Raw genomic sequence first — 271,877 nt, forward strand, 5'->3', positions numbered from 1 at the left:
ATGTTCATGACAGTCAGTCCAGACAGCTAGCAGACACTTACGATGTTCATGACAGTCAGTCCAGACAGCTAGCAGACACTTACGATGTTCATGACAGTCAGTCCAGACGGCTAGCAGACACTTACGATGTTCATGACAGTCAGTCCAGACGGCTAGCACACACTTACGATGTTCATGACATTCAGTACAGACGGCTAGCAGACACTTGCGATGTTCATGACAGTCAGTACAGACAGCTAGCAGACACTTACGATGTTCATGACAGTCAGTACAGACAGCTAGCAGACACTTACGATGTTCATGACATTCAGTACAGACGGCTAGCAGACACTTACGATGTTCATGACAGTCAGTCCAGACAGCTAGCAGACACTTACGATGTTCATGACAGCCAGTACGTAGCTCTCCACGCCCTTGGTGCCGTGGTACTCCACCATCTTGGAATCGGCCACCACCAGCGTTTCCACCCACTTCTCCCTGCTGATGGAACGCTGACGTATCCTTCTCTTCCTCCGCTGGCGTCTCTCCCAGCGCTCCCGTTGCCTCTCCACACGCTCCAACGCCGCAGCGGGATCTGAGGACGGAGCCGTGACAAATATTGTGGTTGTAGAGTTGTAGCTTTAGTATTGTGTTTAAAAATACCATGGAATAAGTCAGACTTTTTTTGTGTTATCCTTGATTGGTTTGAACTTCGTTACACCATATATTCGTAAGGGATGTTTATGTAAAACATGTTATGTGTTTGATCAGGTCAGTTACACCAATTATAGTCAAAAGTGTATTTATCCAAAACTGTACATCATATGTATGAAAAGTCGGCTGTGTGGCAACAGCGTTAGAACCCTATACTGTACACACTGATGCATTGTGTTGAACATAACATGTACTCTATAAAGAAACGTCCTCTATAGAGAGGACAACAGAGCCACTTTAGTCTTTTCTAAATGTCTTGAGGGAATTTAAATGATTACGCAGGCTTAACCCTGTGAGAGAGGAAGTGGGGATTTAATGCATGCTTGAGACAGAAGTTTAAAGTCTGGTGGAAGCGGTTTTATTTCTCTCCTAAAATGCCTGGTAAGCCAGATGATCTTTCCTGGTTCTCTCTACCATCCCCAGCCATCTGCAGAATATTCCAACAATTCTCTTGACCTATTCCCTGTGGGTGAAGTCAACCAAGACTCCAGTGAAGTGCACGTTCAAGTGAGTTCGAAATAGTTATTTTCAAAATAGTTGAAGTCCCGGGGCCTGCAATGAATTCCTAATGGCATATTTACATATCTCTCCTGCATAATACTGCCTCTCGGATATTTCATCCTGCAATGTGTTTCAGGGCTTAATTAAGGCTCCTGGTATTTCAAACAGGCCCCATTACCAGCCCAACTGTTCCTAGGCCGTCTTCCTCCACCTCTAGAGAGTGGTATTCAGTGTGTGTGTGTGTGTGTGTGTGTGTGTGTGTGTGTGTGTGTGTGTGTGTGTGTGTGTGTGTGTGTGTGTGTGTGTGTGTGTGTGTGTGTGTGTACTGTACGTGTATGTGTTTGTGTGATAGATCCAGGTTGGGATAGGGATCTCTCAGTGCATCGGCCCTGTTTGAATACTTAGAAAATGCATCCTCCCTTCCATGAAGCATGACTGATCTGGCACCATCTGGATGGGTTAGGTTGGATCTGACATGTAAAATCAGTTGTTGTCAGAAGTGGGATCCTTGTTTTGTCCAATCCGACCTTGTGAGATTGGTGATTAGTTCAAGGAAGGGAAGGAAAGGTGCATCTTTAAAGTATTGGAACAGCCCCATCCTCTAAGGCCTCTATATTGGAGTGTGTGATGCCAGGTCACGACGGGAGGCTTCACCTTTGACCCCACAGGTACCGTTGGTGGTATGGTCTCCAGAGATGGGCTGTACCAACTGGCTTTGGGTGGGGGAGGTGTGGCGCTTGTAGATAATGTGGACTTGTGGTGCCGTCGACTCATCACTAGACCGCTCCAATGGCCGGATAAAGAAGTCCTCCTGGGACAGCTTGAACAGCCCTGTCTACAGAGGGAGGGAGGTCAGTATAGCTTTTGTTATGAGAAAAATAGAGTGATCATATTGTACAGGGAGAAAGGCTGTCAGAAGTGCTTTACTATTATTTAGTTTTTAAATAGTCCTAAGCAAGGACATTCTATGGGGTGAAAACGAGGTCCAAATGTATTATATATGAGAAATATAGTGATGTTATTGTACAGGGAGAAAGTTGGTCAGAAATGCTTTGTTAATACTAAAAATACAGTCCTAAGCAAGCACATTTTTTGGGTAGAAAGAGGGGAACAGTAAACACATTCTACTGGGAGAACAAGGGATCACAGCTGCTTTGATATGGGAAGAATAGAGGTTGCACATTCTACTGGGAGAACAAGGGATCACAACTGCTTTGATATGGGAAGAATATAGTTACCACATTCTACTGGGAGAACAAGGGATCACAACTGCTTTGATATGGGAAGAACACTGTTACCACATTCTACTGGGAGAACAAGGGATCACAACTGCTTTGATATGGGAAGAACACTGTTACCACATTCTACTGGGAGAACAAGGGATCACAACTGCTTTGATATGGGAAGAATAGAGGTTGCACATTCTACTGGGAGAACAAGGGATCACAACTGCTTTGATATGGGAAGAATATAGTTACCACATTCTACTGGGAGAACAAGGGATCACAACTGCTTTGATATGGGAAGAACACTGTTACCACATTCTACTGGGAGAACAAGGGATCACAACTGCTTTGATATGGGAAGAACACTGTTACCACATTCTACTGGGTGGGAGATGGGTCAAAATTGCTTCAGAGAGAAATAAATGCAATCAGCTTCATGAAAATGTGCCATTAGGTTACAGTATTACATAAACGCCAGTTATCTTGGGATTTATCATGCGATTATTTTCCCTTCCATTTGGGAGCAAAACAAGGACATACGAGAGAAAACGCATCAACTGAAATTGAGTCATAACTGTAATGGCTAAATCGCAAATGCTCCGCAACAATGATTTAGATTTATGACAGTCTTCAACCCAGCATTCTGGCCTCTGGGTTTCTGGCCTCTGGGTTTTCAGCCGTAGCTGTGGAACTTAGAGCGAGATGTGGCGTTGTGCCAAATGATACGCTGTGGGTCTGGAGCCCGTCGATCTCTCCTCAATATATCCAACTGCTATCATTTTAAAGAAACAACGTGTCCAGTCCAGTAAGTCCCCCTCCTCCAGGTTCAAAGAGTTTAAAAGGACAGATTCAATATACAGTATATACATTGGATTCAACTAGAAGTTGACTGTTCAAGAACACGGACATTTAAGAGGATACTCTGAGAAAGTTTCCCCATTGGCCATATTTAGGAAAGTCCCTCATTGTGGAGAAAACAAGCGTTTACAGTCACTTAAACATAGAAGTATCACACATTTTTATGTTCACATGCAAAAGTTTGAATTTCTATAACAAATGGAAAAAAGGCAGACATGGAGAGATATATTATTAGAAAGGGAGAAAGGAATACAGTAATGTAACAGTATGATATTGTTGGATAGGGCTTGTAGGGAGAAAGGAATACAGTAATGTAACAGTATGATATTGTTGGATAGGGCTTGTAGGGAGAAAGGAATACAGTAATAATGTAACAGTATGATATTATTGGATAGGGCTTGTAGGGAGAAAGGAATACAGTAATAATGTAACAGTATGATATTGTTGGATAGGGCTTGTAGGGAGAAAGGAATACAGTAATGTAACAGTATGATATTGTTGGATAGGGCTTGTAGGGAGAAAGGAATACAGTAATAATGGAACAGTATGATATTGTTGGATAGGGCTTGTAGGGAGAAAGGAATACAGTAATAATGGAACTGTATGATATTGTTGGATAGGGCTTGTAGGGAGAAAGGAATACAGTAATAATGTAACAGTATGATATTGTTGGATAGGGCTTGTAGGGAGAAAGGAATACAGTAATAATGGAACAATATGATATTGTTGGATAGAGCTTGTAGGGAGAAAGGAATACAGTAATAATGGAACAGTATGATATTGTTGGATAGGGCTTGTAGGGAGAAAGGAATACAGTAATGTAACAGTATGATATTGTTGGATAGGGCTTGTAGGGAGAAAGGAATACAGTAATAATGTAACAGTATGATATTGTTGGATATGGCTTGTAGGGAGAAAGGAATACAGTAATAATGTAACAGTATGATATTGTTGGATAGGGCTTGTAGGGAGAAAGGAATACAGTAATAATGTAACAGTATGATATTGTTGGATAGTGCATGTAGGGAGAAAGGAATACAGTAATAATGTAACAGTATGATATTGTTAGATAGGGCATGTAGGGAGAAAGGAATACAGTAATAATGTAACAGTATGATATTGTTGGATAGGGCTTGTAGGGAGAAAGGAATACAGTAATAATGTAACAGTATGATATTATTGGATAGGGCTTGTAGGGAGAAAGGAATACAGTAATGTAACAGTATGATATTGTTGGATAGGGCTTGTAGGGAGAAAGGAATACAGTAATGTAACAGTATGATATTGTTGGATAGGGCTTGTAGGGAGAAAGGAATACAGTAATAATGTAACAGTATGATATTGTTGGATAGAGCTTGTAGGGAGAAAGGAATACAGTAATGTAACAGTATGATATTGTTGGATAGGGCTTGTAGGGAGAAAGGAATACAGTAATGTAACAGTATGATATTGTTGGATAGGGCTTGTAGGGAGAAAGGAATACAGTAATGTAACAGTATGATATTGTTGGATAGGGCTTGTAGGGAGAAAGGAATACAGTAATAATGTAACAGTATGATATTGTTGGATAGGGCTTGTAGGGAGAAAGGAATACAGTAATGTAACAGTATGATATTGTTGGATAGGGCTTGTAGGGAGAAAGGAATACAGTAATAATGTAACAGTATGATATTGTTGGATAGAGCTTGTAGGGAGAAAGGAATACAGTAATAATGTAACAGTATGATATTATTGGATAGGGCTTGTAGGGAGAAAGGAATACAGTAATAATGTAACAGTATGATATTGTTGGATAGGGCTTGTAGGGAGAAAGGAATACAGTAATAATGTAACAGTATGATATTGTTGGATAGGGCTTGTAGGGAGAAAGGAATACAGTAATAATGTAACAGTATGATATTGTTGGATAGGGCTCGTGGTTTCCTACTGCATTTTCATCAGAAATGTCCTAAAGCGTGTGATGTGACTCTGGCATTGTGAAACATTTATTACAGCAAGATCAGCTGGAAACATTTAAGTAAAGACTTTTTTTCTGTGAACTAAGATAACAACAGATGGCTATACCACGTCCCATCGTGACAGAGGAGAAGGGACGTGGACAGCAGTAACAAAGTAGAGATGGGACATGGACAGCAGTCACAGAGGATAGATGGGATGTGACAGTGAACAAAGAAGAGAGGTAGAATGTGGACAGCGGTCACAGAGGAGAGGTGGCATGTGGACAGAGGTCACAGAGGAGAGGTAGAATGTGGACAGCAGTCACAGAGGAGAGGTAGAATGTGGAAAGTGGTCACAGAGGAGAGGTGGCATGTGGACAGCGGTCACAGAGGAGAGGTAGAATGTGGACAGCGGTCACAGAGGAGAGGTGGCATGTGGACAGCGGTCACAGAGGAGAGATAGAATGTGGACAGCGGTCACAGAGGAGAGGTGGCACGTGGACAGCGGTCACAGAGGAAAGGTGGCATGTGGACAGTGGTCATAGAGGAGAGGTGGCATGTGGACAGCGGTCACAGAGGAGAGGTGGCATGTGGACAGCGGTCACAGATGTGACAGTGAACACATGCTTTATGATTCAGTTTGAGTGACCTACTAGTGGATAGATAAGACAATGAGATGTAAATTGATCATGCATAAACACAACACGGGCTCCATCGCTTGATCTGTTCATGGATGCATGATGATGTTCTGCACACCCACATGTCATCAATGACATCCAGCCTGATTTTAGATTAAAGGCGCTCTACCACTTGTGATGTATCAAACAGGTCCTTTCACCAACCAGTCAGTGGTTTTTCCATGGATGGTGCAATCTAAGAATATAACTACACTAACAGAGCAGGAATGAGGCCAACAGCACGTAATGACTTCAGAGACAACTATAAAAAAATACAAATAAATACTTAAACATCATCTGTTCAGACATGCGTTTAAATATTGAAACTATGTTGAAGCCAGTGTGGCATACGACATTATACAGTAGTACTTACTGCTTATTGCAAAGCATTAGCATCTTTTGTCAGAGCTAGAGGAATTAAACACACCTCTAATGAATCCTCATTTTCAATTTCACCTAAAAATGTAATAAATCTTCTTTGATTTTGTATAATGATAATAATATATGCCATTTAGCAAACACTTTCATCCAGTCCCATGCACAGAAACAAAGCGGAAAACAAAAACGGGCTAGGACCAGTCATTGGCATCGATCAACATTATGTTTTTGGTCAATTGTGTTTCTACTTTTAATTGTTACCCTAGGGACAGAGAAGTTCTAGAAGTTAAACGTTTTGCATGACCCTTTAGGATGTGAAAGGAAAAACAGATATCTCAGTAGGTTATCAGTGATGGTCTCAGTAGGTTATCAGTGATGGTCTCAGTAGGTTATCAGTGACGGTCTCAGTAGGTTATCAGTGATGGTCTCAGTAGGTTAGCAGTGATGGTCTCAGTAGGTTAGCAGTGATGGTCTCAGTAGGTTAGCAGTGATGGTCTCAGTAGGTTATCAGTGATGGTCTCTCTCACACTCACCAGGCCGTCACAAGTGCTTATAGCCGCCCTCCCCTTCATAGACGCCCGGTCCCACACGTCCCCGATAAAGTGACACAGCGAGGGACCATGGCTGCGTATTTTGGCCCCCTCCAGGCCACCGTACCTCCTCTCAGTCAGGAAGCCAGGAGCCAGTAGGTGTGGGTTGAGGGTGAGGTTGAAGTGCAGATTGTGGCCACCGTGCTGCAACTGGTAGAACACCCGTGTAGGGTTTCCTGGTTCCCCCTGGGTTTCCCGCCGCTGTACCCGGCTGACGCGGTGGGACACAAAGTTGGACAGGAAGTGACCTTTGGCGTCCACTCGGTAGGGGTGAACGACCTCGTACTGCGGAAGCCCCTGCAGAAAGCTCTCTGGTTGGGAGAGAAAATAAAAACATGCTATCTACTAATTGACTGTGAGGTTGTGAACAAACTTGGCAAGCTGTAAACAGTTCCATCTGCACAAGCCACACATACACTATCCATCATTTAAACAGGGGTTGGATATGGCTACAGTATGTCTGTCTTTTTACTTGAGGATGAGCATGTGACCCAGTATCCACCAATGGCAGGCAATAGTCATGTGGAGTCGTGGATGAGGTCTCACAACGGGTTTTAACTAACTAGGGCTTCAGGTTACTATAGAGGCTGACTGGAGTGTCAATCAGTCTGCTGTACTCTCCTACGCTATGTCTGCCTACACCTGGATCCTGGCAGGGGGGGTATCGTCACGGTGATCGGCGGCGTGCTGGCCCGCTGTGCCACCTTCAATGAGCGGATGAGGCTTAAGGCCCTCAATTACACGCAGACAGAAACGCACGCACGCACACAAGCACCGTTCAAAGAACGGTATGAATTTTAATAGCAACATGCACCTCACAGCACTTTAATCATATGCTAGTGGTGCCCTAGTAGTATGCTAGATGTGCCCTAGTAGTATGCCAGATGTGCCCTAGAAGTATGCCAAATGTGCACTAGTAGTATGCTAGATGTGCCCTAGTAGTATGCTAGATGTGCACTAGTAGTATGCTAGATGTGCCCTAGTAGTATGCCAAATGTGCACTAGTAGTATGCTAGATGTGCCCTAGTAGTATGCCAAATGTGCACTAGTAGTATGCTAGATGTGCCCTAGTAGTATGCTAGATGTGCACTAGTAGTATGCTAGATGTGCCCTAGTAGTATGCTAGTAGTGCCCTAGCAGTATGCTGGATGTGCCCTAGTAGTATGCCAAATGTGCACTAGTAGTATGCTAGATGTGCCCTAGTAGTATGCTAAATGTACCCTAGTAGTATGCTAGATGTACCCTAGTAGTATGCTAGATGTGCACTAGTAGTATGCTAAATGTACCCTAGTAGTATGCTAGATGTGCACTAGTAGTATTCTAAATGTACACTAGTAGTGTGCTAGATGTGCACTAGTAGTATGCTAGATGTGCACTAGTAGTATGCTAGATGTGCACTAGTAGTATGCTAAATGTACCCTAGATGTACCCTAGTAGTATGATAGATGTGCACTAGTAGTATGCTAAATGTACCCTAGTAGTATGCTAGATGTGCACTAGTAGTATGCTAAATGTACCCTAGTAGTATGCTAGATGTACCCTAGTAGTATGCTAGATGGGCACTAGTAGTATGCTAGATGTGCACTAGTAGTATGCTAGATGTGCACTAGTAGTATGCTAAATGTACCCTAGTAGTATGCTAGATGTACCCCAGTAGTATGCTAGATGTGCACTAGTAGTATGCAAAATGTACCATAGTAGTATGCTAGATGTGCACTAGTAGTATGCTAAATGTACCCTAGTAGTATGCTAGATGTACCCTAGTAGTATGCTAGATGTGCATTAGTAGTATGCTAGATGTGCACTAGTAGTATGCTAGATGTGCACTAGTAGTATGCTAGATGTGCACTAGTAGTATGCTAGATGTGCACTAGTAGTATGCTAAATGTACCCTAGTAGTATGCTAAATGTACCCTAGTAGTATGCTAGATGTAGCCTAGTAGTATGCTAGATGTGCACTAATAGTATGCTAGATGTGCACCAGTAGTATGCTAGATGTGCACTAGTAGTATGCTAAATGTACCCTAGTAGTATGCTAAATGTACCCTAGTAGTATGCTAGATGTAGCCTAGTAGTATGCTAGATGTGCCCTAGTAGTATGCTAGATGTACCCTAATAGTATGCTAGATGTGCACTAGTAGTATGCTAAATGTACCCTAGTAGTATGCTAAATGTACCCTAGTAGTATGCTAGATGTACCCTAGTAGTATGCTAGATGTACACTAGTAGTATGCTAGTGGTGCCCTAGCAGTATGCTAAATGTACACTAGTAGTATGCTAGATGTGCACTAGTAGTATGGTAGATGTGCCCTAGTAGTATGCTAGATGTGCACTAGTAGTATGCTAGATGTGCCCTAGTAGTATGCTAGTGGTGCACTAGTAGTATGCCAGTGGTGCCCTAGTAGTATGCTAGTGGTGCACTAGTAGTATGCTAGATGTGCCCTAGTAGTATGCTAGATGTGCACTAGTAGTATGCTAGTGGTGCACTAGTAGTATGCTAGTGGTGAACAAGTAGTATGCTAGTGGGGATGTTGAAACAGAAGCAAACCCTTCGCATACTAACAGGAACTGACAGCCCATAGGAAATGGAGGTGAGAAAGGTGTCAGAGAGGTTCATCGCGAAGACATTAATGTTAGCCTAATGTGTCAGAGACCATTAAACCACTTGCACATTATCTGTCATGTCGGATCACAGCTCACTGTCCCAAACTAGTGCTCCAGTCCAGGGTCATGTCAGCCATGATGTACGACATGTTAAATAGTACATGAGAAGATGGACAGTTCACCTCGGTTCCGTCTCCCATGATTTGTAATGGGCTTATTAAAGAGGATCCCACTTTACCACACGTGTCTCAAATCACACCTATGTATTCACATGGTAGTAGTTACATCGGCAGTCACAGTGTATTCACATGGTAGTAGTTACATCGGCAGTCACAGTGTAAACACATGGTAGTAGTTACATAGGCAGTCACAGTGTAATCACATGGTAGTAGTTACATCGGCAGTCACAGTGTAATCACATGGTAGTAGTTACATAGGCAGTCACAGTGTATTCACATGGTAGTAGTTACATCGGCAGTCACAGTGTAATCACATGGTAGTAGTTACATAGGCAGTCACAGTGTAATCACATGGTAGTAGTTACATCGGCAGTCACAGTGTAATCACATGGTAGTAGTTACATAGGCAGTCACAGTGTAATCACATGGTAGTAGTCACATCGGCACTCACAGTGTAATCACAGTGTAGGTACATGTTGTTACATCATGGTTGTTACTGAAAACTGCTGTTCACAAACGCTCTCCATCCAACCTCACTGAGCTCGAGCTGTTTTGCAAGGAGGAATGGGCAAAAATGTCAGTCTCTCGATGTGCAAAACTGATAGAGACATACCCCAAGCGACTTACAGCTGTAATCGCAGCAAAAGGTGGCGCTACAAAGTATTAACTTAAGGGGGCTGAATAATTTTGCACGCCCAATTTTTCAGTTTTTTATTTGTTAAAAAAGTTTGAAATATCCAATAAATTTCGTTCCACTTCATGATTGTGTCCCACTTGTTGTTGATTCTTCACAAAAAATTACATCTTTATGTTTGAAGCCTGAAATGTGGCAAAAGGTCGAAAAGTTCAAGGGGGCTGTAACGCCCTGGCCATAGAGAGGGGTTTTTTTGTTCTTTATTTTGGTTAGGCCAGGGTGTTACATTGGGTGGGTGTTCTATGTTCCTTTTTCTATGTTTTGGTATTTCTTTGTTTTGGGCCATGTGTGTGGCTCCCAATCAGGCACAGCTGAAGCTCGTTGCTGCTGATTGGGAGTCACACATAAGGAGCATGTTTTTCCTTTGGGTTTTGTGGGTAATTGTTTCTGTTTTGAGTATTTTCCTAACAGGACTGTTTGCTGTCGTTTTTGTTCATTTTGTAGTGTTCTCTTGTTTATTTGAATTAAAATTCTAATGATGAACACATCCTCTGCTGCACCTTGGTTCCCTCTTCCAGACAGCCGTTACAGGGGCCGAATACTTTCGCAAGGCACTGTACATAGTACTTAGGCTAAACGTTTGTGGCAAGCACATTTTCCAGGATTTGTGGATAAAATCACAATTAACTATTACGGTAAATGAATAATGAAAGTGGCTTCATCAAAGCACTGGTTTTCCATGTCTGACTGAATGTCCATGGCAATATTAGTGTATCTCTCTCTATACTACTACCTTCAGGAATGTCTACTGTTCATCATGACTTTCTCATCTCTTTAACTGAAAAGCTATGACGGTGACAAATGTATTAATCACAAAGGAGAGGAGAATAAAAACAGCACTAATCCTTTCTATCAAACACAGACCGAACAGAAAGATCCGTAAGCAATCTTTATTTCTGGCTAACATTCAAAGAGTAATTCAGAAGTGGTTTCACTTTAAAAGTCAGACCAGTCTCACAGGAGTAAACAGGTAGCTGATTTGAATGGGTGAGATGCGGTGGAGGTATATACGAGGTGAAGGGTAGTGATTGTTTTTTTCTTCGATTGGGGTGTTAAGAGTCGCTCTCACAGGGAATGTGTTATGCCAACCCTGAGACTGTTGAATCCTTTGATAGAGGACAGTGCCCACCAGTAGTGTCAAGTGCCATCCCAAATGCCACTGCTGCAGTACCAAGCTATCTCCCTTGTGTCAGTCCATCGCCTCGCAAACCGATTACACTTAGCCTTGGCTCCCCAGAGCACCCACTTGGGTTGATTTGTATGCTTAAGGAAGGCCTTTCCCTTGTTCAATAAGACTGCTACAGAACACAGGGAGACCAAGGGGAGAGGGATGAAGGAGAGAGAGGGGGGGAGAGAAAGAGAGAGATGGGCAACTGGCATAATTGTTCAAAAGTAAGTGTAGTACTTGTATTATTTTTTTAAATCACCCCCCTCCCATTTTTTCTCACACCAAGACACTTCAGCTCAGAGGCCAACTTTAGGTTGACTACTGTAGCTAGTATCCTAAACACAGGAGGTTGGTGGCACCTTAATTGGGGAGGACGGCGTGTGGTAATGACTGGAATAGGTGGAATGGTATGAAATACATGAAATACATGGTTTGATGCCATTCCATTCGCTCCGTTCCAGCCATTATTATGAGCCGTCCTCCCCTCAGCAGCCTCCACTGATCCTAACACAGCATGAGTTATTGGACTAATGGGAGCAAATACTTTAAAGAACTGAACACAATTAATCCTGATGCCATTCACTCATGTTTGCAGGGCAGTTTAAATTGACTAGTGGAATGAATGTGACTATCACTGTGAGGTACAGATACAGTAGGTAAGCATGAGCATATTTATATGACATATTCAGGCATGACCCAAGTAAAGTTTAGGGTAGCAAACTACAGCTAGGCTACTAGAATTTTAAGCATGGCCTGAAGCGCTAGAGGCGGCTCAATAATGCATCTCTCTGGTGGGAAAAAAAAACCTGAAATACTGTAGCTGTTCTCATACAAGCTGGAAATAGGTATAGCCTGGGAACATCACGTCTGTTTTGAGTCATATGCTCATGGGATTTCGGCACCTCATACAATGCATAAAATGGGAAAACATAACCTTTATAAGTGTCAATATTTCCCAAGTGAACTGCTTGCATAGATCAGTCACATCACTAGGCTGTTTGTGTAAAGGCTGCGGAGATCAGTCACATCGCTAGGCTATGTGTGTGTGAGTTGAGGCTGCGGAGATCAGTCACATCGCTAGGCTATGTGTGTGTGAGTTGAGGCTGCGGAGATCAGTCACATCGCTAGGCTATGTGTGTGTGAGTTGAGGCTGCGGAGATCAGTCACATCGCTAGGCTATGTGTGTGTGAGTTGAGGCTGCGGAGATCAGTCACATCGCTAGGCTATGTGTGTGTGAGTTGAGGCTGCGGAGATCAGTCACATCGCTAGGCTATGTGTGTGTGAGTTGAGGCTGCGGAGATCAGTCACATCGCTAGGCTATGTGTGTGTGTGAGTTGAGGCTGCGGAGATCAGTCACATCGCTAGGCTATGTGTGTGTGAGTTGAGGCTGCGGAGATCAGTCACATCGCTAGGCTATGTGTGTGTGAGTTGAGGCTATGTGGAGCTGAGCAGTTGCCAATAGTCTGCAGAGTTCCCCTTGTTACTGACATTTTAAAATGCCAGCATAGCTGAACTATTGCATAAAACTATTTAAAATAAAAGTAACGTTATATGTCAGACGAATGATCCATTGATTTTTAAGAGGCTGGCTTACCCGTCTCTTGTTCAATTCCAAATGTTTTACTGTTGTCAAACATCGCCAAGATCCCCGCTGCAACCAAAAAGTAAATTGGAGAGAAAGTTTGTGCAAGTCCGCAGTGCAAGTAAATCATCTTGTTGGAAGGTAAATTAAGACAATATGTTATTATGCTTTATCCTCACTGTACCGACTGTCATTTCAAAAACTTTCCCCGCTAGAACTATGCACTTTAGACATAGAAAGCGTGACGCCGGCGATATAAACTTAATTAAGTTCTGTACGACGTTGTATTCTTCCTCGGGGATTTTCACACGCGTCTTTTGAGTTCCAAGAATTGTAAACTGTAAGTGTTGTTTGCTGACAAGACGTTGTCCCTTCTTTCTTCCATCAAGCCCCATTCGACAACCCTGACAGTTAGGAACTTTCCCTAACAAGCCAAACTTTGTTTAAGAACCTCCCTCTCCGATAAAGTTTAGTGGGTGGACTTGAGAGAATAGAATGCCTTTCAGTAGTAGCCCAGGGGATGCTAGGTGATGGGGAGACTATTACATACAATTATTTGGATTGCCTGTTCAAATAAAAATACGTATGGTGTGCAATTGTAAATAAAGTTGGATAGTTGAGGAAAGTCGAATTGACACATTTAACCGGATGTCAAATAGTCTTCCCGACACGCAATAAAGGCTAATATTACGATTGTAACACCACATTAAATAATATTGCTTCTATATTATATGCCTACAGCGACACTTTGGTCTACTGTATAATCTTGTTCGCATGGTTACTGCGCTGAGCACCAATGCATAACGGGACCTGTGTGCATTATGCACTGTGAGGAGCCCCAAGCTCCAAGGAAATCATAAACACGACTGATCAATTGCATTATGTTTCCTTTGAAAATGATACTTTCATCTTGGAGCTCAGAATAGTGGGTATCCCCCTATGGCAATGATGTGTCAAACTCATTCCACCTAGGGCCTATGCTTGGTTTTTGGTTTTTCCTTTCATTTAAGACCTAGACAACCAGGTGAGGGGAGTTCCTTACTAATCGTGACCTTAATTAATCAATCGAGTACAAAGGAGGAGCAAAAACCCGCAGACACACGGGTCCTCCGTGGAACAAGATTGATACGTGCCCTATAGCGTCCTTCACTGATCTACCGCTGGTTGAGCCATCATGTTGCCCCCTCTAGCGGAAGAGGACGGTCAGTTTGGCACAAAATGTCGAGAATAAACATGGAAATGTCATAGAATGAAGAAGGAAAAATACGTTTAAAAAAATACGTTTAAAATGTAATGTCTGCCATGCAGTGGCGGTTCTAGACCATTTCAACTGGGGGGGCTAAGCTGGGGCCAGTTGTACTGTTAGAGGGGCCAGTTACATTAGACGTTATTGTTGTCATATCGTTTTCATATCGTTTAGCAGGCAAAAGACCATGTTCATAATCATTCAACAATTTATTTGCATTTTCTGTTTAATAATGGATGTAAAAAAAAAACGAGCGCAAAAATGAGTTATGTAAAAATTATTTCATACTGGACATTTAGGGGGGCCACAAGGGGGTCCAAAATTGTTGTCACAGGGGCACTGCCCCCCCTTCCCCTCCCCCCACAGAACCGCTAGTGCTGCCGTGTTAAAGCTTTAGTAAAATAAGGAAACCGATATGAGTAGGCTAGACTAGGGGGGGACTAGGGGGCTAGACTAGGGGGAGACTAGGGGGCTAGATTAGGGGGAGACTAGGGGGCTAGACTAGGGGGAGACTAGGGGGCTAGACTAGGGGGAGTTTTTTTGTATTCTTTCGTGCACAAGGGAGGAACAACTGTTTCATTGTTTTTCCACACTATTTTGGTCCTATTCAAAACATAAGTATTGGCGAGTGGTCAAGTAAATACTCTCCCATAATTCATTATATTTTGTTAAATGTCCGGGACCTTTTTTTCCATATAAAAACAGCAGCCCGCCGCGACCGGGAGACCCATGGACGACGCAGCCTCAGGGGTTGTTTGGCCGGCCGGGATGTCCTTGTCCCATCGCGACTCCTGTGGCGGGCCGGGCGCAAGCACACTGACACGGTCGCCAGGTGTACGGTGTTTCCTCCGACACATTGCTGTTGCTGGCTTCCGGGTCAAGCGGGCATTGTGTCAAGAAGCAGTGCGGCATGGCTGGGTCGTGTTTCGGAGGACGCACGGCTCTCGACTTTCACCTCTCCCAAGTCCTTACGGGAGTTGCAGCGATGGGAGAAGACTGGAACTACCAATTGGGAAGAAAAAGGGGTAATAATATATATAATAATAATAATATATAATAATAATATATATATATATAAATGACACCTGCTCATCAAACATCTAATTCCAAACATCTAATTCCAAAATCATGGGCATTGATATGGAGTTGGTCCCCCCTTTGCTTCTATAACAGCCTCCACTCTTCTGGGAAGGCTTTCCACTAGATGTTGGAACATTGTTGCAGGGACTTGCTTCCATTCAGCCAAAAGAGCATTAGTGAGGTTGGGCACTGATGTTGGGTGACTAGAGATGCCTCATAGTCAGTGTTCCAGTTCATCGCAAAGGTGTCCATCAGAGAAAGGTCCATCATGTCTCAATCGACCAATCCACGCGATGCAGGGGCAGGCGCTGTGAACGCGCACGACTACGCACCTGTATAAGACTCCAGTCAAGATGCAAAGTTTCACATTGATTGCGGTGTTATAAAGGACTGTAGACACGATAACTTTTATCATACAAGCTTCAATTACATAAAATGAACAGCTAAAATAAGCACTCAGTTGTATGGAGCGCGAGGACTATTCTGTGTTTGATAGGCCATCGAGAAGCGCCCTGATGCTAGTAGAAGCACCGGTGTTGCATTCTTATCTGTGAGGATGGGCGAGCTACTCAACCACAGCGGGATTTTGGCGTTGAACAGGACTTTGATGGATGATGACAAATTCGGCAGTCTGGAGGATATTGACGTGACCGCGGACGGCACCCCGATTCTAAGGATAATCATCTCGGTTGTTTACTCCATTGTGTGCGCGGTAGGGTTAATTGGGAACTTGTTAGTCTTTTTCCTAATGAGGTTAAAACAGGGCCGGAAGAAATCGAGTATTAACTTTTTCATCATCAACTTGGCAGTGACGGACTTCCAGTTTGTGTTGACTCTGCCGTTCTGGGCAGTGGACACCGCACTGGACTTCAGCTGGCCGTTTGGAGACGCCATGTGTAAAATCATCCTTTCCGTAACAGTTATGAACATGTACGCTAGCGTGTTCTTTCTGACTGCTATGAGTGTGACCAGATACTGGTCTGTCGCCTCGGCTCTGAAGAACCGGTCGAGACAGAGGTCGTGTTCGGTGAAATTGGTGTGCGCGGTGCTGTGGGTCTCCGCAACCATTGCCACAGCACCCACTACCATTTTCTCCTCAGTGACAGTAGTGGCTGGGGAGAAGCTCTGCCTCATCAGGTTCCCTGAGGGACATGACTGGCTCGCGCTATATCATCTCCAAAAAATTATCATAGCGTTCGTCATACCCATGCTGATAGTGTCCGTCTGCTATCTGATGCTCTTACGGTTTATCCGTCTGAGGAGCATGAACAACAACCACCCCAAAAGGAGGTCGAGGGTGACCAAATCTGTCACCATCGTCGTCCTCTCCTTCTTTCTTTGCTGGATGCCAAATCACGCCATCACATTCTGGGGTGTATTGGTAAAATTTAACGCAGTCAATTGGGATAAATCTTACTATTTGGTCCACACCTATGTATTCCCGGTGACTGTGTGCCTCGCACATGCCAATAGCTGCTTAAACCCAGTTCTGTATTGTCTCATGCGACGAGAATTCAGAAAGATGCTGAAGGATTTGTTTTGGAGAATTTCCTCACCAGCCATCTCCAAAGCCTGTACAATACGTACGTTTACGGGGACGTGCAACACACGTGCAACACACGACGACAACCAAGGGGTTATTCCCTTGAATCTTCTAGACACCACACAATGTCGACTATCCTTTATTGACAGACCGGATCTTCCCGCAATACCGGGTCTACCCGGAATGGCACCTGAAGATTCACAGTGCATCCACCAGACATAATGCACTTACTCTATGAAACGACTTGCTGTAATCAATTACGCATGCATTTGGGAACTATAAATGACAGAGTTCTTGACTTCCCAATGTTGTCATTACCCACGGGGCACCAATTGCGCAGAGTAGGCCAACGGAGTGAAAAGCAGTATTTACAGAAATTTGGGCACGCACTGGGATGGGTAGGACATGTAATCATTGCGCGTAAAGTTACCAAGTACATGTTGATTGTAAGATAAGAGAGTCACAAATTTAGAGTGCACCGAAGTCAATATTCCCTGTGGATATTATACTCTTTGTTGGAATGTTGAGATGTTTCTTCTGTCGTCCATTCAAGCTCACACATTGCCGCACACATTTTTGGTACATCAAAATCGAAATAAATGTGATCCTATTAATATGTTATCAGTGCTTCTGTTGTGGTATCTGAATATATGGCTGAATGTAAAAGGGTCATTGCAATGTATGTGAAATAAAGCGCATATAAATTAAGCAACTTGGTCGATTGATATATTCAGACAATATGTTGTGTGGGTCAATTTGCAACATTCGAAAACGCTAGATACCAATTACTAAAACTCATTAGATGTCGATAAATTATTGAAGATATTCAATGCATTATTGGAGATTACTTAATGCGTAAGGCCGCACCACTGTGCTGTAACTGCGACGATATAATGGATTGCAAGTAGACAGTATATTATAAATAAAGATAAGCATATTTGTATGTGTATTTTCTTCGTTCATATAGAGAGTTTGAGAAGGTTGATAACTCCGGAAGCCGGGCTAAGGTTATCTACTTAATTTTACCAAGATTACACTTTCATAAATAGTAATGACACTCAAATCCATTACTATTAAGAAATCGGCGGGCCCGGAGCAATTTAACCCTTATTTTCCCAAAATTGGTGCAGAGATCTTTGCTGTCCCTCTCACGCATATATTCAATCTTTCATTGGCGAGTGAAACGATTACAAAAGTCTGGAAAGCAGCTTACGTCACCCTTTTACATCTTGGTCGATTGATGTATTCAGGCAATGTGTTGTACAGGTCAATTGGATAACTATAGTCCAGTTTGTAAACTGTCTGCACTGGAAACATCTTTGGAAAACCTGGTTGAACTCACAATTGAAAGACTTTCTGTATAATAACTAATTTGATCTCAATTTCAGTCGGGTTTTAGAGCCAAGCATAGTACAATTACTGCAGTAACTAAGGTTGTAGGTGATATTCTAGATGCTCAGGACAAGAAACATCACTGTGTTTCACTTTTTATTGACTTATCAAAGGCCTTTGTTGACCATTTCCCTGCCAAAAAAGGTTGGTTTAAGTGTTGAAGCATTGGATTGGTTCCAAAACGACCTTTCTGACAGAATCCAGTGTGTAGCACAGAGGGTATGACATCTGAGTTTCAAAGGCTCATGAAAGCATTTCCCCAGGGCTCAATTTTAGGTCTGATCCTTTTTACAATGTATATAAATGATACAGCGAAGACTGTATGCTGATGACACAATTATTTATTCTAGTACATCTTGAAGGCTTTTCAGGATTTACAGTTGGCTTTTGATGCTGTTCGAATTGAAACTTGTGCTTAATGCAAGGAAAGCTACATTTATGGTTTTCTCTTTGAAAGTAGACACATGGAGTCACAGATTTGAACTCTAAAAAGTCAGCAAACTGATAAGGTCACCTCCTATAAGTATCTTGGGAATTGGTTAGAAGAAAAGCTGAACTTTAAACAGCACATTGATAACTTCACCAAGAAACTGAAGTTGAAATTGGGTTTTTATTTTAGGAACAAAACTTGTTTTTCAATGTTAGTCAGAAAGGATCTTGTTCAAAGCACGTTGTTATCGGTGCTGGGTTATAGTGCCTGTATGCAGGCCTTAGCAGGTACTGTAACTCTGGACACAGTGTATCATGGTATTTTTAAGATGTATCACCAACACCAGGTACTTCTCTCACCCATCACTGTGATTTGTATGCCCTGGTGCAATGCACCTCTCTCTCCATGGTGCAAACACACTGGTACACTTTTGTGTAAATAGATAGCATTGATAAGGCAGCCCCTTTTGTATCTCTGTTCCTTACTGAGCAGATCAGTCACTCAATAGTCTTCGTTCACAGTCGCTGCCATCCACGTCTGTTCCTAAGTCTAGAACTGATATGGGGAAACAATCATTTTTTCCCAGAATTCCCCTTCATCCTGGAACATGCTTGAAAAGATATTCAAGTTTGGGGAGTTAAGTGTCCTTCCCGGTTTTTAAGACAATGTTTTTGATAGCTGCAGTTTAATATTTTTTTATGTATTTTGTATTATTATAATTTTTTTGTATTTTGTATTTTTTTTGTGTTATGTACACGCTGCTATTTCCCTGTTTTGCCAGGTCGCCCTGGCAAGTGGTTTCTAACCTCAATGGGTCTTACCTGGTTAAATCAAAATAAAACTATTACGTTTGGTAGGTGTGGTGAAGCGTTTCCCAAACTCGGTCCTCGGGACAACATTTAGGTTTTTGCCCTAGCACAACAGATTCAAATAGTCAACTCATCATCAAGCTATGGTTATTTGAATCAGCTGTGTAGTGCTAGGGCAAAAACCAAAATGTGCATCCCTTGGAGTCCCCCAGGAACAAGTTTGGGAAACGCTGGGTGCTGGGTCATGATGAAATGAATTAGACATGTACAGGTAACTGCCAAGATAAAGGAAACACCAACAAGTGGTTTAATAGGGCATTGGGCAACCACGTGCCGCCAGAACAGCTTCAATCTGTCTTGGCAGAGTCTACCAGTAGAGTCTGGAACTCTATTGGAGGGATCCAACGCCATTCTTCCACGAGAAATTCCATATTGGTGTTTTGTTGATGGTGGTGGAAAACGCTGTCTCAGGCACCGCTCCAGAATCTCCCATTAGTGTTCAATTGGGTTGAGATCTGGTGACACACACACACTCTCTAAACATGCTATGTTTCTTTGAGACCCCTCTTTCAGTCACAGATAGGTCTCTTCTAGCTACGGTAGCCAAAATAACAGACAACTGGGTAATTTTATACGTGACCCTAAGCATGATGGGATGTTTTAATTGCTCAGAAACCACACATGTGTGGAAGCATCTGCTTTCAATATACTTTGGTATCCCTCATTTACTCAAGTGTTTCCTTCATTTAGTCAGTCCCATGTATATTCTCCACATATTCTCCCTGCACTCCTTAATAATGGATTAGCTCTATTGGATGACTAAATTAAATGGCATTACATTCTTGGAAAAATAATATATGCTCACTGACAATACATTAGGCAGAGAATTCCTTTGACATGCGTAATTTACGCCCAAAATGCATGGTGTGTGCACAGATAATTAACCTGGAATTGCAGGCTCCAGTTGCCGTCTTGACAAAATGCCCAGCGTGTGTGCAAAGAATTCGGTCCTTCCTACATATCTAGTATTTAAAAATATATATATATATATATATTCCTACTAATGACGTTGAATAATTTGGTTATTATGACATGTAGATATTGACCTAAATTGTTATTGTAAAGAATATCGTGGGAGGAACAAACAACGTTTTAGTTGAATGGTATGGCTGAAAGAGCTTGAACGACTGCATCATGTAAACTACATTTATAAAATGATACACCTAGAACACAAGTTCAACAAACAGTTTAAAACTCAAAATCAAAAGGGAGTTTAGTTGATTTTAATGTCCATTACATATTGCACATGCAGCAGCTACTCAAATAACCCCCCCCCAAAAGACATCATTTAATTCATCAAATGCACTTGAATAAATGAAAGTAGAGTACAATAGACACAAACCTAGATGATCAATAAATTAAGTGCATGGAGGTGGTTGGGTAATGCTCAGTGCATGGAGGTGGTTGGGTAATGCTCAGTGCATGGAGGTGGTTGGGTAATGCTCAGTGCATGCATAACCAGGTCCCTTCCATGACCATGCTTCCCTGTCATAAAGGACATCATCTCCTCCTGTCCTGTCCCTCAGTAATCCACTGACGGTAGTGTCACCATCCTGGTGAACTCCTCGTAGTGCACCTTGCCATTAGACTTCACGTTGGCTTCTCTGAATAGCTCGTCCACTGCAAAGTTTAGAGGGGAAATAACTTCATGTTAATTCGCTGATCTGGGACCAACAACAAGTATGTTAGCAGGTAGAAACTTTTAAAAAATAACTCCATTCAAATGATGTGTTTTATAATTTGCAAATTTACACAAGAATCAGTTCATGTATGTGTTGACACATTTGGTATTTTATTCGGATCCCCGTTAACTGTTGCAAAAGCAGCAGCTACTCTTCCTGGGATCCACACAAAATATGAAACATAATACAGAATGACAAAATACAGAACATCATTAGACAAGAACAGCTCAAGAACAGAACTACATACATTTTTAAAAAGGCACACGTAGCCTACATATCAATGCATACACACAAACTATCTAGGTCAAATAGGGGAGAGGCGTTGTGCCGCGAGGTGTTGCTTTATCTGTTTTTTGAAACCAGGTTTGCTGTTTATTTGAGCAATCTGAGATGGAAGGAAGTTCCATGCAATAAGGGCTCTATATAATACTGTACGTTTCTTGAATTTGTTCTGGATTTGGGGACTGTGAAGAGACCCCTGGTGGCATGTCTGGTGGGATAAGTGTGTGTGTCAGAGCTGTGTGTAAGTTGACTATGCAAACAATTTGGGATTTTCAACACATGAATGTTCCTTATAAAAAGAAGTGATGCAGTCAGTCTCTCCTCAACTCTTAGCCAAGAGAGACTGCATAGTATTTATATCAGCCCTCTGATTACAATGAAGAGCAAAACGTGCCGCTCTGTTCTGGGCCAGCTGCAGCTTAACTAGGTCTTTCCTTGCAACACTGGACCACATGACTGGACAATAATCAAGATTAGACAAAACTAGAGTCTGCAGAATGAGGATGACTTGACCCACTGGGACAGACATCAATTCAATTTCATTGAAATTACGTGGAAATAACGTTGATTCAACCAGTGTGTGCCCAGTGGGGAAGCTCCCATCTGCATGTGTATTTCCATAGGGTCTCTTGGAGCCACTTGGTGCATCACAACAGTCTAAAGTGGCCTTGTTTCTGCACCTATTTAACCCTTTACACTCCTGTTAATTGGCCTATGGATAGGGCCACATAATAAAAAAATAAAAAAAAGGTACCCCCTTTTTCTCCCCAATTTCGTGATATCCAATTGGTAGTCACGATCTTGTCTCATCGCTGCAACTCCCCCAACGGATTCGGGAGAGGTGAAGGTCGAGAGCCATGCGTCCTCCGAAACATGACCTGCCAAGCCGCGCTGCTTCTTGACACACTGCTTGCTTAACCCCGAAGCCAGTCGCACCAATGTGTCAGAGCCCGGCCCGCCACAAGGAGTCGCTAGAGCACAATGAGACAAGGAAATCCCCCCCCGGCCAAACCCTCCCCTAACCCGGACGATGCTGGGCCAATTGTGCGCCGCAACATGGGGCTCCTGGTCACATCCACCTGTGACACAGCCTGGAACTGGTTAGGGCTACCTTGACATGTTTCTTACAGAAGAAATATGAAAAGCATAAGCATGGTAGAAATTGAAAGGGAACAGTTTAGAGATTATTAGACCAAGAGGTGAGGACAACAGTTTACCTGACAAGACTGAATACAAGCACTTGATTTTATGTGCATTTTACATTATGTACTTTTTTGCCACATTTGTTCATAACAAAATGTGAAAATACTCTGGATACATTCAGAAACATGATAATATTCCTGTAAAATGTGTTGTAGTTGCAACATAAGACAGAACAATAAGAGGTTTGAGAGAGAGGTGTAATTGGTGCCTAAGTGGCCACACACCTCTCCAAAGTGTGCACATTTCCTAAGAAATGTCAATGCACTTTTATGACAAAAAAAAAAGGCTTCAACTGTAAGGTGCTTTTTTGAGCTCCTAGCTGTGCCGTTGAGGAATTAGAGCGAGGACACGTGTAGTTATTTTGTTTGGAACACAACCCTGCAATCACACAATTACTGTTGTTGTTTAAGCAATCCAAGAACGGTCCATTATAAATCAATCTGGGTCAGATGGGAATCGTTTGAAAGCTTGTTCTATTGCCAACATGACTAGCTAAGTAATACAATATGATATGAAAGTGCTAGGATTTCAAAATGCAATTTAGGGAAACATATCGTAAATTTGGTGTGCATAGATTGGTTATCTGACAACGTCACGTGATTCAATGGGGTAGAAGTCATGTTGTGATTCTGGATGGCCAGTAGCTACCAACAATGACAGGAAGCTGCCATGAGAGGAATTGTAGTTTTATTTTCTTCTTGATAACATGTCTTGTTTTGAGGTGTTTGGACAGATGTCGTGTCTCTGCTAATATGGCAAACATTTGCTGGCTAGCTAACCAACAACTGTAACAATGTATTTGAGAGACAAGTGCTCATTGTGCAAATATATTTATTTTCAATAAATACAAATATATTTAACGTTTCAACAATCTAAGCCAACCCCATAGTTGCGCGGTTGTTGCTAAACAACCAAACCAGTCTATAGAAAGGCATCATGAGTGCATTCAGGTGCGTGTGCCAAGGCAAATGTTCTTCACTGTAGACAGACAGGCTCATTCTGTTCAAAATAAACCAGGGTATGACGCCATGTCTTCTTGTAACTATACATCAAACATGGTGATCATAAACGCTTTATATGAAATTAGATTTATGACATGGAAATGTGAAGTGCACATTTGGACTCACGGGTGTTAGGCTTGTATGACATCAACTCAGTATTTATTATAATCCTCAACGTTTCATCTTTCACAATACATGGAGTCCTCTTAATTTACAACGTTTCCCTCACGCAGACAAAACATTTTAACAAGTTGCCCAATTCCCTGGAGGGATCAACGTTTCCCTCACGCAGACAAAACATTTTAACAAGTTGCCCAATTCCCTGGAGGGATCAACGTTTCCCTCACACAGACAAAACATTTTAACAAGTTGCCCAATTCCCTGGAGGGATCAACGTTTCCCTCACGCAGACAAAACATTTTAACAAGTTGCCCAATTCGCTGGAGGGATGGGGGCAACTTCTTGTCACTGGAGTGCTCAAATTCAGATCGCTTGTCAGTCAAAACCCAGACAGAGCTGTGAAGCACAGAGCCTGAGCTCTGACGTCATTTATAGCATGTTACTGTACAGACACTGAGATCCAATCTTGGTGTTTATCACTGTCCAAATCTGCCATTTTCAACCCGTATACGGGTACAAGTGTTAAGGGTTAAAAGAGCTGAACTGATAAACTAATACCAGGTAAAGTTATACCAGTTATATTTCACTTTTTATTTTATTTACCTCTACCATGTGTTCAGACCAGTGCAGATTATGTATAAGAGATTGTAAGAAGGAGCCAATTGAGACTGTTGAGCTGCACTTTCAGTTCCAGTTTCCCAGAGCCAGATTCAGCCTACCTACTGCTCCTGCATTATACAGCATTTTCAATAGAGGCTCCATTAGGCATTATATCTAGTCTGGTCTTAATCCATGTCAGCTAAAACCCCTAGTGATAGAAACACATTGTAGTGTCATGACGTTGGCCTCTTTGAATACAGGGAGGACAGTTGACCCCCTCCCCCCTTGCACCATCCCCCAACCTACCTCCCCCCACCCAGGCCCTGTGTGAAAGGGTTGTAAAATTCCAGAGGAGAATCTTACAACCACATGGCCCAGTTGAGACACAGAGGGGTCCCATAGAGAGACACAGGAAATTCTTCCAACTCACAGAATTGGGGAACCGAATGACATTTGTGTTCTGGAGAAGGTATGGAAGATTGGTGAAGAATCCAGCTACGAACTGGTCCGCTTGGTACAATTTTGTGATACTCAGAAGAGACAATATAGCCATATTACCATAAAACGGTTTATATAATAGCCTCAGCCTTGAGACTTGCATACACATGGTTGTATAGAATGTATTAATAAGGATAAAGCTATTTGTAATACATTGAGATGCTATGTACTGATGTTAATGTGATAGAATTGTATTTTTGTACCAAGCTTAACTCAGTCATCGGCACGCCTCCAGGGACACAGACAGGACCAGGCGTCATGTGACAAGCTGTTCTATGTCACTATAAAACATACCCTGATTTACATTTCTTCAGACCCGGCCTCCACTCCATTGCGGGTTGGCCAATAGGTTTGACCATCCAAGTACTCTACTGAAAGTGAACTATACCACGTGGTTAACTTTTAGACTATTGATACCGACAGAATAAGAACAAGTCTTTGATATTAATTATTAGTCTGCAGCTAAGTAAATTATATCATTGAACGCGAAGACCAACGAAACATCCATTCTATGACGACATTAATGAATGTCGCTTTGAAAGATCCATTCTAACCGAGAGAGAGAGAGAGAGAACTCTCCAACCGAACGACGCTTCAACAAGGATCCCGACGACACACTGAGCGTAAATATTTATTGATTGCAATTGTTCCCGAATGAGTGAGCGTTCAATTGTCAATTGTTAATATTGATGAACTCTGTGTACCTCCTCAGCTGAACATTTTATGACCCATTGTTCTACAAGACACCAGCCATGCCTGTTTTAGCCCACTAGGGCACATTACTCTACCAATTCTTTGTGATGATAATTACTGTTTGTTTACTTTATGTGAATTACTTAGTTTAGTAAATAAATGATTTTAAGACAATTGATGTATGGATGATTTTAGTAAAGACTGGGTTCGTGCAGATACAACAATTTACGACGTTTGGAATGAGACTGGACGCGAGGTAAAATACACCATTTAAACCAGAAGAATAGAATATAATATATAATGTTATAATATAGGAAAGTTATATTAGGAAAATTATAACTTTGTAATCTGAATATTTTCCTTGGTGCCCCGATCTCCTAGTTAATTACAATTAAACGATTAATCAGTTTAATCGCGTGATAATAATTACAGGGAGTTAATTGATAAACATGTCTTCAGTTTAATGGTACCCCAAAGACACGACAGTAGGCTACCTTCTTTATCAGTTAGCTTCTCTCCCAGCTTGGTGAGCTTGGCCCGGAGCTCTGAGGCCAGGATGTAGCCCTTCTTCTGCTTGTCCGTCATCCTCATGGCCTCCAGGATTTCCGCCTTGGGGTCCTCCTGCTGGATCTGCCGATGCATCATGGTCAGGAAGGTGGAGAAGTCTAGCTCGCCCTTCTTATCTGGAGAAGGAAGGATATTAGTAGAACTAATCACCTGCAAAGGGCACCATTGATCCAAAATAGGCCTAAATGCTGCTGTTAAAGTGACTGGTTATCTGCTACATGGCCGAGTTGTGGTATATTTTCATACAACTGTACTGAGCATTGTTGATTATTCCTTACTTCTTCAATAAAATAACGTGTTAGGGTTGCGTAGTGTGTCAATATGGCTGCATTTACACAGGCAGCCCAATTCTGATATTTTTTCCACTAATGGATCTTTTGACCAATCACATCAGATCTTTTCACATCTTTTTCAGTGCTGATCTGATTGGTAAAAGAAAAACAACTGAAAAAAGATCAGAATTGGGCTGTCTGTTTAAATGTGTAAAATAATGAACTGCAAATGGGCATAAAGTTCAGAGTAACAGAGCAGGAAAACTTTTTGACTCTGAGAAAAACATTCTGTTCAATATTGTAATCGGGAAGTTGGGGATTGATGGAAAAAAATTCTGTTGAGTTAAACGTGTTCTAACCAAAGCCACTTTCACATGACCAAATCAGTTAATTGGTTTTAATATTTCTCAGTACTTCCCCCAGGTTAAAAAGTTCAGTGCAGCAATTATGAAGAGCTGAGAAAAGATGAAATAATTGTTTTAATGTAATAAATGTAATTGGAACAGGCTTGGGACAGATTTCAGCTAAAGTGTAGGTTACACTCAATGTGACAACTTCTCCCTCTACCCATCCCCCAAGTAGCGGCTTGCCTGCCTACTAAATAATTTACAGCCAAAACCTCACTACGATTCATAGACAGTATGGCTAGATCAACAGGTGTCTAGAGCCGCCTCAATATTCTAATGGCTTCTGCTTCCCTGCTCGTTCCCTTCATCTACACTGATCTTTAAACATGCTGTGGTAAAGCAGGTGAAGGAGAGGAAGTCCCTTTAGAACCCTCAAACTCAACCAGTTCCACTGTGTTTTTTCATCATTCCCATCTAATCAGGGACTGATTTAGGGTGCAGTTAATTATCAGGTAGAACAGAAAACCAGCAGGCTCCAGACCTCATAGCGTAAGAGTTGAATACCCCTGCTATAGACTATTGAGATGCCCCCAGGGTAAGTCACTCTAGACCAGGGCTCTCCCAACCCTGTTCCTGGAGAGCTACCCTCCTGTAGGTTTTAACTCCAACCCTGTTCCTGGAGAGCTACCCTCCTGTAGGTTTTAACTCCAACCCTGTTCCTGGAGAGCTACCTTCCTGTAGGTTTTAACTCCAACCCTGTTCCTGGAGAGCTACCCTCCTGTAGGTTTTAACTCCAACCCTGTTCCTGGAGAGCTACCCTCCTGTAGGTTCTCACTCCAACCCTGTTCCTGGAGAGCTACCCTCCTGTAGGTTATAACTCCAACCCTGTTCCTGGAGATCTACCCTCCTGTAGGTTTTAACTCCAACCCTGTTCCTGGAGAGCTACCCTCCTGTAGGTTTTAACTCCAACCCTGTTCCTGGAGAACTACCCTCCTGTAGGTTTTAACTCCAACCCTGTTCCTGGAGAGCTACCTTCCTGTAGGTTTTAACTCCAACCCTGTTCCTGGAGAGCTACCTTCCTGTAGGTTTTAACTCCAACCCTGTTCCTGGAGAGCTACCCTTCACTCCAACACCAGTTGTAACTAACCTGGTTCAGCTTATTAACTAGCTAATTATTACAATCAGGTGCGCTAGATTAGGTTTGGTGCGAAAACCTACAGGATGTTAGCTCTCTAGAAACAGGGTTGGAGAAACTTACTGTAGACTATTGACAGTCCCCCCAGGGTAAGTCACTCTCGACCAGGGGTACTCAACTCTTACCCTACGAGGTCCCGGAGCCTGCTGGTTTTCTGTTCTACCTGATCATTAATTGCATACACCTGCTGTCCCAGGTCTAATTCAGTCCCTGATTAGAGGGGAACAATGAAACATGCGGGCTTTGAGGTCCAGAGTTGAGTTTGAGGGCTATAGGCCAGTGGTTCCCAAACCTTGTATAGTCCTGTACCCCTTCAAACATTCAACCTCTTGCTGTGTACCCCCTCTAGCATCAGGGTCAGTGCACTGTCAAATGTTTTTTTTTTTACATCATTGTAAGCCTGCCTCACACACACTATAAGATACATTTATTAAACCTTAGAATGGATGTGAGTTTTTGTCACAACCCGGCTCATGGGAAGTGACAAAGAGCTCTTATAGGACCAGGGCACAAATAACAATAATCATTTTGCTCTTCATTTCGCCATCTTACATATAAAACGTTATTTGTTAATCGAAAATTGTGAATAACTCACTACAGGTTAATGAGAAGGGTGTGCTCGTGTATTTTCTGCACTATGCAATGATACTGGCAGCGACCATGTAACACTTTTACAACATACAGAAGTGCACTGGTTATCAAGGGGCAAAGTATTGACATGTTTTTTTTTTTAAATTGAGAGACGAGCTTAAAGTTCTTTACTGACCATCATTTTCACTTGACTGACCACTGAGATGCCCCCATGGTAAGTCACTAGACTACTGAGATGCCCCCCAGGGTAAGTCACTAGACTACTGAGATGCCCCCCAGGGTAAGTCACTAGACTACTGAGATGCCCCCCAGGGTAAGTCACTAGACTACTGAGATGCCCCCAGGGTAAGTCACTCTAGACTACTGAGATGCCCCCATGGTAAGTCACTCTAGACTACTGAGATGCCCCCAGGGTAAGTCACTCTAGACTACTGAGATGCCCCCAGGGTAAGTCACTCTAGACTACTGAGATGCCCCCATGGTAAGTCACTAGACTACTGAGATGCCCCCAGGGTAAGTCACTCTAGACTACTGAGATGCCCCCCAGGGTAAGTCACTCTAGACTACTGAGATGCCCCCAGGGTAAGTCACTAGACTACTGAGATGCCCCCAGGGTAAGTCACTCTAGACTACTGAGATGCCCCCAGGGTAAGTCACTAGACTACTGAGATGCCCCCATGGTAAGTCACTAGACTACTGAGATGCCCCCAGGGTCAGTCACTAGACTACTGAGATGCCCCCCCAGGGTAATCACTCTAGACTACTGAGATGCCCCCAGGGTAAGTCACTCTAGACTACTGAGATGCCCCCCAGGGTAAGTCACTCTAGACTACTGAGATGCCCCCCCAGGGTCAGTCACTAGACTACTGAGATGCCGCCCAGGGTAAGTCACTAGACTACTGAGATGCCCCCCCCAGGGTAAGTCACTCTAGACTACTGAGATGCCCCCCAGGGTAAGTCGCTCTAGACTACTGAGATGCCCCCAGGGTCAGTCAATAGACTACTGAGATGCCCCCCCAGGGTAAGTCACTCTAGACTACTGAGATGCCCCCCCAGGGTAAGTCACTCTAGACTACTGAGATGCCCCCAGGGTAAGTCACTCTAGACTACTGAGATGCTCCCCAGGGTAAGTCACTCTAGACTACTGAGATGCCCCCAGGGTAAGTCGCTCTAGACTACTGAGATGCCCCCCCCAGGGTAAGTCGCTCTAGACTACTGAGATGCCCCCAGGGTAAGTCACTCTAGACTACTGAGATGCCCCCCCCAGGGTAAGTCACTCTAGACTACTGAGATGCCCCCCCAGGGTAAGTCACTCTAGACTACTGAGATGCCCCCCCCAGGGTAAGTCACTCTAGACTACTGAGATGCCCCCCCAGGGTAAGTCACTCTAGACTACTGAGATGCCCCCCCAGGGTAAGTCACTCTAGACTACTGAGATGCCCCCCCAGGGTAAGTCACTCTAGACTACTGAGATGCCCCCAGGGTAAGTCACTCTAGACTACTGAGATGCCCCCAGGGTAAGTCGCTCTAGACTACTGAGATGCCCCCCCCAGGGTAAGTCGCTCTAGACTACTGAGATGCCCCCAGGGTAAGTCACTCTAGACTACTGAGATGCCCCCCCCAGGGTAAGTCACTCTAGACTACTGAGATGCCCCCCCAGGGTAAGTCACTCTAGACTACTGAGATGCCCCCCCCAGGGTAAGTCACTCTAGACTACTGAGATGCCCCCCCAGGGTAAGTCACTCTAGACTACTGAGATGCCCCCCCAGGGTAAGTCACTCTAGACTACTGAGATGCCCCCCCCAGGGTAAGTCACTCTAGACTACTGAGATGCCCCCAGGGTAAGTCACTCTAGACTACTGAGATGCCCCCAGGGTAAGTCACTCTAGACTACTGAGATGCCCCCCCCAGGGTAAGTCACTCTAGACTACTGAGATGCCCCCCCAGGGTAAGTCACTCTAGACTACTGAGATGCCCCCCCCATGGTAAGTCACTCTAGACTACTGAGATGCCCCCCCAGGGTAAGTCACTCTAGACTACTGAGATGCCCCCCCAGGGTAAGTCACTCTAGACTACTGAGATGCCCCCCCCAGGGTAAGTCACTCTAGACTACTGAGATGCCCCCAGGGTAAGTCACTCTAGACTACTGAGATGCCCCCAGGGTAAGTCACTCTAGACTACTGAGATGCCCCCCCCAGGGTAAGTCACTCTAGACTACTGAGATGCCCCCAGGGTAAGTCACTCTAGACTACTGAGATGCCCCCAGGGTAAGTGATGGGCCCTTGATTGCGTACCTATCTTGTGGACCTGCAGGTGTCGGTCGATCTCACCAAAGGTGGGACTTGTCCCCAGACAGCGCATAACTGTGATCAGGTCCTTGGCTTCAATCTTCCCTTTGCGCTTCTTGTCGTACAAGGAGAAACATTCCTTGAACTCTACAGGAAGAGGAAAAACAGGCAAATAATGCACTAATGTTCTGGGTGAAAAGAAACTAAAAAACTAATCATGATAATCCTTTCTAAAAACAGTGCATATTACAATGTCAAAATGCTTTCTCCTCACCAAGGAGGCAATTCAAATGTTCTTGTCTCACAAGTGTAGAGAAATAAGTAAATCATACTTTTAACCTCAAATGGGATTATTATTTTCTAAAATGCCCTTTTTAAAAAGACATTGCTCTCAAAGTTTGTCACAACATTTTACTCTACTGTTCAATATCAATTTATTGAAAAATAATGACATTATTTATGTCCCATGTGACCTCCCACACACCAAAAGAAAAGCTAGCAACAATATAGCACACCTTACCGTTGATCTGAGTTCCTGACAGGAATTTAGCCTGAGGAAAAACACAATACACCATGAATTGGCCTAAACATGTACAGAAATTAGTAAACACAAAACAATTCAATAGTTTTTTCTTACCATGTCTGTAGTCAGAGATCTCTCTCCTAGAATGCACCTGGCTCACCTCACCTGTCTCCACACCCATCTGCCTGCCAGTTCTAAAGTCCACCACAGAGTACATGTTATTTAATACCGGTTGCTGTGGAAACCGAGATAGTGGATTCAAGGTATCATATAATGCTCTCCCTTTCTCTTCTATCAAATAGCTGTGATACTAATAACTACCTTATCATCTGTTATGACAACTAGGATATGTTCAACTACAGCATGGCCATCAGCAGACAAGTTACAGTATATGAATATAATAGTTGAATAAAAAAAGTGACATTCTTCAGTAAGATAAGTAACTTTGTCCATATTAAAAGTAGGCGTAAGTATGATTGATCTTGCTCAACTAATAGAACTCCCGCATTCAATTCAATACCATTTAATGTCTAGTCAAAGGACAATGACAGGATAGTGATGACACTGAATAATATATACATTTCCTGAGGTAGCTGCAATATTTAACATTACCACTAGAGGTCATTGTCTATCAATCCAGCCATGTATTAATACGGCATATAATAATTTGGTATGTGTATAACCCACTACATCTGGCGTGTACTCTGTATTCCGCTCAGTTGGTAGAGCATGGTGCTTAGAGCATGGTGCTTGCAGTGCCAGGGTTGTGGGTTCAATTCCCACGGGGGACCAGTAAGAAATAAATATTAAAATGTATGCTCTCACTACTGTAAGTCGCTCTGGATAAGAGCACCGGCTAAATGACTAAAATGTCAAATGTAAATCTGCTAGAGGAGACATAAACCCTGATGATGTATGTTATACAGTATATGCAAGTACAGGTAAGCATGTCTTCAAAGTTCATAAACATACACAAAGTGGAGTAAGAAACATTTATTACTAAAAAGATCTGATATGAAAATGTTCAAACAACTTACTTGAAGCAATACAATGATGTTCAAGTACATCCAACACTGACCTTTCTTTGAGTTCATTTCAAAGTTTGGCTTATTTTAAATGAATACTGTAACATTGCATACTGTAAGATGGTCATTGTCATGTGGACGGGGTTGGGGGAGTGGTGGGGTGCAACTGTAGAAAAGAGGGGCCTTTCCCAGAATGCAGCACAACACTGTGCTCGATCCAACCTCCATGTGGCGCTTGCTGATGATGTCATTCTGACATTCGGGAGCGGAGCAGATAGACCCTTTATCTGGAGCAGGAAAGTTTCAGACCTGTCAATTCTACAGAAATGCAAGATATTGATGGAATCCATTCAGTCAGTATTAGTCCATTCCACAGGAGGCTGGTGATGGGAGGATGGCTCATAATAACTTTCCTTACTCCATGCAAACCTAACCTGGGTAACTAATTGTTAACACAAACTAGCATCATACTGGCTCCCAGGCTAACACAAACTAGCATCATCATACTGGCACCCAGGCTAACACAAACTAGCATTATCATACTGGTTCCCAGGCTAACACAAACTAGTATTATCATACTGGCACCCAGGCTAACACAAACTAGCATTATCATACTGGCCCAGGCTAACACAAACTAGCATTATCATACTGGCACCCAGGCTAACACAAACTAGTATTATCATACTGGCACCCAGGCTAACACAAACTAGCATTATCATACTGGCACCCAGGCTAACACAAACTAGCATTATCATACTGGCACCCAGGCTAACACAAACTAGCATTATCATACTGGCTCCCAGGCTAACACAAACTAGCATTATCATACTGGCTCCCAGGCTAACACAAACTAGCAATATCATACTGGCACCCAGTCTAACACAAACTAGCATCATACTGGACACTCACCTGTTGTCACTCCTATCAGTGGCTGTCCTTAACGTGTAATGTGTAGTAGGACCAGGGCTCGGGGACGTACAGGTGACCGGGGTATTTCTTACGCAGCACCGGGTCGCTCCACAGCCAGGCCACCCACACGGCCACCAGGCACATGGTGACAGAGAAGCTGGCAAACAGAAAGAGGCCATTGGCGTCTGGGACAGAGCCCTTATGCCGCTGGTGGATCACCGTGGCTACCATAGCTAGGAAGGTGAGGAGGAAGAGTTGGAAGATCTGACCCTCTGTGACCAAGTACCTGAGAGGGTGTGAGAGAGGGGCAGAAGTGAGACCTGCAGTCTAGATACTTTCACTTTCTAGAAGGAAATACCTAAGAGTTGAGCCATGCTTCACACAGTGAAATGTCCTATACTTCAGGTACTTTCAGTACGACATAAATCAGAGTACATTAATCACACAATGGAGTACATTTATCAATTACAATTCAGCAAACCTCTATGACAGTGATCATCAACTAGATTCAGCCGCGGGCCAATTTTTTCTTGAGCAGACGGTCAGAGGGCCGGAACATGATTACTAATCATTTGTAGACTGCAAATTGATTGCAAGAAGCCCAAACAGATATGACTAAAACAATCATTTCAAAACTTGCTTACATTTGTATACGATCACATATATCTTGCTACAGATTTCCAAAATTAAAATCACTTGGAGGTGAATTGCTGGTGTTTTTACAGTCTTTTATGTCTAATAAAAAAAATGGTTTTACAAATCTTTGCTCAGAAAACTTTTCTCAAGTCAAAAGAAGGAAGTAATGAGGGGACTGACCAATAGTAGAGGGCACTGGGTCCGAGTAGCAGCCAACCAGACAGGGGCATCGTCTTCTCCTCTTTGACGTGAGTAAAGCAGCCAGTGAAGTAGAGGAAGAGGATGATGAAGAAAGGAATATACCTGGAGGAAGAGAGAAGGAGAGAACTCAGTTGAAAACGAGTTCATGTCAACTCATTACAAACTCATTGCAAATACTAAACACTGGTCACTTTAATAATGTTTACATACTGTATATAGTGTATTCTAGTCAAGACTCATCCTATATAACTACTGCTGTACACACATTTTCTAGTCACATACTGTCATTGTCTATCCATACTATCATATACATACATATTTATATTCCGGACTCTGATATTGCTTGTTCTAATATTTCTTAATTCCTTTATTGACATTTTTTGGACTTGCATTTGCTTATTGTTTTGTATTGTTCGGTATTACTGCACTGAACATAAGCTTTTTGCTAAACCCACAATAACATCTGCAACGTATGTGTACCCGAACAATAACATTTCATTCGATTTTTAGATATACAGACAAAAATATATCAAAGCAACTCAATTTGAAAAACAGTCATTGTTCAACCACTTGAAAAAGTTTTTAATCTAAGTTATATCATCAACCAATAGCATGTTATGACAGTTCAGCAGAAGAGAAAATTCCATTAAAAGTGATTACCACATACCACATCAAATGTCCCAGTTGTTCATCATAAAAATAAACAAGCTCAAACGAATCAATCTAAAACAAATAAAATAAGAAACATGTTCAAACAATATCAACAGCATGTTTGTTGTTGGTTGATATAAAACAGCATACATTTGAGCTCTACCAGGCACCATCCATTCATTCATCTCGGTTAACCCAGAACTATAATCTTGCGTAATTTGGTCATATTGTATCAGAAGGAGTTGGGTGAAAAGCAGAAGACGTTTCCATCCCGTATGGACTAACAAAGTATATCTTATCTAATAAAAAGGTGTAGCCTACCAGTGTAGCAGGTTTGAGGTCTTTGATGATGGGGTTCTCTCTGACAGACAGGTGGAGCTGGTAACCACTCAGCAGCAGACGATGGTTGATGGAGTCGCCCACCAGGTGGATGCTGGCGCCCATCACAAAGGTGATGATGCTCAGGTACACAGCGGAGCGAGGCAGGGCCCTGGGACTCCGCTCAATCAGCTGCTCGGAGAGGGACGAGAGCACACACACATTAACACACACACACACGTAAACACACACACACATTAACAGGCATGTAAACACACACACACACACACACATTAACACACACACACACGTAAACACACACACACATTAACAGGCATGTAAACACACACACACACACACACACACACACACACACATTAACACAGGCATGTTAAAACACACACACACACATTAACAGGCATGTAAACACACACACATTAACAGGCATGTAAACACACACACATTAACAGGCATGTAACACACACACACACACACACACACACACACACACACACATTAACAGGCATGTAAACACACCCACATTAACAGGCATGTAAACACACACACACACATTAACAGGCAGGTAAACACACACACACACATTAACAGGCATGTAAACACACACACACTAACAGGCATGTAAACACACACACACACACACACACATTAACAGGCATGTAAACACACACACATTTACAGGCATTTAAACACACTCACACACACTAACAGGCATGTAAACACACATACACATTAAGAGGCATGTAAACACACACACACACACACACAGACACACACACACACACACACACACACATTAACAGGCATGTAAACACACACACACATTAACAGGCATGTAAACACACACACACACATTAACAGGCATGTAAACACACACAGTCAGTGTGCATGCACACACACGCGCTTAGTATAGCATGTGAGCATCACAAATGAATCGGATTAATTCATTACATATTGAAAAGTTATTATTTTGGACACATTTGATTATCACTGTAGCGTCTTATAGGGCGACTGTGAACTAACGGTATCAACCAGCTTTGCAGTTTGTGTTGGGTGGTTCCAGACAGCCACCCACCTTGAGCAGTAGGAATGGCGTGATGACATTGTAGGCCATGTGAAAGTAGTCTCCAGCACTGGGCTTGTTCAGGGGGAACCACTCCAGAGGGAGAATGATCTGAATTAAATCATGGATACAGCACAGGGTTGCATTCATAGCATAGCCTAGTTATATCAGCATTCAAGTCTATTTGTCTGTTACACTTTGTTATTTACTCAAATATATTATTGTAGCAGGGTGGTTCCACGCCAGGACAGGCCGGAAATATTTTGGGTATCACGGATTATGGCAATTCTCACATAGAAACTTAACTGGAAGGAAATATGATTGACATGCTTTTTACACTTGCAACACAATGTTTTTTTTTATTTGAAAATCCTGTTGACAGTGTCTCCTGTAAGAACCTCTGATCCATGAACAGTACGTGATACAGACATCTCAGTGTCATTGTACTCCTTGCAGGCCTGGGCAACTCCAGTCCTCAGGGGCCTGATTGGTGGCACACTTTGCCCCAGTCCCAGCTAACACACCTGACTCCAACTAATCATGATCTTCAGCTTAGAATGCAATTAGTTTAAATCAACTGTGTTTACTAGGGATGGGGGAAAAGTGTGACACCAACCAGGCCCCAGAGGACTGGAGTCGCCCAGGCCTGCCTTATAGTGTGCTTTAAAATATGGAATATGTCTTGAACATTCATTTATTCAACATAAAACATTAATATCTCAAAGTACCTTTTTTGATGTAGCATATATTTTTTTTTACATTGTTTAGAACAATATAGTCTTAAAACTGGTCAAATTTCTAGAGTGGCTCTCTGGTACTTTAGAAGATATGACCCATTTATAAATGTATAAATCATAGCCCTCCTTTAGGATTGCACATTCAGCAAATCACCAGCAGAGGGAGTTCCATTTGAATCAATTTTCCCATTCACTCTGTTGTTGGTGGTAATAAAATGCATCGTAACTTCAGAATTAGCAGACAACCAACTCTGGAAATGTGATGTACTTATAGAGTATATTGTTCCAACCAACGTCTTAAAATTAGGAAAATCAAAAAGGGTACTTATGAGTTTTATGTTGAATAAATGAATGTGACAAATTGAATTTCAGAACTTAAACATATTCCATATTAGTGATAGGGGCTATAAAAAATTAAAATCTATAGTTCCATATCGCATTATTATTGTGGGCGATATCATATCGATACTTTGATTACAAGTATAGATTTTTTTTTTTTAAATATCAAACTCACCAAAACTCATCTTTTTAAATAGTGAGCCAACATGTTTTCAGCACTTTTTTCCATGACTGATCAAAACTAATTTCCCCATGCTCTCTCTTATCTCTCCGTAGCAGACAGTGTATCAAATAGCAGAACCGTGAGAATCGCAATACATGTCGTATCGGCACCTAAACATGGTGATAATGACGTATTGTGAGGTCCCTGGAAATTCCCTACACACACTAAGGAGTATGACTGCACGGTTCATAGGGTCTTACTGTAGTGGAAGAATGAGAGAAGGTGTTCTACTCGAGACTAGCGACTTGCTGGCGCTGAGGCCCAGCTTGAAGACTCAGTCATGATTCATAACATTGTTTGGATGGCTGACCATCTGTGGGCTATCACAGAGGTCAAACACACCTTCTTTGTGGTTTTCTCCGGGGAGAGACGTTCCCATGGAAGTCCTGGGGTCAGTGACGCCAGGAGAGATGGGAAAAGTGATGAAACTTCAATAGACTAAATGAATGTTACTGTGTGAATTAAATTGTCATGTTTGGAATGTTTCAAGAGTTCATAAAGCGCAACGAATTTGAATATGTTTTATTGTACTGTAAGTGGTATGGATTTATTGTTACAGGGAAACTGATATCTTGTTAGTCGGATTGCGGATAGTTCAAAGAGCAGCGACACAGGGGTGGGCTCCTACCATTTAAATTCAGCTGATTAGAATCTGGTTGTGTTTTCCTGTCTTTTGCCTTTGATTGCAAAGTGTAAAGAAATGTTAACTCAGGTTGGGGATGAGTTTCTGCTTGAATTTGACAGTTTGAGAACTTGCTAGCAAGCTGCTGTGTCGCGCACTGCTTTTTCTTTTAGAGATGATTCTGAACTGAAGACGGGTGTAACTACGTTAAGCCTATTGGTGACAGTCATTTACTCTGAGTATTCTGTAATGTATCATGTACACTTTCTTTCTTCTGTTAATTATTTTGTGACTAAAATGATATTAGTTGAAATTAGTAAATTGATTCCTCTTTCTACAGATTAATTGACTATACGCTTATAATTTACGTCTATCGATAGTTGTTTTTTACACTACACATTCTTGGATACCACCTTGACATCTCTGATCTGCTTGCCTCAATAAATGACTGCTAGAACATTGGTTGCCAGGATAAGCCATTTGTAACAAGTCTCTTAATAATTTTATAACGGTGCAAGTTAGATGTTAATTCTATTCAGAGGTAATTCAAGGCTCGCTGCCTTCACTAGGTTTATCCAGAGATGTACAGGTCCTGTTGTATTTATTCACATAATATTACAGTCAGATTGATCAATGTAGTTTATTATTATATTCAACATACTTTCTACATAATGGTTGGATAATTTCAACCAAACTACATAACAGCAGGCATGTATAGGTCTAAAAAGGGCCTACATTTTGTATTAAATAGCTTGTTTGTTACAATAGTTCAAAATGGCGTGGCCAAACATGAGAATGAAGGGTATGGTTTGTGCCAGAAAACATTTATCAACCTATTAGTGTCAATCAAATAATGTTTGTTCGTGTTCATTCATTATGATTTGTTATGACAGTTTTAAGACAAGTCATGGAATCTAAATGACTTCGTTAACAAAAGACCAACACAAAGTTAACCTGCACTTACCCTTCCAACACATTGAACAGGCGGGGAGTGGAAATGTGCAACAGCCTGTTGAAATACCCCTCCACATGAAGCTTCTATGGTTGACTAAAGTCATCCATCATGGATTTGTGTCATCAATCATTTCCTTCAAGATGTATTGCATTGTTATGGAGTCACATACTCTATGTGGTAGGCCTATGCCTCTTTGGGATATGAGGTAGTCTAAAATGGCCACTTTCATCATGATTTCCTCAAAAATGATTTGTAATACAAATGTAAAAAAGTATGTCAAATATCCTTTACCCCAATGAAGTTTCTATGTAAGAATTTACATTTTTTATGTAACCTTTATTTAACTAAGCAAGTCAGTTAAGAACAAATTCTTATTTACAATGACGGCCTACCCCGGCCAAACCCTCCCTAACCCGGACGACACTGGGCCAATTGTGCGCTGCCCTGTGGGACTCCCAATCACGGCTGGTTGTGATACAGCCTGGAATCGAACCAGGGTCTGTTGTGACACCTCTAGCACTGAGATGCAGTGCCTTAGACCGCTGCGCCACTTGGGAGCCCAATTGCCAGAACAACCTGAGATACCCATATTTTTTCAAGCTGTCCTGGTATGGAATCTCTCAGCAGGTTGTCCACACCATTACAATGGGCCTTCCAAAGTCCAGTACCCAGTTTTGCACTGTGAGATAGAACCACAGGTCAAAGTGGAACTGTGGCCTCTTCATTGATGACCCTTTTGGCTTGGACCCTGGTTGGCTTTAGAGAAAGACACATTATGAAGTATGAATTCCTTCCAACTCCAAAACAACATTATACAGAATGAATGTATGAACAAGATGTTAGCCAATATGTAGGAACACAACAGTGCTGTGGTAGGCCTACACCTATATGAAAACACATAAATAATCCTTATCTTTCTGTTCATGTAGCCTACTCTATTATTCATCACTATTACTGTTGTTGGCCTTGATCAACCTCCAAGGTTAACGCCAGTGGGGGAAATAGGAGGAGGACATGTACATAAATAACTTGCATGTTATTCAGTGGGCTGTTTGCCACGGTGGATACACAGTCCAATGCATGTCTTGGGCTTATCAGGGCGACTCTTTCGACGTGCACGGTGCCTTCCAACCACTGGCCCGCTAGATGGGAACATGAAATACTTGCCGATGATATAAACACGTTAATCACAAGCAAACTGTTCAAACCTGGGGTTTGTTGACGACCGAGGTGCATCGCTTTGACGTTTCCGTACCGCAGGTTGCATTCTCTTCCCGATGTCCTTCGACGAAAATTCCCTCCTTATTTTTCTTCTTTGGTGTGGTTAATCGGCGGTTGGCATCCAACCTTATGGTGCATTACCGCCACCTACTGTACTGGAGTGTGGGCCAAAGACAGAAACTATTGTAAATCCTACCTGCCAGTCCCGTTTTCCTTTAAAAAGATGAGAAAACATTTGGGACTGTATCTAATGACGTTCTACTCAGTATCCTCTTTAAACTAATTTCCTGTATCCCCTTCTCCCTCTGTTGGCATGTGGACTAATATGTTGTTGAGTTGTGTTCTTACACTAGTACAGTCATGCCCTATGAGAGATGTATGACTGCGCATGTGCGAAAATAAATAAAGTAAGTTTTCCCCGTTCTGGTTAAAACACCAATGATGAACATGTGTGTTTATTCCTCCGTTAAGTAAACCGGTATTCCTGTCCTGAAGATGTCAGCACCAACAGGTTATGGGCCCAGGAGGGAACATGGAAGCCGATGGAATAGATTATATTTCGACGGAGATGAAAAAAACTACGAGTTATGGGAGACAAAGTTTTTGGGGCACTTGCATTTGCTTGGGCTAAAGGCCGCCATATTGAGCGTGGATGAAGATGAAGAAGACAGAGAGAAAAATGAAGAAGCCTACGCCGAATTGATACACGTTTTGGATGATAAAAGCCTTTCCCTGATAATGAAAGAAGCAGCAGATGATGGGAGAAAAGCGTTGAGGATATTGAGGGAACATTATGCAGGTAAAGGGAAGCCACGTGTGATTAGCCTCTACACTGAACTAACTTCTCTTCAGAAAGCCGCTGACGAAAGTGTTACGGACTATATCATTCGTGCTGAGACGGCTATTACAGCACTGAGAAATGCTGAAGAGACTTTAAGTGACGGGCTGTTGATTGCAATGATTCTGAAAGGTTTGCCCGAATCATTTAAGCCGTTTGCCATCCACATAACGCAGAGTGACGAGCCGACAACTTTTGGCAAGTTCAAAACCAAGTTGAGGAGCTATGAAAGCACCGAGAAGTTTAGAGCCATTTCCACTGACGACAACGTGATGAAGGCAAGTAACATTAAAGTTAGCTGGCCAAGAGGGAGAGATAAAGGGACCGAGATAACCTGCTTCAACTGTGGCCAGAAAGGGCACAAGGCCCGGGAATGTACCGTTACTGGAGAGAGAAAAGAACGGAGACAGTGGTGTAGTTTTTGCAAGAGCTCCACTCATACTGACGCAAATTGCAGATGAAAAAGAAGAGACAATGTGAAACAAGCAATAGATGCTGAATGCCACACATTTGCATTCAGAATAAGTGACTGTCAGGTTAGTGGACTGAAACAGAAAGGGCTGATGGTTGATACGGGAGCAACGTCACATATAGTCACGGACATCGGGAAGTTTAAGGAGTTTGACGAGACTTTCAAACCGGAAAAACATTCCGTGGAGCTGGCTGACGGAACAAGAACGAATGGTGTCGCGGAGAGGAGAGGTGCAGCGGAGGTTTACCTGAGAGACAACACGGGTCGTCGGGTGAAAACAACGCTGACGAAGGCGCTGTACGTGCTGTCGTTTCCACGGGACATTTTCTCTGTTAAAGCAGCGACAGCCAACGGAGCTTCAGTCAACTTTCGACAGGGGTGTAACAAGCTCATCCACAAGAACGGTACCACTTTTGACATCGAGGAGTACGATAGACTTTACTATCTTAACACTGTAAATGATGAAAATGATGATGGATGTCATGGGTGCTATGATATTCACACATGGCACAAAATTCTTGGCCACTGTAATTTTGAGGATGTGTCAAAGTTAGAAAATGTGACAGAGGGAATGAAAATCACAGGTAAGACTGACAAATCTACCCTCAACTGTGAAATCTGCACTCAGGGAAAATTTGTTCAGAGCAGAAACAGAGAGCCTGATGAAAAGGCAAAAGCGGCTCTTGAGCTTGTGCACACTGATTTGGCTGGCCCTATTGAGCCAGAGGCGAAAGATGGGTTCAGATATACTCTAGCATTTACGGATGATTATTCAGGGACAGTTTTTGTGTATTTCCTAAAAGCAAAGAGTAAAAGCTACTGAGAAGTTTATTGATGATGTGGCCCCTTATGGGAAAATAAAGTGTGTCAGGTCAGATAATGGCACAAAGTTCACAGCCAAAGAGTTCCAGTCACTGCTCAGTAAGAACGCCATAAGACATGAAACTTCAGCCCCTTACTCACCCCATCAAAATGGGACCGCTGAGAGAAATTGGAGAACACTGTTCGAAATGGCAAGATGCATGCTACTTGAAAGCAACCTACCAAAGAACTTGTGGACATATGCTGTAATGACTGCTGCAGTAATTTGCAATAGGTGTTACAATAAGCGTGTAGGACAGACTCCACACTACATGTTTACTGGGAGAAAGCCTGATCTTTCAAAGATGAAAGAATTTGGATCTGTTTGCTATGCATATAGACAGAACAAGATAAAGTTAGACTCAAGATGTGAAAAGGGTATTTTTGTCGGGTATGATAAAAATAGTCCAGCATACCTAGTCTACTACCCACACACTGGGAAAGTTCTTAAAAACAGATTAGTCAAGTGTGTTACAAAAGGTGTAGTCGAACACCAAACTCAGAGAGATATAGAAATCAGTGATGATCTTCATGGGGAGAGATTTGAAAACCCCATGCCGAAAGCCAAGATGGCAGATCAAAACTCAGAAGAGACACAAGATGTGCAAATTGAGACTTCAGATGGTCAGAGTCCACGCTATCCAGACAGAGCGAGGAAGAAACCCCAGTACTTAAAAAAGACTATGAGTGTAAAGTGAAATGTAATGACCAGATACCACCTAGTGTTGACTACTGCTACAGAGTAATGTGCAATGCACCACAAACCTTCAAAGAAGCAATGATTTCACCAAAATCAGAGATTTGGGCTACTGCTATGAAGGAGGAGATGGATTCCCTTAGGGAAAATTATACATTCACATTAACCACACTGCCAGAGGGTAAAAATGCAGTGGGGGGCAGGTGGGTCTATGCGGTCAAAAACAATTCAGATGAGACTGAGACATACAAGGCAAGATATGTTGCAAAGGGGTATAGTCAAGTGGCAGGAATAGACTATAAGGAGACTTTTTCTCCAACTGCAAATATGACATCAGTACGCTGTTTGATGCAGCTAGCAGCTCAGTATGACTTAGAGTTACATCAGATGGATGTCAAAACAGCATATCTACATGCTCCTATTGACTGTGAAGTGTACATGGAGCAACCAGAGGGTTTTGAAGTCAGGTCAGATACAGGTGAGCAACTAGTCTGCAAACTGAACAAGTCACTGTACGGTCTGAAACAGTCAGGAAGGAACTGGAACAAAATGTTGCATGATCCCATATCCATCCCTGCAGAACTGACCCTCCCAGCCGTATGTGGGGCGACAGCCCCTGTCCAGCATGGAGCCAGGTTGGTTTAGACTCTGTTTGGGGACATTGCACATTGGGTAGCCAACACACACCATGATTTTCACACACTAGATATTTATTTTCAATGCCATCAATTTACACAGGGCAAGCTCCATGGGGAAAAACAACATGGACAACACACCTGCAAACTCCCCGAAAGGCACCCTTGATAGACCAGGTAGGACATTGTGTTACTGACATCATGCAGAACACCCTCTCATGAAACAGGACTATTGAGGAAAGCAAGTCAGAAGCTGAAGTTAAGAGTATATTTGTTGATAGGTTTCCACTTCACTTTCTGGTTTGCGGAGCATTCTAAACGTTTTTTCAGAACTGGCTCGTAAAATGACAGCAGTTCAATTATACTGAGAAAATTCCCACTGTTGGCCTGCCCCAGCATGAATGTGTGTTGCTCCTCCTCTTTCAGCTGAAGGAGGAGGGTATGGCATTAAAGGGCTCCCCAGATAAAGGGCTCCCCGGATAATACCACTCCCTCCACTTGATCATCCCCCACACTTTTCCCACAGGTGTCGCCCTTCTAATGGTGTCACAGAACTGATGTCAACATGACCTATTTGCTTGATGGATAGTTCTCCTCACCAGGGTCAAAATTCGCTCCGGTTTGTTACTTCCTTCTTCTTCTTCGGATTTATTAGTGAACTACACACAAAAGGTCTATTATACAGTTGAAGTCGGAAGTTTACATACACTTAGGTTGGAGTCATTAAAACTTGTTTTTCAACCACTCCACAAATGTCTTGTTAACAAACTATCCCATTGTAGAGTGGGTTAGGACATCTACTTTGTGCATGACACAAGTCATTTTTCCAACAATTGTTTACACACAGATTATTTCACTTATAATTCACTGTACACAATTCCAGTGTGTCGGAAGGTTATATACACTAAGTTGACTGTGCCTTTAAACAGCTTGGAAAATTCCAGAAAATTATGTCATGGCTTTAGAAGCTTCTGATAGGCTGATTGACATCATTTGATTCAATTGGAGGTGTACCTGTGGATGTATTTCAAGGCCTATCTTCAAACTCAGTGTCTCTTTGCTTGACATCATGGGAAAATCAAAAGAAATCAGCCAAGACCTCAGAAAAAAATTGTAGACTTCCACAAGTCTGGTTCATCTTTGGGAGCAATTTTCAAATGCCTGAAGGTACCACGTTCATCTGTACAAACAATGGTACGCAAGTATAAACACCATGGGACCACGCAGCCGTCATACCGCTCAGGAAGGAGACGCGTTCTGTCTCCTAGAGATCCACGTACTTTGGTGCGAAAAGGGGAAATCAATCCCAGACCAACAGCAAAGGACCTTGTGAAGATGCTGGAGGAAACAGGTACACAAGTATCTATATCCACAGTAAAACGAGTCCTATATCGACATAACCTGAAAGGCCGCTCAGCAAGGAAGAAGCCACTGCTCCAAAACCACCATAAAAAAGCCAGACTACGGTTTGCAACTGCACATGGGGACAAAGATCGTACTTTTTGGAGAAATGTCCTCTGGTCTGATGAAACAAAAAGAGAACTGTTTGGCCATAATGACCATCGTTATGTTTGGAGGAAACAGGGTGAGGCTTGCAAGCCGAAGAACACCATCCCAACCGTGAAGCACGGTGGTGGCAGCATCATGTTGTGGGGGTGCTTTGCTGCAGGAGGGACTGGTGCACTTCACAAAATAGATGGCATCATGAGGAGGAGAATTATGTGGATATATTGAAGCAACATCTCAAGACATCAGTCAGGAAGTTAAAGCTTGGTCGCAAATGGGTCTTCCAAATGGACAATGACCCAAAGCATACTTCCAAAGTTGTGGCAAAATGTCTTAAGGACAACAAAGTCAAGGTATTGGAGTGGCCATCTCAAAGCCTTGACCTCAATCCTAAAGAAAATTTGTGGGCAGAACTGAAAAAGCGTGTGCGAGCAAGGAGGCCTACAAACCTGACTCAGTTACACCAGCTCTGTCAAGGAGGAATCGGCCAAAATTCACCCAACTTATTATGGGAAGCTTGTGGAAGGCTACCCAAAATGTTTGACCCAAATACTAATTGAGTATACTTATTTCCCTCATTAAAATGCAAATCATTTTATAACATTTTTGACATGCGTTTTTCTGGATTTTTTTGTTGTTATTCTGTCTCTCACTGTTCAAATAAACCTACCATTAAAATTATAGACTGATCATTTCTTTGTCAGTGGGCAAACGTACAAAATCAGCAGGGGATCATATACTTTTTTCCCTCACTGTATTTAAACTTCTGACCGTCTGGGAATGTGATGAAAGAAATAAAAGCGGAAATGAATCATTCTCTCTACTATTATTCTGACATTTCACATTCTTAAAATAAAGTGGTGATCCTAACTGACCTAAGACAGGGACTTTTTACTAGGATTAAATGTCAGGAATTGCGAAAAACTGAGTTTAAATGTATTTGGCTAAGGTGTATGTAAACTTCCGACTTCAACTGTATATATATATATATATTCCCCGCTCCTTCAGTCATTTGAAACCTCAAATCCCCTGTTCAGGCTCTAGGGCCTGAGAGAGTGGGAACGCACGAGTCAGTAATCTGTGTAGCTCCTCAGATGTTAAATCTTTAAAATCCAGAAATAGCTCAGCTGCAGAAACATTGATGTCAATCTTTCTTTACTTTTTTTCAACTTGCGCAGTGCCGTTTACCACAAAGTCTCTCACAACCCCATCTTTAAATCAAGCCACCCCTAGTTTGGGAAACGAGGCCTTAGACTGTGGATATAATATCCGTGAGGTGATATAGTGTGTGTTTGTAATACATATACATTATCTGTGTATAGAAATTATCAGGTGATCAATATATTTTGTATACAAATAATGTTTAAAAAGGAAGAAAACGAAATTGAAGCAATATCGAGAATTCCTCTTCATGAAACATTCAGTGGATTGATTCTTCATATACAGTTTGACTTCCCACTGCTCCAGTCTCTTCCTGCTCCTCAGTGGATTGATTCTTCATAAACAGTTTGACTTCCCACTGCTCCAGTCTCTTCCTGCTCCTCAGTGGATTGATTCTTCATATACAGTTTGACTTCCCACTGCTCCAGTCTCTTCCTGCTCCTCAGTGGATTGATTCTTCATATACAGTTTGTGACTTCCCACTGCTCCAGTCTCTTCCTGCTCCTCAGTGGATTGATTCTTCATATACAGTTTGACTTCCCACTGCTCCAGTCTCTTCCTGCTCCTCAGTGGATTGATTCTTCATATACAGTTTGACTTCCCACTGCTCCAGTCTCTTCCTGCTCCTCAGTGGATTGATTCTTCATATACAGTTTGTGACTTCCCACTGCTCCAGTCTCTTCCTGCTCCTCAGTGGATTGATTCTTCATATACAGTTTGACTTCCCACTGCTCCAGTCTCTTCCTGCTCCTCAGTGGATTGATTCTTCATATACAGTTTGACTTCCCACTGCTCCAGTCTCTTCCTGCTCCTCAGTGGATTGATTCTTCATATACAGTTTGACTTCCCACTGCTCCAGTCTCTTCCTGCTCCTCAGTGGATTGATTCTTCATAAACAGTTTGTGACTTCCCACTGCTCCAGTCTCTTCCTGCTCCTCAGTGGATTGATTCTTCATATACAGTTTGTGACTTCCCACTGCTCCAGTCTCTTCCTGCTCCTCAGTGGATTGATTCTTCATAAACAGTTTGACTTCCCACTGCTCCAGTCTCTTCCTGCTCCTCAGTGGATTGATTCTTCATATACAGTTTGACTTCCCACTGCTCCAGTCTCTTCCTGCTCCTCAGTGGATTGATTCTTCATAAACAGTTTGACTTCCCACTGCTCCAGTCTCTTCCTGCTCCTCAGTGGATTGATTCTTCATATACAGTTTGTGACTTCCCACTGCTCCAGTCTCTTCCTGCTCCTGAGTAGCGTTGGTAAATCAGAGAACAAAAGCAAGGCCTATGTGTTTAGTACTGTGTACTAGTCCTATAGTCAATGTAATACTACCAGAGGTACCACTGTCTGTCCCTCATTGTAGTATATCTGGAGCTCTTGCTCAGCTACCAGTTTATTCATCCATGCTGACATAATGTGAAGAACATTTCATTGCCCCTTCAGCATTGTATCTTGTCATGACTTCACCTCTATCCAACACCAATAAGTCATAGTGGGTCACTTCACTTGTTCACCTCTTCTCCCAAGCCCACCCCCACCACAGTGTCCAGTTAAATAATAGTAATATAATACAAATATATGCCATTTAGCAGATGCTCTTATCCAAAGTGACTTACATTCATGCTTGTATACATTTTACGTGTGGGTGGCCCTGTGAATCAAATCTACAATCCTGGCATTACAGGCACCATGCTCCACCAACTGAACCATCCAGTTACTACATCCTGTATACATTGTCATTAGCATGTGGCTAATGGCTAGTGCTAGTGGTACTGGCAGCCCTTGGCTATTGGATGTGACTATGTCTTCTTCTCAGTGTGTTCTCCCCGGGTGGCTGACCAGAGCAGAGGCAGACTAAAGAGGAAGATGATGCCAAGGCTGAGGGTTACACTCAGCAGTGCCGCCCCCAGTGTGTTGGTGAAGGTGATGGGCAGAGAGTACGTGAGGAGCCACGGGCGTCGCATCACCATGTCCTGCTCCATGTCCTCCATCTGGAAATGAGTGCCAATTATGCCGAACACGTGGAACAGTTGGTGGCTGTGACCTGCAGAGGGTGCAAAAGGACTGTGGTTAAATACCTACAGTAGTAGTGGTACAGGAAAGGTACGAAGCAGAACTCAAGGAGGAGAACTGTAACTGGCCAGCAACAGAAGAACTGGCCTCCACAGCATAAGGGGGAAACAGGAAGGCACGGTGAGTCCCAGAGGCAGTGATATAAAGACTACTATGTTGTTTTAATGCTACATATGTCATACCACTAATGTCAAGCCAGTGTTGATCAGTATCCACTGTATTGCAACAAGTCTTGCACAGTACAGTGACAAATCATTCTGAATGAATCAAACAAGCCGCCTTTCCAGATAAACCATGCACTTTGACCTATGTAGTCGAAGCTGCCGGGGGCCAGGCACTCTGGTAGGTGTGTGGCAAAGAGTAATGTGGTCAAGAAGGCCAGGGCGATGTGGGTGTGGTGGAGGGGGTTGGTGTTGTTGTCAGTGCAGCCCTCACCCACACAGAGGAAGAGCTGTTAAAACACCGTAGAATGTATTAGCCTCGCGTCACGTGAAAGGCTTCTATAGGCTCTTGTCACAGTCACACGGATGGCTGTAGAACACATTAGCATGACAGGCTTCTAAAGACTCTTGTCACAGTCATACACATGGCTGTTGAACCAGAATAGAATTGTATGTACAGGATTTAAGAACTGTTCAGAAGCAGCACCTGCATTCCAGTGAACGGGCACACAGCGATAATTATACCATTGACAACCGAGTGAGCAGAGGCTGTTAAGACATTGTACCTCAGGCAAAATAATCAACATCTCAGACAATACTAGCTTCAGCTCATTTCAAATCAAATCAAATGTTATTTGTCACATGTGCCGAATACATATTACCTTACAGTGAAATGCTTACTTACAAGCCCTTAACCAACAATGCAGTTTTAAGAAAATACCCCCAAAAAGTGAGAGATAAGAATAATAAATAATTAAAGAGCAGCAGTAAATAACAATAGCAGGGCTATATACAGGGTGTACCGGTACAGAGTCAATATGCGTGGGGCACAGGTGTCGAGGTAATTGAGGTAATATGCACATGTAGGTAGAGTTATTAAAGGGACTATGCATAGATAATAACAGAGAGTAGCAGCAGCGTTCCGGGGGTGGGGGGGGGGGGGGGGGGGGGGGGCAATGCAAGTACTCTGGGTAGCCATTTGATTAGCTGTTCAGGAGTCTTATGGCTTGGGGGTAGAAGCTATTTAGGAGCCTCTTGGACCTAGACTTGGTGCTCCGGTACCACTTTCCGTGCATTAGCAGAGAGAACAGTCTATGACTAGGGTGGCTGCAGTCTTTGACAATTTATGGCCTTCCTCTGACACCGCCTGGTTTTGAGGTCCTGGATGGCAGGAAGCTTGGCCCCGGTGATGTGCTGGGCCGTACGCACTACCCTCTGTAGTGCCTTGCGGTCGAAGGCCGAGCAGTTGCCATACCAGTCAGTGATGCAACCTGTCAGGATGCTCTCGATGGTGCAGCTGTAAAACCTACCACTGTTGTGTCATCAGCAAACTTAATGATGGTGTTGGAGTCTTGACTGGCCGTGCAGTCATGAGTGAACAGGGAGTACAGGAGGAGGCTAAGCATCCACCCCTGAGGGCCCCCCGTGTTGAGGATCAGCGTGGTGGATGTGTTGTTACCTACCCTTACCACCTGGGGGCGACCCGTCAGGATATCCAGGCTCCAGTTGCAGAGGGAGGTGTTTAGTCCCAGGGTCCTTAGCTTAGTGATGAGCTTTGAGGGCACTATGGTGTTGAACGCTGAGCTGTAGTCAATGAATAGCATTCTCACATAGGTGTTCCTTTTGTCCAGGTGTGAAAGGACAGTGTGGAGTGCAAAAGAGATTGCATCATCTGTGGATCTGTTGGTGCGGTATGCAAATTGAAGTGGGTCTACGGTTTCTGGGATAATGGTGTTGATGTGGGCCATGACCAGAAATGTTCATCCCTAGTCCCATGATCTGACTAAAAACGATAAAAACATCACATGATTCAAACATTGACACAGTACACTTCAACATGACAAACACTGTTATATACTTATCAACTTTTCCTCAGGCACGGTGAATTTGGTCAAGTCGCCCAAAAAGTTACATATTGCAGCTTTAAAGCCAGGCTAATAACACTTCCCTGTGCATATTTTGTCTCAGATTACCTCCTACATAAGGACATAAATCATCAGACAACAGAACCACACTATCTACTGTGGACTTTACCTTTGTTTCATCTGTCTGTGAACACATTGGACAATAGTGCAATATTGCATACAGAGTTTTCAGGGAGACATACAAAACAGGTCTGCTGAAACTTTTGAGGCCTACTTGGATATATCTGGGCACCTACTGAGTAGACACATGCCTACTGCTGCTTTCGTCCTTCTACTTGACAATGTACCTTGGATGTTTTTGGACTACTGCCAAACTTGAACTGCACTTGGATTTACTCTTTTTGACTCTCCATGTCCTGGAGTAGTGCTTACCACGCTCTCGGCTTTCAACCGACCTGTACTGGAAACTACATCCCCTCCCATCTCACCTGCCCTCCCCATCCTACCCTGACCTCCACTCGAGGAGAAAGAACGGCCGGACCTCCCCGGCTGTGTCACCAGCTGTCATCATCGGCAGCTCTATGGTGAGAAACATCTCGGTTCCCAGAGCAAAAAAAACTCTGTGCTACCCAGGAGCACGTGTACAGGACATTACAAGGCTGCTTCCGACCATTCTACGACAGATGCCGGGAGCTGACGCTGTAATAGTCAATGTGGGGTCAAACGACATCAGAAGGGCTAGCTCGGAATTTCTGAACATGAATTTAAAAAAAATGATTCTAGCATTGAAAGATTTCAAAAGCGTCCTGTCATTTCTGGTCCGGTACCATCGTTGGGCCCCGGGTGTGAAAGACTCAGCAGGCTACTGACATTACACATCTGGCTAAAAGATTACTGTAGCTCTGTTGGAATCAGTTTTATAGATAACTTTGACACCTTCTGGAAACAGAAGATACTCGACAGGAATCATCTTGGCTCCTGGACTCTGTCCACGCATTTCAAGGCTGCGTTAAGCAATGACTTCTCAATGACCCAAGACCAGCTCAATTAATCCCTACCATTGTGACAATGAGTTGTCACAATGCTGCGTCAAATGTACATTATCCCAGGGGCGTTGGCAGACACAATACCTTGGATGATACAGTGGTAGCAATACATTATCGATCATAGTCTGCTGCTGGAAAAACATATGTGTTATGGCTTAACACCTTCTGCTATATTGTGGATAAAGAGTTACTTGTCTAACAGAACACAGAGGGTGTTCTTTAATGGAAGCCTCTCCAACATAATCCAGGTAGAATCAGGAATTCCCCAGGATAGCTGTTTAGGCCCCTTATTTTTTTCAATCTTTACTAATGACATACCACTGGCTTTGAGTAAAGCCATGTATGCGGATGACTCAACACTATACATGTCAGCTATTACAGCAACTGAAATGACTGCAACACTTAACAAAGAGCTGCAGTTTGTTTCAGAATGGATGGCAAGGCATAAGTTAATCCTAAATATTTCCAAAACGAAAAATATTGAATTTGGGACAAATCATTCACTAAACCCTAAACCTCAACTACATCTCATAATGAATAATGTGGAAATTGAGCAAGTTGAGGTGACTAAACCGCTTGGAGTAAGCCCGAATTTTAAACTGTCAAGGTCAAAACATATTGATACAACAGTAGCTTAGATGGGGAGAAGTCTGTCCATAATAAAGCGTTACGCTGCCTTCTTAACAACACTATCAACAAGGCAGGTCCTACAGGCCCTAGTTTTGTCACACCGATACTACTGTTCAGTAGTGTGGTCAGGGCAGCATGGCTGGCCCTTGAAAGTACACAGAGAGCTAACTTTAATTATATGCATGTCAATCTCTCATGGCTCAAAGTTGAAGAGAGATTGACGTCATCACTACCTGTTTTTGTAAGAAGTGTTGACAAGCTGAATGTACCGAGCTGTCTATTTAAACTACTAGCACACAGCTCAGACACCCATGCATACCCCACAAGACATGCCACCAGAGGTCTCTTCACAATCCCCAAGTCCAAAACAGACTATGGGAGGCGCACAGTTCTACATAGAGCCATGACTACATGGAACTCTATTCCACATCAGGTAACTGATGCAAGCAGTAGAATCAGATGTAAAAAAAACAGGTAAAAATACACCTTATCAACATCAGGGACTGTGAAGAGACACACACATTTTGTTGTATGGTGGTATTGTACATTTTGTATTGTAGATATGTAGTGGTGTAATAATGTTATATGATGTACTGTTTTATCTTTTGTTTTATATGTAATGTAAGTGCTTTAATGTGTTTGGATACCAGGAAGAGTAGCTGCTGCCTTGGCAGGAGCTAATGGGGATCCTTAATAAACACAAATCACAATGACCCAAATCCATGCACATTATATTTATATAAACAATAATCATATAACCATGAGGTTTCATTCATTATATAATTATACACATGGTCAAACAATAGCTGAGGTCCATAAAAATGGCGGCCCCCATGCACTTACAACAAACTTTTGCTAAGTTCGCCGTATTGTACATTGCTCTCTGTTACCCTTTTCTATGTTCACTGGCACAAATATACAGTATCACAATTTTAGCTTCAAGATGCTGGCAATCTGAAAAACTGAAAAAGTAGATAGTGTTGATTTATTGGCATAGTGAACCATGTGGCACGCCGTAGTTTACAAACTCAGCGGATGACGTCAAATGTACATTATAAAATGTACATCATAAAACAATGACGTCATATCTGAATTCTGCACATTCGCCATTAGCTACTGACTTTAATTAATCAACGTATGCAATCTCTTTGTTCCCTATCTCTGTGAATTAAGGATAGATGAATAGAAAAAGAGCTTAAGAGCATCTAGGAGACAAGTATGGGACAAGTGATTACATTAAAGTTGCATGGTTATTAACATATTATTAGATAATGGGTGTGTCTAATCCTGGATGCTGATTGGTTAAAACCGCATTCCACAAGTTGCCACCGGCTAAATTTATGACATTAAAATGCCTATATACTCTGTTCCATCTGACTGGACAATCCACTGTCTCATCAGCCCAGGCAGGCTACTTATAAACTTCAATATTAAAAGCATCGAGACATTATCTCACATTTCTTTTAGACTAACATTCAGTTTTATTGTCTGTCTCGCCGACATTTGGAACATTGTTTCAATATTCAAATTCGATCTCCTGCTGGCCCATAGTAATGAATATGTAGGGAGTCGGGACGAGACAGACAGACAGGCAGGCAACGTTTCTCAGCCAGTCGAAATGAATCAGCTAGCATCATTTTTATGGAATATATACAAAAAAAGGTAAATTGAAAAAAGGTAAAACAAAATGCAGCTAATTTGAAGTCTTTCCAGCTTCAGTTTGAAGTGATTGTGCTACTGTAGATGTGTTGTTGGCTAGCTCCTCTGAACAACAGTGTCCTAAATGAGTGAGCACATGTTCTACGACTGCCGAAATCGCGCCTCACTGTTATTGATGTATTCAAATAAATGTCACAAGAGAACAGCTTAAACAAATGCAAATACAGCTATTATAGCTTAAACAAATGCAAATACATCTACAAGACCCTGCTAGGTAAAGTCCCCCCTTATCTCCGCTCACTGGTCACCATAGCAGCACCCATCTGTGGCACGCGCTCCAGCAGGTATATCTCTCTGGTCACCCCTAAAGCCAACTCCTCCTTTGGTCGTCTCTCCTTCCAGATCTCTGCTGCCAATGACTGGAACGAACTACAAAAATCTCTGAAACTGGAAACACTTACCCCCCTCACTAGCTTTAAGCACCAGCTATCAGAGCAGCTCCCAGATCACTGCACCTGTACATAGCCCATCTATAATTTAGCCCAAACTACTACCTCTTCCCCTACTGTATTGATTTATTTTATTTATTTTGCTCCTTTGCACCATATTATTTATATTTTAACTTTGAACTTTCTTCAAACTACAAATCTACCATTCCAGTGTTTTACTTGCTATACTTTATTTACCTTGCCACCATGGCCTTTTTCGCCTTTACCTCCCTTATCTCACATGATTTGCTCACATTGTATATAGTCTTATTTTTTTCTACTGCATCATTGATTGTACGTTGTTTTACTCCATGTGTAACTCTGTGTTTTTGTATGTTGTCGAACTGCTTTGCTTTATCTTGGCCAGGTCGCAATTGTAAATGAGAACTTGTTCTCAACTTGCCTACCTGGTTAAATAAAGGTGAAATAAAAAAAATAAAAACCCCAGATTTGTATTGGGACTATATCTTGTGGAAAGATGAAATAGTATGAAGAAATTCATCAAGATAACATTTTTTATGAAATTATGTAAATCATTATTTGAATATGTTGGTAACCTGTTGTATAAAAGTGATAATGCCCTCGAAGCCAGTGTTTGGAGGATATATTGGCAGTTTGCCGGCCCTCAACTTTGTCTCTGGCCTAATAACACCCGTGCCAATATATCCTCCAAACACTTCTCGGGCATTATCACTTAATTAGAAACCCATGACCCCTTATTGAACTTGGGAATAAACTGTAACCTGTTTCAGTGAAAGGTAAATGTTTGTACAGTATCTAGCATGAAGTCATCTTGTTTAAATATTACACAGGACACTGTGGTTTTATATTCCCATCACAAATCACATGACCACCTCCACGGCTTCAATTAAATTCCCTCACTTTCTCTCCTCACCTTTCGTACAATCATCACAAAATCAAATCAAAGTTTATTAGTCGCGTACACAGATTTGCAGATATTATTGCAGGTGCAGTGAAATGCTTGCGTTTCCCTAGCTCTGACAGTGCAGTAATGATACCTAGCAATACAAAACAGTATGCACATAATCCAAGAACTTAAAAGAAAGAAATGGAGAAATATCAGAATGGATAGTATATGAATAGAGTAGGATGAGCCATGACTAGAATACACTGAACAAAAATATATACGCAACATGCAACAATTTCAAAGATTTGACTGTTACAGTTCATATAAGGAAATCAGTCAATTTAAATAATTTCATTAGGCCCTAATCTATGTATTTCACATGACTGGGAATACAGATATGCATCTGTTGGTCACAGATACCTTAAAAAAAGATAGTGGCGTGGATCAGAAAACCAGTCAGTATCTGGTGTGACCACCATTTGCCTCATGCAGCGTGACACATCTCCTTCACATAGAGTTGATCAGGCTGTTGGTTGTGGCCTGTGGAATGTTGTCCCAGTCCTTTTCAATGGCTGTGTGAAGTTGCTGGATATTGGCGGGAACTGGAACACGCTGTCGTACACATCGATCCAGAGCATCCCAAACATGCTCAATGGGTGACATGTCTGATGAGTATGCAGGCCATGGAAGAATTGGGACATTTTCAGCTTCCAGGAATTGTGTACAGATCCTTGCTGTGCATTATCATGGTTGCTGTGCATTATCAAGGTCCCGTGTGGCTCAGTTGGTAGAGCATGGTGTTAGCAACGCCAGGGTTGTGGGTTTGATTCCCACGGGGGACCAGTATGGAAAGTACAAAAAAATAAAATAAAAAAATGTATGAAATGTATGCATTCACTACTGTAAGTCGCTCTGGATAAGAGTGTCTGCTAAATAACTAAAATGTGATGGTGGTGGATGAATGACATGACAATGGGCCTCAGGATCTCATCACGGTATATCTGTGTATTCAAATTGCCATCAATAAAATGCAATTGTATTTGTTGTCTGTAGCTTATGCCTGCCCATACCGTAACCCCACCTCCACCATGGGGCACTCAGCAAACCGCTCGCCCACACGACTGCCATCTGCACGGTACAGTTGAAACTGGGATTCATCAGTGAAGAGCACACTTCTTCAGCATGTCAGTGGCCATCGAAGGGGAGCATTTTGCGCTTTCTTCACCACACTGTCTGTGTGTAGGGACCATTTCAGTTCGTCAGTGATCGCCGAGGAACTTTAAGCTTTTGACCTTCTCCACTGTGGCCCCATCGATGCATTTGTATTTGTATTTATTATGGATCCCCATTAGTTCCTGCCAAAGCAGCAGCTACTCTTCCTGGGGTCCAGCAAAATTAAGGCAGTTTATACAATTTTAAAACATTACAATACATTCACAGATTTCACAACACACTGTGTGCCCTCGGGCCCCTACTTCACCACTACCACATATCTACAGTATTTAATCCATGTGTATATATAGTGCGTATGTGTGTATAGATGTGTCTGTGCCAATGTTTGTGTTGCTTCACAGTCGCCGCTGTTCCTTAAGGTGTTTGTGGAGGGTGTTAACTGCTGTCTCCGTTAGTGCTTTCGTTTTGTTGACGTAGAGGGAGAGGTTATTTTCCTGGCGCCACTGTGTCAGGTCTCTCATCTCCTCCCTGTTTAGTTTTGTTGACGTAGCGGTTATTTTCCTGGCACCACTCTCCTTAATACCTTATTCAATAAAAACCACACTTGACAGAATTTTTTATTTATTTAACCTTTATTTAACTAGGCAAGTCAGTGAAGAACAAATTCTTATTTACAATAACAGCGTGTTCTGCCTAGCAGAACAACAGATTTTTACCTTGGGGATTCGATCTAGCAACCTTCCGGTTACTAGTCCAACACTCTAACCACTAGGCTACATGCCGCCCCTATCTACATGTTTTTTTTGTTTGTTGTTAGCTAACTAGCACCCACATAATTGAAAAGGGAAATGCATATTGCCAAATCCAATGTTTTAGAGTTCTTCTATTATTTAAATCAGTTGACCTTATTAATTTACTACCTGCTGTAACGGCTTTCTTCGGAAGAATGGGACCAAAGCGCAGCGTGGTACGTGTTCATGATTTTTATTATCAAATGAAACACTATAACAAAAGAAACTAAACGAAAAGCCAAACAGTTCCGTCAGGTACACAATACAAAACAGAAAACAACTACCCACAAACACAGGTGGGAAAAAGGCTGCCTATGTATGATTTCCAATCAGAGACAACGATAGACAGCTGCCTCTGATTGGAAACCATACTCGGTCAAAACAAAGAAATAGATAGCATAGAATGCCCACCCCACATCACACCCTGACCTAACCAAACAGAGAAAAACGGATCTTTCAGGTCAGGGCGTGACACCTGCACTGTAATCTCAATATACCCACTGGGAACACACTGGTTGAATCAATTTTGGAATAGACGTTGAATTGACTTCTGTGCCCAGTGGGTAGGGTAGTCATTGCTCCATACTGTACTTGTGTGCAGAAGTACAGTATGTCTTTCCATATCTGGCATGAGTAGTTAACCTAACAGTTGTAACATTTCACATAAAAGAACATGCACTTGGAATGTCTGAAACAGAAGTGACGAGGATTGAGACAGTGAGTTAAGACAGTGAGTTAAGACAGTGAGTAAGAGCCAGAGATCAATTAACCAAATATATATGTGAAGATTAACACTCAACAGCCTGATAGCCTTTTTCGTCATACGTTATCATACGTCATCAGAGCGCGCAACAGCACATTGTACTGTCTACACTTGCTTTGTTGTTTACAATAAAACATCTTCATTAAATCAATTTTAATCCGAACTAAAGTTTTGTTGCCAAGGATTCCACGACGAGGTTAGCCTTTACGCTATGTTTGTGTTCCTTTTTTTGTGTGGATTCCGCGAGTGCTAGCTGGCTGTCCTACAAACACCTGTCGTCGTCGTGGGAAAGACTCATTGTTATCTTTTCATAAAACAACTGGTTGCAGTAAAGAGCCAATCTGGATACTAAGGAGATCCTGAGGGAAATCGACGAGTACCAACAGCTGTCACGTCCTGACCAGTAGAGGGTGTAGTTGGGTCAGGACGTGGCAGAAGGGAGTGTGTGTTTTTTATTGTTTCATTGATTTTGGCCGTGTGACTTCCAATCAGGCACAGCTGTAGAGGGTTGTGGTTGATTGGGAGTCACACATAAGTTGCCTACGTTTCCTTTGTGTTTCATGGGTAATTGTTCTTGTCATTGTGGTTGCACCTGACAGGACTGTGTTGGCTGTCAGTTTTGTTGTTTTTTGTGAATTGCATAGTGTTCGTGTATTAAATATGACGAACCCTAACTCCGCCGCATTTTGGTCCACTTCTTCCTCAGACAGCCGTTACAACAGCTTTACGCTATGGAGGAACAACATACTCCTTCATGGAAAGATCCGACCACCTCACAAAATAACTTTAACCGGACAAAAAAAGAAAAACAGGTTAATCTACAGACACGGACAATTTACTTACCATTGAGGTAGAGGCTAGTGCTCTGGCTGGAATCCATGCAACACTGGAAAGGTTGTGTGAGGAGGTAGCAGGGCTGAGGGGGAGTTTGGAGTTCAGCCAGAGTGAAATTCTCATGCTCCAAAGAGAAAACAAGACACTCACAGCCAAGGTAAAAATCCACGATTCCAACATGGATTGTCTACTCAGGGAAAACAGGGTGATGAGAGAGTCACTACTAGACATACAAAGTCATAGCATGCGTGAAAATCTATTTTTTTCTTGGATTCCTGAGGACGCATTCCAATAATCCAGAGGGCGCGATCAGAGAATTCATGCAATCCACCTTCAAACTTCCTATAGAGACTGTAAACAAGGATGCTTTCCACCGAGTACACAGACTTGGAGCTTTGAGCGACAAGACCAAGGGTCCCCGACCGATCATCGCAACATTTGAACACTACCAACAAAAGGAGCTGATCAAAAGCAGAGGAAGGGTGCTTAAAGGCCTCTTTGGGCTGGGGGCAGTATTTTCACATCCAGATGAAAAGCGGGCCCAAAGTAAACGGCATATTACTCAGGCCCAGAAGCTAGGATATGCATATGCATGGTAGAATTGGATAAAAAACACTCTAAAGTTTCTAAAACTGTTAAAATAATGTCTGTGAGTATAACAGAACTGATTTGGCAGGCGAAACCCCGAGCACAATCCATCCAGGGATTTTTTTGTTGTTGAGGTCATTGGGTTTTCCAATGCTTTTCTATGGGAAACCTGATTTATTAGGGCCCAGATTGCAGTTCCCAAGGCTTCCACTAGATGTCAACAGTCTTTAGAAATTGTTCGATGTTTTTCTTTTGAGAAATTAAGAAGTATTCCTATTCTTTCCATGTGTCACTCAGATGGACTCAAGTCTTTTGGTGCGCGTGAACAGGACCACGCCCCTCATTATTTTTCTCCGGTATTGGAAACAGTTTATTCTGTCTTAAATTTGATCGATTATTTACATTTTAGGGTACGTGAGGTTGGATTAGAAACGTTGTTTGAAATGTTTGGACCAAGTTTACAGGTAACTTATTAGATATTTTGTAGTCATGTTGGGCGAGTTGGAACCGGTGTATTTCTGAATCAAACGCGCCAAATAAATTGACATTTTGGGGATATAAAGAAGGAATTTATCGAACAAAACGCCCATTCATTGTGTCACTGAGACATTTGGGATTGCAAAAAGATGAAGATCTTCAAAGGTAAGGCATTTATTATATTGCTATTTCTGACCTTCATGTCGCACCTGCCTGGTTGAGAAATGGTTTTCATGTTTTTGTATGCGGGGCGATGTCCTCAGATAATCGCATGGTGTGCTTTCGCCGTAAAGCCTTTTTGAAATCTGACACGGCAGCTGGATTAACAAGAAGTTAAGTTTTATTTTTATGTATTACACTTGTATATATATCAATGTTAAATATTTATATTTCTGTAGTTTGAATTTGGCGCTCTGCATTTTCACCGGATGTTGTCAAATCTATCCCGCTAACAAGATTCGAGCGTTAAGGGATCCCTAAGAGGTTTAAAGGGACAAAATTCGGTCTCAATGACCAATTTCCAAGGGAGATAAACGAACGTCGTAAGAGACTGTATCCGGTACAAAGACAACAAAGGAAGGATGGTAGGCATGCCTTTATCATTGTGGACAAACTCTTTATAGATCGACAGCTATTTCGAGACAGCTCCATAACACCGTGGCTGTACTAAATTCTACAGGGACTTCAGGTTACGAAAAAAAAGAAGGTATGGTAAGTGTAAAAATATCTGAACATTATGAAGTGGATATGAACACACACATACTCAATTCCATGCTTGCTTACACATATGGACTTATACAGTCCTGGCCAAAAGTTTTGAGAATGATACAAATATTAATTTCTACAAAGTTTGCTGCTTCAGTGTCTTTAGATATTTTTGTCAGATGTTACTATGGAATACTGAAGAATAATTACAAGCATTTCATAAGTGTCAAAGGCTTTTATTGACAATTACATGAGTTGATGCAAAGAGTCAATATTTGCAGTGTTGACCCTTCTTTTTCAAGACCTCTGCAATCCGCCCTGGCATGCTGTTAATTAACTTCTGGGCCACATCCTGACTGATGGCAGCCCATTCTTGCATAATCAATGCTTGGAGTTTGTCAGAATTTGTGGGTTTTTGTTTGTCCACCCTCCTCTTGAGGATTGACTATAAGTTCTCAATGGGATTAAGGTCTGGGGAGATTCCTGGCCATGGACCCAAAATATTGATGTTTTGTTCCCCGAGCCACTTAGTTACCACTTTTGCCTTATGGCAAGGTGCTCCATCATGCTGGAAAAGGCATTGTTTGTCACCAAACTGTTCCTGGATGGTTGGGAGAAGTTGCTCTCGGAGGATGTGTTGGTACCATTCTTTATTCATGGCTGTGTTCTTAGGCAAAATTGTGAGTGAGCCCACTCCCTTGGCTGAGAGCAACCCCACATATGAATGGTCTCAGGATGCTTTACTGTTGGCATGACACAGGACTGATGGTAGCGCTCACCTTGTCTTCTCCAGACAAGCTTTTTTCCAGATGCCCCAAACAATCTGAAAGGGGATACATCAGAGAAAATGACTTTACCCCAGTCCTCAGCAGTCCAATCCCTGTACCTTTTGCAGAATATCAGTCTGTCCCTGATGTTTTTCCTGGAGAGAAGTGGCTTCTTTGCTGCCCTTCTTGACACCAGGCCATCCTCCAAAAGTATTCACCTCACTGTGTGTGCAGGTGCACTCACACCTGCCTGCTGCCATTCCTGAGCAAGCTCTGTACTGGTGGTGCCCCGATCCCGCAGCTGAATCAACTTTAGGAGACGGTCCTGCGCTTGCTGGACTTTCTTGGGAACCCTGAAGCCTTCTTCACAACAATTGAACCACTTTCCTTGATGTTCTTGATGATCCGATAAATGGTTGATTCAGGTGCAATCTTACTGGCAGCAATATCCTTGTCTGTGAAGCCCTTTTTGTGCAAAGCAATGACGACGGCACGTGTTTCCTCGCAGGTAACTATGGTTGACAGAGGAAGAACAATGATTCCAAGCACCACCCTCCTTTTGAAGCTTCCAGTCTGTTAATCGAACTCAATCAGCATGACAGAGTGATCTCCAGCCTTGTCCTCGTCAACACTCACACCTGTGTTAACGAGAGAATCACTGACATGAAGTCAGCTGGACCTTTTGTGGCAGGGCTGAAATGCAGTGGAAATGTTTTTTGGGGATTCAGTTCATTTGCATGGCAAAGAGGGACTTTGCAATTAATTGCAATTCATCTGATCACTCTTCATAACTGTCATCGTCGTGTGTGTATGTGGCAGGGAAGTCAGGCGCAGGAGAAACCAACTTGGTTTTACTGGAGTTGTTTAATAAAATAATAAACAAACAACGAACTCCAAAAATGTACAATGAAATAAAATGGGCAACAATACCCGGTGCACACCACTACAAAATCCACGACACAAAAACATACAAACAATCTCGGACAAGGACATGAGGGGAAACAGAGGGTTAAATACACAACAGGTAATGAATGGGATTGGAACCAGGTGTGTGAGAAAACAAGACAAAACCAATGGATAATGAAAAACGGATCAGTGATGGCTAGAAGACCGGTGACGTCGACCGCCGAGCACCACTCGAACAAGGAGGGGCATTGACTTCGGCAGAAGTCGTGACAATAACATTCTGGAGTATATGCAAATCGCCATCATACAAACTGAAGCAGCAGACTTTGTGAACATTAATATTTGTGTCATTCTCAAAACTTTTGGCCACGACTGTGCATACACACACACACACACCTGATCTTGCTCTTTTCTCTCACTCTCTCTTTCTCTTCTCTTCTCTCCCTCTCTCTATTGTCGAGAACTGTTTTATAATTTAATGTGTTTATTGTTTGTCTATCTTTTTTATGTATTTGTCTACAAGTTTATATATGTTTACAACAAGCAAGGGGAAGATATCAGAATGGGGCATCGGGGAATAATAACATATTGTATGGAATACATTTGTACTGTAGTGAAGCCGTCTCTAGAGTAATGCAAGGTCTCTCATGATCATGTAAAACGTCAATTGCTATGGAAATGCTGGGATGTGTTTTTCAGTTATGTTAAAGGTAATTATGATGCAACTATGATGGTGATACGATATTGATTACAAATATCATCATGAATATTAAGGCTATACGCACTACATGTTACACACATAGACACTCAACCATGCAAATTGGCAGAGTTATTATATATTTGGACAACACAAATTATAGTCTAACTCTTAAACAGACAACGTACACACTCTCATTATATCACATCCAATATCATACACATCAACCTACTCAGATTTGTTACACACATAATATCTTGTCTCAATTTTCTAACATCTGTGGCATTGGCTCACAGGCAAACAGGCAAGGGAATAAAACACATTTTGCTAGAACCTATTTCTTGAATTCTAAATATCAGACATTTGAAAGCTCTAGTTTTGACCTTCATAATACCTCTGATGGCAGTAACTTTACAAGCACTAATTATGGTCAATTTAGCCTGAGAATAGTATCTAGTTATGGTAAGGGGTGAAATAAGTATATCTAGTTATAATTGTAACGGTTTAGCAGATTATAAAAAAAGAAGATCAGTCTTTACATGGCTAAAAGAAAAGGAATATAACATATACTGTTTACAGGAAACTCAGTCTACATCCTTAGATTTACATTTTACATTTTAGTCATTTAGCAGACGCTCTTATCCAGAGCGACTTACAAATTGGTGCATTCACCTATAATATCCAGTGGAACAACCACTTTACAATAGTGCATCTAAATCTTTTAAGGGGGGGGTTAGAAGGATTACTTTATCCTATCCCAGGTATTCCTTAAAGAGGTGGGGTTTCAGGTGTCTCCGGAAGGTGGTGATTGACTCCGCTGTCCTGGCGTCGTGAGGGAGCTTGTTCCACCATTGGGGTGCCAGAGCAGCGTGACACAGAGAAGCGTGACACAGAGAAGAGCAGTCTCAGTTGAATGCCCAGTCTTGAAACCTGACTGATTAGGATCAAGAAGGTCATTCTGAGAGAGATAGCAAGAGAGCTGGCCAAGGACGGCGCGTTCATGAGTTTTGGAGAGAAAGGAAAGAAGGGATACTGGTCTGTAGTTGTTGACATCGGAGGGATCGAGTGTAGGTTTTTTCAGAAGGGGTGCAACTCTCGCTCTCTTGAAGACGGAAGGGACGTAGCCAGCGGTCAAGGATGAGTTGATGAGCGAGGTGAGAAGGTCTCCGGAAATGGTCTGGAGAAGAGAGGAGGGGATAGGGTCAAGTGGGCAGGTTGTTGGGCGGCCGGCCGTCACAAGACGCGAGATTTCATCTGGAGAGAGAGGGGAGAAAGAGGTCAAAGCACAGGGTAGGGCAGTGTGAGCAGGACCAGCAGTGTCGTTTGACTTAGCAAATGAGGATCGGATGTCGTCAACCTTCTTTTCAAAATGGTTGACGAAGTCATCCGCAGAGAGGGAGGAGGGGGGGGGGGAGGGGGAGGAGGATTCAGGAGGGAGGAGAAGGTAGCAAAGAGCTTCCTAGGGTTAGAGGCAGATGCTTGGAGTTTAGAGTGGTAGAAAGTGGCTTTAGCAGCAGAGACAGAAGAGGAAAATGTAGAGAGGAGGGAGTGAAAGGATGCCAGGTCCGCAGGGAGGCGAGTTTTCCTCCATTTCCGCTCGGCTGCCCGGAGCCCTGTTCTGTGAGCTCGCAGTGAGTCGTCGAGCCACGGAGCAGGAGGGGAGGACCGAGCCGGCCTGGAGGATAGGGGACAGAGGAAATCAAAGGATGCAGAGAGGGAGGAGAGGAGGGTTGAGGAGGCAGAATCAGGAGATAGGTTGGAGAAGGTTTGAGCAGAGGGAAGAGATGATAGGATGGAAGAGGAGAGAGTAGCGGGAGAGAGAAAGCGAAGGTTGGGACGGCGCAATACCATCCGAGTAGGGGGAGAGTGAGAAGTGTTGGATGAGAGCGAGAGGGAAAAGGATACAAGGTAGTGGTCGGAGACTTGGAGGGGAGTTGCAATGAGATTAGTGGAAGAACAGCATCTAGTAAAGATGAGGTCAAGCGTATTGCCTGCCTTGTGAGTAGGGGGGGAAGGTGAGAGGGTGAGGTCGAAAGAGGAGAGGAGTGGAAAGAAGGAGGCAGAGAGGAATGAGTCGAAGGTAGACGTGGGGAGGTTAAAGTCACCCAGAACTGTGAGAGGTGAGCCATCCTCAGGAAAGGAACTTATCAAGGCGTCAAGCTCATTGATGAACTCTCCAAGGGAACCTGGAGGGCGATAAATGATAAGGATGTTAAGCTTGAAAGGGCTGGTAACTGTGACAGCATGGAATTCAAATGAGGAGATAGACAGATGGGTCAGGGGAGAAAGAGAGAATGTCCACTTGGGAGAGATGAGGATTCCAGTGCCACCACCCCGCTGGCTCGATGCTCTAGGGGTATGCGAGAACACGTAGTCAGACGAGGAGAGAGCAGTAGGAGTAGCAGTGTTATCTGTGGTGATCCATGTTTCCGTCAGCGCCAGGAAGTCTAGGGACTGGAGGGTAGCATAAGCTGAGATGAACTCAGCCTTGTTGGCCGCAGACCGGCAGTTCCAGAGGCTGCCGGAGACCTGGAACTCCACGTGGGTCGTGCGCGCTGGGACCACCAGGTTAGAGTGGCAGCGGCCACGCGGTGTGGAGCGTTTGTATGGCCTGTGCAGAGGAGAGAGAACAGGGATAGGCAGACACATAGTAGACAAGCTACAGAAGAGGCTACGCTAATGCAAATGAGATTGGAGTGACAAGTGGACTACACGTCTCGAATGTTCAGGAAGTTAAGCTTACGTTGCAAAAATGTTATTGACTAAAATGATACAGTACTGCTGGCTGGTGGAGTAGGCTAGCTAGCAGTGGCTGCGTTGTTGACTTTGAACGTGTAGCTGGCTAGGTAACCTCGGTAGTTTCAGTACTACACCTTGTCATGATACAAAGCAACTACAAAGCAACTAGATGAAGTTGCGTGGAAAAAGGAATGGGGTGATGAAACAATTTTATGTCATGGACAAAGGAACTCAAAGAGTGTGATGATATTAATTAACAAAAATGTCGATCTGAATGTGCAAATAGTCAGGACTGAATCGCAAGGAAGGTGGATTCTTTTGAATATGAAAATGGACGAAAAAGAGATTTGGGAATCACTCTACAAACTATCATCACCGTGCCCTTAATTAAGGAAATCACAAATATTATGGACGCATTAGAAATAGTGGATATTTGGAGACTAAAAAACCCAGACCTACTGAGATATACATGGAGGAGACTTAATCAAGCTAGTCATCTTGAGTACTTTCTTGTCTCTTTCTCTCTTGCATCAAAGGTTAAAAAAGTTTTAATAGGAGACAGAATGCGATCGGATCATCATCTAATTGGCATTCACATAACACTTATAGATTTTCCATGGAAAACAGGGATATTGGAAATTTAATCAAAGTTTACTGGAGGACAACCTATTTTTAACTAAGACTAAATAATTTCTAACTGAATTTTTCCAGTATAATATAGGTTCAGCAAATCCCCTTATTGTTTGGGATACCTATAAATGTACCGTCAGGGGTCATTCAATTCAATATTCATCAATAATAAAAAAGCAGTTTCTGGCTAAAGAAACAAGACTAACAACGGAAATCCATGAACTAATAGTACTGGTAGATACCAATAAAAACGATACTACAGAGATACAAAATAAGTTAGAGGAAAAACAAAAAGAACTTGAGGAACTTATTCAAGAACGATCTAATGTAATCTATTACAAAAAGAAAGCAAACTGGATGGAATATGGAGAAAAATGCACAAAATTCTTCCCGGAATCTCCAATACAGGAACGCTAACAACAATAATTTGCAGAAACTTGTTAATGAAGACGGAGTCATCTATGATTCTCCGAATAATATTTTAAAAGAGGAAGCTAATTATTTTAGGCAGATGTTCTCTTTTCCGTCTCATCCTTTCCCACTGAATAAAGATTATGGTAAGGAATTATTTCCAAATATTATAAAAAATGGAAAATTAACAAATGTACAGAAAGATCAGTGTGAAGGCCAAATTACAGAGGAAGAACTTTTTGAGGCTATTAAGTCCTTTCAGTCTGGAAAAACCCCAGGGCTTGATGGCATACTGGTAGAGGTATATCACATATTTTTTGATATACTAAAAGCTCCATTGTTAAATTGTTTTATCTACTCCTATAGAAATGGTAGTCTGTCAGGTACTCAGCAGGAAAGTCTGATTTCTCTATTATTAAAACAAGACCCAGATGGCAAATATAAAGACCCAGTCTATCTAAAAAACTGGAGGCCCCTTACACTTCAATGTTGTGATGCAAAAATACTAGCAAAATGCATAGCACTCAGAATTAAAAGGGTTTTACCAGGTATTGTTCATCCTGATCAGACAGGTTTTTACATGGACGATACATTGGAGATAATATACAACAACTACTAGAAATAATAGAACATCATGAAACATACAAGAAGGAATGGTGGCAGGGTAGCCTAGTGGTTAGAGCGTTGGGCTAGTAACCGAAAGGTTGCAAGGTTGAATCCCTGAGCTGACAAGGTACAAACCCATCGTTCTGCCCCTGAACTGTTGCTAGGTCATCATTGAAAATAAGAATTTGTTCTTAACTGACTTGCCTAGTAAAATAAAAAAAACAGTATTTATAGCAGATTTTGAAAAGGTGTAAAATAGTAAATAACGGCTACTTCTCAGAGAGTTTTGAATTGTCAAGAGGAGTTAAACAAGGGTGTCCGCTGTCACCATATGTATTCGTTATGGCCATCGAAACGCTAGCTATTAAAATCAGATCCAATAACAACATTAGAGGATTAGAAATCCAAGGCTTAAAAACAAAGGTGGCCATGTATGCCGATGACTCAAGTTTTATATTAAGTCCGCAAGCTAGATCCCTGCAATGTCTCATTAAAGATCTAGATAACTTTTCTGTACTCTCTGGACTAAAACCTAATTAAGTGTACAATATTACGTATTGGATTCTGAAAAAATTTAACTTTTACATTACCCTGCAGTTTACCTATAAAATGGGCTAATGGTGAAGTAGACATACTCGGTATTCATATCACAAAATATATAAATAAGCTCTCCACAATGAATTTCAATAGAAGACTTGTAAAAATAGACAAGCTCCTGCAACCATGGAGAGGTAAATACCTGTCTATTTATGGAAAAATTGCCCTGATTAACTCCTTAATCATATCTCAGTTTACTCACTTACTTATGGCGCTGCCTATTCCTGATGATTCGTTTTTCAAATCATATGACCAAAAAATATTTAGCTTTATCCGGGACGCTAAACCAGACAAAATAAAATGTGCCTGTCTATATAATGAATATGAATTGGGTGGATTGAGATTATTAAATATAAAAGCACTAAACCTCTCTCTAAAAGCTTCACTCATTCAAAAGTTTTATTTGAACCCTAAATGGTTCTAAAGTAGGTTAATAAGAAAAGCTCATCCATTGTTTACAAATTGCCTTTTTGCCTTTGTGCAGATTGCCATGTCTCATTTTCGATTAGTTGAAAATGATACTTTTTTCAAAGTATCTCTCTTTTTCAAACAAGCATTGCAGAGCTGGCTATAATTTCAATTTCATCCCCCTGAAAAGATAGAACAAATATTACAACAAATATTATGGCTGAACTCAAATGTGCTGGTTGATAAAATACCTGTATTTATGGGAAAGATGTTTGAAAAGGGTATTTTGTTCTTAAATTATATTGTAAATTGCAATGGTAGAGTTATGTCCTTCATGGAGTTATCAGAATTGTACAGAAAGGTCTGCTCAATCCAAGAGTACAACCAATTGATTACAGCATTGCCCCAAAAATGGAGGATGCGGGTGGCAGCGGGAGGAGGTAGGGAACTGGTCTTTCTACCCAATATAAAGGATTGAAACTAGTGGTGGAATAAAAATAGCATAAATGGGAAAGTATACCAGTTTCATTTGAGGACCAGGATGTTGACAACTATGCCATACAGATTGCAAAATAGTTCGGAAGAGATTTTTGATGTAGCGATTCCATGGTACAGGGTGTATGAGTTGATATATAAAACAACACAAGATTTAAGACTTCATGCTTTTCAGCAAAAATTATTATATAGAATTCTTGCCACCAACAAAATGTTGAATATTTGGGGCATAAAATCATCGAAGCTCTGCAGATTTTGTTGTGAGGATACAGAATCAATAGACAATTTATTTTGGTATTGCCCTCAGGTTGCCTGTTTCTGGTCTCAGGTTCAGGAATGGCTGAAAATGCATAGCATTGATCTAAAATTGACCCTAGAAATTGTACTGTTAGGAGATCTGGAGAGACCGGGTCAGTCAATTACTAATATACAAATTCTCTTAGTAAAAGTATTTATCTTCAACTCGCAATCTGTGGATTCTATTCGATTAGATAGATTGAAATTGTACGTTAAACATCACAGCATAGTTGAAAGACGTGTTGCGTAGAAACCCGAAGTGGGTGGCCAGCAGAGATAGTTGGGATGGGCTGAGGGAAGCTGAGGGTTGGTATGTGGAATTGGAGACAAGTGGGAGTGGAGTTGCTGTGTGAGAGATAGAATGATGGTCAAAGATAAAAGTAAAAATAAATAAATAAATAAACATAATAAAAAGTACATTTGAATGACACTTAGTGGCAGTGTTTTTACAACTAATGCCGGTTTGCCTGAGGCCGATGCCGTGCAGGTGTTTGTACACATGCATATACACACACTCTCATTCAAATAATCACATACAAGAACACACACATACATGTAATAGTGCCAGACATGCACACTGTCACGTCCTGACCAGTAAAAGAGGTTGTTTGTTATTGTAGTTTGGTCAGGGCATGGCAGGGTGTGTTTGTTTAAAGTGTTTCGGGGTTTGTTCGGCTATGTTCTTATTTAAGAGGGGTGTTTGTTTAGAGTGTTTCGGGGTTTGTTGGGTTATGTTCTTGTTAGTCTATTTCTATGTTAGTTTTAGTATGTCTATTTCGATGTGGTGTTTGTTGGGTTGACCTTCAATTGGAAGCGGCTGCTCCTAGTTGCTTCTAATTGAAGGTCCTATTTAAGAGGGGTGTTTTTTCTATGGGATTTGTGGGTAGTTGTTCTTTGTATAGCTTAGTAGCCTTACAGGACTGTTTCGTCGTTGTTTTTGTATACGTGTTTATTTTTGTTTTCCTTCTTCAATAAAAAAGAAGATGAGTATACAGACTCCCGCTGCGTTTTCGTCAAATCCCTACGACACCTGTGACACACACAAACATATACAGTTGGCATTGCTGTTATAATTTTAGTTGTCCTTGATGTCCTTTGTTTTAAATGTATTATAAAAAATGTATTTTTTTTTAAACATTTTCTTTCAGGGGGGGGGGGGGACTGTGGGAGGGGTCTCGAATGATTGACGAACAGCTATTGGGGAACTTTGGGGGGGATCTTGGAGGGTTCGGGTTCACATTTTTTGGCCTGGTGGTAGATCGGTCAACATGCCCTTGTCACGGATTTCGTTGTGGTGTTGAAGGGAGGACCAACATGCAGCGGGAATGTAGATACTCATTCTTTTAATGAAAATTCATAAAGCATCCACAGAACAAAAACAATAAACAGTACTCACGACTAGACAGTGTAACAGGCTCAATAAACGCAGTGCTCACAAACAATTCCCCACAAACACACAGACAAACACACCCAACTAATATAGGACTCCCAATCAAAGGCAACACCACACACCTGCCTTCAATTGGAAGTCCACCCCAATTAACTATACATAGAACAACCAACCTAGACAGAACATACAAAACACAACTCCTTCTGCCATGCCCTGACCAAAACTTATACACCTACTCCACCTGCTGGTCAGGACGTGACAGCCCTTGAGCAGGGCATTAACCCTGGATGCTTCCGTGTGTCGTTCTGAATGGGAATCTGTTGGATGACTGGTGTGATGAGAGTTATTTAGTGGCTTCAATGCAAGAATATTGTATGTTTCGAATATTCAATAAAATAAAATATATATATACAGTGGGGGGAAAAAGTATTTGATCCCCTGCTGATTTTGTACGTCTGCCCACTTACAAAGAAATGATCAGTCTATAATTTTAATGGTAGGTTTATTTGAACAGTGAGAGACAGAATAACAACAGCAAAAATCCAGAAAAACGCATGTCAAAAATGTTATAAAATGATTTGCATTTTAATGAGGGAAATAAGTATTTGACCCCTCTGCAAAATATTACTTAGTACTTGGTGGCAAAACCCTTGTTGGCAATCACAGAGGTCAGACGTTTCTTGTAGTTGGCCACCAGGTTTGCACACATCTCAGGAGGGATTTTGTCCCACTCCTCTTTGCAGATCTTCTCCAAGTCATTAAGGTTTCGAGGCTGATGTTTGGCAACTCGAACCTTCAGCTCCCTCCACAGATTTTCTATGGGATTAAGGTCTGGAGACTGGCAAAGGCCACTCCAGGACCTTAATGTGCTTCCTCTTGAGCCACTCCTTTGTTGCCTTGGCCGTGTGTTTGGGGTCATTGTCATGCTGGAATACCCATCCACGACCCATTTTCAATGCCCTGGCTGAGGGAAGGAGGCTCTCACCCAAGATTTGACAGTACATGGCCCCGTCAAATGATGCGGTGAAGTTGTCCTGTCCCCTTAGCAGAAAAACACCCCCAAAGCATAATGTTTCCACCTCCATGTTTGACGGTGGAGATGGTGTTCTTGGGGTCATAGGCAGAATTCCTCCTCCAAACATGGCGAGTTGAGTTGATGCCAAAGAGCTGCATTTTGGTCTCATCTGACCACAACACTTTCACCAGTTGTCCTCTGAATCATTCAGATGTTCATTGGCAAACTTCAGACGGGCATGTATCTGTATTCTTGAGCAGGGGGACCTTGCGGGCGCTGCAGGATTTCAGTCCTTCACGGCGTGGTGTGTTACCAATTGTTTTCTTGGTGACTATGGTCCCAGCTGCCTTGAGATCATTGACAAGATCCTCCCGTGTAGTTCTGGGCTGATTCCTCACCGTTCTCATGATCATTGCAACCCCACGAGGTGAGATCTTGCATGGAGCCCCAGGCCGAGGGATATTGACAGTTCTTTTGTGTTTCTTCCATTTGCGAATAATCGCACCAAATGTTGTCACCTTCTCATCAAGCTGCTTGGAAATGGTCTTGTAGCCCATTCCAGCCTTGTGTAGGTCTAAAATCTTGTCCCTGACATCCTTGGAGAGCTCTTTGGTCTTGGCCATGGTGGAGAGTTTGGAATCTGATTGATTGATTGCTTCTGTGGACAGGCGTCTTTTTTACAGGTAACAAGCTGCGGTTAGGAGCACTCCCTTTAAGAGTGTGCTCCTAATCTCAGCTCGTTACCTGTATAAAAGACACCTGGGAGCCAGAAATCTTTTTGATTGAGAGGGGGTCAAATACTTATTTCCCTCATTAAAATGCAAATCAATTAATAACATTTTTTACATGTGTTTTTCTCGATATTTTTGTTGTAATTCTATCTCTGTCAGGAATCCCGCTTCCTAAGTCTGTTTTCTGCCTGAGCTGACTGTTTTTTTTATTACCCGCACCCGCACCTGCATCTCATCAACCATCTGCACACCTGGTCCTGATCATCACCTCTTCTCTTCATAGGCCCTGACCTGACATCCATTCCCTGCCGGATCGTTAGCAACGAACAGTATGTTGTGCCAGCGTCTCAGCCTCATGTTTCCTGAGTTTGTTTTGTTATTCTGTACTTGTTGCCGGTTACTTACTCCCGTTTACTCTGTCTACAGTCATTCTCCCGGAACATTCAACTCCCTTACCTGGCCGTCGGTGGATTCAGTGATTTCATTGGATCAACCCATTCACTCTCATCAACTCACCTCCGCTGCCGTTCCGTCTCCTGGATTATTCAATTTACACATCAAGACTACCAATAAATATTCACCTTCATTTTACTCACCTTGTCCTGGTCTGCTTCTGGGTTCTGTCTTAGAAATTCGTGACAGTCTCTCACTGTTCAAATAAACCTACCATTAAAATTATAGACTGATCCTTTCTTTATCAGTGGGCAAACGTACAAAATCAGCGGGGGATCAAATACTTTCCCCCCCACTGTATATAAAAAATTAGAGTGAGTAAGGATAGCAGTAGCACAGCAGTTGATAGAAAGTATTTTTATGATGTCATGGTTATATTGGAGAAATATTAAGCCAAACCTTAGCAGAAAAGAGGACTCACCTTGTTGTGCTGTGCTCACTTGAACAGGAAGGTGGTGCAGCGGTCCTTCTTGTGGGCAGATTTTGTCATCAAACTTTGTCATCAAAGTCTGGAATTCTCTGGATGTATGGTGCTTTCAAGACAACTGGTAACTCGGGGAAAAAAACAAGGTTGAATCATGACGTCAGTGATCTTCAGGTCGGAGCTCTAGAAGGAGAGCCGAGTTCCTGACTTAGAATTCAAATCAAATCAAATGTATTTATAAAGCCCTTCTTACATCAGCTGATGTCACAAAGTGCTGTACAAAAACCCAGCCTAAAACCCCAAACAGCAAGCAATGCAGGTGTAGAAGCACGGTGGCTAGGAAAAACTCCCTGGAAAGGCCAGAACCTAGAAAGAAACCTAGAGAGGAACCAGGCTATGAGGGGTGGCCAGTCCTCTTCTGGCTCTGCTGGGTGGAGATTATAACAGAACATGGCCAAGATGTTCATAGATGACCAGCAGGGTCAAATCATAATAATCACAGTGGTTGTCGAGGGTGCAACAGGTCAGCACCTCAGGAGTAAATGTCAGTTGGCTTTTCATAGCCGATCATTCAGAGTATCTCTACCGCTCCTGCTGTCTCTAGAGAGTTGAAAACAGCAGGTCTGGGACAGGTAGCACGTCCGGTGAACAGGTCAGGGTTCCATAACTGCAGGCAGAACAGTTGAAACTGGAGCAGCAGCAAGGCCAGGTGGACTGGAGACAGCAAGGAGTCATCAGGCCAGGTAGTCCTGAGGCATGGTCCTAGGGCTCAGGTCCTCCGAGAGAGAGAGAGAGAAAGAAAGAAAGAGAAAAAGAGAGAAAGAGAGAAAGAGAGAGAATTAGAGAGAGCATACTTAAATTCACACAAGACACCGGATAAGACAGGAGAAATACTCCAGATATAACAGACTGACCCTAGCCCCCCGACACATAAACTACTGCAGCATAAATACTGGAGGCTGAGACAGGAGGGGTCGGGAGACACTGTTGCCCCATCCGACGATACCCCCGGATTCTGTGAATTCTGTTCAAAACATATTTTCCCAGTCGGAGCTCATTTTTATGCGAGTTTTCAGCTGTCTTGAACGCTGCAGAAGTCATGCTGGATTGACAGTATGGCCAATGTATTCAATCTTTTCTGGCCTATGGTGTTGCTTATGAATGTTTATCCTTTTAAGCTTGGAAAAGAGACTCTTAAATCCAGACATGGACCACACACACTCCTCCACTGACTAGTGGGCTAGTGGTTGCTTTGCAACACTTGCAGTTAGCCACGGATTCCTTCCAACCCACTCATTGTTGAATTTGCGATTTCCAACTTGTTGTGTAATGTTTATGTCCAATGGCTGATGAGCACCGATACGTTATATCTATAATTTCTCTTCATATGACAAGGATTGAAAAGGATTTGCCAGTAGAATGTCGACTTGATTCATGATGACTGCTTGTCTAGCTAAGATTTTGAAAGCATGATGTTGACATGATCAGTCCAATCAAAGCTAGGGTAGATATAACGTAATTTGACGTCATTGTATCTGTGGCCAATGACCTTGAGCCTTCTTGGATGGACACTTCTAATGTAAATCTATGGCAACATCCAAGGGGCTTGAATTGTTTTGCTCTCCCCATAGATTTAGCAGGTGACGTAGTATCCCTATGAGTGACAGAACACTGAGCCAATCATGGTGCAACTAGAGAACATTACTAACCCCTACGCTCTGTATTTTCCGCGTGCTGCCTCAACACCACAGAAAATACTGAGCTAGGCTGCAACACCTGCATTTTGGAGCTGCTTTACTCAAGAAAGCAAAGAGGCCATATTTGCATGCGGCCTTATTAACTCAATTATTAAAAAAATTACATTGTTTACAAAGTGATATGTGACAAATATTAATGCCGAAATAACATGCAAAACAGGCAACAATCACATATATATTTTTTTTATTAAATACTTTTTTTGTTGCCCTGAATGACGGGTCGCCACTGCTCCTATCAAATCCCATTGAGAGCATATGTCATTGACAGAAAAACTTGAATTGTTGTATCTGGTTGTGTTGTCCTCCGGGGGCTAGCTAGCTAAAATTTGTCTCTTTCCTAAATTAGCCATGGATGGAGATAGGGATTTGGACTTGTGGTTTTACTTAATTCTCCATACTGGCCAATGATTATTAGGGCGATTCTGATTCAACCATCAGGTCATGGCCTGAGAGGATGGAAGTTCAATATGTAGAAGGCTAATGTTAACTAGTTCACGTTGCCCATGAACGGAAGTTAGCCTGGAAATCAAGCATTTTAGCCAGATAGCCTAGGACAACAAAAAATAAAAGTGTGTACTGTATGATAGAATGATAGACCGAGAAGGTGTGGTTGAATTTATACTGCTACTGTGTCTTCTTATTGTCTCAGCTTTTAGACTTATATATCACGGTCACAAGGCATATGAATTAACAGGATTTATAGAAAAAAACAACGCAATTATCACAACACATAGGTTATAATATGGCTTGGCTTCCACAGTGATTTACAACGCAATTATCACAACACATAAGGTTATAATATGGCTTGGCTTCCACAGTGATTTACAACGCAATTATCACAACACATAGGTTATAATATGGCTTGGCTTCCACAGTGATTTACAACGCAATTATCACAACACATAGGTTATAATATGGCTTGGCTTCCACAGTGATTTTACCCCCAGTGAAGAAAGTAGAGGAGTGGGATAAGGAGGAGTGGTGAGAGCAGTAGAGATATACCAGTACAAAGGGATAGGCCAAAAAGTGATATAAGTTTCAGTAAGATTAGATTTGTATAATTTATAGCAAATCGCAGAAAATTGAGGTTGTGGTGGCAGCTGCAAAGAGGTATTTGGGTGTGCGAGACTTGACATCAGAAGAGTTACAGGGTGTGTTAAGTGGTGATGTCTCATCCTTTCAGGATGATGGCATGAGGTAGGAATACATACATTTAATGGAGTAGGGTGGTGTTCATTTTATTTTAGACAATTTTGAAATTAGTGAGTGTAGTGTTAGATGGTAGGGTATTTATTTAGTACATTTTTATTTTTCAAGCAAGGTATAAGGTACTCCAGTCTAGTAGGTGGCGGTAATGCAACAAATTGGATGCCAACCGCCGTTAAACCTCAGAGGAAGAATCAAACGATTTTTTTCTCCCAAATTCGCAGTTGTCTTGAAAGCGAGTTCCCACTTCCCACATGTTTTGAAACCAGTATTATTAGGGGCGTTTTCACATATTCATAATTGGTCTCTTCACAGGTGGTGAGGATTCTATACCACCTACGAAATGAATATCTTCAGGATTAGAAAATGCCTTCTAACCACTGTTCTACTCTGCATCACTACTATCATTGTGTTTTATTCTGGACAGCAATCCTCCAATTCATTTGTGAATTTTGTCAAAAATGCCTTTCGGCCACTGGACGATATCTTCTCTCCACCGCCGGACGACGACCCATGGTTTCAGAAGCGCTTCATCAGATCTATCAAACCATTTCTGACGAGAGAGAACAAGAAACTCTCCGATGATACCAGAACGTGGTGGCAGGTAGGCCAAATATATTTTTTGATTAAAAAAAATATATATATGTCTTGAAACTAATGTAACAGGCAGGGAGCTGGCCTCGAGCTTCTTGTCCGAAGTCCAGCGCGCAATCGACTGCCCCAAAAGAATACTCGAGCGGCAGAGTCGATATCCGCGCTTATACACCCAGGGTCGTTACACTACTCCCTCCTTTCAAAGAGCGCGTCTTCGCGCTAGCTTGCGACTCAACGTCTTATAAGAACGCGCTCACTGGCCAAGCACACGCACTGTCGTGGATGCAAGGTCCGATCACTTCTGACACCAATGTAATGAAACCCTCGACCTTCTAGCCCGAAGTCCAGCGCGCTATCCTTCAGACACATGACGTGGCAACAGTTTGCCTACCCAGGGCGCAGGGAAGCTAAATTGGCTGCACCGAACACCAACAGCCCGTGACTAATAATAAAAAATGGGAACACAAGGCTTTATCATTGGGTTTTTTACAGAAATGTTTGGCGATCGACTAGAAATACCTTGGAGATCGACCGGTTGATGACCACTGGATTAGCCTATTAACGTTGGTCAATGAATGTCCCAAACGCTCACTACAACTATACATTGAAATGGCCAAACATCTTATTATTTTCTAAAGTTAAATATCTTGTTAATACTGTTGCATGTTTCTTTTTCTCGTTGTTTTATGAGTTTAATTCAGAATTAACTTTTATTGGTTGGGTTTAGGCTGTGTGAATGAGTGAGCCCTTCACTACAAGAACATTGTTTTAATATATTGCTAATCTACCGGATAAAACAAGTTGGATGCAGAATTCCTTTCATTTGAACCATTTGTCATTCCAGGCAATACTATAGCAACAATGTAAATTGTGCCTCTTCCCTGTTAATTGTTTGTGAATCCTGGTGTGTCATTGTTTAGAGAGACACCCACAAGGATAAGGTAGCTGTGTTTAAACAGGCAGCCCACTTTATGTGTGTATATATGTGTGTGTGTGTATGTGTATGTATGTGTATATATATACATACGTATGTATATGTGTATGTATGTGTATATATATACATACGTATGTATGTATGTATGTATGTGTATATATATACATACGTATGTATGTATGTATGTATGTGTGTGTATATATATATATATACATACGTATGTATATATGTATGTATGTATGTATGTATGTATGTATGTATATATATACATACATATGTATATATGTATATATGTATACGTGTATGTATGTATATATATATATGTATGTATGTGTATATATATATACATACATACATACATACGTATATGTGTGTGTGTGTATATATATATATATATACATATATATATACACACACACATATACGTATGTATGTATGTATGTAGTGTATATATATATATATATATATATATATATATATATATATATATACTGCTCAAAAAAATAAAGGGAACACTAAAATAACACATCCTAGATCTGAATGAATGAAGTAATGTTATTAAATACTTTTTTCTTTACATAGTTGAATGTGCTGACAACAAAATCACACAAATAATCAATGTAAATCCAATTTATCAACCCATGGAGGTCTGGATTTGGAGTCACACTCAAAATGAAAGTGGAAAACCACACTACAGGCTGATCCAACTTTGATGTAATGTCCTTAAAACAAGTTAAAATGAGGCTCAGTCGTGTGTGTTGCCTCCACGTGCCTGTATGACCTCCCTACAACGCCTGGGCATGCTCCTGATGAGGTGGCGGATGGTCTCCTGAGGGATCTCCTCCCAGACAGGGACTAAAGCATCCGCCAACTCCTGGACAGTCTGTGGTGCAATGTGGCGTTGGTGGATGGAGCGAGACATGATGTCCCAGATGTGCTTAATTGGATTCAGGTCTGGGGAACGGGCGGGCCAGTCCATAGCATCAATGCCTTCTTGCAGGAACTGCTGACACACGCCAGCCACATCAGGTCTAGCATTGTCTTGCATTAGGAGGAACCCAGGGCCAACCGCACCAGCATATGGTCTCACAAGGGGTCTGAGGATCTCATCTCGGTACCTAAGTCAGGCTAACTCTGGCGAGCACATGGAGGGCTGTGCGGCCCCCCCCCAAAGAAATGCCACCCCACACCATGACTGACCCACCGCCAAACCGGTCATGCTGGAGGATGTTGCAGGCAGCAGAACGTTCTCCACGGCGTCTCCAGATTGTCACATGTGCTCTGTGTGAACCTGCTTTCATCTGTGAAGAGCACAGGGCGCCAGTGGCGAATTTGCCAATCATGGTGTTCTCTGGCAAATGCCAAACGTCCTGCACGGTGTTGGGCTGTAAGCACAACCCCCACCTGTGGATGTCGGGCCCTCATACCACCCTCATGGAGTCTGTTTCTGACCGTTTGAGCAGACACATGGAGGTCATTTTGCAGGGCTCTGGCAGTGCTCCTCCTGCTCCTCCTTGCACAAAGGCGGAGGTAGCGGTCCTGCTGCTGGGTTGTTGCCCTCCTATGGCCTCCTCCACGTCTCCATATATACTGGCCTGTCTCCTGGTAGTGCCTCCATGCTCTGGACACTACGCTGACAGACACAGCAAACCTTCTTGCCACAGCTCGCATTGATGTGCCATCCTGGATGAGCTGCACTACCTGAGCCACTTGTGTTGGTTGTAGACTCGTCTCACGCTACCACTAGAGTGAAAGCCACCGCCAGCCAGGAAGCATAGGAACTGAGAAGTGGTCTGTGGTTACTACCTGCAGAACCACTCCTTTATTGGGGGTGTCTTGCTAATTGCCTATAATTTCCACCTGTTGTCTATTCCATTTGCACAACAGCATGTGAAATTTATTGTCAATCAGTGTTGCTTCTTAAGTGGACAGTTTGATTTCACAGAAGTGTGATTGACTTGGAGTTACATTGTGTTGTTTAAGTGTTCCCTTTATTTTTTTGAGCAGTGTATATATGTGTGTGTCTGTGTGTGTGTGTGTATATATGTATGTATGTATGTATGTATGTATGTATGTATGTACGTGTGTGTATACACACATATATACGTATGTGTGTATATTTGTGTGTGTATATATATATATATCTTTTTTGTGTGTTGCCCTAATTAGTCTTTTGACCATCAGATTAGCTCTGAAAAATATATGTTATTGGTCGCACTACACAGTGGAACAAAGGTGTGAATGCAGCTGGTGAACCACAGTTTTAGCTGTCAGTTTTGCTTGTTTTATCCTGCCCTTTTACAATAAAAAAAATAATATTCTCACTTCTGTTTTTAAGCCTCTTTAAGTGATCGTAAGGCCAGCTCTTTCACACGCTGCAATACAAGTGTTGTCACTGATTAACTGATTGCTATTGTAGTCAACAATAACCTGTTTTTCTGGACAGAGACCATGTACAATCCAAACATAAGTCTCAGAATACTCAAATGATACATTGCAGCAGATTTAACAGCTCAGTTCCCTCTGCAGTCGTTGGGCAGGTGAACATGAAATCATTATATACAAATCACACAATATACATAATCAGTTTTGACTGGTTTGGGCTGATGTTATGATTGTTATCTGAGTGCTGCTTGTGCTGCTTGTCCATGGTGTATTTATTGGTGTTTCATGTGTTGGCTGGCGCAATCAAATAAAGTACCCTCTTATCACCAGGAAATCCAGAATGACAGTAGCACAGCCAAATTCAGCGAGGTGGTGGAGAAGTTGTTCCAGGTCATCCCTGATGCTGACCTCCACATGGATGCGGGCCATAAGCGCCATGGAAGCTGTGCTGTGGTGGGGAACTCTGGGAACCTCAAGGGTTCCCACTTCGGAGCCCTCATAGACTCCAGTGACGTCGTCATAAGGTAGGCCAACGGAGGGCGCACTTGGCACAAAGCCTGTTTAAGCATTGGTAGTGCCATTGACGACTTAAGCCATTTTGAATTAGTCAACTGGGTGGGACTTCCTATGGGTTAAGGAAGGATCACAGGATTCCATACAGCAGGGCCGTAAACAGACCTTGTAGGGGCTCAAAATTGGAAAAGAAGGGCACCCACCAGCAACTGCCCGTCTTTCTGCTGCGTGTGTTGGCTATCAGCCAACCAGACTGACTATTATGTAAATCAATTGTTGATGAAATGTTATGCTGCTGTGGCAGTACTGTTGATATTTAAACTAGATGGTTTGCTACACACACTCAACTGGTGATCGCATCTCAAATTGTTTGGATAATGGGACGTGCGCAATCTCTGTACAAGGCAGACTGGGGGCAACCGGGCTCACGCAAGCTCCGTACAGGGCAGACCAGGGGTCAGGGTGGTGAACTTGAAGATGTCACAACTTGGGGGGCAGTGGGTTCAGAACAACAAAGACAAACTATACAAAAAAATTATAATTATACCACCACCCAAAAGGGCAAGTGGGAAGGCAAAGGGACAGGTGCTCAGGTAGAACCCTGTCTGTGCACGTCCCTGCCATCCAGGTCAGTAGGAGGGATCAGCCAATTTAATTGAGAGTTATGTCCCAATTATCCCCACCAGCTCAGTGTGCACTTGTTCACTTCCCATCACTGGTTTGAAAATAAATTACTATATACAGTGCATTCGGAAAGTATTCAGACCTCTTCCCTTCTTCCACATTTTGTTACGTTACAGCCTTATTCTAAAATGGATTAAATAAAATAATCCTCAATCTCACACACACTACCCCATAATGACAAAGTGAAAACAGGTTTTTCAAAATTTTTGCAAATTCATATAAAATTTCCATAAGGATTCAGACCCTTTGCTATGAAACTCAGACATTGAGCTTGGCTGCATCCTGTTTCCATTGATTGATTTAAAAAAATAAAAAAATCATTTAAAAATAAATACATTATTTCACCTTTATTTAACCAGGTAGGCCAGTTGAGAACAAGTTATCATTTACAACTGCGACCTGGCCAAGATAAAGCAAAGCAGTGCGACACAAACAACAGAGTTACACATGGAATAAACAAACATGCAGTCAATAACACAATAGAAAAAAAAGTCTATACAGTTTGCAAATGAGGTAAGGCAATAAATAGGCCATAGTGGCGAAATAATAATTACAATTTAGCAATCAAACACTGGAGGGATAGATGTGCAGAAGATGAGTGTGCAAGTAGAGATACTGGGGTGCAAAGGAGCAAAAAAATAAATACAGTATGGGGATGAGGTAGTTGGATGGGCTATTTACAGATGGGCTATGTGCAGTGATCTGTGAGTTGCTCTGACAGCTGGTGCTTAAAGTTAGTGAGCGAGCTATGAGTCTCCAGCTTCAGTGATTTTTATTTTATTATAATATTTTTTTTAATATTTTTTTTTGCAATTCGTTCCAGTCATTGGCAGCAGAGAACTGGAAGGAAAGGCATCCAAAGGAGAAATTGGCTTTGGGGGTGACCAGTGAAATATACGTGCTGGAGTGTGTGCTACGGGTGGGTGCTGCTGTGATGACCAGTGAGCTGAGATAAGGCGGGGCTTTACCTAACAATGACTTATAGATGACCTGGAGCCAGTGGGTTTGGCGACGAATATGAAGCGAGGGCCAGCCAACGAGAGCATACAGGTCGCAGTGGTGGGTAGTATATGGGGCTTTGGTGACAAAACAGGTGGCGCTGTGATAGACTGCATCCAATTTTCTGAGTAGAGTGTTGGAGGCTATTTTGTAGATGACATCGCTGAAGTCTAGGATCAGTAGGATGGTCAGTTTTACGAGGCTATGTTTGGCAGCATGAGTGAAGGATGCTTTGTTGCGAAATAGGAAGCCGATTCTAGATTTAATTTTGGATTGGAGATGCTTAATGTGAGTCTGGAAGGAGAGTTTAGTTTAACCAGACACCTAGGTATTTGTAGTTGTCCACATATTCTAAGTCAGAACCGTCCAGACTAGTGCTGCTGGACTGGCAGGCAGGTGCGGGCAGCGATCGGTTGAAGAGCATGCATTTAGTTTTACTTGCATTTAAGAGCAGTTGGAGGCCACGGAAGGAGAGTTGTATGGCATTGAAGCTCGTCTGGAGGTTAGTTAACAGTGTCCAAAGATCATCCTTGATGTTTTTTATAACTTGATTGGAGTCCAACTGTTGTATATTCAATTGATTGGACGTGATTTGGGAAGGCACACACCTGTCTATATAATGTCCCACAGTTGACACTACATGTCAGAGCAAAAACTAAGCCATGAGATTGAATGAATTGTCTGTAGAGCTCTGAGACAGGATTGTGTCGAGGCATAGATATGGGTACCAACATTTTTATTTCTGCAGCATTGAAGTTTCCCAAAAACCGTGACCTCCATCATTCTTAAATGGAAGAAGTTTGGAACCACCAAGACTGTTCCTAGAGCTGGCTGCCCGGCCAAACAGGAATCGGGGGAGAAAGGTCTTGGTCAGGTAGGTGACCAAGAACCTGATTGTCACTGACAGAGCTCCAGAGTTTCTCTGGGGAGAAGGGAGAACCTTCCAGAAGGACAACCATCTCTGCAGAACCCCACCAATCAGGCCTTTATGGTAGTGGCCAGACGGAAGCCACTCCTCAGTGAAAGGCACATGACACCCTGCTTGAGAGTTTGTCAAAAGGTACCTAAAGGACTCCGACCATGAGACACAAGATTCTCTGATTTGATTAAACTCTTTGTCCTGAATGCCAAGCGTCATGCCTGGAGGAAACCTGGTACCATCCCACGGTAACGTGTGGTGGAAGTGTGCTGTGGGGATGTTATTCAGTGGCAGGGACTGGGAGACTAGTCGAGATTGAGGGAAAGACCAAGAGAGCAAAGTACAGAGATATCCTGGATGAAAACCTGCCCCAGAGTGCTCAGGACCTCAGACTGGGGTGACGGTTCACCTTCCAACAGGACAACGACCCTAAGCACACAGCCAAGACAACGCAGGAGTGGCTTCGGTACAAGTCATTGAGTGGCACAGGCGGAGCCCGGACTTGAACCCGATCAAACATGTCTGGAGAAACCTGAAAATAGCTGTGCAGCGATGACAGAGCATGAAAGGATCTGCCGAGAAGAATCGGAGAAACTCCCCAAATACAGGTGTGCCAAGCTTCTAGTTATACCCATAAAACTCGAGGCTGTAATCTCTGCCAAAGGTGCTTCAACAAAATACTGAGTAAATGGTCCAAATACCTATGTAATTGTTATTTTTTTTTATATAAATTTGCAACAATTTAAACCTGCTTTTGCTTTGTCATTATGGGGAATTGTGTGTCGATTTGAGGGGGGGGCACGACGATTTAATCAATTTTTAGAATAAGGCTGTAACGTAACAAAGTGGAAATGGTCAACGGGTCTGAATACTTTCTGTAGGCACTGTAAGATATGGTGGAACTCCCACTAGCTAGCCCATGCCTCCACCAATCCAACACTTTTCGATTTGTGGGAAGTAGGGAAGGAGTTCACGCTCCAGTAGAAAGGAACAAACCTTCCATAGCTGCATGTAGCAGTAAATAACCGACCTTGGCTTTATGCCTGTACAGACAGCACACTCCAGGTAGCAGCATGCACCATTTTCAATTTGTTTACTGACTGCCAATCAACTCATAGAAGCCGAAAATAAGAAATTGACTACTTAAAATAAAGATGGCGCTACCCGTTCTGTCACTGTTGAACGAAGAGCTTTGAAATATTGCAGTTATTGTATGGATTCCTGCTATTTACTGTACTATCCAGAATGAACAAGGCTCCTACCTCTGGCTATGAGGAGGATGTTGGGAAACGGACCACGTATCACGTCATGTACCCAGAGAGTGCAATAGATCTGGACAATGCCACTAGGTTCCTGTTGATCCCTTTCAAGACTCTGGACCTTCAGTGGCTACCAGGCGCCATGACCACTGGGTCTCACATCACTTTGTGAGTAACAACTTATCATGGACTCTTCTGATTAGTTAAGTGTTAATCAACACTGGTCCTACAGTCCCTGGACAAAAACACCTGATTCAGCTCATTGAGGGCTTGATGATTAGTTGAATCAGGTGTGCTTGTCCAGGGCTACTGGAGTTGGGAAACACTGCTACACCATGCATTTTCCTAAGATAACATAGCTAGCACCTCCTAGATGAAATGAAGTCTTTTATTCAACAGGTCATATTTACCACTTAGACAGAAGATAAAGGCCAACAAAGATTTGGTGAGTCACCTTGTTAATTTATTATGGTTATTATCCATCTACACAGTCAATATCTAATGCATGATCTTTTCTACTGTCTCTTGGACAGCAGTTCTGCTTGTAATTGAGGATGTGTGTTATGGGCAGAGCCTTATTTAGATGTTTGTTTTAAAAATGTATGGTTGGGTGGTTTTCTAACAAAGGAGGCAGTGATGTCAAATGTATTTTTTATATTTTTTGTAATTTAGCAGTCACTTTTCCAGAGCGACTTAGAGTGCATACATTTTCATACTTTTTTCGTATTGATCCCCTGTGGGAATTGAACCCACAACCCTGGTGTTGCAAGCGCCATGCTCTACCAACTGAGCTACATTGGTATTAATATTTGCCTAGGGGTGTGTCATTACGAGTCAGAGCTTGAGACGGCATCAGAATGAGAGTGTACTAACTGCATCATGGGATCCCATCTCTGACACTATCAATCTAACAAAGTGACTTCTCAAATTTGATGCATCACAATAGACATTCCTCTTTTTCTAATGAAATCAGGTTGATAGACATGTAATGTGCAATATATTCCAATCAGGTATTGGTTCTGAATCCTGTGTTTATGAAATATGTTCATGAAACCTGGCTTGACTATCAGGGCAAATACCCCTCCACTGGATTCATGGCTTTGATATTATCCCTACACATCTGTAACAAGGTAAGACCTATAGATATCAACAGATACAACAACACCTCATGGCACAACACAGAAGAGATGCACGCAAACACACAGTAATGTTGTGGTACTGTGAATTTTATATTGTACATTTGTAATATTAGAGTAATGTCTTGAATTGTTTTATTTATGATGTAGGCTTTAGCGACGTGATTGTTTGGACCCCAGGAAGAGTAGCTCATGCCCTGACAGGAACTAATGTGGATCCTAATAAATATCAACATGCTCTGCTAGGAATGTGGATAGGAGTGTACTTCCTCAGCAAGACACACTGTATACTAGGGAAAGGGGAAAACCCAGTCAGTTGTCCAACTGAAATGTGTCTTTCGCATTTAACCCAACCCCTCTGAAGTAGAGGTGCGGGGGGGGGGGGCTGCCTTAATCGACATCCACGTCTTCGACACCTGGGGAACAGTGGGTTAACTGCCTTGTTCAGGGGCAGAACGTCCGATTTTTACCTTGTCAGCTCAGGGATTCGGTCAAGCAACTAACAGTCGTCGTGGTGGAAGGACCAAGGCGTAGCGGGTTGAGTGCTCATTCACTTTATTAGAACACGTAAGAACAAACCAAACCACAAACAGTCGGGCAGGCAACACACAGCTATGCAATGAACAACCTCCCACAAAACCCCATGAAAAACCAACTCCTAATTATAGGACCCTCAATCAGGCAACGATAACCAGCTGCCTCCAATTGAAGGTCCAACCCCAATTACCTAAACATAGAACTACAACAAACTAGACAGAACCTAGAAATAACCTAACATAGACTAACAAAACCCCGAACCACATAAACCAAACACCCCTCTACCTAAACACATAGCCCAAACCACATAAAACAAATACCCCCTGCCACGTCCTGACCAAACTACAATAACAAATAACCCCTATACTGGTCAGGACGTGACAGCAACCTTCCGGTTACTGGCCCAATGCTCCAACCACTAGGCTACCTGCTGCCCCACTACACACATTCCACACTGTATTGTGATGCACACTGTGTACTACACATGATTGCAGTGCAGGAACCAACCCTGACACCTAATGGATATGCATAGTTCTGACAATCTGTGGTATCGTCACATATTACTGGCCCAAATCATGTAGGCTGCATACACAATATCCCATTACCATAAATAAAACCTTTTGGTTAACATTATGAAACAAACTCTCTAAACATGTATTTTCATTGCAGGTGAATGTGTATGGATTTGGGAAAGACAAAGATGGGAACTGGCACCACTACTGGGAAACCCTAGTCGATAAAAATCTCCAAACTGGACTACACGATGGAAACTACGAGTACAACGTCACCATGAGGCTCTCAGAAATACACAAACTACAGCTATTTAAGGGATCTCGCTTATAATTCATAAAGATAATTTCCCTTACAGCTGTATATACACTATAAAGAGCTTTTTATTAAAGCGGATTAATCAAATAGGCGTTAGCCTATTGTCTACATTGCACAGCATTTACCTACTCAAATACCTTATCCTTTTATCTGCACTACCGTTTTTGGTTTTGTGTGAACTTGAACAATGTGGGGCCATATTTATGAACTTTGGCTTAGACCATGGTTTAACTATTGGTCTAAAATGGCAAGCTGTTAGCTTTTCTCATAGGCCAACCTGGCCAAATAAGCCATGATGCTGAGGACGGCCAGCAGATAATTATATCCAATAACAAATTCCATCTCGGACAGTTTAAAATTGGCATGACCCAATGCTTTTTTTCACTAATGCATCCTTAACAGAAGTCCACCGGCACGTTCTGATACTGAAATTAACTGCATCGCATGCAAAAATCTGTCTGGACAATATTCACCACCTGGGTAATTATGAATCTTCCGTGTTATAATTTTTCTGTTTCAACATGCGAATTTACTTTTATTGTGGTATTGTTAAGGAAACTACAGCCATCACCTTAAAAATGAAGCCTAAGAATGAATTTCATAAAGCGCTAGGCCTACGCCTTCACCAGCACTGCTACTAGGGCCTAATAATATCTCGGCATATGAGGCTGCATGGATGTGTGCACTAGACTACTTTAGTTTATTTATTTCATCTTTATTTAACCAGGTAGGCAAATTGAGATCAAGTTCTCATTTACAATTGCGACCTGGCCAAGATAAAGCAAAGCAGTTTGACACATACAACAACACAGAGTTACACATGGAGTAAAACAAACATACAGTCAATAATACAGTAGAAAAATAAGTCTATATACAATGTGAGCAAATGAGGTGAGATAAGGGAGATAAAGGCAAAAAAGGCCATGGTGGCAAAGTAAATACAATATAGCAAGTAAAACACTGGAATGGTAGATTTGTAGTAGAAGAAAGTGCAAAGTAGAAATAAATAATGGGGTGCAAAGGAGCAAAATAAATCAAATCAATAAATACAGTAGGGGAAGAGGTAGTTTGGGCTAAATTATAGATGGGCTATGTACAGGTGCAGTGATCTGTGAGCTGCTCTGACTACATGTAAGTTAGGGCTACAATGTTTTTATAATCATTAACTAGCCTACCTTTGTTTAACAGTGTAAATTGGTTGGTCTGGCTAGGTTCACCAAGTGTCCAGTAAAGGGCGAAGCTACTCCAGAAATCCGCTGAGGTGAAGCCTAGCCTCATGGCTTCACTATTTATGAAGCCCATTCAATAAGCGACTGACTGACTGCTCTCCTATTCTGTAACACATGCTATTGACTGACTGGCTTAGCCTATATAGACATTCAGATCGACAATAGAGCCATCTTCATAGTCATGGACGTGTTATTTTCTGGGCTAACGTATATCAACACGATAGCCTATTGCCGGTTTAAATAGCTATTTAAAGCAAAATGATGTCCAAAATGGTGTTGATATAGGCAAGCCTAGCCTACTATAGTTTGAATGTTACACGTATTCACCCCAGATAGTGTCCTCCTAACTATAACCTATTGCAAATGGGACTTTAGTTTAGCCTACACTTCAAACATTTATTAGGCCTACACTAATTCTGGTTGTATTGTGAATCGAAGAGCAGGAAACGCATAGTAAATGAACATTAAAGGAGCTTAGAGTCACTCCGACTGAAAGGCTATAGGATAGGCCCAAAAATATGACAAATATTAGTCACTACAATGAATATAGGTGAATTTACATAATGTGTACACTTAATTGTATAAGGTTTTTATATGCATTTTGACCATCGGCTGCTTCGTCACATTTGCACTATTTTCCTCGGACCGGCAGTGGAGGGTTTTCTCCTTAATAAATAATATTTCCCCGAATGGGCTTCATACTCACAGCCACTATTTTATCTTAATTTAACTAGGCAAGTCAGTTAAGAACAAATTCTTATTTTTAATGACGGCCTAGGAACAGTGGGTTAACTGCCTTGTTCAGGGGCAGAACGACAGATTTTTACCTTGTCAGCTCGGGGATTGGATCTTGCAACCTATCGGTTACTAGGCCGTCATTGAAAATCAGAATTTGTTCTTAACGGGCTTGCCTAGTTAAATAAAGGTTTAAAAAAACAGCGTTTTCCGTAAAGGCCTTTAATGAAGGTGTTTTATTGTGCTGCTATGGGTGAGTCATCCCAGACAGTTGTTGGAGCTTGCTCATGCAGAGTAATTTATGACCCTGTGGTGTCAGGGCAGATCTGATCTCAGCCTGGTAGATTCTCACAAGGCTGGAGAGAGAGGGTGCCATAAGGGTGCCATAAATCTTGACCCTTTTGTTAGTCCAGGTAATTGGTTTCTCTCTCCAGGAGGTGAATGTTTACACGTGTTATGCCATTTATTCATATGTATATTGCATACCGTAATTTCCGGACTATTAAGCGCATCTGAATATAAGCCGCACCCACTGAATGTAAAAAAAGATATTATTTTGAACATAAATAAGCCGCACATGTCTATAAGCCGCAGGTGCCTACCGGTACATTGAAACAAATGAACTTTACACAGGCTTTAACGAAACACGGCTTGTAACAAAAATAAATAGGCTTTAACGAAACACGGCTTGTAACAAAAAATAAATAAATAGCAGTAAGCTTTAGTTGTCTTTTTGCACTGAGTCAATTCCTCACGCTGCTGTTTCCAACGTCTTATCATCGACTCATTAAGACCAAGCTCCCGTGCAGCAGCTCTATTTCCTTTTCCAACAGCCAGATCAATCGCCTTCAACTTGAAGGCTGCATCATATGCATTTCTCCGTGTCTTTGCCATGATGAGAGTGACAAAATGACTACCGTAATCAGAATGATGGGAAGTTTGAGAGTGCTCGATTTAATCTAAACAGTAAACAAAAAAGTTGTTTGACCTTAACCCGTTCGGCAATTTCATTGGTCTAATAAAAGCTTCATGCCGCCAAAAAACTGAGCATGTCACAGAATGTGTATTTTTTTTTTTTGAGAGAAAAAAATTGAAAGCGGGAAAAATCCATATTAGCCGCGTCATTGTTTAAGCCGCGAGGTTCAAAGCGTGGGAAAAAAGTTGCGGCTTATAGTCTGGAAATTACGGTAGTTATAACTGTTTAATAATACTGTTTACATATTAATTACATGTTTTTATAGCACCACAACAATAACATTCCAAGTCATTGGGATGACCAAAAATCACAAACATCTTCAAAGGAAACTTGTGTGTCTGATGGTGACTATCAAGAGTACAGTTTTGGGCCTCAACATCATGAACATTGAACTGGACAGCACTATAGAGTACAGAACCAAACCAGTGTCATGACGTTGGCCTCTTTTGGTACAATTTTGTGATACTCAGAAGAGACAATATAGCCATATTACCATAAAACTGTTTATATAATAGACTCAGTTTAAGACTTGCCTCATATGGGTGTATGGAATGTATTAATAAGGATAAAGCTTTTGTAAGACATTGAGATGCTATGTACTGATGTAATGTGGTAGAATTGTATTTCTGTAACCAAATCTAACTCAGTCATAGGCACGCCCCAAGGACATATATAGGACCAGGCGTCATTTGACCAGCCTGTTCGATGGGCACTATAAAACACTCCCTGATTTACATTTCCTCAGACCAGGCCTACACTCTATGGCCAGAGGTTTGACCATCCAAATTCCTCTACTGAAAGTGAACCATACCACGTGGTTAACTTTTAGACTATCGATACTGACAGAATAAGAACAAGTCTTTGATATTAATTATTACTCTGCAGCTAAGTAAATTATATCATCGAACGCGAAGACCAACGAAACCACCATTCTATGACGACATTAAAACCTCTTACATCTAGACGTTCCGCTAGCGGAACACCTGCTCCATTATCCAATGATGGGCGTGGCGCGAAATACAAACTCCTCTAAAATACAAAAACTTCCATTTTTCAAACATATGACTATTTCACAGCATTTTAAAGATAAGACTCTCCTTTATCTAACCACACTGTCCGATTTCAAAAAGGCTTTACAACGAAAGCAAAACATTAGATTATGTCAGCAGAGTACCAAGCCAGAAATAATCAGACACCCATTTTTCAAGCTAGCATATAATGTCACAAAAACCTAGAAGACGGCTAAATGCAACACTAACCTTTGATCTTCATCAGATGACAACCCTAGGACATTATGTTATACAATACATGCATGTTTTGTTCAATCAAGTTCATATTTATATCAAAAACCAGCTTTTTACATTAGCATGTGACGTTCAGAACTAGCATACCCCCCGCAAACCTCCGGGGAATTCGCTAACATTTTACTAAATTACTCACGATAAACGTTCACAAAAAGCATAACAATTATTTTAAGAATTATAGATACAGACCTCTATGCACTCGATATGTCCGATTTTAAAATAGCTTTTTGGTGAAAGCACATTTTGCAATATTCTAAGTACATAGCCCAGGCATCACGGGCTAGCTATTTAGACACCCGGCAAGTTTAGCACTCACCAATATCAGCTTTACTATTATAAAAGTTTCATTACCTTTTGTTGTCTTCGTCAGAATGCACTCCCAGGACTGCTACTTCAATAACAAATGTTGGTTTGGTCCAAAATAATCCATCGTTATATCCGAATAGCGGCGTTTTGTTCGTGCGTCCCAGACACTATCTGAAATGGAAATATTCCATTACCGTACTTCGAAGCATGTCAACCGCTGTTTAAAATCCATTTTTATGCCATTTTTCTCGTAAAAAAGCGATAATATTCCGACCGGGAATCTCCTTTTAGCTAAACAGAGGAAAGAAAACAAAGCTTTCGGTCGACGCGGGCACGCGCCTGACTCTCACAGTACTGTAACCAGCCACTACCCAAACACGCTACTTTGTTTCAGCCAGAGCCTGCAAAGCCACGATTCAGCTTTTTACCGCCTTCTGAGACCCTATGGCAGCCGTAGGAAGTGTCACGGGACAGCTAAGATCCTCACTCTTCAATAAACAGAGACAAGAAGAACGACACCTTGTCAGACAGGCCACTTCCTGCCTGAAACCTTGTCAGATTTTTGCCTGCCAAATGAGTTCTGTTATACTCACAGACACCATTCAAACAGTTTTAGAAACTTTAGGGTGTTTTCTATCCATATGTAATAAGTATATGCATATTCTAGTTACTGGGTAGGAGTGGTAACCAGATTAAATCGGGCACGTTTTTTATCCAGCCGTGAAAATACTGCCCCCTAGCCATAACAGGTTAACCTGTTATGGCTAGGGGGCAGTATTTTCACAGCCGGATAAAAAACGTACCCGATTTAATCTGATTATTACTCCTGCCCAGAAACTAGAATATGCATATAATTATTAGCTTTGGATAGAAAACACTCCAAAGTTTCTAAAACTGTTTGAATGGTGTCTGTGAGTATAACAGAACTCATTTGGCAGGCCAAAACCTGAGAAAATTCCATGCAGGAAGTGCCCTGTCTGACAATTTCTTGCCCTTCTTGATTATCTCTATCCATTACACAGGATCTCTGCTGTTACGTGACACTTCCTACGGCTCCCATGGGCTCTCAGAAGGCGGCAAAAAGCTGAATCGTGGCTTTGCAGGCTCTGGCTGAAAAAAAAGTAGCGCGTTTGGGTAGTGGCTGGTTACAGTACTGTGAGACTCAGGCGCGTGCCCGAGTCGACCTCATGCTTTATTTTCTTTCGTCTGTTTACCTAAACGCAGATTCCCGGTCGGAATATTATCGCTTTTTTACGAGAAAAATGGCATAAAAATTGATTTTAAACAGCGGTTGACATGCTTCGATGTACGGTAATGGAATATTTAGATCTTTTGTCACGAAATGCGCCATGATCGTGACCCTTATTTACACTTCGGATAGTGTCTTGAACGCACAAACAAAACGCCGCTATTTGGATATAACGATGGATTATTTTGGACCAAACCAACATTTGTTATTGAAGTAGCAGTCCTGGGAGTGCATTCTGACGAAGAACACCAAAGATAATCAAACTTTTTTAATAGTAAATCGGAGTTTGGTCAGGGCTAAACTTGGTGGGTGTCTAAATAGCTAGCCGTGATGGCTGGGCTATCTACTCAGAATATTGCAAAATGTGCTTTCACCGAAAAGCTATTTTAAAATCGGACACCTCGATTGCACAAAGGAGTTCTGTATCTATAATTCTTAAAATAATTTGTTTTTTGTGAACGTTTATTGTGACAAATTTAGTAAATTCACCGGAGGTTTGCGGGGGGTATGCTAGTTCTGAACGTCACATGCTAATGTAAAAAGCTGGTTTTTGATATAAATATGAACTTGATTGAACAAAACATGCATGTATTGTATAACATAATGTCCTAGGTGTGTCATCTGATGAAGATCATCAAAGGTTAGTGCTGCATTTAGCTGTGGTTTTGTTTTTTGTGACATTATATGCTAGCTTGAAAAATGGGTGTCTGATTATTTCTGGCTGGGTACTCTGCTGACATAATCTAATGTTTTGCTTTCGCTGTAAAGCCTTTTTGAAATCGGACAGTGTGGTTAGATAAAGGAGAGTCTTGTCTTTAAAATGCTGTGAAATAGTCATATGTTTGAAAAATTTAAGTTTTTGTAATTTTGAGGAATTTGTAATTCGCGCCACGCCCATCATTGGATATTGGAGCAGGTGTTCCGCTAGCGGAACGTCTAGATGTAAGAGGTTAATGAATGTCGCTCTGACACTTCCATTCTAACCGAGAGAGAGAACGCGGACAAAACTCTCCAACAGAACCGAACTCTCCAACAAAGAACGACAACACACTGAGCGTAAATATATATTGATTGCAATTGTTCCCGAATGAGTGAGCCCTGTCAATTGTTAATATTAAATCACCCTGTGTAACTTCTCAGCCGACCTTTTATGACCCATTGTTCAACAGGCCGACCTGACTGCTTAGCCCACAAGGGCACATTCCGATACCAATCCTTTGTGACAATAATTACTGTTTGTATGTTTTTCTATTAATTACTTAGTGTAGTAAATAAATGATTTTAAGACAATTGATGTATGGATGATTTTAGTAAAGACTGGGTTCGTGCAGATACAACAATTTACGACATTTTGGAATGAGACTGAACTAGAGGTAAATACACCATTTAAACTTAAGAAGATAATCGACCTATACTATAATAGAATATAATATTATAGTACAGGAAAGTTATATTAGGAAAATTATAGCTTTGTAATCTGAATATTCTCCTTGGTGCCCCGACCTCATAGTTAATTACAATTAAACGATTAATCAGTTTAATCGCGTGATAATAATTACAGGGAGCTAATTGATAAACATATCTTCAGTTTAATGGTACCCCCAAAGACACGACACCAGTTATAAGTATATAGCAGATGAGGGCATTCACAGCCGACCGCTCAGACAGGTGAGGGCATACCAGCCAACTGTTTTTACATGGTCCTTCTAGCCGGTTTTAGTGACCAACAGTTTTTTACATGGTCCGTCATGTCTCTGGATTTAGCGACCAGTAATGTTTACAAGTAAATTATTTAGAATTGTACATGTTTTGCACATACTTGAATGGAAGAATCTGATACTGTAAATTTGACTATGCTACTATGTGGAAGGATTTTATTTATACTTTTACATTGACTTTGATTAAAATAATAAACACCTGCATCAGCTAGGATGGGACTATGCTGCACACTGGGGACGCTCGTCACCGGAAACACATGAAATATCCCCTCATTTGGCGACAGATTTAAAATGTTTGCAGGAGAGTGTACTTGCAGCTTACATGGGAAATAACCAATTACTACTTTCAAAGGACGACATTAAACTCGTCCATCTAGTTATCAGTGTCGTGGGAATCCCTTTCACCCACGCATTTCAAAGTCGAACCGCAATACTAATGTTTCTTTACTCTTGAGGTCCAACAATGCTAATGCAGTGGAGTTGCCAATTCATTTTCAATCGAGCTAGGCAGGGGGCGCGGTAAGTGTGGGTCTCATTAGACTTTAATTAAAGTAGGGTGTCGTGCGGTAAAACACAAGGAGTTTTGCAAGTGGTGCGATTTGTGGCGCTCGCTCCTATGGCTCAGAGTTTGTCTTGAGAGGATCGCCGCGCAAGGTTTACCTATGTGCAGAGTACATCTTGTCCCACTAAATTTTAATGACAACATTCAAGCTGACAAAAACCGTGACTGCTGGTAACTTTTTCCTGCGGTTCAATTGCCGTCTACACTGTGTAAGTGCCTTCATCGCGGAGTGATCCTTCATGTCGAAGCCACTCAGGCGACGCGGTGGAAAATGTGAATCTTCTCTATTTTAGAGAAATCTACTGCGCCTTATCGCTTCCTGTCTGAAAAGCCCTTTTTAATCTTAACATTGTTTATTTAGAATTGAAGTTGCATTTATTGCGGACCTGTAGCCTACTGTCCACCACAGATTGATTGTGGACTGATTTGCTGCCAGGTCACGTCAACATGGATATCTAATAGGTACGCAATCTCAGGAATTTCTATGTTGATGGGTGTTTTCAAATGTTTTTTTGTTAAATGTTTATTAGGCTCGACTTCTGATATGTTGAACTATATTAAGCATTGGCCATTGATAACTATGGAGAAATATTGTTTGTGAAGGGAAGTATTAATTTTAAAGATGCACTCTCAAACGTTTGTATAATTTCAGACAATTTTTTTGAGTGGTGCTAATGAGCCAAAAGTGGTCCGCATTTTTTTTTTGTGTACTACGTCATTAATTTAGTTTTATTTTATTTTTACAAAATGTGTAATTCGTGTGATATCATCCAATCCCTGCAAAATGTTATGAGTTTGTTGTGCTTAAGATCCCGGACTGCATCTTTAATTTATGAAATACTAATTTGAGGTGCATTTTGGATTATTCCAATGTTGGTGGCTCTATTTAATATCAATCGTCATCTCCATAATTTTCTAAATGTGCTAAATTAAATCTCTGGAAGACATCAACTGCATTACATCCAATGTTAGTGTGCTACAGTATAGTGTCAGTTACATATGGATGGGTGGGTATACCGGAGTCTCCCCTTTTTTATAATTAATCTTCATTCTGCAACTTTACTCAGTGTTTACTGTGTTTTTTGTTTTGATTATTTATGTATACAAAATAAACATATCACATTTACTTAAGAATTCAGACCCTTTACTCAGTACTTTGTTGATGCTTCTTTGGCAGAGATTACAGCCTCAAGTCTTCTTGGGTATGACACTACAAGTTTGGTGCACCTATATTTGGGGAGTTTCTCCTCAAGCTCTCAGGTTGGATGGGGAGTGTCGCTGCATTGCTATTTTCAGGTCTCTCTAGAGAGGTTTGATCGGGTTCAAATCCGGTCTCTGGCTGGGCCACTCAAGGACATTCAGAGACTTGTCCTGAAGCCTCTCCTGTGTTCTCTTGGCTGTGTGCTAGTTAAATACAAACTAAAAACTTAGGGTGGTGGGTCCTGTTGGAAGGGGAACCTCTACCCCAGTCTGAGGTCCTGGGTGCTCTGGAGCAGGATTTCATCAAGGATCTGTCTGTACTTTGCTCCATTCGTCTTTCCCTCTCCTGACTAGTCTCCCAGTCCCTGACGCTGAAAAACATCCTCATACCATGATGCTTTCACCACCATACTTCACCGTAGGGATGGTGCCAGGTTTCCTCCAGACATAATGCTTGTTATACAGGCCAAAGGGTTCAATCTTGGTTTCATCAAATAATCTTGTTTCTCATGGTCTGAGAGTCCTTTAGGTGCCTTTTGGCAAACTCCAAGCAGGCTGTTGTGCATTTTTACTAATTACTTAATTTTTATTAATTACTAGTCGGCAGCTAGAAATTCAGTATCATTGAACGCGAAGACCGACGAAACATCCATTCTATAACGACATTAATGAATGTCGCTTTGAAAGATCCATTCTAACCGAGAGAGAGAGGACGAAACTCTCTAACAAAGATCACGACGACACACTGAGCGTAAATAAATATATCTATATATATATATATATATATATATATATATATATATATATATATATATATATATATATATATATATATATATATATATAGATTGCAATTGTTTCCGAATGAGTGAGCGTTCATGTGCAAAGGATTAGCATATCAATTGTTAATATTTATCAACTCTGTAGTGTCTTCTCCGCTGCCCCCACCCCCCTTGTTTGTTTAACAAGCCGCCATGCTGGTTTAGCCCACTAGGGCACATTTCTCTACCATTTTCTTTGTAACGCTACCTACTGTTTGCATGCTTTCTGTGAATTACTTAGTTTAGTAAATAAATTATTTTAAGACAATTTGATGTATGGATGACTTAGTGAAGACTGGGTTCGTGCAGATAACAATTTACGACGTTTGGAATGAGACTGACGAGGTAAAGAATACATCATAAATCAGAAGACTCAGATCAGATATTATGATATCTGAAGTTATATTAGGAAAATTATAACTTTGTAATCTGAATATTTTCCTTGGTGCCCCAACCTTCTAGTTAATTACAGTTACATGATTAATCAGTTTAATCGCATAATAATAATTACAGATTTATTTGATAAACATGTCTTCTGTTTTAATGATGCCCAAAGACATGACAGTATCTTTACTTTGAGAGTGAGAGAGACTCCCCTATCTGATACTGATTACACCATCACTATGAAACTATCCATTCTTCTGCCCCTGCACTAAAGATGATAAACTCAGCCCTGTTGGTCATTACCCCGGTCAATCAATCTAGTTGTTCACTGCCCAACTTTTGTTAACCCCTAAGAAGGACAACTGGGTATTTTCTAGAAAGTAAAGCTTAGGGAAGCACTTTGCTAAATAAAACATGTTTACATGCGTTTCTTGTTGTTTCAAATTGTCATTATTTTCTGTTCCGCAGTGATACGCATTATTGTAGAAATCAAACACAGATTCAACCACAAAGACCAGGGAGGTTTTCCAATGCCTTGCAAAGAAAGGCACCTAAAAATGTAAAAAACGCTGACTTTCAATATCCCTTTGAGCATGGTGAAGTTATTAATAACACTTATTAATTACACTTCGGCTGGTGAATCAATACACCCAGTCTTTACGAAGATACTGGACTCATTTGCTGCAGAGGAAGGAAACTGCTCCCTGGGAGGCCAATGGTGACTTTAAAACAGTTACAGAGCTTAATGGCTGTGATAGGAGAAAACTGAGGATGGATCAACAACATTGTAGTTACTCCACAATACTAACCTAATTGACAGAGTGAAAAGAAGGAAGCCTTCACAGAATACAAATATTCCAAAACATGCATGCTGTTTGCAATAAGGCACTAAAGTAAATCTGCCAAAACTTTGTCCTGAATACAAAGTGCTTTGTATTTGGTCTGTACCTGCTTTAAGTTAGTTTTAACAGTGGCCAAGTAGGCTACTGTGGCTATTTGATCATAATGTACAGTAAAAAACAATGGAGAAAATGCATCCCATAACATTTTAACATGGAAAAAGTTATATCGTTCAGCCTACTGTAGCAACCAATGTGTGGTGTTCAATGTAGTCCTACATTCCATAAAACTTTTTGGGGAAAAAACATGCAGGGCTTGACATTAACCTGTTTATCCACTTGTCCTTCAGACAGGGAAGTGACTGAAAATATTGTGGCGTACGATGCCAGAAACCACTTTACAAAATAAATTGCATTATTATTCCCACAATGTTATTACAGAGAATCAGATACATTATGCTACCCTCTGCCTATTGGCTACTCATCTTATTCAAGCCTGTCTCAAAATACAACACTGCCCCTTTAAGATAAAAAAAGCCCTTTACCTGATTGGCTTTTCAAAGATGTCTAGAAGATGTCCCCCATTGCTGTCTACAAATGATTTATAACTGGGCTAATTACTCACTAACTAGCAAAGGATATGAACAAAATGTGCACATGTGGATACATTCAGCTCTCCCTTTGATCTCAAAACAAGCACATTTACTCACGACCGATCATGCTGTAAATACAGTCCAATTCAAAGTAAATGGCATAGATCCATATATGGAAATGGTCTATTTGCATATAGGCCTACTGCAGTTCTTTTGGGTATGCCGCACTGGTCTGTGTAGTCTGTCTTGTGTACTGGCTGAGTCATGCACAATAGAATCCTAGTCTGAAGCGCTCTGCCTACAACAACATTTCTTGCATAGTTCTTCTTGTTTAGGTATGTTGCGTTGAAAGTGGCTAATGTTGCTGTTCATTCGATCACAATTGCCAAAGTAAAGGGAAACGTTGATTGTGTTAACTAACGGAAAACTCTCAAGTGAATGAAGTTCAATCTCGTGCTTCTTTCCGTGGGCTGATATTTCTTCTGCGAGGCAGTCTCAGGCTACTGCGCAGGCACGCAGTTTAGAGGGAATATTGCTGAGTGCCACTCTAAACATTTTCAAGCATGGTGGTTGCTGCAAGACGTTATGGGTATGCTTGTCATTGGCAAGGACTAGGGAGTTTTTTTTTTTAGGATAAAAAAAAGTAACAGAATGGAGCTAAGCACAGGCAAAATCCTAGAGGAAACCTGGTTCAGTCTGCTTTCCAACAGACACTTGGAGACAAATTCACCTTTCAGCAGGACAATAACCTAAAATACAAGTCCAAATATACACTGGAGTTGCTTACCAAGACGACATTGAATGTTCCTTTATTTACATTTTTGGCATGAATATCTATGGCAAGACTTGAAAATGGCTGTCTAGCAATGATCAACAACCAACTTGACAGAGTTTGAAGAATAATGGCCAAATATTGAACAATCCTGGTGTGAAAAGCTTTGAGTTTTACCCAGAAAGACTGACAGTTGTAATCGCTGCCAAAGGTGATTCTATTGACTCAGGGGGTTGAGTCTAATCAAGGTAGTGTTTTATTTTCCATTTAATAACAAGTTTGTATTTTTCTTCCACTTTGAAATTACAGTATTTTGTTTAAATCGTTGACCAAAAAAATTACAATTAAGTCCATTCGAGACAGTATGCATATTCATGAGGCTAGCATCTCCATTGAATACAGGTGGTGGATGTCAACACCCCTCATCGAATATTTAAAAAAGTATTCAAATAACAAAATGTATCCACCAATCCAAAGAGGGGAATAGGCGTGAGCTTGACAGCCCGCCGTTCCGCTCTGTGAACAATGAATCCCATTGTTAGGGCGAAGACACAAGTATCTTGTCATTATATCCAGTATCTATACACACACACAAGCGGAACACACGCGGATGAAAGTTGGGGGAAGGGATTTTTCACGTGGGCGTAGGATCTCTACTGCAGTTTGAGTTTATTGATTCTAGCAGATAACTGCAGTTATGGAGAATTTATATTATTAAAACATTTCTCACTTAAAATACATAATACGTGGAGCTTTACCAGAGACTGAAGAGGAAGTGAGACACCCCACCCGCAGTTTTTTTTTCTGGTTGAATGAAAATCAATGAACTAACTAGATCAGACCCAGCTGCTATTGCATTGTTGTCTATGGAAGGCTACACCATTAAAAGTAGACTGGAACTGACCATTGTTTTCAATGGTAAATGGCCTGAGTTCACCATCTTCATTTATCCACCATATTTGACTTTACTTCGAGAGAACTTAGGGTGGCGTGATGTTGTCCCAGTGCTCTGCTGGTGAGGACTTATTAACACTTTTGCCTAGTTTGAAGGCTCTCTGTCTTAGAAGCCAGCTTCAATGTATCGGCCATTCAGTTTGCTATTTTTGTCAGTTACTTCTATACAATTGTGTGTGTGTTTCACGGTGACGGGCATTGAAGGAGTGTATCATACAAAACGCTGATAACGTTGAGCCAACACAACAATAGATACAACACATTTTACATATTTTATTCTAGATGTATTAGTTGTTTTATACCTCATCCACATGGGTTGGACACTGACATTCATGAATAAACAAAAGGGATTTCATTGACAAAAAAACGTTTGAAAATGATTCATTTGGACATAGAAGCACTAAACACCAATGGTCCGATCCTCATTAGATCATATAACATTACATGATAGACAGCCATTTTGTTGAAATCCTGAATAAGTCGGTCTTCAACAGCACGCTCAGAACAGGTGCATGTTGTGGATGGAGAATAGTTCGATGCATATCCTTTTTTCAAAGGCTATTTGTTGTGGTGCAAAGCATGTCAGAAAACCGATTTGTATTTGTCTCGTAGGCTAAACTCATTTGCCATGTCTCTGGAATAACAGGATAATGCCACAATCCTTGTGGGGAATACTGGAAAATCACAATATTAGACTTGGTTATGTATAAAAAGATAGTTGACTATTTACAAAATTCAAGTTTGTATTTCTACAAAGTAAAAGTGCATCAAAATGATGAATTTATTCCGTGTATTTTCCTCCAATGGAGATACTGTAGGACTAGTATGAGAGGAGAGGGGAAGGAACATTGGATCTCCAAAACAGAAGGTATTTTCTTGGGACTTCCAAAAAACAGTTCTCTGCCCAAGTTCTTTGGAAACAAAAGCACCAGAGAGTTTCTTGAATGTTGACAATTGTTGTCCTGGTGCCTTGGAGATTTTCAGTTCACAATACCATTCTCTAAAAGTCACTTGGGTAGAGTCACATCTACTGGCACATGCCGCCAACTTCTTCGTCTTTGTGTTTCTCTCCAGAAGTATGTACTGTACTTGTCAGCGCAGTAGGCCATAGTAGGCCAATATAGCCGCCTGCAGTTGGCACAGCACCTTGAGGTTTTTTCTTGTACAGTGTACAGTTATCTCAAAACAAAGCCTACCAAGTTGAATCAAATTTAAGCTGCTTGCCTCAGAATCATTGTCTGATTATAACTGCAGCCCTTTCTAAGTTAGTCATTATTACACCAATAGGAATGGACTCATCAACCAAAATATCTCTCCATCGCTCTTCAATGTGGTCAGGAGGAAGGGTGCCATAGCCTAAATACAGGGTAGAGGTTAGAGGTGGGTAACCAGGGGCAGTGTGGGTGGAGGTTAGAGGTGGGTAACCATGGGGAAGGGTGTCTAGCTAAAGGGTAGAGGTCAGAGGTGGGTATGGGTAACCAGGCACCGAGGAGGGTCCAGTAGTCTCAGCAGTACAGTGGAGGGCAGGGCATTATGGTTGGTAGTGCTAACGTCTCATGGGTCATACAGGTACAGTTGGTCATCCAGTGCACTGAGCAGGTGTTGATTTGACGGTCTCATCTTGCAGAGCCTTCTGGACTGTACCACTGTAGTGTCGGGGGAGATGGGGCAGTCCCTGAGTGTTGGGTCCCCTGTGTGTGTGATGGCTGGTCCCTCGCCTGCGTTAGTTACCGCTCCTCTGCCACCTTTCCATTGGTCTCCTGCTCATCCTCTTCTCTCCTCTTCTGCCTCTGGAAGAAGCCAAGCTTGGAGGAGGAGGGAGAAGTGAGATTCAAAGGCATAGATGCTTCTAGATCGTTTTCATAGAAACAATCTCAGCTGGCTTTATCAGTGTGGGGCATGCTGTTTCTTAGTGGGAAAATACATACAATAATGTACAATCATTCTTTGCCAGAAGAGGGCAGTGTCGTCCACTACATTACACTGCAGTTACAACACTGTCTCGACGTCAGTCAGTTAAAATACTCCTACTGAATTTAGAGAAAGAACCCGAGTGGCACACTATGCTCATTGTCACTTCTGCAATCCAGGACAGTAAAATTACAGGTGCAATCTGGCAATTATCTAGTTTAAGCAAACAAATCCTGTTGCTGTAAACTCACTATCTCCATGATAAATGTATATTGTGATCATCATGCTGGTGTAATGTTTGTATGAGAGCTCCAGGGCAGTAGGGCAGGCTTTACCTTCCATAGAGCTAGGCTGAGCAGGGATAGCAGCAACAACCCTCCCAGCGTGCTCCCAATGATAATCCAGATTGAGATTCTGTAATCCCCTTCTTTCCTAATCTCCAGGATTATCTGTGGAAACGAGCACACAAAACAAGACAAAATGGCACCCCGATCAAATAACAAAAGCTGATCCTAGTTCAGTTTACATGCCATAGACTGCAATAGATTACAACAGATTACGTCTACTATAGGGAATCTTACTACATGTCCCTGTTTTGTACCATTGGAAGACTTCAAAAGGGCAGATTCTAGTTTTTTTTTAAAGCAACTGGTGCCTCTAAAGGTACACACACATTATATGCAGATCTATCTTGCGTGATGCTTTGTGGGTCAGTGTTAACACAGTGTCATCTTGTGTGGATCACCGGCTTTACTGGAATTCCATCTGATCAATGATGCATTCAAAATAAAATGTTTCCATGCTCTCTTTCCCTGTGGAGTCTCATCAAAAGCAGAGATGAAGGGAACTGGTTGTGCTTCTAAGAGCGCTGAGTTGAGTGCATAACAACTTTGTGTGACTGGTTGTTGCTTAACTCTAAATATTGGCCTATAGGTGGCAGCAATGAGCAGTTTATGGGAGAACAGGGCTCCACCACACGTGTTGCTGCTGGTCCTTTCGGTCCTTAAGCACCATGCAGTCAATCATGTGTGTTAGAATAACAGCCTTGGCTGTGAGGATTCTGCATAGCTATTAGGAGCTCATTTGTAGAACATGAACTGCAACTATAGTGAAATGTAGTCTAGTCTCTTGGCCAGGCTGCTATTGAAAATACAAGTTTTAAATCGAATGAATGAATGACTCTATAGAAAAGGTTAAAAGGTTATGCACTGAAGTGTGTCTTGACTTGGGAGTGTGTTGTACTCACATGTCTGACAGGCCTTTCTTCATGAAGAAACATGGGGCTTGAAGGTGGAAGTTCTACTGCTGCACTCGTCACCAGTTCCAGGACTTTGAACCTCAGCTGGTGTTGTAAGAGAGAGTGAATGAACACAACAGGAAGTTAACGTCTTACAGACATGCTCAAGGAGTGTAGGATTTAGCATTGGAATGTGATATACTCACAGCATGCAAGGCGTCCAACCGTAATGCCCCCCTGATTCTGACGCTGACTTCCTTGTAGGGGTTCAGGTTGACAGTGCATTGGACCGGCAGAGGCAGAGTATTGGACTGGTTCTGAAGAGGCCAAACACAAGCTTGTTAGTTAAGAATGTTCCATTATTTAGGTAAGCTAGTTGCAATCATATGGTGTGGGTGGTTTACCAGGCGTGAGACTCGAGAGAGGTCTTCTGGAGACGCCCTGCTCTGTGCCACATGTTGAGGGGGTATGCAGTGGGTACCGTCTGTCTAAGGAGACAGAATTACATCTCCGTTAGAACCCAGACAGTATAAGGACACACTTGGTGGTCTCTCAAAGGAAGCAGACCATTCTAAGTCCTTTGCCAGATTTTCAAGTCCTCTCACCTTGTCAATATGGAAGTCCGATATCTGCAACAGCTGGTTCCCGTTTTTGGTCATCTCTGGAATTTCTATATTCAACTGCAGGTCCCTCACGGGAAAGAAGCCCAGATTCTGAATCTGTGAGAAATATAGGGCACTAATTCAGTCTTAACTCAAGCAATAAAAAATTGTTGGGGTATTTTGTAAATGTAATTGCAATATACAGTATTTCTACACTGTAAAGACAATTGATTGTTGCGTGGTTGCTGTATGATTGTGCCGCAACCCAGTGTGTTGTGACCTTCGATCCTCACCTGGAAGGTGAAGTTGAAAGGAGGACCAATATTTCCAGGTATTTCCAGGGAGAGGTCTGCTTTGATCTCACAGCCAGAGGGGTTGGAGTCCCTTTACGGAGAAAAGAAGATGATACACTCAATCACGTACAGTATATCTGTATACTGTATATCTAACGTTTGCCATTGTGTCTGTGCAACACTAAATCAACATTGAATCGTTAAGTTCCAGTGACAGGGAATTGCATTGCTATGATAGTTCACTTTTATTTTACAAGAGTTTTATGAGTTTATTTAAGGAGACTGACAGAAGGGGAAGGAACTTTAGAGAGGACATTGTGACAAAGACAAACCTTGTAAATAGGAGGTCAGCCTCGTATTTCAGCGGGTGAAAGATGTCGTTGAAATTGTCTGCTAAGGTAACCTCCTCTCCGTCACTGTAGAGAAAAAAAAAATGCATTTCAACTATTCTGACATGCCAAACTCACATCTCAATGGGACTACATGCTAAGTGACCCTTGGATGACATGGACATATTTCAGAGATGTTATAGCTCCGTTTCTGTCAATATCCTGCTTCTCACTGGGTGGATCTGTGGTTAGTGTGATGAATCAGTTCATTGTTGAGAAATGCTGATTGAGATGCAGTATCTGCAGGTTTTCACCCTCTTTTCACCCTCACCCTGGTTAGTGACTGTTTGACACCACCCTCATCTGTTGATTAGTGACTGTTTTACACCACCCTCATCTGTTGATTAGTGACTGTTTGACACCACCCTCATCTATTGATTAGTGACTGTTTGACACCACCCTCATCTATTGATTAGTGACTGTTTGACACTAGGAAAGGAGAGGAGAAACTCCTGAGCTAAGAACATTATCTCATTATCTCACCTGATCATAACTGTAAAAATCATATTTATCAGACAGTAATTAAAAAACGGTTTATTATTTGAAGTGGTTTAGTGCGTCCTCACCTGCTGGCTTCTAGAATGACGCGTACGTGGTCCAGGAACACTGATCGGCTGAACTCAAACTCCAGGCGGAAAGATACCTACATGGGGGACGACAAGAGAGAGTATTATAGTACCACGATGACAAAATGTTTCCGATATTAATCTACTGTAGTCATTTCTCTCACAGGAAATATCATGCCTTTGCATCATAGTAAATAACTTTGTGGGTCAAAGCTTTTTTCCTTCTGTAATTCTTGGACAGACTTAACTCAATTCCGTCAACATTGCTGATTTGGTCGTTACAGTGCTCGTACTAGTCGCATTACCCATGAGTTTCGCATTACCCATGAGTTTTGCCACAACAGAACGGTCAAAACATGCATACAGGTGTGGACACAGAGTAGAGCTGAGCTGAGAGCAGTAGCACTGGGGGAGGGTTCTCCTGGCTATAAACCATTTCCAAACTGTACGTTTCCTCAGTCCCCAGCCTCCGACAATAATACATCCCACATTAGGGATTAAAGAGAGAAGCCTGCAATAACCTGGACTAAGTCCTTGGCCCAGGACTCAAGGAGCCTGCAGCCCTGTTGGTACCAAACAAAGAACCAGGGCATTTCCCCTCTGAAGACCAAGCACTGAACATATGTACAATTACTGTACTGCCAACATGGATCTGTTCAATGGAGACACACTGCAGCTACCGTGAGTTTACATATGCCTGATTTCTCAATCAACCCTTAAAACCTAGGAACCTTGTACCTTCATGTAGATGTAAACAGATTGGATATGTACAGTAGGTGAGAGTGAAGTGTTTTACATTCAGCATCACTACGTCAAGGGAAATAACAATATCTACATATAGATCAGGATGTTATGTATAATAATCAGGGTCGGTAGTCATTTTGCTTCGGGTCGGTAGTCATTTAGGCAGGTTACATTAGTGTTCTTGTCACAGGGACTATGGTGGTCTGCTTGAAACATGTAGGTATTACAGACTCGGTCAGGGAGAGGTTGAAATTATCAATGAAGATACTTGCCAGTTGGTCAGCGCATGCTTTGAGTACACGTCCTGGTAATCTGTCTGGCCCTGCGGCCTTGTGAATGTTGACCTGTTTAAAGGTCTTACATTGGCTGCGCAGAGCGTGATCACACAGTCATCCAGAACAGCTGATGCTTTCATGAATGTTTCAGTATTACTTGCCTCGAAGCGAGCATATAAGTTATTTAGCTCGTATGGTAGGCTCGTGTCACTGGGCAGCTCTTGGCTGTGCTTCCCTTTTTAGCATGTAATAGCTTGCAAGGGCTGGCATTTGCTCTCTACAGGGAACACTGCTGGTTTCACTGAGCTGGCCTCTGCTCTCTACAGGGAACACTGCTGGTTTCACTGGGCTGGCCTCTGCTCTCTACAGGGAACACTACTGGTTTCACTGGGCTGACCTCTGCCGTCTACAGGGAACACTGCTGGTTTCACTGTGCTGACCTCTGCCCTCTACAGGGAACACTGCTGGTTACACTGAGCTGGCCTCTGCTCTCTACAGGGAACACTGCTGGTTTCACTGGGCTGACCTCTGCCCTCTACAGGGAACACTGCTCGTTTCACTGCTGGCCTCTGCTCTCTAAAGGGAACACTGCTCGTTTCAGTGGGCTGGCCTCTGCTCTCTACAGGGAACACTGCTGGTTTCACTGGGCTGGCCTCTACAGGGAACACTGCTGGTTTCACTGGGCTGGCCACTGCTCTCTACAGGGAACACTGCTCGTTTCACTGGGCTGGCCTCTGCTCTCTACAGGGAACACTGCTCGTTTCACTGCTGGCCTCTGCTCTCTAAAGGGAACACTGCTGGCTTCACTGGGCTGGCCTCTACAAGGAACACTGCTGGCTTCACTGGGCTGGCCTTTGCTCTCTACAGGGAACACTGCTGGTTTCACTGCTGGCCTCTGCTCTCTATAGGGAACACTGCTGGTTTCACTGGGCTGGCCTCTGCCCTCTACAGGGAACACTGCTCATTTCACTGGGCTGGCCTTTGCTCTCTACAGGGAACACCGCTGGCTTCACTGGGCTGGCCTCTACAGGGAACACTGCTCGTTTCACTGAGCTGGCCTCTGCTCTCTACAGGGAACACTGCTGGTTTCACTGGGCTAGCCTTTGCTCTCTACAGGGAACACTGCTGGCTTCACTGAGCTGGCCTCCACAGGGAACACTGCTCGTTTCACTGCTGGCCTCTGCTCTCTACAGGGAACACTGCTGGTTTCACTGGGCTGGCCTCTGCTCTCTACAGGGAACACTGCTGGTTTCACTGCTGGCCTCTGCTCTCTACAGGGAACACTGCTGGTTTCACTGGGCTAGCCTCTAAAGGGAACACTGCTGGTTTCACTGGGCTGGCCTCTGCTCTCTACAGGGAACACTGCTGGTTTCACTGAGCTGGCCTCTGCTCTCTACAGGGAACACTGCTAGTTTCACTGCTGGCCTCTGCTATCTACAGGGAACACTGCTGACTTCACTGGGCTGGACTCAACAGGGAACACTGCTGGTTTCACTGGGCTGGACTTTGCTCTCTACAGGGAACACTGCTGGTTTCACTGAGCTGGCCTCTGCTCTCTACAGGGAACACTGCTGGCTTCACTGGGCTGGCCTCTACAGGGAACACTGCTGGCTTCACTGGGCTTGCCTCTGCCCTCTACAGGGAACACTACTGGTTTCACTGGGCTGTCCTCTGCCCTCTACAGGGAACACTGCTGGTTTCACTGGGCTGACCTCTGCCATCTACAGGGAACACTGCTGGTTTCACTGGGCTGACCTCTGCCCTCTACAGGGAACACTGCTGGTTTCCCTGAGCTGGCCTCTGCTCTCTACAGGGAACACTGCTCGTTTCACTGCTGGCCTCTGCTCTCTAAAGGGAACACTGCTCGTTTCAGTGGGCTGGCCTCTGCTCTCTACAGGGAACACTGCTGGTTTCACTGGGCTGGCCTCTACAGGGAACACTGCTGGTTTCACTGGGCTGGCCACTGCTCTCTACAGGGAACACTGCTCGTTTCACTGGGCTGGCCTCTGCTCTCTACAGGGAACACTGCTCGTTTCACTGCTGGCCTCTGCTCTCTAAAGGGAACACTGCTGGCTTCACTGGGCTGGCCTCTACAAGGAACACTGCTGGCTTCACTGGGCTGGCCTTTGCTCTCTACAGGGAACACTGCTGGTTTCACTGCTGGCCTCTGCTCTCTATAGGGAACACTGCTGGTTTCACTGGGATGGCCTCTGCCCTCTACAGGGAACACTGCTCATTTCACTGGGCTGGCCTTTGCTCTCTACAGGGAACACCGCTGGCTTCACTGGGCTGGCCTCTACAGGGAACACTGCTCGTTTCACTGAGCTGGCCTCTGCTCTCTACAGGGAACACTGCTGGTTTCACTGGGCTAGCCTTTGCTCTCTACAGGGAACACTGCTGGCTTCACTGAGCTGGCCTCTACAGGGAACACTGCTCGTTTCACTGGGCTGGCCTCTGCTCTCTACAGGGAACACTGCTGGTTTCACTGCTGGCCTCTGCTCTCTACAGGGAACACTGCTGGTTTCACTGGGCTAGACTCTAAAGGGAACACTGCTGGTTTCACTGGGCTGGCCTCTGCTCTCTACAGGGAACACTGCTGGTTTCACTGAGCTGGCCTCTGCTCTCTACAGGGAACACTGCTAGTTTCACTGCTGGCCTCTGCTCTCTACAGGGAACACTGCTGACTTCACTGGGCTGGACTCAACAGGGAACACTGCTGGTTTCACTGGGCTGGACTTTGCTCTCTACAGGGAACACTGCTGGTTTCACTGGGCTGGCCTCTGCTCTCTACAGGGAACACTGCTGGTTTCACTGGGCTGGCCTCTGCCCTCTACAGGGAACACTACTGGTTTCACTGGGCTGTCCTCTGCCCTCTACAGGGAACACTGCTGGTTTCACTGGGCTGACCTCTGCCATCTACAGGGAACACTGCTGGTTTCACTGGGCTGACCTCTGCCCTCTACAGGGAACACTGCTGGTTTCCCTGAGCTGGCCTCTGCTCTCTACAGGGAACACTGCTCGTTTCACTGCTGGCCTCTGCTCTCTACAGGGAACACTGCTGGCTTCACTGGGCTGGCCTCTACAGGGAACACTGCTGGCTCCACTGGGCTGGCCTCTGCTCTCTACGGGGAACACTGCTGGCTTCACTGGGCTGGCCTCTGCTCTCTACAGGGAACACTACTGGTTTCACTGGGCTGACCTCTGCCCTCTACAGGGAACACTGCTGGTTTCACTGCTGCCTCTGCTCTCTACAGGGAACACTGCTGGTTTCACTGGGCTGGCCTTTGCTCTCTACAGGGAACACTGATGGTTTCACTGCTGGCCTCTGCTCTCTACAGGGAACACTGCTGGTTTCACTGGGCTGGCCACTGCTGTCTACAGGGAACACTGCTGGTTTCACTGGGCTAGCCTCTACAGGGAACACTGCTGGTTTCACTGGGCTGGCCTTTGCTCTCTACAGGGAACACTGCTGGTTTCACTGGGCTGGCCTTTGCTCTCTACAGGGAACACTGCTGGTTTCACTGGGCTGGCCTCTGCTCTCTACAGGGAACACTGCTGGTTTCACTGGGCTGGCCTCTGCTCTCTACAGGGAACACTACTGGTTTCACTGGGCTGACCTCTGCCCTCTACATGGAACACTGCTGGTTTCACTGGGCTGACCTCTGCCCTCTACAGGGAACACTGCTGGTTTCACTGAGCTGGCCTCTGCTCTCAACAGGGAACACTGCTAGTTTCACTGCTGGCCTCTGCTCTCTACAGGGAACACTGCTGACTTCACTGGGCTGGACTCAACAGGGAACACTGCTGGTTTCACTGGGCTGGACTTTGCTCTCTACAGGGAACACTGCTGGTTTCACTGAGCTGGCCTCTGCTCTCTACAGGGAACACTGCTGGTTTCACTGGGCTGGCCTCTGCTCTCTACAGGGAACACTGCTGGTTTCACTGGGCTGGCCTCTGCCCTCTACAGGGAACACTGCTGGTTTCACTGAGCTGGCCTCTGCTCTCTACAGGGAACACTGCTCGTTTCACTGCTGGCCTCTGCTCTCTACAGGGAACACTGCTGGCTTCACTGGGCTGGCCTCTACAGGGAACACTGCTGGCTCCACTGGGCTGGCCTCTGCTCTCTACGGGGAACACTGCTGGCTTCACTGGGCTGGCCTCTGCTCTCTACGGGGAACACTGCTGGCTTCACTGGGCTGGCCTCTGCTCTCTACAGGGAACACTACTGGTTTCACTGGGCTGACCTCTGCCCTCTACAGGGAACACTGCTGGTTTCACTGCTGCCTCTGCTCTCTACAGGGAACACTGCTGGTTTCACTGGGCTGGCCTTTGCTCTCTACAGGGAACACTGATGGTTTCACTGCTGGCCTCTGCTCTCTACAGGGAACACTGCTGGTTTCACTGGGCTGGCCACTGCTGTCTACAGGGAACACTGCTGGTTTCACTGGGCTAGCCTCTACAGGGAACACTGCTGGTTTCACTGGGCTGGCCTTTGCTCTCTACAGGGAACACTGCTGGTTTCACTGGGCTGGCCTTTGCTCTCTACAGGGAACACTGCTGGTTTCACTGGGCTGGCCTCTGCTCTCTACAGGGAACACTGCTGGTTTCACTGGGCTGGCCTCTGCTCTCTACAGGGAACACTACTGGTTTCACTGGGCTGACCTCTGCCCTCTACATGGAACACTGCTGGTTTCACTGGGCTGACCTCTGCCCTCTACAGGGAACACTGCTGGTTTCACTGAGCTGGCCTCTGCTCTCAACAGGGAACACTGCTCGTTTCACTGCTGCCTCTGCTCTCTACAGGGAACACTGCTGGCTTCACTGGGCTGGCTTCTACATGGAACACTGCTGGTTTCACTGGGCTGGCCTTTGCTCTCTACAGGGAACACTGCTGGTTTCACTGGGCTGACCTCTGCTCTCTACAGGGAACACTGCTCGTTTCACTGGGCTGACCTCTGCCCTCTACAGGGAACAGTGCTGGTTTCACTGAGCTGGCCTCTGCTCTCTACAGGGAACACTGCTGGTTTCACTGGGCTTGCCACTGATCTCTACAGGGAACACTGCTGGTTTCACTGGGCTAGCCTCTGCTCTCTACAGGGAACACTGCTGGTTTCACTGGGCTAGCCTCTGCTCTCTACAGGGAACACTGCTGGCTTCACTGAGCTGGCCTCTACAGGGAACACTGCTGGTTTCATTGGGCTGGCCTTTGCTCTCCACAGGGAACACTGCAAGTTTCACTGATGGTCTCTGCTCTCTAAAGGGAATACTGCTGGCTTCACTGGGCTGGCCTCTGCTCTCTACAGGGAACACTGCTGGCTTCACTGGGCTGGCCTCTACAGGGAACACTGCTGGTTTCATTGGGCTGGCCTTTGCTCTCTACAGGGAACACTGCTGGTTTCACTGGGCTGACCTCTGCCCTCTACAGGGAACACTGCTGGTTTCACTGAGCTGGCCTCTGCTCTCTTCAAGGAACACTGCTGGTTTCACTGGGCTGGCCACTGCTCTACAGGGAACACTGCTCGTTTCACTGGGCTGGCCTCTGCCCTCGAAAGGGAACACTGCTGGTTTCACTGGGCTGACCTCTTCCCTTTACAGGGAACACTGCTGGTTTCACTGAGCTGGCCACTGCTCTCTACAGGGAACACTGCTCGTTTCACTGCTGGCCTCTGCTCTCTACAGGGAACACTGCTGGCTTCACTGGGCTGGCCTCTACAGGGAACACTGCTGGTTTCACTGGGTTGGTCTTTGCTCTCTACAGGGAACACTGCTGGTTTCACTGGGCTGGCCTCTGCTCTCTACAGGGAACACTGCTCGTTTCACTGGGCTGACCTCTGCCCTCTACAGGGAACAGTGCTGGTTTCACTGAGCTGGCCTCTGCTCTCTACAGGGAACACTGCTGGTTTCACTGGGCTTGCCACTGATCTCTACAGGGAACACTGCTGGTTTCACTGGGCTAGCCTCTGCTCTCTACAGGGAACACTGCTGGTTTCACTGGGCTAGCCTCTGCTCTCTACAGGGAACACTGCTGGCTTCACTGAGCTGGCCTCTACAGGGAACACTGCTGGTTTCTTTGGGCTGGCCTTTGCTCTCCACAGGGAACACTGCAAGTTTCACTGATGGTCTCTGCTCTCTAAAGGGAATACTGCTGGCTTCACTGGGCTGGCCTCTGCTCTCTACAGGGAACACTGCTGGCTTCACTGGGCTGGCCTCTACAGGGAACACTGCTGGTTTCATTGGGCTGGCCTTTGCTCTCTACAGGAAACACTGCTGGTTTCACTGGGCTGACCTCTGCCCTCTACAGGGAACACTGCTGGTTTCACTGAGCTGGCCTCTGCTCTCTTCAAGGAACACTGCTGGTTTCACTGGGCTGGCCACTGCTCTACAGGGAACACTGCTCGTTTCACTGGGCTGGCCTCTGCTCTCGAAAGGGAACACTGCTGGTTTCACTGGGCTGACCTCTTCCCTTTACAGGGAACACTGCTGGTTTCACTGAGCTGGCCACTGCTCTCTACAGGGAACACTGCTCGTTTCACTGCTGGCCTCTGCTCTCTACAGGGAACACTGCTGGCTTCACTGGGCTGGCCTCTACAGGGAACACTGCTGGTTTCACTGGGTTGGTCTTTGCTCTCTACAGGGAACACTGCTGGTTTCACTGGGCTGGCCTTTGCTCTCTACAGGGAACACTGCTGGTTTCACTGGGCTGACCTCTGCCCTCTACAGGGAACACTACTGGTTTCACTGGGCTGACCTCTGCCCTCTACAGGGAACACTGCTGGTTTCACTGGGCTGACCTCTGCCCTCTACAGGGAACACTGCTGGTTTCACTGGGCTGACCTCTGCCCTCTACAGGGAACACTGCTGGTTTCACTGAGCTGGCCTCTGCTCTCTACAGGGAACACTGCTCGTTTCACTGCTGGCCTCTGCTCTCTACAGGGAACACTGCTGGCTTCACTGGGCTGGCCTCTACAGGGAACACTGCTGGCTTCACTGGGCTGGCCTCTGCTCTCAACAGGGAACACTGCTGGTTTCACTGCTGGCCTCTGGTCTCTACAGGGAACACTGCTGGTTTCACTGGGCTGGCCACTGCTCTCTACAGGGAACACTGCTTGTTTCACTGTGCTGGCCTCTGCACTCTACAGGGAACACTGCTGGTTTCACTGGGCTAGCCTCTACAGGGAACACTGCTGGTTTCACTGGGCTGGTCTTTGCTCTCTACAGGGAACACTGCTGGTTTCACTGGGCTGGCCTCTGCTCTCTACAGGGAACACTGCTGGTTTCACTGGGCTGGCCTCTGCTCTCTACAGGGAACACTACTGGTTTCACTGGGCTGACCTCTGCCCTCTACAGGGAACACTGCTGGTTTCACTGAGCTGGCCTCTGCTCTCTACAGGGAACACTGCTCGTTTCACTGCTGGCCTCTGCTCTCTACAGGGAACACTGCTGGCTTCACTGGGCAGGCCTCTACAGGGAACACTGCTGGTTTCACTGGGCTGGCCTTTGCCCTCTACAGGGAACACTGCTGGTTACACTGGGCTGAGCTTTGCCCTCTACAGGGAACACTGCTGGTTTCACTAAGCTGGCCTCTGCTCTCTACAGGGAACACTGCTGGTTTCACTGTGCTGGCCACTGCTCTCTACAGGGAACACTGCTCGTTTCACTGGGCTGGCCTCTGCTCTCTACAGGGAACACTGCTGGTTTCACTGGGCTGGCCTCTGCTCTCTACAGGGAACACTGCTGGCTTCAATGGGCTGGCCTCAAAAGGGAACACTGCTGGCTTCACTAGGCTGGCCCCTGCTCTCTACAGGGAACACTGCTGGTTTCACTACTGGCCTCTGCTCTCTACAGGGAACACAACTGGTTTCACTGGGCTAACCTCTGCCCTCTACAGGGAACACTGCTGGGTTCACTGAGCTGGCCTCTGCTCACTACAGGGAACACTGCTCGTTTCACTGCTGGCCTTTGCTCTCTACAGGGAACACTGCTGGCTTCACTGGGCTGGCCTCTACAGGGAACACTGCTCGTTTCACTGGGCTGGCCTCTGCTCTCGACAGGGAACACTGCTGGTTTCACTGGGCTGACCTCTTCCCTCTACAGGGAACACTGCTGGTTTCACTGAGCTGGCCACTGCTCTCTACAGGGAACACTGCTCGTTTCACTGCTGGCCTCTGCTCTTTCCAGGGAACACTGCTGGCTTCACTGGGCTGGCCTCTACAGGGAACACTGCTGGTTTCACTGGGTTGGTCTTTGCTCTCTACAGGGAACACTGCTGGTTTCACTGGGCTGGCCTTTGCTCTCTACAGGGAACACTGCTGGTTTCACTGTGCTGACCTCTGCTCTCTACAGGGAACACTACTGGTTTCACTGGGCTGACCTCTGCCCTCTACAGGGAACACTGCTGGTTTCACTGGGCTGACCTCTGCCCTCTACAGGGAACACTGCTGGTTTCACTGGGCTGACCTCTGCCCTCTACAGGGAACACTACTCGTTTCACTGGCTGGCCTCTGCTCTCTACAGGGAACACTGCTGGCTTCACTGGGCTGGCCTCTACAGGGAACACTGCTGGCTTCACTGGGCTGGCCTCTGCTCTCAACAGGGAACACTGCTGGTTTCACTGCTGGCCTCTGGTATCTACAGGGAACACTGCTGGTTTCACTGGGCTGGCCACTGCTCTCTACAGGGAACACTGCTTGTTTTACTGGGCTGCCCTCTGCCCTCTACAGGGAACACTGCTGGTTTCACTGGGCTAGCCTCTGCCCTCTACAGGGAACACTGCTGGTTTCACTGCTGGCCTCTGCTCTCTACAGGGAACACTGCTGGCTTCACTGGGCTGGCCTCCACAGGGAACACTGCTCGTTTCACTGGGCTGGCCTCTGCTCTCTACAGGGAACACTGCTGCTTTCACTGGGCTAGCCTTTGCTCTCTACAGGGAACACTGCTGGCTTCACTGAGCTGTCCTCTACAGGGAACACTGCTCGTTTCACTGCTGGCCTCTGCTCTCTACAGGGAACACTGCTGGTTTCACTGGGCTGGCCTCTGCTCTCTACAGGGAACACTGCTCATTTCACTGGGCTGGCCTCTGCTCTCTACAGGGAACACTTGTGGCTTCAATGGGCTGGCCTCAAAAGGGAACACTGCTGGCTTCACTAGGCTGGCCCCTGCTCTCTACAGGGAACACTGCTGGTTTCACTACTGGCCACTGCTCTCTACAGGAAACACTGCTGGTTTCACTAGGCTGGCCTCTGCTCTCTACAGGGAACACTACTGGTTTCACTGGGCTAACCTCTGCCCTCTACAGGGAACACTGCTGGGTTCACTGAGCTGGCCTCTGCTCACTACAGGGAACACTGCTTGTTTCACTGCGGGCCTCTGCTCTCTACAGGGAACAATGCTGGCTTCACTGGGCTGGCCTCTACAGGGAACACTGCTGGCTTCACTGGGCTGGCCTCTGCTCTCTACAGGGAACACTGCTGGTTTCACTGCTAGCCTCTGCTCTCTACAGGGAACACTGCTGGTTTCACTGGGCTGACCTCTGCCCTCTACAGGGAACACTGCTCGTTTCACTGCTGGCCTCTGCTCTCTACAGGGAACACTGCTGGCTTCACTGGGCTGGCCTCTACAGGGAACACTGCTGGCTTCACTGGGCTGGCCTCTGCTCTCAACAGGGAACACTGCTGGTTTCACTGCTGGCCTCTGGTCTCTACAGGGAACACTGCTGGTTTCACTGGGCTGGCCACTGCTCCCTACAGGGAACACTGCTTGTTTCACTGGGCTGACCTCTGCACTCTACAGGGAACACTGCTGGTTTCACTGGGCTAGCCTCTACAGGGAACACTGCTGGTTTCACTGGGCTGGCCTTTGCTCTCTACAGGGAACACTGATGGTTTCACTGGGCTGGCCTCTGCTCTCTACAGGGAACACTACTGGTTTCACTGGGCTGACCTCTGCCCTCTACATGGAACACTGCTGGTTTCACTGGGGTGACCTCTGCCCTCTACAGGGAACACTGCTGGTTTCACTGAGCTGGCCTCTGCTCTCAACAGGGAACACTGCTGGTTTCACTGCGGCCTCTGCTCTCTACAGGGAACACTGCTGGCTTCACTGGGCTGGCCTCTACAGGGAACACTGCTGGTTTCACTGGGCTGGCCTTTGCTCTCTACAGGGAACACTGCTGGTTTCACTGGGCTGACCTCTGCTCTCTACAGGGAACACTGCTCTTTTCACTGGGCTGACCTCTGCCCTCTACAGGGAACAGTGCTGGTTTCACTGAGCTGGCCTCTGCTCTCTACAGGGAACACTGCTGGTTTCACTGGGCTTGCCACTGCTCTCTACAGTTAACACTGCTGGTTTCACTGGGCTAGCCTCTGCTCTCTACAGGGAACACTGCTGGTTTCACTGGGCTAACCTCTGCCCTCTACAGGGAACACTGCTGGGTTCACTGAGCTGGCCTCTGCTCTCTACAGGGAACACTGCTCGTTTCACTGCTGGCCTCTGCTCTCTACAGGGAACACTGCTGGCTTCACTGGGCTGGCCTCTACAGGGAACACTGCTCGTTTCACTGGGCTGGCCTCTGCTCTCGACAGGGAACACTGCTGGTTTCACTGGGCTGACCTCTTCCCTCTACAGGGAACACTGCTGGTTTCACTGAGCTGGCCACTGCTCTCTACAGGGAACACTGCTCGTTTCACTGCTGGCCTCTGCTCTTTCCAGGGAACACTGCTGGCTTCACTGGGCTGGCCTCTACAGGGAACACTGCTGGTTTCACTGGGCTGGCCTTTGCTCTCTACAGGGAACACTGCTGGTTTCACTGGGCTGGCCTTTGCTCTCTACAGGGAACACTGCTGGTTTCACTGGGCTGACCTCTGCTCTCTACAGGGAACACTACTGGTTTCACTGGGCTGACCTCTGCCCTCTACAGGGAACACTGCTGGTTTCACTGGGCTGATCTCTGCCCTCTACAGGGAACACTGCTGGTTTCACTGGGCTGACCTCTGCCCTCTACAGGGAACACTGCTGGTTTCACTGAGCTGGCCTCTGCTCTCTACAGGGAACACTGCTCGTTTCACTGCTGGCCTCTGCTCTCTACAGGGAACACTGCTGGCTTCACTGGGCTGGCCTCTACAGGGAACACTGCTGGCTTCACTGGGCTGGCCTCTGCTCTCAACAGGGAACACTGCTGGTTTCACTGCTGGCCTCTGGTCTCTACAGGGAACACTGCTGGTTTCACTGGGCTGGCCACTGCTCTCTACAGGGAACACTGCTTGTTTCACTGGGCTGCCCTCTGCACTCTACAGGGAACACTGCTGGTTTCACTGGGCTAGCCTCTACAGGGAACACTGCTGGTTTCACTGGGCTGGTCTTTGCTCTCTACAGGGAACACTGCTGGTTTCACTGGGCTGGCCTCTGCTCTCTACAGGGAACACTGCTGGTTTCACTGGGCTAGCCTTTGCTCTCTACAGGGAACACTGCTGGTTTCACTGAGCTGCCTCTGCTCTCTACAGGGAACACTGCTCGTTTCACTGCTGGCCTCTGCTCTCTACAGGGAACACTGCTGGCTTCACTGGGCTGGCCTCTACAGGGAACACTGCTGGCTTCACTGGGCTGGCCTCTGCCCTCTACAGGGAACACTGCTGGTTTCACTGCTGGCCTCTGCTCTCTACAGGGAACACTGCTGGCTTCACTGGGCTGGCCTCCACAGGGAACACTGCTCGTTTCACTGGGCTGGCCTCTGCTCTCTACAGGGAACACTGCTGCTTTCACTGGGCTAGCCTTTGCTCTCTACAGGGAACACTGCTGGCTTCACTGAGCTGTCCTCTACAGGGAACACTGCTCGTTTCACTGCTGGCCTCTGCTCTCTACAGGGAACACTGCTGGTTTCACTGGGCTGGCCTCTGCTCTCTACAGGGAACACTTGCTGGTTTCACTGCTGGCCTCTGCTCTCAAAAGGGAACACTGCTGGCTTCACTAGGCTGGCCCCTGCTCTCTACAGGGAACACTGCTGGTTTCACTACTGGCCACTGCTCTCTACAGGGAACACTGCTGGTTTCACTAGGCTGGCCTCTGCTCTCTACAGGGAACACTGCTGGTTTCACTGGGCTAACCTCTGCCCTCTACAGGGAACACTGCTGGTTTCACTGGGCTGGCCTCTGCTCACTACAGGGAACACTGCTTGTTTCACTGCGGGCCTCTGCTCTCTACAGGGAACACTGCTGGCTTCACTGGGCTGGCCTCTACAGGGAACACTGCTGGCTTCACTGGGCTGGCCTCTGCTCTCTACAGGGAACACTGCTGGTTTCACTGCTGAGCCTCTGCTCTCTACAGGGAACACTGCTGGTTTCACTGAGCTGGCCTCTGCTCTCTACAGGGAACACTGCTCGTTTCACTGCTGGCCTCTGCTCTCTACAGGGAACACTGCTGGCTTCACTGGGCTGGCCTCTACAGGGAACACTGCTGGCTTCACTGGGCTGGCCTCTGCTCTCAACAGGGAACACTGCTGGTTTCACTGCTGGCCTCTGGTCTCTACAGGGAACACTGCTGGTTTCACTGGGCTGGCCACTGCTCTCTACAGGGAACACTGCTTGTTTCACTGGGCTGGCCTCTGCACTCTACAGGGAACACTGCTGGTTTCACTGGGCTAGCCTCTACAGGGAACACTGCTGGTTTCACTGGGCTGGCCTTTGCTCTCTACAGGGAACACTGCTGGTTTCACTGGGCTGGCCTCTGCTCTCTACAGGGAACACTACTGGTTTCACTGGGCTGACCTCTGCCCTCTACATGGAACACTGCTGGTTTCACTGGGCTGACCTCTGCCCTCTACAGGGAACACTGCTGGTTTCACTGGGCTGGCCTCTGCTCTCTACAGGGAACACTGCTGGTTTCACTGCGGCCTCTGCTCTCTACAGGGAACACTGCTGGTTTCACTGGGCTGGCTCTCTACAAGGGAACACTGCTGGTTTCACTGGGCTGGCCTTTGCTCTCTACAGGGAACACTGCTGGTTTCACTGGGCTGGCCTCTGCTCTCTACAGGGAACACTGCTGGTTTCACTGGGCTGGCCTCTGCTCTCTACAGGGAACACTGCTGGTTTCACTGCTGGCCTCTGCTCTCTACAGGGAACACTGCTGGTTTCACTGGGCTGGCCTCTGCTCTCTACAGGGAACACTGCTGGTTTCACTGGGCTGCCTCTGCTCTCTACAGGGAACACTGCTGGTTTCACTGGGCTGGCCTTTGCTCTCTACAGGGAACACTGCTGGTTTCACTGGGCTGGCCTTTGCTCTCTACAGGGAACACTGCTGGTTTCACTGGGCTGGCCTCTGCCCACTACAGGGAACACTGCTGGTTTCATTGGGCTGGCCTTTGCTCTCTACAGGGAACACTGCTGGTTTCACTGGGCTGACCTCTGCCCTCTACAGGGAACACTGCTGGTTTCACTGGGCTGGCCTCTGCTCTCTACAGGGAACACTGCTGGTTTCACTGCTGGCCTCTGCTCTCTACAGGGAACACTGCTGGCTTCACTGGGCTGGCTCTCTACAGGGAACACTGCTGGCTTCACTGGGCTGGCCTCTGCTCTCTACAGGGAACACTGCTGGTTTCACTGCTGGCCTCTGCTCTCTACAGGGAACACTGCTGGTTTCACTGGGCTGGCCTCTGCTCTCTACAGGGAACACTGCTCGTTTCACTGGCTGGCCTCTGCTCTCTACAGGGAACACTGCTGGCTTCACTGGGCTGACCTCTGCCCTCTACAGGGCACACTGCTGGTTTCACTGAGCTGGCCTCTGCACTCTACAGGGAACACTGCTCGTTTCACTGCTGGCCTCTGCTCTCTACAGGGAACACTGCTGGCTTCACTGGGTTGGTCTTTGCTCTCTACAGGGAACACTGCTGGTTTCACTGGGCTGACCTCTGCCCTCTACAGGGAACACTGCTGGTTTCACTGAGCTGGCCTCTGCTCTCTACAGGGAACACTGCTCGTTTCACTGCTGGCCTCTGCTCTCTACAGGGAACACTACTGGTTTCACTGGGCTGACCTCTGCCCTCTACAGGGAACACTGCTGGTTTCACTGGGCTGACCTCTGCCCTCTACAGGGAACACTGCTGGTTTCACTGGGCTGACCTCTACAGGGAACACTGCTGTTTTCGCTGGGCTTGCCACTGCTCTCTACAGGGAACACTGCTCGTTTCACTGGGCTGGCCTCTGCTCTCTACAGGGAACACTGCTGGTTTCACTGGGCTAGCCTTTGCTCTCTACAGGGAACACTGCTGGCTTCACTGAGCTGGCCTCTGCTCTCTAAAGGGAACACTGCAGGCTTCACTGGGCTGGCCTCTACAGGCAACACTGCTGGCTTCACTGGGCTGGCCTTTGCTCTCTACAGGGAACACTGCTCGTTTCACTGCTGGCCTCTGCTCTCTAAAGGGAACACTGCAGGCTTCACTGGGCTGGCCTCTACAGGCAACACTGCTGGCTTCACTGGGCTGGCCTCTGCTCTTTACAGGGAACACTGTTGGTTTCACTGCTGGCCTCTGCTCTCTACAGGGAACACTGCTGGCTTCACTGGGCTGGTCTCTACAGGGAACACTGCTGGTTTCAAGGGGCTGGCCTTTGCTCTGTACAGGGAACACTGCTGGTTTCACTGGGTTGGTCTTTGCTCTCTATAGGGAACACTGCTGGTTTCACTGGGCTGGCCATTGCTCTCTGCAGGGAACACTGCTGGTTTCACTGGGCTGACCTCTGCCCTCTACAGGGAACACTGCTGGTTTCACTGGGCTGACCTCTGCCCTCTACAGGGAACACTGCTGGTTTCACTGAGCTGGCCTCTGCTCTCTACAGGGATCACTGCTCGTTTCACTGCTGGCCTCTGCTCTCTACAGGGAACACTGCTGGCTTCACTGGGCTGGCCTCTACAGGGAACACTGCTGGCTTCACTGGGCTGGCCTCTGCTCTCAACAGGGAACACTGCTGGTTTCACTGCTGGCCTCTGGTCTCTACAGGGAACACTGCTCGTTTCACTGCTGGCCTCTGCTCTCTACAGGGAACACTACTGGTTTCACTGGGCTGACCTCTGCCCTCTACAGGGAACACTGCTGGTTTCACTGGGCTGACCTCTGCCCTCTACAGGGAACACTGCTGGTTTCACTGGGCTGACCTCTACAGGGAACACTGCTGTTTTCGCTGGGCTTGCCACTGCTCTCTACAGGGAACACTGCTCGTTTCACTGGGCTGGCCTCTGCTCTCTACAGGGAACACTGCTGGTTTCACTGGGCTAGCCTTTGCTCTCTACAGGGAACACTGCTGGCTTCACTGAGCTGGCCTCTGCTCTCTAAAGGGAACACTGCAGGCTTCACTGGGCTGGCCTCTACAGGCAACACTGCTGGCTTCACTGGGCTGGCCTTTGCTCTCTACAGGGAACACTGCTCGTTTCACTGCTGGCCTCTGCTCTCTAAAGGGAACACTGCAGGCTTCACTGGGCTGGCCTCTACAGGCAACACTGCTGGCTTCACTGGGCTGGCCTCTGCTCTTTACAGGGAACACTGTTGGTTTCACTGCTGGCCTCTGCTCTCTACAGGGAACACTGCTGGCTTCACTGGGCTGGTCTCTACAGGGAACACTGCTGGTTTCAAGGGGCTGGCCTTTGCTCTGTACAGGGAACACTGCTGGTTTCACTGGGTTGGTCTTTGCTCTCTATAGGGAACACTGCTGGTTTCACTGGGCTGGCCATTGCTCTCTGCAGGGAACACTGCTGGTTTCACTGGGCTGACCTCTGCCCTCTACAGGGAACACTGCTGGTTTCACTGGGCTGACCTCTGCCCTCTACAGGGAACACTGCTGGTTTCACTGAGCTGGCCTCTGCTCTCTACAGGGATCACTGCTCGTTTCACTGCTGGCCTCTGCTCTCTACAGGGAACACTGCTGGCTTCACTGGGCTGGCCTCTACAGGGAACACTGCTGGCTTCACTGGGCTGGCCTCTGCTCTCAACAGGGAACACTGCTGGTTTCACTGCTGGCCTCTGGTCTCTACAGGGAACACTGCTGGTTTCACTGGGCTGGCCACTGCTCTCTACAGTGAACACTGCTTGTTTCACTGGGCTGGCCTCTGCACTCTACAGGGAACACTGCTGGTTTCACTGGGCTAGCCTCTACAGGGAACACTGCTGGTTTCACTGGGCTGGTTTTTGCTCTCTACAGGGAACACTGCTGGTTTCACTGGGCTGGCCTCTGCTCTCTACAGGGAACACTGCTGGTTTCACTGGGCTGGCCTCTTCTCTCTACAGGGAACTCTGCTGGTTTCACTGGGCTGGCCTCTGCTCTCTACAGGGAACACTACTGGTTTCACTGGGCTGACCTCTGCCCTCTACATGGAACACTGCTGGTTTCACTGTGGTGACCTCTGCCCTCTACAGGGAACACTGCTTGTTTCACTGAGCTGGCCTCTGCTCTCAACAGGGAACACTGCTGGTTTCACTGCGGCCTCTGCTCTCTACAGGGAACACTGCTGGCTTCACTGGGCTGGCCTCTACAGGGAACACTGCTGGTTTCACTGGGCTGGCCTCTGCTCTCTACAGGGAACTCTGCTGGTTTCACTGGGCTGTCCTCTGCTCTCTACAGGGACCACTACTGGTTTCACTGGGCTGCCCTCTGCCCTCTACATGGAACACTGCTGGTTTCACTGGGCTGGCCTTTGCTCTCTACAGGGAACACTGCTGGTTTCACTGGGCTGGCCTTTGCTCTCTACAGGGAACACTGCCGGTTTCACTGGGCTGACCTCTGCCCACTACAGGGAACACTACTGGTTTCACTGGGCTGACCTCTGCCCTCTACAGGGAACACTGCTGGTTTCACTGGGCTGACCTCTGCCCTCTACAGGGAACACTACTGGTTTCACTGGGCTGGCCTCTGCTCACTACAGGGAACACTGCTCGTTTCACTGCTGGCCTGTGCTCTCTACAGGGAACACTGCTGGCTTCACTGGGCTGGCTTCTACAGGGAACACTGCTGGCTTCACTGGGCTGGCCTCTGCTCTCTACAGGGAACACTGCTCGTTTCACTGCTGGCCTCTGCTCTCTACAGGGAACACTGCTGGTTTCATTGAGCTGGCCTCTGCTCTCTACAGGGAACACTGCTCGTTTCACTGCTGGCCTCTGCTCTCTACAGGGAACACTGCTGGCTTCACTGGGCTGGCCTCTACAGGGAACACTGCTGGCTTCACTGGGCGGGCCTCTGCTCTCAACAGGGAACACTGCTGGTTTCACTGCTGGCCTCTGCTCTCCACAGGGAACACTGCTGGTTTCACTGGGCAGGCCACTGCTCTCTGCAGGGAACACTGCTTGTTTCACTGGGCTGGCCTCTGCACTCTACAGGGAACACTGCTGGTTTCACAGGGCTAGCCTCTACAGGGAACACTGCTGGTTTCACTGGGCTGGCCTTTGCTCTCTACAGGGAACACTGCTGGTTTCACTGGGATGGCCTCTGCTCTCTACAGGGAACACTGCTGGTTTCACTGGGCTGGCCTCTGCTCTCTACAGGGAACACTGCTGGTTTCACTGGGCTGACCTCTGCCCTCTACAGGGAACACTATTGGTTTCACTGGGCTGGCCTCTGCTCTCTACAGGGAAAACTGCTTGTTTCACTGCTGGCCTCTGCTCTCTACAGGGAACACTGCTGGCTTCACTGGGCTGGCCTCTACAGGGAACACTGCTGGCTTCACTGGGCTGGCGCTCTCTACAGGGAACACTGCTGGTTTCACTGGGCTGGCCTTTGCTCTCTACAGGGAACACTGCTGGTTTCACTGGGCTGACGTCTGCCCATCTACAGGGAATTCTGCTGGTTTCACTGAGCTGGCCTCTGCTCTCTACAGGGAACACTGCTGGTTTCACTGGGCGCCCGCCCTCTCGGGCCTGCGGTCCTGGGCTGCCTCTGCCCTATCAGGGAACACTTTGGTTTCACTGGGCTGGCCTCTGCTCTCTACAGGGAAAACTGCCGCCTGCTGGCCTCTGCTCTCTGCAGGGAACACTGCTGGCTTCACTGGGCTGGCCTCTACAGGGAACACTGCTGGCTTCACTGGGCTGGTCTCTACAGGGAACACTGCTGGTTTCACTGGGCTGGCCTTTGCTCTCTACAGGGAACACTGCTGGTTTCACTGGGCTGACGTCTCCCATCTACAGGGAATTCTGCTGGTTTCACTGAGCTGGCCTCTGCTCTCTACAGGGAACACTGCTGGTTTCACTGGGTTGGTCTTTGCTCTCTATAGGGAACATTGCTGGTTTCACTGGGCTGGCCATTGCTCTCTGCAGGGAACACTTCTGGCTTCACTGGGCTGGCCTCTGCTCTCAACAGGGAACACTGCTGGTTTCACTGCTGGCCTCTGCTCTCTACAGGGAACACTGCTGGTTTCACTGGGCTTGCCACTGCTCTCTACAGGGAACACTGCTGGTTTCACTGGGCTAGACTCTGCTCTCTACAGGGAACACTGCTGGTTTCACTGGGCTAGCCTTTGCTCTCTACAGGGAACACTGCCGGCTTCACTGAGCTGGTCTCTACAGGGAACACTGCAAGTTTCACTGCTTGCCTCTGCTCTCTAAAGGGAATACTGCTGGCTTCACTGGGCTGGCCTCTACAGGGAACACTGCTGGCTTCAATGGGCTGGCCTCTGCTCTCTACAAGGAACACTGCTGGTTTCACTGCTGGCCTCCGCTCTCTACAGGGAACACTGCTGGCTTCACTGGGCTGGCCTCTACAGGGAAAACTGCTGGTTTCATTGGGCTGGCCTTTGCTCTCTACAGGGAACACTGCTGGTTTCACTGGGCTGACCTCTGCCCTCTACAGGGAACACTGCTGGTTTCACTGAGCTGGCCTCTGCTCTCTACAGGGAACACTGCTGGTTTCACAGGGCTGGCCACTGCTCTACAGGGAACACTGCTCGTTTTACTGGGCTGGCCTCTGCACTCGACAGGGAACACTGCTGGTTTCACTGGGCTGACCTCTGCCCTCTACAGGGAACACTGCTGGTATCACTGAGCTGGCCTCTGCCCTCTACAGGGAACACTGCTAGTTTCACTGCTGGCCTCTGCTCTCTACAGGGAACACTGCTGGCTTCACTGGGCTGGCCTCTACAGGGAACACTGATGGTTTCACTGGGTTGGTCTTTGCTCTCTACAGGGAACACTGCTGGTTTCACTGGGCTGGCCTTTGCTCTCTACAGGGAACACTGCCGGTTTCACTGGGCTGACCTCTGCCCACTACAGGGAACACTACTGGTTTCACTGGGCTGACCTCTGCCCTCTACAGGGAACACTGCTGGTTTCACTGGGCTGACCTCTGCCCTCTACAGGGAACACTACTGGTTTCACTGGGCTGGCCTCTGCTCACTACAGGGAACACTGCTCGTTTCACTGCTGGCCTCTGCTCTCTACAGGGAACACTGCTGGCTTCACTGGGCTGGCTTCTACAGGGAACACTGCTGGCTTCACTGGGCTGGCCACTGCTCTACAGGGAACACTGCTCGTTTTACTGGGCTGGCCTCTGCACTCGACAGGGAACACTGCTGGTTTCACTGGGCTGACCTCTGCCCTCTACAGGGAACACTGCTGGTTTCACTGAGCTGGCCTCTGCCCTCTACAGGGAACACTGCTAGTTTCACTGCTGGCCTCTGCTCTCTACAGGGAACACTGCTGGCTTCACTGGGCTGGCCTCTACAGGGAACACTGATGGTTTCACTGGGTTGGTCTTTGCTCTCTACAGGGAACACTGCTGGTTTCACTGGGCTGGCCTTTGCTCTCTACAGGGAACACTGCTGGTTTCACTGGGCTGACCTCTGCCCACTACAGGGAACACTACTGGTTTCACTGGGCTGACCTCTGCCCTCTACAGGGAACACTGCTGGTTTCACTGGGCTGACCTCTGCCCTCTACAGGAAACACTGCTGGTTTCACTGGGCTGACCTCTGCCCTCTACAGGGAACACTACTGGTTTCACTGGGCTGGCCTCTGCTCACTACAGGGAACACTGCTCGTTTCACTGCTGGCCTCTGCTCTCTACAGGGAACACTGCTGGCTTCACTGGGCTGGCTTCTACAGGGAACACTGCTGGCTTCACTGGGCTGGCCTCTGCTCTCTACAGGGAACACTGCTCGTTTCACTGCTGGCATCTGCTCTCTACAGGGAACACTGCTGGTTTCATTGAGCTGGCCTCTGCCCTCTACAGGGAACACTGCTCGTTTCACTGCTGGCCTCTGCTCTCTACAGGGAACACTGCTGGCTTCACTGGGCTGGCCTCTACAGGGAACACTGCTCGTTTCACTGCTGGCCTCTGCTCTCTAAAGGGAACACTGCTGGCTTCACTGGGCTGGCCTCTACAGGGAACACTGCTGGCTTCACTGGGCTGGCCTCTGCTCTCTACAGGGAACACTGCTGGTTTCACTGCTAGCCTTTGCTCTCTACAGGGAACACTGCTGGCTTCAATGGGCTGGCCTCAAAAGGGAACACTGCTGGCTTCACTAGGCTTGCCCCTGCTCTCTACAGGGTACACTGCTGGTTTCACTACTGGCCTCTGCTCTCTACAGGTAACACTGCTGGTTTCACTAGGCTGGCCTCTGCTCTCTACAGGGAACACTACTGGTTTCACTGGGCTGACCTCTGCCCTCTACAGGGAACACTGCTGGGTTCACTGAGCTTGCCTCTGCTCACTACAGGGAACACTGCTCGTTTCACTGCTGGCCTCTGCTCTCTACAGGGAACACTGCTGGCTTCACTGGCCTGGCCTCTACAGGGAACACTGCTGGCTTCACTGGGCTGGCCTCTGCTCTCTACAGGGAACACTGCTGGTTTCACTGCTAGCCTCTGCTCTCTACAGGGAACACTGCTGGTTTCACTGGGCTGGCCTCTGCTCTCAACAGGGAACACTGCTGGTTTCACTGGGCTGGCCACTGCTCTCTACAGGGAACATTGCTCGTTTCACTGGGCTGGCCTCTGCTCTCTACAGGGAACACTGCTGGTTTCACTGGGCTAGTCTTTGCTCTCTACAGGGAACACTGCTGGCTTCACTGAGCTGGCCTCTACAGGGAACACTGCTCGTTTCACTGCTGGCCTCTGCTCTCTAAAGGGAACACTGCAGGCTTCACTGGGCTGGCCTCTACAGGCAACACTGCTGGCTTCACTGGGCTGGCCTCTGGTCTCTACAGGGAACACTGTTGGTTTCACTGCTGGCCTCTGCTCTCTACAGGGAACACTGCTGGCTTCACTGGGCTGGCCTCTACAGGAAACACTGCTGGTTTCACTGGGCTGGCCTCTACAGGGAACACTGCTGGCTTCACTGGGCTGGTCTCTACAGGGAACACTGCTGGTTTCACTGGGCTGGCCTTTGCTCTCTACAGGGAACACTGCTGGTTTCACTGGGTTGGTCTTTGCTCTCTATAGGGAACACTGCTGGTTTCACTGTGCTGGCCATTGCTCTCTGCAGGGAACACTGCTGGCTTCACTGGGCTGGCCTCTGCTCTCAACAGGGAACACTGCTGGTTTCACTGCTGGCCTCTGCTCTCTACAGGGAACACTGCTGGTTTCACTGGGCTTGCCACTGCTCTCTACAGGGAACACTGCTGGTTTCACTGGGCTAGCCTCTGCTCTCTACAGGGAACACTGCTGGTTTCACTGGGCTAGCCTTTGCTCTCTACAGGGAACACTGCCGGCTTCACTGAGCTGGTCTCTACAGGGAACACTGCAAGTTTCACTGCTTGCCTCTGCTCTCTAAAGGGAATACTGCTGGCTTCACTGGGCTGGCCTCTACAGGGAACACTGCTGGCTTCAATGGGCTGGCCTCTGCACTCTAAAAAGAACACTGCTGGTTTCACTGCTGGCCTCTGCTCTCTACAGGGAACACTTCTGGCTTCACTGGGCTGGCCTCTACAGGGAAAACTGCTGGTTTCATTGGGCTGGCCTTTGCTCTCTACAGGGAACACTGCTGGTTTCACTGGGCTGACCTCTGCCCTCTACAGGGAACACTGCTGGTTTCACTGAGCTGGCCTCTGCTCTCTACAGGGAACACTGCTGGTTTCACAGGGCTGGCCACTGCTCTACAGGGAACACTGCTCGTTTTACTGGGCTGGCCTCTGCACTCGACAGGGAACACTGCTGGTTTCACTGGGCTGACCTCTGCCCTCTACAGGGAACACTGCTGGTTTCACTGAGCTGGCCTCTGCCCTCTACAGGGAACACTGCTAGTTTCACTGCTGGCCTCTGCTCTCTACAGGGAACACTGCTGGCTTCACTGGGCTGGCCTCTACAGGGAACACTGATGGTTTCACTGGGTTGGTCTTTGCTCTCTACAGGGAACACTGCTGGTTTCACTGGGCTGGCCTTTGCTCTCTACAGGGAACACTGCCGGTTTCACTGGGCTGACCTCTGCCCACTACAGGGAACACTACTGGTTTCACTGGGCTGACCTCTGCCCTCTACAGGGAACACTGCTGGTTTCACTGGGCTGACCTCTGCCCTCTACAGGGAACACTACTGGTTTCACTGGGCTGGCCTCTACTCACTACAGGGAACACTGCTCGTTTCACTGCTGGCTCTGCTCTCTACAGGGAACACTGCTGGCTTCACTGGGCTGGCTTCTACAGGGAACACTGCTGGCTTCACTGGGCTGGCCACTGCTCTACAGGGAACACTGCTCGTTTTACTGGGCTGGCCTCTGCACTCGACAGGGAACACTGCTGGTTTCACTCGGCTGACCTCTGCCCTCTACAGGGAACACTGCTGGTTTCACTGAGCTGGCCTCTGCCCTCTACAGGGAACACTGCTAGTTTCACTGCTGGCCTCTGCTCTCTACAGGGAACACTGCTGGCTTCACTGGGCTGGCCTCTACAGGGAACACTGATGGTTTCACTGGGTTGGTCTTTGCTCTCTACAGGGAACACTGCTGGTTTCACTGGGCTGGCCTTTGCTCTCTACAGGGAACACTGCTGGTTTCACTGGGCTGACCTCTGCCCACTACAGGGAACACTACTGGTTTCACTGGGCTGACCTCTGCCCTCTACAGGAAACACTGCTGGTTTCACTGGGCTGACCTCTGCCCTCTACAGGGAACACTACTGGTTTCACTGGGCTGGCCTCTGCTCACTACAGGGAACACTGCTCGTTTCACTGCTGGCCTCTGCTCTCTACAGGGAACACTGCTGGCTTCACTGGGCTGGCTTCTACAGGGAACACTGCTGGCTTCACTGGGCTGGCCTCTGCTCTCTACAGGGAACACTGCTCGTTTCACTGCTGGCATCTGCTCTCTACAGGGAACACTGCTGGTTTCATTGAGCTGGCCTCTGCTCTCTACAGGGAACACTGCTCGTTTCACTGCTGGCCTCTGCTCTCTACAGGGAACACTGCTGGCTTCACTGGGCTGGCCTCTACAGGGAACACTGCTCGTTTCACTGCTGGCCTCTGCTCTCTAAAGGGAACACTGCTGGCTTCACTGGGCTGGCCTCTACAGGGAACACTGCTGGCTTCACTGGGCTGGCCTCTGCTCTCTACAGGGAACACTGCTGGTTTCACTGCTAGCCTTTGCTCTCTACAGGGAACACTGCTGGCTTCAATGGGCTGGCCTCAAAAGGGAACACTGCTGGCTTCACTAGGCTTGCCCCTGCTCTCTACAGGGAACACTGCTGGTTTCACTACTGGCCTCTGCTCTCTACAGGAAACACTGCTGGTTTCACTAGGCTGGCCTCTGCTCTCTACAGGGAACACTGCTGGTTTCACTAGGCTGGCCTTTGCTCTCTACAGGGAACACTGCTGGTTTCACTAGGCTGGCCTCTGCTCTCTACAGGGAACACTGCTGGTTTCACTGCTAGCCTCTGCTCTCTACAGGGAACACTGCTGGTTTCACTGGGCTGGCCTCTGCTCTCAACAGGGAACACTGCTGGTTTCACTGGGCTGGCCACTGCTCTCTACAGGGAACATTGCTCGTTTCACTGGGCTGGCCTCTGCTCTCTACAGGGAACACTGCTGGTTTCACTGGGCTAGTCTTTGCTCTCTACAGGGAACACTGCTTGCTTCACTGAGCTGGCCTCTACAGGGAACACTGCTCGTTTCACTGCTGGCCTCTGCTCTCTAAAGGGAACACTGCAGGCTTCACTGGGCTGGCCTCTACAGGCAACACTGCTGGCTTCACTGGGCTGGCCTCTGGTCTCTACAGGGAACACTGTTGGTTTCACTGCTGGCCTCTGCTCTCTACAGGGAACACTGCTGGCTTCACTGGGCTGGCCTCTACAGGCAACACTGCTGGCTTCACTGGGCTGGCCTCTGCTCTTTGCAGGGAACACTGCTGGTTTCACTGCTGGCCTCTGCTCTCTACAGGGAACACTTCTGGCTTCACTGGGCTGGCCTCTACAGGGAACACTGCTGGTTTCACTGGGCTGTCCTTTGCTCTCTACAGGGAACACTGCTGGTTTCACTGGGCTGACCTCTGCCCTCTATAGGGAATTCTGCTGGTTTCGCTGAGCTGGCCTCTGCTCTCTACAGGGAACACTGCTGGTTTCACTGGGTTGGTCTTTGCTCTCTATAGGGAACACTGCTGGTTTCACTGGGCTGGCCATTGCTCTCTACAGGGAACACTTCTGGTTTCACTGGGCTAGCCTCTACAGGGAACACTAGTGGTTTCACTGGGTTGGTCTTTGCCCTCTACAGGGAACACTACTGGTTTCACTGGGCTGACCTCTGCCGTCTATAGGGAACACTGCTGGTTTCACTGGGCTGGCCATTGCTCTCTACAGGGAACACTGCTGGTTTCACTGGGCTGACCTATGCCCTCTACAGGGAACACTGCTGGTTTCACTGGACTGACCTCTGCCCTCTACAGGGAACACTGCTGGTTTCACTGGGCTGACCTCTGCCCTCTACAGGGAACACTGCTGGTTTCACTGGGCTGGCCATTGCTCTACAGGGAACACTGCTCGTTTCACTGCTGGCCTCTGCTCTCTACAGGGAACACTGCTGGCTTCACTGGGCTGGCCTCTACAGGGAACACTGATGGTTTCACTGGGTTGGTCTTTGCTCTCTACAGGGAACACTGCTGGTTTCACTGGGCTGGCCTTTGCTCTCTACAGGGAACACTGCTGGTTTCACTGGGCTGACCTCTGCCCACTACAGGGAACACTACTGGTTTCACTGGGCTGACCTCTGCCCTCTACAGGGAACACTGCTGGTTTCACTGGGCTGACCTCTGCCCTCTATACTGGAAACACTGCTGGTTTCACTGGGCTGACCTCTGCCCTCTACAGGGAACACTACTGGTTTCACTGGGCTGGCCTCTGCTCACTACAGGGAACACTGCTCGTTTCACTGCTGGCCTCTGCTCTCTACAGGGAACACTGCTGGCTTCACTGGGCTGCCTCTACAGGGAACACTGCTGGCTTCACTGGGCTGGCCTCTGCTCTCTACAGGGAACACTGCTCGTTTCACTGCTGGCCTCTGCTCTCTACAGGGAACACTGCTGGTTTCATTGAGCTGGCCTCTGCTCTCTACAGGGAACACTGCTCGTTTCACTGCTGGCCTCTGCTCTCTACAGGGAACACTGCTGGCTTCACTGGGCTGGCCTCTACAGGGAACACTGCTGGCTTCACTGGGCTGGCCTCTGCTCTCAACAGGGAACACTGCTGGTTTCACTGCTGGCCTCTGCTCTCTACAGGGAACACTGCTGGTTTCACTGGGCTGGCCACTGCTCTCTGCAGGGAACACTGCTTGTTTCACTGGGCTGGCCTCTGCACTCTACAGGGAACACTGCTGGTTTCACAGGGCTAGCCTCTACAGGGAACACTGCTGGTTTCACTGGGCTGGCCTTTGCTCTCTACAGGGAACACTGCTGGTTTCACTGGGCTGGCCTTTGCCCTCTACAGGGAAAACTGCTGGTTTCACAGTGCTGACCTCTGCCCTCTACAGGAAACACTGCTGGTTACACTGGGCTGAGCTCTGCCCTCTACAGGGAACACTGCTGATTTCACTAAGCTGGCCTCTGCTCTCTACAGGGAACACTGCTGGTTTCACTGTGCTGGCCACTGCTCTCTACAGGGAACACTGCTCGTTTCACTGGGCTGGCCTCTGCTCTCTACAGGGAACACTGCTGGTTTCACTGGGCTAGCCTTTGCTCTCTACAGGGAACACTGCTGGCTTCACTGAGCTGGCCTCTACAGGGAACACTGCTCGTTTCACTGCTGGCCTCTGCTCTCTAAAGGGAACACTGCTGGCTTCACTGGGCTGGCCTCTACAGGGAACACTGCTGGCTTCACTGGGCTGGCCTCTGCTCTCTACAGGGAACACTGCTGGTTTCACTGCTAGCCTTTGCTCTCTACAGGGAACACTGCTGGCTTCACTGAGCTGGCCTCTACAGGGAACACTGCTCGTTTCACTGCTGGCCTCTGCTCTCTACAGGGAACACTGCTGGTTTCACTGGGCTGGCCTCTGCTCTCTACAGGGAACATTGCTCATTTCACTGGGCTGGCCTCTGCTCTCTACAGGGAACACTGCTGGCTTCAATGGGCTGGCCTCAAAAGGGAACACTGCTGGCTTCACTAGGCTTGCCCCTGCTCTCTACAGGGAACACTGCTGGTTTCACTACTGGCCTCTGCTCTCTACAGGTAACACTGCTGGTTTCACTAGGCTGGCCTCTGCTCTCTACAGGGAACACTACTGGTTTCACTGGGCTGACCTCTGCCCTCTACAGGGAACACTGCAGGTTTCACTGAGCTGGCCTCTGCCCTCTACAGGGAACACTGCTCGTTTCACTGCTGGCCTCTGCTCTCTACAGGGAACACTGCTGGCTTCACTGGGCTGGCCTTTGCTCTCTACAGGGAACACTGCTGGTTTCACTGGGCTGGCCTTTGCTCTCTACAGGGAACACTGCTGGTTTCACTGGGCTGACCTCTGCCCACTACAGGGAACACTACTGGTTTCACTGGGCTGACCTCTGCCCTCTACAGGGAACACTGCTGGTTTCACTGGGCTGACCTCTGCCCTCTACAGGAAACACTGCTGGTTTCACTGGGCTGACCTCTGCCCTCTACAGGGAACACTACTGGTTTCACTGGGCTGGCCTCTGCTCACTACAGGGAACACTGCTCGTTTCACTGCTGGCCTCTGCTCTCTACAGGGAACACTGCTGGCTTCACTGGGCTGGCTTCTACAGGGAACACTGCTGGCTTCACTGGGCTGGCCTCTGCTCTCTACCGGGAACACTGCTCGTTTCACTGCTGGCCTCTGCTCCTACAGGGAACACTGCTGGTTTCATTGAGCTGGCCTCTGCTCTCTACAGGGAACACTGCTCGTTTCACTGCTGGCCTCTGCTCTCTACAGGGAACACTCCTGGCTTCACTGGGCTGGCCTCTACAGGGAACACTGCTGGCTTCACTGGGCTGGCCTCTGCTCTCAACAGGGAACACTGCTGGTTTCACTGCTGGCCTCTGCTCTCTACAGGGAACACTGCTGGTTTCACTGGGCTGGCCACTGCCCTCTGCAGGGAACACTGCTTGTTTCACTGGGCTGGCCTCTGCACTCTACAGGGAACACTGCTGGTTTCACAGGGCTAGCCTCTACAGGGAACACTGCTGGTTTCACTGGGCTGGCCTTTGCTCTCTACAGGGAACACTGCTGGTTTCCCTGGGCTGGCCTCTGCTCTCTACAGGGAACACTGCTGGTTTCACTGGGCTGGCCTTTGCCCTCTACAGGCAAAACTGCTGGTTTCACAGTGCTGACCTCTGCCCTGTACAGGAAACACTGCTGGTTACACTGGGCTGAGCTCTGCCCTCTACAGGGAACACTGCTGGTTTCACTAAGCTGGCCTCTGCTCTCTACAGGGAACACTGCTGGTTTCACTGTGCTGGCCACTGCTCTCTACAGGGAACACTGCTAGTTTCACTGGGCTGGCCTCTGCTCTCTACAGGGAACACTGCTGGTTTCACTGGGCTAGCCTTTGCTCTCTACAGGGAACACTGCTGGCTTCACTGAGCTGGCCTCTACAGGGAACACTGCTCGTTTCACTGCTGGCCTCTGCTCTCTAAAGGGAACACTGCTGGCTTCACTGGGCTGGCCTCTACAGGGAACACTGCTGGCTTCACTGGGCTGGACTCTGCTCTCTACAGGGAACACTGCTGGTTTCACTGCTAGCCTTTGCTCTCTACAGGGAACACTGCTGGCTTCACTGAGCTGGCCTCTACAGGGAACACTGCTCGTTTCACTGCTGGCCTCTGCTCTCTACAGGGAACACTGCTGGTTTCACTGGGCTGGCCTCTGCTCTCTACAGGGAACACTGCTGGTTTCACTGGGCTGGCCTCTGCTCTCTACAGGGAACACTGCTCATTTCACTGGGCTGGCCTCTGCTCTCTACAGGGAACATTGCTCATTTCACTGGGCTGGCCTCTGCTCTCTACAGGGAACACTGCTGGCTTCAATGGGCTGGCCTCAAAAGGGAACACTGCTGGCTTCACTAGGCTTGCCCCTGCTCTCTACAGGGAACAATGCTGGTTTCAATACTGGCCTCTGCTCTCTACAGGGAACACTGCTGGTTTCACTAGGCTGGCCTCTGCTCTCTACAGGGAACACTACTGGTTTCACTGGGCTGACCTCTGCCCTCTACAGGGAACACTGCTGGTTTCACTGAGCTAGCCTCTGCCCTCTACAGGGAACACTGCTCGTTTCACTGCTGGCCTCTGCTCTCTACAGGGAACACTGCTGGCTTCACTGGGCTGGCCTTTGCTCTCTACAGGGAACACTGCTGGTTTCACTGGGCTGGCCTTTGCTCTCTACAGGGAACACTGCTGGTTTCACTGGGCTGACCTCTGCCCACTACAGGGAACACTACTGGTTTCACTGGGCTGACCTCTGCCCTCTACAGGGAACACTGCTGGTTTCACTGGGCTGACCTCTGCCCTCTACAGGGAACACTACTGGTTTCACTGGGCTGGCCTCTGCTCACTACAGGGAACACTGCTCGTTTCACTGCTGGCCTCTGCTCTCTACAGGGAACACTGCTGGCTTCACTGGGCTGGCTTCTACAGGGAACACTGCTGGCTTCACTGGGCTGGCCTCTGCTCTCTACAGGGAACACTGCTCGTTTCACTGCTGGCCTCTGCTCCTACAGGGAACACTGCTGGTTTCATTGAGCTGGCCTCTGCTCTCTACAGGGAACACTGCTCGTTTCACTGCTGGCCTCTGCTCTCTACAGGGAACACTCCTGGCTTCACTGGGCTGGCCTCTACAGGGAACACTGCTGGCTTCACTGGGCTGGCCTCTGCACTCAACAGGGAACACTGCTGGTTTCACTGCTGGCCTCTGCTCTCTACAGGGAACACTGCTGGTTTCACTGGGCTGGCCACTGCTCTCTGCAGGGAACACTGCTTGTTTCACTGGGCTGGCCTCTGCACTCTACAGGGAACACTGCTGGTTTCACAGGGCTAGCCTCTACAGGGAACACTGCTGGTTTCAATGGGCTGGCCTCAAAAGGGAACACTGCTGGCTTCACTAGGCTTGCCCCTGCTCTCTACAGGGAACAATGCTGGTTTCAATACTGGCCTCTGCTCTCTACAGGTAACACTGCTGGTTTCACTAGGCTGGCCTCTGCTCTCTACAGGGAACACTACTGGTTTCACTGGGCTGACCTCTGCCCTCTACAGGGAACACTGCTGGTTTCACTGAGCTAGCCTCTGCCCTCTACAGGGAACACTGCTCGTTTCACTGCTGGCCTCTGCTCTCTACAGGGAACACTGCTGGCTTCACTGGGCTGGCCTTTGCTCTCTACAGGGAACACTGCTGGTTTCACTGGGCTGGCCTTTGCTCTTTACAGGGAACACTGCTGGTTTCACTGGGCTGACCTCTGCCCACTACAGGGAACACTACTGGTTTCACTGGGCTGACCTCTGCCCTCTACAGGGAACACTGCTGGTTTCACTGGGCTGACCTCTGCCCTCTAGAGGAAACACTGCTGGTTTCACTGGGCTGGCCACTGCTCTCTGCAGGGAACACTGCTTGTTTCACTGGGCTGGCCTCTGCACTCTACAGGGAACACTGCTGGTTTCACAGGCCTTTGCTCTCTACAGGGAACACTGCTGGTTTCACTGGGCTGGCCTCTGCTCTCTACAGGGAACACTGCTGGTTTCACTGGGCTGGCCTTTGCCCTCTACAGGGAAAACTGCTGGTTTCACAGTGCTGACCTCTGCCCTCAACAGGAAACACTGCTGGTTACACTGGGCTGAGCTCTGCCCTCTACAGGGAACACTGCTGGTTTCACTAAGCTGGCCTCTGCTCTCTACAGGGAACACTGCTGGTTTCACTGTGCTGGCCACTGCTCTCTACAGGGAACACTGCTCGTTTCACTGGGCTGGCCTCTGCTCTCTACAGGGAACACTGCTGGTTTCACTGGGCTAGCCTTTGCTCTCTACAGGGAACACTGCTGGCTTCACTGAGCTGGCCTCTACAGGGAACACTGCTCGTTTCACTGCTGGCCTCTGCTCTCTACATGGAACACTGCTGGTTTCACTGGGCTGGCCTCTGCTCTCTACAGGGAACATTGCTCATTTCACTGGGCTGGCCTCTGCTCTCTACAGGGAACACTGCTGGCTTCAATGGGCTGGCCTCAAAAGGGAACACTGCTGGCTTCACTAGGCTTGCCCCTGCTCTCTACAGGGAACACTGCTGGTTTCACTACTGGCCTCTGCTCTCTACAGGTAACACTGCTGGTTTCACTAGGCTGGCCTCTGCTCTCTACAGGGAACACTACTGGTTTCACTGGGCTGACCTCTGCCCTCTACAGGGAACACTGCTGGGTTCACTGAGCTTGCCTCTGCTCACTACAGGGAACAATGCTCGTTTCACTGCTGGCCTCTGCTCTCTACAGGGAACACTGCTGGCTTCACTGGCCTGGCCTCTACAGGGAACACTGCTGGCTTCACTGGGCTCGCCTCTGCTCTCTACAGGGAACACTGCTGGTTTCACTGCTAGCCTCTGCTCTCTACAGGGAACACTGCTGGTTTCACTGGGCTGGCCTCTGCTCTCTACAGGGAACACTGCTGGTTTCACTGGGCTAGTCTTTGCTCTCTACAGGGAACACTGCTGGCTTCACTGAGCTGGCCTCCACAGGGAACACTGCTCGTTTCACTGCTGGCCTCTGCTCTCTAAAGGGAACACTGCAGGCTTCACTGGGCTGGCCTCTACAGGCAACACTGCTGGCTTCACTGGGCAGGCCTCTGGTCTTTACAGGGAACACTGTTGGTTTCACTGCTGGCCTCTGCTCTCTACAGGGACACCCCACTGCTGGCCTCTCCACCTGCCGGCTGCCGCCTCTACAGGGAACACTGCTGGTTTCACTGGGCTGACCTCTGCCCTCTATACGGAATTCTGCTGGTTTCGCTGAGCTGGCCTCTGCTCTCTACAGGGAACACTGCTGGTTTCACTGGGCTGGCCATTGCGCTCTATAGGGAACACTGCTCGTTTCACTGGGCTGACTTCTGCTCTCTACAGGGAATACTGCTGGTTTCACTGGGCTAGCCTCTACAGGGAACACTGCTGGTTTCACTGGGTTGGTCTTTGCTCTCTATAGGGAACACTGCTGGTTTCACTGGGCTGGCCATTGCTCTCTACAGGGAACACTTCTGGTTTCACTGGGCTAGCCTCTACAGGGAACACTGCTGGTTTCACTGGGTTGGTCTTTGCCCTCTACAGGGAACACTTCTGGTTTCACTGGGCTGACCTCTTGCCGTCTATAGGGAACACTGCTGGTTTCACTGGGCTGGCCATTGCTCTCTACAGGGAACACTGCTGGTTTCACTGGGCTGACCTATGCCCTCTACAGGGAACACTGCTGGTTTCACTGGGCTGACCTCTGCTCTCTACAGGGAACACTGCTGGTTTCACTGGGCTGACCTCTGCCCTCTACAGGGAACACTGCTGGTTTCACTGGGCTGACCTCTGCTCTCTACAGGGGGAACACTGCTGGCTTCACTGAGCTGGCCTCTACAGGGAACACTGCTCGTTTCACTGGGCTGGCATCAACAGGGAACACTGCTGGCTTCACTGGGCTGGCCTCTGCTCTCTACAGGGAACACTGCTGGTTTCACTGCTGGCCTCTGCACTCTGCAGGGAACACTGCTGGTTTCACTGGGCTGGCCTCTGCTCTTTGCAGGGAACACTGCTGGTTTCACTGCTGGCCTCTGCTCTCTACAGGGAACACTTCTGGCTTCACTGGGCTGGCCTCTACAGGGAACACTGCTGGTTTCACTGGGCTGTCCTTTGCTCTCTACAGGGAACACTGCTGGTTTCACTGGGCTGACCTCTGCCCTCTATAGGGAATTCTGCTGGTTTCGCTGAGCTGGCCTCTGCTCTCTACAGGGAACACTGCTGGTTTCACTGGGCTGGCCATTGCTCTCTATAGGGAACACTGCTCGTTTCACTGGGCTGACTTCTGCTCTCTACAGGGAATACTGCTGGTTTCACTCGGCTAGCCTCTACAGGGAACACTGCTGGTTTCACTGGGTTGGTCTTTGCTCTCTATAGGGAACACTGCTGGTTTCACTGGGCTGGCCATTGCTCTCTACAGGGAACACTTCTGGTTTCACTGGGCTAGCCCCTACAGGGAACACTGCTGGTTTCACTGGTTTGGTCTTTGCCCTCTACAGGGAACACCTCTGGTTTCACTGGGCTGACCTCTGCCGTCTATAGGGAACACTGCTGGTTTCACTGGGCTGGCCATTGCTCTGTACAGGGAACACTGCTGGTTTCACTGGGCTGACCTATGCCCTCTACAGGGAACACTGCTGGTTTCACTGGGCTGACCTCTGCCCTCTACAGGGAACACTGCTGGTTTCACTGGGCTGACCTCTGCCCTCTACAGGGAACACTGCTGGTTTCACTGGGCTGACCTCTGCTCTCTACAGGGGGAACACTGCTGGCTTCACTGAGCTGGCCTCTACAGGGAACACTGCTCGTTTCACTGGGCTGGCATCTGCTCGCTACAGGAAACACTGCTGGCTTCACTGGGCTGGCCTCTACAGGGAACACTGATGGTTTCACTGGTCTGGCCTTTGCTCTCTACAGGGAACACTGCTGGTTTCACTGGGCTGACCTCTGCCCTCTACAGGGAACACTGCTGGTTTCACTGGGCTGACCTCTGCCCTCTACAGGGAACACTGCTGGTTTCACTGGGCTGACCTCTGCCCTCTACAGGGAACACTGCTGGTTTCACTGGGCTGACCTCTGCCCTCTACAGGGAACACTTCTGGTTTCACTGAGCTGGCCTCTGCTCTCTACAGGGAACACTGCTGGTTTCACTGGGCTGGCCACTGCTCTCTACAGGGAACACTGCTCGTTTCACTGGGCTGGCCTCTGCTCTCTACAGGGAACACTGCTAGTTTCACTGGGCTAGCCTTTGCTCTCTACAGGGAACACTGCTGGCTTCACTGGGCTAGCCTTTGCTCTCTACAGGGAACACTGCTGGATTCACTGAGTTGGACTCTACAGGGAACACTGCTGGTTTCCCTGCTGGCCTCTGCCCTCTAAAGGGAACACTGCTGGCTTCACTGGGCTGGCCTCTACAGGGATTCACTGCTGGCTTCACTGGGCTGGTCTCTGCTCTCTACAGGGAACACTGCTGGTTTCACTGGGCTGGCCTCTGCTCTCGACAGGGAACACTGCTGGTTTCACTGGGCTGGCCTCTGCTCTCTACAGGGAACACTGCTCATTTCACTGGGCTGGCCTCTGCTCTCTACAGGGAACACTGCTGGTTTCACTGGGCTAGCCTCTGCTCTCTACAGGGAACACTGCTGGTTTCACTTGGCTGGCCTCTGATCTATTCAGGGAACACTGCTGGTTTCGCTGGGCTAGCCTCTACAGGGACCACTGCTGGTTTCACTGGGCTGGCTTTGCAGCTAGGGTGGTGTACTGGGAGTCTTAACTCAGTACCACACTTTAAAGAGACCCAACCAGAACAGAAAATATCTGGCTTGTGACTCTGTCTGGCTCCATTCAAACACAATGACTGTGGGTGATTAATTCATTTCAGTTTTTTGAAGGGTCCCCCAACATGGCCCCAGATCAGATCCCTCAGAAGGGTCCCCCAACATGGCCCCAGATCAGATCCCTCAGAAGGGTCCCCCAACATGGCCCCAGATCAAATCCCTCAGAAGGGTCTCCCAACATGGCCCCAGATCAAATCCCTCAGAAGGGTCTCCCAACATGGCCCCAGATCAAATCCCTCAGAAGGGTCCCCCAACATGGCCCCAGATCAAATCCCTCAGAAGGGTCCCCCAACATGGCTCCAGATCAGATCCCTCAGAAGGGTCCCCCAACATGGCCCCAGATCAGATCCCTCAGAAGGGTCCCCCAACATGGCTCCAGATCAGACCCCTCAGAAGGGTCCCCAACATGGCCCCAGATCAGACCCCTCAGAAGGGTCCCCCAACATGGCTCCAGATCAGATCCCTCAGAAGGGTCCCCAACATGGCTCCAGATCAAATCCCTCAGAAGGGTCCCCCAACATGGCCCCAGATCAGATCCCTCAGAAGGGTCCCCCAACATGGCTCCAGATCAGATCCCTCAGAAGGGTCTCCCAACATGGCTCCATATCAGACCCCTCAGAAGGGTCCCCCAACATGGCTCCAGATCAGACCCCTCAGAAGGGTCCCCCAACATGGCTCCAGATCAGATCCCTCAGAAGGGTCCCCCAACATGGCTCCAGATCAGACCCCTCAGAAGGGTCCCCCAACATGGCTCCAGATCAGACCCCTCAGAAGGGTCCCCCAACATGGCTCCATATCAGACCCCTCAGAAGGGTCCCCCAACATGGCTCCCTATCAGACCCCTCAGAAGGGTCCCCCAACATGGCTCCAGATCAGACCCCTCAGAAGGGACCCCCAACATGGCTCCAGATCAGATCCCTCAGAAGGGTCCCCCAACATGGCTCCAGATCAGACCCCTCAGAAGGGTCCCCCAACATGGCCCCAGATCAGATCCCTCAGAAGGGTCCCCCAACATGGCCCCAGATCAGATCCCTCAGAAGGGTCTCCAACATGGCTCCAGATCAGATCCCTCAGAAGGGTCCCCAACATGGCTCCAGATCAAATCCCTCAGAAGGGTCCCCCAACATGGCCCCAGATCAGATCCCTCAGAAGGGTCCCCCAACATGGCTCCATATCAGACCCCTCAGAAGGGTCCCCCAACATGGCTCCAGATCAGACCCCTCAGAAGGGTCCCCCAACATGGCTCCAGATCAGATCCCTCAGAAGGGTCCCCCAACATGGCTCCAGATCAGACCCCTCAGAAGGGTCCCCCAACATGGCCCCAGATCAGATCCCTCAGAAGGGTCCCCCAACATGGCCCCAGATCAGATCCCTCAGAAGGGTCCCCAACATGGCTCCAGATCAGATCCCTCAGAAGGGTTTTTGTTGGAGAGAATATGAAGTAAATAATCCTGCGGTAATTCTGTTGTCAAGGAGATGACCATTATTTGCGCTAATGACTTGGTGGGGTAATGTGGTGGGAGGATTCGGGAGCGGATGAAACGTTTGGTTTACTGAGACCACTACTTGCTCGCTGTGTGTGTGACCTTCATTTATATATGCATTTGATTATCCAGATATTTCATTGGAATAGAATACATCTCCATTTGAAGTGTCTTTCTGTGCTACTAGAAATAAAGCATTTCAGGCAGTTACTGTTGAGTTACTGTTACTGTTGATGACTCCAGGTTACTTAATGCCTGAATGTATTCTAATGTTCTCTGGCATGCCATGGGGTTCTATTTCTGGCTACCAGAATATAAAAAGCTATAAAGAGAAGATCAGATAAGTGTTTTTTCTTAACCAAACTCCTATGTTCAGTGCTTAGGGGCATAGACACATGTTTAGTCTGGATACTTGTTTGTACAGGGCTGTTCGGATGAGATATCTATATATTAGTGAGGCAGTTAGAGGCTATGTGATTTTGGTGTATGTGTACATCGTATAAAGGGCAATAATGCATTTAAGCAAATTGTGTTTACTGTAACACAGATTCAACCAGTCAAACCAAGTTGCCATGGTTACATTACATGATGTCATTGTGGCATTAAACCAGGTTCTCATGGATACATTACGATGACATCAGAGCTATGTCATCAGAAGGTACTGTGGTTATTGTAGCTAATAGATATGCGGAAGAAGGCTACACATGGTTAAATCTGATTGGATCATTGTATGGGTTAGGAGCCAGTACAATTTACATAATTTGGTGATTATCTCTCAGTTTAATGTGTGATTTAACTTTTAACAACACAACGCCTAGACTTAATGCTTACACCGAAAAACTCCGTTTCTAGATGACATTCTTCAAGAGAACGTCTCTTCTAGAGAGCATTCACTGTAGAGTAGTGACAATCAGGAAGACTGGTGTTTTGAGGAGGAGCTAGGCCTGCTAGACCAGACAATACTTTTAACTGAAAATTCAGCACCTCATGAAAGGCAGGAGGGAGGGAGAGAGGGTTATACGAGGCCGGATGGGAGAGAGGAGGGGTACACAAGGCCGGATGGAGAGAGAGGAGGAGTACAGGAGGTAGGACGGAGAGAGAGGAGGAGTGCAGGAGGCTGGATGGATTGAGAGGAGGAGTGCAGGAGGCAGGATGGAGAGAGAGGAGGAGTACAGGAGATAGGATGGAGAGAGAGGAGGGGCACAGGCAGCCAGATGGAGAGAGAACCCTGTGGAAAAAAGGTTCTACATGGAACCCAAAATGGTTCTACCTGGAACTTAAAGTGGTTCTTCTATTGGGACAGTTAAAGAACCCCTTTAGGCTCTAGATAGCACTTTTTTCCCCGAAGAGTGTAGATTCAAACATGGCTCTTTCAAAAAAGTACAACCCAATGCAATATAATACAAAACATACAGCTGACAAGACTAATACATGTGGTTGTCGTTACAGGCCTGGGAAGGGAAGATGTAAGTGGGGAAAATGATGCTAAACAACAGGCAGGAAGTTGAAACAGACAATCAGATAGGGGAATATATAGCAGAACATATCATTAAAGTATCTCTTCATACTGTATCTATCTTCATTTTGATCCTGTCTGATGCTCCAAGCAAAGGAAAGCATCCTCTGTAGTCTACAATACATCAATGGTCCAAATGCAGTGTTGGATAGAGAGATTCATTAAACTATTTTACCATGTACACTGAACAAACAGTCATTTCCTTCTAGACCTCTCATTCAGTGATGCGTAATACCGTACTCCTATAACATACTTAAAGTGAACAAGAGTACTGCATCATTTTCATCATCTCGGCCTGATTATAAAAGACCAAGGGCTGAAATCTCTACGCTCTTCTCAGCAACTGTAATAGACTGATTCAGTTTAGTAATTTAACAACAAACCCTTGGCCCCAGAGGACAATTGGATTCATATATGAACTTAAAATGTCCACAGATTTAAGGGCCGAATGGGACATTAGTGGCCTGCAAAGTAGAAAAACAGAACAGTACAAAGAGTTTGAAGTTTCCAAGCAAGAAGCGACAGCCAAAAGTCACAAAGTTACATAATGCAACCATCAATAACATTGTTTCACGGTTATCTACTGTGAGATGTAATTTATGAAAACAATCACTGATCTTATTAAAAGAATGGTAGCTGATATTCTGTTTTGGCTGTGTTTGATAAGCTCAGGAGAACTGTTGCCCAATAATATTGACAATATTAAAGTGGGGGTGATGGTTGCCAGATTGGTGTGCGGAGGGCACACTGCTGACAGCCCTCTTGTTGGGAGTTGGTTGGGTTGGGTACGTGGGATAGGTGGGTGACGTGATTGTAAAATGTCCAGGATCAACCCCATATAGATTAACCATGGTGCACCTTGATCAACTCTGTGGTTGCAAACGGTCTGTACTACTTTACTATGGTCTTTAATGGTCCACTGTTTTGGTTTACTGTTCTGGTAAGCACTGTTGCGGTCTATGGTCGCCTAATCTGGTCCATGATATGCTACAGTACTCCACTAAGAGCAGCTGTGGTACCCTGTGGTCATGAACGGTCTGGTATGGTGCATTGTGGTGAACTGTGTCTCAGTGTGGTCTACCTTGAATGCCGTGTTACTAAAGGGACTCCCACTCACCTGAGTCTTGGTTCTCATGAAGGGAGCGCTGACGTTGCAGGTCTTCTCATGCCTCTGTCTGTCCTCACTGCGACACTCTATCTTGATATCCGAGTTGTCCTGAGATGGAAACAGAGATAAAACAAACTCAGTGACTGAGAGAACAATGAGAGAGACAAGCTTCTCCATCAGACAAGCCTGACTTCCCCCTGGAATAATTATATTCTATATGGCTAGAACAGGTGCAGTAGTACTCCATACTGTATTTGAGGAAGACTTGTTCTTCAATAGACAGACTGTACTAGTCTAAAGGTGACTGGCCAAATCATCTTTACACTGACTTCTGTGAGCAGTCAACCAAGCACTGTTTCTGTGACTCTGCGCTGCTGGTGGACTGTTGTCTGCTGTACTGGTTTACTATAGTCTGCTGTACTGGTTTACTATAGTCTGCTGTACTGGTGTACTGTAGTCTGCTGTACTGGTGTACTATAGTCTGCTGTACTGGTGTACTGTTGTCTGCTGTACTGGTGTACTGTTGTCTGCTGTACTGGTGTACTGTTGTCTGCTGTACTGGTGTACTGTTGTCTGCTGTACTGGTGTACTGTTGTCTGCTGTACTATAGTCTGCTGTACTGGTGTACTATAGTCTGCTGTACTGGTGTACTGTTGTCTGCTGTACTGGTGTACTATAGTCTGCTGTACTGGTGTACTGTTGTCTGCTGTACTGGTGTACTGTTGTCTGCTGTACTGGTGTACTGTTGTCTGCTGTACTGGTGTACTGTTGTCTGCTGTACTGGTGTACTGTTGTCTGCTGTACTGGTGTACTATAGTCTGCTGTACTGGTGTACTGTTGTCTGCTGTACTGGTGTACTGTTGTCTGCTGTACTGGTGGACTGTTGTCTGCTGTACTGGTGGACTATAGTCTGCTGTACTGGTCAAATCAAATCAAATCAAATTTATTTTTATATAGCCCTTCGTACATCAGCTGATATTCTCAAAGTGCTGTACAGAAACCCAGCCTAAAACCCCAAACAGCAAGCAAAGCATGTGAAAGAAGCACGGTGGCTAGGAAAAACTCCCTAGGAAAAACTCCCTAGAAAGGCCAAAAACCTAGGAAGAAACCTAGAGAGGAACCAGGCTATGAGGGGTGGCCAGTCCTCTTCTGGCTGTGCAGGGTGGATATTATAACAGAACATGGTCAAGATGTTAATATGTTAAAATGTTCACAAATGACCAGCATGGTCAAATAATAATAATCATAGTAGTTGTCGAGGGTGCAACAAGCAAGTACTGGTGTACTATAGTCTGCTGTACTGGTGTACTATAGTCTGCTCTACTGGTGTACTATAGTCTGCTCTACTGGTGTACTATAGTCTGCTGTACTGGTGTACTATAGTCTGCTGTACTGGTGTACTATAGTCTGCTGTACTGGTGTACTATAGTCTGCTGTACTGGTGTACTATAGTCTGCTGTACTGGTGTACTATTGTCTGCTGTACTGGTGTACAATAGTCTGCTGTACTGGTGTACTATAGTCTGCTGTACTGGTGTACTATTGTCTGCTGTACTGGTGCACTTTTGTCTGCTGTACTGGTGTACTGTTGTCTGCTGTACTGGTGTACTGTTGTCTGCTGTACTGGTGGACTGTTGTCTGCTGTACTGGTGTACTATAGTCTGCTGTACTGGTGTACTGTTGTCTGCTGTACTGGTGTACTGTTGACTGGTGTACTGTTGTCTGCTGTACTGGTGGACTATAGTCTGCTGTACTGGTGTACTATAGTCTGCTGTACTGGTGTACTGATGTCTGCTGTACTGGTGTACTGATGTCTGCTGTACTGGTGTACTGTTGTCTGCTGTACTGGTGTACTATATTCTGCTGTACTGGTGTACTATTGTCTGCTGTACTGGTGGACTGTTGTCTGCTGTACTGGTGTACTATAGTCTGCTGTACTGGTGTACAATAGTCTGCTGTACTGGTGCACTGTTGTCTGCTGTACTGGTGTACTGTTGTCTGCTGTACTGGTGCACTGTTGTCTGCTGTACTGGTGGACTGTTGTCTGCTGTACTGGTGTACTATAGTCTGCTGTACTGGTGTACTATAGTCTGCTGTACTGGTGTACTGTTGTCTGCTGTACTGGTGTACTGTTGACTGGTGTACTGTTGTCTGCTGTACTGGTGTACTATAGTCTGCTGTACTGGTGTACTGTTGTCTGCTGTACTGGTGTACTGTTGTCTGCTGTACTGGTGTACTGTTGTCTGCTGTACTGGTGTACTGTTGTCTGCTGTACTGGTGTACTATAGTCTGCTGTACTGGTGTACTGTTGTCTGCTGTACTGGTGTACTATAGTCTGCTGTACTGGTGGACTGTTGTCTGCTGTACTGGTGGACTGTTGTCTGCTGTACTGGTGGACTGTTGTCTGCTGTACTGGTGGACTGCTGTCTGCTGTACTGGTGGACTGTTGTCTGCTGTACTGGTGGACTGTTGTCTGCTGTACTGGTGTACTATAGTCTGCTGTACTGGTGTACTATAGTCTGCTGTACTGGTGTACTGTTGTCTGCTGTACTGGTGTACTGTTGTCTGCTGTACTGGTGTACTGTTGTCTGCTGTAATGGTGTACAATAGTCTGCTGTACTGGTGTACAATAGTCTGCTGTACTGGTGTACTATAGTCTGCTGTACTGGTGTACTATTGTCTGCTGTACTGGTGCACTGTTGTCTGCTGTACTGGTGGACTGTTGTCTGCTGTACTGGTGGACTGTTGTCTGCTGTACTGGTGGACTGTTGTCTGCTGTACTGGTGGACTGTTGTCTGCTGTACTGGTGGACTGTTGTCTGCTGTACTGGTGTACTATAGTCTGCTGTACTGGTGTACTGTTGTCTGGTGTACTGTTGACTGGTGTACTGTTGTCTGCTGTACTGGTGGACTATAGTCTGCTGCACTGGTGTACTATAGTCTGCTGTACTGGTGTACTGATGTCTGCTGTACTGGTGGACTGTTGTCTGCTGTACTGGTGGACTGTTGTCTGCTGTACTGGTGTACTATATTCTGCTGTACTGGTGTACTATAGTCTGCTGTACTGGGTGTACTATAGTCTGCTGTACTGGTGGACTGTTGTCTGCTGTACTGGTGTACTATAGTCTGCTGTACTGGTGTACTGTTGTCTGCTGTACTGGTCCCACTGTTGTCTGCTGTACTGGTGTACTGTTGTCTGCTGTACTGGTGGACTGTTGTCTGCTGTACTGGTGGACTGTTGTCTGCTGTACTGGTGTACTATAGTCTGCTGTACTGGTGTACTGTTGTCTGCTGTACTGGTGTACTGTTGACTGGTGTACTGTTGTCTGCTGTACTGGTGGACTATAGTCTGCTGCACTGGTGGACAATAGTCTGCTGTACTGGTGTACTGATGTCTGCTGTACTGGTGGACTGTTGTCTGCTGTACTGGTGGACTGTTGTCTGCTGTACTGGTGTACTATATTCTGCTGTACTGGTGTACTATAGTCTGCTCTACTGGTGGACTGTTGTCTGCTGTACTGGTGTACTGTTGTCTGCTGTACTGGTGTACTGCTGTCTGCTGTACTGGTGGACTGTTGTCTGCTGTACCGGTGGACTGTTGTCTGCTGTACTGGTGTACTATAGTCTGCTGTACTGGTGTACTATAGTCTGCTGTACTGGTGTACTGTTGTCTGCTGTACCGGTGTACTGTTGTCTGCTGTACTGGTGTACTGTTGTCTGCTGTACTGGTGTACAATAGTCTGCTGTACTGGTGTACAATAGTCTGCTGTACTGGTGTACTATAGTCTGCTGTACTGGTGTACTATTGTCTGCTGTACTGGTGCACTGTTGTCTGCTGTACTGGTGCACTGTTGTCTGCTGTACTGGTGGACTGTTGTCTGCTGTACTGGTGGACTGTTGTCTGCTGTACTGGTGGACTGTTGTCTGCTGTACTGGTGTACTATAGTCTGCTGTACTGGTGTACTGTTGTCTGCTGTACTGGTGTACTGTTGACTGGTGTACTGTTGTCTGCTGTACTGGTGGACTATAGTCTGCTGCACTGGTGTACTATAGTCTGCTGCACTGGTGTACTATAGTCTGCTGTACTGGTGTACTGATGTCTGCTGTACTGGTTGACTGTTGTCTGCTGTACTGGTGGACTATATTCTGCTGTACTGGTGTACTATAGTCTGCTCTACTGGTGTACTATAGTCTGCTGTACTGGTGTACTATAGTCTGCTGTACTGGTGTACTATAGTCTGCTGTACTGGTGTACTATAGTCTGCTGTACTGGTGTACTATAGTCTGCTGTACTGGTGTACTATTGTCTGCTGTACTGGTGTACTATTGTCTGCTGTACTGGTGTACAATAGTCTGCTGTACTGGTGTACAATAGTCTGCTGTACTGGTGTACTATAGTCTGCTGTACTGGTGTACTATTGTCTGCTGTATTGGTGCACTGTTGTCTGCTGTACTGGTGTACTGTTGTCTGCTGTACTGGTGTACTGTTGTCTGCTGTACTGGTGGACTGTTGTCTGCTGTACTGGTGTACTATAGTCTGCTGTACTGGTGTACTGTTGTCTGCTGTACTGGTGTACTGTTGACTGGTGTACTGTTGTCTGCTGTACTGGTGGACTATAGTCTGCTGTACTGGTGTACTATAGTCTGCTGTACTGGTGTACTGTTGTCTGCTGTACTGGTGTACTGTTGTCTGCTGTACTGGTGTACTGTTGTCTGCTGTACTGGTGTACTATATTCTGCTGTACTGGTGTACTGTTGTCTGCTGTACTGGTGTACTATAGTCTGCTGTACTGGTGTACTATATTCTGCTGTACTGGTGTACTGTTGTCTGCTGTACTGGTGTACTATAGTCTGCTGTACTGGTGTACTATAGTCTGCTGTACTGGTGGACTGTTGTCTGCTGTACTGGTGGACTGTTGTCTGCTGTACTGGTGGACTGTTGTCTGCTGTACTGGTGGACTGTTGTCTGCTGTACTGGTGGACTGTTGTCTGCTGTACTGGTGGACTATTGTCTGCTGTACTGGTGGACTGTTGTCTGCAGTATTGGTGTACTGTTGTCTGCTGTACTGGTGGACTGTTGTCTGCTGTACTGGTGGACTGTTGTCTGCTGTACTGGTGGACTGTTGTCTGCTGTACTAGTGGACTGTTGTCTGCTGTACTAGTGGACTGTTGTCTGCTGTACTAGTGGACTGTTGTCTGCTGTACCGATGGACTGTTGTCGGCTGTACCGATGGACTGTTGTCTGCTGTACTTTTTGTCTGCAGTACTGGTGTACTGTTGTCTGCAGTACTGGTGTACTGTTGTCTGCAGTACTGGTGTACTGTTGTCTGCAGTACTGGTGTACTATTGTCTGCAGTACTAGTGTACTGTTGACTGCAGTACTGGTGTACTGTTGTCTGCAGTACTGGTGTACTGTTGACTGCAGTACTGGTGTACTGTTGACTGCAGTACTGTTGTCTGCTGTACTGGTGTACTGTTGTCTACTGTACTGCCATTTATTGGACTGCATTGTTGCACTATAGTCTTTGGTCCTGGAATAGTGGTCTATAAATCCAATGCACTGTGAATCCTCACCTTGACTATGAGACTAGAGAATCGTAGGTTAGGAGTGTTTGTGATGTTGAGGCGGGCTCCATAGGCGTTCTCTCCCCTGTTCTCCAGACGAACGTCCACCACCATCCTCCTCCTCGATCCCTCCATCACTCGCTCTGACCCCTCCGCCCCTCCTTCGGACAGACGTCGACACATCACACCCCTGGAGTGGACTACATTCCCACAGAACTGCCTGTGAGGGGGAGAGGGAGAAAGTAATATATTCTGATCTGTGTGTGTGGTGTGGTGTGTGTGTGTGTGTGCGCTCACCTCCAAGACAGCAGGTCAGTTGTACTCTGTAAGGACAGGCCTGGTACACAGCGGTCATCCTCATCACAGCCATTCCAGAAGGGAAGCTAGTAGAGAGCAAGATACTCAGTTACAATGACATCCATATCATAGTACGGCTATGCCAAGTGTTCTTAGAGGCCAAGAGGTCTACCTTTATGGTACAGCGAGTACTATGCTTGCCCTGCAAACCATAGTGTCACTGGTTCAAGCCCCTGTATGTTCCCCTTAATCGCTACAATACCACCCATAAGGCTGTAGACTAAGAGCTAAACAAGGAGATGACTGGTTAGTGCTCAGGTCAAGCAGTCATGTGACCCGCTCAAAGCGCTTCCTTTCTTCATCGCTTCCTTGAAGGGATCACTGATTAGATATGATTGGACAGATGAACGGAAGGGTTCCAGCAAATGTTTTTTACCTGTCCAGACATTTCTAATCAGTGATTACATAAGAGCTAAACAAGAAGTGCTGATTGTCAGTGGTCAAGGGTCAGATGTGTGTGTCTCACCTCAGTCCTGACGGTGGTGGGCCAGGTGTCGTCCAGCGCAGGGCCCTGGTCGGGATCCTGCAGTGCCACCGCCACAGTGAACACGATGGGCCTCACGTAGTCCGTGGTCTCCTGGATCAACAACACGTGGGGAGGATCAGTGTTATTTCAACTGTATCACACCATACATCATGAACCATAACCGTCACAACACACTGAGGAATAGGAAACGTTATAATGATAGGATAGAGTAGGAAACGTTATAATGATAGGATAGAGTAGGAAACGTTATAATGATAGGATAGAATAGGAAACGTTATAATGATAGGATAGAGTAGGAAACGTTATAATGTTAGGATAGAATAGGAAACGTTATAATGATAGGATAGAATAGGAAACGTTATAATGATAGGATAGAATAGGAAACGTTATAATGATAGGATAGAATAGGAAACGTTATAATGATAGGATAGAGTAGGAAACGTTATAATGATAGGATAGAGTAGGAAACGTTATAATGATAGGATAGAGTAGGAAACGTTATAATGATAGGATAGAGTAGGAAACGTTATAATGATAGGATAGAATAGGAAACATAATGTTAGGATAGAATACGAAACGTTATTGTCACGTCCTGACCAGTATAAGGGTTATTTGTTATTGTAGTTTGGTCAGGACGTGGCAGAGGGTATTTGTTTTATGTGGTTCGGGGTGGTGGTTTTGTAGAAGGGTATTTGATTTATGTATTCCGGGGTTTTTGGGCACTGTTCTATGTTAATGTATTTCTATGTTTAGTCTAGTTAGTTGTATTTCTATGTTTAGGTTAATGGGGGGTTGGACTCTCAATTGGAGGCAGGTGCTTTCTCGTTGCCTCTGATTGAGAGTCCTATATATGGGTATGTGTTTGGTTTAGTGTTTGTGGGAGATTGTTTCTTGTTTTGCGTGTGTGAGCCTTACAAGACTGTTTTGTTGATCGTTCGTTCTTCGTTTGTTATTTTGGTGTTTTCTTGGTTCAAATAAATATCAAGATGAGCATCCACATTCCTGCTGCGTTTTGGTCCTCCATTCCAGATGATAACCGTGACAGTTATAATGATAGGATAGAGTAGGAAACGTTATAATGATAGGATAGAGTAGGAAACGTTATAATGATAGGATAGAGTAGGAAACGTTATAATGATAGGATAGAGTAGGAAACGTTATAATGATAGGATAGAGTAGGAAACGTTATAATGATAGGATAGAATAGGAAACGTTATAATGATAGGATAGAGTAGGGGCCTTCCCTGTAGCTCAGTTGGTAGAGCATGGTCGTTTGCAACGCCAGGGTTGTGGGTTCGTGAGCGTTGTGGGTTCGATTCCCACGGGGGGCCAGCACAGAAAAGAAAAAAAATGTATGAAATTGTATGAAATGTATGCATTCACTACTGTAAGTCGCTCTGGATAAGAGCGTCTGCTAAATGACTAAAATGTAAAGGAAAAGAAAATGTTAGGAAAGAGAATGAAACGTTATAATGATAGGATAGAATAGGAAACGTTATAATGATAGGATAGAGTAGGAAACGTTATAATGATAGGATAGAATAGGAAACGTTATAATGATAGGATAGAATAGGAAACGTTATAATGATAGAATAGGAAACATAATGTTAGGACAGAATAGGAAACGTTATAATGTTAGGATAGAATAGGAAACGTTATAATGTTAGGATAGAATAGGAAACGTTATAATGATAGGATAGAATAGGAAACATAATATTAGGATAGAGTAGGAAACGTTATAATGATAGGATAGAGTAGGAAACGTTATAATGATAGGATAGAATAGGAAACGTTATAATGATAGGATAGAATAGGAAACGTTATAATGATAGGATAGAGTAGGAAACGTTATAATGATAGGATAGAGTAGGAAACGTTATAATGATAGGATAGAATAGGAAACGTTATAATGATAGGATAGAGTAGGAAACGTTATAATGATAGGATAGAATAGGAAACGTTATAATGATAGGATAGAATAGGAAACGTTATAATGATAGAATAGGAAACATAATGTTAGGACAGAATAGGAAACGTTATAATGTTAGGATAGAATAGGAAACGTTATAATGATAGGATAGAATAGGAAACATAATATTAGGATAGAGTAGGAAACGTTATAATGATAGAATAGGAAACGTTATAATGATAGGACAGAGTAGGAAACATAATGTTAGGACAGAATAGGAAATGTTATAAGGATAGAATAGGAAACGTTATAATGATAGGATAGAATAGGAAACGTTATAAAGATAGGATAGAATAGGAAACATAATATTAGGATAGAGTAGGAAACGTTATAATGATAGGATAGAGTAGGAAACGTTATAATGATCGGATAGAGTAGGAAACGTTATAATGATAGAATAGAATAGGAAACGTTATAATGATAGGATAGAATAGGAAACGTTATAATGATAGGATAGAGTAGGAAACGTTATAATGATCGGATAGAGTAGGAAACGTTATAATGATAGAATAGAGTAGGAAACGTTATAATGATAGGATAGAGTAGGAAACGTTATAATGATAGGATAGAGTAGGAAACGTTATAATGATAGAATAGAATAGGAAACGTTATAATGATAGGATAGAATAGGAAACGTTATAATGATAGGATAGAGTAGGAAACGTTATAATGATAGGATAGAGAAGGAAACGTTGTAATGATAGGATAGAGTAGGAAACGTTATAATGATAGGATAGAGTAGGAAACGTTATAATGATAGAATAGAATAGGAAACATTACAATGACAGGATTAAACCAGAGGCATGTATTTAGATTGTCAGGACATTGAGGTTTCTGCATTATGAATTGACCATGTTACCCCCCATTAACATTACATGGGGGAATATTTCAATATTGCTATGCAACTGAATGTCTAGAATAATATTTACAATTCTAAAAGTTGTCCCAATTATCTAAATACATGGCTCTGGATAATACCATCTCAAGTCTCTGTCTTACCTTCTGATTGGCTGTATGTAAATGTAGTCATATTGCTTCCACCTATCCAATATTCTCAGATCTACCGGATAGGTTAGAGTCTAGATGTTGATTTGGAATTCAGCTAGAGTTCAGTCAGTGCTCACCATGACATAGAAGTAGATGTGTTGACAGGTCTCCTCTCCAGAAAGCAGGGTCAGGTTTTGAAACAGCAGTTTATCAGGCTCATCCATTATGGCTCTGGGGTTGAATCGACGCTCCCCAATGGTGGTGTTGTAAGTGATAGCTAGAGAGATGAAGAAAGAGGGAGCATAACTGTTGGAAACATGTTCTATACTACAGTACTTTATTTTCTATAAAGTAAGGACCAGAAGCAGCACAGATTACATTACAAAAAATAAACTTGGACAATATCCAAGAGCCACCGTCGAGGAACTGAAACAACGTCTCAGTTGAGGACATTTGAGTGAGTGACTACTCCAGAGTTGAGAGAGTTGACTAGACCTCTTGAGCCATATGGCTTTGGAAGTGATTCATTTCCAACCCACACTGTTTAAGAGGCACGTTATTTATTGCACCGCACTTTAATAGCTTGGGGAAAATACCATAAAATCCAGAGCTAATGCACATTACCCTACTAAGCATGCCAACTGGAGAGTACACTGGTCTCCCATACCTCATACCTACTTTCTCCATTATACCATGACATTGTTACATTTCTTTCTGATTGGCTTGAAGACCATTCTAGAGTGTGCATTATTTCCCTATAACGTATGGTATATTTGCACGGTAGAATTCAATGACTATAGTTCATTCTTACATGTTCTATATTTGAGCTGCTTTTTAAAAGAAAAAGTTCAATTGATAACATTATTGGCATTGTTGAATTCAATGTTCATAATGGCAAGCTGGAACTGATGGTTTGGTTAGCTAAACTAGCAAGTCTGTTTGGTTGGTTACCACGGCAACTACTGTATCTATTAAAGTTGCTAGCTACTTCAGTGGATGTTGAACACATGCTCTTTCCATTTCCATCAGATGCTGCTTAAAGTTGAAGGCGTGTTACCTTAAGCACATTTGGAGATATCTCTTTTCTCAAAGTTTATTCTTCCTTGTACAGTCGAACACAACAGACTTGCAACACCAGCAGCAGCAGCAGCACATCTGACAGATGTTACTAGACCAGACGTGATAATGAGGGGAAATCAAATCAATGTGTTCCCACTGTTCAGTGTCCCCTAGATGTCCAACCGTCCCGACGGAGGACAAGATAACTTTCTGAAGCTTCTTCCTATTGGTTTGGCCCGTCTAACATATTTGACAAAGATGGCGGGAGGTTGGGAGGTTAACCAGAAACATCCACGCCTCAATGCCTCCTTAGCCAGCCTCCTTAGCCAGCCTCCTTAGCCTGCCTCCTTAGCCTGCCTCCTTAGCCTGCCTCCTTAGCCTGCCTCCTTAGCCAGCCTCCTTAGCCTGCCTCCTTAGCCAGCCTCCTTAGCCTGCCTCCTATAGTCCCACACAAGGGGGAAAATCTGAGCCAACAGGCCTCAACCTTTAAAACAAATTGTGACCAGGGATACCTTGTGTCAGAGCACGGGTGGGCCACTGTCGGTGATTCAACACCTCAGAGCCACGGCAACCGAAACGGTCTCCAGAGAGATTCCGGGCTCACGGCAGAAGTGTGGGGTAGCCATGTCGGGTTATCCGCAGCCTGACAACCATCAGCCTGATTATATTGCCACCATAAAAATTAAATGAGTATAGTGGACAGAATGCATACTATTCAGAGGGCAATTTACATACAGAATGCTTGGCTAATTAACAGTCAGAGGCTAGGATAATCCAGATCAGTTCTCATCAGATGTAGCAGTTGGCATAGCATGTCCGTAACCGCTCTGTAGCCTGCAGCATATGTGTTTGGCAGATGGAATGATATCCTAAACTGTCACTGATAGCGAGGAAACATTTTCCTGTGGCTCTGCTCTGGGGCAAGAAGCCATCACCCTTTCACTCAGTGAGCCAACAAAAGAGCGGTCTGACTGACTCAACAACAACCAAGCAGAGACATTGAGCAATACACGTTTGGATCATGATTTCAACTATGAATCTCTGAACTGCATTACTTCTAGTGCTTACTTGATCCTTAGCCAATGTGTAGCAGGCTTGGAAAGGCTAAGCTTTGCTCTAAACATAGCCTTTCCAAGCCTGTTCTAAGCTTTGCTCTAAACATAGAACAGGCTTGGAAAGGCTAAGCTTTGCTCTAAACATAGAACAGGCTTGGAAAGGCTAAGCTTTGCTCTAAACATAGAACAGGCTTGGAAAGGCTAAGCTTTGCTCTAAACATAGAACAGGCTTGGAAAGGCTAAGCTTTGCTCTAAACATAGAACAGGCTTGGAAAGGCTAAGCTTTGCTCTAAACATAGAATAGTAGGAGATCAACTGTAGAGTTAATCAAGATGTCAGTTTTGCCTGAAAGACAATGAGGTCCTCTGTTGACTGTACAGTGAAGGAACAACAGTGAATAAACTTCTTCCTGAATAGAAAAAAGGCTTTGTGGCTCCACTGGGCTATTACATCTACTAAGATGAATCCAGTTTTATTTGTTTAGTTCTCATCCCCATAAAATCTGTAAGCAGTGGGCGGCTTAAACAGAACCCATATTATCAGAAGTGCAGAGAAAGAGTTCAGCAACATCAGCAATATCTCAAGGTAGTTGGAGTCAATCTGACATATTTTGCACTGAAGCTATAATCAGTAGAAGGATGCAGGCTACATTATAGTCTATAACGTGACTTAATTGGCCACTTTTGAACACTCACCCACTTCCTGTGTAGGAGGTATGGCTGTCCGGGCGGTGACGTTTAGACACACTACGGCTGACATGCAGGTCACGTCCTTGCCTCCCCTCTCACAGTCCTTCACAAAGATGTTGATCTTGCTGGGTTCAAACCTGATGTTGGCGTGAATTCGGACGACACTGCGAGACCTGCAGATGAACCATACACAGTGTTATGATCATAAATGTGGTTGATTATATGCTCCACATACATACAGTACCAGAGAAAGAGTAGAACACTTGTTAATATCTAAGTTACCTAGCAGAGAAACAGTAGAACACTTGTTAATATCTAAGTTACCTACCATAGAAACAGTAGAACACTTGTTAATATCTAAATGACCTAGCAGAGAAACAGTAGAACACTTGTTAATATCTAGGTTACCTAGCAGAGGAACAGTAGAACACTTGTTAATATCTAGGTTACCTACCATAGAAACAGTAGAACACTTGTTAATATCTAAATGACCTACCATAGAAACAGTAGAACACTTGTTAATATCTAAATGACCTACCATAGAAACAGTAGAACACTTGTTAATATCTAAATGACCTACCATAGAAACAGTAGAACACTTGTTAATATCTAAATGACCTACCATAGAAACAGTAGAACACTTGTTAATATCTAAATGACCTACCATAGAAACAGTAGAACACTTGTTAATATCTAAATGACCTAGCAGAGAAACAGTAGAACACTTGTTAATATCTAAATGACCTACCATAGAAACAGTAGAACACTTGTTAATATCTAAATGACCTACCATAGAAACAGTAGAACACTTGTTAATATCTAAATGACCTACCATAGAAGCACGGCTGCCCCCAGGGAGCCCACGGCCAAGTCCACCAGGCCATCCTCGTCCATGTCCATACTGCCATGGATACTACGGCCAAAGTAGCGCAGGCCACTGGCCATGTCTATCGCAGCTATCCTCTGTTTGTATTTACGCAGAATCCTGTTGCGTTGGCTGAAGAAGACGTAGATAGCTCCTCTATGGTCATCCTCCAGCGGGGCCCCCACCACCATGTCGTTGAAGCCGTCCCCGTTCAGGTCAGGGACCGGGGCCAGCGAGGAGCCGAACCGAGCGTTCTGACCACGGTCCTGGATCTCCAACGCTCCCTCCAGGACGAAACGATTCTGAGAAGGAAATAGGATAGGATGATGTCATTTTGGAATATTTCTGCTACATGGGATAGAGGGTACTGTAGGTAAAGGTTGTATCATGGAATATTTCTGCTACATGGGATAGAGTGTACTGTAGGTAAAGGTTGTATCATGGAATATTTCTGCTACATGGGATAGAGTGTACTGTAGGTAAAGGTTGTATCATGGAATATTTCTGCTACATGGGATAGAGGGTACTGTAGGTAAAGGTTGTATCATGGAATATTTCTGCTACATGGGATAGAGGGTACTGTAGGTAAAGGTTGTATCATGGAATATTTCTGCTACATGGGATAGAGTGTACTGTAGGTAAAGGTTGTATCATGGAATATTTCTGCTACATGGGATAGAGGGTACTGTAGGTAAAGGTTGTATCATGGAATATTTCTGCTACATGGGATAGAGGGTACTGTAGGTAAAGGTTGTATCATGGAATATTTCTGCTACATGGGATAGAGGGTACTGTAGGTAAAGGTTGTATCATGGAATATTTCTGCTACATGGGATAGAGGGTACTGTAGGTAAAGGTTGTATCATGGAATATTTCTGCTACATGGGATAGAGGGTACTGTAGGTAAAGGTTGTATCATGGAATATTTCTGCTACATGGGATAGAGGGTACTGTAGGTAAAGGTTGTATCATGGAATATTTCTGCTACATGGGATAGAGGGTACTGTAGGTAAAGGTTGTATCATGGAATATTTCTGCTACATGGGATAGAGGGTACTGTAGGTAAAGGTTGTATCATGGAATATTTCTGCTACATGGGATAGAGGGTACTGTAGGTAAAGGTTGTATCATGGAATATTTCTGCTACATGGGATAGAGGGTACTGTAGGTAAAGGTTGTATCATGGAATATTTCTGCTACATGGGATAGAGGGTACTGTAGGTAAAGGTTGTATCATGGAATATTTCTGCTACATGGGATAGAGGGTACTGTAGGTAAAGGTTGTATCATGGAATATTTCTGCTACATGGGATAGAGGGTACTGTAGGTAAAGGTTGTATCATGGAATATTTCTGCTACATGGGATAGAGGGTACTGTAGGTAAAGGTTGTATCATGGAATATTTCTGCTACATGGGATAGAGGGTACTGTAGGTAAAGGTTGTATCATGGAATATTTCTGCTACATGGGATAGAGGGTACTGTAGGTAAAGGTTGTATCATGGAATATTTCTGCTACATGGGATAGAGGGTACTGTAGGTAAAGGTTGTATCATGGAATATTTCTGCTACATGGGATAGAGGGTACTGTAGGTAAAGGTTGTATCATGGAATATTTCTGCTACATGGGATAGAGGGTACTGTAGGTAAAGGTTGTATCATGGAATATTTCTGCTACATGGGATAGAGGGTACTGTAGGTAAAGGTTGTATCATGGAATATTTCTGCTACATGGGATAGAGGGTACTGTAGGTAAAGGTTGTATCATGGAATATTTCTGCTACATGGGATAGAGGGTACTGTAGGTAAAGGTTGTATCATGGAATATTTCTGCTACATGGGATAGAGGGTACTGTAGGTAAAGGTTGTATCATGGAATATTTCTGCTACATGGGATAGAGGGTACTGTAGGTAAAGGTTGTATCATGGAATATTTCTGCTACATGGGATAGAGGGTACTGTAGGTAAAGGTTGTATCATGGAATATTTCTGCTACATGGGATAGAGGGTACTGTAGGTAAAGGTTGTATCATGGAATATTTCTGCTACATGGGATAGAGGGTACTGTAGGTAAAGGTTGTATCATGGAATATTTCTGCTACATGGGATAGAGGGTACTGTAGGTAAAGGTTGTGTCATGGAATATTTCTGCTACATGGGATAGAGGGTACTGTAGGTAAAGGTTGTATCATGGAATATTTCTGCTACATGGGATAGAGGGTACTGTAGGTAAAGGTTGTATCATGGAATATTTCTGCTACATGGGATAGAGGGTACTGTAGGTAAAGGTTGTATCATGGAATATTTCTGCTACATGGGATAGAGGGTACTGTAGGTAAAGGTTGTGTCATGGAATATTTCTGCTACATGGGATAGAGGGTACTGTAGGTAAAGGTTGTGTCATGGAATATTTCTGCTACATGGGATAGAGGGTACTGTAGGTAAAGGTTGTGTCATGGAATATTTCTGCTACATGGGATAGAGGGTACTGTAGGTAAAGGTTGTATCATGGAATATTTCTGCTACATGGGATAGAGGGTACTGTAGGTAAAGGTTGTATCATGGAATATTTCTGCTACATGGGATAGAGGGTACTGTAGGTAAAGGTTGTATCATGGAATATTTCTGCTACATGGGATAGAGGGTACTGTAGGTAAAGGTTGTATCATGGAATATTTCTGCTACATGGGATAGAGGGTACTGTAGGTAAAGGTTGTATCATGGAATATTTCTGCTACATGGGATAGAGGGTACTGTAGGTAAAGGTTGTATCATGGAATATTTCTGCTACATGGGATAGAGGGTACTGTAGGTAAAGGTTGTATCATGGAATATTTCTGCTACATGGGATAGAGGGTACTGTAGGTAAAGGTTGTATCATGGAATATTTCTGCTACATGGGATAGAGGGTACTGTAGGTAAAGGTTGTATCATGGAATATTTCTGCTACATGGGATAGAGGGTACTGTAGGTAAAGGTTGTATCATGGAATATTTCTGCTACATGGGATAGAGGGTACTGTAGGTAAAGGTTGTATCATGGAATATTTCTGCTACATGGGATAGAGGGTACTGTAGGTAAAGGTTGTATCATGGAATATTTCTGCTACATGGGATAGAGGTTACTGTAGGTAAAGGTTGTATCATGGAATATTTCTGCTACATGGGATAGAGGGTACTGTAGGTAAAGGTTGTATCATGGAATATTTCTGCTACATGGGATAGAGGGTACTGTAGGTAAAGGTTGTATCATGGAATATTTCTGCTACATGGGATAGAGGGTACTGTAGGTAAAGGTTGTATCATGGAATATTTCTGCTACATGGGATAGAGGGTACTGTAGGTAAAGGTTGTATCATGGAATATTTCTGCTACATGGGATAGAGGGTACTGTAGGTAAAGGTTGTATCATGGAATATTTCTGCTACATGGGATAGAGGGTACTGTAGGTAAAGGTTGTATCATGGAATATTTCTGCTACATGGGATAGAGGGTACTGTAGGTAAAGGTTGTATCATGGAATATTTCTGCTACATGGGATAGAGGGTACTGTAGGTAAAGGTTGTATCATGGAATATTTCTGCTACATGGGATAGAGGGTACTGTAGGTAAAGGTTGTATCATGGAATATTTCTGCTACATGGGATAGAGGGTACTGTAGGTAAAGGTTGTATCATGGAATATTTCTGCTACATGGGATAGAGGGTACTGTAGGTAAAGGTTGTATCATGGAATATTTCTGCTACATGGGATAGAGGGTACTGTAGGTAAAGGTTGTATCATGGAATATTTCTGCTACATGGGATAGAGGGTACTGTAGGTAAAGGTTGTATCATGGAATATTTCTGCTACATGGGATAGAGGGTACTGTAGGTAAAGGTTGTATCATGGAATATTTCTGCTACATGGGATAGAGGGTACTGTAGGTAAAGGTTGTATCATGGAATATTTCTGCTACATGGGATAGAGGGTACTGTAGGTAAAGGTTGTATCATGGAATATTTCTGCTACATGGGATAGAGGGTACTGTAGGTAAAGGTTGTATCATGGAATATTTCTGCTACATGGGATAGAGGGTACTGTAGGTAAAGGTTGTATCATGGAATATTTCTGCTACATGGGATAGAGGGTACTGTAGGTAAAGGTTGTATCATGGAATATTTCTGCTACATGGGATAGAGGGTACTGTAGGTAAAGGTTGTATCATGGAATATTTCTGCTACATGGGATAGAGGGTACTGTAGGTAAAGGTTGTGTCATGGAATATTTCTGCTACATGGGATAGAGGGTACTGTAGGTAAAGGTTGTGTCATGGAATATTTCTGCTACATGGGATAGAGGGTACTGTAGGTAAAGGTTGTATCATGGAATATTTCTGCTACATGGGATAGAGGGTACTGTAGGTAAAGGTTGTATCATGGAATATTTCTGCTACATGGGATAGAGGGTACTGTAGGTAAAGGTTGTATCATGGAATATTTCTGCTACATGGGATAGAGGGTACTGTAGGTAAAGGTTGTATCATGGAATATTTCTGCTACATGGGATAGAGGGTACTGTAGGTAAAGGTTGTATCATGGAATATTTCTGCTACATGGGATAGAGGGTACTGTAGGTAAAGGTTGTATCATGGAATATTTCTGCTACATGGGATAGAGGGTACTGTAGGTAAAGGTTGTATCATGGAATATTTCTGCTACATGGGATAGAGGGTACTGTAGGTAAAGGTTGTATCATGGAATATTTCTGCTACATGGGATAGAGGGTACTGTAGGTAAAGGTTGTATCATGGAATATTTCTGCTACATGGGATAGAGGGTACTGTAGGTAAAGGTTGTATCATGGAATATTTCTGCTACATGGGATAGAGGGTACTGTAGGTAAAGGTTGTGTCATGTGCATGTCTATTCAACTATGTATTTGCCAATGTTTCTCCTATTGGTTGGTGGAATTCTCTTTGTTACTCTGTACTTAAAGAGTCCTTTGTTAAGAAAAACCTTGAAAAACATATGCACAAAGGGAATCCATCAAAAACAGATGTAGTGGCTAAGGAACTGAAGTTAAGTTATAAATCTGTTATCTCCTGTGCTGCGGCCGGGTAGCCCCACCCCCCAGGCTTCTGGGATATCTCAGTCATCCATCGATGATCTCCCTCAAATGGACAGCCCTCCATTTATTTACACAACTCAATGAAACATAGAGACATTGTTGTCTTAAACTTTCCCCTTCAATCTTTACAGAAGCTTTCATTTGTTATTCCAAATTCATTTAGGAAAGTAAACAAAACAAAACAAAAGTAACGAACAAACAATAACTGGGGAGTTTGAGTTTTGAATTTGAAATCAACTGAAAACCTCAAGCCACATTGTTTTCGCTCACACAAGAGGAAGGATCTACCCATTTTCTATCCCAAGGGGGAAATATGATTTCCCAAAAACATTGTCAACATCAGGGATGGGTGATTCATCCGAGTGTCACATGATCAAAGGCAATCAAGGCTTCTGGATGTTTCTTTAGGGATGTTTCTGGGGAACTTTGAGTATTCACAGTGGGTGGAAAGTCAGTCGGAAAATATCTGTACCTTTGAATAGAATTAGGTTTCCCCTCAGTCTGGAAAAAGGTACAATCCCTCAGCATTAAGAAAGTATAGGAGCCAAGTATTTTAGGCCGTCATCAGCCATGCACGTTATCACTCTCCAGGCTGTCTCATCTTTCTCCCTAATCTACAGCCTATGGACGGCTGGAACCTCAGATCACTTGTTTTTTTTCAGTTGTCTTTTTAAAGGAAAGAGGAGGACAGGGTGCCGTGCTACACACACTTGTGTAGTCACCAGGGTTGTGTGTGTGTGTGTGTGTGTGTGTGTGTGTGTGTGTGTGTGTGTGTGTGTGTGTGTGTGTGTGTGTGTGTGTGTGTGTGTGTGTATGTGTGTGTGTGTGTGTGTGTGTGTGTGTGTGTGTGTGTGTGTGTGTGTGTGTGTGTGTGTGTGTGTGTGGGGAACATTTGAAACATATGGAGATTTGTGGTGAAGTGGTGAGACCATCACAGTCATTCCACAGTGGCCTATGGGGGCTTATTGGTAGAATGGAAGGCCACCTCTCTGTCACACACAACACCCCTTTTGTGTCCTTAGTTGGAGGATCCCTTGTCTTTTTTTCTTGTTTGGGGAACCCTAATGATCAAGCCCCTATCAGTCCACAGGTCCCCCTCATGAGAGAGAGAGAGCGAGAGAGAGAGAGACACACACACACACCGAGCGAGAGAGAGACACACACACACACCGAGCGAGAGAGAGACACACACACACACCGAGCAAGAGAGAGACACACACACACACCGAGCGAGAGAGAGACACACACACACACCGAGCGAGAGAGAGACACACACACACACCGAGCAAGAGAGAGACACACACACACACCGAGCGAGAGAGAGACACACACACACACCGAGCGAGAGAGAGACACACACACACACCGAGCAAGAGAGAGACACACACACACACCGAGCGAGAGAGAGACACAGAGAGAGAGTCTCAAAACTACAGGAATTCCTCTGCAGTCATTTCCACCTATTAAGAAGCCCCCTTTCTTCTCCAAATAACAGGCTGTTAATTCAGTTTGAGTTCACGGTGCACTTGTACACCAACCAACGAAGACTCTAATGAAGACGGCATGCTGGCGCAGGGAGGGAGGCTGTTCATTTCATCTGTGTGACGGCAGGTGCCCAATGTCTGGTAGACTGTTGATGTTGTACCAGTGGGTTAACTACCCCTATTCAAGGCTCTGGAAGGTCTGGTAGACTGTTGATGTTGTACCAGTGGGTTAACTACCCCTAATCAAGGCTCTGGAAGGTCTGGTAGACTGTTGATGTTGTACCAGTGGGTTAACTACCCCTAATCAAGGCTCTGGAAGGTCTGGTAGACTGTTGATGTTGTACCAGTGGGTTAACTACCCCTAATCAAGGCTCTGGAAGGTCTGGTAGACTGTTGATGTTGTACCAGTGGGTTAACTACCCCTAATCAAGGCTCTGGAAGGTCTGGTAGACTGTTGATGTTGTACCAGTGGGTTAACTACCCCTAATCAAGGCTCTGGAAGGTCTGGTCTCTGGTCTGGTCTGATGTGTTATAATGTAAATACAAGGCATAGGGATAGTTTGGCTCTATGTGTCCTGGTCGAGGTGTTTCTGTGCTGACCTGGTTTTAAGTGTGTTTGGTAACGCGATCTGGGGCGTGTGTGTAAGTGAGTGTGTATGTGTGTGCACACGAGTGTGACGTGTGTGTGTGTGTGAGCATTCGTACATCTGTGTGTGCGTGTGTGTATGTGTGTGTGTGTGTGTGTGTGTGTGTGCATGCCCACCCACCAGCTCAGTCACTCTGTAGATGTACACCTTGCCCTTCTCCCAGCCTCCACTGAAGAACATGGGCGCTGCCACCAGTAGGTTGTCTGTTACTCCGTCACCATCTATATCCACCGGGGAGATCTCACTCCCATAGTACGACCCAATCTGAAATATAACCACACAATCAACACCCTGGATCAACAACAATAATAGAATCGTCTGGTTATTTAGCAGACACTTTTATCCAGAGTAAACACATAGTGTATTTCATACCCAGTAGATGTGGCCCATGTGGGAATCGAACCCATTACTCCAGCTGACACATCAGGCTCTAAAAGCACCATGCTAACCAACTGAGATCATTACGATCCCCACAATCATCACGTCCTTCACATGTCCTTCACCACATCCTTCACACGTCCTTCACACATTTCACACGTCCTTCACACGTTTCTGTCACGCCCTGACCTGAGAGAGCCGTTTTTCTCTGTTTACTTAGGTCAGGGTGTGATATGGGGTGGGCATTCTATGTATTTTATTTCTATGTTTTAGCCAGGTATGGTTTCCAATCAGAGGCAGCTGTCTATCGTTGTCTCTGATTGGGAACCATACTTAGGCAGCCCTTTTTCCCTCCTTGAGTTGTGGGATCTTGTTTTTGTGCAGCTGCCTTTGAGCAGCCCCAGAACGTCACGTTTCTTTCTGTTTATCCTGTTTATTGTTTTGTTCGGTTTTCACTTCTAAATAAAGGATGTGGAATTAACGGCACGCTGCGCCTTGGCTTATTTATGACAGGGAGTTCGAGGACAATGATCGTGACACCTTCACACGTCCTTCACACATCCTTCACCACGTCCTTCACATGTCCTTCACACGTCCTTCACACATCCATCACATATCCTTCACACGTCCTTCACACGTCCTTCACCGCATCCTTCACACGTCTTTCACCACATCATTAAAAACCCCCAGCAAACGTCATTAGCGTTCATTAGCATAGCATTCCAGTCATCATCATCGTTCAGGTAACAGACCCAGATGTTTCCCCATAGAGGCTAATTGGCTCCGCAAAACAACCCAGCCTTTTATCTCAATGCAACAACCAGACCTGGGTTCAGATGCCATTTGAACTTTTCAAATACGTTTAACATTTTCTTTAGCCTATCTGGGCTGCCAATGATTTACACTTTTGGAACTATTCCATTGGTTCCATTGCATCAGGCGAGCTCAGTCTAGCCCAGCTATAGTCTTTAAAATTATGTCAAATAGTATTTGAACCCAGGTCTGTTCCTCTCAATGAGTGTTCTTATGGATCTCGCTGCCTCTTCTGTCTTTAGTATCCTCTTAGCTGGTGTTGTTTACTGAAGCTGGAAGCTTGTTTTTCTATTTTTATTCACTATGTAGATTTGGAATGTGTGTGTTTTGAATTAAGGGGAATGGGATGGGAAACACATGGGAACTGTGTAATGTTGTTGGCAACATGGGGGCGTGGGAAGGCTGTCTAGACTCCATTTGTCCCAGGTCTTGGAACTACCAGTAGTGCAGACTATCATGGATGCTGTGTCCTGGCTGGGTTGCCAGATTGACAAAAGGACTGGAAGGACTACTGTCATGGTGGACTCAGATGGTGATGGGCGAGCCAGATTGAGAAGGGTCCATGTGGGGTCCATGAGCATAAGAGACTATCAGGGTCTTGGATGGTCTTCATATGTCTTTTAAAGAGAGAGTAATGGCAGTGGAAGTGTGTGCTACACCACTGTGTAACTGTTCAGTTTATGGTTGGAGTTTAGGACTTGGGTTGTGGTTCAGGATAGTGTTGTGGCAAACAAAACACATGATTGTGTCATTCAAATAGGTGGTAGACATGTCTTAGGGTCCCAGTTAAAAAGAGAGTTTGGGAAGCCCAGTTGTTGAGTCTACCTGTTGTCCTTTGAGGGAGTGCAGGATGGTGAGGTTACCAGTGTTCTTCAGGGTGAAGATGATGACCTTGCCAGTATGGTTGAACCGCGGTGCCCCTGCCACATACAGCCGACCGTTCCTGGCCGACACCACCGATGTTACTGTGTAACCTGACACACACACACACACACACACACACACACACACACACACACACACACACACACACACACACACACACACACACACACACACACACACACACACACACACACACACACACACACACACACACACACACACACACACACACACACACACACACACACACACACACACACACACACACACACACACACACACACACACACACACACACACACACACACACACACACACACACACACACACACACACACACACACACACACACCACACACACACACACACACACACACACACACACACACACACACACACACACACACACACACACACACACACACACACACACACACCACACACACACACACACACACACACACACACACACACACACACACACACACACACACACACCACACACACACACACACACACACACACACACACACACACACACACACACACACACACACACACACACACACACACACACACACACACACACACACACACACACACACACACACACACACACACACACACACACACACACACACACACACACACACACACACACACACACACACAGCCTTGATTCAATCATTACTGAAACCCAGAGTATTCACTAAACCCAGTGAAAGAGGATTGTCATAATTGCTAAATCAGCCTGAAGTTCTCCTATCTGTCACAGCTTCACTTTGTGTTGACCTCCTATGTTCACCTTAGATTGCCCAGTTGTCTTGAACTGTTTCCACAGCTTCTTTCTCCCTGGAGCACAAAGCCTGTTCCTTATATAATATCTGGGAAGAATGTCAGCTAGTTGTTACGGTGTGTGGTGAAACCCACTCTCTCTCTGCACAACATCACCATCAAATGGGCCAAATAAAGGCATACCAATGTGTGTGTGTCTGTGTGTTCACCATAGGCCACTGTAATTCCTCTGGTTGGGTTGTATGAACTGCATGAGCCAGAACTGATTTATAAAAAGCAACTATCCTATCGGCTTCGTTTAGAAACAAAGTTCAATGGCCTGCATTGAACCACACTGACTCACTTGTGAAGCCAAGTCTCTCTCTCTCTCTCTCTCTCTAGCTCTCTCTCTCTCTCTCTCTCTCTCTCTCTCTCTCTCTCTCTCTCTCTGTCTCTTGCTCTCTCTCTGTCTCTGTCTCTCGCTCTGTCTCTGTCTCTCCCTCTGTCTCTCTCTGTCTCTCTGTCTCTCTTTCTCTCTCTCTGTCTCTCTTTGTCTCTCTCTCTTTGTCTCTCTTTGTCTCTCTGTGTCTCTGTGTCTCTCTCTGTGTCTCTCACTGTGTCTCTCTCTCACTCTGTTTCTCTCTCACTCGGTTTCTCTCTCACTCTGTTTCTCTCTCACTCGGTTTCTCTCTCACTCTGTTTCTCTCTCACTCTGTCTCTCTCACTCTGTGTCTCTCTCACTCTGTCTCTCTCTCACTCTGTCTCTCTCTGTCTCTCTCACTCTGTGTCTCTCTCACTGTGTCTCTCTCACTCTGTCTCTCTCTGTCTCTCTCTCTGTCTATCTCTCTCTCACTCTCTCGTATGAGGACGGTAATCCTTTCTGTGTCTGTCTGCATCTCTCCCTTCTCCCTCTTCTCTCTATCTCCTTCTTCTCTCTGTCTTCCTCCTCCCCATTTCCCCACCCCTCTGTCAGTGAGCATGTCCAGACCCATGCCTCTGCCCTATATTCCTAATGAGGCTGGAATGGCTTCCGTGGGCAGGCATGCAGGCCAGCCAGCAGCTGATGGGAAAAGCAGAGGGCCTTACAGGCAGGAGGAGTGGAGTGGGACGGGGTGGGATGAGGTGCAGTGTGATGGGGTGCAGTGGGAAGCGGTGGAGCAGTGGGAAGCGGTGGAGCAGTGGAGTGGTTTATAGAGAGGGCTGCAGCGAGGCCTGGTGCTAAACCACTGTGCCTGCCTCATGTCTATCCAGAGAGAGAGAAGGAGCGGGATAGATGGAAGATGAGGATAGGGAGAAAGAGAAAGCAAGGGAGAGAGTGAGAGCGAGAGAGTGAGAGTGAGAGAGAGCGAGAGAGAGCGTGAGAGTGAGAGAGAGTGAGAGTGAGAGAGAGTGAGGGAGAGTGAGTGAGAGAGAGTGAGAGAAAGAGTGAGAGAGAGAGAGAGAGCGAGAGAGAGAGAGAGAGCGAGAGAGAGAGATGGGTGAGAAAGCAAAAGAGATGGAGGAGATGAGATGGGTGAACAGTAGACTGTAGAGTCAGTAAAGGTGAAGAGAGAGAGAGGAGATGGGTGAACAGTAGACTGTAGAGTCAGTAAAGGTGAAGAGAGAGAGAGGAGATGGGTGAACAGTAGACTGTAGAGTCAGTAAAGGTGAAGAGAGAGAGAGGAGATGGGTGAACAGTAGACTGTAGAGTCAGTAAAGGTGAAGAGAGAGAGAGGAGATGGGTGAACAGTAGACTGTAGAGACAGTAAAGGTGAAGAGAGAGGAGATGAGTGACAGAGAGAGGATGAGTGACAGAGAGAGGATGAGGGACAGAGAGAGGATGAGGGACAGAGAGAGGATGAGGGACAGAGAGAGGATGAGGGACAGAGGGAGGATGAAGGACAGAGAGAGGACAGAGAGAGGATGAATGACAGAGAGAGGATGAATGACAGAGAGAGGATGAAGGACAGAGAGAGGATGAAGGACAGAGAGAGGATGAAGGACAGAGAGAGGATGAAGGACAGAGAGAGGATGAAGGACAGAGAGAGGATGAAGGACAGAGAGAGGATGAAGGGCAGAGAGAGGATCAGGGGGAGGAGTCTATAGATCTACCCAAACCAAACACCTCTGTGACCAATCCTTTAGATCGTCAATTCCTCCCTCACCTAGGTAGGCGCCATGGTTCTTCAGCTCCTCTGGGAATTCCTGTGAGTAGGAGGACTTGGGTGGAACCACCTTCCCCTGTCGTGTCTCCTTCAGGACGGCTCCATTCCAATCGTAGGCCCCCGGTGCCCCCACCAGGATCCCATCCTTTAGGGACAGTTTGGAGACAGGCACTTAGTGTGAACATAAAAACATATTGTGACATTAAGTGTGTGTGTGTGTGTGTGTGTGTGTGTGTGTGTGTGTGTGTGTGTGTGTGTGTGTGTGTGTGTGTGTGTGTGTGTGTGTGTGTGTGTGTGTGTGTGTGTGTGTGTGTGTGTGTGTGTGTGTGTGTGTGTGTGTGTGTGTGTGCGCGCGTGCATGTATTGCTATTGGTTCAGCAGGCAATGATGGTAAAATGGAGAAGGTGATGAGTACACAGGTTGATGATGATGATAAACAAATCCTTTCTCTCTAAATCAAATCATCCTTCCTCCCAGGCTACAATCCCCAGCCTCCCTCTAGTCCCCAGACTCCAGCAAGGATTTTTTTGCAGAAACTTTAAGAGTTTGATGACCGTTCACGAGTTCTGCCAACAATAGCTTAATAAACAATAAATCAGTCACAACATAAGTCTGCCTACCCACATTCATTATATGTTCCTTCACTCTCCTCCCAAACTGATTTAAAAGCCATTGGAGACATTTGAGAGGATCATAAGTTAAGCCTGCATGGATCCTCCAAATGATTACAGCGTTAGCGAAACGCTCTCTCTCTCACACACAAACACGTGTTCCATCACCTGTATGCACCACACAAACACGTGTTCCATCACCTGTATGCACCACACAAACACGTGTTCCATCACCTGTATGCACCACACAAACACGTCTTCCATCACCTGTATGCACCACACAAACACGTGTTCCATCACCTGTATGCACCACACAAACACGTGTTCCATCACCTGTATGCACCACACAAACACGTGTTCCATCACCTGTATGCACCACACAAACACGTGTTCCATCACCTGTATGCACCACACAAACACGTGTTCCATCACCTGTATGCACCACACAAACACGTGTTCCATCACCTGTATGCACCACACAAACACATGTTCCATCACCTGTATGCACCACACAAACACGTGTTCCATCACCTGTATGCACCACACAAACACGTGTTCCATCACCTGTATGCACCACACAAACACGTGTTCCATCACCTGTATGCACCACACAAAGTAATATGAAAGAATGTTGATGAGAAACGTTACAGGTTCATCATTATAATACGTTATAGTAGGGGCATTTTTGGGTCTGGGTCATCAAAAAAGGACAAAACACTGTCACCAGTAACCAACCAGTAACCAACCAGTAACCAACCAGTAACCAACCTGTAACCAACCAGTAACCAACCAGTAACCAACCAGTAACCAACCAGTAACCAACCACTAACCAACCTGTAACCAACCTGTAACCAACCAGTAACCAGTAACCACACGGGAGAAGAAGATAGCATATGGGCTGACGGTGGACATTTGTTCATCCTACTTTGAATATATGTCAGTTTTATAATTACAGTGTTCACCGAGGCTAATCTAGTCCCTCCTCTGCCACGCATAATATGCAGACGGAACATTTTCCAACGGTTAGCTACCAGTTAGGATACAACTGACGGAACACTCTTGGACTACTTCTCGCCCACTTCCTGGGACATGGAATCGTCTAGCTCACTGAGTGACTGATTCACAGACTGATCCTATGTCAGTTTCTGACAGCTGTGGGGTGCTAGACTCTGTGGATATCTGTTTTGGTGGTGGTGCACACTGTTTCCATGCTGATGTAGCTCCAAATAATCCCCACTATACACCTCTTCAGGCTTGTTGAGATCTGAATATCTACAATAAAGACTACCTGGAACATGTCCATTCTCATCGTCCAACCTGCGGCCATTTACACACAACTGGGTGTGAAACAATGCCTTATATCTGGGAATCCCTTTTCAACATTATTACTCTGAGTTAGAGCTCTAGCTAGCTGGACTGCATTGGAGAATAGAACGTCTGGGTATGTAGGACTTGAGCAGAATCAAGCTGGCACACTCCACATTCAACAAAACCATCTGGTCTTTTGGGACAGTTTTCTCCTTCATTAAGGCTCTCGAAGTCTTTCCAATAAGTTATCCTACTCTCAACACTCGGGTTGAGTTTTTTGAGAAAGCGCTATCCCTGGAATCCACCCTTCTGGAGTACGGAATTTCCAGCCATCCCTGTCACCCAGCTGCAGTTTCCCTATTTATTGTTTTAAGAAAAAGGGATATATTTATTGTTCCCTAGTCAGGTTGTGCTTCAACTGAGGTGTGGAACTGGAAAATCAAAGCTATTGCATCAGCAAACCTGAATCTGGGACGCAGATGGGGAGAGTAAAGAAAGAAAAAAAATGAAGACTGGTACATGGGGGAGGATGGTGATGTCAGCTACAGTAGAGAACAGGAAGACTGGTACATGGGGGAGGATGGTGATGTCAGCTACAGTAGAAAACAGGAAGACTGGTACATGGGGGAGGATGGTGATGTCAGCTACAGTAGAGAACAGGAAGACTGGTACATGGGGGAGGATGGTGATGTCAACTACAGTAGAGAACAGGAAGACTGGTACATGGGGGAGGATGGTGATGTCAGCTACAGTAGAGAACAGGAAGACTGGTACATGGGGGAGGATGGGGATGTCAGCTACAGTAGAAAACAGGAAGACTGGTACATGGGGGAGGATGGTGATGTCAGCTACAGTAGAGAACAGGAAGACTGGTACATGGGGGAGGATGGTGATGTCAGCTACAGTAGAAAACAGGAAGACTGGTACATGGGGGAGGATGGTGATGTCAGCTACAGTAGAGAACAGGAAGACTGGTAAATGGGGGAGGATGGTGATGTCAGCTACAGTAGAGAACAGGAAGACTGGTACATGGGGGAGAATGGTGATGTCAGCTACAGTTGAAAACAGTAGAAAACAGGAAGACTGGTACATGGGGGAGGATGGTGATGTCAGCTACAGTAGAGAACAGGAAGACTGGTACATGGGGGAGGATGGTGATGTCAGCTACAGTAGAGAACAGGAAGACTGGTACATGGGGGAGGATGGTGATGTCAGCTACAGTAGAGAACAGGAAGACTGGTACATGGGGGAGGATGGTGATGTCAGCTACAGTAGAAAACAGGAAGACTGGTACATGGGGGAGGATGGTGATGTCAGCTACAGTAGAGAACAGGAAGACTGGTACATGGGGGAGGATGGTGATGTCAGCTACAGTAGAGAACAGGAACACTGGTACATGGGGGAGGATGGTGATGTCAGCTACGGTAGAGAACAGGAAGACTGGTACATGGGGGAGGATGGTGATGTCGGCTACAGTAGAGAACAGGAAGACTGGTACATGGGGGAGGCTGGTGATGTCAGCTACAGTAGAGAACAGGAAGACTGGTACATGGGGGAGGATGGTGATGTCAGCTACAGTAGAGAACAGGAAGACTGGTACATGGGGGAGGATGGGGATGTCAGCTACAGTAGAAAACAGGAAGACTGGTACATGGGGGAGGATGGTGATGTCAGCTACAGTAGAGAACAGGAAGACTGGTACATGGGGGAGGATGGTGATGTCAGCTACAGTAGAGAACAGGAAGACTGGTACATGGGGGAGGATGGTGATGTCAGCTACAGTAGAGAACAGGAAGACTGGTACATGGGGGAGGATGGTGATGTCAGCTACAGTAGAGAACAGGAAGACTGGTACATGGGGGAGGATGGTGATGTCAGCTACAGTAGAAAACAGGAAGACTGGTACATGGGGGAGGATGGTGATGTCAGCTACAGTAGAAAACAGGAAGACTGGTACATGGGGGAGGATGGTGATGTCAGCTACAGTAGAGAACAGGAAGACTGGTACATGGGGGAGGATGGTGATGTCAGCTACAGCGGAGAACAGGAAGACTGGTACATGGGGGAGGATGGTGATGTCAGCTACAGCAGAGAACAGGAAGACTGGTACATGGGGGAGGATGGTGATGTCAGCTACAGTAGAGAACAGGAAGACTGGTACATGGGGGAGGATGGTGATGTCAGCTACAGTAGAGAACAGGAAGACTGGTACATGGGGGAGGATGGTGATGAAGCTACAGTAGAAAACAGGAAGACTGGTACATGGGGAGGATGGTGATGTCAGCTACAGTAGAAAACAGGAAGACTGGTACATGGGGGAGGCTGGTGATGTCAGCTACAGTAGAGAACAGGAAGACTGGTACATGTAGGAGGATGGTGATGTCAGCTACAGTAGAAAACAGGAAGACTGGTACATGGGGGATGATGGTGATGTCAGCTACAGTAGAGAACAGGAAGACTGGTACATGGGGGAGGATGGTGATGAAGCTACAATAGAGAACAGGAAGACTGGTACATGGGGGAGGATGGTGATGTCAGCTACAGTAGAGAACAGGAAGACTGGTACATGGGGGAGGATGGTGATGTCAGCTACAGTAGAGAACAGGAAGACTGGTACATGGGGGAGGATGGTGATGTCAGCTACAGTAGAAAACAGGAAGACTGGTACATGGGGGAGGATGGTGATGTCAGCTGCAGTAGAGAACAGGAAGACTGGTACATGGGGGAGGATGGTGATGTCAGCTACAGTAGAGAACAGGAAGACTGGTACATGGGGGAGGATGGTGATGAAGCTACAGTAGAAAACAGGAAGACTGGTACATGGGGGAGGATGGGGATGTCAGCTACAGTAGAGAACAGGAAGACTGGTACATGAGGGAGGATGGTGATGTCAGCTACAGTAGAGAACAGGAAGACTGGTACATGGGGGAGGATGGTGATGAAGCTACAGTAGAAAACAGGAAGACTGGTAATTGGGGGAGGATGGTGATGTCAGCTACAGTAGAAAACAGGAAGACTGGTACATGGGGGAGGATGGTGATGTCAGCTACAGTAGAGAACAGGAAGACTGGTACATGGGGGAGGATGGTGATGTCAGCTACAGTAGAAAACAGGAAGACTGGTACATGGGGGAGGATGGTGATGTCAGCTACAGTAGAGAACAGGAAGACTGGTACATGGGGGAGGATGGTGATGTAAGCTACAGTAGAGAACAGGAAGACTGGTACATGGGGGAGGATGGTGATGTCAGCTACAGTAGAGAACAGGAAGACTGGTACATAGGGGAGGATGGGAATGTCAGCTACAGTAGAGAACAGGAAGACTGGTACATGGGGGAGGATGGTGATGTCAGCTACAGTAGAGAACAGGAAGACTGGTACATGGGGGAGGATGGTGATGAAGCTACAGTAGAAAACAGGAAGACTGGTACATGGGGGAGGATGGTGATGTCAGCTACAGTAGAAAACAGGAAGACTGGTACATGGGGGAGGATGGTGATGTCAGCTACAGTAGAGAACAGGAAGACTGGTACATGTGGGAGGATGGTGATGTCACCTACAGTAGAATACAGGAAGACTGGTACATGGGGAGGATGGTGATGTCAGCTACAGTAGAGAACAGGAAGACTGGTACATGGGGGAGGATGGTGATGAAGCTACAGTAGAGAACAGGAAGACTGGTACATGGGGGAGGATGGTGATGTCAGCTACAGTAGAGAACAGGAAGACTGGTACATAGGGGAGGATGGGGATGTCAGCTTCAGTAGAGAACAGGAAGACTGGTACATGGGGGAGGATGGTGATGTCAGCTACAGTAGAGAACAGGAAGACTGGTACATGGGGGAGGATGGTGATGAAGCTACAGTAGAAAACAGGAAGACTGGTACATGGGGGAGGATGGTGATGTCAGCTACATTAGAAAACAGGAAGACTGGTACATGGGGGAGGATGGTGATGTCAGCTACAGTAGAGAACAGGAAGACTGGTACATGTGGGAGGATGGTGATGTCACCTACAGTAGAATACAGGAAGACTGGTACATGGGGAGGATGGTGATGTCAGCTACAGTAGAGAACAGGAAGACTGGTACATGGGGGAGGATGGTGATGAAGCTACAGTAGAGAACAGGAAGACTGGTACATGGGGGAGGATGGTGATGTCAGCTACAGTAGAGAACAGGAAGACTGGTACATAGGGGAGGATGGGGATGTCAGCTTCAGTAGAGAACAGGAAGACTGGTACATGGGGGAGGATGGTGATGTCAGCTACAGTAGAGAACAGGAAGACTGGTACATGGGGGAGGATGGTGATGAAGCTACAGTAGAAAACAGGAAGACTGGTACATGGGGGAGGATGGTGATGTCAGCTACATTAGAAAACAGGAAGACTGGTACATGGGGGAGGATGGTGATGAAGCTACAATAGAGAACAGGAAGACTGGTACATGGGGGAGGATGGTGATGTCAGCTACAGTAGAGAACAGGAAGACTGGTACATGGGGGAGGATGGTGATGTCAGCTACAGTAGAGAACAGGAAGACTGGTACATGGGGGAGGATGGTGATGTCAGCTACAGTAGAAAACAGGAAGACTGGTACATGGGGGAGGATGGTGATGTCAGCTGCAGTAGAGAACAGGAAGACTGGTACATGGGGGAGGATGGTGATGTCAGCTACAGTAGAGAACAGGAAGACTGGTACATGGGGGAGGATGGTGATGAAGCTACAGTAGAAAACAGGAAGACTGGTACATGGGGGAGGATGGGGATGTCAGCTACAGTAGAGAACAGGAAGACTGGTACATGAGGGAGGATGGTGATGTCAGCTACAGTAGAGAACAGGAAGACTGGTACATGGGGGAGGATGGTGATGAAGCTACAGTAGAAAACAGGAAGACTGGTACATGGGGGAGGATGGTGATGTCAGCTACAGTAGAAAACAGGAAGACTGGTACATGGGGGAGGATGGTGATGTCAGCTACAGTAGAGAACAGGAAGACTGGTACATGGGGGAGGATGGTGATGTCAGCTACAGTAGAAAACAGGAAGACTGGTACATGGGGGAGGATGGTGATGTCAGCTACAGTAGAGAACAGGAAGACTGGTACATGGGGGAGGATGGTGATGTAAGCTACAGTAGAGAACAGGAAGACTGGTACATGGGGGAGGATGGTGATGTCAGCTACAGTAGAGAACAGGAAGACTGGTACATAGGGGAGGATGGGAATGTCAGCTACAGTAGAGAACAGGAAGACTGGTACATGGGGGAGGATGGTGATGTCAGCTACAGTAGAGAACAGGAAGACTGGTACATGGGGGAGGATGGTGATGAAGCTACAGTAGAAAACAGGAAGACTGGTACATGGGGGAGGATGGTGATGTCAGCTACAGTAGAAAACAGGAAGACTGGTACATGGGGGAGGATGGTGATGTCAGCTACAGTAGAGAACAGGAAGACTGGTACATGTGGGAGGATGGTGATGTCACCTACAGTAGAATACAGGAAGACTGGTACATGGGGAGGATGGTGATGTCAGCTACAGTAGAGAACAGGAAGACTGGTACATGGGGGAGGATGGTGATGAAGCTACAGTAGAGAACAGGAAGACTGGTACATGGGGGAGGATGGTGATGTCAGCTACAGTAGAGAACAGGAAGACTGGTACATGGGGGAGGATGGTGATGTCAGCTACAGTAGAGAACAGGAAGACTGGTACATAGGGGAGGATGGGGATGTCAGCTTCAGTAGAGAACAGGAAGACTGGTACATGGGGGAGGATGGTGATGTCAGCTACAGTAGAGAACAGGAAGACTGGTACATGGTGGAGGATGGTGATGAAGCTACAGTAGAAAACAGGAAGACTGGTACATGGGGGAGGATGGTGATGTCAGCTACAGTAGAAAACAGGAAGACTGGTACATGGGGGAGGATGGTGATGTCAGCTACAGTAGAGAACAGGAAGACTGGTACATGTGGGAGGATGGTGATGTCAGCTACAGTAGAATACAGGAAGACTGGTACATGGGGAGGATGGTGATGTCAGCTACAGTAGAGAACAGGAAGACTGGTACATGGGGGAGGATGGTGATGAAGCTACAGTAGAGAACAGGAAGACTGGTACATGGGGGAGGATGGTGATGTCAGCTACAGTAGAGAACAGGAAGACTGGTACATGGGGGAGGATGGTGATGTCAGCTACAGTAGAGAACAGGAAGACTGGTACATGGGGGAGGATGGTGATGTCAGCTACAGTAGAGAACAGGAAGACTGGTACATGGGGGAGGATGGTGATGTCAGCTACAGTAGAGAACAGGAAGACTGGTACATGGGGGAGGATGGGGATGTCAGCTACAGTAGAAAACAGGAAGACTGGTACAAGGGGGAGGATGGTGATGTCAGCTATAGTAGAGAACAGGAAGACTGGTACATAGGGGAGGATGGTGATGTCAGCTACAGTAGAGAACAGGAAGACTGGTACATGGGGGAGAATGGTGATGTCAGCTACAGTTGAAAACAGTAGAAAACAGGAAGACTGGTACATGGGGGAGGATGGTGATGTCAGCTACAGTAGAGAACAGGAAGACTGGTACATGGGGGAGGATGGTGATGTCAGCTACAGTAGAAAACAGGAAGACTGGTACATGGGGAGGATGGTGATGTCAGCTACAGTAGAGAAAAAAACTGGTACATGGGGGAGGATGGTGATGTAAGCTACAGTAGAGAACAGGAAGACTGGTACATGGGGGAGGATGGTGATGTCAGCTACAGTAGAGAACAGGAACACTGGTACATGGGGGAGGATGGTGATGTCAGCTACAGTAGAGAACAGGAAGACTGGTACATGGGGGAGGATGGTGATGTCGGCTACAGTAGAGAACAGGAAGACTGGTACATGGGGGAGGCTGGTGATGTCAGCTACAGTAGAGAACAGGAAGACGTACATGGGGGAGGATGGTGATGTCAGCTACAGTAGAGAACAGGAAGACTGGTACATGGGGGAGGATGGGGATGTCAGCTACAGTAGAAAACAGGAAGACTGGTATATGGGGGAGATTTGGGATGTCAGCTACAGTAGAGAACAGGAAGACTGGTACATGGGGGAGGATGGTGATGTCAGCTACAGTAGAAAACAGGAAGACTGGTACATGGGGGAGGATGGTGATGTCAACTACAGTAGAGAACAGGAAGACTGGTACATGGGGAGGATGGTGATGTCAGCTACAGTAGAAAACAGGAAGACTGGTACATGGGGGAGGATGGTGATGTCAGCTACAGTAGAGAACAGGAAGACTGGTACATGGGGGAGGATGGTGATGTCAGCTACAGTAGAGAACAGGAAGACTGGTACATGGGGGAGAATGGTGATGTCAGCTACAGTTGAAAACAGTAGAAAACAGGAAGACTGGTACATGGGGGAGGATGGTGATGTCAGCTACAGTAGAGAACAGGAAGACTGGTACATGGGGGAGGATGGTGATGTCAGCTACAGTAGAGAACAGGAAGACTGGTACATGGGGGAGGATGGGGATGTCAGCTACAGTAGAAAACAGGAAGACTGGTACATGGGGGAGGATGGTGATGTCAGCTGCAGTAGAGAACAGGAAGACTGGTACATGGGGGAGGATGGTGATGTCAGCTACAGTAGAAAACAGGATGACTGGTACATGGGGGAGGATGGTGATGTCAGCTACAGTAGAGAACAGGAAGACTGGTACATGGGGAGGATGGTGATGTCAGCTACAGTAGAAAACAGGAAGACTGGTACATGGGGGAGGATGGGGATGTCAGCTACAGTAGAAAACAGGAAGACTGGTACATGGGGGAGGATGGTGATGTCAGCTACAGTAGAGAACAGGAAGACTGGTACATGGGGGAGGATGGTGATGTCAGCTACAGTAGAAAACAGGAAGACTGGTACATGGGGGAGGATGGTGATGTCAGCTACAGTAGAGAACAGGAAGACTGGTACATGGGGGAGAATGGTGATGTCAGCTACAGTTGAAAACAGTAGAAAACAGGAAGACTGGTACATGGGGGAGGATGGTGATGTCAGCTACAGTAGAGAACAGGAAGACTGGTACATGGGGGAGGATGGTGATGTCAGCTACAGTAGAGAACAGGAAGACTGGTACATGGGGGAGGATGGGGATGTCAGCTACAGTAGAAAACAGGAAGACTGGTACATGGGGGAGGATGGTGATGTCAGCTGCAGTAGAGAACAGGAAGACTGGTACATGGGGGAGGATGGTGATGTCAGCTACAGTAGAAAACAGGATGACTGGTACATGGGGGAGGATGGTGATGTCAGCTACAGTAGAGAACAGGAAGACTGGTACATGGGGAGGATGGTGATGTCAGCTACAGTAGAAAACAGGAAGACTGGTACATGGGGGAGGATGGGGATGTCAGCTACAGTAGAAAACAGGAAGACTGGTACATGGGGGAGGATGGTGATGTCAGCTACAGTAGAGAACAGGAAGACTGGTACATGGGGGAGGATGGTGATGTCAGCTACAGTAGAAAACAGGAAGACTGGTACATGGGGGAGGATGGTGATGTCAGCTACAGTAGAGAACAGGAAGACTGGTACATGGGGGAGGATGGTGATGTCAGCTACAGTAGAGAACAGGAAGACTGGTACATGGGGAGGATGGTGATGTCAGCTACAGTAGAAAAAAGGAAGACTGGTACATGGGGGAGGATGGTGATGTCAGCTACAGTAGAGAACAGGAAGACTGGTACATGGGGGAGGATGGTGATGTCAGCTACAGTAGAGAACAGGAAGACTGGTACATGGGGGAGGATGGTGATGTCGGCTACAGTAGAGAACAGGAAGACTGGTACATGGGGGAGTATGGTGATGTCAGCTACAGTAGAAAACAGGAAGACTGGTACATGGGGGAGGATGGTGATGTCAGCTACAGTAGAGAACAGGAAGACTGGTACATGGGGGAGGATGGTGATGTCAGCTACAGTAGAGAACAGGAAGACTGGTACATGGGGGAGGATGGTGATGTCGGCTACAGTAGAGAACAGGAAGACTGGTACATGGGGGAGGATGGTGATGTCAGCTACAGTAGAAAACAGGAAGACTGGTACATGGGGGAGGATGGTGATGTCAGCTACAGTAGAGAACAGAAAGACTGGTACATGGGGGAGGATGGTGATGTCAGCTACAGTAGAGAACAGGAAGACTGGTACATGGTGGAGGATGGTGATGTCAGCTACAGAAGAGAACAGGAAGACTGGTACATGGGGGAGGATGGTGATGTCAGCTACAGTAGAGAACAGGAAGACTGGTACATGGGGGAGGATAGTTATGTCAGCTACAGTAGAAAACAGGAAGACTGGTACTTGGGGGAGGATGGTGATGTCAGCTACAGTAGAGAACAGGAAGACTGGTACATGGGGGAGGGTGGTGATGTCAGCTACAGTAGAGAACAGGAAGACTGGTATTGGGGGAGGATGGTGATGTCAGCTACAGTAGAGAACAGGAAGACTGGTACATGGGGGAGGATGGGGATGTCAGCTACAGTAGAGAACAGGAAGACTGGTACATGAGGGAGGATGGTGATGTCAGCTACAGTAGAGAACAGGAAGACTGTTACATGGGGGAGGAGGGTGATGTCAGCTACAGTAGAGAACAGGAAGACTGGTACATGGGGGAGGATGGTGATGTCAGCTACAGTAGAGAACAGGAAGACTGGTACATGGGGGAGGATGGTGATGTCAGCTACAGTAGAAAACAGGAAGACTGGTACATGGGGGAGGATGGTGATGTCAGCTACAGTAGAGAACAGGAAGACTGGTACATGGGGAAGGATGGTGATGTCAGCTACAGTAGAAAACAGGAAGACTGGTACATGGGGGAGGATGGTGATGTCAGCTACAGTAGAGAACAGGAAGACTGGTACATGGGGGAGGATGGTGATGTCAGCAACAGTAGAAAACAGGAAGACTGGTACATGGGGGAGGATGGTGATGTAAGCTACAGTAGAGAACAGGAAGACTGGTACATGGGGGAGGATGGTGATGTCAGCTACAGTAGAGAACAGGAAGACTGGTACATGGGGGAGGATGGTGATGTCAGCTACAGTAGAGAACAGGAAGACTGGTACATGGGGGAGGATGGTGATGTCAGCTACAGTAGAAAACAGGAAGACTGGTACATGGGGGAGGATGGTGATGTCAGCTACAGTAGAGAACAGGAAGACTGGTACATGGGGGAGAATGGTGATGTCAGCTACAGTTGAAAACAGTAGAAAACAGGAAGACTGGTACATGGGGGAGGATGGTGATGTCAGCTACAGTAGAGAACAGGAAGACTGGTACATGGGGGAGGATGGTGATGTCAGCTACAGTAGAGAACAGGAAGACTGGTACATGGGGGAGGATGGGGATGTCAGCTACAGTAGAAAACAGGAAGACTGGTACATGGGGGAGGATGGTGATGTCAGCTGCAGTAGAGAACAGGAAGACTGGTACATGGGGGAGGATGGTGATGTCAGCTACAGTAGAAAACAGGATGACTGGTACATGGGGGAGGATGGTGATGTCAGCTACAGTAGAGAACAGGAAGACTGGTACATGGGGAGGATGGTGATGTCAGCTACAGTAGAAAACAGGAAGACTGGTACATGGGGGAGGATGGGGATGTCAGCTACAGTAGAAAACAGGAAGACTGGTACATGGGGGAGGATGGTGATGTCAGCTACAGTAGAGAACAGGAAGACTGGTACATGGGGGAGGATGGTGATGTCAGCTACAGTAGAAAACAGGAAGACTGGTACATGGGGGAGGATGGTGATGTCAGCTACAGTAGAGAACAGGAAGACTGGTACATGGGGGAGGATGGTGATGTCAGCTACAGTAGAGAACAGGAAGACTGGTACATGGGGAGGATGGTGATGTCAGCTACAGTAGAAAAAAGGAAGACTGGTACATGGGGGAGGATGGTGATGTCAGCTACAGTAGAGAACAGGAAGACTGGTACATGGGGGAGGATGGTGATGTCAGCTACAGTAGAGAACAGGAAGACTGGTACATGGGGGAGGATGGTGATGTCGGCTACAGTAGAGAACAGGAAGACTGGTACATGGGGGAGTATGGTGATGTCAGCTACAGTAGAAAACAGGAAGACTGGTACATGGGGGAGGATGGTGATGTCAGCTACAGTAGAGAACAGGAAGACTGGTACATGGGGGAGGATGGTGATGTCAGCTACAGTAGAGAACAGGAAGACTGGTACATGGGGGAGGATGGTGATGTCGGCTACAGTAGAGAACAGGAAGACTGGTACATGGGGGAGGATGGTGATGTCAGCTACAGTAGAAAACAGGAAGACTGGTACATGGGGGAGGATGGTGATGTCAGCTACAGTAGAGAACAGAAAGACTGGTACATGGGGGAGGATGGTGATGTCAGCTACAGTAGAGAACAGGAAGACTGGTACATGGTGGAGGATGGTGATGTCAGCTACAGAAGAGAACAGGAAGACTGGTACATGGGGGAGGATGGTGATGTCAGCTACAGTAGAGAACAGGAAGACTGGTACATGGGGGAGGATGGTGATGTCAGCTACAGTAGAAAACAGGAAGACTGGTACTTGGGGGAGGATGGTGATGTCAGCTACAGTAGAGAACAGGAAGACTGGTACATGGGGGAGGGTGGTGATGTCAGCTACAGTAGAGAACAGGAAGACTGGTATTGGGGGAGGATGGTGATGTCAGCTACAGTAGAGAACAGGAAGACTGGTACATGGGGGAGGATGGGGATGTCAGCTACAGTAGAGAACAGGAAGACTGGTACATGAGGGAGGATGGTGATGTCAGCTACAGTAGAGAACAGGAAGACTGTTACATGGGGGAGGAGGGTGATGTCAGCTACAGTAGAGAACAGGAAGACTGGTACATGGGGGAGGATGGTGATGTCAGCTACAGTAGAGAACAGGAAGACTGGTACATGGGGGAGGATGGTGATGTCAGCTACAGTAGAAAACAGGAAGACTGGTACATGGGGGAGGATGGTGATGTCAGCTACAGTAGAGAACAGGAAGACTGGTACATGGGGAAGGATGGTGATGTCAGCTACAGTAGAAAACAGGAAGACTGGTACATGGGGGAGGATGGTGATGTCAGCTACAGTAGAGAACAGGAAGACTGGTACATGGGGGAGGATGGTGATGTCAGCAACAGTAGAAAACAGGAAGACTGGTACATGGGGGAGGATGGTGATGTAAGCTACAGTAGAGAACAGGAAGACTGGTACATGGGGGAGGATGGTGATGTCAGCTACAGTAGAGAACAGGAAGACTGGTACATGGGGGAGGATGGTGATGTCAGCTACAGTAGAGAACAGGAAGACTGGTACATGGGGGAGGATGGGGATGTCAGCTACAGTAGAGAACAGGAAGACTGGTACATGAGGGAGGATGGTGATGTCAGCTACAGTAGAGAACAGGAAGACTGTTACATGGGGGAGGAGGGTGATGTCAGCTACAGTAGAGAACAGGAAGACTGGTACATGGGGGAGGATGGTGATGTCAGCTACAGTAGAGAACAGGAAGACTGGTACATGGGGGAGGATGGTGATGTCAGCTACAGTAGAAAACAGGAAGACTGGTACATGGGGGAGGATGGTGATGTCAGCTACAGTAGAGAACAGGAAGACTGGTACATGGGGAAGGATGGTGATGTCAGCTACAGTAGAAAACAGGAAGACTGGTACATGGGGGAGGATGGTGATGTCAGCTACAGTAGAGAACAGGAAGACTGGTACATGGGGGAGGATGGTGATGTCAGCAACAGTAGAAAACAGGAAGACTGGTACATGGGGGAGGATGGTGATGTCAGCTACAGTAGAGAACAGGAAGACTGGTACATGGGGGAGGATGGTGATGTCAGCTACAGTAGAGAACAGGAAGACTGGTACATGGGGGAGGATGGTGATGTCAGCTACAGTAGAGAACAGGAAGACTGGTACATGGGGGAGGATGGTGATGTCAGCTACAGTAGAAAACAGGAAGACTGGTACATGGGGGAGGATGGTGATGTCAGCTACAGTAGAGAACAGAAAGACTGGTACATGGGGGAGGATGGTGATGTCAGCTACAGTAGAGAACAGGAAGACTGGTACATGGGGGAGGATGGTGATGTCAGCTACAGTAGAGAACAGGAAGACTGGTACATGGGGGAGGATGGGGATGTCAGCTACAGTAGAAAACAGGAAGACTGGTACATGGGGGAGGATGGTGATGTCAGCTACAGTAGAGAACAGGAAGACTGGTACATGGGGGAGGATGGTGATGTCAGCTACAGTAGAAAACAGGAAGACTGGTACATGGGGGAGGATGGTGATGTCAGCTACAGTAGAGAACAGGAAGACTGGTACATGCGGAGGATGGTGATGTCAGCTACAGTAGAAAACAGGAAGACTGGTACATGGGGGAGGATGGTGATGTCAGCTACAGTAGAAAACAGGAAGACTGGTACATGGGGGAGGATGGTGATGTCAGCTACAGTAGACAACAGAAAGACTGGTACATGGGGGAGGATGGTGATGTCAGCTACAGTAGAGAACAGGAAGACTGGTACATGGGGGAGGATGGTGATGTCAGCTACAGTAGAGAACAGGAACACTGGTACATGGGGGAGGATGGTGATGTCAGCTACAGTAGAGAACAGGAAGACTGGTACATGGGGGAGGATGGTGATGTCGGCTACAGTAGAGAACAGGAAGACTGGTACATGGGGGAGGCTGGTGATGTCAGCTACAGTAGAGAACAGGAAGACTGGTACATGGGGAGGATGGTGATGTCAGCTACAGTAGAAAACAGGAAGACTGGTACATGGGGGAGGATGGTGATGTCAGCTACAGTAGAAAACAGGAAGACTGGTACATGGGGGAGGATGGTGATGTCAGCTACAGTAGAGAACAGGAAGACTGGTACATGGGGGAGGATGGTGATGTCAGCTACAGTAGAGAACAGGAAGACTGGTACATGGGGGAGAATGGTGATGTCAGCTACAGTTGAAAACAGTGGAAAACAGGAAGACTGGTACATGGGGGAGGATGGTGATGTCAGCTACAGTAGAGAACAGGAAGACTGGTACATGGGGGAGGATGGTGATGTCAGCTACAGTAGAGAACAGGAAGACTGGTACATGGGGGAGGATGGTGATGTCAGCTACAGTAGAGAACAGGAAGACTGGTACATGGGGGGAGGATGGTGATGTCAGCTACAGTAGAAAACAGGAAGACTGGTACATGGGGGAGGATGGTGATGTCAGCTACAGTAGAGAACAGGAAGACTGGTACATGGGGAGGATGGTGATGTCAGCTACAGTAGAGAACAGGAAGACTGGTACATGGGGGAGAATGGTGATGTCAGCTACAGTAGAGAACAGGAAGACTGGTACATGGGGGAGAATGGTGATGTCAGCTACAGTTGAAAACAGTAGAAAACAGGAAGACTGGTACATGGGGGAGGATGGTGATGTCAGCTACAGTAGAGAACAGGAAGACTGGTACATGGGGGAGAATGGTGATGTCAGCTACAGTTGAAAATAGTGGAAAACAGGAAGACTGGTACATGGGGGAGGATGGTGATGTCAGCTACAGTAGAGAACAGGAAGACTGGTACATGGGGGAGGATGGTGATGTCAGCTACAGTAGAGAACAGGAAGACTGGTACATGGGGTAGGATGGTGATGTCAGCTACAGTAGAGAACAGGAAGACTGGTACATGGGGGAGGATGGTGATGTCAGCTACAGTAGAAAACAGGAAGACTGGTACATGGGGGAGGATGGTGATGTCAGCTACAGTAGAGAACAGGAAGACTGGTACATGGGGAGGATGGTGATGTCAGCTACAGTAGAGAACAGGAAGACTGGTACATGGGGGAGAATGGTGATGTCAGCTACAGTTGAAAACAGTAGAAAACAGGAAGACTGGTACATGGGGGAGGATGGTGATGTCAGCTACAGTAGAGAACAGGAAGACTGGTACATGGGGGAGGATGGTGATGTCAGCTACAGTAGAGAACAGGAAGACTGGTACATGGGGGAGGATGGTGATGTCAGCTACAGTAGAGAACAGGAAGACTGGTACATGGGGGAGGATGGTGATGTCAGCTACAGTAGAAAACAGGTAGACTGGTACATGGGGGAGGATGGTGATGTCAGCTACAGTAGAGAACAGGAAGACTGGTACATGGGGGAGGATGGTGATGTCAGCTACAGTAGAGAACAGGAAGACTGGTACATGGGGGAGGATGGTGATGTCAGCTACAGCAGAGAACAGGAAGACTGGTACATGGGGGAGGATGGTGATGTCAGCTACAGTAGAGAACAGGAAGACTGGTACATGGGGGAGGATGGTGATGTCAGCTACAGTAGAGAACAGGAAGACTGGTACATGGGGGAGGATGGTGATGTCAGCTACAGTAGAGAACAGGAAGACTGGTACATGGGGGAGGATGGTGATGTCAGCTACAGTAGAGAACAGGAAGACTGGTACATGGGGGAGGATGGTGATGTCAGCTACAGTAGAAAACAGGAAGACTGGTACATGGGGGAGGATGGTGATGTCAGCTACAGTAGAGAACAGGAAGACTGGTACATGGGGAGGATGGTGATGTCAGCTACAGTAGAGAACAGGAAGACTGGTACATGGGGGAGAATGGTGATGTCAGCTACAGTTGAAAACAGTAGAAAACAGGAAGACTGGTACATGGGGGAGGATGGTGATGTCAGCTACAGTAGAGAACAGGAAGACTGGTACATGGGGGAGGATGGTGATGTCAGCTACAGTAGAGAACAGGAAGACTGGTACATGGGGGAGGATGGTGATGTCAGCTACAGTAGAGAACAGGAAGACTGGTACATGGGGGAGGATGGTGATGTCAGCTACAGTAGAAAACAGGAAGACTGGTACATGGGGGAGGATGGTGATGTCAGCTACAGTAGAGAACAGAAAGACTGGTACATGGGGGAGGATGGTGATGTCAGCTACAGTAGAGAACAGGAAGACTGGTACATGCGGGAGGATGGTGATGTCAGCTACAGTAGAGAACAGGAAGACTGGTACATGGGGGAGGATGGTGATGTCAGCTACAGTAGAGAACAGGAAGACTGGTACATGGGGGAGGATGGTGATGTCAGCTACAGTAGAGAACAGGAAGACTGGTACATGGGGGAGGATGGTGATGTCAGCTATAGTAGAGAACAGGAAGACTGGTACATGGGGGAGGATGGTGATGTCAGCTACAGTAGAGAACAGGAAGACTGGTACATGGGGGAGAATGGTGATGTCAGCTACAGTAGAAAACAGTAGAAAACAGGAAGACTGGTACATGGGGGAGGATGGTGATGTCAACTACAGTAGAGAACAGGAAGACTGGTACATGGGGGAGGATGGTGATGTCAGCTACAGTAGAGAACAGGAAGACTGGTACATGGGGGAGGATGGTGATGTCAGCTACAGTAGAGAACAGGAAGACTGGTACATGGGGGAGGATGGTGATGTCAGCTACAGTAGAGAACAGGAAGACTGGTACATGGGGGAGGATGGTGATGTCAGCTACAGTAGAAAACAGGAAGACTGGTACTTGGGGGAGGATGGTGATGTCAGCTACAGTAGAGAACAGGAAGACTGGTACATGGGGGAGGATGGTGATGTCAGCTACAGTAGAGAACAGGAAGACTGGTATTGGGGGAGGATGGTGATGTCAGCTACAGTAGAGAACAGGAAGACTGGTACATGGGGGAGGATGGGGATGTCAGCTACAGTAGAGAACAGGAAGACTGGTACATGAGGGAGGATGGTGATGTCAGCTACAGTAGAGAACAGGAAGACTGTTACATGGGGGAGGAGGGTGATGTCAGCTACAGTAGAGAACAGGAAGACTGGTACATGGGGGAGGATGGTGATGTCAGCTACAGTAGAGAACAGGAAGACTGGTACATGGGGGAGGATGGTGATGTCAGCTACAGTAGAGAACAGGAAGACTGGTACATGGGGGAGGATGGTGATGTCAGCTACAGTAGAGAACAGGAAGACTGGTACATGGGGGAGGATGGTGATGTCAGCTACAGTAGAGAACAGGAAGACTGGTACATGGGGGAGGATGGTGATGTCAGCTACAGTAGAAAACAGGAAGACTGGTACTTGGGGGAGGATGGTGATGTCAGCTACAGTAGAGAACAGGAAGACTGGTACATGGGGGAGGGTGGTGATGTCAGCTACAGTAGAGAACAGGAAGACTGGTATTGGGGGAGGATGGTGATGTCAGCTACAGTAGAGAACAGGAAGACTGGTACATGGGGGAGGATGGTGATGTCAGCTACAGTAGAGAACAGGAAGACTGGTACATGGGGGAGGATGGTGATGTCAGCTACAGTAGAGAACAGGAAGACAATACATGGGGAGGATGGGGATGTCAGCTACAGTAGAAAACAGGAAGACTGGTACATGGGGGAGGATGGTGATGTCAGCTACAGTAGAGAACAGGAAGACTGGTACATGGGGGAGGATGGTGATGTCAGCTACAGTAGAGAACAGGAAGACTGGTACATGGAGGAGGATGGTGATGTCAGCTACAGTAGAGAACAGGAAGACTGGTACATAGGGGAGGATGGGGATGTCAGCTTCAGTAGAGAACAGGAAGACTGGTACATGGGGGAGGATGGTGATGTCAGCTACAGTAGAGAACAGGAAGACTGGTACATGGGGGAGGATGGTGATGAAGCTACAGTAGAAAACAGGAAGACTGGTACATGGGGGAGGATGGTGATGTCAGCTACAGTAGAGAACAGGAAGACTGGTACATGGGGGAGGATGGTGATGTCAGCTACAGTAGAGAACAGGAAGACTGGTACATGGGGGAGGATGGTGATGTCAGCTACAGTAGAGAACAGGAAGACTGGTACATGGGGGAGGATGGTGATGTCAGCTACAGTAGAAAACAGGAAGACTGGTACTTGGGGGAGGATGGTGATGTCAGCTACAGTAGAGAACAGGAAGACTGGTACATGGGGGAGGGTGGTGATGTCAGCTACAGTAGAGAACAGGAAGACTGGTATTGGGGGAGGATGGTGATGTCAGCTACAGTAGAGAACAGGAAGACTGGTACATGGGGGAGGATGGTGATGTCAGCTACAGTAGAGAACAGGAAGACTGGTACATGGGGGAGGATGGTGATGTCAGCTACAGTAGAGAACAGGAAGACTGGTACATGGGGAGGATGGGGATGTCAGCTACAGTAGAAAACAGGAAGACTGGTACATGGGGGAGGATGGTGATGTCAGCTACAGTAGAGAACAGGAAGACTGGTACATGGGGGAGGATGGTGATGTCAGCTACAGTAGAGAACAGGAAGACTGGTACATGGAGGAGGATGGTGATGTCAGCTACAGTAGAGAACAGGAAGACTGGTACATAGGGGAGGATGGGGATGTCAGCTTCAGTAGAGAACAGGAAGACTGGTACATGGGGGAGGATGGTGATGTCAGCTACAGTAGAGAACAGGAAGACTGGTACATGGGGGAGGATGGTGATGAAGCTACAGTAGAAAACAGGAAGACTGGTACATGGGGGAGGATGGTGATGTCAGCTACAGTAGAAAACAGGAAGACTGGTACATGGGGGAGGATGGTGATGTCAGCTACAGTAGAGAACAGGAAGACTGGTACATGTGGGAGGATGGTGATGTCAGCTACAGTAGAATACAGGAAGACTGGTACATGGGGAGGATGGTGATGTCAGCTACAGTAGAGAACAGGAAGACTGGTACATGGGGGAGGATGGTGATGAAGCTACAGTAGAGAACAGGAAGACTGGTACATGGGGGAGGATGGTGATGTCAGCTACAGTAGAGAACAGGAAGACTGGTACATGGGGGAGGATGGTGATGTCAGCTACAGTAGAAAACAGGAAGACTGGTACATGGGGGAGGATGGTGATGTCAGCTACAGTAGAGAACAGGAAGACTGGTACATGGGGAGGATGGTGATGTCAGCTACAGTAGAAAACAGGAAGACTGGTACATGGGGGAGGATGGTGATGTCAGCTACAGTAGAAAACAGGAAGACTGGTACATGGGGGAGGATGGTGATGTCAGCTACAGTAGACAACAGAAAGACTGGTACATGGGGGAGGATGGTGATGTCAGCTACAGTAGAGAACAGGAAGACTGGTACATGGGGGAGGATGGTGATGTCAGCTACAGTAGAGAACAGGAACACTGGTACATGGGGGAGGATGGTGATGTCAGTTACAGTAGAGAACAGGAAGACTGGTACATGGGGGAGGATGGTGATGTCGGCTACAGTAGAGAACAGGAAGACTGGTACATGGGGGAGGCTGGTGATGTCAGCTACAGTAGAGAACAGGAAGACTGGTACATGGGGGAGGATGGTGATGTCAGCTACAGTAGAGAACAGGAAGACTGGTACATGGGGGAGAATGGTGATGTCAGCTACAGTTGAAAACAGTAGAAAACAGGAAGACTGGTACATGGGGGAGGATGGTGATGTCAGCTACAGTAGAGAACAGGAAGACTGGTACATGGGGGAGGATGGTGATGTCAGCTACAGTAGAGAACAGGAAGACTGGTACATGGGGGAGGATGGTGATGTCAGCTACAGTAGAGAACAGGAAGACTGGTACATGGGGGAGGATGGTGATGTCAGCTACAGTAGAGAACAGGAAGACTGGTACATGGGGGAGAATGGTGATGTCAGCTACAGTAGAAAACAGTAGAAAACAGGAAGACTGGTACATGGGGGACGATGGTGATGTCAACTACAGTAGAGAACAGGAAGACTGGTACATGGGGGAGGATGGTGATGTCAGCTACAGTAGAGAACAGGAAGACTGGTACATGGGGGAGGATGGTGATGTCAGCTACAGTAGACAACAGAAAGACTGGTACATGGGGGAGGATGGTGATGTCAGCTACAGTAGAGAACAGGAAGACTGGTACATGGGGGAGGATGGTGATGTCAGCTACAGTAGAGAACAGGAACACTGGTACATGGGGGAGGATGGTGATGTCAGTTACAGTAGAGAACAGGAAGACTGGTACATGGGGGAGGATGGTGATGTCGGCTACAGTAGAGAACAGGAAGACTGGTACATGGGGGAGGCTGGTGATGTCAGCTACAGTAGAGAACAGGAAGACTGGTACATGGGGGAGGATGGTGATGTCAGCTACAGTAGAGAACAGGAAGACTGGTACATGGGGGAGAATGGTGATGTCAGCTACAGTTGAAAACAGTAGAAAACAGGAAGACTGGTACATGGGGGAGGATGGTGATGTCAGCTACAGTAGAGAACAGGAAGACTGGTACATGGGGGAGGATGGTGATGTCAGCTACAGTAGAGAACAGGAAGACTGGTACATGGGGGAGGATGGTGATGTCAGCTACAGTAGAGAACAGGAAGACTGGTACATGGGGGAGGATGGTGATGTCAGCTACAGTAGAGAACAGGAAGACTGGTACATGGGGGAGAATGGTGATGTCAGCTACAGTAGAAAACAGTAGAAAACAGGAAGACTGGTACATGGGGGACGATGGTGATGTCAACTACAGTAGAGAACAGGAAGACTGGTACATGGGGGAGGATGGTGATGTCAGCTACAGTAGAGAACAGGAAGACTGGTACATGGGGGAGGATGGTGATGTCAGCTACAGTAGAGAACAGCAAGACTGGTACATGGGGGAGGATGGTGATGTCAGCTACAGTAGAGAACAGGAAGACTGGTACATGGGGAGGATGGTGATGTCAGCTACAGTAGAGAACAGGAAGACTGGTACATGGGGGAGGATGGTGATGTCAGCTACAGTAGAAAACAGGAAGACTGGTACTTGGGGGAGGATGGTGATGTCAGCTACAGTAGAGAACAGGAAGACTGGTACATGGGGGAGGGTGGTGATGTCAGCTACAGTAGAGAACAGGAAGACTGGTATTGGGGGAGGATGGTGATGTCAGCTACAGTAGAGAACAGGAAGACTGGTACATGGGGGAGGATGGGGATGTCAGCTACAGTAGAGAACAGGAAGACTGGTACATGGGGGAGGATGGTGATGTCAGCTACAGTAGAGAACAGGAAGACTGGTACATGGGGGAGGATGGTGATGAAGCTACAGTAGAGAACAGGAAGACTGGTACATGGGGGAGGATGGTGATGTCAGCTACAGTAGAGAACAGGAAGACTGGTACATGGGGGAGGATGGTGATGTCAGCTACAGTAGAGAACAGGAAGACTGGTACATGCGGGAGGATGGTGATGAAGCTACAGTAGAAAACAAGAGTTGGACAGAGACTTGCGGATACCTCTCCAGCTGTGTCAAGCCCAAAGCCAACACACCGCCCCTCTCAGGTCTGAATGCAACCCAAACTTCCAGAAAAACACCCCAACATCTTTTAAGGGGCGGCAGGTAGCCTAGTGGTTAGAGCGTTGGACAAGTAAGCGAAAGGTTGCAAGATTGATTCCCCGAGTTGTAAAAATCTGTCGTTCTGCCCCTAGTTACATAAAGGTAAAATAAAAACTCTCTGGTGAGATGTTCTTTCAGCCTTCCCTGCTACGATTTGACCCCCTGGGGACTTCAGAGTGTCTTATTCCCACCTCTGGAAGGTCAGAGTGGCACAATGACTGTCGTCAGTGAGGGGCTCCTTAATCAGAATGACCTCAGCATCACAGCATGCCCCCCAGGAACCTGGAGAGTGAGGGATGGGATGGGATGGGGGGGTGGAAACCTGTCAGGAGTAGGAGAAAGCGCTGTGCGTGTGTGTGTGGGGGGTATACCGGCAGCAGTGGTGAGACTCACCTCCACGAAGTGTGAAGAGAAGCCAGCCTGGGACATCTGGAGCCCAAAGGCCGTCCCGTTTTTACTGGTCCCTGTAGAGGAAGACCAGGTGAGTTCAGCAGGAGGAATTATTTTCTTTGAGTACAGGTTAAGGAAATGAGTTGGGTCTAGTTTGTGCTTTACAGATGGTTGTTTTACAGAGTTACATGGAATACCTTCCAAACTGAAGATCCTATCCCCGAGCGCGTCCACAATGTCCTTCAAGGCAGACTCATCAGTCACCTTGAAGAAGTGCTTGTCATCGGGGTCACTGGCGATATACTTGATTTCATTCAGGAATGCCTCTGGGTTGATTCCACGCCGGTTGTAGTAGCCAAGCACCTGGTGACAATCAGGCAGAGACATCAATCACCAGACTTTGCTGTAGATTGCCCTACTATAGAGCCATCTCACTTATGAACTGTGACTCAACAATCCTGTTGCCCACACACACCAAAAGGGAAACTAGCACACTTTAGATAGACTTAGAAGTTAAACCAGAGAAGGGTGGTTCCAACTTCCAATCCTTTGGTGGACCGTGTCCCTGTTGCCTGCTGTCACAAATTCCAGCTGTCAGCAACCAAATGAACTCAGCACCTCCCTTCTCTTCTTAGATGCCCATGGCCTGGTTTGACTGGGCCCCTCACCTCATCATCTATGGGCTGAATAAGCTCAGGAGAACCCCATGCCAAAGCGGTGTCAACCAAAGTGTTCTGTGGGCTTGAAAGATCATTCACACCTTCAACCACTTGCCTGGCTGTGTATATACGTTTTGAGAGGGCACTAAACCGTTTAGGCTCTGTATAATACCCTGACTACACCGCTCACGTTGGGTGCACAAGCGTTGCAAAATAAATGTATAAATCTATGTTATTCAATTATTGCTCCCACACTGCTCACGTGCGCCAACGAGCATCTGCGTTGTCAAGGGCTAAAATAGAAGTCCTTTCTATTTCTGACGCAGATCGCGCTGCAAGTCCTGCCTCTCCCATCTCCTCATTGGTTTATAGAAGCAGGTACCCACGTGCCATCTCCTCATTGGTTATACCCACGTGGGTGACTGATAAGAGAATTATCTAATAAAGGTAAATGAATCAATAAACCATGATGAATTATTAGTCATACAGCATGGTTAATGAATAATCAATGTAATGATCAATGTAGGGATAGATTGGTCTGATTAGTTCCGGAAAGTCCAGGAACCACTGGAGAGGGAAAGAAATGTGTGTATGCAATTAGTATAGAGAGATAGAGAACCAGATGGTCAAGCGAGTAAAACCTCAGAGAGTTCCTAACCTTGAAGGAAAGGAACAGGCTGAGCCAGAAGGTGATAAACAGTGTGAGAAGTTTATGGGGGTTGCAGGTCACCAACGGATTGTGTGTAAATGCATGTCCATAAGTAAGCAAGAACTATATAATGACTGTTTTGTTATCCTGACGCCAGAACGTTCTCATGAATAAAGCTACAGAAACCGTTTGCAGAAAGCTGAGTCCTTGCCTAATTATTTTAACCCATTGTCTTACAAACCTTGGGCATTAGTCAAGGCTATTTGATTATTGATTATTATCATCAAAATATTAAATTCCTTCAACAGTGACTGAAAGACGAACAAGGTCAGTGGCGGTAATGCCAATCGCAATATAAAGTCCAGAGAAGAAAAAGCCTGGAAGGAGGAGAGATGACTAGAAACGATTCAGTTGACTGTTTTATGTGTGGATTAATTGTCGGAGTAGAGGACCTTGTGCATTTCAGGTAAAATAACAACTCAATGTTTATATCCCAGGACAAATTAGCTAGCAACAGCAAGTTAGCTAAATAGGACAAATTATCTAGCAAGTGCAAGCTAGCTAGCTAAATTGCCATAAAGGTTTAATGCTTTTCGACCTGTCCCCAAATTAATGTAATTGTCTCAGAGTTTGTTTTGATATTTTAACCTGCGTGTCGTGATCGCGTTTGGTGTGGGGGGACAAAATAAATGTATGCACGATGGCGCACTATGGCGCACGCGCACAGCCGGTTTGGGTTCTGTGTAAACCTCTGTACTCTTTGGAGCACTGGTGAAGCTCACATCACATCCCAATGTGCGATGAAAGTGTACATGTCCCAAACCAGAAAAAATGAACATTGTACTACAGTAACTGTAGCCACCTTGTCATTATGGAGGCTTGAAGCAGTATTATGGTAGTTAGCAAAAGAGAGTAGAAGCAGCAGCTGACTATCTGTAAATACATGTAATAACTGTAGCTAGTCTACTTTCTATCGGTCAGTTAAACAGTACTACTTAAAGCCACGACTACATGGAACTCTGTTCCACATCAAGTAACTCATACAAGCAGTAAAATAGAATTTAAAAATACACCTTATGGAACATCGGGGACTGTGAAGCAACACAAACACAGGCACAGACACATGGATACACACACACGATAACATACGCACTGTACACACAGGTACACAGATTTTGTGTTGTAGATATGTGGTAGTAGAGTAGGGGCCTGAGGACACACACTTAATGTATTGTGAAATCTGTTGTTAATGTATTGTAATGTTTTTTAAATTGTTTAACTGCCTTCATTTTGCTTGACCCCAGGTAGAGTAGCTGCTTCCTTGGCAGCAGCTAATGGGGATCCATAATAAATAACAAAATACAAATGTTAGCTAGCTAGTTAAATGTGGGGTGGAAAAATGCACTTATTGTCAGTTAGCTAATTAGTTACAGGTCCTTCTCTATTTACTAGCTACCGGAACATTGCTTCATGCCTCCAAAAATGACCAGCTGTTTCCAGTTATGCTCACATTTAGTGGTTTATGACATTTTGATAACTTTTGGACATTAGAGCAACGGCAGTGGAAAAACTTAAACAAGGGAGAGAGGACAAGAAGGAGACAGAGACGGTGACTCACAGCGATGATGTAGCAGGAGAGAGGACAGGAAGGAGAAAGAGAGGGTGACTCATGGCGATGGTGTAGCAGGAGAGAGGACAGGAAGGAGAGAGAGAGGGTGACTCATGGCGATGGTGTAGCAGGAGAGAGGACAGGAAGGAGAGAGAGAGGGTGACTCACAGTGATGGTGTAGCAGGAGAGAGGACAGGAAGGAGACAGAGACGGTGACTCACAGTGATGGTGTAGCAGGAGAGAGGACCGGAAGGAGACTGAGACGGTGACTCACAGTGATGGTGTAGCAGGAGAGAGGACAGGAAGGAGACAGAGACGGTGACTCACAGCGATGATGTAGCAGGAGAGAGGACAGGAAGGAGAAAGAGAGGGTGACTCATAGCGATGGTGTAGCAGGAGAGAGGACAGGAAGGAGAGAGAGAGGGTGACTCACAGTGATGGTGTAGCAGGAGAGAGGACAGGAAGGAGACAGAGACGGTGACTCACAGTGATGGTGTAGCAGGAGAGAGGACAGGAAGGAGACAGAGAGGGTGACTCACAGCGATGGCATATCGGGTGATGCCATCCTTCTCGCTGTCCTCGATGGCCTGTTGAAGGTCAGGGCTGTCATGTGACTCCCCGTCAGTGATCACAATCATCACCTTCTTGGCGCCTCGTCGGGCTCCTCGCTTGAATGCTTCTGAGCTGTGGCATGTGATTTATTAAATTCATATTTGAAAGGTTCAAAGTTTATAGCCAAAAAGTGGGATTTGAGTAATAACCCAGAATAAGGTAACAAATACAGTATTTCAAGTTTTTTTAATAGTCTTCTATTACTATTACCTAGTGTCATTTACAATAATTTACTGTATGTCATTATAGTTGTATTTGTTGTGAGATACAATAGATTGACAACTTTCAATACTATACTGATTCAATATTAGGGATATTGCTGATGTAGTTTCATATCAGTTAGGGAGTCTTACCGAGCAACGTTGATGCCGAGTGCCGTGTTGGTTTCCTCTCCGCCTCTCTGGTGGATGTTGCTTGCTCTCTTCACCACCTCCTCCACTGACTTGTAGTCATCCAGATGGAACTCATGCACCACCTTCTCCCCATACTGCACCACTCCAACCTGAACAATATCACGCACATACATTATAACAGGGCTGTTTAACGCCAGGTCTGGAGGGACAAATCACATCTGGTTTTCATTCTACTAATCAGCAACTTAGACTCAGACAACATCATCCTTTGGCACTCCAGACCTAGAGTTGAACCATGAAAACTGGGGCATAACAGGCAATCCAACCAGGTTAGCCAGAGCGACACATTTCCCATAACTCACCTGTATCTGGCCTGGTCCAATGTAGAACTTCTGTAGAATGTTGATAAGAAAGGCTTGCACCTCCGTCCAGGGGTAGATGGAGTTGGAACCATCCAGAACGATCACTATATCCATGTAGGTCTCACACCCTAGCAGAGAAAGACACACAATAATGTCTGAACTGCACCATCGATGCAACCTGTACGGATGAGCAATGGGAAACAGTCTAATGCATTACAATCAATAATGACTTATACTTATGGAAGAAGATCCATAAAACATTTCCAAACAGGAAAGGGGCGTGCTCTGTATTTACTCTGGAAGGCTGGAGCTATGGTTTTGGAGAATTTGAAGCTGGCGTTGACTCGAGAGCATATCCCAGTGCTGTAGTATGAGCTGCCACACTCATAGGACCATAGGGGTCCACAGACCTGTACAACACACAAGGAAACACATTCAGCACAGCAAGCACCCTTGAGACATGCACCGTGTACCATGGGCCTACGCTGGATGAAAAGGTCATCAGAAAAACTCATTTTGGTTCCTGTGCCACCACAGGAGGTTGGTGGCATCTTAATTGAGGAGGACGGGCTCATGGTAATGGCTGGAGCGGAATAGGTGGAATGGTATCGCATACATCAAACCCATGGTTTAATGCCATTCCATTTGCTCCGTTCCAGCCATTATTATGAGCCGCTCCTCTCAGCAGCCTCCACTGTTCTTCACATACCCCTGAAACTGACCACCAAGTTAGTCTCTGTGGAAACCACACATAATGACACCATACTTTTGATAGACTGTGTGTTTATCACTAACCACAAAGCTATTGTCTTTGGGGTTGGTTGTCAGCGTCATCCCCAGCCTCATCTTGTCTTTTCGCTCGGCGACATTGGTCAGAGATATCCTTCCTTGAGGAACAAAAAAAGACAGTGTCAAAGAAATAACAATGTTTATTCTAACAGCTTGATGTTTCTATAGCTTTTGAAGACTTTTGCGTATATTTTTCACTTATGCTATGTACCTGCGGGCAAGTCGCTTCACAAGCTTCTGCAAACCCACTGACTATACATGGCAGTAAGAAGGTGATACTAGATGATACTAGATCTCCCAACTAAAGGACAAACACCTGTCCTTTGAGGCAGTGTCCAGAGCATTTTACTGCAGTGGGCTAAATCAGGGTAACAGAGTGATTATTGGTAGTCTTAAACAAATCTAGTCTGAAACAAAAGTAGACACCTCACACACATGGTTATGGGCTTAAAAGAAGACATCTGTACCATGTCAGATATAGAGCTGAAATGTCTTTGCGTCCCAATATGACACTTTATATACATCACAGAAGACTGAAATATAACAAAACACCGGATTTTCAGCAGGTTTTTTTAAATAATGTTTATTAATTATGAAATTATGAAAAATATTAACAACATTAGAGGGCGATTTGATAATTTGACTGCAGGAAAGGAGTGTCATGACGTTGGCCTCTCCCTTTTGCACACAATCCACCCTGTGTGTAAAGGGTAGAAAAACTCTAAAATTCCAGGAAAGTCTCTGGCCACATGGCCCATAGAGAGACAAAGGAAATTCTTCCAACTCATAGAATTGAAGAATCCAGCTACGAACTGATCTGCTGGTACCATTTTGTGATACTCAGAAGAGACAATATAGCCATATTACCATAAAACTGTTTATATAATAGACTCAGTTTAAGACTTGCCTCATATGGGTGTATGGAATGTATTGATAAGGATAAAGCTTTTGTAAGACATTGAGATGCTATGTACTGATGTAATGTGATAGAATTGTATTTCTGTAACCAAATCTAACTCAGTCATAGGCACGCCCCAGCGACATATACAGGACCAGGCGTCATTTGACCAGCCTGTTCGATGGGCACTATAAAACACTCCCTGATTTACATTTCCTCAGACCAGGCCCCCAACCCATTGCGAGAAGTGGGCCAATAGGTTGACCATCCAAGTATTCTACTGAAAGTGAACCATACCACGTGGTTAACTTTTAGACTGTTGATACCGACAGAATAAGAACAAGTCTTTGATATTAATTATTAGTCTGCAGCTAAGTAAATTATATAATCGAACGCGAAGACCAACGAAACCACCATTCTATGATGACATTAATGAATGTCGCTCTGAAAGATCCATTCTAACCGAGAGAGAGAGACTCTCCAACAGAACCGAACTCTCCAACAAAGAACGACGACACACTGAGCGTAAATATATATATTGATTGCAATTGTTCCCGAATGAGTGAGCCTTCAATTGCCAATTGTTAATATTAATGAACTCTGTGTAAACTTCTCAGCTGACCGTTTATGACCCATTGTCTAACAGACCAGCCATGCTTGTTAGCCAGTAGGGCACATTACTATACCAATCCTTTGTGACGATAATTACTGTTTGTATGTTTTTCTGTTAATTACTTAGTGTAGTAAATAAATGATTTTAAGACAATTGATGTATGGATGATTTTAGTAAAGACTGGGTTCGTGCAGATACAACAATTTACGACGTTTGGAATGAGACTGGACTAGAGGTAAAATACACCATTGAAACTAGAAGATAATCGGCCTATACTATAATAGAATATAATATTATAGTACAGGAAAGTTATATTAGGAAAATTATAGCTTTGTAATCTGAATATTCTCCTTGGTGCCCCGATCTCCTAGTTAATTACAATTAAACGATTAATCAGTTTAATCGCGTGATAATAATTACAGGGAGCTAATTGATAAACATATCTTCAGTTTAATGGTAACCCAAAGACACGACAGGAGCTTCTGGGAACTAGGTTCGTTAAAGTTGTCAAGCCAGGCACAGCAGTGTCTACACCATACAATATCTGCCAGCTAGTTCATACATCTTGCTGTGCCTCTCTGTACAACACAGTACAGATAGGTCTCATCTAAGGAAACGTGTGGACGTGTGGCGTGATGCCTAGGAGGATACAGACGTGGAAATGTACATAAACTGTTAAAGGTGAAATGAACAGCACGCTCCCCAGATTCCACTCTCACACAACCTATGAACACACATATAAGGCACATACACATGCACACACTCTAACGGCTACAACACACACACATCCGTCTCATGGGGCACAGTAGGCACATGTCAAGCCTGTGAGAGTTGATAGTTATACTGTACCTAGGTTGAGTTTGGAGCAGCTGCCATTGGACCGTTTGCCCAATGGGCATTTGTACACATCCCCTGTCTGGTGGTGACCATTGGTTTCATATGGAGCTCCCACCAATAACCTGTGAAACATAAAACAAGACAGTCGAAATCCCAAAAACTGAATTGCATATTATAATTGTTTTGTATTAATAGTATTAGTTGTGACGTTGTAAAAACATAGTGATAACATTGAAGGCACTTCTCCTAATGATGTTTCATCTGATAAGAAATAATGGTGTGAAAGAGATGGCATTTAAACTCTGCTACACCGATTTAACTGACTGGAATGTCTTCGCTAGCTCAACAAACACACACCCAGTGAGTATCAGAGCAGGTATTTGAAACACTTGTGATCTTCCTTGTTTGTGACTGGCTGTGTTCCTGTGGGAGCATGCTGACTTCTCCTCTGACCCCAGACTGACACGCACATAAACACACTGGCCTATAAACACTGGATCCACTCCACATTGATCCTGGGAAGATTCTCTCTCTCTCTCTCTCTCTCTCTCTCTCTCTCTCTCTCTCTCTCTCTCTCTCTCTCTCGCTCTCTCTCTCTCTCACACACACACACACACACACACACACACACACACACACACACACACACACACACACACACACACACACACACACACACACACACACACACAGAGATAGAGAAAGAGAAGGCAAGAGGTAGATTGAGAAAGAAAGGAGAGCGGGAAATTGTCATACCGGCTAGACGGATACACACGTGAGACTGAATGACTTCCTTGGGGCTAAATACTACCCACATGTTCTCTGACCATGGGTCACCATGAGTTCTCCTTGGCTGAAACACAAGCAGGCTCAGAGTTCTTTGGTCATGACGTAGAGCTCAGGAGAAGATAGTTTGTCACTCGACTTTGGGGTTGGACGTCAGTGTCAGGTCAGGATGATCTTGTAAATGTCGTAGATGTCAGTGAAGGCTTTCGATGACTAAATGTGGTGGAGCATTTAAAACACTCTGTGTTTACGTCAGGGCTGGGTGGACAGATAAAAGCCTCCTGAAGTATCTGAGATAGAAGGGCTCTTTGTATTCTTGGGTAGGAACAAGAGACTGTTGCCAAGACGTTTATGTGACAGGATGAAAACAGAAAACTCAGATGGGCTTTCTTGATTATCTCTTGACGTTTCACCTTGTAACACATTGTCTTGGTACATGAAGTTCTTATAGGTGATGACAAACTTCACCTGATACTCCTCATACATAAACACAGATCTCCTCAAAGTTTAGCATATCTTTAGATCAGACACCAACATATGATTACCATCATGCAATATATTGTTATATTGTTTTACAAGAGCTTCTAAAAGTAACCTAAGCTGTCAACACAAGAAACATATGTAGCCCAAGACAAATCAAATCAAAATCAAATCAATTTGTGCTTGCCACATACGCCGAATACAACTGTTGTAGACCTTACAGTGAAATGCTTATTTACAAGCCCCTAACCAACAATGCAGTTTTAAGAAAATACCTACAAAAAAGTAACAAATTAAAGTAACAAACAATAGAGCATGCTCTCGATGGTGCAGCTGTAGAACCTTTTGAGGATCTGAGGACCCATGCCAAATCTTTTCAGCCTCCTGAGGGGGAATACGTTTTGTCGTGCCCTCTTCACGACTGTCTTGGTGTGCTTGGACCATGTTAGGACGCCAAGGAACTTGAAGCTCTCAACCTGCTCTACTACAGCCCCGTAGATGAGAATGGGGGCGTGCTCGGTCCTCCTTTTTCTGTAGTCCACAATAATCTCCTTTGTCTTGATCACGTTGAGGGAGAGGTTTTTGTCCTTGCACCACACGGTCAGATCTCTGACCTCCTCCCTATAGGCTGTCTCATCGTTGTCGGTGATCAGGCCTACCACTGTTGTGTCATCTGCAAACTTAATAATGCTGTTGGAGTTGTGGCTGGCCGTGCAGTCATGAGTGAACAGGGAGGACAGGAAGGGACTGAGCACACATCCTTAAGGGGCCCCCGTGTTGAGGATCAGCATGGCGGATGTGTTGTTACCTACCCTTACCACCTGGGCTACAAAGGATAGTGGCATGAAAAGGAGCAATTCACTCACCAGGTCAGAGGTGTCCCAAAGGGAAGGGACTACATTTACATTTAACATTTACATGTTAGTCATTTAACAGGCGCTCTTATCCAATTAGGGTTAAGAGCCTTGCTCAAGGGGCACATCGGTAGATTTGACCCGCTAGGCTACTTGCCAACACTTGACACTTTACTGCCTGGAGTTATGGGTCAACCACATAAACCTCTGTAGTTTTAAAACATGTCTCCATCACATTGTTCCTATGAGGTAACGTTTTAGTGGTGTGGTATACATAATGGTGGTATAATGGTTACCTAAACAAAACATGACACTTGACATCAACATCCTTGGTCATCTAAAACTACTATGATAGGTTTCTTGAGATTATGACATCATACAATATTCAAGTAGTAAACTGGTGTTACGTTCCCCAGTTTCTGTTATGGGTTATATGTGTTTGAATGTGTGTATTTCAGGAAATGTCTTCCTGAAGTCCGAAGCAGCTGATTGGTTGGCCCCATTTCAGATTGGTGTTCTGACCCCGCCCTCTCGTCAGGAGACACAGCTGTCTGCAATTAGCGACTCCTTCTGTAGCTTGAAAAGCCAGTGTTCCTTTGTCAGGAAGTGAGAGCTTCTTGGATGTCCTGTGTTGGTTGTTGTGCAGAGACAGTTTTGGTGAAAGTATTTTGTAGCTGCTACTTCTAAGGTATGTGTGTGCCAGTAGGACTGTGTTTTTGATTATTGAACTTGTTCACTTTAAGTTTGTATTATTCTGTTTCATTTGTTCCCAGGGGGGAGGGGAAGGCACCTCACCTCACCTTGGGAGTGCTTAGGCAAGAGGCCTGCGGGCATACATATACCCGTGTTAAGGAACTAAATTCCTAGTAAACGGTAATATTCTCTGCCTTTCATCCTTACTCGCACCTACAATCACATACCTCTTACACTCCACGGGGAGTTGAGTGTAGCAGGGTGTTGCGTTCCCTCCAAGAGGTGTGCGTAACACTGGTATCATAAGTGCAGGTCATGTCAACTGAAACAGAAGCTTTGTATGTCATTGAATGTTTGAATAAGGTACCTTACGAGCACTGACTTTTCTGATAGCTACTTTATTGAGGAAAAATGTATACTGAACAAAAAATATAAACACTACATGTAAAGTGTTGGACTCATGAGCTGAAAAAAAAAGATCCCAGAAATGTTCCATATGCACAAAGTTAATTTCTCTCAAGTTTTGTACACAAATTTGTTTACATCCCTCTTAGTGAGTGTTTCTCCTTTGCCAAGATAATCTATCCACCTGACAGGTGTGGCATATCAAGAAGTTAAACAGCATGATCATTACATAAGTGCAACTTGTGCTGGGGACAATAAAAGGCTGCTCTAAAATGTGCAGTTTTGTCATAACGCCACAGATGTCTCAAGTTGAGGGAGCATGCAATTTGAATGTTGACTGCAGGAATGTCCACCAGAGCTGTTACAAGTGAATTGCATGTTAATTTCTCTACTACAAGCCACCTCCAGTGTCATTTTAGACAAGTTGTCAGTACGTCCAACCGGCCTCACAACCATGCCAGCCCAGGCCCTCCACATCCTGCTTCTTCACCTGTGGGATCGTCTGTGACCAGCCACCTGGACAGCTGATGAAAATTAGTATTTCTGTAATAAAGCCATTTTATTGTGGGGAAAAACTTGTTTTGATTGGCTGGGCCTGGCTCCCCAATGGGTGGGCCTATACCCTCCCTGCCCCACCCATGGCACCGCTCCTACCCAGTCCTGTGAAATCCATAGATTAGGGACTAATGAATTTATTTCAATTGACTGATTTCCATATATGAGCTGTAACTCAGTAAAGTTGTTGCTTGTTGTTTTTGTTCAGTATACTTACTCTGACTGAGGTATGTAGTTTTCCCACCTTGCTATCATATGATGAATGCACTAACTGTAAGATGCTCTAGATACGTCATTTAGCAGATGCTCTTAATGTAGCATGTAGGAAATGTCAAGAAATATGACTCAAAACTAAAAGATTGCTCAGCTTCCTTCAAAAACTATCAAATTTCCCAAGTGGATTTATTTATATTGAAGAGAGAGAGATATAAATATATGTGCAACAATTCAGATCGTAGCCAAGAGTGAAGCTGTTAACTGGGCTGCACATGCAGTCTATGGCAGCCAGGCTGAGACACACACTAGTGACGAAGGGACTGTGTCTGGGATCAACTGTCCAAGTCTCACAGACTCTGGAAATGATTTTCACCTCTGGAGCTCCAGCAGTGCTCATATTTTCACAGCTATGAATATGATTATTGCTGAGGTTACTGCTGTCCTCTGGCACAGTGTGATACTGTAGACTGGGAGAGTTCAGGCTGGGACATGGCTACCTTCAGAGAAATGAAACCCATTGTTTCCTTTTGACTTGAAGGTCTCCTTTAACTCCCAGTCAGTCTCATGAAGAGCTGTTAAAACAATCATCGCTGAACATTCATTAAGGTCAGCCATGTAGCATCATTGTGGATAAGGTAATGCTGGTATAAACAAAATAACCTGACCCTAAATGGACGCCCGGACGTATTCTCTCAGTTATTGAGCCCCGCTCAATAACAGCATCCACCCCTAGCACGTGCTCCAGCAGGTATATTTCACTGGTCACCCCCAAAGCCAATTCCTCCTTTGGCCGCTTTTCCTTTCAGTTCTCTGCTGCCAATGACTGGAATCACAGAAGCTGGAGACTCATATATCCCTCACTAACTTTAAGCACCAGCTGTCAGAGCAGCTCACAGATCACTGCACCTGTACATAACCCATCTGTAAATAGCCCATCCAACTACCTCATCTCCATACTGTTATTTATTTATTTATTTTTGCTCCTTTGCACCCCAGTATCTCTACTTGCACATTCATCTTCTGCACATCTATCACTCTAGTGTTTAATTGCTAAATTGTAATTATTTAACCACTATGGCCTATTTATTGCCTTACCTCCCTAATCTTACCTCATTTGCACACACTGTATATAGACTTTTCTACTGTGTTATTGACTACTTTTGTTTATTCCATGTGTAACTCTGTTGTTTGTGTCACACTGCTTTGCTTTATCTTGGCCAGGCCGCAGTTGTAAATGAGAACTTGTTCTCAACTAGCCTACCTTGTTAAATAAAGGTGAAATAAATCAAATAAATAAATTGAGGAATGCAGGATTTGGGGTTTGTGGAAGCGCCATACCAAATCCGAAGCATGAATGCGCTAATGTCTTTCAAATTTGGTGGAGGAAGGAGAGGTATTTATGCTATGAAACCATACCTCTGCCCTTAACATGAGACTCTGTGCAACTTCAATGACATTGCTCTCTCATCACATTCCATGTGTGTACGAAGACAACATCAGAACGGTTTTGGCCCAAATTTGCCAATCCCCAAAGTACTCAGCAACTTGCTCTGTCAAGTCATTACATAACCTAATAACTCTGCGGTAAGATTAACATCTTTCAACCAAGACGTACAGACCAACTTTAAGCAAAGAGGACATAAGATTTGTAGGTTTCCTGGAACCAGATTAAGCATAGTCCTGGACTAAAAAGCTTCCTCAACGTAGAATATTGCAGAAGGTCCATAGCGTTCACACAATGCGGGTGTCAAAAACTATACAGTATACTCATGCTTGTTAAGCCTTTAGCTTCGTCCTTCAGCTTCAACAGCATCAGGTTCAACTTTCAATGAAAGCTGAAGGTTCAGATAACAGGCAACAGTATTTCAACTGAACCGCTGAGGATTGGCTGTGAATTGGCTGAAGAACGGCTGAGGAGCGCCTGAGGAAAAGCTGAAGAACTTCTTAGACTCCCTGTGTCTCCAAGTGTTGCGTGACTCGTGACCACGCCAAGGTGAAATGTCAAGTCTCAGCTGGAGCGACCCGGTGCCATGGCAGGAAAACAAACAGAAAGAAGAGACAGTGGGAGGTATGGAGGTGTGGAGGAGAAACCAGTACGTGTGCCCATTTATCCCCACAGCGCTCTCACATGGGGCTACTCTTCAAACAGTCCTGGACGGACACGTCGGACAAACAGGCATTCTTGAAATGGCAACCCCATGTTAACAGTGTATTTTAACTAGATATTGCATTATGGAGAGTCATTATAAGCTTTCAGCTACATTATTTTCCAAATCATGTGATTTGCAACATGATGGTTTGCCCTCAAGGACTTTCAATTTGGGGGAGCATTCAAAGGAATTTAAATTGTAACAATTACTGACATTGCCCATAAGCCTCTGTGCCAAATACCATAGCTCTGTCGACTTTTTCCCGTCTTACAAAGAGCTGTCTGATTTTCTTGAAAGCTCAGCTTGGTATTTGGATAGGAACAACATCACAGTCTCACTCAGCTTGAAAATGACTATAAACGAGCGTTTTATGACCCAGAAAGTTCAGATTGCCTTCCTGAGGACTAACAGTAGAAAATAGCCCTACCTGACCTCTACAGTATATGTCAATAGACTGGCTTGAGCAAGAACCCATCTTGGGACAATGTAATAAAGTGTCTGTGGAACAATGGGTTTTCTGTGGAGTTTCTGTGGAAAAAAGCTTTACTTCTTACAGTATCTTGGGAATCTTCATAGCACATCTGCTGACTTCAGGGTTTCTTCAGTCTACTGTTTCTTGAGAAGGTGATATAACACGGAGGATATTTTACAATATCAACTCTTTCTAACCAAGTCCAAGCAGTTGCTTATCATCAACAGATAGTTTGTTGATAGTGTGACCATCTGTGGAGTATCTATATGGGACTATCCACATAAAGTGGGACCGTCTCTTTCCACAAGTCTTTTTAACCTTACAGTGAACGGACACTAAAGTGTTGAGGCATCCTTCAAATGTCAATTGACAGGTGCTGTCCTTGTTTGCCAAACAGACAGACACACAGACAGACAGACATAGACAGCCAGCCAGCCAGCCAGACACATAGACAGACACACAGACAATGTACACAGTGACACCTATAAGAACAGTGAAAGTCTCACCTCTTAGGTCACCCACGGTGCCACAGCATTCCACAAAAGTGTCATGACATTGGTGAACACACACGGTTCTCTAACGGGGAGCTGTCTGCTACATCAAAGACACATGTCAACATTGAAAAAACTCAACTTCAGTACCCCTTTTCAAACCTTCACTACCTGCTGAATTCCTGGCATCACAGACTCATTCATCACTCCTTGAAAAAAGGCCAAGACTACGACCCGTGACATTTGCACAATGCGAGCTGTGTTAACTGAGGGTCTGCTTCCCACATCACAGGGATGCTACTGCGTTCAGGTTTCAGCTGATTGATATCTGGGGCAGTGGTCCGGGTGCTGGGGTTCTGCTTCCCACATCACAGGCATGCTACTGCGTTCAGGTTTCAGCTGATTGATATCTGGGGCAGTGGTCCGGGTGCTGGGTTTCTGCTTCCCACATCACAGGCATGCTACTGCGTTCAGGTTTCAGCTGATTGATATCTGGGGCAGTGGTCCAGGTGCTGGGGTTCTGCTTCCCACATCACAGGGATGCTACTGCGTTCAGGTTTCAGCTGATTGATATCTGGGGCAGTGGTCCGGGTGCTGGGGTTCTGCTTCCCACATCACAGGGATGCTACTGCGTTCAGGTTTCAGGTGATTGATATCTAGGGCAGTGGTCCAGGTGCTGGGGTTCTGCTTCCCACACCACAGGCATGCTACTGCATTCAGGTTTCAGGTGATTGATATCTGGGGCAGTGGTCCAGGTGCTGGGGTTCTGCTTCCCACACCACAGGCATGCTACTGCGTTCAGGTTTCAGGTGATTGATATCTGGGGCAGTGGTCCAGGTGCTGGGGGTCTGCTTCCCACATCACAGGCATGCTACTGCGTTCAGGTTTCAGGTGATTGATATCTGGGGCAGTGGTCCAGGTGCTGGGGTTCTGCTTCCCACATCACAGGCATGCTACTGCGTTCAGGTTTCAGGTGATTGATATCTGGGGCAGTGGTCCAGGTGCTGGGGTTCTGCTTCCCACACCACAGGCATGCTACTGCGTTCAGGTTTCAGGTGATTGATATCTGGGGCAGTGGTCCAGGTGCTGGGGGTCTTGGACTAAACACAGGCCAGCTTACCCACTGCCTAGTGACCAGAGAGTGAATTCCTGAGTGGCATGCATCTCTGATAAGTCTACCCAACACTAACCATCCAGTTGATGTGTACCCAACACTAACCATCTAGTGGATGTCTACCCAACACTATCCATCTAGTGGATGTCTACCCAACACTATCCATCTAGTGGATCTCTACCCAACACTATCCATCTAGTGGATGTCTACCCAACACTATCCATCTAGTGGATGTCTACCCAATACTATCCATCATCTAGTGGAGGACTACACAACACTATATATCTAGTGGACGTCTACCCAACAATATCTATCTACTGGATGTCTACCCAACACTATCCATCTAGTGGATGTCTACCCAATACTATCCATCTACTGGATGTCTACCCAACACTATCCATCTACTGGATGTCTACCCAACACTATCCATCATCTAGTGGAGGTCTACCCAACACTATCCATCTAGTGGATGTCTACCCAACACTATCCATCTTCTAGTGGAGGTCTACACAACACTATATATCTAGTGGACGTCTACCCAACAATATCTATCTACTGGATGTCTACCCAACACTATCCATCTAGTGGATGTCTACCCAACACTATCCATCTACTGGATGTCTACCCAACACTATCCATCTACTGGATGTCTACCCAACACTATCCATCTACTGGATGTCTACCCAACACTATCCATCTAGTGGAGGTCTACCCAACACTATATATCTAGTGGACGTCTACCCAACAATATCTATCTACTGGATGTCAACCCAACACTATTTATCTAGTGGAGGTCTACCCAACACTATCCATCTAGTGGATGTCTACCCAACACTATCCATCTAGTGGAGGTCTACCCAACACTATCCATCTAGTGGAAGTCTACCCAACACTATCCATCTAGTGGAGGTCTACCCAACACTATCCATCTAGTGGACGTCTACCCAACACTATCCATCTAGTGGCTGTCTACCCAACACTATCCATCTACTGGATGTCTACCCAACACTATCCATCTAGTGGACGGTCTACCCAACAATATCTATCTACTGGATGTCTACCCAACACTATTTATCTAGTGGATGTCTACCCAACACTATCCATCTGGTGGAGGTCTACCCAACACTATCCATCTAGTGGAGGTCTACCCAACACTATCCATCTAGTGGAGGTCTACCCAACACTATATATCTAGTGGACGTCTACCCAACACTATCCATCTAGTGGACGTCTACCCAACACTATCCATCTAGTGGAGGTCTACCCAACACTATCCATCTAGTGGAGGTCTACCCAACACTATATATCCAGTGGACGTCTACCCAACACTATCCATCTAGTGAAGGTCTTCCCAGTGGTGTGAAGTACTTAAATAAAAATACTTTAAAGCACTACTTAAGTAGTTTTGGGAGTAGCTGTACTTTACTATTTATATTTTTGGCAACTTTTACTTTTACTTCACTGCATTCATAAAGAAAATAATGTACTTTCTACTCCATACATTTTCCCTGACACCCAAAAGTACTCTAGTGGACGTCAACCCAACACTATATAATCTAGTGGACGTCAACCCAACACTATATAATCTAGTGGACGTCAACCCAACACTATATAGTCTAGTGGATGTCAACCCAACACTATATAATCTAGTGGACATCAACCCAACACTATATAGTCTAGTGGACATCAACCCAACACTATATAATCTAGTGGACGTCAACCCAACACTATATAATCTAGTGGACGTCAACCCAACACTATATAGTCTAGTGGACGTCAACCCAACACTATATAGTCTAGTGGACGTCAACCCAACACTATATAGTCTAGTGGACGTCAACCCAACACTATATAGTCTAGTGGACGTCAACCCAACACTATATAATCCAGTGGACGTCAACCCAACACTATATAATCTAGTGGTCGTTACTGAAACCAAGAGTGATTGCCAACCACCATGAAGAAGAAGAAGAAGAAAAACAATTGGATACAATGTTACAATCCTTTAAAAAGATGACTCTATATTAAATCATCAAGCACTGTATGTTGCAAATGTTGCACTGAGGTCAGTGTCTCACATAAGGTAACAGCTGTGTCTCTAACGGTGTGTAGTTATGTAGGACAATCATTGTAGAAGTTTGTAGACATCCAGTGTTAGCTAGTCATATTTGTGTCTCATGGGCTAGCAAATACAAAGAACAGTGACAGCAAACGTTTCCTCAAGATACATGTGAAATTACTCAAATCAAACCTAAGCAATGCTGCCACTATTTTATTGATTAACTATGCTGGCAACAGTTATGAGGTTCAATTCTGGTCCGTCACCCTGGCTGACACACTAAGATGACGTGAAAGCAGTCTTCAGGGTCCTGAAGACTGAACAGATGGAAGAATTCTGTCTTTCGCCTCACGATGAAGCAGGGAGAAGCTCACACACTCCCTTCATATCCTTGGACTCCTTTGCTACACAACCCACAGCTGACTAGTGTCGTGTCTTTGGCTATGCCGGATTAAGTGATATGACATGCTAACTTATAAAATGATTTCTCTGTAATTAATATTACCTGATTAAGCTAATCATGTAAATGTAATTAACTAGAAAGTCGGGGCACCACGGAAGAATGTTTATAGAGCCGTTATCTTCCGAATAAACTCTTAAAATACTTTGTAATATTTTACATCGATAGCAGTCAATATTAACCCTTGTATTATTTTCAGTCTCATAATGAAAGTTGTAAATTCTTGGTTATCTTCACGAACCCTGGCTAAGAAGTTGAATCAGCAATACAAAATTGGGTTTAATTATTTATTTACTAAATACCTAACTAATCACACAGAATTACAAATACACGGAATACAATGATGTCATACAGAAAACGTCCCGGTAGACGGAACAGATATGACGGCTGGTTACACAAAGGAAAGGGGGTTGGGCTTGAATGAAAGAGCGGGAAGATTTAGGAACAGAGAAACAGCAGCTATGCTATCGTAAATACATTATCTTATGCATTCTAAATTACCGCCCATTTGGAAAAGGAAAATGCAATAAATATTTACTCTGAGCTGCGCTTCGGTAGGTTGGTCATAGATGCTGGCCGGGTTGGCCAACAGATCTCCCTGTTTTCGGAAGAATGTCAATGGTGGTCCATTGGATACGTGGTGGTATCTTCGTCTGGTTGTTAGACTGGATCCGTCGTCCGTCCTTTCCTAACCCACGTTAGCAGCGGCCGCTGCTAACTCAACGGCTAGGAAGTAGCACTTCTGTAGTGAATAAGCTCAAAGTTCATACCAGTTCATACCAGAGCTCACGCCGAGGTTGGCTTAGTTCTGTACTTGACATGTGTGTCCTTCTAACGTAGAGGCTGCAGACCTCCCGTACTGGAACAACGTGGTTATCTTTTCGTCAAAGGATTATATAGTGGAGAGGGGGAGGGAGGTGTTTCATCGTTTATAACCGCTGTCTCTTCACAGGGTTGGGCCACTGATCGAGCAGGGCACTTTCCTTATGAAAACCCAATTCTCTCGTTTGGAAGCTAAAATTACATTTCATCTCCTAACAAACATTTTCAATATCAAACATTTCAATTGCATAACAATTCCATGTGACTCTGATAACTAGAGGGTGGATACTTTCCCAGGTACAGTTTATGTCGTCCTGTCATCAATCATAATGTCTCAGATGACAACTGAAATGAAATCCATACTCATTACGTTATCAAGCATATTTCCAACTGGTTTTATTACCAAAATATGGTTCCTTTTCCCCATTTGTTTGATGTTCTCAGACTCTCTATATTTAACACAGGCTATTCACGTCCTTCAGTAGATTCAGAGAGGGGAAGAGAGAAAGGTATTTATGGGGGGGGGGGGGGTCATAAACCTTACCCACAGGCCAACGTCATGACACTAGCTAGTGTTGCCAACTTCCCTCCAACCATCACCATTAAAACACTCCCCCGCTATGCTCCGGAAATCAGTAACTGACTGGGTCGGCTGTGGGCCGGCCTGGGCGCTGCTACCGGGCCCTAAGGGCTCAGACGCACCAATAGCATTTGCTGGCCGACAGTTCTTAGCACCTCTGAAGGTAATTTGTAAACAGAGTGCTCACAAATTTTACATGTAGAATCCCGTGACAAATTTAGCAGTTAGATTTCTACAGCAGATGGTACCTAAAACAGCATGCTGAACGATCAGACGAACATTAGAGACACATTTGGTGTGATGTGTGCGAGCCTTAAGAGAGTCTCTATAGTAGGGAAGTGGGTCATAGTGGTTAGAGTTTGTTATTACAGTGTTATTCAGCATGTATCAATGTGTTATTACAGTGTAATCCAGCCTTTATTAATGTGTTATTACACTGTAATCCAGCCTTTATTAATGTGTTATTACACTGTAATCCAGCCTTTATTAATGTGTTATTACAGTGTTTGCCAGCCTTTATTAACCGTGTTATTACAGTGTTATCCAGCCTTTATTAACCGTGTTATTACAGTGTTATCCAGCCTTTATTAACATGTTATTACAGTGTAATTCAGCCTTTATTAACATTATTACAGTGTAATTCAGCCTTTATTAACATGTTATTACAGTGTAATCCAGCCTTTATTAACCGTGTAATTAGTGTTAGCCAGTCTTTATTAATGTTATTACAGTGTAATCCAGCCTTAATTAACGTGTTATTACAGTGTTATCCAGCCTTTATTAATGTGTTATTACAGTGTAATCCAGCCTTAATTAACGTGTTATTACAGTGTAATCCAGCCTTAATTAACGTGTTATTACAGTGTAAATCCAGCCTTAATTAACGTGTTATTACAGTGTAATCCAGCCTTAATTAACGTGTTATTACAGTGTAATCCAGCCTTAATTAACGTGTTATTACAGTGTAATCCAGCCTTTATTAACGTGTTATTACAGTGTAATCCAGCCTTAATTAACGTGTTATTACAGTGTAATCCAGCCTTAATTAACGTGTTATTACAGTGTAATCCAGCCTTAACGTGTTATTAGAGTGTTATCCAGCCTTAATTAACGTGTTATTAGAGTGTTATCCAGCCTTAATTAACGTGTTATTACAGTGTTATCCAGCCTTTATTAACGTGTTATTACAGTGTAATCCAGCCTTTATTAATGTGTTATTACAGTGTTATCCAGCCTTTATTAATGTGTTATTACAGTGTAATCCAGCCTTTATTAATGTGTTATTACAGTGTAATCCAGCCTTTATTAACCGTGTTATTACAGTGTAATCCAGCCTTTATTAACCGTGTTATTACAGTGTAATCCAGCCTTTATTAACCGTGTTATTACAGTGTAATCCAGCCTTTATTAACCGTGTAATTACAGTGTAATCCAGCCTTTATTAACGTGTAATTACAGTGTAATCCAGCCTTTATTAATGTGTTATTACAGTGTTATCCAGCCTTTATTAACATGTTACTACAGTGTTATCCAGCCTTAATTAACGTGTTATTACAGTGTTATCCAGCCTTAATTAACGTGTTATTACAGTGTAATCCAGCCTTAATTAACATGTTATTACAGTGTAATCCAGCCTTTATTAACGTGTTATTACAGTGTAATCCAGCCTTAATTAACGTGTTATTACAGTGTTATCCAGTCTTAATTAACGTGTTATTACAGTGTAATCCAGCCTTTATTAACGTGTTAGTACAGTGTAATCCAGCCTTAATTAACGTGTTAGTACAGTGTAATCCAGCCTTAATTAACGTGTTATTACAGTGTAATCCAGCCTTTATTAACGTGTTATTACAGTGTAATCCAGCCTTAATTAACGTGTTATTACAGTGTAATCCAGCCTTAATTAACGTGTTATTACAGTGTAATCCAGCCTTAACGTGTTATTACAGTGTTATCCAGCCTTAATTAACGTGTTATTCGTGTTATCCAGCCTTTATTAACATGTTATTACAGTGTTATCCAACCTTTATTAACATGTTATTACAGTGTAATTGAGCCTTAATTAACGTGTTATTACAGTGTAATCCAGCCTTAACGTGTTATTACAGTGTTATCCAGCCTTAATTAACGTGTTATTCGTGTTATCCAGCCTTTATTAACATGTTATTACAGTGTTATCCAACCTTTATTAACGTGGAACTAATGTGTAGTTACTGTGGAACAATCGCTGATGTTTTAGCGTAGCCCCCGAGCGAAGGATAAACCATGTCGTTTCTAGATAATCCCAACAAAAGTTTCCTCAGTTTAACAAAAAGTCATTTTGAATATAGTTTCACAGCATTACACTTGTAATGGACTTGCATTGGAATATGAAATGCTGTAAACCCTGGAAGGACTTCCATGAATCCCATTCCAAACTGTATTATTCCTGGAGCCATGTTGTTTATAAAGAACACAGCCAAAGTTGTTGTGCCTCATTCCAAAATGTCTGTGTTTATCTGTCTCAGCGCACAGTTACCTCAGACGTGTGAGTCCTCTCTTGAGAGCCATATTCCTCACATGTCAACCTCATGAGACCTTTTTCTATGGGACAAGTAGGCATGGTAGACTGAGCAGCGTTCTACGCCATAAATACACTGGATTTTCAGTGTTTCTGTGGGTTTTGTGCCTGACAGTGTCCCAAGCATAAGGCTAAGTTAGCATGTCGATCATGTCGACTAAGAATGTGTACTTCATATTGTGATGCTTGTCTGACATGGTTGGCCTGCCATTTCATTCTCTATCAGAGCATCTGATTAAAGTCCAATCCAGTGAAACATACGCTCTACTATACTGAGCTTGTCAACTGCAATCGCTCTTCTTCATCTTGTAGCTGCAACTAGCACCATGGTAACATGCACTGCTCCCGCTCCTGTCTCGTTTCAGCGCAGACACACACACACACACACACACACACACACACACACACACACACACACACACACACACACACACACACACACGGCAAGAGAGCATGGGTGAGTTGTCATGCAGAGACATAAAATACCATATCCATCTCACCATGGGGCTGTATACACACTGGTGTCACTGTATTGAGAAATCTGTACTCAGTGATGTCACATGATCCTTATTGCAAATAATGTCTGTCCTTTTCACTTTTGCAAAGTTAGGCTTTTAAAAAGCTTTTTGGATTCTACAATCATACATAATACTGTATCAAATATTGTGTGCAGGTAAACTGCACACAATATATACACACAAATATAGATAAATAAAGATTTAACCAACAACAGTCCTGTAAAATTAATACTGGAAATGAACATGTTCTGTATGTAAACAAGGGGAATGTGTTAGACAAGGGGAATGTGTTAGACAAGGGGAATGTATTTAAACAAGGGGGATGTGTTAGACAAGGGGAATGTGTTAGACAAGGGGAATGTATTTAAACAAGGGGGATGTGTTAGACAAGGGGAATGTATTTAAACACGGGGAATGTGTTAGACAAGGGGAATGTGTTAGACAAGGGGAATGTGTTAGACAAGGGGAATGTATTTAAACAAGGGGGATGTGTTAGACAAGGGGAATGTGTTAGACAAGGGGAATGTATTTAAACAAGGGGAATGTATTTAAACAATGGGGATGTGTTAGACAAGGGGAATGTGTTAGACAAGGGGAATGTGTTAGACAAGGGGAATGTGTTAGACAAGGGGAATGTATTTAAACAATGGGGATGTGTTAGACAAGGGGGATGTGTTAGACAAGGGGGATGTGTTAGACAAGGGGAATGTGTTAGACAAGGGGAATGTGTTAGACAATGGGAATGTATTTAAACAAGGGGGATGTATTTAAACAAGGGGGATGTGTTAGACAAGGGGAATGTGTTAGACAAGGGGAATGTGTTAGACAAGGGGAATGTATTTAAACAAGGGGAATGTGTTAGACAAGGGGAATGTGTTAGACAAGGGGAATGTGTTAGACAAGGGGAATGTATTTAAAGAAGGGGGATGTGTTAGACAAGGGGAATGTGTTAGACAAGGGGAATGTATTTAAACAAGGGGAATGTGTTAGACAAGGGGAATGTGTTAGACAAGGGGGATGTGTTAGACAAGGGGAATGTGTTAGAGAAGGGGAATGTGTTAGAGAAGGGGAATGTGTTAGACAAGGGGAATGTATTTAAACAAGGGGAATGTATTTAAACAAGGGGAATGTGTTTGACAAGGGGAATGTATTAGACAAGGGCAATGTGTTAGACGAGGGGAATGTATTTAAACAAGGGGAATGTGTTAGAGAAGGGGAATGTGTTAGACAAGGGGAATGTGTTTGACAAGGGGAATGTGTTTGACAAGGGGAATGTATTTAAACAAGGGGAATGTGTTAGACAAGGGGAATGTGTTTGACAAGGGGAATGTATTTAAACAAGGGGAATGTGTTAGACAAGGGGAATGTGTTTGACAAGGGGAATGTATTTAAACAAGGGGGATGTGTTAGACAAGGGGAATGTGTTAGACAAGGGGAATGTATTTAAACAAGGGGAATGTGTTAGACAAGGGGAATGTGTTAGACAAGGGGAATGTGTTTGACAAGGGGAATGTGTTAGACAAGGGGAATGTGTTAGACAAGGGGAATGTGTTTGACAAGGGGAATGTGTTTGACAAGGGGAATGTATTTAAACAAGGGGAATGTGTTAGACAAGGGGAATGTGTTAGACAAGGGGAATGTGTTAGACAAGGGGAATGTATTTAAACAAGGGGAATGTGTTAGACAAGGGGAATGTATTTAAACAAGGGGAATGTGTTAGAGAAGGGGAATGTGTTAGACAAGGGGAATGTATTTAAACAAGGGGAATGTATTTAAACAAGGGGAATGTGTTTTACAAGGGGAATGTATTAGACAAGGGCAATGTGTTAGACGAGGGGAATGTATTTAAACAAGGGGAATGTGTTAGACAAGGGGAATGTGTTTGACAAGGGGAATGTGTTTGACAAGGGGAATGTGTTTGACAAGGGGAATGTATTTAAACAAGGGGAATGTGTTAGACAAGGGGAATGTATTTAAACAAGGGGAATGTGTTAGACAAGGGGAATGTGTTAGAGAAGGGGAATGTGTTAGACAAGGGGAATGTGTTAGACAAGGGGAATGTATTTAAACAAGGGGAATGTGTTAGACAAGGGGAATGTGTTAGACAAGGGGAATGTGTTAGACAAGGGGAATGTATTTAAACAAGGGGGATGTGTTAGACAAGGGGAATGTGTTAGACAAGGGGAATGTGTTAGACAAGGGGAATGTATTTAAACAAGGGGAATGTGTTAGACAAGGGGAATGTATTTAAACACGGGGAATGTGTTAGACAAGGGGAATGTGTTAGACAAGGGGAATGTGTTAGACAATGGGAATGTATTTAAACAAGGGGGATGTATTTAAACAAGGGGGATGTGTTAGACAAGGGGAATGTGTTAGACAAGGGGAATGTGTTAGACAAGGGGAATGTATTTAAACAAGGGGGATGTGTTAGACAAGGGGAATGTGTTAGACAAGGGGAATGTGTTAGACAAGGGGAATGTATTTAAACAAGGGGGATGTGTTAGACAAGGGGAATGTGTTAGACAAGGGGAATGTATTTAAACAAGGGGGATGTGTTAGACAAGGGGAATGTGTTAGACAAGGGGAATGTGTTAGACAAGGGGAATGTGTTAGACAAGGGGGATGTGTTAGACAAGGGGAATGTATTTAAACAAGGGGAATGTGTTAGAGAAGGGGAATGTGTTTGACAAGGGGAATGTATTTAAACAAGGGGAATGTGTTAGACAAGGGGAATGTGTTAGACAAGGGGAATGTATTTAAACAAGGGGAATGTATTTAAACAAGGGGGATGTGTTAGACAAGGGGAATGTGTTAGACAAGGGGAATGTGTTAGACAAGGGGAATGTATTTAAACAAGGGGAATGTGTTAGACAAGGGGAATGTATTTAAACACGGGGAATGTGTTAGACAAGGGGAATGTTTAACACGGGAATGTGTTAGACAAGGGGAATGTGTTAGACAAGGGGAATGTGTTAGACAAGGGGAATGTATTTAAACAAGGGGGATGTGTTAGACAAGGGGAATGTGTTAGACAAGGGGAATGTATTTAAACAAGGGGAATGTGTTAGACAAGGGGAATGTGTTAGACAAGGGGAATGTGTTTGACAAGGGGAATGTGTTTGACAAGGGGAATGTGTTTGACAAGGGGAATGTATTTAAACAAGGGAAATGTGTTAGACAAGGGGAATGTATTTAAACAAGGGGAATGTGTTAGACAAGGGGAATGTATTTAAACAAGGGGAATGTGTTAGAGAAGGGGAATGTGTTAGACAAGGGGAATGTGTTAGACAAGGGGAATGTATTTAAACAAGGGGAATGTGTTAGACAAGGGGAATGTGTTAGACAAGGGGAATGTATTTAAACAAGGGGAATGTATTTAAACAAGGGGGATGTGTTAGACAAGGGGAATGTGTTAGACAAGGGGAATGTGTTAGACAAGGGGAATGTATTTAAACAAGGGGAATGTGTTAGACAAGGGGAATGTATTTAAACACGGGGAATGTGTTAGACAAGGGGAATGTGTTAGACAAGGGGAATGTGTTAGACAATGGGAATGTATTTAAACAAGGGGGATGTATTTAAACAAGGGGGATGTGTTAGACAAGGGGAATGTGTTAGACAAGGGGAATGTGTTAGACAAGGGGAATGTATTTAAACAAGGGGAATGTGTTAGACAAGGGCAATGTGTTAGACAAGGGGAATGTGTTAGACAAGGGGAATGTATTTAAACAAGGGGGATGTGTTAGACAAGGGGAATGTGTTAGACAAGGGGAATGTATTTAAACAAGGGGGATGTGTTAGACAAGGGGAATGTGTTAGACAAGGGGAATGTGTTAGACAAGGGGAATGTGTTAGACAAGGGGGATGTGTTAGACAAGGGGAATGTATTTAAACAAGGGGAATGTGTTAGAGAAGGGGAATGTGTTAGACAAGGGGAATGTGTTTGACAAGGGGAATGTATTTAAACAAGGGGAATGTGTTAGACAAGGGGAATGTGTTAGACAAGGGGAATGTATTTAAACAAGGGGAATGTATTTAAACAAGGGGGATGTGTTAGACAAGGGGAATGTGTTAGACAAGGGGAATGTGTTAGACAAGGGGAATGTATTTAAACAAGGGGAATGTGTTAGACAAGGGGAATGTATTTAAACACGGGGAATGTGTTAGACAAGGGGAATGTGTTAGACAAGGGGAATGTGTTAGACAAGGGGAATGTATTTAAACAAGGGGGATGTGTTAGACAAGGGGAATGTGTTAGACAAGGGGAATGTATTTAAACAAGGGGAATGTGTTAGACAAGGGGAATGTATTTAAACAATGGGGATGTGTTAGACAAGGGGGATGTGTTAGACAAGGGGAATGTGTTAGACAAGGGGAATGTGTTAGACAAGGGGAATGTATTTAAACAATGGGGATGTGTTAGACAAGGGGGATGTGTTAGACAAGGGGAATGTGTTAGACAAGGGGAATGTGTTAGACAATGGGAATGTATTTAAACAAGGGGGATGTATTTAAACAAGGGGGATGTGTTAGACAAGGGGAATGTGTTAAACAAGGGGGATGTGTTAGACAAGGGGAATGTGTTAGACAAGGGGAATGTGTTAGACAAGGGGAATGTATTTAAACAAGGGGGATGTGTTAGACAAGGGGAATGTGTTAGACAAGGGGAATGTATTTAAACAAGGGGGATGTGTTAGACAAGGGGAATGTGTTAGACAAGGGGGATGTGTTAGACAAGGGGAATGTGTTAGACAAGGGGAATGTGTTAGACAAGGGGAATGTGTTTGACAAGGGGAATGTATTTAAACAAGGGGAATGTGTTAGACAAGGGGAATGTGTTTGACAAGGGGAATGTGTTTGACAAGGGGAATGTATTTAAACAAGGGGAATGTGTTAGACAAGGGGAATGTGTTAGACAAGGGGAATGTATTTAAACAAGGGGAATGTGTTAGACAAGGGGAATGTATTTAAACAAGGGGAATGTGTTAGAGAAGGGGAATGTGTTAGACAAGGGGAATGTATTTAAACAAGGGGAATGTATTTAAACAAGGGGAATGTGTTTGACAAGGGGAATGTATTAGACAAGGGTAATGTGTTAGACGAGGGGAATGTATTTAAACAAGGGGAATGTGTTAGAGAAGGGGAATGTGTTAGAGAAGGGGAATGTGTTAGACAAGGGGAATGTGTTTGACAAGGGGAATGTGTTTGACAAGGGGAATGTGTTTGACAAGGGGAATGTATTTAAACAAGGGGAATGTGTTAGACAAGGGGAATGTGTTAGACAAGGGGAATGTATTTAAACAAGGGGAATGTGTTAGACAAGGGGAATGTATTTAAACAAGGGGAATGTGTTAGAGAAGGGGAATGTGTTAGAGAAGGGGAATGTGTTTGACAAGGGGAATGTGTTTGACAAGGGGAATGTATTAGACAAGGGCAATGTGTTAGACGATGGGAATGTGTTAGACAAGGGGAATGTGTTAGACGAGGTGAATGTGTTAGACGAGGGGAATGTGTTAGACGAGGGGAATGTGTTTAGACGAGGGGAATGTATTTAAACGAGGGGAATGTGTTAGACAAGGGGAATGTGTTAGACGAGGGGAATGTGTTAGACGAGGGGAATGTGTTAGACGAGGGGAATGTGTTTAGACGAGGGGAATGTATTTAAACGAGGGGAATGTGTTAGACAAGGGGAATGTGTTTGTGACTCAGAAATGTAAATAACAGACCATTTGGTTTTAATTTGTGTTAACAGCAACACATCCCCCCCCAAAAAATGAATGTCAGCAATCAAGTGTTTAAGATATATCACTTAGAAAATACAGAAATGCAGCCGGTATTAAAAAAACATGTATGTCTGGTTAGAAACAAAAATCTTTCCAGGAACCCAGTTTAATAGATATAATGTAACTTTCGGTATAATAATGGAAGATAAGAACATAGAATTTTCTATTGAATGTTCTGCTTATTTTTGGTACATTTTATATTCATAAAAGTAAATGCATAAAAACACAGCCTTTGCTTATTGTTTTTCAAAAACAATGACTAAATTACTTAGAGACATTGAAATGTATAAGGGGCAAAAAGACTCCTGAAATTGATTATTGAATTAGAACTATTAGAAGACCTAATAGCTTATTAAGTTATGCCTTATTTGTAGACAATATTTTATTTTCTTATGATTTATTTATTTGAGTATTTTTGTTTGTTTATTTAGCTGTGTTGTTCATCTTCCCACTGACTCTATGTATTTACACATTGGTAATAAACCACATGATGATACAGGAGAACGTACCTGGTTTCCCAAGTCTAAATTCAATGAAAGAATGTGGATAAATGTGTGTGTGTGCGCGTGTGTGTGTGTGTGTGTGTGTGTGTGCGTGTGTGTGTGCGCGCACAGCAGCACACACAGCTGGAACTGGGCGTCGCTCCAGTGTAGCCCTGGCCAGCAGACATACAAAGTATGCCAGCGATGAATCCCAATCACCGCAGTGCCAGTTGGCCTAATAACAGTGTTTAGAACCAGTCAGTGTCTGCTATGAGGTAATATGATGAATGTGAAAGTCCGGCTCAGGAGCTAAATTTGTGTTGCAAGGCACAAATCATGACAGGCAAATCCACACTACAGGAGAAATGGCTCGCTGTCTTTCCTGGCAGTGAAACGGATACATCTCCCTGTCTGGCTCCAGAGACCCGAGACAGACAGTAACAATGCTGTGTGTGTCAGCACTGGGAGACGTTGAACAGTAAATCTACTTCATCTTTTACCTGACTTTAACCATCGCTCTCTGCAACGTGAGGAGGTTGTTACCTCCGAATAGTTAAAACAATGCACCCAAACAGATTCTCTCAGGAGTCACTTTGGGGATTGTTTGAAATTCACCTCGTCTTTTAGATTCTGAGACAGTACTATATGGACCTGGAGAGTCAGCAACCCAAGAGTTGTGTTTGTTTATTTAGCTATGTTTGGCTTAGCATTTCACATCACAGTGTAAATTAAAAGCTGTGGCAAGACCCCTGTTAGCAGAGTCCTTAAAGCATGCTTACAGTACCTCACCTCAAAGCAGTTGAAAGTCAGTGAAGTGACAAAGTACATCAAGTAAATGAGAAACACACATTTAAGTGATAATGTGGTAGAGGAGCAAGCTAACAACACAGCTAACACAATCACTTCAAACTGAAGCTGGAAAGACTGCAAACTAGTTGCACTTCAGTTTGTTTGATCTTTTTTCAGTTGACATTCCTTTGTATATATCCATACAAATGATGCTAGCTGATTCATGATTTCGACTGGCTGAGAAACGTTGCCTGCCTGTCTGTCTCATCCCGACTCCCTACATGTTCATTACTATGGTACAGCTGGAGATCCAATTTGAATATTGAAACAATGTTGCAAATTTTGGAGAGACAGGCAGCAAGGTTTATACAAAATGTCAGTCTAAAAGAAATGTGAGCTCTAGATGCTTTTTATGGTGGAGATCAAGTTTATAAATTGCGTGGCTGGGCTGATGAGACAGTGGATTGTGCAGTCAGATGGAACAGAGTAAATAGGCATTTTAACATCATATATTTAGCCGGTGGTAACTTGTGGAATAGACATCAACTGGAATGCAGTTTTAACCAATCAGCATTCAGGATTTGACCCACCCGTTGTATAAAATGTAAATAATCGTCTTACCACTTTTGTCCCCCGGCAACGTGCTGCTGCACAGTGTATCCAAATTGGGCCTGCTTGGGACCCTTGATGATCCTGTGGTTCTTGGTGTCAATGTTGAAACCATCATGGAGCCCTGGAAACAGACACAGCAAGGCAAACACATGCCATTAATAGCATGCTTGGACAGCACATTATATTTACTGGCTACGACAGCCATTTCCGAAAAAACGGTCATTTTTTGCCTGTGACCTGAAGTGCAGCAGAAAGACTTCATGCTGGTTAGAACATTAACATCAGCCAAGTTACACAAACTCGAAGCGATAGATGGGAGTTTCATCAGAAACAGGACATGTGTGGGTTTGAGACTTTCACCCAGCGGTACCAAGAGCATCACAGCTGTAATTAGCCGGAAGGCGGCCATTTTGATGCTGACTTTGTAGCCACCTTGTGCAAGAAGAATACAGAGATAGCATGCCAGAGAGGGTGTTCGTCTTGTCTCGATATTCAAATCAAGTCATATTGTATTGGTCACATACACATGTTTAGCAGATGTTATTGCAGGTGTAGCCAAATGCTTGTGTTTGTAGCTCCAACAGTGCAGTAATATCTAGTGAGTAATATCTAACAATTTCACAACAATACACACAAATCTAAAGTAAAGGAATGGAATTAAAAATATATAAATATTTGGACTAGCAATGTTGGAGCGGCATAGACTAAAACACAGTAGAATAGAATAGAATACATTATATACAAATAAGATGAGTAATGCAAAATATGTAAAAATTATTATTAAAGTGACTAGTGTTCCATTAGTGGACTAGTGGCCAGTGATTTCAAGTCTATGTATATAGGCCGCAGCCTCTAAGGTGCTATTGAAAACAGGCTACCGCTGATGCCTCTGATCCAATAAAACTATAGAATTTTCCCTTGGAATATCTCTAGGCCATGACACCTGGACTCCAGCACCTTAAGTATCTCGTACAGAAACAAACATAGCCATGGAGGTCTCGTGATGTCATGTCAGAATGATAATTGCTCACTGTAAACAGAGCCTTGTCCCGAAAGGCAAGCAGATATTTTACACTGTAGGGGCTGTAGGTAAACAGTCGAGCTGTCTGTCACTGAGTTTGATTGACATTGCTCAGTCTGCGTGAGGGTGGATGGAAGGGGTGGATGGATGGCTGAAGGTTTTGTGTGAGGAGAAGCAGTAGTAGTCATATTGAAAGGGGTGGATGGATGGCTGAAGGTTTTGTGTGAGGAGAAGCGGTAGTAGTCATATTGAAAGGGGTGGATGGATGGCTGAAGGTTTTGTGTGAAGAGAAGCGGTAGTAGTCATATTGAAAGGGGTGGATGGATGGCTGAAGGTTTTGTGTGAAGAGAAGCGGTAGTAGTCATATTGAAAGGGGTGGATGGATGGCTGAAAGTTTTGTGTGAGGAGAAGCGGTAGTAGTCATATTGAAAGGGGTGGATGGATGGCTGAAGGTTTTGTGTGAGGAGAAGCGGTAGTAGTCATATTGAAAGGGGTGGATGGATGGCTGAAGGTTTTGTGTGAGGAGAAGCGGTAGTAGTCATTTTGAAAGGGGTGGATGGATGGCTGAAGGTTTTGTGTGTGGAGAAGTGGTAGTAGTCATATTGAAAGGGGTGGATGGATGGCTGAAGGTTTTGTGTGAGGAGAAGCAGTAGTAGTCATATTGAAAGGGGTGGATGGATGGCTGAAGGTTTTGTCTGAAGATAAGCGGTAGTAGCTATATTGAAGTTGATCATTCACGTTACAGTGCAGAAGACTGGATGCTGAAATCATGTAGCAGCTTACATGGATATTTCCATCCTGCTCATTTAAATGGACATACTGTATACAAAGTATATTAAAGGAAAACTCCACAGAAAAACTATATTAACTTATTTTCTTTAAATACAGAAATACGGCCGGGATACAAAATGCATCATACCGACTGTATTTCTGTATTTTGAGATGTACAGTATGTCTTTGAAACTTGATTGCTGACATTGCAAAACATTTTGGAACTATATCAACAATGGACTAATGAAACAAATACCAAAATAGATTTCCTTTTACTAGATGTCAACATTTTGTAGCACTTAATGTAACACTAAAGTCAGGCCATTTACACAATAGCACTGATCTACACTGAATAACACTTATTTAAGGTTATTGCCGTTGTACTTGGCTAAGACAAGACTTTACAACAAGAACAGAAGCATACCTTATTGTCCTATTCTGAGGAAACGTAAATTAATCTATTTGTTTTCTACCAACACTCCGAGACAAACACACTGAGTGCCTTGCTTAACGGCATAAAGGCTGGAGATGGCATCTAGAATACTGATGCCAGGCAGCAGCCCTCTGATTGGCAGATCACTCTTCATCAGATGATGACTGACCAGTACGATGCTCACATCAGGGTAGGGAATTCCCTTCCCAGTCAAATTCGACCGCCTTCATTTTTTTCTGTACGTGAGATCAGATTTAGAGATCTACCACAGGTGCTGAGCTGAGAAAGATCAATAATTGCAACCCACATGCCTTCCCAGCTGTTTATTTCTGGTAGAAGTTGAGCAGAGCGTTTTAAGCACTGTGGTGAAACCCTGATTAGACCATGTGGGAACCATAATTCACAGACAAGACAAATTCATCTCAATGAACAAAATCAAAGGACCGCAAACACAACTATGGGAACTGATCAAAAGACAGACCGGATTTGTGATGGTGTAGATTAATTCTCCTCACTTCCTCTGGACACTAAGAGCATTATTGGAAAACGCAATTCCCTTCTGGATTCAATTAAAACGCGTATCAGAGATGATACTTTTTCAGCTTTTCTCGCTGTCACCAAGTTACCCAAAATGGCTTATTAATGAAAACAACGTCATGTGGATTTTTTATTTCCACCGGAGGAAGCAAGCAGCAAGCAAACGTTTTTTGAGGAGATGGAAGATATGAACTGATCTTCTTGACAGAGAGGAGAGAGCACGACGGAAAACATAATCTTCATCAACATAACTTCCTTTCAATCTGGCTCTTCATTCATCTATCTTCTCTTTCATCTCCAGCTGTATACAGTGTCTTCGTTTCACCGGTCTCAGGTCTCACACCACTTTATCTCTATATTATATACAGTGGAAGACAGACGTCTTGGCTACTGTAAGGTCAGGGTTCATGTTGGGATTTACATTTCATTGCAATTTTTCTTGTCTGAGGTAAAGGGCTATGAGCCAGCTTGTGATGACAGTGATATAACACTCTTCCTTGGAAGTAGAGCAGAAAATAGAGAGAGAAATTGAGAAGGACCAAGAGGATGAAAGAGACAGCTTTAAAAGTCATCACGCTTAATGACATACAGTTAGAGTACTATTACTTGAAAAAGAAAAGTCAGAACCCAGCCCAGTGAGTAGTCAGAACCCAGCCCAGTGAGTAGTCAGAACCCAACCCAGTTAGCAGTCAGAACCCAGCCCTGTGAGCAGTCAGAACCCAGCCCAGTGAGCACTCAGAACCCAGCCCAGTGAGCACTCAGAACCCAACCCTGTGAGCACTCAGAACCCAACCCTGTGAACAGTCAGAACCCAGCCCTGTGAGCAGTCAGAACCCAGCCCAGTGAGCAGTCAGAACCCAACCCAGTGAGCAGTCAGAACCCAACCCAGTGAGCAGTCAGAACCCAGCACCTTGAGCAGTCAGAACCCATCCCAGTGAGTGGTCAGAACCCAACCCAGTGAGCAGTCAGAACCCAGCCCAGTGAGCAGTCAGAACCCAACACAGTGAGCAGTCAGATCCCATCCCAGTGAGCTGAAGAGATGGATTTCATAGAGCACACAAAAACAGACCCCAGGACAAGCCCCCCCCTTCTCTTACATCAACACAGTAGGGCCTATTTTGAATACCCTAAACCCCACTCTCAGTCCTCTCTATACAGCTCTACAATCTGTTAGGCTCTGAGGGTCAAGTCAAGTGATCCTTTTTTCTCTGTGGTAAATGTTTTTTATTTATGTCACCTTTATTTAACCAGGTAGGCAAGTTAAGAACAAGTTCTCATTTACAACTGCGACCTGGCCAAGATAAAGCAAAGCAGTGTGACACAGACAACAACACAGAGTTACACATGGAGTTCACAAACAAGCCAATAACACAATAAACAAGTCAATGATACAGTAGAAAAAAGAAAGTCTATATACAGTGTGTGCGAAAGGCATGAGGAGGTAGGCAATAAATAGGCCATAGGAGCAAATAATTACAATTTAGCAGATTAACACTGGAGTGATAAATGAGCATATGATGATGTGCATGTGATGTGCATTAATGACATACAGTTAGGTGTGCAAAAGACCAGAAAAGTAAATAAAATAAAAACAGTAAGGTGATGAGGTAGGCAGACGGGTGGGCAATGTACAGATGGGCTATGTACAGCTGCAGCGATCGGTTAGCTGCTCAGATAGCTGATGTTTAAAGTTGGTGAGGGCGGAGCTGTTGGCAGGGGTTGGAGTAGCCAGGAGGAAGGCATGGCCAGCCGTTGAGAAATGCTTATTGACATTTTTGATTATCATGGATTTATCGGTGGTGACCGTGTTACCTAGCCTCAGTGCAGTGGGCAGCTGGGAGGGGGTGCTCTTGTTCTCCATGGACTTTACAGTGTCCCAAAACTTTTTGGAGTTAGAGCTACAGGATGCAAATTTCTGCCTGAAAAAGCTAGCCTTTGCTTTCCTGACTGACTGCGTGTATTGGTTCCTGACTTCCCTGAACAGTTGCCTATCACGGGGACTATTCGATGCTATTGCAGTTCGCCACAGGATGTTTTTGTGCTGGTCAAGGGCAGTCAGGTCTGGAGTGAACCAAGGGCTATATCTGTTCTTAGTTCTGCATTTTTGGAATGGGGCATGCTTATCTAAGATGGTGAGGAAATTACTTTTAAAGAATGACCAGGCATCCTCGACTGACGGGATGAGGTCAATATCCTTCTAGGATACCCGGGCCAGGTCGATTAGAAAGGCCTGCTCGCAGAAGTGTTTTAGGGAGCGTTTGACAGTGATAAGGGGTGGTCGTTTGACCGCAGGCCCATAGCGGATACAGGCAATGAGGCAGTGATCGCTGAGATCCTGATTGAAAACAGCGGAGGTGTATTTTGGAGGGCAAGTTGGTCAGGATAACGTCTATGAGGGTGCCCATGTTTACGGATTTGGGGTTGTACCTGGTGGGTTCCTTGATGATTTGTGTGAGATTGAGGGCATCTAGCTTAAATTGTAGGACTGCCGGGGTGTTAAGCATATCTCAGTTTAGGTCACCTAACAGAACGAACTCTGAGGCTAGATGGGGGGCGATCAATTCACAAATGGTGTCCGGGGCACAGCTGGGAGCGGAGGAGGGTCGATAGCAGGCGGCAACAGTGAGAGACTTATTTCTGGAGAGATTTAATTTTTCAAATTAGAAGTTCGAACTGTTTGGGTATAGACCTGGAAAGTATGACAGAACTTTGCAGGCTATCTCTGCAGTAGATTGCAACTCCTCCCCCTTTGGTAGTTCTATCTTGATGAAAAATGTTGTAGTTGGGTATGGAAATCTCAGAATTTTTGGTGGCCTTCCTAAGCCAGGATTCAGACACGGCAAGGACATCAGGGTTGGCGGAGTGTGCTAAAGCAGTGAGTAAAACGAACTTAGGGAGGAGGCATCTGATGTTGACATGCATGAAACCAAGGCTTTTTCGATCACAGAAGTCAACAAATGAGGGTGCCTGGGGACATGCAGTGCCTGGGTTTACCTCCAAATCACCCGAGGAACAGAGGAGGAGTAGGATGAGGGTAAGGCTAAAGGCTATCAAAACTGGTCGCCGTGGGAAATGTATTTTGTTACTGGGATCACAACGTAAAAGCACCAACAAAGTTTATGAGGCGACATAACAAATAAATCGTTTTATAACAACTGACATAGAAGGTCAAAGTTGGGTTAGCTTCAGCACTGAGAGGCAAACCAATGGTTCAGAGACTATACAAGCGGCAGTTCAGGTATGGTTCTGTTGTGTATTGCTAATCATTTTTACCAAAATTAGAGCAGTATGGAGAGCTGATATATTAAATAAATAGTTAGAAGCAGAAAATGGCCATGTACATTTTTATTTCCATTTGATGGACAAAGGGACTTGACAGAGAAAAGTGTGTATTGGACAAACATGTGAAATGGATTGGAACTCGTTATTCAATTGCTGGTACTGATAGTGAGTAGGGCCAGGACAATACCATTATCACAATTCTTTTTCCATGCCAAAAATGTAAACACAAAGCAGACCAAACTAGTCAGTCCTTTAAAAACCTGCTGTATGTAAAATATTGTGAGCTATAGATAGAAAATAAATACATGTGACTCTGGATGACATCATAATGATGTATGTTTCAACATTAGGGCCGTTTTCCTAAAGATCTTAAATCCGCATTGTGTTTTGTTTCTTTGTTACGATACTAACAAGTTTTGCTGGTATCGTCCTGGCCCTAGTAGTTAAATTTATGATTTTTTTTTTTTTCATAGAAAGTAGGCTATACATTTGAAAGAAACATCAGTCACTTGCGAGATGCAGTTAACAGTTGGGATTCAATACCATGAAAGAAGAGTATCAAAGTCAAAGTCAGGACGATAACCATTTCCTTTGAAATATAGTACTGTCGTGGTTCATTCTTTACAACAGTTCGATTTTTCACATTGCCAGTTTTAAAGGAGATTACCTCTGCTTTCAAGGCAGCTGAAGAATTGAAATCTAATGAGAGCACTGCAACTGCAGAAAAAATATCTTTATAATCCTCCAAAATATATATGTCTCACTAGTATATTCTGCCAACAGATGTTGCTGCTCTGTCAAGAGAAATTATACAAGAGTATATGTGAGCATACAGTGCCTTCGGGAAGTATTCAGATCCCTTGATTTTTTCCACATTTTGTTACGTTACAGCCTTATTCTAAAATGTATTAAATAAAACAATTTCCTCAGTAATCTACACACAATACCCCATAATGACAAAGCAAAAATAGGTTTTTAGAAATGTTTGCAAATGTTTTAAAAACAAAAAAACAGAAAAACCTTATTTACATAAGTATTCAGACCTTTTGCTATGAGACTCAAAATTGAGCTCAGGTTCATCCTGTTTCCATTGATCATCCTTGAGATGTTTCTACAACTTGATTGGAGTCCACCTGTGGTAAAATCAATTTATTGGACATGATTTGGAAAGGCACACAGCGGTCTACAGTGGCTTGCGAAAGTATTCACCCCCTTGGCATTTTTCCTATTTTGTTGCCTTACAACCTGGAATTAAAATACATTTTTGGGGGGTTTGTATCATTTGATTTACACAACCACTTTGAAGATGCTAAATATTTTGAATTTGAGCCTGAATAACTATTCACCACCCCAAAGTCAATACTTTGTAGAGCCACCTTTTTCAGCAATTACAGCTGCAAGTCTCTTGGGGTATGTCTCTATAAGCTTGGCACATCTAGCCACTGGGATTTTTGCCCATTCTTCAGGGAAAAACTGCTCTAGCTCCTTCAAGTTGGATGGGTTCCGCTGGTGTACTAGGCCATTCCAAGACATTTAAAAGTGTCCCTTTAAACCACCCGAGTGTTGCTTTAGCAGTATGCTTAGGGTCATTGTCCTGCTGGAAGGTGAACCTCCGTCCCAGTCTCAAATCTCTTGAAGACTGAATCAGGTTTCCCTCAAAAATGTCCCTGTCTTTAGCACCGTCCATCATTCCTTCAATTCTGACCAGTTTCCCAGACTCTGCCGATGAGAAACATACCCACAGCATGATGCTGCCACCACCATGCTTCACTGTGGGGATGGTGTTCTCGGGGTGATGAGAGGTGTTGGGTTTGGGGACATAGCGTTTTCCTTGATGGCCAAAAAGCTCAGTTTTAGTCTCATCTAACCAGAGTACCTTCTTCCATATGTTTGGGGAGTCACCCACATGCTTTTGGCGAACACCAAACGTGTTTGCTTCTTTTTTTATTTAAGCAATGGCTTTTTTTCTGACCACTCTTCCGTAAAGCCCAGCTCTGTGGAGTGTACGGCTTAAAGTGGTCGTAGGTACAGATACTTAAATCTCCGATGTGGAGCTTTGCAGCTCCTTCAGGGTTATCTTGGTCTCTTTGTTGCCTCTCTGATTAATGCCCTCCTTGCCTGGTCCATGAGTTTTGGTGGGCGGCCCTCTCTTGGCAGGTTTGTTGTGGTGCCATATTATTTCAATTTTTTTATAATGGATTTAATGGTGCTCTGTGGGATGTTCAAAGTTTCGGATATTTTTTTTATAACCCAACCCTGATCTGTACTTTTCCACAACTGTGTCCCTGACCTGGTTGGAGAGCTCCTTGGTCGTCATGGTGCCACTTGCTTGGTGGTGCCCCTTGCTTAGTGGTGTTGCAGACTCTGGGGCCTTTCAGAACAGGTGTATATATACTGAGATCATGTGACAGATCCTGTGACACTTAGATTGCACACAGGTGGACTTTTTTAACTAGTTATGTGACTTCTGAAGGTAATTGGTTGCACCAGATCTTATTTAGGGGCTTCATAGCAAAGGGGGTGAATACTTAAGCACTCAACATTTTTCCGTTTAAATGTAAATTTTTTTTAAAAAGATTTGAAAAAACTTATTTTCTTCATTTCACTTCACCAATTTGGACTGTTATGTGTATGTCCATTACATGAAATCCAAATAAAAATCTATTTCAATTACAGGCTGTAATACAACAAAATAGGAAAAATGCCAAGGGGGTGAATACTTTTGCAAGGCACTGTATATAAGGTCCCAGAGTTGACAGTGCATGTCAGAGCAAAAACCAAGCCATGAGGTCAAAGGAATTGTCCGTAGAGCTCCAAGACAGGATTGTGGCACAACGCCTCGTGGCACAACGCCTCTCCGCTCTTTGACCTAGATAGTTTGTGTGTATGCATTGATATGTAGGCTACGTGTGCCTTTTTAAAAATGCATGTAGTTCTTTCCTTGAGCTGTTCTTGTCTATTACTGTTCTGTAGTATGTCATTCTGTATTATGTTTCATGTTTTGTGTGGACCCCAGGAAGAGTAGCTGCTGCTTTTGCAACAGCTAATGGGGATCCTAATAAAATACCAAATACCAAGTGTCGAGGCACAGATCTGGGGAAGGATCCCAAAACATTTCTGCAGCATTGAAGGTCCCCAAGAACACAGTGGCCTCCATCATTCTTAAATGGAAGAAGTTTGGAATTGTAACATGTACGCTGGGAGTCGGGAAGCAAGTTCAGGGAGTGTATTTAATAAATAAATGAACATAGAACAAAACAAGAAACACGGGTAGCGTACAGACATGAACACTGGAACAGAAACAATAATGCCTAGGGAAAGAATCAAAGGGAGTGACATTTATAGGGAAGGTAATCTGGCAGGTGATGGAGTCCAGGTCTGATGAGGTGCTGGTGAGAAGTGTGCGTAATAATGTGCGTAATAATGTGCGTAATAATGAGCAGCCTGTTGACCTCGAGCGCCGGAGAGGGAATATATGTGACAGGAACCACCAAAACTCTTCCTAGAGCTGGCAGCCTGGCCAAACTGGGAGAAGGGCCTTGGTCAGGGAGTTCCTCTGTGGAGCTGGGAGAACCTTCCAGAAGGACAACCATCTCCGCAGCACTCCACCAATCAGAGTGACCAGATGGAAGCCACTCCTCAGTAAAAGGCACATGACAGCCCGCTTGGAGTTTGCCAAAAGACACCTAAAGACTTTCAGACCATGAGAAACAAGATTCTCTGGTCTGATGAAACCAAGATCGAACTCTTTGCCCTGAATGCCAAGCGTCACATCTGGAGGAAACCTTGCACCATCTCTACAGTGAAGCATGGTGGTGGCAGCATCATGCTGTGGGGATGTTTTTCGCGCAGCAGGGACTGGGAGACTAGTCAGGATCGAGGCAAAGATGAACGGAGCAAAGTACAGAGAGATCCTTGATGAAAACCTGCTCCAGAGCGCTCAGGACCTCAGACTGGGGCAAAGGTTCACCTTAAAATAAGAGAACAACCCTAAGCACACAGCCAAGACAACGCAGGAGTGGCTTCGGGACAAGTCTCTGAATGTCCTTGAGTGGCCCAGCCAGAGCCCGGACTTGAACCCGATGAAACATCTCTGGATTGCTGTGCAGCAACGCTCCACATCCAATCTGAAAGAGTTTGAGAGGATCTGCAAAGAAGAATGAGAGAAACTCCCCAATTACAGGTGTGCCAAGCTTGTAGCATCATACCCATGAAGACTCAAGTCTGTAATCACTGTCAAAGGTGCTTCAACAAAGTACTGAGTAAAAGGTCTGAATACTTATGTAAATGTGATATTTCAGTTTTACATTTTTGTAAAATATTAGCAAACATTTCTAAAAAACAGTTTTTGCTTTGTCATTATGGTGTATTGTGTATAGATTGATGAGGAAAAGAAACAATGTGTCACGAACCTCATCTTCTGACGATATCGCGAAATCACTGTCGGAGAACGTGGACCAATACGCAGCAGGTTGTGTGCTCAACATCATGTTTATTAAACACGTTGATCACGAAAAAACAATAAATGCAGACAACACGACAGGAGACAGTTTCGCAGGCTATAACTATCAGTGCAAAAAACAACTACCCACGAAACACAAAGACAAACACACCCCACTATATTGGACTCCCAATCAAAGGCAACTCAACACACCTGCCTTCAATTGAGAGTCCAACCCCAATTAACTAGACATAGAAACACAAACATAGACCAGTGACAAACCCCATAAACATACATCAACTCCCCTCTGCCACGTCCTGACCAAACTACAATAACCAAATATACTCTATACTGGTCAGGACGTGACACAATGTAATCAATTTTAGAATAATGTCACGTCCTGACCATTGTAAGATGTTATTTTCTATGGTAGAGTAGGTCAGGGTGTGACAGGGGGTGTTTTGTGTTTTTCTATGTTTTCTATATCTATGTTTAGTTCTAGTTTTCTATTTCTATGTTGATTTTGGGGGGGATGATCTCCAATTAGAGGCAGCTGGTTCTCGTTGTCTCTAATTGGAGATCATACTTAAGTAGGGTTTTTTTCCACCTGTGTTTGTGGGTAGTTATTTTCTGTTTAGTTAGTCTGTGTACCTGTTTGTTTGTTATTTTGTCTTTAGTATTCTGAGTTAAAATAAATATTCACTATGAGCACTCAACACGCTGCGCCTTGGTCCCCTCTCTACGACAGCCGTTACGAATAAGGCTTGTACCTAACAAAATGTGGAAAAAGACAAGGGGTCTGAATACTTTCCGAAGGCACTGTAAATCTAGCATATGTTATTGCTAAATGGTTCAGTTGTTGATAAGGCATCACATTGTTTCCTGCCAAATTGAATGACACGGTCATAAAATATATGTTCTGGTTGGAGAAAACATCCATTCATGGCTACCATCACTGCAATGTACAGTTTGCAGTTCAATCTAAATATTGACATATTCCCCACATTGCTCATTTCCTGTTGCATGAATGGTTCACATGGTCAGCTGTTCTTTGATCTCCCCCCAAAATATTATCCAGAGGGAGTCAACAAGTATTTTAATTCTAGCTGAAATAAAAAATGCTGCTAAATGGTGGAAGAAATGGTGCTGAACAGCTATAATTTTTCACAGCAGGTGGTGTATTTGAATTCTTTCCCATATGGGTTTTCATAATTTTTCTAGGCGTGCCGTCTTAAGTACACATAAACACAAATGACTCCTCTAGCCGGCGCTTTGATGTCTTCGAGGCTCGTTATAGAAAGAAAACTATCCCAGATACCATCACAGAGCAGCTTTGCTGTACTTCCTACCAAGAAAAAGAGAGAGCAAAAAGAACAACATAGAGAGAAAATGAGCGAGAGACGGAAAGAGTGGAGGTGAAAGCGTGAGATGGGGAGGAGATCCAGTTTCCATTTCAAACCCCTAACGTGGCAGAGCAATTTAATATTCCCAGTAATATCAGCAGCTCCTAAAGCTAGGCCAGAGTCTTGCCGGTTTTCCTGTGTACCGGCTCTTCTGCCCAGATAAATAAACCACGGGCCCGACCGGCCAGCCACTGCCAAGCTGCAGGAGCTCCACCGCAGCCCCACTGATGGAGAGACGACCCACGGGTGCACTATGAACAGCCAGGGGTGCAAGGCCTGCTAGAATGGATCCTCACACAGGACTTGATGGAGCTTCATGCTACTCAAAGGGCAATCAGCGTTATGGTCAGGTTTCAGTTCATGAGAGGGGATGCTGATGCCCTTTAAAAGGATGCATGCAACGCCCATAATGTGACCTGGGACTTGGATGCATCATACACAGCTCTACACAGTGCTGAACAAAATAACTCTTCTACAATTTGTCAAACATAGACACGGGGGCCTTTCAGGGAAGATGTGAAAGACTTCATCTCCACGCACATGGCCACCTCACAGCGTCTGCCATGCTGGTCTGTGTGTGGGTAACAGTCATAATGCTTCAGGGCATGACTGTTACCCACAGGCCAAGATTCTGGGCCAGCAGATTGAGTTTTAACCAAATCCGCATGGTGAGACGGCAGCTCCCCACCACCTCTCTGAAAATCAACCTTCATTGGTTCACCTATAAGTGGTGGAGAAGTCAATGTTCCAGATTCTAATATGAAACGGTCAAACGTTCTCTGTACTTTATGAAGGAATTCACATTGCAGATCGCGCACAAAAGAGCAGCCCTGCGATTGGAGGTGTACACCTCACATGAGGTAAAAGGTGCAACTCAGCATCTTTTAGTTGGCCCGTTCTGGATCTTCTTGCACTGGATGGCTTTTCTCTGGAAAGCTCATCTGAGCCCTGTTGAAAGATGCTTCACAATGGATGGTGCTGGTGACATGATGGGATGTGAGTCATGATGGAGTATCTGGCACCAGATGTGCCACTTCCACACAGGAGTTGGGCACTGCTAAGCAAGCTGTCTGCCTTCTCGGCCAGCTCTAAGCCCTCCCAGGGTTAACAAAATCCTCCGTGGCAGAGCTTGAAGCAGTGCCATGTACTGTATAAGCCATGCCTGCAGAGCAGGTCTGGGGTGAGTTGTCATACACAGCTGTAAGCCACTGTGGAGACATCAGGACATTCATAACTGCAACAGTCAGTGTCTAAGGACAGGCTGAATGACATACTGATTCATTATTGGGACATTGACCCTGTACAGTACTTCAAAAGTTTAGATTTGAAATCAAACAATGACTATGCAGTCTGTCAGCTTTAATTTGAGGGTATTTTCACGATATCGGGTGAACCGTTTAGAAATTACAGCACGTTTTCTACATAGTGAGAAAGTTACAGATGCACAAATATCATAACCCCCCCTCCCTGTTATTGTAATGGTGAAATGTTAGCATTTCCTGGGGCTACAATATTTGTGCGTCTGTAACTTTCTCACTCATCATTATTCACAATTCATTCAGGATTAACCGTAATCATGTTAGCATCCACATTACTGTAGAATTGTTCAGAAACATATTATATTCTCATGTACAATAAAATGAAACAATACATTATTTACCATTAATTTATTTTGGGCACAAAATAATCTGAAACACAACCAAAACAAACAGCAAATGCATCCATCAAATGTGTGGAGTCACAAGCTTGATGTAGTCATTGAGTGCTATGAATATGGGACCAAATTCTTAACTTTTTACTACTTTTATACACATATAAGAGAATTTGTTCAAATTTTTTTGGTCCCTTAAAATGAAGGGACTGTCACAGTCTGACTGTGTACAAAAAGTGCTATGTTTCTAAACAGTTCACCCAACATGGATGAATTTACCCTCAAATTAAAGATGACAGTCTGCAATTTAACAGCATAGTCATTGTTTCAAATCCACAGTTTTGGAGTTTAGAGCCCAAAGAAGAGAAAATTATGCACTGTCCCAATAATTACTGAGGGCTCTGTATGAGGAAAAACATGTAGCGTTGGGATAAACATGATGTACGAGGACAAACATGTAGCGTTGGGATAAACATGATGTACGAGGACAAACATGTAGCGTTGGGATAAACATGCTGTACGAGGACAAACATGTAGCGTTGGGATAAACATGATGTACGAGGACAAACATGTAGCGTTGGGATAAACATGCTGTACGAGGACAAACATGTAGCGTTGGGATAAACATGCTGTACGAGGACAAACATGTAGCGTTGGGATAAACATGCTGTACGAGGACAAACATGTAGCGTTGGGATAAACATGATGTACGAGGACAAACATGTTGCGTTGGGATAAACATGATGTACGAGGACAAACATGTTGCGTTGGGATAAACATGATGTACGAGGACAAACATGTAGCGTTGGGATAAACATGATGTACGAGGACAAACATGTAGCGTTGGGATAAACATGCTGTACGAGGACAAACATGTAGCGTTGGGATAAACATGATGTACGAGGACAAACATGTTGCGTTGGGATAAACATGATGTACGAGGACAAACATGTTGCGTTGGGATAAACATGATGTACGAGGACAAACATGTAGCGTTGGGATAAACATGCTGTACGAGGACAAACATGTTGCGTTGGGATAAACATGATGTACGAGGACAAACATGTAGCGTTGGGATAAACATGCTGTACGAGGACAAACATGTAGCGTTGGGATAAACATGATGTACGAGGACAAACATGTAGCGTTGGGATAAACATGATGTACGAGGACAAACATGTAGCGTTGGGATAAACATGCTGTACGAGGACAAACATGTAGCGTTGGGATAAACATGATGTACGAGGACAAACATGTAGCGTTGGGACAAACATGCTGTACGAGGACAAACATGTAGCGTTGGGATAAACATGATGTACGAGGACAAACATGTAGCGTTGGGATAAACATGATGTACGAGGACAAACATGTAGCGTTGGGATAAACATGCTGTACGAGGACAAACATGTAGCGTTGGGATAAACATGATGTACGAGGACAAACATGTTGCGTTGGGATAAACATGATGTACGAGGACAAACATGTAGCGTTGGGATAAACATGATGTACGAGGACAAACATGTTGCGTTGGGATAAACATGATGTACGAGGACAAACATGTAGCGTTGGGATAAACATGCTGTACGAGGACAAACATGTAGCGTTGGGATAAACATGATGTACGAGGACAAACATGTAGCGTTGGGATAAACATGATGTACGAGGACAAACATGTAGCGTTGGGATAAACATGATGTACGAGGACAAACATGTAGCGTTGGGATAAACATGATGTACGAGGACAAACATGTAGCGTTGGGATAAACATGATGTACGAGGACAAACATGTTGCATTGGGATAAACATGCTGTACGAGGACAACGTGTTGAGTTGGGATAAACATGCTGTACGAGGACAACGTGTTGCGTTGGGATAAACATGCTGTACGAGGACAACGTGTTGCGTTGGGATAAACATGCTGTACGAGGACAACGTGTTGCGTTGGGATAAACATGCTGTACGAGGACAACGTGTTGCGTTAGGCATCTAACAGGTGAAGAATACAGACTGTATGTGAGCGAAGAAATTGGTAACGACCGGATTTTTTAAAAAGCAACACCATTTTCAAACTCCACTATTTACTTTAAACAGTTTTTGTGTGTTTTTGTGCAGCCCGAGCGAGATTTGACACTGCTCGCTTAATGAACCCATAAAACTCAATGAGCAGTGTAACAAGTCCAACCTGGCCCTCTAAACCTGCCCTCTCGCACTCAGGCCTAACAAGTAAAGTGTTGTCTTGACAACACGGCCAGGCTTGTGTGACAGCTTTGGAAAACCGTTGAATGCCCGCAGGCTGTTCATACCTCAAACAGACTGTGCACTCTTCATGTGGCTCACTGTTTCAATCTCTAAATACATTCTACATGAAGGAAGCCCCATCCACAGTGCTGCAACTGGTTACAGCTGCAAGATCACATATAGACAGCAGCAGTGGACAGCTGTGAATATGTCATAACGATCCAGCCAACCCTTCAGCAAACCCTCATCCTCTGTGGAAATGACAGCACCAAATGACCTTAGGTCTGCTTCAGAAGGTACATTGTTTGCCCCAGACGGAGGCTCTGTCTGGATGAGTGTCCACTGAGTTTGTCCTTATTGACTAAAGGCTTGAAGCCCACTAACTTTGCTGCCACAGCTCCCTCAGTTTTTCACTCAATGAGTTGTCATCAGCATGTATGCCATGACATTTTGCTATGTCACTATCCCCGCTACCACCATTCTGACCATGTTAAGCAGCCTCGTTCAAACAGGACATTTAGTGAAGCAAACTACCACAATAAATAAATCAAATCTTGAATGCAGCCCCTTCGCGTCTTATTGTCAGAGCTTCTTTCCCAGTCCGGCCAAACAGCTTCTCTCTCTCATTCCAGACTGTTTCTGTGTTCGCAAGGTTGACCTCTCCTCCCCTCGGCAAGACTGTATGTGTCCAAAACTTGGACCCAACATCAAATTCCTCTACCTCAGCAAATATTTCCAGTAGACATTTCCTCTACTGCTCCACCCTCAGGCCTCATGTCATCTAACATCGTCTAATCAAAGATTAATAATAGCTAGTCTACTTCAACAAGAGGGTGTAAAAACCATGGGAACCTAGTGCTATCCAACTGCTTGTTAGATTAAGGTCAGTAGTACATTTCTGGAAAGCAGTAAGGACAAGAAACGTCAGCCATTTCCAAATGACTTAAACAGTGACATACTGTACATTGCCATAGACTGAAGAAATTACACTAATATATACAGAATGTATGGCTACCAGTATTGTGAGCCGTGTGCACTCTTTGGAAGCCACCTGTCATAGCAATCTCTCTTGACATTGGTCCAATCTCATATTACCATATAATTAAAATAGATGAAGATCGACAGCGGGGTGCAGTCCATATCATATCAGGTTATACAATTCAGGTCATATAGCCATAGGAAATTCAAACAACCCATTATCTCTCTCTCTCTCTCTCTCTCTCTCTCTCTATTCCACTTCAATATGTTGCTGCTATTGTAATTTTACTGGTAATTGACCCCAGTTCTGGCTGTGCACCACACATTTCCAGATGCTGGAAACTCTGAGCGCTTAGTTTCTAAACAGATAGCACCACCTTTCATTTCAAAGGACACACCTGCTTTCAATGAGAGACAGAGCACCTCTGTCAAACCTGAGGGAACCAGCGCATCCCTTCAATAAGCCAACTCAGCACCCATCTCTCTCACACAGTATGATATAAGATATGAGACTAAAATATTATAGTAGTTTAAGATATAAGACTGTGCGCCGCCCTATGGGACTCCCAATCACGGCCGATGTAATGCAGATATGACACTAAGATATGAGAGTAGTTCAAGATATTATACTAAGATATGTGAGACTAAATTATGAGACTAAGATATGAGATTAGTTCGAGATATGATACTAAGATATGTGAGACTAAATTATGAGACTAAGATATGAGAGTAGTTCGAGATATGATACTAAGATATGTGAGACTAAATTATGAGACTAAGATATGAGATTAGTTCGAGATATGATACTAAAATATGTGAGACTAAATTATGAGACTAAGATATGAGATTAGTTCGAGATATTATACTAAGATATGTGAGACTAAATTATGAGACTAAGAAATGAGATTAGTTCGAGATATGATACTAAGGTATCAGAGTATTTCTAGATATGAGATTAAGATATGAGACTAAGATATAAAACTTAGATATTAGAGTAGATCAAGATATGAGACTGATATTATAGTAGTTTGACATATTCGCTGCACGAGAGAAGAGACTCATTTACTAGTTCTCCAGAAAGCCACTTCACTTAGGACACCGTGGAATTATATTCCTGTCTACATTTCCATATAAATATTGGAGAACTGAAAGCTAGACTGTCTGCCTCTTCTTATGCAAACATTAGACTAACTTTAGCTCCTATAAAAGCTATGCTGCAAACGATTTATGTGCCTTCCAGAGAGAGCTGGAATAAATAAAATGTAATAACTACTACTTATTGTACACAGGCATAGGACCACACACACACACACACACACACACACACACACACACACACACACACACACACACACACACACACACACACACACACACACACACACACACACACACACACACACACACACACACACACACACACACACACACACACACACACACACACACACACAAGCTCACCTGGCAACAGGCTGCAGCAGATCCAGAGAAACACAGCGCGGCAGTACTCCATGTGTTTGGTCGGTGTGTGTGTGTGTGTGTATGGTGTGTGTGTGTGTGTGTCTGGGGGCTGAGGCAGAGAGACCCAGCAGCGTGCTCTGTTAAAGATTCAGCTCTGGTTGACTCCACGGCTAGTCAAAACGCTCACTATATCTGAGGAGGTAGGAGGGGACTGTGGCTGAACTGAAAGGAGGTCCACGTTGAACCAGCAGACAGGACTCTCCTCTCAGTCCCTCTGCTACTCAGACAGAGCAGTGAGCGGAGACACACACACGCTATCCACCGCAAGCACAGATCTTGGATCAGTTCCTCTGGATAATCAGAGGCAAAGTTGATGGAGTTTGAATACAGTCATTCCATTACTTTTAAAACTACAGTGTGTCTTGGTATGTTATGGTTGAAGCAATACGTGTCCTCTCTCTTCTGCTACCAAATATACTGATGATAAAGTAGACTTTCTTCAACTGCATGGTTGGTTATGGGCTTGTCAGTCAGCATTTCACTGTAAAGTCTACACATGTTGTATTCGGCGCATGTCACAAATACGATTTGATTAACAATGAAGTGGATTATTTATTTTATTTTTATTTTAAAAATGTATTTAACCTTTATTTAACTAGGCAAGTCAGTTAAGAACAAATTGTTATTTACAGTGACGGCCTACCCCGGCCAAACCCGGACCACGCTGGGCCAATTGTGCACCGCCCTATGTGACTCCAAATCACGGCCGGATGTGATACAGCCTGGATTCGAACAAGGGACTGTAGTAACGCCTCTTGCACTGAGATGCAGTGCCTTAGACCGCTGCGTCACTCGGGTTAAATGCGGAAGAAACGTTTCAGTTGAATGCATTCACTTGTACAACTGACTAGGTATCCCCCTTTCCCTAATCAGAGAATATATCTTCAGAACAGCTGTGTTTTAAAAGACAAAAAGTTGTGTTTTTCATAGCACTGATGCTTGACAATCATGTTGTGACCACACGGTGCCCAATGTATTAATGAGGAACACCTCTTACCCCCACAGTCAAACCATCCAGACTGAACTGCTACCTCATACCCCCACAGTCAAACCATCCAGACTGAACTGTTACCTCATACCCCCACAGTCAAACCATCCAGACTGAACTGCTACCTCATACCCCCACAGTCAAACCATCCAGACTGAACTGCTACCTCATACCCCCACAGTCAAACCATCCAGACTGAACTGTTACCTCATACCCCCACAGTCAAACCACCCAGACTGAACTTCATAATGACCCATGTAATGTAACAACGGATACTAAGACTGAGGGAACCGTAAGAGTCAGCACATAACCCAACATAAAGACATCTATACACGCACCGTGACATCTCACATCCCGTGCATAGAAGTACTTTCATTGATCGATAATAGGAACAATGAGATACAGTTGATTACATGTACAGTTGAAGTCGGAAGTTTACATACACCTTAGCCAAATACATTTAAACTCAGTTTTTCACAATTCCTGACATTTAATCCTAGTAAAAATTCCCTGTCTTAGGTCAGTCACGATCACCACTTTATTTTAAGAATGTGAAATGTTAGAATAATAGTAGAGAGAATGATTTATTTCAGCTTTAATTTCTTTCATCACATTCCCAGTGGGTTAGAAGTTTACATACACTCAATTAGTATTTGGTAGCATTGCCTTTAAATTGTTTAACTTGGGTCAAACATTTCAGGTAGCCTTCCACAAGAATCCCACAATAAGTTGGGTGAATTTTGGCCCATTCCTCCTGACAGAGCTGGTGTAACTGAGTCAGGTTGTAGGCCTCCTTGCCAGCACATGCTTTTTCAGTTCTGCCCACAAATTTTCTAGAGGATTGAGGTCAGGGCTTTGTGATGGCCACTCCAATACCTTGACTTGTTGTCCTTAAGCCATTTTGCCACAACTTTGGAAGTATGCTTGTGGTCATTGTCCATTTGGAAGACCCATTTGCGACCAAGCTTTAACTTCCTGACTGATGTCTTGAGATGTTGCTTCAATATATCCACATAATTTTCCTTCCTTATGACGCCATCTATTTTGTGAAGTGCACCAGTCCCTCCTGCAGCAACACACCCCCACAACATGATGCTGCCACCCCCCGTGCTTCACAGTTGGGATGGTGTTCTTCGGCTTGCAAGCCTCCCTCTTTTTCCTCCAAACATAACGATGGTCAATATGGCCAAACAGTTCTATTTTTGTTTCATCAGACCAGAGGACATTTCTCCAAAAAGTACGATCTTTGTCCCCATGTGTAGTTGCAAACCCTAGTCTGGCTTTTTTATTGCAGTTTTGGACCAGTGGCTTTTTCCTTGCTGAGCGGCCTTTCAGGTTATGTCGATATAGCACTCGTTTTACTGTGGATATAGATACTTTTGTACCTGTTTCCTCCAGCATCTGCACAAGGTCCTTTGCTGTTGTTCTGGGATTGATTTGCACTTTTCCACCAAAGTACGTTCATCTCTAGGAGACAGAACGCGTCTCCTTCCTGAGCGGTATGACGGCTGCGTGGTCCCATGGTGTTTATACTTGCATACTATTGTTTGTACAGATGAATGTGGTACCTTCAGGCATTTGGAAATTGCTCCCAAGGATGAACCAGACTTGGGGAGGTCTCCATTATTTTTCTGAGGGCTTGGCTGATTTCTTTTGATTTTCCAATGATGTCAAGCAAAGAGGCACTGAGTTTGAAGGTAGGCCTTGAAATACATCCACAGGTACACCTCCAATTGACTATAATTATGTCAATTAGCCTATCAGAAGCTTCTAAAGCCATGACATCATTTTCTGGAATTTTCCAAGCTGTTTAAAGGCACAGTCAACTTAGTGTATGTAAACTTCTGAACCACTGGAATTGTGATACAGTGTGATAAGTGAAATGATATGCCTGTAAACAATTGTTGAAAAATTACTTGTGTCATGCACAAAGTAGATGTCCTAACTGACTTGCCAAAACTATAGTTTGTTAACAAGAAATTTGTGGAGTGGTTGAAAAACAAGTTTAAAATGACTGCAACCTAAGTGTATGTAAACGTCCCACTTCAACTGTAAATGTGCTACTTTGAATGTGGCTACACAGTATTGTCAGGATGCGTCATTCACAAATACAAACACACACACTAGGTGAGATGTCTGTTAAACTCATCAAGAACGAGTGAAAGACCTCCAATGTCAGGTTCCGTTATCTGACCCAGACCATGGTCCCTAAGCTGCTGGTGTGTGTGTGTGTGTGTGTGTGTGTGTGTGTGTGTGTGTGTGTGTGTGTGTGTGTGTGTGTGTGTGTGTGTGTGTGTGTGTGTGTGTGTGTGTGTGTGTGCGTGCAGGTATATGTGTATTTGTGTGTGCGTGTGTGTATTTGTGTGTGTGTGTGTGTGTGTTGTGTGTGTGTGTGTGTGTGTGTGTGTGTGTGTGTGTGTGTGTGTGTGTGTGTGTGTGTGTGTGTGTGTGTGTGTGTGTGTGTGTGTGTGTCTGTGCGTGTGTGTCTGTCTGTGTGTGTGCGTGCATGTGTGTGTGTGTGTGTGTGTGTGCGTGTGTGTGTGTGTATTTGTGTGAGTGTGTGTGAGCATGTGTGTGTGTATTTGTGAGAGTGTGTGTGTGTCTGTGTGTGTGTGTGTGTCTGTGTGTGTGTATATGCATGTGTGTGTGTGTATTTGTGTGTATGCGTGTGTGTGCATGTGTGTGTGCGTTTGTGTGGGTGTGTGTGTGTGTGTGTATTTGTGTGAGTGTGTGTGTGTGTGTGTGTGTGTGTGTGTGTGTGTGTGTGTGTGTGTGTGTGTGTGTGTGTGTGTGTGTGTGTGTGTGTGTGAGAGTGTGAGTGTGAGTGTGTGTGTGTTTGTGTGTGCGCGTGAACGTTTGATGACTGGAAACCATACATCATCACCTCTTTTGAGCAGGTCTCCACCTCCTCATGCAATCACAAACACTTTCTCATTTCTGAACAGAATGCACCAGAAACCAGAAATACAAAGGCGTGATTTAAGTTTCAGACTTTCAGGGTGACCAAAGCTTCCAAAATCAAGGCTTGCTTTCATTAGTGGTGCTTAAAATCTCATTGGCTCTGCTCTCTCATCAGCACTCCTCAATCCACACTGCTAGCCTTTTTAGGCCTTCTATCAAGGCAGGATATTGAGCCCCTACCTCCCACTGGTGCCTGTGATATGCCCTTTAGCAATGTTGACCTTAGAATTAATGGCCAGGATTACTTAGTCTTCCTGTAGTGAATTAATGCAGCCCATTGCCTTGAGAGGGTGAATAACAGCTGTATTCCCCAGTCAGCAATATACTTATTGCAGAGATAGTTCTGGGAACAATCATACTCTATTCTATACATCTGAGCATCATAAAGCAGGAGTTAGGATACTTGGTCTGCTTTTTGAAATTTACAGCCGGAGTTATCGGCTAAGATTCAGTACCAGTCATTGAAGGGTTTTTCTTAATTGTTACTAATTTCTACATTGTAGAATAACAGTGAAGACATCACAACTATGAAATAACACATATGGAATCAAGTAGTAACCAAAGAAGTGTTAAACAAATCAAATAGATTTTATATTTGAGATTCTTCAAAGGAGACACCCTTTGCCTTGATGACAAATTTGTACACTTTAGGCATTCTCTTAACCAGCTTCACCTGGAATGCTTTTCCAACAGTCTTGAAGGAGTTCCCACATATGCTGTGCACTTGTTGGCTGCTTTTCCTTCACTCTGCAGTTCAACTCATCCCAAACCGTCTCAATTAGGTCGAGGTCAGGTGATTGTGGAGGCCAGGTCATCTGATGCCGCACTCTATCACTCTCCTTCTATGCCAAATAGCCCTTACACAGTCTGGAGGTGTGTTGGGTCATTGTCCTGTTGAAAACAAATAGTCCCACTAACCACAAACCAGATGGGATGGGGTATCGCTGCAGAATGCTGTAGTTGCTATGCTGTGGTTGCTATGCTATGCTGGTTAAGGCTGAAGAAATTCGGCTTGTCACCACAAACACTCCCAACCTTTTACAGATGCACAATCGAGAGCATCCTGTCGGGCTGTATCACCGCCTGGTACGCAACTGCTCCGCCCACAACCGTACAGCTCTCCAGAGGGTAGTGAGGTCTGCACAACGCATCTCCGGGGGCAAACTACCTGCCCTCCAGGACACCTACACCACCCGATGTCACAGGAAGGCCAAACAGATCATCAAGGAGAACAACCACCCGAGCCACTGCCTGTTCACCCCGCTATCATCCAGAAGGCGAGGTCAGTACAGGTGCATCAAAGCTGGGACCGAGAGACTGAAAAACAGCTTCTATCTCAAGGCCATCAGACCGTTAAACAGCCATCACTAACATTGAGTGGCTGCTGCCAACATACTGACTCATCTCTAGCCACTTTAATAATTACAAATTGGATGTAATAAATGTATCACTAGCCACTTTAAACAATGCCACTTTATATAATGTTTACATACCCTACATTACTCATCTCATATGTATAAACTGTACTCTATACCATCTACTGCATCTTGCCTATGCCGTTTGGCCATCGCTCATCCATATATTTTTATGTACAGATTTTTATTCATTCCTTTACACTTGTGTGTGTATAAGGTAATTGTTGTGAAATTGTTAGATTACTTGTTAGATATTATTGCATGGTCGGAACTAGAAGCACAAGCATTTCGCTACACTCGCATTAACATCTGCTAACCATGTGTATTTACAAATAACATTTGATTTGATTTGATGTTCTGGTTAGAACAACAGATAGACTAGTTGGCTTAATGCATCATCCACATTGACATTACATTGCCTTTTGTCTGACTGAGTTAAACTAATGACTGTAGCAGATAGAACCCATGAGAGTCTCAAGACACTGACTTCCCAGAGCACAAACTAACTAACCTACATTGGGAAAGGGATTTTAAAAAGCAGCATGCCTCGACCCTAAATTTCCTCGGAACACAACATTCTCAAATTGCAAAGAAAGCAGTGAGGGGGTGGGTTGGAGTGGGGGGGGGGGGGGGGGGGGGTAACCATTACAACACAACATAAAGTGGTATCTACCGGTATTGTGGGTGGATGAGCTCACAGCTCAAGAATCCACCATCCCCGCTGTCAGTTTGGGACAACATCGAGAGACAAATGGTAAATCGGAGAGGAACCTAGAATTAAAATGAGGTCTTTTTTGCTCTTAATGGAGGCAGAACGACAACGCAGTGCAGGAATTGGGTTGCCTCCGTCAGTATTTCCAGACTGGGTGGAAATGTTCCCCACGATGCTGTACTGCTGACCAAAATTGCCATGAGGATATTTAACTGGCTTTCAGGAAAGAAGGGGAACTGTAGGGAACTCTAAGGGGTGTGAGAAGTCAGCTTTTCTAAATCCTATTCTGTTGTGATGCGTACCCTGAAATCAATACTTGTCGTACGAATGGGAGCTACGCTTTCTTCACCTCCTAGGAGGCCTCCCAACACCATTTGGTAACTGCAAGCAATTACCTCAACCACCCCTGGATTGTCTGGCTTGTGATGATATACGGCCGCCCGTTTGGGGAGGGACAGGGGCTTGAGCCACTCACAGATCAGGCCCACTGGGATCAGTACAAGAGCAACAAATAGCTGACCTCCATCGGAGCTCAGAGCTTACTGCGTGCCACATGTTGAGGTCTCCATCTATCACAGGTCATAATGTCCTCAAGGCCCTCCCTGCACTGGCCTCTCCTCCTGTTTCCTTTACTCAGCTACTGGTTTTGTAAGGGTTGGGAATAAGGCAGACGCATGTACAGGACCTCTTGTGTGGCTCTTCCATAGTGACGTTGTAAACTGAATTACAGCCTTAAACGCAACCAACTGCACACGGGGCTACAATACAAACAGCTAGCTACCATTAGAAACAGCATTTGCTTGTCGAGCTAAAGTCTCTAACCCAAGTGGCCTGTAGGCTCTTCTCTGAGTCTGCACACTTCTATAGTAACACCTGTTCAGTTGAAAAAAGCTGAGCCCAAATAAACTTTGGTGGGTTGTGTCCCAAAGCATGGCTCCTAAAGAACGGTTCCCAAAGCATGGCTCCTAAAGAACGGTTCCCAAAGCATGGCTCCTAAAGAACGGTTCCCAAAGCATGGCTCCTAAAGAACGGTTCCCAAAGCATGGCTCCTAAAGAACGGTTCCCAAAGCATGGTAACAACCTTTTTCCAATGACATGGCAAGGAAGCCATGTCATTGACTGCTGCCTCTCGTGTCAGACGGCTAGCGGTTGAGGTAGGTGGAGTCACCGGAGAGCAGGAAATGGATTTAAAACCCCTGAGCCGTGTGTGAAGCCTCAACCAGCCATATATACTGGAAGCCATAAGTAGAGCTCTTCGCAGAATCTGATAGAAAACCAATGTTGCCAACCCCACTTCAAAACGCATTAAGCTCGGTAAGTTCCTCATCCAGAGTTCTCTCTACACAGCAACTGAAGGACAATATCTTGGAAGTGATCCCTGAGACATCTCAACTGTACGTTTTGAGACCCGTAGCATGTTGGGATGTTTATTTTCCATAGATAACTGCCAAGACTAAGATAGGGTAGAATGTAATACTGTACATACAAAAAAGTCCCCCAAGGACCTAGAAACAGGACACCTTTTTCCCAAGCGGCTAATGTTGGACCGGAATCAATAGTTTTAAAGTCTGTCAAGGAGAAGTGTCAGCACACAACCACCTAACCGGCTGTATTCACCATTAACCTGGAAAGTGTATAGGATTTCACATTTTTAGTAGCCTAAGTCTGTGCAGAGCTCCCCGTGACACTGACACACATGATCGACCGTTCCAACATTCATATATCACCTCCTGTCAAAGGATGGATTTGTATGTATCAATTCCAACAAGGTCTGTCTCCCAACGATATCTCCATCCTTGGGTATTTCTGGTTGAGTTTTAAGAGGTGTTAGCTATGCTGGAGTTTGATCTAGCGGTAACACAGCCAATTCTGAACTCTGCATTCTCCTATGGGAGGCCAGGGTTCAATCTCAGAGTCTAACATTTAACCTCTCTGGGCTAGGCGGGACGAAATCGTCCCACCTACGCAACAGCCAGTGTAATCCCGTGGCGCGATTTTCAAATACCTTAGAAATGCTATTACTTCAATTTCTCAAACATATGACTATTTTACACCATTTTAAAGACAAGACTCTCGTTAATCTAACCACACTGTCCGATTTCAAAAAGGCTTTACAACGAAAGCAAAACATTAGATTATGTCAGCAGAGTACCCAGCCAGAAATAATCAGACACCCATTTTTCAAGCTAGCATATAATGTCACAAAAACCCAGAAGACAGCTAAATGCAGCACTAACCTTTGATGATCTTCATCAGATGACACACCTAGGACATTATGTTATACAATACATGCATGTTTTGTTCAATCAAGTTCATATTTATATCAAAAAACAGCTTTTTACATTAGCATGTGACGTTCAGAACTAGCAAACCTCCGGTGAATTTACTAAATTTCTCACGATAAACGTTCACAAAATACATAACAATTATTTTAAGAATTATAGATACAGAACTCCTTTGTGCAATCGAGGTGTCCGATTTTAAAATAGCTTTTCGGTGAAAGCACATTTTGCAATATTCTGAGTACATAGCCCAGCCATCACGGCTAGCTATTTAGACACCCACCAAGTTTAGCCCTGACCAAACTCCGATTTACTATTACAAAAGTTTGATTACTTTTGATGTTCTTCGTCAGAATGCACTCCCAGGACTGCTACTTCAATAACAAATGTTGGTTTGGTCCAAAATAATCCATCGTTATATCCAAATAGCGGCGTTTTGTTCGTGCGTTCAAGACACTATCCGAAGTGTAAATAAGGGTCACGAGCATGGCGCAATTCGTGACAAAAAAAATTCTGAATATTCCATTACCGTACTTCGAAGCATGTCAACCGCTGTTTAAAATCCATTTTTATGCCATTTTTCTCGTAAAAAAGCGATAATATTCCGACCGGGAATCTGCGTTTAGGTAAACAGAGGAAAGAAAACAAAGCATGAGGTCGACGCGTGCACGAGCCTGAGTCTCACAGTACTGTAACCAGCCACTACCCAAACGCGCTACTTTTTTTCAGCCAGAGCCTGCAAAGCCACGATTCAGCTTTTTGCCGCCTTCTGAGAGCCCATGGGAGCCGTAGGAAGTGTCACGTAACAGCAGAGATCCTCTGTAATGGATAGAGATAATCAAGAAGGGCAAGAAATTGTCAGACAGGCCACTTCCTGCATGGAATCTTCTCAGGTTTTGGCCTGTCATATGAGTTCTGTTATACTCACAGACACCATTCAAACAGTTTTAGAAACTTTAGGGTATTTTCTATCCAAAGCCAATAATTATATGCATATTCTAGTTATTGGGCAGGAGTAGTAACCAGATTAAATCGGGTAAGTTTTTTATCCAGCCATGTCAATACTGCCCCCTAGCCCTAACAGGTTAAATTCTGTACATCCCTCTCACCTGTCTCATCCTTTAATTTCAGTGTATGAAAAAAGTCTGACTGCCCAAACACCAAATTCATTTCAGTGCCCATTGTAAGCCAAATATCTACAAATGTAGGATCGTAATTTTATCACCTTGTTGCAGGATAACTTTTTGTGTATTTTTGGTTTAAAAAGGATTCAGAAGTTTGAAATTTGGTAATAGAAAATGTACGTTTACACACTCCCAGGAATGTCATACATGATGGATCATTAGCTTCCCTACAGAAGAAACACTAACCTTCACACATCTAGATGGCCGGGTGTGGTAGGCGTGGAGACAGATACAGCAGTGGGGTCAAACTGTAAAACCCAGTTCTTACATTTGAATATAAAATAGATTTTATCAAACAAAACGATGCTACATTTTATCTCTGGGACCCTCAGGATGACAAATTATAGCTTATCAGAGCAAGATTACTGAAAAGTGTTTTGTTGTTGTGCACTATCCTCAAACAATAGCATGGTCTTGTTTTGCTGTAATAGCTACTGTAAATTGACACTGTAGTTAGATTACAAAGAATGTAACCTTTCTGCCCATATAAGACATATATATGTCCCGGAAAGTTGGCTGTTGTATACAACGTCATTCTAGTCACACTGCACCTGTACATAGCCCATCTATAATTTAGCCCATACAACTACCGCTTCCCCTACTGTATTTATTTATTTATTTATTTAACTCCTTTGCACCCCATTATTTCTATTTCTACTTTGCACTTTCTTCCACTGCAAATGTACCATTCCAGTGTTTTACTTGCTGTATTGTATTTACTTTGCCACCATGGCCTTTCTTGCCTTTACCTCCCTTATCTCACCTCATTTGCTCACATTGTATATAGACTTATTTTCCTACTGTATTATTGACTGTATGCTTGTTTTACTCCATGTGTAACTCTGTGTTGTTGTATGTGTCAAACTGCTTTGCTTTATTTTGGCCAGGTCGCAATTGTAAATGAGAACTTGTTCTCAACTTGCCTACCTGGTTAAATAAAGGTGAAATAAATAAATAAACATTATCGCCTATTGAGCAACAACTGTCCCGGTTTAGGAACACCGATCCTGTAGAGGATAACTTTATAACTTTAGCTTCATGGTGTTAAATTAATGGAGATCATAGTCTCACATGTGCAGTTGCTCTCTGGGCTTGAATCACCGCTTTCACACTTTGAGGATAGTCAAAAGTGGCTGTCTAAATGTTGTCCAACTATGTTTGCGTTAGATATTGTTAGGCTGAGAGTAGTAAACTAACAGCTACGATGTTCTCTCTCTTACCTTACTTTTTCTGTGCTGTTATTCGATATACATTAATGTAGCTTCATCTCGCTATCTCTCTCTATCTCTCTACAATCTCCCTCTTCTAGCTCTCTCTCTCTCTCTTTCTCTCGCTACAATCTCCCTCTTCTAGCTCTCTCTCTACAATCTCCCTCTTCTAGCTCTCTCTCTCTCTCTCTCTCTCTCTCTCTCTCTCTCTCTCTCTCTCTCTCTCTCTCTCTCTCTTCTAGCTCTCTAAGTTGTTGAGGCCTCTTAAGGACACACCATGTGACACAGTATGGTGAAGCTTAAGCTGACAGTGTGTGTATAAACAAATGTAACCACTCGTTACCCAAAGATGACATTTTGGAATCAACAGCCCATACTGGTTGTAAACTAGAGTCAAGCACCATGGCCTAGAAGTTGCAATGGAAATGCAGTGTGAACTATTTGCATGCTCTCGAATAAGAAAATGATATTTATGTGTTAAGAGTATGTATTGGCATTAGTTTGGGGTTAAGAGGCCTCTGGTCCAATCATACGGTTCAAAGGTTAATTTTAACAATAGAACTGTCATTTAATTGTATTAGAAAATGTCACATGACTAAAGTAGTCAGTATATGCTACACTTAGCAATGTTGATGTGAGTTTGTCCTCCAAGCTGAGGAGGGCGCTGTATGAGTAGATTTACAGACCCAAACACTGGTAAATCAGGGAGTCATTAATCATTATTTTCCTACCTATATAGTTCATTAAAAATGTAAAGTATATATGTCTTCCATATTTCTATGTCATTAATAAAGCTTTCTTCCACATCTCCCTGTTCCTGCTCATATGTGAGCTACTGAAAAGTTTGACAGAGGATAGAAATTCATCAGCCTCTATGGACCTTCCTCAGCGTTTCGGAGATTTGGCATGTCGTAAAACACAGATTTGCTAACAATTCTCTCCTGGATCCTCCATGGAGGTCCAATGTAGTAGAGGACAAGGAAAGTGGTCAGAGGTGCCATAAAAACAGGGAACGCAGTGGATATCAACGGCAATGTTTTGCTGGAAGGACTTCACAGCAAGAACGCGTTGCCAAGTTACTTCCTCTCACTAACTCACTGTTCAGCTCTGTTTCATTTGTGTGTATGTTTAATATGCTCCCTAAAAACATTCTAAACAGAAATAAGGGGAAACGGCTAGGCTAATTGATACAGTTATGTTAGGGATTCAATGCCAGTGGAAAACCTCACTGCACAGTGAAAAATGTAAAGGGAAGGGGCAAATACAAATATCAGAAAGAGAAGGGAAGATATGGTCCAGTCTCAGCCAGTGAGTCATTCTAACTTTTCCAGATATCTGGCAGTAGATCTTGCAGGCGCAGAGTGCCAGTAGCAGTACTGGGAGATGAACTAATGTGGAAACTGAAGACACACACCACAAGATGGACGACGGAACCCAGTTCACACCACACAGCTCACGCATGCAGATTCACAGCAGTACAATCGCTCTCTCGACACCCAGATTGAATGACTTCCACAGATTTCACACATAAAGTGTACAGTATGTCTACGTTCAGTATCATCACACAATGCGAAGTGTGGGAGAAATAACAGCAGATACAAACGGCCCCCCGACTGTGAATGAAAACATTAAGTGCATCCTTTGAGTTGGAAAGCTGTCTTGTTTTCCAGAAGCCACATCAATCAATCAGAATTGAGCTACACTTGTCACATTGCTCGCTCCAGTCATCTATTTCACAGCTCATGAGGGAACAGGCAGCAGTTCCCATATACAGTTGAAGTCGGAAGTTCACATACAACTTAGCCAAATACATTTAAACTCATTTTTTCACAATTCCTGACAATTAATCCTAGTAAAAATTCCCTGTTAGGATCAATTAGGATCACCACTTTATTTTAAGAATGTGAAGTGTCAGAATAATAGTAGAGAGAATGATTCATTTCAGCTTTTTTGTCTTTGATCACATTCCCAGTGGGTCAGAAGTTTACATACACTCAATTAGTATATGGTAGCATTGCCTTTAAATTGTTTAACTTGGGTCAAACATTTTGGGTAGCCTTCCACAAGCTTCCCACAATAAGTTGGGTGAATTTTGGCCCATTCCACCTGACAGAGCTGGTGTAACTGAGTCAGGTTTGTAGGCCTCCTTGCACGCACACGCTTTTTCAGTTCTGCACACAAATTTTCTATAGGATTGAGGTCAGGGCTTTGTGATGGCCACTCCAATACTTTGACTTTGTTGTCCTTAAGCCATTTTGCCACAACTTTGGAAGTATGCTTGGGGTCAGTTTCCATTTGGAAGACCCATTTGCGACCAAGCTTTAACTTCCTGACTGATGTCTTGAGATGTTGCTTCAATATATCCACATAATTTTCCTCCCTTATGATGCCATCTATTTTGTGAAGTGCACCAGTCCCTCCTGCAGCAATGCACCCCCACAACATGATGCTGCCACCCCCCGTGCTTCACAGTTGGTCATTATGGCCAAACAGTTGTATTTTTGTTTCATCAGACCAGAGGACATTTCTACAAAAAGTACGATCTTTGTCCCCATGTGCAGTTGCAATCCGTAGCCTGGCTTTTGTATGGTGGTTTTGGAGCAGTGGCTTCTTCTTGCTGAGCGGCCTTTCCAGATATGTCGATATAGGACTCGTTTTACTGTGGATATAGATACTTTTGTACCTGTTTCCTCCAGCATCTCCACAAGATCCTTTGCTGTTGTTCTGGAATTGATATGCACTTTTCACACCAAAGTACGTTCATCTCTAGGAGACAGAAAACGTCTCCTTCCTGAGCGGTATGACGGCACCGTGGTCCCATGGTGTTTATACTTGCGTACTATTATTTGTACAGATGAACATGGTACCTTCAGGCATTTGAAAATTGCTCCCAAGGATGAACCAGACTTGTGGAGGTCTTGGCTGATTTCTTTTGATTTTCCAATGATGTCAAGCAAAGAGGCACTGAGTTTGAAGGCAGGCCTTGAAATACATTCACAGGTACATCTCCAATTGACTCAACGCCATGACATCATTTTCTGGAATTTTCTAAGCTGTTTAAAGGCACAGTCATCTTAGTGTATGTAAACTTCTGACCCACTGAAATTGTGATACAGGGAAATTATAAGTGAAATAATCTGTCTGTAAACAATTGTTGGAAAAATGACTTGTGTCACGCACAAGTCCTAACCGACTTGCCTAAACTATAGTTTGTTAACAAGAAATTTGTGGAGTGGTTGAAAAACGAGTTTAATGACTCCAACCTAAGTGTATGTAAACTTCCCACTTCAACTGTATTGTCTCATTAGGTCATGGAGTCCTGTGGTCTGAAGTAAACTTTTGCCTCCAACATGTCTTTGTCATGGCGGAACACATACTCCTGTTTCATTGAGCTTGCATTTACGTTCATTCGGAGACAGATGGAAAAAAAATGTTTGAGGGAAAATGTATTTTTTTTTTGTTTTTCTTTCCCTAGAGCTCTGTGATTTTCTGCATGTAATTATTAGGTTTCCAAAGGCTTATAGGTAATCATCTATCGTGGGTTGACCGCTGAAACACCAATCTAAGTCCCTCTCACAGTGTTTCTAAATCCACTCCATATGATGACATATCAGCAGATAATGGAACATCTTGTGGTGAAGTCTTTTCTCCAGAAAGGTCTGTGCTGCCTGTTTTCTGGTGTTGCTCTAGTCTGTGGCAGCTACTGTTTGAGCTGGGGTTGAACTTTTTATGTATTTCTTCTATCGGACTTGGCAGTTGGCTCTGGGGAAGTTGGTTATATTCTGTCTGATTGGTATGGTCTTTTTAAATACATTTATTGGAAAGAAAAAGGTGCCTGCGTATTGAATAGCTTCTCATTTGTTGACTGACTGACTGTGTTGCAGCAAGTCACTAGCCACTGCAGGGAATCAGCCATATATGTTCATGCTATGCAGCATATTAGGCACACAACATATAATGACAAAAGAATACGTTTCACCCTTACATATTACAACAATGCTCCAAATGGTGCAGGTGTAGGATCTTAATTTGATGACCCTGTTGCAGGACATTTAAAACTTGAAGTCTATGTAAGGTTTTAAAAAGGCTTCTGAAGTTTGTAATTTCCACTATGAAAATTCAGACTTCATTTTCCCTCAGAAAACATGTATCAACCCCTACAGAAATGTCCACGAATTATAATCCACATAATAATTCACATTTCCTGTATGATTATTTTCCTGCTGTAGCAAACTGGCTCAAATTAAGATCCTACATTTGCATGTGTGGGGGAACAATAACTAAGGTTTCATTGTTAAAGAAGGGGAGGGGAAGCACTGGGGCGGGAACTGCTGTGACATTTCAAAGAGCATGTGTACTTACAGTAGTAGAAAGAACAGGCAAAACTTAAAAAGGATATAAAGTGTATAAAAGAAGGAAGGTAAGCAGAACCACCTGTTTACTTTCATTATGATTTATATCATGCCAAGTGAACTGACTGTAATGTTTGTTTACTTTAAAGCCAGTGATCAATACACTTCCATCACAATTGTATTGATTTATTCAAACAAGGCATACAAAATGCTCTTGTTCTAAGCTACGACATAAAGATAGACTATTTTAGCTAGGACCTCATTTAAAAGACATTGTTAGAAGGTTGTACATTACATTGTTGCATCTTAATACCTAAAAATAAATGTCCTAGTCTACATAAACTCTGTTCTATCCAGGTTGTATCACAACCGGCTGTGATTGGGAGTCCCATAGGGGGGCGCACAATTGGCCCAGTGTCATCTGGGTTTGGCCAGTGTCGGCTGTCATTGTAAATAAGAATTTGTTCTTAACTGACTTGCCTTGTTAAATAAAGGTTAAATAAAAAACGTATATATATATATATATATATATATATATATATATATATATATATATATATATATATATATATAGATTTCAAACAAGCCCAAGTCTTGCCCTCTAGGATTACAAAGGACAGGATAGTTGTGAACTACATGGCAGAAACACCATAAAACAGTATTCTTCCATCCTGGTTCTGGAGAACAACAAATTGTGCAAGCTTTTGTTCCAGACCAGTTAACTCACCTGATTCCATTTATCAGGTGCATGAAGATACATTGGTTAGTCTAATCAGGTGTGTTGGTGATGAACTAAAATGAAATCTTACACACCCTGAACGTCTACAGAACCAGGATGGAACGTCATTGCTCCAAAGAAATCCACAGATACGTATCCACTGCTTCCTGCTGTATGAAAAGAGAAAAATACTTTTTGAATATTGATCCACAATGGCCCTCTAAGAGTGATTAGGCCTACCTCATTTTCTGTCTTTCAGATAGATTCTTTACAGGCAAAGGTAACTTTTCCTCTCTCACAGATTGACTTTCTCATTCTCAAACAATGACGAAATCTGGAGGAAGAATTGATTAGGAATAATATCTCTCAGTGGTGCAGATCAGAGACGATAGCACAGAGTTAGACCTCGACTGTACCAGTTTCCTGGACTCCGATCACAGACACCACAACCATGGCCAGTATGCCAGACACAGTAAAAATAAACACATAATGAACGTGACAGATGCCGAAAAAAGACCAATGACTTGTTTCCTGAATCCCAAAAAAGAGGACTAGGAAAAAATTCACAGGCACCTTTACAAAATGGCCTGGAGCATTGCTGGCTGGCTTCCCACTCTCACTCTGCCAAACAGCTGGTGTCCAGGAATGAGATTGTTTAGCTGGAAATACCAACTCTGTCTTTCTACATTCCCAATGGCTCCTACTGCTTGTGATTTAGGATCAGGGCGCCATTCCTGGAGTCGAGTTGGGAAGTAATGGGCTCCCTGCACGCCTAGTGTCTTTCCTCTGTCACAACCAAGTAAATACCCCCCCCCCCCCCCCCCCCCCCCCCCACTGATGCTGACAGCTATAGCTTCGTACTAGTTCACTCTTTATGAGCACTGAGAGTCACTCTCAGTCTAAGGGGCCTGCTGACTGACTGAAAATATAGTATGGATGACGATCAGCAGGAGATGGATGTTAATATTGAACACCTGTTAAGACACTAAGCAGAACTCAACCATAAAGCATTCAGTCACTAAAATAAAACAATAGACAACCGTTGACAAAAGAGATCTGTCATGGATTTCACTGGATCATTCCGCCTTCGTGCAATTCTTACATTAGCAAATCAGAACAGTACAGTTACGTACATTCCCAAGTTCAAAGCATAACCAAGGTTGACAACAGCAGTGCATCGTCACAAAAGCTAGATTTAGCACTTTGCTGAGAATGCAGTCAGTCAACATCCCTACAAGACTTCACTGTCTTGAGGCCCAGACCATTCAGATTAAAATGAGAACAAATAAATAACTATGACACTTTTCCTGAAGACAACTTGCTACACTGATATACCTCAGTATAAAACACTTATTCCTCACTGATATACCTCAGTATAAAACACTTATTCCTCACTGATATACCTGAGTATAAAACACTTATTCCTCACTGATATACCTCAGTATAAAACACTTATTCCTCACTGATATACCTCAGTATAAAACACTTATTCCTCACTGATATACCTCAGTATAAAACACTTATTCCTCACTGATATACCTGAGTATAAAACACTTATTCCTCACTGATATACCTCAGTATAAAACACTTATTCCTCACTGATATACCTGAGTATAAAACACTTATTCCTCACTGATATACCTCAGTATAAAACACTTATTCCTCACTGATATACCTGAGTATAAAACACTTATTCCTCACTGATATACCTGAGTATAAAACACTTATTCCTCACTGATATACCTGAGTATAAAACACTCATTCCTCACTGATATACCTGAGTATAAAACACTTATTCCTCACTGATATACCTGAGTATAAAACACTCATTCCTCACTGATATACCTGAGTATAAAACACTCATTCCTCACTGATATACCTGAGTATAAAACACTCATTCCTCACTGATATACCTGAGTATAAAACACTTATTCCTCACTGATATACCTGAGTATAAAACACTTATTCCTCACTGATATACCTCAGAATAAAAACATTTATTCCTCACTGATATACCTGAGTATAAAACACTTATTCCTCACTGATATACCTGAGTATAAAACACTCATTCCTCACTGATATACCTCAGTATAAAACACTCATTCCTCACTGATATACCTCAGTATAAAACACTCATTCCTCACTGATATACCTGAGTATGAAACACTGATTCCTCAGAACATAATGCTTTCTAATGTCCTGATACCCTCCTCATGGATGTATCAGACTAGACATTGACTATTTCTTGTGAACGACAGAGACATCCTGGGGTACCAAAAAATGAATGCTGACTGTGTATGTAAGCCATCATGAACTCAGCACACAAGTTTAAACATGGGAAGACTTGAGTTGCCATCCCTCAACCCTGCTGCTGTCTGGCTGTTTCTGATAAGAGACACCCAAAGATGGAGATCTAGGTTTTATGCCACTGTGAAAGACTCCAAAGTCCAAACCATGGTGTATACATTTCACAGAGCCACATCCAGAGCTAGGCTGGTACACTGCTTCTGTACTGCGACGTTTCAATTATAGATGTCTCTGTCTTGCTAACCACTTCTTTTGCATTGAAGTCCAGAACGTCGTGAAAAAACTCTGCTACCCAATGTCATTGTTTCACTGATTTGATTTTGTCCTGAGCGTCTGATAATCGATGGCCAACATGACGTTTCAATGCCTGATAAGTGTAAAGACGGACTAGTAAAGGCATTACATTGACAATATCTATTCTGTTCCAGTGTGTCCATCAACACACTACGTCTCCACATAAAGCGTTCAGCTTCTACCCCTGGGCATTGTCACTCATCCAGGTGGTTGGTTTCATCCAGTTTCCCTCATTGTTGTGAATAAGACCATTTCACACTTGTTTCATATATACACTTAACCACAGTCCATGATCCCTTGTTTCATACCCTTAACCATAGTCCATAATCCGGTTAAGGTTTTATATTGTATTAGTTGTATGTACAGGATACACATGGTATACACCATCCAATTAAATGCTTACTTGCAGGTTCCTTCTTGACAATACAGCTACAATAAAATATCAAAATACCAACATAAAATAAATGGATCAGTAGAATAGGTTAAGGTTAGGATGAGTTAAAGGGTTATGGTTAAGGTTAGGGTAGGAGTTAGGGTTTAGGGTTGGGTGGTCCCAAGGATCCCACTTAGCATCTACCTTAGAACTACTCTATTTGTGTCTGTGTGGCCTGTCTATCTGTTCACCTCAAAGGGAGAACAAGGCCTTGTGCTCAGTCCGGCACTCTTTCTTCAATTAGGTCTGGGTCTGCCTCTGTTTACAAAGCTCACTGGTCTGTCTGAGGGTCTCACTCCGGGCTTAGCTTTAACAGGCTTGGGTTTGCGATGAAAGCACTAGAATGCCATTGAATCTGATGGAGACTTCGGCCACCAATACAGCTGACCCTTGCTAGTCTCAGCAGCGTAGACTAGTGAACTGTGAAGATAAGCAAATGGGACTTTGTGTTAGCTCTGTCTATTTGTTTATACAAGCTTAGAAATGTTTTAAGTTTCAGAAGACGTCGTCTATTTGCAGCCTGCTCTCTCTGGGGTAAACTCTTAAGAAATAACATTACATTAACTTAATGAGGCACGTAAGATTAAGGGGGAACATTATCTAGTATTTGTTTGTTAATATCCTGATTGAACTGAAAGCAAAAGCACAATCTATATATCAGTGTTTTTCTTTAGTTAGGGTCTGCTGCATTAAAAAGGCGTTCTAAACTTCAAAACTGCTCCCACGTGTGCCTTTGTACTGCGGTCTACTGAATGTGAGCGTGTTGTTTACCAGACTCAGTGTGGGTCACGTTAGTGGGCCTTTGTACTGCGGTCTACTGAATGTGAGCGTGTTGTTTACCAGACTCAGTGTGGGTCACGTTAGTGGGCCTTTGTACTGCGGTCTACTGAATGTGAGCGTGTTGTTTGCCAGACTCAGTGTGGGTCACGTTAGTGGGCCTTTGTACTGCGGTCTACTGAATGTGAGCGTGTTGTTTGCCAGACTCAGTGTGGGTCACGTTAGTGGGCCTTTGTACTGCGGTCTACTGAATGTGAGCGTGTTGTTTACCAGACTCAGTGTGGGTCACGTTAGTGGGCCTTTGTACTGCGGTCTACTGAATGTGAGCGTGTTGTTTACCAGACTCAGTGTGGGTCACGTTAGTGGGCCTTTGTACTGCGGTCTACTGAATGTGAGCGTGTTGTTTACCAGACTCAGTGTGGGTCACGTTAGTGGGCCTTTGTACTGCGGTCTACTGAATGTGAGCGTGTTGTTTACCAGACTCAGTGTGGGTCACGTTAGTGGGCCTTTGTACTGCGGTCTACTGAATGTGAGCGTGTTGTTTACCAGACTCAGTGTGGGTCACGTTAGTGGGCCTTTGTACTGCGATCTACTGAATGTGAGCGTGTTGTTTGCCAGACTCAGTGTGGGTCACGTTATTGTTTTTTTGTCCAACTCAGAATATGTGGGTTTCCAGAAGAACTGGCGTTGGTCAGAGCTCAACATAAATCTCCTCACCTGTCCTTACCTCATCTAGCCACTAATAGCATCAGCTAATAGAGCTTGAATAACTCACTAAAGGCTTTGTCATACTTGAGTGACTGTGACAAGGTCACGGAAGTCATGACTTTAAGAAGGGAAATGCTTCTGTAAATGTTTCATACTGACACTCATCTTTCTGACTGTGTCATGAAGAAGTCACACTGGGCTTTGTTCTACGAAAGACATCATAAAACAGCTTCTATATGACCGGCAGGTGAACTAATAAAACCTGCAAATGAAAGGTTGGGGTTCTTCCAGGTGATGGAGGGAAGGCAGGGGGGGACTGGAATAGACACTAATGGCTGAGAAACCAGTGGAAAATATCCGACTAGACTAGGATAGACTAGACTGGAACGATGCCTGTGTGATGAGAACAAATGTTGAATTCTCAGCTGACACTCTGTCTGACTCACACACACACACTTTGACAGCATCAAACAACACCACAACGAGTTGTTAGACCACAAGGAAGCCAAACAAATGGCAAACACACGTATTGTACTTCACAATACAAGTCAGTATACGTTCATCCTCCAATCTCTCTCTTATTTCCTCCTCCTATACTCTTTCCCCCTCATCCCCTGTTTAACCCTCCATCCATCTCTCCACAGTCCTCTCTTAGTTCCCTCTCTCTCCACAGTCCTCTCTTAGTTCCCTCTCTCTCCACAGTCCTCTCTTAGTTCCCTCTCTCTCCACAGTCCTCTCTTAGTTCCCTCTCTCTCCACAGTCCTCTCTTAGTTCCCTCTCTCTCCACAATCCTCTCTTAGTTCCCTCTCTCCACACTCCTCTCTTAGTTCCCTCTCTCTCCACACTCCTCTCTTAGTTCCCTCTCTCTCCACAGTCCTCTCTTAGTTCCCTCTCTCTCCACAGTCCTCTCTTAGTTCCCTCTCTCTCCACAGTCCTCTCTTAGTTCCCTCTCTCTCCACAATCCTCTCTTAGTTCCCTCTCTCCACACTCCTCTCTTAGTTCCCTCTCTCTCCACACTCCTCTCTTAGTTCCCTCTCTCTCCACAGTCATCTCTTAGTTCCCTCTCTCTCCACAGTCCTCTCTTAGTTCCCTCTCTCTCCACAGTCCTCTCTTAGTTCCCTCTCTCTCCACAATCCTCTCTTAGTTCCCTCTCTCCACACTCCTCTCTTAGTTCCCTCTCTCTCCACAGTCCTCTCTTAGTTCCCTCTCTCTCCACAGTCCTCTCTTAGTTCCCTCTCTCTCCACAGTCCTCTCTTAGTTCCCTCTCTCTCCACAATCCTCTCTTAGTTCTCTCTCTCCACACTCCTCTCTTAGTTCCCTCTCTCTTCACACTCCTCTCTTAGTCTCCTTTCTGTCCACAGTCCTCTCTTAGTCATTTCTCCACTGTCCTCTCTTAGTCCCCTCTCTCTCCACAGTTCTCTCTCTCTCCACAGTCCTCTCATAGTCCTTTCTCTCTCTCTCTCTCTCTCTCTCTCTCTCTCTCTCTCTCTCTCTCTCTCACTCTCTCTCCACAGGTCTCTCATAGTCCTCTCTCTCTCTCTCTCTCTCTCTCCAAAGTCCTCTCATATTCCTCTCATAGTCCTCTCTCTCTCTCTCTCTCTCTCTCTCTCTCTCTCTCTCTCTCACGGTCCTCTCCTAGTCCCCTGACTCTCTCTCCCCCTTAAAGGAAGCGGTTTGTGTGCAGACTGTGGCTGACTGGAACACCATGCAGTGTGCATGGGAAGCTGTAACTCGAGCCTAGCGCATTAAAAGTTCCACTGGAGTAACAGTTTCTGCATGGAAGGATTTTGCGGTGGGCCGGTGTTAGGAATGGAGGGGACTCTACCGGGAGAGAGACATGTGCCTGTGTTGATGCGCTGGCAAAGCCAGATGGGACAGAGGGAGACACTGCCTCCTGTTGATAGAGAAGTGGTGTCAGGGGAAATACATTTGCAAAATCGATGTTGAAACTTGATGAACATGTTTTTTATTGTTAAACCATTACGTGTCACTAAAACCATGTATTTACATAAACAGCTGCAGTGTACTTCTGATGTAGATACACATTACAACTGTGATAGTTTCCATTATGCATACAACTGAGCAACGTACCTTGGATTGGGCATAGAGTTCTCCTTATGCACTTATGCCATGTCGCCGACCAGCAAGCCAAACACAATGTACCGAATTTATCACTGAAAATATGCGGAAAATTCCAGACTACATTGTTGTTATGGGAAATACTTGATAATAGGGCCCCTGTGAACTTCAAAGGGCTTGTTATCAGTACTATTAACAGCCTGCTCCACCCAGTGACTTACCTTCACATAGAGAGTCTGGGGCTGATTTCATAGCATAAGGGCAGCTACAAACTCTGTGCACTTGATAGAATGGTGGAATATAAAGGTCGTTATTGGATTTGAGATATATTGTAGTGCAAGAGTCTAGTGTAGGCCTGGTCTAGGCGGGCCTACTATGACGGTAGACTTGACATTGAGGGCCAGTTGAGACAGAGAAGCATTTAAACCACATCGGTTTAACCAGGATATCCAGTGGCATAAATACGGTTAACCCAGACACACACTGGAACCGTCTCATAGACGGAAGTATGGAATATTGTTGCAATACTACAGTGAAAAACGTAAAATACTTTTTGCCGCAGTTCTACTTACAGCCACCAGAGGGTGGTCTCCCATAACGGATATATTTGTGATAGTGTCGCTTTGGCCTTTCTGTGACGTCTCAATTTTGCAGGAAGACTGGCTTCCATCACAGGAGGCTGCTGAGGAGAGGACGGCTCATAACAACCTTCTGTGGCTTGCATGCAGCAGAGGAAATGCTGCAAATTCAAATGAGTTTTAAGATGAACAATAGTTTTTTAGTTTGGTAGTTCTGAAAACCAGAGAAATAATGTGGTGTTGAATGGTCTTTAAAGGTAGAATCCTTAATTGAAACAATAACAGAGCAACCACCACGCCTATGTTTTGGTAGAAAGCTGAAGGATGGGGTTGGAGAAATGTAACCATTCTCAAATTCACAGACAGAGCTATGAATGCAAGGACTGACCATCCATGATATCAGAAATATAGTTTTAGACAATGTTTTGATGCTATAAAGTGTTTGGTTACATGTACATTGTTTATAAACATTGGAGTAAAACAAGCTTATATTTGGAGTTCTGATGTTACTGTTACTGCAGTTGAACTAAGCTCATTAATAAGTAATATTCTTCAAAAATCTATGAGTATATATGATTAATTTATTATCCCAAAATGTAATGTATCAACTAAGGATTCTAGCTAAAAGAAAAGAAATAGAGGATCTTGAATGTTTTATTTAGTCTGAGTTAAAGCAGGAAACCCAGCAATCTGAAAAACAAAGAATACACCCAGTCATTTGGTTCCATCAGTTTCCCCATAGAAAAATATAACATATCAATTAGATACCACTGTACACAACCAAGGTTGTCAAAGTCTGAGCATGTCAACTCACTTTAATAAATGTCTCACCACACATTATAAAATCCAGGGTCGAGGAACACAATCAGCGGAAGAATTCTGTTTCTTTACTTTGGACAGATGAGCTTGGAAACGGCCAGACCCAGGGCACTGTAACCTCTGGGCCTGAGTTACTCCTCTCCAGTCCTCAGCCCAGTCACACAAGCCCTCAGCTCCTATTCCTGATCCTATTCCACTCCGCCCCCCACCCCCCTTGTGTCCTCCCAGTCTGCCCCTGCCTTTTAACAGTGTGGAATGGAATGTGAGAATGCTTCCAACATACAGGATGAATAATCCTGTCAGAGAATCAGATACATCAGTGTTACAAACCAAAGTCACTAGAGACAAAAATAAATATGCTGCGATTCTTTGGTGCTTGGAAAAATGGTGGGTGAAAAATAAGTTGTTCTGCTTTCAGACTTTTCCAGATTTGATTCATTTCATTTCATATTAATTTCATTTCAGACCTCTTGGAGAAAAAAGGTGCTATCCAGAACCTGAAAGGGTTCTTCGCCTGTCCCCGTCGGAGAACCCTTTGAAGAACACTTTTTGGTTCCACATAGAACCCCTTGGGTTCCATGTAGAACCCTTTCCACAGAGGGTTCTGCATGGAACTCAAACGGGTTCTACCTGGAACCAAAAAGGGTTCTCCTATGGTAACAGTCAAAGAACCCTATTGGAACCTTTTTTTTCTAAAAGTGTACAGAATCTTAATAAAGAATCAAAGTAATTTCACAACACTGTGCCATGTATTCTAAAATGTAAAGTTCATTTCCCCTCTGACCTATGCCACCCATATTGAATGTCTTCAATACATTGTAGTTTGTTGGTGTAATTAGTCGTACCCCAGATGTGGATGAATATAGGCAGATGGTTTCTGAACAAAAATAACATTAATACACAGGGAAATGTTTTTTATTCCCCAGTTGAACTGTCTTAATGAAATGATATCTATTAATTAGCTCAACCTAGATCAGTTTGACCCCATTACATAGAATGGAGGACTTTGATACAGCTATGTGAAGATGCATTGACTCCAATACCAATCACATATGAGTATGTTTGTTATCACAGTGATCATATAGAGGTCAGACAGTCCAGGCAGTACAGTGTGATCGTATAGAGGTCAGACCGTCCAGGCAGTACAGTGTGATCATATAGAGGTCAGACAGTCCAGGCAGTACAGTGTGATCATATAGAGGTCAGACAGTCCAGGCAGTACAGTGTGATCATATAGAGGTCAGACAGTCCAGGCAGTACAGTGTGATCATATAGAGGTCAGACCGTCCAGGCAGTACAGTGTGATCATATAGAGGTCAGACAGTCCAGGCAGTACAGTGTGATCATATAGAGGTCAGACCGTCCAGGCAGTACAGTGTGATCATATAGAGGTCAGACAGTCCAGGCAGTACAGTGTGATCATATAGAGGTCAGACCGTCCAGGCAGTACAGTGTGATCATATAGAGGTCAGACCGTCCAGGCAGTACAGTGTGATCATATAGAGGTCAGACCGTCCAGGCAGTACAGTGTGATCATATAGAGGTCAGACCGTCCAGGCAGTACAGTGTGATCATATAGAGGTCAGACAGTCCAGGCAGTACAGTGTGATCATATAGAGGTCAGACCGTCCAGGCAGTACAGTGTGATCATATAGAGGTCAGACCGTCCAGGCAGTACAGTGTGATCATATAGAGGTCAGACCGTCCAGGCAGTACAGTGTGATCATATAGAGGTCAGACAGTCCAGGCAGTACAGTGTGATCATATAGAGGTCAGACCGTCCAGGCAGTACAGTGTGATCATATAGAGGTCAGACAGTCCAGGCAGTACAGTGTGATCATATAGAGGTCAGACCGTCCAGGCAGTACAGTGTGATCATATAGAGGTCAGACCGTCCAGGCAGTACAGTGTGATCATATAGAGGTCAGACCGTCCAGGCAGTACAGTGTGATCATATAGAGGTCAGACCGTCCAGGCAGTACAGTGTGATCATATAGAGGTCAGACCGTCCAGGCAGTACAGTGTGATCATATAGAGGTCAGACAGTCCAGGCAGTGTATTTATGTTTTGTTTTGAGATATTGCAGAGGGGAATGAAATGGTTAATAATACATGGTTAACACCAATGGTATTCTGCAAGCCGTTCTTTTAGGTATTTCGTAGATGTCCTTGACACTGTAGCATTCTGCACAACATCCTTATTCCAATGTGAATAGTTCCTCTGCAAACATCTGAGGCTACAGCATTGATTCACATATGAAGTTGAATGTTGGGGTTCTTAATGTCCAGTGAGCTTTACAGTTATGTTTCCCCTTATCTAAATAAAAGCGACTGTGAAGTGTCTTACAGTGTTTTGAGGAAAGATCATTGTTCTTAACAGGAAGTAGTCCTAGTGTATCCATTGATTTGACACCCATCCTCAAGTAAGACTACCTGTACGAATGGACGTAGACTGGTACTCACTCACAAACACACACAAACACACACACACACACACACACACACACACACACACACACACACACACACACACACACACACACACACACACACACACACACACACACACATTCAACAAAGTCTCAGGGAAATGAAGAGGAGCCAGTTTAGAAGGGGCATCAGCTGATCTCATCAGCGGATATCGCACCAATTGGATTTACACTCTACTTACATGCAGTCTATTTAAGTTGACCAGTTCTACACATGATTCCTCAATGCAGGATGTTACGTTCACACACTCGCAAGTGTGTCTTGCTGCCGTTGCTGCTGTAACTAGCTGTTACTCACTATGCTTGTTGTTTTCTGATATCCCAGCCCCGCCTCCACCTGTCTGGGTTCTGGGTTTCATCCTTCAGGGGATCTGATGTAGCATATCATACTGACTGTCTGTAGTTCTATTATCATCATATGATGCTTGGCTCTGGCAGTGAGCTGCCCTGAAGGAGCAGAGTCCTAACTCTTGGCTCTGGCAGTGAGCTGCCCTGAAGGAGCAGAGTCCTAACTCTTGGCTCTGGCAGTGAGCTGCCCTGAAGGAGCAGAGTCCTAACTCTTGGCTCTGGCAGTGAGCTGCCCTTAAGGAGCAGAATCCTAACTCTTGGCTCTGGCAGTGAGCTGCCCTGAAGGAGCAGAGTCCTAACTCTTGGCTCTGGCAGTGAGCTGCCCTGAAGGAGCAGAGTCCTAACTCTTGGCTCCGGCAGTGAGCTGCCCTGAAGGAGCAGAGTTCTAACTCTTGGCTCCGGCAGTGAGCTGCCCTGAAGGAGCAGAGTCCTAACTCCAACACTATGCATTTTAATATTTTCGAATAAATGGTGAAACACACTTTCCTTTCTGAACTATGGGTAGCGAAGTTAAGTGAAGTGATGTGTATGTTGCTGGCTCTCAATAATGTCAGCATTTCGGATTAAGAAGTTCAGTACCGTGTCTGAGTACATGTGTGTGTGTGTTGTGCCATTTAATGATTCTATCTAAATATTTCTTACCCACTATACATTTCCAGAACAAGGTTAAAAGTGAACTGAATCCTGCCCTCCATCTTTCTCTCCATCACTCCTCTCTCCATCACTCCTCTCTCTTCTCCCTCCATCACTCCTCTCTCTTTTCTCTCCATCACTCCTCTCTCCATCACTCCTCTCTCTTCTCTTTCCATCACTCCTCTCTTCTCTCTCCATTACTCCCTCTCTCTCCTCTCTCTCCATCACTCCCTCCATCTCTCTCTCCATCACTCCCTCTCTCCTCTCTCTCCATCACTCCCTCCCTCTCTCCATCACTCCCTCTCTCACACTCTCTTCCCCACACACGCACTAGCTGACGTGCAGCCTTGGGCAGTAGACTGCGACACAGCACACAGCTCTTTGGGCTCTGCCTCCCTCTCTCTCTCTTCCACTGCAGCCTTCTCCTGTCCCAGGCAACACCAATCCCTCCATCCCTCTGCACATTAATAAGCTTCATTAGCTAGTCTGTAATCAGATTGGCAGAAAAAGAACAGGATGAGGGAGAGAGAGAGAGGAGTGCAGCCAGTGTGGGTGTGTAGGAGGGCTGAGAGGGGGGACAGGAGGGGGAGAGGGGGGGAACTGAACGGAGCAGAGCAGAGCGTTTTCCTGTTGTAGTAACCACACGCTGCCTCCCTCCTGTTACTTCACTGCAGCACTGGGCAACAGCAGCACTGGGCAACAGCAGCACTGGGCAACAGCAGCACTGGGCAACAGCAGCACTGGGCAACAGCAGCACTGGGCAACAGCAGCACTGGGCAACAGCAGCACTGGGCAACAGCAGCACTGGGCAACAGCAGCACTGCTCAACAGCAGCAGTGGCAGCAGCAGCACCACTTAGCGGGAGACACACAGTAACCCGGCTTTTCCCCTCCTCTCTCTCTCTCTCTCTCTCTCTCTCTCTCTCTCTCTCTGTGCGTGCTCAGCAGAGCTCTCTTTCTCTCTCTCTCTCTGTGTGCGTGCTCAGCAGAGCTCTCCTCTCTCTCACTCCTGCAGCGTATTACAGCTTTGGTTTAAGTGGACACCGGCCCGCTCCTCGCCCACTGCCTCTGCATGACTGTCACAAAGGTAAGAGGACAAACCTGGGAAGGAGGAGAGATGTGTGGGGGGAGGGGGGGTGACAATCGAGACAGGGCACTGCTGGTTTGGGGCTCAGCACTACATGGGTTGCAGCAGTTTTTGTTGTCTTGTACCGTTCATGTACTTCACAATAACAGTCCTGTTACCAGGCAGGACTGGGACAGAGGGTTTCAGTTTAGCTCTACCTGGGATAGCTTCTCATGGTGTAGTATTGTACTATGGACATATGCACTGCTGTACAGCTAGAGGAGCAGGTGGAAGAGCTTGCGTGTGTCTACTGGGGGTGAAAGTCAGTACCACAGTTGCAGGTCAGAACAGGGACACACAGCAGTGCTTTGACTTTAGCTGACAGTTTATATCATACAGTATTGTACTACAGACTCATGAGAGGATGGGGATCTGGTGTGAGTTGACTAGGGGGTCGAAACTTGGGCTGTAGCAAGACACAGCAGGGTTTGAATTTAGCTGATGGTTCTAAATCCAGTTAGTGTTCTGTGAAGTTCAGTATTGTAGATCTAGTTAGTTCTGTGAGGTTCAGTATTGTAGATCTAGTTAGAGTTCTGTGAGGTTCAGTAATGTAGATCTAGTTAGAGTTCTGTGAGGTTCAGTATTGTAGATCTAGTTAGAGTTCTGTGAGGTTCAGTAATGTAGATCTAGTTAGAGTTCTGTGAGGTTCAGTATTGTAGATCTAGTTAGAGTTCTGTGAGGTTCAGTATTGTAGATCTAGTTAGAGTTCTGTGAGGTTCAGTAATGTAGATCTAGTTAGAGTTCTGTGAGGTTCAGTAATGTAGATCTAGTTGGAGTTCTGTGAGGTGCAGTATTGTAGATCTAGTTAGTTCTGTGAGGTTCAGTATTGTAGATCTAGTTAGAGTTCTGTGAGGTTCAGTATTGTAGATCTAGTTAGTTCTGTGAGGTTCAGTATTGTAGATCTAGTTAGTTCTGTGAGGTTCAGTATTGTAGAAAGAGGAGCAGGTTAGAGGACCTGTTGTAGGCTGTGCTTGTACTGGATGCTGAAACTCTGGTAGTTGCCAGGTAGGTCAGAGCCTGGAGGATTCTGTGTGTAAAACTTGAAAGAAAGGGAAAGGGGGATACCTAGTCAGTTGTACAGCTGAATGCATTCAACTTGAATGTGTCTTCCGCATTTAACCCAACCCCTCTGAATCAGAGAGGTTCCACCA

At 44.8% G+C, this 271,877-nt stretch overlaps 7 protein-coding genes and 1 non-coding gene across 9 annotated transcripts in view; 4 read left to right on the top strand and 4 right to left on the bottom strand.

Moving 5' to 3' along the window:
* Positions 1 to 13,525, bottom strand: part of LOC106592618 (A disintegrin and metalloproteinase with thrombospondin motifs 7) — a 168,529-nt gene extending 155,004 nt beyond the window's left edge. The window contains exons 1-4 of the mRNA XM_082969738.1: positions 13,100 to 13,525; positions 6,804 to 7,171; positions 1,849 to 2,029; positions 378 to 574 (exon numbers count right to left, since the gene is read on the bottom strand). Coding sequence (XP_082825864.1) covers positions 378 to 574; positions 1,849 to 2,029; positions 6,804 to 7,171; positions 13,100 to 13,217 — 864 coding nt within the window. The 5' untranslated portion in view covers positions 13,218 to 13,525. The remainder of the gene's footprint in view (positions 1 to 377; positions 575 to 1,848; positions 2,030 to 6,803; positions 7,172 to 13,099) is intronic.
* A 1,910-nt stretch (positions 13,526 to 15,435) lies between these two features.
* On the top strand, positions 15,436 to 17,722 carry LOC106592617 (relaxin-3 receptor 1-like). Its single transcript, XM_014183958.3, has one exon. The coding sequence runs from the start codon at positions 15,970 to 15,972 to the stop codon at positions 17,176 to 17,178; it is 1,209 nt and encodes a 402-aa protein (XP_014039433.1). The 5' UTR covers positions 15,436 to 15,969; the 3' UTR covers positions 17,179 to 17,722.
* Positions 17,723 to 20,854: 3,132 nt separating this feature from the next.
* LOC106562770 (calmodulin-like protein 4) lies at positions 20,855 to 32,206 on the bottom strand. Its single transcript, XM_014127770.3, has 5 exons — positions 31,624 to 32,206; positions 31,507 to 31,537; positions 30,993 to 31,133; positions 26,221 to 26,409; positions 20,855 to 21,267 (listed from the first exon to the last, which is right to left on the bottom strand). Exons 1-5 carry the CDS (start codon positions 31,624 to 31,626, stop codon positions 21,170 to 21,172), a joined length of 462 nt encoding a protein of 153 aa, XP_013983245.1. The 5' UTR covers positions 31,627 to 32,206; the 3' UTR covers positions 20,855 to 21,169.
* Positions 32,207 to 32,487: 281 nt separating this feature from the next.
* Positions 32,488 to 40,533, bottom strand: LOC106586616 (ceroid-lipofuscinosis neuronal protein 6). The gene is made up of 8 exons (XM_045708197.2): positions 40,415 to 40,533; positions 39,845 to 39,962; positions 36,343 to 36,441; positions 35,253 to 35,441; positions 34,948 to 35,003; positions 34,260 to 34,382; positions 33,444 to 33,729; positions 32,488 to 32,852 (listed from the first exon to the last, which is right to left on the bottom strand). The coding sequence occupies exons 1-7, from the start codon at positions 40,471 to 40,473 to the stop codon at positions 33,459 to 33,461; spliced, it is 915 nt and encodes a 304-aa protein (XP_045564153.2). The 5' UTR covers positions 40,474 to 40,533; the 3' UTR covers positions 32,488 to 32,852; positions 33,444 to 33,458.
* A 15,619-nt stretch (positions 40,534 to 56,152) lies between these two features.
* trnaa-agc (transfer RNA alanine (anticodon AGC)) lies at positions 56,153 to 56,228 on the top strand. Its single transcript has one exon. It is a non-coding gene; the product is annotated as a tRNA-Ala (tRNA).
* A 20,234-nt stretch (positions 56,229 to 76,462) lies between these two features.
* Positions 76,463 to 87,122, top strand: LOC106587687 (CMP-N-acetylneuraminate-beta-galactosamide-alpha-2,3-sialyltransferase 1-like). The gene is made up of 6 exons (XM_014176278.2): positions 76,463 to 76,849; positions 80,489 to 80,682; positions 84,518 to 84,700; positions 84,932 to 84,977; positions 85,543 to 85,662; positions 86,875 to 87,122. Exons 1-6 carry the CDS (start codon positions 76,589 to 76,591, stop codon positions 87,046 to 87,048), a joined length of 978 nt encoding a protein of 325 aa, XP_014031753.2. The 5' UTR covers positions 76,463 to 76,588; the 3' UTR covers positions 87,049 to 87,122.
* A 13,811-nt stretch (positions 87,123 to 100,933) lies between these two features.
* Positions 100,934 to 242,472, bottom strand: LOC106562707 (integrin alpha-11). Its single transcript, XM_045708429.2, has 29 exons — positions 242,258 to 242,472; positions 224,051 to 224,162; positions 201,170 to 201,279; positions 198,816 to 198,907; positions 198,316 to 198,430; positions 198,021 to 198,148; positions 197,659 to 197,807; positions 197,233 to 197,377; positions 193,974 to 194,139; positions 193,780 to 193,850; positions 170,033 to 170,177; positions 167,055 to 167,203; positions 165,159 to 165,302; positions 157,768 to 158,102; positions 156,942 to 157,108; positions 154,270 to 154,409; positions 151,156 to 151,266; positions 150,630 to 150,715; positions 150,342 to 150,552; positions 144,779 to 144,877; positions 105,674 to 105,750; positions 105,051 to 105,134; positions 104,719 to 104,809; positions 104,429 to 104,542; positions 104,228 to 104,311; positions 104,030 to 104,140; positions 103,833 to 103,928; positions 102,922 to 103,035; positions 100,934 to 102,480 (listed from the first exon to the last, which is right to left on the bottom strand). The coding sequence occupies exons 1-29, from the start codon at positions 242,307 to 242,309 to the stop codon at positions 102,403 to 102,405; spliced, it is 3,576 nt and encodes a 1,191-aa protein (XP_045564385.1). The 5' UTR covers positions 242,310 to 242,472; the 3' UTR covers positions 100,934 to 102,402.
* Positions 242,473 to 270,205: 27,733 nt separating this feature from the next.
* Positions 270,206 to 271,877, top strand: part of LOC106593363 (coronin-2B) — a 117,433-nt gene continuing 115,761 nt past the window's right edge. For both annotated transcript variants that reach the window (XM_045708777.2, XM_045708775.2), the window contains exon 1: positions 270,206 to 270,687. Coding sequence is in view for 1 of the 2 variants with exons in the window: in XM_045708775.2 (XP_045564731.1) it covers positions 270,673 to 270,687 (15 nt within the window). In the remaining variant the exon portion in view is untranslated. The remainder of the gene's footprint in view (positions 270,688 to 271,877) is intronic.

Source organism: Salmo salar, chromosome 26 (genome assembly GCF_965601325.2).
Source record: "Salmo salar chromosome 26, fSalSal1, whole genome shotgun sequence".
Lineage (NCBI taxonomy): Eukaryota > Metazoa > Chordata > Actinopteri > Salmoniformes > Salmonidae > Salmo > Salmo salar.

What these genes read in the sequence shown, in the direction of transcription:
- LOC106592617 (XM_014183958.3), top strand. Translation starts at nt 15,970, where the DNA reads ATGGGCGAGCTACTCAACCACAGCGGGATTTTGGCGTTGAACAGGACT.
- LOC106562770 (XM_014127770.3), bottom strand. An exon ending in GTCAGGAACTCAGATCAACG is followed by an intron (nt 31,134 to 31,506) that starts GTAAGGTGTGCT and finishes CTCTTCCTGTAG; the next exon opens with AGTTCAAGGAATGTTTCTCC. An exon ending in GAAGCTAACTGATAAAGAAG is followed by an intron (nt 21,268 to 26,220) that starts GTAGCCTACTGT and finishes TAAACTTTGCAG; the next exon opens with TGGACGAGCTATTCAGAGAA.
- LOC106586616 (XM_045708197.2), bottom strand. Translation starts at nt 40,473, where the DNA reads ATGCAACCTGCGGTACGGAAACGTCAAAGCGATGCACCTCGGTCGTCA. An exon ending in CGGTCGTCAACAAACCCCAG is followed by an intron (nt 39,963 to 40,414) that starts GTTTGAACAGTT and finishes CTTTCTCTAAAG; the next exon opens with CCAACCAGGGTCCAAGCCAA. An exon ending in ACCTCAAACCTGCTACACTG is followed by an intron (nt 35,004 to 35,252) that starts GTAGGCTACACC and finishes TATTTGTTTTAG; the next exon opens with ATTGATTCGTTTGAGCTTGT.
- LOC106587687 (XM_014176278.2), top strand. Translation starts at nt 76,589, where the DNA reads ATGAATATCTTCAGGATTAGAAAATGCCTTCTAACCACTGTTCTACTC. An exon ending in TCCAGTGACGTCGTCATAAG is followed by an intron (nt 80,683 to 84,517) that starts GTAGGCCAACGG and finishes TGTACTATCCAG; the next exon opens with AATGAACAAGGCTCCTACCT. An exon ending in TAAAGGCCAACAAAGATTTG is followed by an intron (nt 84,978 to 85,542) that starts GTGAGTCACCTT and finishes TATTCCAATCAG; the next exon opens with GTATTGGTTCTGAATCCTGT.
- LOC106562707 (XM_045708429.2), bottom strand. Translation starts at nt 242,309, where the DNA reads ATGGAGTACTGCCGCGCTGTGTTTCTCTGGATCTGCTGCAGCCTGTTG. An exon ending in CTGCTCCAAACTCAACCTAG is followed by an intron (nt 198,908 to 201,169) that starts GTACAGTATAAC and finishes TTGTTCCTCAAG; the next exon opens with GAAGGATATCTCTGACCAAT. An exon ending in GCTGACCTCCTATTTACAAG is followed by an intron (nt 104,810 to 105,050) that starts GTTTGTCTTTGT and finishes TTCTCCGTAAAG; the next exon opens with GGACTCCAACCCCTCTGGCT.